Here is a 225,985-nt window from a genome sequence, read left to right as displayed (position 1 = left end):
AGTTACACAGGGCTAGGCTTGGTTAGCACTGAAGATAAGCAGGAAAGGGGTTGGCTAGCACTGAAGCGAAGCGGCCTGGGCTGGATTGATACTGAAGATAGGCAGAACTGGTCTTGGCCAGCCGGACGCAAAGAAGGGCTGGGCTTGGTTAGAACTGACACAAAGCAGACTTATACTTGGATAGCAGACAACCTGGAAATGGTGCCAGTGAGCCAGTAGGAAGCATGCTTCCCTGTGTTGCCATTTGTGTGTATGCGTGGGGTGTAATTACATTACATTACAGGCATTTAGCAGACGCTCTTATCCAGAGCGACTTACACAACTTTTACATAGCATTTTACATTGTATCCATTTATACAGCTGGATATATACTGAAGCACCTTAAGTACCTTGCTCAAGGGTACAACGGCAGTGTCCTTACCCGGGAATCGCACCTGCGACCTTTCGGTTACAAGCCCAGTTCCTTACCCACTGTGCTACACTCCGTCCCTGGTTCTCCAGATTCATGGTTTTGTTCAAACCACGATTTTTGAAACCTGTTTGTATTTGTTTTTTGAGCCAAAAGAAAAAAAAAGGAAAAACAGCAACACCTGCTTCTTTACCAATGTGTTTTATTAAATCTATTTTAATTTAGAACATAAAGGACATTCACTGACCTTACATAAGACAGATAATAAACATTTGTCTCATATTGTTCATTGCTCCTGAAAGAAACCATAATTCAACAGTATTTTAAAAATGATCTAACTTTAAAAATCCTTATTGAAAACAAAAGTAAAGGGAACTGCGAACCTCACACACAATATGATCAAAACTATCAGAACACCCCTGGGTCTGGGGCTGTTTTTTATGGTTTGGGCTAGGCCTCTTAGATCTAGCAAAGGCAAATTTAATGCTACAGCATACAATCACATGCTAGACGATTCTGTTCTTCCACCACAGCTTGGGGAAGGCCCTTTCCCGTTTCCACATGACAAGGCACACAGCGAGGTCCATATAGAAATGGTTTTGTCAAGAACAGTGTGGAAGAACTTGACTGGCCCACACAGAGCCCTGACCTCAACCCCATCCAACACCTTTGGGGTCAGTGGGGAAGCCAATTGCGAGCCAGGCCTAATCATCCAATCAGTGCTCAAACTCACTAATATTCTTATGGCTGATGAATGTACGGAAATCCTTGCAGCAATGCTCCAACATCTAGCTAGTATAAAGCCTTCCCAGAGGAGTGGTGGCCGTGATAGCAGCAAAGGGTGGACCAAGACCATATTAATGCCCATACTTTTGGACACACTCAGATTAGAGGGACGCTCCATGCTATAAATTTCGCATAATGTGGACCTGTTCTAATTAGCATTTCAAGAAAACAAGCCAATGTTTGCCAACTCTTTCTTAGAGAAAGATGTCAAGCTTCAGATCTGTCACTAGACTGTATCATTCATTAACATATTCAACACAATTCAGTGACCTCACACTGATTTGCATATAAACCAAAAGCTCATCATTTGGCAAATGCAAACATTTCACTTAGAACACACATATATATATATATATATATATATATATATATATATATATACGCTGATGCTTCCATACAGGTGAACTGTATAATACAATTAACATCCTATCATGCTCTGCGGCATGTATAAAAATTCTCAGGAGGCCCAGCTGACCTCGATTTTGGATCAAGATGGCAAGAGAAAAAGATCTAAATTACTTTGACAGAGGGTTCATTATTGAGGCATGGATGGCAGGAGCTTCAATCACAAAGACTGCTGAACTGGCTAGTGTATCAATAGGAACTAAATGCCCCCATCCACAGGGCACGAGGGTCACTGAATGGTTTGATGAGTATTAAAATGACGTAAATCATACGCTATTGCCTTCGCAGTCACCAGATCTCAACTCAATTGAACTACCACTGGAGATTGTGGACCGTGTTAGACAGCGCTCTCCACCACCATCATCATCATCATCATCAAAACACTACATGAGGGAATGTCTTTTGGAAGAATGGTGTTCCATCCCTCCAGTCGAGTTCCAGAGATTTGTAGAATCTATGCCTAGCCCGCCCCCTTCCACACCGGCCTCAGTCTCACTCGCTCCCTCTCGTGGGAGGGGAGGGGCACTGGAGCACATGCTGGCTGCCTGGCAATGGCTGCTCTCTAGGCAAATGCAGCTGGCACCACCTCCTCTCCACTCATTCACGGTGCCAATCATCATAAGATACACTAAAAAAAAAAATTTTTTTAAATGAATACAATGTGCCTGAGAAGCTAAGACATTTTTCACCGGTTGCTTTTCAGAAATAAAGTTGCTGGGGGTGTTGCTATGCCAAGAGAAGGTTGTCAAGCTGGTTGGTTCTTGATGACAAATTTTTACCTCAGCATGCAGTTTGAACATGTTATAGCTTGGTTACATTACATCACCGCGCACTTACTGCACTAGGAAACAGTATAAGCTCACTTTAAACATGAAAAGTAACATACATCTAGTTGCTATATGACAACAGAGCTCAATAACCAGGGCTCATACAGCTAGCTACTTGACTACTGGAATGTACAACTAGCAGATCAAATAAAGGTCATACAGGGCAGGAAGTGCAATGCGAGCACCTTCCCATTCCCATGCGAATTACACTGTTTGCAGATACTCAACATTAAAGCAATGGTTCAGCTGCATTTTATGTGTAGGCACAAGAACACAATAACTTCATGCTGAATACCTTGCACTTGCAAGTTAAATGACATAACATCAGTAGTACGCGCTTTATCATGAGCCCAGCTATGTCTGGCATTTTGCCAAATTGCCAGAAGACAACAATTAGGTATTAACGAGAGACATCTAGAGAACCGGTCTGGGAATGGAAACATACACAAACAGACAGTGTCAAAGACATCAATTTAATTGCAGTGGCCACTAGGGAACATGTTCCAAAAAAAAAAGGAAGGCAGTCCAAACACACTGAAAAGCTAACTTTAAGCAGAGATCATGAGTTTACAGTTACTGAGCCTCTGTATGGCTATACTTGTGCATTTGGCTAGCAAAAAGGATAAATTACTAATGCACAAGAGGTTCAGATGAGTGTAATTAGGCTACTACTTAAAGGGCAGATTAACCTAAAATAAAAGAAAGCAATATTTCCACTTACCAGTCCATCCAGTTTCACTGAGATTTGACGTGTTTTCTAGATATCTGCTGCAGCTCACCCTGGGGCCAACGTTTGTACTGCTAAAAATTTACATTAGTCTCAGAATACTGGCATACTTTGGCTGACACTTCGCGCAGATATACCCAGATGGTGTACCGCAGTGGAAACCAGTTTTTGATGAAACGCAACAAAGTCTGTGGATGTTCATCAGTAACCGTGTCATTATATTAGGAAAGATGTTGCTGTTGAGTTTTTCAAGGCCCGCTGTAGTGGAGGTGAGCTGCAGTGGATATTTAGAAAATTTGTCAAATCTCAGAAAAACAATCTGGATGTCCAGACAGCACAGGTAAGTGGAAATACAACTTTATTTAAACTGCTCCGTTAAAAAATACAACTTTATTTAAACTGCTCCGTTAAAAAAACTGACATTTTCACTCAATTTACAGCAACAACAGCCTCTGGCATCTGGCATCACCATGTCAGCCCATCATATCATCCATAACCTTAGTACCAGACGGATGTGCTCATTTTTTTAGCATTATTGCTCAACGCTGCTGCTCCATCTAGTTATCGGATATGACAGCTGACCAGTCCATTTTTTTCCTTTTTTGCCTGTGTGTTGCTTTAAAGAGTTAATCTAAAATTGTGCTGTGGAAGTTCTAGGAGACTGCTTTATACTAGCAGCTGGCATTTACAGTCGCATGCTTGTCAGGTGTGTAGATTTAGTCAAACACCCTAGGTAATTTTGTGATTCAATCTAACCAAATTTAAACTGTTCTGTATTAAATAAAACAAAACGTAAAGCTCTTTAAGTCTGAAAATTTGAAGAAACGGGAAGAGGTGTAGTCAGAAAACAGTGTACATGGGTTTGATTGAATCTGGCCCATAGTATAACTGCTTTAGTTGGCCAGTTACATTTAATCAACCAACCACACTGTAGCAGACTAGACACGCAATGTTATTTAATTTTGGCAATAATAAGCCATGACTGATATGATGCGACAAGAATTAACACAATCATCCATAAACATGGAGAATAACTGATCATGGAGCAAATCAACATACTTAAAAGTATGGGATTTACTGAACGATTTAGCTAATGGAACCACATCAGAAACATTAATCAACATTTCCCCGTAATACACACATACCCTAAAAAAATACATGGCTAGCCCAAATAAAAAGGACAAACTCAAATCAAAGCGTGGATTCTTTTCTGCCATGTCAATCTATACATTAACAAGTTCCCAGCTTCTGCCAACTACTGAACAGTGCTGCAATATTTTAATACTGTTACTTTACAAGATAGTAAGGCAGTTACCGTGGGTCCAAAGAAAATAAGTGCTTACTGTGCAGCTGAACGATATTCTGAAACTAGAGACCATAGCACAGTGCATTATCAGTTCATTATCAGAAAATGCCGTGTGCAACGTCAGTCCTTTAGATGAACAAAAACGCTGATTCGTTAAAACTGACTGCAGATGCCATGGGTGCGTTTCTGTACAATGCAGTGACTGCCTTGTGTTTTTCAATTCCATTGTTAGCTACTGGCTGCGCCCATAAACTGTAACTTAAAAGCAAAAATTTAGATGATTTTACAATTATGCGCCTGTGCAAACGATACGCAACTTATAACTGCCTATGTAAGAGTGCGTTTGTCGTTTTCAATACTTATCTATGTTACCTACAGTTAAGAAACATCTTACGTTACCAACAAAACCCCGGTCTACATAGAAAAGGCCCCAATAATTGGCTCGCTAAACTAACGTCAGCCAAGAATACAAATTGTACAGCTGCACTTAGGTTTACCTGCGGTAAAGACAAATATTCGCTAAATGCTAATTTTATTTATTTTTTAGCTGGTCAAGAATGCCACAAGTGTTACATACGGATGATGGACTGGAGTAATAAGCTATGACGAGTAATTGCTTAACGTATCGTTCTAGAATTCTAACTTCAGTACTTATTTAGCCAACAAGTTAAAAGTTATCTGGGCTCTGCTGAAATTATGATAAATCGAAACCACTGTTTCCTTGTTACAGCAACCAACTACCTTGGTGAGCATTAGGAAATCTTTACAGTAATGTTAGGCCTTGGCCGAACGATGCCTTTGTCGTTTTCAAATTCAAGCGAATTCAAACAAAACAGCAGCATTCATACCGGCTTTACTTCGATTGATATAGATTATCAAGCGACATTAGGTAAAATTCATCGAAACACCGTACAACTTGCAAACTACACCCAATATGGTTCACGTCCATGTAGGTACCATTGGCTAGCTAGCGAACGTTAGCCAAGTCAGGCTGAAACTAATTCATTTGGAGCACAAAGCAGCCAGAGACTTTCAGCAAGCTAGCGAGCAAACGACTATCCAAGATAGCTTGCTATAACGTATAAGCAGACAGGGGCCTAAACTGTGTTGGCGCAATGCAACACCAGATAATGTGCTGTTTGGACGCGCTTTGTTCACATATTGCCCGTTAGCGAGTGCTAGCCTGTTAAAAGGCAATTCGAACGGTTATAAATATACTCTGAGGCAATAACACGGACAACCGTCCCAGATCTAGGTAGTTGAGATTTTGGCTGGTCACCAAACCAGAAAGCCAGTCACAACCATGCAATCTTAACCATCGACAGTTCATTTATTTATGTCTATGGTGTACCTTACCAATAATCCTTCTCTGTCCCCTCTCAGTGCCTGCAATCCGCTCCTCCTGTATGTACCTGGCAAAGTGGTCTACAGAGCTTATAATTAAAGAATTAAAAATAAAAAATGAAATTAGACCACAGTCAAAAACAACGCACTCTGACCAGGGTAACAACAGTTGGACAGATGGTTTTAATTGTCGAGTCACTCTAGCTATGTAGCTAACTAGCTGGCTATGTATCCTGTCTTGTGCTGGTCCTCCCTACAGCAAACGGGAACAAAACCAAAATGGCAGCCCCGGGACGGGGGCGGGGATACTGAAATATTCAACAGAAAGGGGTGCTTTCCACAACGCTCAGCAAATCATTGGGTCTGTACGCTTTCCGAACGCAAAATTGCGCAAGTACACGCCCATTTGTCTTCATTATGCTGGTTATGATTTATTCAAAGCGCAGTGAGATCTCTCAGCGACACGAACATTTAAAGATCTTTGCAAAGTGGAGAAAGATGCTCGTTTTTTCGGTTTAAAGTTCCCACAGGGCAGCTGCACAGATCAGACGACAAGCTGGAAACGTCTGCACCCTGCCTCGGTCTAAATTTAATGACAATTGTATGCAACATTTATCACATTAAATTTCAACGTTCAATATACCTTTCAATTGCTATAGTTTATATTTCTTTGCAGTTGGATAGAAGTTACCCTAATAGTTAATTAGTGATTATACCTCCCAGGTATTCAGGTGCTTTGTCGACTATGGAGTTAATCCATAACGCTGCTACCACTGCCACTTTAAATATTTTACTCCAAACAGTTTATGAAAATTAACCTTCATGAAATGGCACAGATTGGCTGTATCCGCAAAGAATTATGCAGCCAATTGCAATGCTATGTGGGAACTCAGCACAGCTGTACTCAGTCTCCATAGTTCCTGAAAATATTAAGTATGTATTGATAACCATAGTCAGGATTTGAATGCTGCCAATTGCCTTTCAACAGGCAAAGTAAATAAGGCAAAATTCAGACATTTTCACAGAACTATTTCAATGAATTATATTCTATATTTTAACCTTGTTGTATAAGCTTCCTGGAGGCACACAGGTTGTCACTCCAGTGAATGAGCAAACGCCACCAATATTGAAGCACCACAAGAATTGCACAGCCCTGTAACTTCCACAATTCACGTGGTCGTGTTCCTTGTGCAGCCTGTCACTAAGCACAATACATGCAAGACTGAGAGTTTTACACTTGCCCATATAAGAAATATGATCACCTGCAACTCTGCAAGTGGGGGCTGCCTACTTTCTGTACTATTTAGAATGCGTGAAGGATTATGTTCACTGGCAAGACATTTACATATAGTGGTTTAGCAGATGCTCTTATCCATAGTGACTTACACCGCTTACCTTTTTAAAGATAAAATCCATTCATACAGAGTAATTCAGATTTACCAAGGGTAAAATGGCAGTCCACCAGCTGAGAATCAAATCTGCCACCTCGGAGTTTCTAATCCCATTCCTAACCACAAACGACAAAGATCTAAAACAGGGTGAAATAAAAAGCTGTAAAGCACTATGAGGTCTGAAGTCTACCTCTACACTGCACAGTATCCCACAACAGCTTATCATGTGAAATGCACAATTGTAAGTCGCTTTGGCAAAAAATTCAACACAATGACTATGACAAATATGATATTCTTCCTCACCAGTCTGGTCAGTTACCTTGCCCTCCCTCTGTTTGGGATACTCTGTGGATTTTTAATCCACATACACATTTATTTTTAACAAGCCTGTTCATTTTGATGAGATATTCTTCCCCTCTCACATCGCCTTTGGCTGCAAGCTATAAATGGAGCTTTAAAAAAAGCTGATGCCGCCACCTGATGGACAATTATGATATATATATATTTTTTTTTTTAATTCCAAAGGATTTACATAAACCATGTGATTTGGAATTGCATGCAGGGTTCTGCATGAAGCCAACAATTCCACAGTCACACTGGACTCACCAGAATCCAACCACAAGTTGCCACTGCATTACCAACATAGGACACGGTAGGCTGTGTTTGTGCCTTTGCAGTTACTGATTCATTCTAAGGCTGCACAATATGAAGCAAACAAGGTGCAATCAGTGATGCAATAAATATAAATGTGCAGTTACAATAGGAATATGCAAAATAAAAGTATTCATGCATGAATACATCTGATGCTGCACCATATGGGGCCCATGTGGAAGTTATCTTTGATAACTTTTTTGTTCTAAGGAAAATGCTTTTCATCCATATTGGAAAAGTATTATATAGAAAAAGTTGATTATTATTATTTCGTTATTATTATAATAATACTAATAATAATACTAATACTACTACTACTAGTAACAATAATAATAATAATAATAATAATAATAATAAAGTAGTAGTCGTGTATCTATATGGTACTTCTATACGACAGTTAGAGACATGTTTTGCTTCCTGCACCACCTTCTGTGTTTAAAGGCAGTTTGTACATAAAACAAGATAAATATGCAGGTTATGGTTATTACGAATTCCTGATTCGTTGCCATTCTTTTCCCCATGCAGACACACTCAGGACAGCCTTCAAAAGCTATTAAACCACTTGTCACTTTATCATGATATAGAAAATCTCAATATTATCTTACTTGACTGCTCTTACGTTAGTTCACACAGGACCGAATATATAAACTCGTCGTGTCTGTTCTCTTGATGTGTCAAGAACCATATCTGGCATGGCGAGGTTACCGAGGTACAGTAAAATGACTGCAGCTCATTCACGAATAGCATCTTAATAACTACCACTATTCAATAAAGCTCATGTAATGATAATTAACTAGTTGTGCAACCATTCTTTCAAACACAAACGAAATCATAGGACGCCGGCATCTTTTCCAGCTAACACGCAGTATTATCAAACCTGCATACAGGACAGAGCCTATAAAGTGGCCAGTAGTTAAAATCAAAATAGCCGGCACAGATACACACACGTGTCGTAATATACTGTATGCTATTGTACATATTCCAACCTGGCGTTCAGGACTATGGCAGACTGGACAGAGCACCGTTTAAAACGAACAGCGTCATATCACGTTAGACTAGCCAGATTGTTCGAAGTGAATGTCCTGCTCATTGGGGCTCTACAACAGTTAACATCTTTTTTTTTTTTTTTTTTACTAATTAATAAGCTGTTCTAAAGAACTCAACTGCGAATTATGTAGTAATAGGTCTGGCTGTGTAAGACAATCCCAATTTGTACGGTTAGGATGAACTAGCAAAGCATAGTTCTTTCTTTACAGGACAAACGCGGGAGGCGGCGGTAGGTGTTAGTTACCGTTACGTAGTAGAAGGGAGAATAACATCAATGTGGAGAAGTGCAACCGGGAAGGTGGGCTACAACTATGGTTAGAAAGCCAACTCGTCGTCAGAAAATAAATGCGACTCCTTGCAGGCAAGCGGTATCAGACGTGAAATGGGTACGAGTTACCTAGCCAGCAACGTTACATGCAATTAGCTGTTAATTAAGTAGCAACACTATAATCTTCTAACACTTAGTTTGATCTTGGGTTTTCACTTTATAGCCCATAAAAGCTTGTCATCAAAATACTGCAAACCACAAAACAATGGCTGGATACATAAAATTATCAGTATTCACCCAGCCCATGCCTGGTAGCTGGTTATACAGTTAACGTTATCTCGCTACGTCACACGATTGAGCCCTCGTAAAATAAAACTAAGGTAGCTATAAGCTTGTGTGAACACTGATAGTGTTACCGTAAGACTACTGCTAAAATGCCCTGAATTCAAACATGAAGTGTTGGATGAGGGGGTGCTCTGACAAAGGCCCAAGTGGGCCGATGCGCCCAGCTAACAAGAGTAAAGGTTCCGATTCTGATTAGCTACACTATCCTAGCTAACTTAGCTTGTTGGCAGTAGCTATGTTAGCTTTGTCTGCTCTCACTGCCTTCCACTTGCAAGACACGCTTGTGTCGATCAAGCACCTGCGACACGATATGCAAGAGCATATGCCACAGCTAGTAAGCAATTCAGCCAAGCCGAGAACGAGGTTTCTTACTTGTTAGCCAAGTGGTCAAGCAGCTAACGTTGTCTATATGTAACCACAATTCCACATTAGTCAGCTAGACTCAGCTCTATAGATTTAAAATCAACCCTAATGAGTAACTTACAACTATAGCTGGCTCTGGGTGACCGTTATGTTAAACCTACAGACAGCTATCTTAATGTTAATCAGCTAATAACATTTGCAACCTACCCACGTCGAAAACGTGGGAACCCATCACATTTAGCGTTAGCTAACCTTAATGGTAAAAGATTCGCTCAGCAGTGATCGTGTAAGGCTGTTCCTCCATATATTCGCTGTTCATTATTTATCACTTTCTCCCTGTCCGACTCCCACTTCCCCGTTAATTTCGTAAAATCTGGAAAGTTGTTCGGCCAGTTACCACAATTAGGCTTTCATCTAATCTTGTCAAAACCAGCCCACTTTACTCGTACATACGAGGAATATAGTTTTCCGTTTTTATGTCAATATAAAATAGCTATGACCAGCTAACGTTAAGTAGCAAGTAAGCTAGCGTGCATGTCTCGGAGAAGTAGCTAGTATGCAGAACTCACCACATCTGATATTACTCGGGCCTGTTCCGTGGTATTGAAAGCAAAAAAAGTGCTAAAGAAATACGCAGCAACAACGGAACGTTCGGGTGGTCCACAGTGCTTATCAGGCAAACTGGCGGGAGCTGAGTGACTTTTTGCGTATCGAAGGAAGAGGCTGACTGGCTGTTCTCAGCACCACATGCAATTTCCCTTACCGTGTTGTAACCCCCAGAAAAGTAGCTATCTATAAACATGTGCGGAGTTTGGCCAGGGAACAGCATTCCGTCTATGACATGTGGAGGTTCATATTAAAATCATATTTTTGTTTTTGAGACTTTGGGACCTTAATGTAATATAATATTCAATTAATAAAAATTCAATAAATTATTTTCTTTTCTTTGTTTTACATGTACCATTTGTCCAATAATTTGCAGTGTAATCTTTTTCGAAACAATTTACCCCCCTGTCTTTGAATTAAGCCAGCCAAGACATTAAGCGAGCGCCATGGAAATTGGGATTTGTAGTCGTATTCGATTAATTGGAATTCGGATTTCCGAAATGTAACGAACGTTTATACCTTCTATGTAGTAGATAAACTCGAAGGTGGAACGAGAAGCTGTCCGTCATAGAGAGGGGTGAGGTTTTATACAATAATTCAGCGACTTCTGTGTGCCTTTATAATGGCGATGCGGAGAGTCATGCAAATACCCACATTGGCGAACACAGTTTTTCTTAGATGTTCATGCGGTGTATTTCCAGCTTCTTCAGGTCAGTTAACAGGCCCAACCCATTGTAGCAGCCTGGTTCCTCTATGCTGGAGGACTTTACAATATTACAACCCCAACCACACACACACACACACACACACACACAGGCAGGTGCCTGAACTTGTGCCACTCACTGATACAATAACTACAGCAGCTCTGATAGCATACTGAGGAGAAAGACACCTGAATGCTCAGATACTCAGATACCTGAATGCTCTATGGATGGTGGGGGGCATTAGTTTGAGCCCCCATTGGGGAAATTGCAGCAAAGTGATCACACTACAATCATCATATGGCCAAGTTTCAAGATTTTCACATAATATTGAGCATGCATCCTACAAATGTTGTTCCAGCTCATTTTAATATGATCAAAATATTAGCAATGTATTTGGACTCAGACAAGGACACACCAACTCAAACACACATGAAATGTTATGTTCAGAGTTTTTATTGAACTAGTGGCGGACATAAAGCAAAATACAGTCACGGAACAGATCTCTCTATCACAGCATTTTGGATTCTGAGAGAGAGAAGCACAAAAATGCAGTGGGATCTATGTCATACCTAGAGCCCAGGCAAACACAAGGATAAGCAAAGGAAACCAGGGAACATAGGAAAGAAGATACCAGGTAAACACAGATAATCAAATTGGATAACGTTTCTGAAATAATTCCACAAAGAAAATAGACTAAACATATCAAATATAGGGGGGGCTAGGCCTTGGAGCGGAGGGCTAAAGCAAGCAGTGGGGAAAAAGGCTTTATAAACAGTACATATATCTGAATGTCATTATATGTCACAATTTCTCATAATGTCATAATTATAATAATCTATGATAACCAAAATGGACAATGAAGTTAGTTTGAGAATGTGACAATGTGTGTGTGGCTCGGTGTGTATGTGTGTATCAGGGTGTATGTGAGTGCATGTGCGTTTGTGTGCTAGAGCCATCCAGTAAGGGCTGGAAGGGTAAATTGAGGTTGCTAACAGAATAGGAGTGGAAGGTGGGGGGGGGTCATAGTATCAGTTCTATTTTGATTGTACTGCAATTATAATCTGAATGGTTTTGCCAGGGCCTGTAAGGGTCTATAAATAGTGCAGTATCACTGTTTCTTTGCAGATCAAAGCATGAAAAGACATCAGTAAATGTCCTGGAATGCTGAAAACAGAAGCTGTTTTTGAGACGGAAAATCAGGGGCTCCACGGCCTGGTCCTGGAGAGTCACTGGGTCTTTTGGTCTTTGTTTTAACATTAAAATCTGCAACAGTTTAGAAACTATAAACCTGATTAGGTCAGTTAACAGTGCAGCTAAGTGCTTTAATTGATCAATTAAATGCTGAGTGACAACACAATCTGACAAATGCTGCAGCCCTCCAAGACCGGGTTTGAGGAACCTTGCACCAGATAAATTTTTGGGTAAAAATGAAATTGAGGGTTTGCATCAGAGCTTCAAGGCTGTTAAACAAAAGGAAAGGGAAACCATTATAAGGGCTATACATCAAGTGGACAGGCTACATATGGCATGGATTATGAAGACTTTAATGCAAAAAAGAATCCCTTTAACCACTTTCATGTTCAAAAATATGGGAAAATGTCTGAGCTGTTTATAATGAAATATCAAAAGTATAACACCGCCTATGATTTGGTTGTGCAGTGGCACATGTTGCATGTTGTCCACTGGAGGGAGCTTTCATTCAAGATTAGTGAATATAAGGAACGAACATAAGCCAGGTCTGTAAGTGATAATCAAATGAACAAGATAATTCTGATAATAGTACTTTCTGTTGGAATTTGGCTATGATAAATGCTTATTGAATGCTATAATTTTTTCCATTCATATTGTGTTCTTTTCATCCTAAAAAATACATCTGCATATTGAAAACATCCAAGCAGTCTTGATATAGTAATTTTATAGATCTGAAATTGGTCTTTCTGGTTTGTGGAAGAGACCTGTAATAGGTTTAGATGACAATACGTTCTGATCCCTGAGCCTGCGTGTGAAGCTTTTGATTAGATTTGTTTGTTTTTTGTTTTGGCACGTGTAGTGCACTTCAGTTTCGTGGCAGGCTACTACCATTCATATTTTAAATACTATCACTCATGTGCAGGAACATGTGAAACACAATGCTACCAACACGATCTCCTAGGTGGAATGGGTTTCTGCACTCAGGAAAAGATTGTCTTTTGCAAAACTCTTAGTAACAGGGTTGCACGTGGGTGGAGTGGATGGATTTGGTGTTTACAGGAATCACATTACAGGCATCTTTAGACAGCCTGGATGTCTGCTTTCCCAAAGCTTTAACTCATCTGGTGAGTAACTGTAGTCGGCGATGTTTACATTGTGTGACCCTAGTCTGGAATTCCTTGTCTGGGATTCACCAAACTATGTCTGGCAATAGACATTCAGGAAACTTTACAAAAAGACCAGTTGCTTACTGAAGAGCTCGATCCCTCATTCTCCACAGCTAAATTAGAGTGAAACACATCCTGAACTGGACTGCAGCAGTACTGCTAAACGATTGAGTCTTTCTGTGATATGGGTCTTTTTGTAAAGCTTTTAAAGAGCTCTTTTTGAACTCAACCACTTGGCATCAAGGTCATGCTTGAAAACACTGTGGGACTTTTTGTAAAACTTTGTAAAAACTTTTTGTAAACCTTTTTGTAAATCACTTCTCTTTTTGTGTTTCTTACGACAAATTATATTGTGAACCTGTAACACTGGGAGGCAGGTGTACTGACATATCCGAGTTAGGCAGCATTACTTTTGAACTGTTTAACATTGTAGGCACACCATTGAGTCTTGATCTTTTAATGAAAATATCCATTTGGGTCACTGAGTCTGGCAGTGGGGTTCCTCATGGGGTTCTGTGTGAGTTTCTGTAGCTGTATGTATGTCTGTCTGTGTGTTTTTTAAAAATATGTGTATACATAATCTCAGCTCTCATAGCCCTCTCCCTGCCACACCCCCTCTTGCTGATTGGCCAGACCTGGCCCCGCCTCTCTTGGCATCCTTCTCATCTCGACTGGACGCTGGCTGGGAGTAGGGCTGGGTGAGGGCGGGGGGAGATGGGGGAGGGTAGGAAGGTGGAGGAATGGTGAGGTGTGGAAGGGAGGGGAGAGGAGGGCGGGGGGTGGTGGGGAGGGGCGGGGGGGTGGAGTGGCACTGGGCATGGGGGCGAGACCTGGCTGAGGGGGAGGAGTGTGCGCTTTTGGGCCTCTGCTCGGGACAGTCACTGATCTGCTCCAGGAGGGAAGGCATGTCCCCTTCAATCTTCTCCAGGACTGCCGCCATCTGCTTTTCTATCTGCTCGATCACACTGTCCATCTGCCAGTCGCCAACACCACCAACGCCAACGCCCACCCCCTGTCCCAAACCCCCGAAAGCAGTCCCCCCGCTCGCTGAGTACGAGTACTGACTGGGCCCCACTGCTGCCCCGCCCTCCCTCTGCTCCGGAACAGAAACAGAGCTCTTTCGCCCCAGGCTGGGAGAACCCGCCACACCATAACCCAAATCCGACTGCCTCACCCTGGGGAGGCCTAGTTCGGGGCTCCTCTTTCCGATCAGGCCAGCATCTCCAGCCCTGCCCCCCCCAGAGCTCAGGTCCCCCGGTCCACCCAGGCCTACCCCCAGGCTCCTCTCGGCCACGGCCTCTGGAAGCTGCGTCTGGCACCAGCTGCTGGCGGCCGTCGGCCTCCTCTCCCTCTCTGCGGTCTGCTGCGCCGGCCTGTCCTGCTCCACAGGGGGCGCCGTTGCCGCTGTGGCGGGATCTGCAGAGGGCGCGGCGGCCGCTTTGCACCGGCCTGGCATCTCAGGGGAGAGCTTGCTCCTCTCGTCCGCTCTGCTGGCCAGCTCCTGCTCCAGGATGATCACCTTGGTGCTCCTGCTGTCCGCTCTCCTGGTCGGATCGAGGCCGACGCCGAGCAGCGGCACTTTCTTTTCCGGCGCCGTCGTGTCCGGCCCCGGGGTGCCGGTGGCTGTGGCTGTGGTGGCAGTGGCCGGAAGTTTTTGGGCATCATCCCTCGCCCCTTTTCTTGCCCCTCCCCTGCTCACATCCACCACCTCTCCCAGGGGTGTGGGGGCGGGGTTATGCTCAGTGAGCGGTTCAGTCGTGGACGTGGGGGAGACGCCCACCGACGGACTGATAGGAATCGTTCCCACACTTGCTTTCTTACCCTCCTCGTTGGCCCCTCCCACCCCTCTTTCCCCATCTCCCCTGGGCACGCTTTCCACTACCACTTCATGGGAGACACTCCCTCTGCTTGTGGGCGTGGCTCCTGCCACACCCATGTCCCTGCCCTCCCCCCCCTCCCCTTTATCCTTCACCTCTGGGCTCCCCTCCCCCCCGACCACGCCCCCAGATTCAGGGGCACGGAGACGCTGCATGAACGTGGTAATGCGGATCGCTTTCTGTGGAGAGAGGGGACAGAGGCTAAAATGAACACCTCTTCCATTATTACTAATATTATTTCATGTGACATTTAAATTCCCATCCAAACTCTGAAGCGAACTATCACAGAAGTACCACATATGACCAAAAAAACAAATTAGTATTCCAGCACCATCACTAGGCCACGAAGCAGCTCCAATGTGTGGGAGCCTGAATACGCTGGGGAGTTATTGCTGTCATTCTGAAAGGTGTACATATGTGGGTGATGCTATCCAACTGTTCCATTCTCTGGAAAGAAACTTTTTATGACTGTTCTTCCCCATCATTAAGCATCCAGCTCAAAAATGTGAATAATTATCTTACTTGCTCTAAATATAATTTCACCTGAAATCTAAGAATGCAAAAGCCAAGTAAATAAACAAAGGCAAGTGTAGTTTTGTGCATTTATTTTTAAAAAGTGCATTTGTATGCTGTACCTTCGGATAAACAATAACTTTTTTATTTTTCAGATTATGAAACCAGTTTGTCTGGATGCAAATTAGCTAAAAATTTCAATTAATTCTTTTCATTCCAGTCCATTCTTTTTCATAACTATCATAAAAAGGCGCTGAGCTGTATGTAATCTACTCCTAAATGCCTACAGCGATGGCTACACACACGATACCTGCTGTCCTCAGGAAGCTGAGGTATTTGTTGTGAGTTCAAGGCATTTCTACTGCTAAAGGCCATAAAAAAGCTACAGAAACGCTTTCCAGCTGACTGGGTTCCCTGAGCAGGCCAGTGGATGGCATCTGAGGAGCACTTATCTGAATTAAAGTAATTCTCCTATATTATGAAAAGCAAGATGAGTTTTCAGTTTCCTCTATATGATTATGACACAATGTACATCAATGGGTCGGGGTGAGACACTGCTGAATGAAACAGGGTTCCAGTTATTCATGACCATGATTTACCTCACCCACACACACATCCACACATATGAAGTCATACACTCACACACACACAGACTCATACAACACTCACAATCAGACATATACACACAAATGCATACCCACATACACTCACCTACACATGCACACACACACACACACACACATATACAACTGCCCGCATATACACACAAAAAAAAAACATACACATACAAATGGCCACTCATACACACGTAGAGGTAAGTACACACGCAAATAAATGCATATTCTCATGTACACATAGTCACACAGATATTATTCCCCTTATCCTTCTATGTATCGTGAATGTAAAATAGCACACATAGTCTTCAAAGATGACCAGCTTTGTTATCACAGAGCACAAACCTCAGTCAAGGGAAGCATTTGAAAACTCCAAAGGAAGACTCATTAATCATTACAATCATTACAAACATTAAAACTTTCTACTTGCATCAGCTGCATGGAATATACCAAATGTGGCAAAACCAGATAGGGTGGTCATCTCAAATCAATTCTGTCAGCTTTTGGTGAGACCTTATCTCTGTGGTGCTCTTGACCAACTGTGCTTCCAACTGAGTTTTCAGAAAGCCCCTGCCTCTCCCAGTTATGTCACTCTGTGTCTTTGAAGACCACTCAGAAAGGTTAAGACATGTCAGGTGTCATGGTGTTCCTCCAACTGCTACACGTGAAAAGCATGGATGGCCCCCCTGCAGGGTTTATTTGCCCCAAGTGGTGGGTAGGTGAGTCGGACAGTGGGGAAGGGGGAGTGGAGGGGGGTACACGGCCAAACTCTTTTCAGTAAGGGTTGAATTTTTCTCTTTTAAACAAAATATAGTCACCACCCATCCTCAGAATCATCCAATTGAAAGCCGCCAGGGTGAAGTATGGTCATTCTAAGGCTGGAAACATACTTACATTTTATTGCTCTATGTGTACGTGAAGTGGTTGCTTCCCGAGTGACATTGTTCACATACTCGTCTGCTTACTTTTAGTCTGACAGGAGGTTTAAAAGGTGTGTCCACTAGGGGGCAGATCAGGGCCGGAAAATATGTTGACAGCTAGTTCTGTTTCTGCACAACAACAACAAATATAGCGACAGTGGAATACATTGTTAACGCTTGAGTAAATTTTCTGGAATATGTTTTCAACATTCTAAGTCAGTGTTCTAGAACGCCATTGCTTTCAGTTACCAGTAGTGATTGTTAAGAACATTCTAATCACATATTTGTGATATTTTACACTTTTAAGGGTCCAAATGTAAACTGCACCCGCAATTTATGTGTGTATTGCTCCTTGCAGACATGTAGTTTTCATTTTTGAGGATGTGTGGAACGAACGCTCTGAATGACCACAGTGTGACAGAACGTGTGTGCGTTCTTGTGTGCGCGTTCGCGTGATTTAAATATGTTTCCAGCCTAAGTCTGCATATCCCCACCCAGTGAGTTAGCCACAGAGCTGCAGTCTGCGGGGAAAAGACTAGGGCCAGGCACCCTCACCCCCACTGCCTCACCAGCACAGTACCTTCAGCTCCTGAAGTTTTCACAGGCAGAGGGGAGAGAAGAGTGTCATTTCCATTAGTCAGGCTGTCACTCCTATGCAACACAAACCTCTGTGGTTTTATTGGGGGGGTGGGGGAGGGTCTGTTCAATAGTTTAAAATCCTGTTTAAGTCAAGTCCAGATATGGGTAGACTTGCAGACACGCCACCAAAACATTTAATCACCAAACTGGAGAACTTGTCATTAGTAAAGGCTCTGAATGAAAAACAAAGGAACTGTGCAACCACAGCGCTGTCTCCTTTCTGTGCTGCCTAACAAGTTCCCTCATCGCTCTGGTAACCCAGGCAACCAGGTGAGCCTATAACCACTAAAGGCATTTATTGTAACACAACCCGTCGTCTGGGATTGGATCCTGACCAAAATATGACTGGACCTTCCAAATTAAAAGAAAAGAAAAAAATCATTGAACAGCTCCCACCACAAGCTCAGGCTGGGCCCCATAGAGCAGCTCAGCCAGTAAAGGCTCTCACCATAATCACAGGTTCGAGCCTCAGTCTTAGCTACATCATTGTAGAGTCTATGGCAGTGAGACACGGTAGGTCTCATCTCTCTCTCTCTCTCTCTCTCTCTCTCTTACCCTCCACTTGGCCTTTGCAAAGTTTTTCTCAAACTGGGCACACACTCCATCTTTCAGATTCTTCTCTGAGGCACCATTGCCTGCAATCCTGAAAAACACAAAACACACACACACACACACACACAGACTGAAAATCACAAGCTGTATTGCTTCCACGACAGTGTGAGAGTTCAGACAGAAATTACCCATAAGGGACAGCTTGTGCCTACAGTATCTCTGGATTTCTGTATCGATATCAGCTTATTAAAACCGTTCATCTACAGCCAAACTCTGGAGAGCTCTTCGCTTTTATTGTGACGTACACAGCCCCCGTACAGTTGAAATTAAATGTCATGAATTTCAGTACAGTTCATTGATAAAATCATAGATATAATTTTTTCTGTGTGAAATTCAAAATTGTATGCCTTTCTCAATACACACAGTATCAGTCTCTTGTGTGTGTGTATTCATGTGTGTGTGTGTCTCTCTGTGTCTGCGTGCGTGCGTGTGTGTGTGTTTTACCATTCGTGCCAAAGTGCTTCCTGGGCTGTGATCCTCAGCATCTGATCCACCTCCATTAGCCTGCAGACCAACTCTTTTGCTGAAAAGTGAGGGAGAGACAGAACGAGAGCATTAGCGACCAGTTAAACAAGGAAAATATCACAAACTTTATTAAACTAGCAAAACTCATCAAAGTTCTCCAAAGGCACTGCTGCCATAATGGTGACTCAACTCACATAACAAAAACCTCCTAATCTGTCCACCCACCCTTATTTAACATGGGAACCACAGAGAGCATAAATTATGTTTCATGGCTCTTTTTTTCCTGTGGCCTGAGGGTAGCCTGTCTAATGAGGAGTGAAGCGGGTGTGTGCAGTGGGGGATTTGAATGGCTTTTCTTCTGACTGCTTGTGAATACAGATCTCTCAGCAGTAGCTGTCCAGTCTGTCTCCCTGCTGGGGTGTGTAGCTTTCTGAGTGATGCTGTTTTACAAGTCTCTGATGGCCCCTGTGGCCGGAGCTGTACCTGCAGGAGAGATGTCATCCCAGTAGGGGGAGTCAAACTCAAACTCCCCTGCTACGATACGACAGAATATGATGCGGTTGTGCAGGTCAGTGTTCTCTTCCTCTGTCTCATCATAGAACGGGGGGTTTCCAGAGAGTCTGGGGGGAGGGGGGGAGAGATAGAAATAAGAGAACGAGAAAGAGAAAGGATTGATGAGAGGACCAGTTCCTCCATTCTTGCCAATAGCCTTGTCTTATACGAAAGTGTTATGGTTTGGTGGTGTGTTACGGCACAGTTTGTAGGTGTGTTACAGCACAGTTTGTAGGTGTGTTATGCTGCATTTTGGTGGTGTGTTACAGTGCAGTTCTTGCGGCACAGTGCAGTCATCTTTTGGACACTTACAGGATGTACATGATGACGCCCACAGCCCAGCAGTCCACCGGGCGGCCATACCTATGTCGAGCTACAACCTCTGGAGCTGAAGTGGGAAGAGAGAGGCAGTCAGGAAGTGACATTCCCACAGAAAGGAAGAGAGAGAGAGAGAGAGAGAGAGAGAGTGCACTAACTATCAGTGACCCAACCTGTATAATACAATGCAACAGATGTATTGATTTAAAATTGAAACAGAATGAGCAGTAATTCACAGCAACTCTGGGGTCGAAGACAGACAGCACGGGAGAGTGAAGGGGGGAAAGGGCAGAAGAAAAATAGAGCGACAGAGGGAGGGAGGGGGCAAGGATGAGAGAGACACAGAGAGGATGATGTACCCAGGTACTCAGGTGTGCCGCAGGGCTCGGTGATAGAGCCATTCTCAAACTTGGACAGGTAGAAGTCTCGCAGCACCACTTTATTGTGGTTGTTCTCCGTATAGTACATGAGGTTCTCCAGCTGAAGGAAAAAGAGACATAGGCTGAGAAACAATGTATCTCCAGCACCGCAGACAAGAGGAGGAGCAATGTGCTCACACGTCACTTCTTCCACTTTAACGTCCGTCTGTCTGTGGACCAGATGTGTAGCACACTCCTGGCTAAGATTCACCCTGGGGGTTTTTTCAAGAATTCACATCAAGGAGTACAGTGAGCAGCAGAATATGTATTTCAATTAATTATTTGGCACAGTCCAGGGGTGGTACTACATTTATGGGGCTCTGCCAGCTGATGTCGATGCAATGGCACAGAGCCACCAGTTCCCTGTCTGAAACGTGTTCGAACAAGACAGGTCAGTTTATTCTCTGTCAGCTCAGAGCATCCATTTTTTAAAGTACAAAGTTGCCAGGTTTACAGACACATGAGCACTGTATATGCAAATAACATTCATTGGTTTTTATTTTTAAAACAAGAGTTGGCAAGTGGTTTTTTTAAAATTACAGTATGCCAACTGCAGCTGTCAATTGTTTGACCCTGTACCGTAACCAGGTGTCCACCAGAGAGCAGCAGATACACAGAAAAAGCGTGAGCAGGGGCGATGGTTCTAAACGGTGATGATTAGAAGCCGCTTGGGACTGCGTTTAGCTTTAAAGGAGCCAATTGGCTCCACGCACATTTGTTTTCACACATTAAAGCCAAAAGGGACCGTCTGCAATATCAGAGTTGAATGCTTGATAATTACATCATCTGCCTCTCGAGTGGCTGAATATATAATATATATTTGTTATTTTTCCTGTGGGCCAAGGAGGACAGAGCATACACAGACACACAGACACAGACACATGCACACACACACACACATACACACACAAACACACACACACACACACACACACACACACACACTCCTTTATTCATATACATTGTTTAATTGAGATTAAAATCCTTTTATAAGGGAGACCTGCTGCATACACAGAGGAATGATGATATGGTTAGTTTCTGAGGGAATTTGACCAGGACACATGGTCAAAAAGTGCCATGGGATCTTTAATGACCACAGTCATGGCCTCAGTTTAACATCAAATCTGGAGAACACTGACCTTGTGCACCAGGGTTCCACCCCAGTAAAAACCCACACGTAAAACATCTGTTCTTACAACACCGTGACTCTTGCAACCTGACAGGCATAGACATATGCTCCAACATTGGGAATACTGTTCGAATCACAGACAAATGGAAAGCCCACTAATGCCCCGCCCACAGCCCTGTCAGTCACCTTCAGGTTCCGGTGCACAATGTTGAGGGAGTGCAGGTAGGCCACAGCCTCCAGGACCTGGCGTATCACATTGGAGGCATCTCTCTCTGTGTAGCTGCCCTGGTCCAGGATCCAGTCAAACACATCTCCTCCTGTAGCTCTGCAATTGCACACACATACAATACATAGTTAAAACCAGCCACACACACGCACACACACATGGACACACACAACACACACACACACACACACCATCACAACCATACACACACAACAATCTCATCTTTTATTAGCTATATATTCATACTCTGAATCCAAGGGGATGTAAATTAAAATCGAGAAATCTGTGAAAAATATCACAATTTAAAAACAACAAAACAAAAACAAAAATAAACCTCCAGGATGGATGTGAGATTATAATGTAATCACCAATCATTCAATCTTAGCTCCCTGGTATGGCTCTATCTTTAGCTGGACCAAACAGCCTGGAGGATTTTCACTTAAAGCCTTGCGGTTCAGGTCACAGATGATCCCACTGCTGCTAGGCACATTCATTGGGAAACAGAATTTCTATTCTTCAGATGCACTGTGATGTCACTTCCTGTCTTATAATGAGCACTTGGGTGCATTCCCATTACTTTTCACACCTCACCTCCTTCCCTCCACTCCCTTCCCAGTATATTAAAATTAATTAAATGTATTCTGAAAAATATAACTACAATGAATTATTGAGTTCACAGCATGTTCACGCTTGTAAACACACTTGTAAACAAGCTCCTCCACTGCCACCGCAACCACCGCGTTGTTGTTTTTTGGCCACCATTATTTTAACAGAAGCAAGAAGCCTGAGGAAATCTCAAAGACCTATGGGATATCCTACTGTGTGCTTCCTTCATAATTGTCCGAATGAAGACAACTTACAGGCATCATTTTTTGCTAACTTTCGAATGAGACGTGCCTTGATGCCTTCCTGCTTTCAAATGCCGCCTACAAAGTAGCATTTTTTCCATTTGAAGCACAACCAAGCATAGATAAAATAAGCAATTGGAATGAGCCCCTTGTATCCTCCCAGTAAAGGGTACATTGATGTATCCTACCACGGAAGTCTTTTCACATTTCTGGGTGACATCATCATGCTCACACTCACAGAAATGGAAAGACCATCCCACAGAATTTGACACAATCCAAACTTTAGAAAGCAGAGATGGCAGAGAACTAAATATCCCCAATTATGCACGATATTTAGCCAAATTTGTGTGTGGTTCAAGGCCATTATCACACATAGCATCCTACTCGAAGGCTAGATCCTGCAATGGATAATAAAATACCAGTTCATTTTTGTGGCTCATATGCTACAGACAAATTTGGCAAGTTAAGACAGGAAAGCAGGTTTATTTATTTGCTTGTGCATGAATGTTACTTAAAGGAGCATGACTCATAAGTGAACATAAATAAGCATGGCAGCTACCATTATTTCAGTGTGTGAATACGGATGCATTATTCAACCAACCTTTTCCAAAGGATGTATTTATTGCAAAAAAATCTGATTTCAGATATTACAGTGGGAAATAAGTGTTTTTCAATGTGAACACTTAACATTGGGAAACGATAACATAATATGAAGCTACATATCCATTTCATTAATCTATGGAAATCGGTGGACTTCTCAAAATATAAATATAAATATAAAGATTATGACAGGGCTATTTCATCAATAGACAACAATGATGGAGGAGCAGATAAGCTATCCCCCAATTGTCTTCACACCTTCCTTGTCTTTTCCTTCACTCTTCTCCTCCTCTCCTTTCATTAGCATACGCCCAGGTTGGAGACGAGTGGTAGTGCGGGAGTGGAGGAAAGGAGGTGAGGAGTGAAAAGTAATGGGACACACCCCAGATGTGCAGACATGTGCCAATCAAGTCACATGGGTGAAGCTATGACAAAACCAGGTGCAACAATGTCAGATTGTAATGCAAATTAGGGAACAGAAGAGACTGATGAAACTCAGAGGTCCTGCAGCGTTAATGCATTACTGAACAGAAGAGGGCACTCAAACTCACAGCTCCTGGAGTATTAATGTGTTACTGAACATAAGAGGGCACTCAAACTCACAGCTCCTGGAGTATTAATGTGTTACTGAAAAAGAAGAGGATGCTCAAACTCACAGCTCCTGGAGTATTAATGTGTTACTGAACATAAGAGGGCACTCAAACTCACAGCTCCTGGAGTATTAATGTGTTACTGAACAGAAGAGGGCACTCAAACTCACAGCTCCTGGAGTATTAATGTGTTACTGAACAGAAGAGGGCACTCAAACTCACAGCTCCTGGAGTATTAATGTCTTACTGAACAGAAGAGGATGCTCAAACTCACAGCTCCTGGAGTATTAATGTGTTACTGAACAGAAGAGGGCACTCAAACTCACAGCTCCTGGAGTATTAATGTGTTACTGAACAGAAGAGGATGCTCAAACTCACAGCTCCTGGAGTATTAATGTGTTTCTGAACAGAAGAGGATGCTTAAACTCACAGCTCCTGGAGTATTAATGTGTTACTGAACAGAAGAGGATGGTCAGACTCACAGCTCCTGGATGATGTAATACTCCTTCCTGGTCTCAAAAGTGTCAATCAATTGCAGAATATTCGGGTGGTTGACCCTGCAACACATATACCAAAAAGACACACTGCATAGATGCATAGATGACACATAATGTTTCCAAGTATAAAAAGGTTCTAACAGGTGTTATGTTTTAAGAATACATGGTATGTTGCAATATATTTTCTGAAGCTATTTACAGAACTGCCACTGGTAGTTCTACAATCAAACCAGCTGTACTTTGTCATGCAAAGACAGAGTACTTTTTCTTAATGGAGTACTGTCACAGACACTATAGACCCACCAAATACTCAGCTCTGTATTCTTAACACAGAAAGTTCTGTCTCCCGACTGTTGAAGCTAGAACATTCAAAATGGATTCATGTTATGAATATTCATGAGGAACACCCCCAAGGATAATACAATGGCAATGAATGTTATTTACTGTACTACTGCACCAGAAACTCCAGTTGCCAAATCAGAACCTCCAGTAGTCAAGAAAAAGAGAGGATTTCATAAAGGAATGCAGGAGCTGAGTATCTTGCAAGTCTACACGGTATGCACAGTCTGTGGAATTATGCTGCCATAGTGCACATGTATCTCTCTCTCTCTCTCTCTCTCTCTCTCATTCTCACACACACACGCACACACACTCTCTCTCACTTACATTTTCAGGATCATTATTTCGTTCTTGGCTGCCTTGCGCACTTTCCTGCCATCTTTCTTGAGGAATTTTTTGCAGACATAGACCTTGTCCGTCTGTCTGTCCTTGGCCAGGCACAGTTCACAGAACTCCTTGCTGCACCAGGTAGACAGGAATGCAGGAGAAACTGTTCATTAAATTATTTTACCCTTGTCAAACCAGGTAGATCAACTGATGAGAGTCAAAGTGGGAAGGAAATGCTGAGGGATGAGTAGGTGACCAGATGTAGCCAGTTTTGAAGGAATTTGGCCAGGGCTCAAACCTTGATTTAACCAGGACCTTGGTGTAGCATCACATCTGAAAGACTACACTGTCTACAGCATAGATTTCTATGGCTTTATATTTGGCATGCTCCCTACTGGCCTATCAACACCATATCCAGCAGCAATTTAGCTAACCCAGGAAGTCTCCAGTTTAAAAACAAACCAAGCCCAGACTTGTGTGGATTCAATACTAACCAGGTCCACCCCTGCTTAGCTTCAATACAAACCGACCGCAGACCTGCTTAACTTCAGTAGTTTGATATGAATATGGTACAGGGTGCTGGGGCTGCTGAATTATTTGTGGTAAATACAAAAGTCCAATGAAACAGTTCAGTTCTACTAAAGTGCACGAAACAGCACAAGGATGTATGACCAAGAATATAACTGTCTCTCACTTTAACTGCAGCTAATGAATTCCCAGCATGATGTAACATAACTCCTTTCAATGGCAAACAAAATTCAGACCAGCAATTTATACACATGGTGTTTGAACTTCAGCCAACTGATGACAGCTGGTGATTTGGACCAATCCCTGTGGACCAAGGGATTGCAGGAGTGCCTGTGGACTTGTGGAGACTTTTCTGGAAAGTATAAGAAATGTATTTCTTAATGATTAGAAAATAATACATCCTGCAATATCTTGTATATTTGTCTATACGTAGTGAAGTGTTGCAATATCTTGATATTTTCTGCAGTAAATTGTCCCATTGCTACAACACCCTCATAGCTGCAGCAGCATCAGTGGACTTGGCAGATCGCAGGCAGTCCGCTAGGCTCAACGCCCTGCAGACTGAATCCCTCCCTGAATGATATGGCAGTATGGCCAACGACTCAACTGAGCTGCAGCTGTAGCTGTGCATCTGTGTGTGTGTGTGTGTGTGTGTGTGTGTGTGTCTGTGTGTGTGTGTGTGTGTGTGTGTGTGTGTCTGTGTCTGTGTGGTGTGTGTGTGTGTGTGTGTGTGTCTGTGTCTGTGTCTGTGTGTGTGTGTGTGTGTGTGTGTCTGTGTGTGTGTGTGTGTGTGTGTGTCTGTGTGTGTGTCTGTGTGTGTGTGTGTGTGTGTGTGTCTGTGTCTGTGTGTGTGTCTGTGTGTGTGTGTGTGTGTGTGTCTGTGTCTGTGTCTGTGTGTGTGTGTGTGTGTGTCTTCTCTGTCAGAGATACAAAGCAGAGACAGATCCTGACCAAGTACAGGCTCAGTGACCACGCACTTGCAATTGAAAAAGGCAGACACCGGAATACATGGTTACCAAAAGAACAACGTATATGTGGTCACTGTAAGACAGGAGAGGTGGAAACAGAGATGCACTTTCTCCTACATTGTGAAAAATATTCAGAAATTAGGACACATTATTTCAACAAATTTTCTCTAATTATAAAAGACTTCCTTTCCCAAACAAATGAGGAAAAAATGCAAATCCTGCTAGGAGAAAGGCCAACGGCTCCACTAGCAGCAAAGTACATCTCGGCCTGCCATAATCTGAGGGACACTGGTTGACCACCACAAATATATTTATTTTAATTATTTATTAATTTCTATCTTTTTTTTTACATTATTATTATTATTATTATTATTGTTATTATTATTGTTATGATTTTATTATTGTTATTATTGTATAGCCTACTCGTTGTGGCCATTGCCACACTGTTGATTGCATTGTTGTCGTTTCCACAATGTTGTTCGTATTTCATGTTTCCTGTTCCTGTTTCTATGTGTACTCTTTGGCAATAAGTACAAGTGTATTTCATGCCAATAAAGCATTTTGAATTTGAATTCGAATTTGTGTGTGTGTCTGTGTCTGTGTCTGTGTGTGTGTCTGTGTCTGTGTCTGTGTGTGTGTGTGTCTGTGTCTGTGTCTGTGTGTGTGTGTGTGTGTGTGTGTGTGTGTGTGTGTGTGTGTCTGTGTGTGTGTCTGTGTCTGTGTGTGTGTGTGTGTGTGTGTGTCTGTGTCTGTGTCTGTGTGTGTGTGTGTGTGTGTGTGTGTGTGTCTGTGTGTGTGTGTGTGTGTGTCTGTGTGTGTGTCTGTCTGTGTGTGTGTGTGTGTGTGTGTGTGTGTGTGTGTGTGTGTGTGTGTGTGTGTGTGTGTGTGTGTGTTTCTGTGTGTGTGTGTGTGTGTGTCTGTGTCTGTGTGTGTGTGTGTGTCTGTGTGTGTGTGTGTCTGTGTCTGTTTGTGTGTGTGTGTGTGTGTCTGTGTGTGTGTGTGTGTGTGAAAGTCCCCATTAGACAAATCAGGCCCTACTGATCATTATTCACAGCTAAGCTGCCCTGCACCTCTGTCTCTGAGCAGGGCTCTTCTCATCTCAGAGTTTTCACTCACAGACGGCAGCCACTGTTCTCAAAGCATTTCCATGTGTCAGCTGTGATGTGCTGTCTTCTGCGTTTAACTCCCAAAGAGGCGAAAACCAAGTTTATGTTTCCACCAGAATAAAGTAGCCTAATCTTGTCGAAGCCTACACAACCTCACAGATTTTCTGGAACTGAATTAATTATTGAATTTGTTTATTTATTTTTGTGAGGAACAACATGACAGAACCATTTGTGATCATGCTGAATTTCACCTTGGGGTGAAATTACAGAAAATCCAGTAATTTAGATGCATGACCCAGCTGCACATACACCTGGTGGTGAAAGGAGGGGTACCCTCGCTTCGCCCAAAAACTGGGTTATCCAAATTTAGTCCTTCTACCCAAGACTGCACCAAATAAACTACTCAAACCTATCATCCCTCAACATAGCCAGCACACTGTATTACCATGGCATAACTGATTTCAACCATGAAAAAATAAGTCATAAATATGTACTCTCTCTTCTCTAAAGAGGAATTTAAACTTATTTGCAGTGCACATATTTTTGTATTTAACACTATCATTCAGTAATTGATTCCTGTCTGACTTAAGGCTAATTTAGGATTCCTAGTCTAATTTGCAGTTGAAGGAATCAACTTATCTTCGGCGTAAAAATTACACTTATGGTCTCAAGGAACATATTTTAATACGATGATATCACAGCGACTACTCAATATGGGTACTCACGCTCTTAGGACCTGTCCAATCTCATACTTGTCTGTGATGTCGGTTGGGCTGTTGAAGTTTCGCCCATCCCGTTGAGCAAAGCATCCAAATGGCATGACAGCATCTACCTGTGCAGAAAGAGAACAGCCATGTCACAGTCTTTCCAACGGTGTAAATAGGAACTCACCATGAAACCAGCCAAAGCTCCCTCAAGCATGCATTACCACCCTTGACAGTATAGGCTGACACCGTAGAAGGGAAAGAACACAAAAATGAATGCTCTGTAAACTTAAACTTGAACTTGAGTTAGTCTAATAAAAAACTGGTACCAAACATGCTTTATTAGAGAGAGACACACACACATGCAACTTTCTGGAACGTGAAACCATTTTTTTCTTACTGATGTGGTGTACGGCCCGAAAGCTGAACCATGATTTTAAATCAAGAGCACCATGTAGTTAGAAGACAGAAAACACTGCTAAGGGGAACACAGACAAAACTAGTGATATAAAATACCTGTCAAATATGTAAACAGCTTTATTAACAATAGCGTTCCATAAGCAATTCCATTGTAAAATGCAAAACAACAGCATAAATCTACACTGCATATAAGCATGGATTGAACTATCTCCTCTGTCAGTTTAATCCCTCCACTGGCCCCAATCTCCCTCTCTCTAATCCCAACAATCAAGCAGGGGTTGGGAGACTGAGACCCAAGTCAAACATTACATAACCAAAACATTACAATATGTTTGGTAAAACAATCGTGGTCTGCCTGTGGCAAACTGCAAACTGAGCTGATGTTCTGACCATACTGTGACGTGATGGAAGGTTCTAATTATTTTTTTGTGTGGAAGCCAACTACTTTTCTCTGTGGTAAAAAGTATATCTGTGGCAGCAATTTGGTAACTTTGTAGCTTTAACCTTGTGAAAATATTTCAACATCATCAAGACATAGAGAAAGCACTTTTTCATTTGTCAAACTCTACTAATAAATGGTAAAAATCAATGCAGAAATCTATTTCTTAAAGTCTACATATTTTAAGGCAGACATGTTCATTGTCTCAAAACACACATTTTAAGAACACTTAATTTCCATTCTAAATAACCCTTTAATGCTCACATCATGATAATGTGTGCAATGAACCACCAATCACATCAAAACCATCTAAAGATTTAGCTTCTACCCTTCATTACCTTGAACCTATTAGCATCCCACATTTTATGGGGCTGTTTGTGTCAACTCAAGACCAACCACACAAATGTATTTTGAATATGTACTGCTTTCTGCCCAGATCAGGAAATGGAAATTTTATTTTATCATAGCCTCTTTTTTTGCAAATATTTTTTGTTTTTTATAAAATGTTATACAGCCTAAAATCAAGAATAGATACTGAAATCTCTCATACCTGCACAAAGGAAGCAATTTAACACACCTAAATATTAATACCTGTGAAGCTATTTGTCCCAGACATTATTGTACCCTGTAATGTGGGGGCCAATGTGAAACCAAAATGTATAAAACAACCCCTTAATAAAAGCTGGGAATCTGAACTTTAACCACATCTGAACATGCAAATTATTTGATTACAAATCATAAAATTGAGTCCAGAGCCAAATCAAGAAAAAAATATGTCTTTGTCCTACACATTATGGAGCTCACTATATGTATGTGTATATATTTACAGTGAAAGCGTTATGACGCAAAACATAATACAACTTCATTCAGCTGCCTCCCAGGTCTGACTTACAGCATTTATGCTCTATGCAATCTGTGCATGGCCCTGGACAGGGGTATCAAAAGGAACAGAAACAAAGAGCAAAATGCACGCAGAGAAAGACTACAGAGCAGTGAGTGATCTCACCCCTCCTGAGAGAAAGATTATCTCCAATACTCTCCCTCCACAAGACTCGGGTTATTAAAACGATAAATCATTAACCGGCCAGCCAGGGGTAGCACCGGGCCAGCGCAGAAAGCTACACCTCCGATTTAAGAGCGCTGTCCTGCCAATGCTTAGCACTGAACGAACACCATGCAGCCAAGTCTTACTACCTTCCCAACGCCTCCAAAATACCATTCCATCACCCGATGAGGGCACCACAATATCATTAATCTTTTTCCTTTTCTTGTAATTTTTACTTAAGTTTAGTTAGAAATGAATACAGGGTTTACAAGCATAGTACTTTATGCTGATACTGTTAGGAGATGTGGAATCATGTGTACATAGTTTTTTTTTTTCTTGGCCCCTCTGGGCATTTGCTAATACAAGGAGGTGTCATGGACTGAAAACACAGATTGTTGTAATTAAAGTGATGTGTTAAAGCCCCATCACCCATACTATTGCCATTAAAACCACTACACAGGGAATGAGGCTGGTTACGTACTCGACATCCCACACCCTTTTCTGCAAAGTACACAAGAACAAATGAGGCACTGTTTTCACAGTGAATCAGCAATATTTTATTGTCTTTGTATTTCAATCTCTGGATCATTAGATACATCTTGTTGTGCCTTTGCAATTACAAAAAACGGCCAATTCCACTGTTAATATTCCACCAAATATTTATTGAATTTTCTCTCACAACCTCCTTAATTGTTTTACTGTTTATACTTTGTTGTGTGAAGTTATTGTACAGTTATAGAAATTCAAGAGAGGCTTTATGAACCATAAAAAACCTTCCCAAACCTTTTGCCAAAGGACAGTAAAAAAAACAAACAAAAAAAAACATATCAGTTCCTGTGTTTTACCGTAAAGCAAAAAGGTAGATCAGGGCTTCACTGAAAGATTTGTGGTTTTGCAGGTCATTTGATGGACAGCAGCATAAAGGCAGTTTGAAATAACAGGCTGTCTGTCAGGCTGAGACACGTGAAAGAAGAGAGATGCGCCTAGCCGCACCACAGCTGCCTGTGTGAGAGACCCTTCAGACGATGATGACCCAGACACTGGGAGTTTCATCAGATGTGAAACAGAATGTGCAAATTCAGAGCCCTTTGCTAACCCACACGCTGTCACTTCAGATTCAAGACGCTGCTTTATTGCCGTGCGTTGCATGCTACGATAATCACATCAGGGAAAATAAAAAATGTATTTCATCTTTAGCCACGTATGGAGTCACGTAAGGCCACAGCGGAGTGCGGAGCGGCGGTTAGGGACTGGGAGCACAACTCCGATTTTGAGGTTAAACCGTAGACCGTAGAAGGGTTCAGCTCCCAGATGGAGAAATGCCATATCGTGCACATGGACGAGGCACTTCACCTCGCCTGCCTCAGAAAAACAGCCACAGATGGTATGTTTAAAAAAGTAAGCTGTGTAAGTCACTCTGGATGAGGGTGCCTGCTGAGCAAATAAATAAGGCTCTGTGCTCAGGGCTGCTCTGCTCAGTTCAGCAGCCTTCAGTGTGCCTGTGCACTGTGGCCCAATTAGGGCCACAAGCTCAGCCCCGGAGCCCGGTGTGTATGCTGGGTTTCCTCCTGATACGCCATGAGATGCTCTTAATTGTTCTTGATAGTTCATAATTAAATACTTTGGAGTTTGTGCATGAACGTGGCTACAAACAGCCAAATTAGGGTGGGAATTGGATGTTCAGCCCCATGTTGGGCACCAAATCTTAAGTAAAGATGAATGGGGCGGGGGGGGGTTGGTACAGAAAAACACAGGCACAAATATAAAGGAGGAGTTACATTAAAATTCAAAATGAATCAAATAAGAGATGGGGAGTCAGAGGGAGCAAGGCCTGTCAGAAGAATTAAAAAGACAAAAAAGAGAGAAAAAAAGAAAGGACAAATGGTGTGATGTTATGACATGGCAAATTAAAATTCATTTGGCTTGTCATAGATATACAGGATGAGAAAACAAGACAGGAAGGTGAATGAAAGAAGGAGAAACCGACAAAGGAAGTAAAGTAGAAGACCCTGTGGACGGAACTCTACAGATACTGACTACATATAGAGACACATACAACATACACACAGACACACACACATATAAACAGCAGATACACATACATACACAAGTCAACACACATATAGATCATATATGTGTGCGCACACAGAACTGCATACTTACACAAAGGCAACACAATATGTTCAGTATATAAAAAAAGGCAAAAAAATGAGCTCCATTGCAGAGCTATATCTCCCATATAAATGCTCCACTGTAGAGAGCCCCAATAGGTTTGTAAAACACTATGATCAAGGAGGTGACAGCTACCTGGAGTCAATGCAGTATGTAAGTATGATATATAAATACTGCAGTTTTTTTATCTCTTTTTTACGCACAATAACTGAAACTGAGGCACAGAGCTCAAAAGCAAAAACTTGAGGATCAAATAAACTCCTTCTGGAAACTGACTATTTCTAGAAAAGCCGTTTTTCTTCTTTGTATTTTCAGCTCATACTTTTCCAAAACACTTCATATGCATATCCATATTTAATAAATCTTTATGTCCGGTTGATAGATAATTACTGTCAATCGAAATCCTACCTCACCATGCAAGCACTGACCTTGTTATCTAGCAGCACTCTATTTTCAGATTTTAACCAGACCCTTGGGGCCGGCCTAGAACAATCTTCGTCCGTAACTGACTATTGCTAAAATACACGACGTTATGTGACGACGGTCACAGCACTGTGTTCCTCCAGGCTGTTGAATGGTAAGATGAGCCAATTATTTCATATGTGTATTGTTTTGAAAAAGAAATTTGATTTAGAGAAATTATTTTATAAGTTCTGAATCTTGTGTTTAGAGCGTAAAACTGTTTTACGAACAAGAATTATTGTTTGAAGACTTTAATGCCATAGTGAAACAAGACCATGAGCGATACAAAATATTGTGTACTGACTTCGGAAAAGAAGTAAATCTTTCAAATCACATGAATTTTAGGGCTGTCACATGGCACGCTCTGTTTTAAACACCAGAGCTCTGTGCAAACAAACTGAAACCGTGCTGGATTTAACATCCGCACGCAGAGGGCTGTGCAGACTGCTGTTTAAATGCAAATGGGCTGCAGTTAATACAAAGACGCAGAGCGCTCTCACAGTCATGATTGTAACAGTCCGTGGTGTGGATGATCACACCACATGCACAGCTGGCGCAGGCTGACTGCAGGAACCCAATCGATCTGAGGAGGCGCCGCTGCTGCGTGAATATCCAGCACGACTTCATGGCTGACTGAAGCAGGAGTCCATTACAAATAGCGGGGCATTGAGGATTAGTGGATCCCCCAATCTCAAAGCCCCACTGTGCTTACAACATGATGACTGTTTAATCTGGCAAAACTTTGCTCTGATAACATATTATGGTAAATTAATGCCATACCACATTTCCATTGAATGTATACAGTATTATGATTACAGAGGATTTGGGTTTAAGATCTGTGGTATTTCGGTAGAGGCGTACTGTACATGAAAAAGGTCAAATAGAAATGGACAGGGTTCCTGCAGCTGAGGCCTGAGTTAAGGGAGCGTGTCAGTGGGGTGAAGCTTTGCAGAGAGGCACCCGGGAACAGAGCCGGAACGCACTCCGGGGGTCGGACCATAAACCCCGAGAAGCAGGAGACCAGGATCCCACCGAGCTTTCTGTCCGCTCGCCCACAACCGTCCCCCAATTACAATCAGTCAAATAGTCAAATCTCTTTTGCTCAGAACAGCGCAGTTGCAAATTACTCAGCCTTAATCAGTGCAAAGAACTAAAGGCAATTACAGAACAGAAAATCGCACAAAGGCCCTTTTTTAATAAGGCGGGTGCGCTTCTTGTGGCAATGAAAATGCATAACATCTACTTTGAAACAACTATCAAGCGAAGTGGAATAAGAATAAGCATGTCTAACTAGCTTCTTTAGAGGCTGTGGGAAGGACATTACTCAGAGATTTCAACTGGCAATATTAGGGATCTACGTTCTTTGCTCAACTGCATTTGTTGCAAGCACTTTGACAGTGAACCAACTAGTATTAGGACTTGTCAAACAGCAGACAATTAGCTTTTCTACTTCTAAAGCAATACGTCTTCCAAAGACTACTGGTATGACAGCACAATTAATCTACCAAATCCAGTAATTCAGGAATGAGCCTTTACATTTTGGTGTGAATGAATGAATTGTCTTCATACACTGCCATGTTAATTCCATTGGAGGTAAATATTTGGATCTAAATCCCACAGCTCAATTCTTTTCAGTATCTGTGGATGGTAGGGTTGTGATCATGCCTGAAAATGTTTCTCCAGTTCTTTTCCCTCGATGGTCCATTGCAGACACCAATTACAGGAAATGATAAACTGGTCTGGAAGGTTCCTTTACTTCAGACATAATGTTCTTCAGCTGCAGACTGAGCTGGTGCTTAGTCGCACAGGGGAAAGACACTAAAATAGAGTCCTGAGTTAGAAACTCACAGGTTAAACACTACTGCAGCTGCTATAAACACATTTGGGGTGAGGGATCAAATAGATCCTCCTGTGGTTGATGGATCAAATGAATCTGATGAATTTATTTGATCCCTCCACGGTACTGTACAGAGCTTTGCTTTGTGTGTGTGTGTGTGTGTGTGTGTGTGTGTGTTCTCAGAGGCAGCTGAATGTGCATTTTATGCGGCACAAGAAATGACAGTGCAGGAAAATTCGGAGTAACAGTTTGTGCTCCTGGGAACCATCTACGCAGTCTACATGAACAGTCTCTGCAGCATGGTCTCCTGGGAACTGTCTGTGCAGTCTAAATGTGCAGTCTCTGCAGCATGAACTCCTGGGAACTATCTGCGCAGTCTACATGCACAGTCTCTGCAGCATGGACTCCTGGAAATCGTCTACCCCGTCTACATGTGCAGTCTCTGCACCATGAACTCCTGGGAACCGTCTGCACAGTCTGCATGCACAGTCTCTGCAGCATGAACTCATGGGAACTATCTGCGCAGTCTATGTGTGTGGTCTCTGGCAGTGGCATTTCTGAAAGGCTGGCAAATATTTGTGTGGGAGGAAATGCTTTCAAACGAACAGTAGTACACAGAACATTGGAAAAAAAATGCATCTCACGGTTTTTTTAGACTCGCCAAAGCTGTAGGAATGCCTCATTACATAAAGACATTACATAAATAGAGAGAATTACACATCCTCCGTGTCTGCCTGCTGTGTGTCGGCATTTCTGACAAATCTAGCAGACCTCAAAAAGCAGCTTGTGAGATAATGATAAACAACAGGGATGTGCCCAGCTGAGTTCCCCTCTTTATGAATGTGAGGGCCAAGATGGCCATGCTGAGGGTAACTGGGACAGAGGGATAGACACGTGAAGCGCATGCATATTTACATATTGCACATTTACAGCAGCCTACGTAGATGAACATGCGCGCGTTCATCGTTCATTGCGGGCACCATACATGGTAAACTTACGTACGGCTGGGTCCCAGATCGCTCACAAAGTCGGAACATCACCCTCAGGGGTGAACAAAAGCACATCTCCAATTCAGTCAACAGATTCACTGTTGGAATATTGTGTACTCTGTTGCCTCTAAGTTTAGGTACAATCATACTCTGGTAAGCATTTTGATCCTCCAGGGAGTGAAGCTTGTTATAATTTTGTAGGCCATGCACAACCATAATATTTGCCCATAGTATAGAATACCTTGATTGCGGGCCAAAGTTTTGCAACTGCTTGTAGCATTTTGCAAATTGTTATTCAAATAATACTTAGACATAATAACAAAATAATAGCAATAATATTCTGCTACAACGACCCCTCAAATAATTCTAAAAAATAATCGGATTACCTTCAGGTCTAATACTCTACAGTCTATTAAGTGTAAGTATTGACGATACAACTAATTGCGTTTTTACTTTAGCCTGTAACAACATATTTTGGGTGCATTTTGGGTTCAGATTAAGTGCTGAATAATGGCATAAGCTACCCTCAGTTCTCCTCCTCTATCAGAATTTCTTGTCATTGATCATCTGGAAGTCTAATCTCTGCCAAAGTGTGTGCTTGAAGGGGATATGAGTATGTCCCAGAAATGAAAAACACCTACACTTTTCAGTATTGTATAGTCAGAAGGAATGGGCCAAGCGTACCCAGGAAGAGCTTATAAACCCCACGCAGAGAGGACTTGGAAGTTAGTGCCTGCTTGTGAGGCAACAATGCTGACCACTGCGCCACCATGCTGCACTGTCGGCGAGTGTTATGGCTGTGCATAGCATAAAAATCATAGCATGCATCACTCCCTAGAGGAGCAAAATCTACTCACAGTGACTCAGTCTTGCAATTCAGACGGACGCATGTGGTCAGCTCCATGGGACCCACTATTGCCAAATTTAAATGTTTTGAGTACAATTTTCATCTCCACCCAAAAGCACAGCCATGTTTAAAATGTAAAGACAAAACTATTAACCTGTCTTCTGTCATTGCTCTCTCTCCCTCTTTCCCTCTCTGTCAGACACACAAATACACAATCTCTCTTTCTTTCCCTCTGTCTCTTTCCCCCAACATATCCTACAGGCACATGACAGCTCACATTTACATTCAATTTAGTTTTTTCATATGGAGAGCTCATTTTACCCCTTATATCTGTCCTATTACTCAATTTATCTGTTCTCTCTGTGTGTCCCTTGAGCAAAAGCACTAGTTTTTGTTCTCTTTTTGAAACTCTCACACAAGGACAGGCTCATTACTGTGTTTTATGTGTCTGGGCCTGCATGTGAAAGAGAGAGTGAGAGAGAGAATCAGAGAGAGGCAGGGAAAGAGCACGCAGGTGTTTATCCATGCTTAAGAATGCTCAGCTGCACTATTATTATTATTATTATTATTATTACTACTACTACTACAGGTTGTAGTAGTAGGAGTAGTGGTAGTAAAGCATGCATGAGTAATTCACTAGTTTGCATAAAATGCACAGCTCAGTGAGTGTGCAGTGAAATCCCTAATGGACCAATTTAAACCCTGTCTCTCTCTCTCTCTCTCTCTCTCTCTCTCTCAGCTGAGCCCACAGTCCCATCAGAATCATTCTGCCCATGGTGATTAATGCACTTTACTTCACCGTGGAGATAGTGAGGGCAAAAATCTGACCACCCAAAGAGATATTACACAATAAACACCTTTCATTATCTCCCTGCTACCTTCACAGTGAAATGCTTTGTGAAAAATGTTACCAAATGAACCCTTACTGATGGTTTAGAGAAAGAAAAGAAAGGGAACAACAACACCATCCTTCCTCCCTCCTAAGCTACGATTCTAAACTAGCAGTCATCAAAGACGGTTCAAAGATGCTCCTTCTGAAAACAGTTCCAGACAATCCCATCCCAGAAGGTTTCTGCTCTTTGATTCTCCTTTAATACCTGTTCCTACCCTCTCTGTCTTCTCAGTATTAATTAATAAAAAGATAAAGGGGTATTATCAAAGCAATTAGACGTTTCTCTAACAATGATGACATCTGTCATAACACAAACTGACAGAACTATTGTCTTATCTCCAGACCCATTATCCATCCCCTCACCATTTTTTCTGATTCATTTTCTGTTTTTTTTCACTCTCCTTTCTCCTCCTACACAGCATTCCCCCCCTCATTTTAAATCACTGCCACTTTTTTTATGAAGATACATACAGAGCAGCTTGTTACAGGCTGATTAGAAAGTGCCATTACACAACAGTATGAGAATTCACAGAACAACAAAAAACAAAACAAATCCAAACCTTAAAAACATACATACGTACATGATTAGCTCTGTTCATAGCCAGCTGTGACGCAGACCATGGTGAAATAATAATAAAAAATTGTCTGATTGATCTGTAGCAGCTTCTTAAATTTGGCTCAGCGGCAGCTAATGGCAGCTTTGGGTTGTATTTCCCAAGCATATCTCATATTAACCAAGTACTGACAGATAAACAGTTTAGCAGAATAGTCATTCATGCAAGTGAGGCCAAATGCAGTGCCGGAAAATACAGCCATTCGACAAACTAAAAAGGGAATTGGGCTGGTCAGACACGTTTCAGAATATGAAATAGAAGCATTTTTTGACAATAGTTAAGTAAAAACCATACATAAAAGACTGCTGTAACAGGCTGGCCAGAATTTTAGTGTTTAAAACAAACAAATTTTGATCCTTAACACATTGTGTAGTTTGGCAATCACCAAAATGTGTGTTTGTAAAGAAAAACTACACTGAATAATGCTCACATAAATGGCTTAAAAGTGCACCCCTCCTTTTTTCCCATTTGTTGGTTAACAGATGGCTTCAAACAGCACCTCCTATTGGGTGGAAACATTTCAATTAGCAACCTGTTTTCTTTGAGAATCTTCCAGCAAAGTGACGGGCAGACCAAGGGCAGCTCGGCAGCAGAAATGTGGCACAGGAATCACCTGATGTCAGTTTATTGCTCAGCAAATGCTGGGTTTTAAACACACACAAAAGAAGTCAAAATGATTGTTCCTCAGTCAAAATGATTGTTCCCATTTCAAACACTTACGAAGAGGACAAACACATGACACAAGCACGGAGACCACTGTTTATGTCCTCTTAATCACTTGAGAAGGTATGGAACATATGTAGAACCTGACTAAGCTGTGCCCTCTGATTCATGGTACTGAGCACAGAAAAATAGCATTTTTTGAGTGGCCCGTTCCATATATGGTCAAATATAGATTTTGAGCAGATAAAATTGTACTATTAATTTTGATTGATTTCATCAAGTGGTGGGGGCGCAGGGGGAGAGGTTGAAGTTCCCCACAGATGTCAGCGAAAGGACAACGTGGACAAACGGGCGTGTATGCCCTCCAATCTGCTTTTTCTGCGTGCGCAGCCTTCATTGTGAATTAGGTCAGCCAGTCTCCTGGGATTGAGGAGGGTTACAGAGAGAGAGAGAGAGAGAGAGAGAGAGAGAGAGAGCTTGTACGAAGTAAAAGAGAGCTGGGATCTAGAATTCGGTATTGAGAGAGAAAGCGAAGCTTCTACCCCCTTGCTAACACAAAACACTTTCTTCTGAAAACATTAGACATGAGTCTGAAAGTGTGTCTCACACTAATAATAATAACAACAAATTTTATTTATACAGCACCTTTCCTAAGGCGTGGTTTAGAGGGATAGTTCCACACAGGGACTGGAAGAGAAGCCTTAACAGAAACCACCATCTCACAGGTGGTGTGTCCAAGTAGTCCCCCACCGTTGTCACTTCCGATAACCGACAAACTCGTGTCATGAAATCCACGTGGCTCCCCTTTCATTACTTTTCCTAAATGCACATGTTGAACATTCTGATGTAATAATGACTCCAAACAAGGACTCAGAAATTGTATGTAAACTGAATTAATTAAAGGAGGAGAAAAAAGAGGACAGAATTTGAACTTCTGTCTCTTCTGTTTCCATGTGCATTGAACTGTGAACACTGTCAGTGCTGTGCGGGCAAGAGGAAAGTCATTCTCCACTGGACACGTCTGCCAGAGACGCAACAGCTTTCCCAATAACATGTACAGGCCCCCAGCTGGGACCCACTCATGGAGAATAATGCATGCCTTCGCCCATATGGAAATGCAATATGCAGCACTGCATCACAACAGTAACAAATATTCATTAATGTAGTACCATGTGAAAAGCCTCTTGTGTTTGTTGAGGCCTACCATATGTTTTATACAGTCAATATTTATATATTTGGTTTGCCAACCTCTTTTTCAAAAAAAAAAGAATCAATATAAATATCATCTTAAGTAAAATTCATTGTTTGCATTTATAGATGGCATAACCTAATTTCCATGTTGTAAATAACTATATATACATAACATTGGAAGTAATTTCTGTAAATGGCACAGTATATTAAAGTATATTGGGCAGTATGATACTGCTAAATTACCATTATCAAAAAAGCCATTCTAGGACCCCCTTGAAAATGAAATGCTACATCTCAAGGGGCTATCCTTTCAATAAATTCAAATTCATTCACAGTAAATAACCAATGATGAAAAAATATGTTTTTGAAAAGCTGAAAGGGCACAAAAAGTGTTCCTCAAAGGTCCACATCAGCCGTTGGACCAGACAGAAAGTCTAGAAGGAAGCAGCACACCTGAATCCCCATGTGGCATCCTTCATCACAGAATATTTGGACTGTGATTGGAAAAACTGATATAGCTCCAACCCCCACCCCCAACCCACACCCCACACCCCCCACACACACACACACCATATTCAAAAGCCTTACTGCAGTTATGTTTTTTGTTTTAATGCATAAATAGGCTATGGCCAATTTAAATCAACTTTCAAGATAATCTTATTCGAAATTAGATGATCTGTAGTCAATGAGATAAATGCCTCTGTTTGCAGTGCTGTAGAACAATAAACATAACTTCATTCACAGGTCACTACATTGTCCTCATGTCATTTTATACAACTTACAATAGTAGGTTTCTTGGAAGTTTTCATGTACAGTAATTTACAATAATGGTAGTTAAATCCAGCAGTTAATTAATAGATTTGTTGCTAGAGGTTAATTCTCTTCAGCACAATGGCCTCTCACCTGAAAGACCTGAGTTCAAAGTTTGCCACATTGGTGTCAGAGTGGAATTGAGAAGGCGGGGCTTCAACAGGCAGGGATGCTTGCAGCCTGTGAGTGGCATGCACGCATGAGGGCATGTAGCAGAGCGATCTGCTAGTGGGGCTGCCTAACTGCTTTGCAGCACGTTAATTTATCTTTATGAATTCATTCATCTTTAGCACGGCTGCCTCTAACCCTGGAAAACTGAGTTTGAGCCTTGTTGGGTCCTCGGTCATTACGTAGATTTTATGATACAGTTTTGTGTTTTGCAATTACAGTGTTATACTGTGTTTGTATTTACAGTAAAGCAATGGTTACTGTATTTCACATTACAGTAATAACACTGTAAATTAATTTACACTAACTTTTACAGTGTACCATTATATTGCATTATCTCATACCAGCTGTGCTACAAATTCCACAAAAACTAATGAAGTTAAAAGAAAATTAATCAAAAATTATTTTTGAAATCCCATCTAGCTAATATGATAATGAAAATCCAAATATTGGTTCCAAATATTGAAAAATTATTTTGATTATTTTGAATAAATATGCATGCAATTGCATTTCATTCTGTGTAATTGTATGCGTTATATCAAGCATACTTGCAACAGTTTCATTATTTAAAAATGTATTTGGTAATATTTTTTAAATGACTAAGCAATAGTAAATATATAAATGTAAGGTGCAAGTCATATTACCCTACGGGAATGGAACTACTGCCCAATGTTTCACATTGTAATTACTGTGGTCTACTGTAATGTATTACCTGCTATTTAAAAATTAAAGAGCTCCACTTTACAGAATAATGACAGCTATTGCAGCAGATCTCATTCTGTGGTGGTTTATTCCTTTATAAATAGTTTATATCTTATACATTACATATTTATACATGAGCAATTAAAGATTCCTCGCCAAAGATTAAAGCCTATAATGACTTTCTAACTGTAATATATCAAAATAAAAAGTACCTTACATATTCATAAGATATTTTCTAAGCATATATTGCTCAAAATAAACTGTGGAAGACAAGGCCAAAAGAACATGACGTTTCAGAATTACAGAAAGTGGAAAATTATACGAATAAATTATTTGTACACATATGGATATAATGTTTAACACATTTTGTAATCGTGTGACTAATGGACAAACAGTGACATTACCTTAAGAGTTTGAAAAACAGGAAAATTGAGCTGATGATTGTTTTTTAGAAACTTGGACTACGTACCCTGTTATGAAACTTGCTTTTTACCTGCTTAACCAGCTTGTATTACCCTCACGTGTATGATCATGTGTATTTGACTATATATCGAAGAGATTTAATCCTGCTTGGTAGAGTTGTCACAGCTGATATCCTTTGGGGGCTATACTTCTCCACGCTACATGAATAAACATTGCTGATTTACAAACCATCCTAAACTCATAGTTATCAGTTTCCATGACAAAACTATAATTCAACTGTGAAAATATGCTTTGGCATATATCAGTATGTACCATAATCTGTACCATAATTGGCAATGATGTTACCCATGGTGGGAGGGGTTTGTTCAGTAAGGTAACAGTCTCAATCCCCAGACCCTTCAGAGTAGGGATCTCCGTCTCCAGTGCCAAAGGGCTATGGTGACTGCAGGCTTTTGCAGTTTGTTTCCAATCAGCAGACTTGGGAACAAGAATTTAGTCCTATACATACATGTACCTAATCACTACCTCTTTCACATTCAGTTCCTCATTCATGCACATTTCTTGTGCTGTGGCACAGTCGATGCATTGCAGAGTGGTTAATTTCCATGGGTGTTCAGTCTTGTCCTGTCCAATTGACCCCTTCACCTGGTATTCTCCATAGCCTAGTATTCCAAGGGGGTAATCTGCCTGTGCGTTTGACCCCTCCGCCTGGTAGGCCCATGGCACGGTCTTCCAGTTGCTGGTTGCCAATTATGACTTGTGGAATGCGTGGCTTCACCAGTCTTCAGCAGAGGTGAAAGTCCAGGAACATTCAAAATTGCACCTTACAGGGCCTACATGCCTATGCACAATATTGCAATAATTACATTCCATCACACATTGCGTCGATCTTCTCTGGCTTTTGCTAAGCCGCCGCATGGTTTTGATCGCATACTCTGGCAATTCAAAATGAAAGAAACAACAGGCTACAAGAACTGCATACCAAGTGCAACCTGCTGCAATCAGGTCTGAGGGAGAAACATGTGCACAATACAAGGATAAATAAACACACGATAGGGAGAAAGAAAAAATGTAAAAGAAGTAGTCTGAGGAGGTAATGGCTTTGGTATTCAGCGTGAGCAACTTTTGGAAGATCTGTTGCTGGAGTGAGGAGCATAATTAATCAGATTCGCCAAGCAGCAGCACAGCATGATCCTCGTAAAACCTCTGGGTAGTTTAAAGAGGAGCTGAGACCCACATAGCAACCTCAACTACACCACTAAAAAACTGTCTCGTGCTCATGAAGCAGGGGATGCACGTGGCGCGTTTTAGCAAGGGAAAATAACAGTGATAAGGCACATTTAACCTTAAAAATACTTTTGTCAGTACTTAGGAGTTCTCGTGAGGAAACTTGAGAAAAGAAAAATAATTTTGGTACAGTACATTTTTTTAAGTTTACAATTAACTCCCACACCTTTTCGTCTCATTTTTAATGCTCAGTTCTATCTTTGGGGCCTTCTGGTCACTGAAACTACTGGAGGGCCAACCACAATGGGTGCTGCACAATCAGGATTCAAGAGGGCTGGGTGTCTCTAAATAGTGTGTTCCTTTGTCTATCTCCCTCTCCACATTATCTACACAAAAGTTCTCTCCCTCTCCACATTAGTTAAAGTGTGGTGAGCGTTCTGACACAAAATGGCTGCTGTGCTTCACCCAGGTGGGTGCTACACATCGGTGGTGGGTGAGGTGAGTTCCCACTCATTACTGTGAAGCGCTTTGAGAGTCTGGAAAAGGGCTATATAAATGCAATATATTCATTCATTCAAAAAGATGAGTTTTACTTAAAATATAATAAAAAATAATCTCAGACACAACTTTCCTCAAAATAGCCTCCTTTGGATTTAATTATAACTAAACAAATTAGTGGAAGACTATTCAATAATTTGGGAGGTGGGGTGGGAGGAAGTTGGAGGGGTAGTTAAATTGACTGAAATCTTATCTACCTTAAGTTTTTGTTATTTTTTAAACCATCCTACAGCAAGTCAATTATCCCAAACATACTGCTAAAGCCACAAAGGACTTCTTCAAAGCCAAAAACCAGAAAATTATTGACCGGCCAAGTCATTCACCCAATCTGAATCCAATTGAACAGGTGTTTCATATGCTGAAGAGAAAACTTACAGCAACTAGCCTCCAAAACAAGAAGGCTGCAGTATGGTTAAAGATGGCTGTAGTACAGCCCTGGCAGAGCATCAGAGAAGATACTCAGCACCTGGTGATGTCTAAGGACTTCAAGCAGTCATTGCATGCAATGGATATGCAACAAAGTACTAAACATGGCTACTTTCATTTACGATAACATTAAAATGTCCCAAACATTACGGTGCCCTGAAATGGGGAGCTACGTATAAAAAGTGCTGGAATTTCTACATCATGAGACCAAAATGTACTGTATAATAATACCCTTTAATAAAAGCTGAGCATCTGCACTTTAACCACATCTGAATTGTGAGATTACATATCTAAAATCATAGAGTACAGAGTCAAATCAAGAAAAAATATGTATTTGCCCCAGACATTATGGAGCTCACTGTATATACTTGTATACACAGGCAGCTAATGATCAACACAGGACAGGCTGTGACACAGAGGTAATGGTCTGGTGTTTCTATGTACTGCTGATAATGAATCCATCACTGAGAGCTCAGTCTCCACACCTGCTGGTGTGGTTTCAGCACCTCACCATTGGTGCCATTTAATGTATTTCAGACCGTTTCATCTGCTGCTCTCAGATCACCTCAGTTTCCCCACTGTAACAGTAGGAGTACTGTAAAAAGAACCGAGCTGAGCCTGACTGCATTAGGTAATGAGCACTGTGAAAAAAACACAAGGCTTACTGCAGTAGAAAACAACCCCAGTGAAAATAACACAGCTGAAGCTGACTGCATTAAGAAATGAGCACTGTGAAAAGAACACAACTGAGGATGACTGCCTTCGGTAATGTGCACTGAGAAAAAACAGTCGAGGCTGACTGCATTAGGCAACAAGCATTGTGAAAAGAACACAGCTGAGGTTTACTGCATTAGGTAATATTCCTCATCATAGTAGGTACCTCACTGCTAAAGCTGGTCACTGTCCTTATATCTTATTTTTAACAGTTTAATTCTGCTTCGTTTGTATTTCTTCCTTATAGCTCCTTGTTGTGTAACACCACTGCACTTCCTCTGTGTAATTTTTTATTTTTGTTTCACAATATGAGTCTTTTTCCCCTCTTCAGAGCATTAAAACTATAAATAAATGTTCTGGTTATTTAAAGGAGTGATCTGGGAGGCACCAAAGCAGGGAGGAAGAGAATGAGAAGGATAAGGAAGAGAGCAGGGGAAGAGAGGGAGAGGCAAAAAGAAAAAGGAGTGGAAGAATCCAGATAAGGGTGGGAGGTGGGGGGTGTTACTGGTGGGCATGAGCCTGTGTGGGTCCCTGTGGGCATGCCTGTGTGTGTGTGTGTGTGTCTGTCTGTCTTGTTTTTATGTACTGCCTGCTTATGCATGCGTGCCATCCTGTGTCCCTGTATGCTCCTCTGTCCGTGAGTCTTTGTGAACGCGCCTGTGTTCAGTATGTGCAAGTTTGAGCATTTTTGTAAGTATTTATGTGCGTGCATTTGAGGGTTTATGTGTTCTCATAGTATGTGTGACTTAAAACATTTTTGTGTGTATATATGAGGGTGTGTTCATGCCTGTCTGTGCATATGTGTATGAGTATTTTCATTTCAGCATGTGTGCGTTTAAGCATTCGTGTGCATGTGTGTGTGTCAGTGTTAATGACTGGAAAGCCCAGACTTATTCTCATGCTACCAATGGCTGTCTGAAATTCTGCAAGACTGTGAAAGAAAGAGAAGGACAGTGGAATGAGAGAGATGAGGGCCAGAGGGGAGAGAGAAAGAGACAAGGGATGGAAAGAAGCCTTTATTTTTATTTTATTAGTCAGACACTGAAAGCGTGACGGGTTTGTGCTAACATTAAAGTATTTCAGCCGTGCTGCAGTGTAACACCCGTGAAACAGTACCAGCTGTACAAGGAATAAAATCAATGAAGCAGGAATAATTCTACACACACATCCACACAAATAAATCAACATGTTTCCACACAAATAAATCTGCACACATCCACATAAATAAATATACACAAATCCACACAAATAAAATCTCCACACATCCACACAGATAAATCTACACACTTATACACATAAGGTTTTGTGCTTCTGCCAAAGAGCTACTGTACATATTCGGATGGCAAGTACGCCATCTGCCAAGTTACAGCTTGCCCCATACCTTAACAGCACTTTTCAGGGTTTCCTACAGAAATAACCACAATGACCACAGACTCTCAGCCATTCGGAACATTAATGCCTGTGGCACAGAGTTCAAATACAACCTCACATGTCCACACAATAAAGCCCCAAACTTTGATTATCTTGCATTTTCCCTTTTCTTATTTTTCCTGCTGATCTCATCATCACAAATGCTGTAGCCCTACAATCAATAATTCTCCCAATTGGACATTTAGCAAATCTGCCAAAAACAACATCTCATTAAAGTAGTCAGGAAGTGCAGTGTAGAACATGTTTTTAAAACTTTGTGATCACCATCTTTGATTTGTGTGGAAGCTAGCTTGTTTGCTAAGCAATAATTGCCAAAAAAAACTATTAGAACTATTACTTTTACAGCTGTATAATCTTTGGCCCCAACTTTGGCCCAAGGTAGGTCCTAAAACCTCAGACAACTATTGCAGGCTTTGCCCAGCCTCACGCTTATTCTGTGGGCCTGCAGCTGGTTACTATAAGATTCCTTCTGCCACAGTGTTACACACAGCAATCAAAATTGTCAAGCATACTGATGTCTAGTTTGTCCGTTCATGGTCTTTAATTAAGTAAGTGTTTATAACTTATTTTCCTTCATTCCTTCATTACTTCATTTCCAAAGTCACAAAGGGGGAGCGATATGGATTTCATAATCGCAGATTTATTGATTTATTTCTTAAAGTGACAACAGTCAAATTGACCACTGTGGCATTTCTAGTGTTTAACTACTTTATAACTAGGCGTTGTAAAATTAATGTTGTTAGGCCTATAGATCAGGTACCAACATACAAACAATTAGTACATTACATTACATAATTTATAGGCCTAATGTGTATACAATAACCCATTAAAACACCATAATCCGTTTAAAAATATGACAAACACTTTATTTGTAGTTCAGGAAAAATGACTGAATGCATTCCTATGCATGTGTTTCTTTGAGCTATGTGTGTATGTGTGTGTTTGAATGTATGTATGTGAATGCAAGTCTGTCTCTAGATTTGTCTTAAGGTTCATACATTTATATGCATTGTTATAATCAGTTGCTCATAACAAACACAGTACAAAATGATATCTCAATAAAAACATCCTTTCAATTAACAAAAATGTGCACTAAAGTCATTTGCACATACAAAGTACTGTCTATGAGTCATTAATTAAAACTGGCAAAATCTAGGCCAGCTGTTAAAAATATTGATATCAAAACGAGGCCAAGTCACAACAAACAATATTGGCTAACTTTACTCACACAAATTAAACAAGCTCTATTCCAAAACAAGCTATTCAGTGTTTCCTAATTATTTCATGTAACTTGGCCCTGAAACTCCAGAAAGGATATGTTAAGTTTAGTTTGCAAAATGTACGAGTTCTTGTATATTTGCAACTTCAAAGAAAAACTGATTGCAAGATAGAAACTAGATAAATGGATATATAGATAGAATACTTCATTATCCCCATGGGGAAATTTTCTAGCTGCATATATCATTCACATTTACAAACAGACACTATACCCACAAACATCCAATCATTTACACTAGAGGATGTGGGGAGGGGGGGTTAATAAATAAATACAGATAAAAAGTACAAATATATAGTCCTATTAAATAAATACTGAAACTTACAGACCTATCCCGACATATGTTTGCCCCATTAATGTACTGTATGTTTGCAGGTCAGCTAAATCTTATTTATAAACACAACTGTCTAAACAAAGTATTTTTATTATTATTATTATTATTATTATTATTATTATTATAATTATTATTATTATTATTATTATTATTATTATTATTATTATTAATAATAATAATAATAATAATAATAATGCATTTTATTAATCTAAAAGCACTGGATGCACACAATTTTTTCAAACGTAGTGTTGACATTTTTACTATTTTTAAGTAACTCAGCTGAATGACCCACTTTACCATACATAATTTCTCATTTTGTCCCAGTAATCTGCAGTATCTCCAGTTTATCATTTTGAGGACCCAGATCCAGAGGGGCAGACAATATGGTGGTAGTGAGGTCTGGCTGGTACTAGAGCAGTTGTGTTCTACATGCATATGTTGGATGCGCAGAGCCAGTGCAGCCTCATCACCAATTCAATCCCCAAATGCAGAGTGGCAGAAGCACTGTCCCATATACACGTGGGCCTATACACACTCTCCAATGCACTGTTCCATATACGCGCTGTCCTATATGCACTCTCCAAAGCACTGTCCCATATACACACGGGCCTATACACACTCTCCAAAGCACTGTCCCATATACACGCTGTCCTATACATGCTATCCAAAGCACTGTCCCATATACACGCTGTCCTATACATGCTATCCAAAGCACTGTGCCATATACACGCTGTCCTATACATGCTATCCAAAGCACTGTGCCATATACACGCTGTCCTATACATGCTATCCAAAGCACTGTCCCATATACACGCTGTCCTATACATGCTATCCAAAGCACTGTCCCATATACACGCTGTCCTATACATGCTATCCAAAGCACTGTGCCATATGCAGCTTCCAAGCACTGTCCCATACATGCTGTCCTAGATGTGCTCTCCAAAGCACTGTTCCATACAGGCTGTTCAAAGTGCTGTACCTACATGCGCTCTGAAGCACTGTCCCAAATGTACTCTCTGAAGCATCATCCTATACACAGTGTCCTGTATCCACACCCCTCTCTAACCGACTGACTGATCACACGGTTATTTTACATTCCTATACCAGGGCTATTATTAATTGCATTAAATGTCATTACATTCATTTACCAGATGCCCTTATCCAGAACAACTTACAATATCATCAATAACAATCAAGCACATTTACCTGATTAATATAAACAATAGGGTAAAGATTTACAATCATTAAAGTACCAGTTAACTCTTGTTATAACCAATGCACAAATTGTGAATACTTTCAGACTACATCAATATCAAACCCTGAGAAACATAATACCATCGAAATATAACCTAAAACTAAATAAATACCATAATCTAAATTTGTGCAAAAGGTAAAAGTGCTAAAGTGCGGGATGAGAGGGCGGGAACCAAGGTGCAGTCTGAGGAGGTGGGTCTTCAGTCTCGGCCAGGAGATGGCCTGTGATTTCGCTGTCCTCGCCACTTTGGGAAATTCACTCTGCGAGTGCGAGGCCAGTACAGCCTCATGAAAGAGAAAGTGACCACACATGGTGGGGAGAGCCAGTTGCCTGAAGGCTGTGAAACAGAGATCTGACCCAGGTGTAGCATTTGAAGACTGACTAGAGGCAGAGTGGAGCTGTTTCATTCACTGCTCTGTAGGCTGATACCAAGGTTTTAAACTTGATGCAAACTATAACCGATATCCTTAGTTCAGTGAGCTACTGATAGCTCCTGATAGCTGACTGCTGTTCGAAAAAGAAGGCTGGCCTAAAGCAGTGATAGTGACTGGGTAAAGGTAATAGGAGGAAGTGGAAATTGCCATTAGATTTCTGCATAATAGTCTGAAGGCCAAGAAGAGCCATCTGTACTTACTGAATATGCAGATATTAACCTCATAGCGCAAAGCCCCTAGAAAAAATATTCTTTCACCACTAAAAAATCGTATTCCGTCATAGCAACAAGATAAACCCGACAATAGCCCTAAGATATGCCTATACAGCAGTGAAAACGCTGCTCACTGAATAACGAAATAAACGAGAAAAAGTTTTTAAAAATGCTACTATGCTAGCGTTTTATAGGTCAGTGTAACGGAAAATATTCTTAGCATCGCATTGACTTACGCATTCGCTCTGTGGTAGCTGCACGAAACGAAACGTGGTCAGCGATTTTTTGTAATTTCTTGGAAAATACTATTATTATTGAGGACTTCTGGACATAGCTAAGCCATTTGTTTGCTGATAGACCTAGCTGACATCGTTTTCTGGAGCAAAACAGAAGTGAATAGAACAGTATCATTGATACTGTCTCTGTCCCCGTCTACTGAACATAGATGAGGTTTCATCATTGCTATGTAAGTATTACTGCTCAAAATATTTCGGTTATATACGTTATTTTTGAAATTGAGTGTCTTTAAATAGGTTAGTGGTGTTATATAATGTGCATATTCCACACTGTAATGTAAGTGTTGGATGGTAGAGTAATAGTTTTTGTGAAGCATGCAACAGTGATGACGTGAGAGTTGGAACATTGCCAAAACGTGGTGGACGGTTGAAAATTGTTTTCATGTCGTCCCATCCCCATACAAGAAAACATACGAGAGTACAGAGTAGAGAAATACATACAAGAGTTAATTATTACACAATTAGGTACTGTACCGCATTGCATTATTCTTTTAATCTGATAGCAATGTTTCATCTTAAACCTTCTTAAGGGGCTCATTTATATGCTTTATAATGGACAAAAAACATTTTATTTAATTTTGGAGAGATTTTGGATATGTTTCTGGACCCCTAGATATTTTAGACCACTGTACGGACTGAAAGCTTGTAATTCCGACTTGAAAATGATGCAACAGTGACTTTCTTGAGTCAAAACAGTTGATTTGTAGTGAAATACGTGAATATGTTATAATTCACAGCAATGCATAATTTAAACATTTTGGATAGATTTGGAGACGCTGGGTACACTGCTTAGTTTTTGCTTCATATATCTATAGTAGTTCTACATATCCACCCTTAGATTTTATGAACTTGTGGTCAAGAAGTTTTTGATCCAGGACATGTATAGTTTAACCTGCTGAATATATGCAATCTCTCAGTATTTCATTGCAAACTAAAAAAGTGCAAATTCATTTTTGATTTTTTGTCTAGACAATTGCATTTGTGGCACTTTATTTCTTCCAAAATTATGAATATAAACTAATCTGTGTTAGTATTGTAAATTGTACATATGTCTTGCTTCATTTAAACCATTTTTCAAGTCTCTGTGATGTTCACATCTGGAGTTATAAATCTTTAAATAGGATACCCCCTAAATGGGCAAGGATTGGCAAGATTTGGCATGTGCGCTAAGGGGTTAATATAACTACAGCAAGTTCAATAGAGGCCTTCGGAAGATGGTTTTGAAATGAATAATGCATTATTTATGGTGTGTTAAAGATGAGAGAGCATTGCATTTCATTAGTGTTTCTCCGCCCCCCTCCCCCCCATTCCCACCACTCCCCCCTACCCTTTTTAAATAAGTAATGACATCATTTACATATGCTCAGGAATATCACATATGTAAATAAAATAAAAATAAATTTGTAACAATTAATTAAAACAAAAAGAGACATTTTGACAGATAATGCTACAGTATTGTATATAATGTATGGAATAACCCTGCCACATACAGATTTTAAATTTCTGGCTCAAGTAATGTTCACGCATTCCAAGCCCTCTATTACAGAAATATCAATATGAAGCCCTTGTTTAGTGCAGAGCTACACAGCTTCTCATGCTCAGATGTGGGTTTTTTTTCGTATGGAACAAATCCCCTTTGCACACAAGCCCTGAAAATCAGAACAGAACAGCTGTCAGATTTCACTTTTCGTTGAAAATCTTTTGAGCAGGGGTTCCTAAAATTGAGCCAATGACCCACTTAATGACCAGATACTTTGTCTGTGACCCCAAACCTTATGTTCAGATTTAGAATTAAATAACTGACTAAGAAAATGGACAGGCAGGTCCTGAGCCACTGTGAATTTCAGCATTTATTGGTTAAAAGAAGTTTATGAAAATGATTTCCCTCATGTTGAGTAGTCCTGTAGTCTATATGGTCTGTGAACCCTCCCTAACCCCCCCCCCCTCCCCCCATGCCCTAGCACATCTGCTAGGAAACGCCAGCTCCATTGTGCTGCACAAATACTGTTCAAAACACATCAGGTTCAGACTACTTCATTACCCTGTGAATAACGCATAATGAAAACCCCACACCGTTTCATACAATTAGTTCCAAAAATATACAAATAAGACAATGGAGGATTGAACAATGGGGAGCAAAAACAACAAAAACAAGCAAGCCTGCGTTTCGCAAATGTAAATAAGGGGGTGCAGCGAGTTGACAGCGAGCTCAGCTGGAACAAGGGTTTCAGCACGGGAGGATTTGACGTGTGGGGGGGCATAGACCCTCCTTTCCCTACCATGACCCCAGATCCCAGAGCATGCTCAGTATGCCAGAGGGGATCAGACCACACACCATCTCCACCGACATGTCAGGCAGCCTGTGGTGCAGCCTGAGGCAGTCTTACATAACATATCTGTCAGGTGCTGATGCATTTTCTATCAGTATTTCTGCCTCTACCTCTATTTCTGTCTCTATCTCTATTTCTGCCTCTACCTCTATTTCTGCCTCTACCTCTATCTCTATTTCTGCCTCTACCTCTCCATCTACTGTATCTCTATCTCTGCCCCTGCCCCTGTCTCTGCCTCAGCTGTTTTTGGTCCCAGATGTAGGCGTTTTTTGTTTTGTTTTTTTTTTTATGTTGGAACCCAGAACTCATTTGGGAAAATGCCAGACATGGGCCTTCTCACAAAAACATTTTACAACAATAAATAGAAAATCAGGAGTCTCTGTGGAGTCATTTTGGAAAATGATTTCAGAAAACTGCCATGTAAACTGTAAATGTACCATCGGTATATTTTTTTGTTGCTCGATTCACAAGAGTTTGCCATTAAAAACGACTTTGAAGTGGAGCCTGATGTTCAGGCAGTCCACTGGCTTTAGTGCCAGACATCTCAGTCCTATACACATTCAGCTCAGATGCAGTTATGTTCCACTGTGTCTAACTGTCAGGAGGTTTACACTAACCAAAAGCAAAAGTCGTATGTGTAGGCTGCAGAGAAGTATAATGATTAGGGGACTGAGCCTGTAACTCAGGGCTGCAGTGTGGTTTAATGGTTGGGGAACTGGACAAGATTACAGTTTCCGTTGTTCCCTTCAGCAAGTTATTTAAACTGAACTGTTTCAGTAAATATCCAGCAGTACAAACTGATTGTGTTTAACAAACATAAGCTGTGTAAGAGTATTTCTAAATGCCTAAATGTATAAATGTAATATATAAATGTAATAAATATGATTAAATGGTTTCTCTGTGACATATCTGCCCTGGAATTAAGTGCTATTAATCATGGCTGTGTAATTGGCTGTAGAAAGTGCATGTGTTGTGTAATTTACTGTGGTGTGTGGTTGGTGGTGTGTAATTAGCTATAGAGTGCAATTGGTGGTGTCTAATTGGCTGTAGAACGTGGCTAGTGGTATGTAATTGGCTGCTGAATGTGGTTGGTGATGTATAGTTGGTCAATAAGTATGACTGGTGGTGTGTAACTGGCTGTAGAATGTGGCTGATGGTGTGTAATTTGCTGTAGAATGTGATTGGCGGTGTGTAACTGCCTGTAGAATGTGGTTGATGGTGTGTAATTGGCTATAGAATGTGGTTGATGGTGTGTAATTGGCTGTAGAATGTGGTTGATGGTGTGTAATTGGCTGTAGAATGTGGTTGATGTGGCTGGTGTTGTGTAATTGGCTGTAATGTATGGCTTCGCCCAGGGATGGAGGATTCCAGTCAGCCAGGTATACCCTGTCTTAGATGATCAGATGCCAACAGTTTGAATGATTGCAGTTCAATGTAATGACTGTGGAGTTCAGCTGCTAGACTGCAGACCAAAAGTGGCATGTAGTGACACATCTCACATCGTGACATCACACAAGAGGGGTGATAAGGTGGTCCTTCAAATACATTCCAAATTTGGAGAAATATCAGAAAAGGCAGGAAAAGACAAGAAGGGTAGTTAAGTTTCTGTGCTATATGCCTATCTGTGTACAATATAAATATTACTGTAACCAGAATCACCCAACTTCAGCATCACAGGAAAAACACAGCGGAATATTACCACACTTTGGATAGCAGGGACCATCGAGCCCCACTTTATAAAACGGTTTTGTAGCACTTCCTCCAAAATGTCATGAGCTGATATATTGGTTCTTACAGCACTGTATAAAATGTCTCATAAAGTCTCTCTCACCCCAGATCAATCCTCCTAACTTTAATTGCTGTACTCTCAAAAACTGGGTTACCACTGGAGACCCGTGGGAGATCAGATTGTTAGCAGGAAGGCACAAATGACCTGCCTGATGGTAGCGGTGGTTAATGTCGATTTGGAAACGAAGCGTTTGCCCGTGAGGATGCATTTCCTTGTTTCAGTATACCTCACAGAGAGACATCCGTGGTCCATCGCAGCTCTTGAATGCTTGTGGAATCAAGCTGCGCGACTTTCACGAGCTGATCTGATAGTATTGAATGAATGAATGAATGAATGAATGAATCACTGAATTTACATAGCACTTTTCCGAACAATAAAACTGCTTTACAGTGATGAGTGGGAACTCACCTCACCAACCACCAATGTGTAGCACCCACCTGGGTGATGCACGGCTGCCATTTTTGCGTCAGAACGCTCACCACACAGTAGCTAAGGTGGAGAGGGAGAGAACCTCTTTTTGGCAATTAAATCAGGGGATGATTAGGTAGTATTGATTCAGAATCAACCTGTTCCACAAAGCACAATTCAAGAAATGTTTTCTTTCCCACCTCCCAAAGTTTGGTACTTCGGGATCACCACCAGAGATCAAAAGTTTGATCAATCTATAACAGGATACATGGACTGCCCCTGGAGCTGTGGTTAAATGCAATAACTCAAATTCCATTTGATTTGATTTCCTTTCCTCCTCCCTCCCAGACAAAGGAGGCTTGTAACAGGATTACGCCACAACTGCGCTAATCCTGCTTCCCCAGGCAGCACGTTCGTTTGTTTGCTTGCCTGTTTATTTGTTTACGTCTTTAATCCCATGTGCTGGTTTAGTACATGCCTGTATTCAGGTTCGCATTAACCATTTGATATCAAAAAGATTCTGGGTAGGGGGTACCTCAGTGTTCCAAGGCAAATTCTCAAGCTGAACCCCAAATCATACTCACAGGTTAATTGGTTTAATGATCCCGCCCTGTCACTGGTGCGAGGCTTCACAAGTGAAACGGCAACACAGCATCACCCAGGTGTGTGCTGCACGCATCACGCAGGGTTGCGATAACCCCCCCACTGTAAGGTCTACCTAGACAACACTCTAGTCACAGAGAACAAGTTATTGTTCTCTGTGACTAGAGGCATCGACTGATGTTGGTTTTCTTAGGCCAAATGGGGGAGGTATCATACCCTTTAAAATTTTGTATTTTCGCTTGAGTGCCATAGCGCCACCAAGTAGCTCAAAAGTCACCCCTTCTGTAATGCACGCAACCTTTGACCACCATGCAAAGACACACTAGAGTGAAATGACTGATACACCAGAAGATATGATAATAGCTCAACAGGGTTCCAGCACTTCATGCTTGGACCCCTAATGAAGAGTTTTTCTGGGAATGCATTTGAAAGCTGGCTATGGAATGTGATGCCAGTGAGCATGAGAGCTGTGTGCTGCAAGAAAACTGGTATAAATTCCAAGACAGAAACCAGATTAGCACACAGAATATACAGCATCTAAAGATTAGCTATGCATTTGCAGCCTGTATTTATGCATTTCATTGCATCAAGAGTGCCTTTTAAAAAATTTATAACAATGTGATTTGCAAATGTAATTTGCAATCCATAGAGAGAAGCAGAGAACTGCTTTTTGGGATTTGTATGAGGAACAAAGCCTGAGGATGGAGAGGAAACCACTACAGGATTTAAACATGTTCTAGATACTAAAATAAATACTTTCTATTTTATTTTATAACCTTTATTGTACCAGGAAAGTCCCATTGAGATAAATAATCGCTTTTCGCATGAAATACCTGGCAATTCTCCCAAGAGTACCTCAAGATGGACACCTACTGTTAAAAAAGGGAAAACATATTAAAAGTTCACACTCATGGTGAAAATCAGGTAAATAATAATAATCATAATCATAACGCATTTTATTTATCAGGTGCCTTTCTGAACACTCAAGGTCACCTTAGAAAAACTATGCTTCTGCTGCTGTTGATCCCTCAGTCTACACGACAAAACATTTCTCACAAAAAGCATTCCACACACAATAACATTCCTCACACAAAAGCAATCCTCACAAAGAGTATTCCACACAGAGCATTCCACACACAAGAACATTCCTCACACAAGAGTATTCCACACACAGAGCATTCCCCACATAAGAACATTCCTCACACAAGAGCAATCCTCACAAAGAGTATTCCACACAGAGCATTCCACACACAAGAACATTCCTCACACAAGAGCAATCCTCACAAAGAGTATTCCACACATATCAATCCATACACAAGAACATTCCTCACACAAGAGGATTCCACACAGAGAGCATGCCTCACAGAGAGCATTCCACACACAAGAACATTCCCACAGCACTCCACACACAAGAACATTCCCACAGCATTCCACAGAGAGAACATTGCTCACACAGTATTCCTCATGAGAGCATTCCTTGTGAAAAAAGATTTTTTTGACAAAATGCTCTCAAACCTGACCCTCGGGCCCCCGTGTGTTGTTTTTTTTAAGACAATCTTTAATTATGGCTATACAAATGTACTGAAGCTCTTCCACAACATTTCTCTAATTTTCACACAATACATTTGCTGTGTCTAAGCTCTTAATTTTCCATAAATGGTTTAGTCAGTGACAATGTGTCCACTCATTCAGCAAATAGGATCCTAATAGGTTCGTGTGTCAGACTATAAATTGGGGGACTGTGTTTCAGAACCCATGATTTAGGCTGTAACTGACCCAATGCTACGCAGTCTGCACAAACAAAGAATACTGCTGTCGCTCCAAATCTGACAGTAATGTACAGTATCTAATAGAATTAACAGTCTAGACAGTTGCATGTGTAATGAAATGAACTTTTTCAGTATTTCATTTGACGAGTGTAAATGACAGTGGAAAGTGTGATTAATGTGACAGTATTTTTTCCTATTTTTACCCACCTCAACCCCTTTCAGGACCCACCAACAGGTCCTGACCTACATTTTGAGAACACCTGTTCTATGGGAGCCCAGCCTCCCAAAACAAATGAACAGATATAAAATCTGATTTTGTTTCTCAGGACTATGGTCTGTAATCTAGGAGACACACTCCCTCTCAGCCCAAAGTGTTTTTGAAGAAACCTTGCCTGACGTTCTGATTCTTGTGTTGTGTCTGAATAATGGCAGCATGTTGAGAAATGTGTGTTCTCATTGCATGTGTCAGCAAACTGTGCATATAACATATACCATGTTACTTGTCTTATCCTGCATCAAAAATTAAAGAGTGTCCCTGACAAGGCCGTATTTGTTTCTGGAAGATAAAAAACCCTCCCTGAATATCCTTAGCATCCACCAGCTAAATCAAAGAGGACTCTGTCTTCAGACAGGCCTGTGACATTTTTCTTTCCTTTTATTCCCAGTTGCCGCTACTCCTTAGTCTTAGAACACTCCCCAGCTGGGAACGCAACAGTCTGCAGTCCTCCGTAAATGAGCAAACTAGCACACAAGCATCTGCTAAAAAAGCACATGTGCACACTGCTGCTCATTTCCTCTCAACTGTCCAGCAACTGAGCTGTGCAGTCATTGCGCGAGAGCGCGAGCACCACGAACGCAAGACGAGCAGCGAGCGCTGTTTTATTTTTAAAAACATGGTTCAGCTTACGCTTGGAATTTTTCCTTCAATAAGGCACTGCAGAGTCCACGCCCTATTTTCGGTTGCCAAGGGAAACAAAACGCCTCAGTTGTAAGTGGGTTAAGAACGCTGATGCATGCTGAAAATGTAAAAAAAGAAAGAAAAGAAAGAGTAAAAAACAGGCAGAGCTCAGTATTCAGTCAATATGTGTCCATGGCAAGTTAATTTGAATGTTTTCCTGATATTTGACTCGCAGTTAAATGGAACTCAAATATCAAATATTAAAGTTAAATATCAGGAAAAAATGTAGATCCTAGCCAGAATGCTGAAAAATGTTCAATGAACAAGAATTTGCCCAAACAGCATGTCCACATTTTCAAGTCACGGTTCAAGACAACAGATGGCCCTCTACTCCAAAGTGGCTAAGGAGCAGTGACTGTGTGTCAGGGGTCTGGCCCTGTGGGAGAGACCGCTTCCTATTGCGCAGTCCATACGCAACTCTTAGTTCAGTTTTATTATTGTATTAATGGTGCCCCACTCCCATAGGTCTGCCACCCCTTAGTGACTCTTTGCCCCGTCATCCCACCCCATCACCATTTAGAAAAATCCCAGTAACGCCACTGCCCCTTGTGAACTGGTCCGGGGCAAGAGGGAACATCTCTGAGATCCTCCACATATTCAGAGCAAACAAGGAGAGAGGCAGGCTTTTCCCCTGTGGACGTATGCACACCGATCTGTTCCATGGCTAGCACACCAGGAGTCCGCTAATACCGCGCATGTTTATTAGAGGCTCCCAGTGAGGAGAGGGCAGTGGGCCTCAGGCTGAGATATGGCGCTAATTCCGCTGCTCTCCTGCTGGAAGGCTCTAAGTGTGGCGGCAGACTGATGAGGGGAGCGAGAGCTGAGACTCCTGGAAGAGTAAACGCCATGATTAAAAAAGTGCATTAAATTACAACGCAATGCGATACAGAAAAGTACAGTCATTTATTTCTCCCCCTCATTTGAGCTGAGGAAGAGCTGTGGAAGTTTACACGCTTACAGAAATGGGCTTGAATCATTTTATCCATTTAAATGAAATAACAGTCGTTAATTTCAGTGATTCAAAGCATTAGCTGACCAAGCAAAGTGTTCTGCTGTACCCTACTTTAATTAGTGTTATTATTCATAATATTTATCCAAACATTTTGTCAGGTATGACTGAGAAAAATCTGTATAGCTGCCAAAAAGCTCAAGTTATTTGGCAGCAAAGGACGACATGACACATGCACGTGATGTAATTTCCCACCTGTGTTTTGTAATTATCGCCTAATTAATTAATTGTTCGCATATTATGTCGCTGCTTTTACATTTAGTGTGAGGTGAGGTCCTGTTTGAGTCCAGCTGTGTCTTCTCTAAGTGCTCCTCATATGGGCATGTGCCTAAAGCCACATCTATAAACAACACGTAACCTAAATGCACTCTACATTTTATCTACTACCTTTTAACAAAAATTACATACATTCAGATGAATTAAGCCATATTAAATGCACCCCAGACCTGGTGATGTAAAAATAAAACAGACAGGGCTGCTGGGTAAAGTCTGTTAAGCCATGGCTCTATTGCATGCATGGGCCCAATGGTTCAATACTGAATCCAGACCATGCCAGTACTAACCGTGGCCAGCAGCCTCACAGGGTGAAATTCAATTTGCTCTGGCGACACCAAGAGATGGGAGAGTTTCAGCTGGGACAAAAGCATTTCATCACACCCCTGCAATCACCACTGGTTGATCAGGTGGTCGCGGGTCTGTCTGTTGAGCTGCACATGAAGTGCAACTTCCGACGCATCTGTGCTAGCCCGACTTGCAAACTGCAGTGTGATAAGAAGCAACGACAGGCATCACATGCTTTGGAGGAGAGCACATGCTTGTCTACACTCTCCTGAATTGAGAATGGATGTTGTAATGAGCATTTCAGAGTGAGCATGATTGGGCATTCCAAATTGGGGAGGGCATGGTGCACTTCAGAAAAGCAAAGCAGAAATACTCTTATGGCACCAGAAGTGCCAATGATCACTAAATTCCCAGACTTGGAGAATCACTGTTTAGTATAGTAGCCATATATAATCTGTGTAGCATCTAAGGGTAAAAAACACAGATAGCATGGTAACTACAAGCTAGTTGTTTGAAAAATATGAAATAGAAGCATATACCACTATACTACATGTACTGACAGAGTTCCATTAAGACAAATTAGTTGTTTGTATAAAATGCTATTGTAAACAAATAATGACATACAATAAATGCTATGATATTAAGCACTTGTTGTTCTGTTGAGATTTTGATTAAGTTTTTTATCCTGAAAGCAAAAAGGTTATGATACAGCCCACTGCAGGAGGATTTGGTATTGTTTTTTAAGACCTCATATATAACCTCATCAACAAAGCAATTTACATAAAATCTTTTATCACCAATCAGTGGTGATAGAAAGCTGGTTCATTGCTGCATATATAAATATTCCTGGCTATCACATTATAAATACTAGCTGTACTAAGGGACTATATAGGCATTGTGGATGGTTGTATAAGCAGCTGTGAGGGAGCATGTCAGATTTAAGACTAATGTCAAAGTAAAATATATGCTGGCTGTCAGGGAGGAACACATTGTTTCTCAGGTGGAATAACTACCCAAGTTAACTGGCTGATGCTAACTACCCAAGTCAGCTGGCTGATGCTAACTACCCATGTTATCTGGCTGATGCTCTGGTGGGTCAATACAGTCTTCTTGGGTATGTCTGTACGAATATTGCATTTACATTTTGGAATTTTTGCCCATACCTCCATGCAAATTTGCTCCTCCTCTGCCAACTTACACATAGAGCATTGATGGAAAGACAGGCCACAGATTTTCAGTGGGAATTCAGTCTGGACTTTGGATAGGTCATTACAGAATACTAGCATTCTTGTGAGCATTCTTGGAACAGGAATGTTACCTAAATGCAGATCTCTTGTGGACTGAAACAGGTTCTCCTCAAGGATTTTCCTATATTTGATTCCATTCAATTGCCCTGTTTACCAGTCTCTCCTGCTGAAAAGCAGACCCACAGCATGATACTGCTACCACCATACTTGGCGATAGAGATGATGTTTCATGGGTGATGGGCTATGTATGGTTTGCATCAAAAAAATAAAGCTTGGTTTACATATCAAAATGCTCCAGACTATAAAATCTCCTTCCAGAAGGTCTGAGGGTCTGACATGGCTTCTGGCAAACTCTAGGTGCGACTTAAGGTTGGCCTCTCTCATAAAGGGGCTTATGACTTGCCATTCTCCCGAAGACATCAAATTTTAAAAACTGAAGTGGTTGTTAATCTCTAGACCGCGTCCCCCATTTTAGCCAACATGCTCTGTAACTGTGTGTTGCAGCTGGCCTCTCTGATAATAGCCCTTCTTGTCCAGTTGGAGAGTGGTTGGATGGCTTGATCTCGGTCGTGTCGGGGTATGCTGTATTGTTTCCATTTTTTAACAACAGTGCTCCTGGAAAGGTTCAAAGCTTTTAAAATCTTTTTTATGAACTTCTCCAGCTTCATCTGCCTGTACAACAGGCAGTTCCAGGGTCTTCATGGCTGATCAGTTTTAGTTGTGAGACCTCACAAAGTTAGTGATATCTATTCTGCAATCATGGAATTGAACATGGGTGGATTCAAAATCAACATGCGTGGACCTCGTTAACATGTTTAGTGAAATCTCTAGAAGAAAATGTAATGCATTGGTCCAATTTAGTTAGCAAATACAAAGGGGTGAATGCTTTTCGATTAAGTCATTTTCGGGTTTTTAGGCTTTTCAGGAATTTAATATAATTTAGAAGACATCTAAATACTAATTTTAAGATTATAGAACTGGATAGGAGTAAAAACAAAAGGCCATTTAACTGTGTGTATAGATAGATAGGTATATAAACTTATAAGGGCTTCAAAAGTTTGAAATTGTAATGAATTTTCTGCCAAAATCTTATTGCCAGACCAATTCAAAGGAGGTTAGGTTTACTTTGTTTTTATTCTCCTGAATTATACATTTACTGACGATTTATGCGAAGAAGCCAAAATAAAAATTACATGAAAATTTTAAAATCTACCTGTCTTATCTGAAAACCAGATGAGCATTTTCCTTCATTGACCCCAGATCATTCACTTGTAGTTACCGTGGTGGTGGAACAATAATTAAATGAACACAAACACCTTGCCTTATGACGCTCTGCTGAATCTATTTCCCGCAGTCCTGCCACCACTATCCCCGGGTGGGATCACGATGACCGAGAGTTTCAGGTGCGGACGGTGATTCCTCTCATTCATTAGCGCTTGTGTGTCACCCCCCACTGTGAGAATTTCTCCGGCAGATCAAATGAAACCTACCTTATACCGCAATAATTTGCTCCTACTTACTTCGGACACACGTTTTAGATGTTGAATCCACAGAGACTCGCAGATAAACGACCGTTAAGACTGGAAAGTAAAGAAACTGGGTTACAAAACACCAGTATGTGGATATATGGTTCAGCGTGACTATATGGTACATCTCTTCACAAAATGAAGCGGACAAAAGTCGTTTTCAAGTATTCTTTATGTGAAAATCACTGCTTAAAACTGCTTAGAATATTAAGGGTCAGTTTCCCTCTCTCCACAGAACGGTCATATGCATCATAGGTGCAATGATATTTTTTAAAGCGGTTTATAGTTCCCATAGGTTAATCGAATAACTTAGAGGTTATGTTATATTTTCTAAGCTCCTAACTCGCTGTTGCATACAACGCATCCACGCCAGCCACCACATGTAGGGACATAACAGTGTCGGGTTTAGGGAATTTCATTTTTACCAATGTGCAAAACAGTTTTTTAAACATTGCACCAACTTTACCCCCAGACAAAACGGTGTTAGCACAATAACTGTACCACAGCAGTTTCTCTGTAGCCTAGTGCACGGGGGATATAGCGGATGAATGTTTCATAACCGTTTTGCAGTCCTGTTTGCAGCCGTCAAGCCCCAATATACACCCAGAACGAAAGCTTCACATCACATTTGAGATCCGTGACAGGCGCATAGTATTGTAAAAACACAATTAAAAGTCAGTTAAACAAATAGGCCTATGAAATATCAGATAGAAAGACATAATACAGATATAAAATAATACACGTCTCATCACGCCAGCGGCAGCAGTGCTGTCATTCGCCTCAGTGTTTAAGTGATCATACATTTGGCCCGCTGCTGTTTTTTGTTGCTTAAACTGATGCTCCTGTTATATTCTGCCTTTTGAGCCACACGGACCGCAGGCAGAGAAGTGCTAAGAAAAAATGAACATAACCCGCTAACTTTCAACTATCTTCTCTAAAAGGAAATTATTATTTGTTCAAATATATGCGTATTAAAAATATAAATCTGATTTACCTGACGTGCTTGTAAATATGGGGTGGGCACGGAGTGCGTAGAAATTGTCTATCCAAATCCAAACTTTGACGGAAATCCAAGAAACCTTATATGCTAATTTTCGATGTAAAGTGGACAGAACCGCGACACATCGCAGCTCCCTGTGATAATATCTAGGGCGCAATAGATATGCTTTGGCACGGAGGTCTGATCCTTCGATATGAATCGGTTTGCCTGTGTTAATACGCACAGCCGTTCGCTTCCGAACTCCCGCCCACTCCTGCACGGAAATAATCTTTTTTTCCGATCTCTCTGAATTAAACACCCTCTCCCTCCCTCTCTCTCTCTCTCTCTCTCTCTTTTATTTTCTATTCTTTTATTTATGTGATATCCAGTCACGAGATCTACCTACTGTATCAACCAATTCGACTCACATGAATTGATTACGGAGTTGAGCAAAGGGAAATAACGCACAGTGCCTAAAAAATCAATCGTTTACACGCATTTCCTGGAACTATACTTCATTCCTCAAAACTATAAATTAAAACTATAAATTCCACCGTTTCTGCAAAGCCATCAATAGAACAGACCTTACTGAATATAAATTAAACACTGGTGCGATTAAATGGAAGACACTATCATGACTATCATTGTCATTAACTATAATAATTAATTACAATAATAATAATAATATTAATAAAAACAACAATTATACTAAAATGATAATACACATTATTGAAGAGAATTATAAAGTGATTGGGGGATGTTCAGAGACACACAATGCACAGTGGCCATGCAACAGACAAGCAGATTGGCAGAGGACAGGATTACAGTGGATTATACTGCCACGTGCATCATTCTGTCATCTCTGAAAGGAGAAACACACTGGGGCAGGCAGCAGCAAAAATCACATACTGGCAAATACATACACACGCACACACCCACCCATGCCCACGAAATGCACATGCACACATTTACAGAGACATACACATTCTCTCTCTCTCTCTCTCTCTCTCTCTCTCTCTCTTTCTCTCTTTCTCTCAAAATGTATGCTTACAATACTACACATATTTACACACACACAGCATGGGCACAAACAGACATTATTTCTATCAATTTTATCTAACGATATATATCTCTATATTATTATGTTGGTCCAACCATCAATTTAACACCTGTTGGAGTAGGAGAGTTTTGCAGATCTCTGACTTATGAGCCCCTAGGGTGTGCGGGCAGACCCGTGTGAAGCATTGTGTTCAATCTGTCAGTCGCTCTCTGTGTACAGCCTCCACAGACAGATTTCTGTAATTATGATGCCACTAACTACTGGCTACTGTGTGTGTGTCAATCTCACAGACATCCACACTAACACAAATAAACACATATACAAATGCACATACGCACAAGCACACGCATACAGAAACACAGCAGCACACCAATGTGCAGGCACACATACAAACACACAGATATTCTCTCTCACACAGAGACACACACTCCAGCGCACGCACACACACACACACACACACACACAAAATAGAACCTTTCACTGTCTGACCTTGCCTTTTCCTTTTTTCCTCCCCAGGCTGGCTGTAATATTTGCCCACACACATTCACATCAAGACCTTGAGACTGAGCAGGTCTATTCACCAGGTAGCTCTGGAAAAAAAACCTTCTGAAAGTCATTGAAACAAGTATAATAGTTTGGCTCAGCGCGTGTGCATTCCTGTTCTTATTTTCATAAACCTGCCACAGTTCTGATTTGAAATAAAAATATTGGAAACAGAAAAAAGTTATATAACACGAATACCATCATTCACTCTGAAACAGAATTCTGCTACTTTCACCAGTGTCTCATGTTAAAATGAATATTCTCTCATTAACTTTATCATATGTATCTGTTAATCAGCATTACATTGTAAGGGACCTCTGCATCATACAAAAAAAATAATTTCATATTAATATGCACAAAGATTAAGAGCAGTGTCAATGAGCCATAATTAAGAGTGAAAACTGACTTCTGTATGTTGCTCTAGGTAGAAGTGTCTGCTAAGTGATTTTAATGTAATATTACATCTCTTCAGTGTGATAAAGCAGGTTCTTCATCAACAGAACTGAAAGTACTTTGAATCACGACTTGACTTTCACAGTGAGAGAACACAACCCCTGGAACACAGGATACTGAGTGACTTTAAATAGCCAAATAGAAAAACTCAGCTTTTGCTTAGCTCACAAGGTCAAACTATGACAAGATACACATATTAATATTACTTTATTCATATTCACACAAACTCATTGGCATTTATGACCAGATAAGTGAAAATCTGTCGGAATGCAAGGGACTGTGTTGCCAATCAGAGGTAAGACATTAGTAGGTGGCCAAATCTTGAGGGAATTTGACCAGGACTAACACCTCTACTCTTTTCAAAAGTGCTGTGGGATCTTTAATAAGCACAGCGAGTCAGGACATCAGCTTGAAGAATGAAGGATGACATTCTAGTGTGTGTAACATATTGGGTGTCATCCTTCAGTTTGATCCCTGTCCTTTGAGTCCTGGGGGAATTTCTCCTTTGTGTGGGTTTTTTTGTGGTTGTTGTTTTTGTCTTTGGTTTTTTTTTTTGTTTTGTTTTGTTTTTTTTTGCAGGAAAACAGGCAATATGTCTCACATTTGAGAGCTGTGGCCAGGAGTCAAATTAATCTGTTGAAAGCCAACATGGCTGAAACATCATGATACAATAAAGTATCATCGGCTGAAGAGACCAGATTGGCCAAACTGCATTGCTAACAACCACTCTGAGTGCTCAATACTGGCTCAAACCAGTACTGTTTGTTCATGGTCTGCCTGTACAGAGCGATATTTGCATTTGTTTTAGCTTAGCACAGCCTAGTAATAAACTGAGAGCATACTTGTATCATTTAACATGTGTTGCAAAGAAAACTTTCCTACAATGGAGTGTCACACCTTTTGTTACGCTTAGGTGGCCCCAGGGCTGAATTGCTTGAAGCCAGACTTTCCCGCGTAGTGTGGGGCCCAGGGGGGCCACAGCCCTGGGAAAGACCGGGTGTAATAGGCAGGTACCCTCTGGGTTAGGTCAAACACCAACCATGCTGGTTTTGACATGTGGTTAGAAGAAGGGTTGCTAAAATGTTAACACTGCTGCTGGATTAACTTCAGTCTTGGAGCATCATATCAAGTGTGCGAGTCTCATTCTTTCATAGTGTGCTCATAAAGCCATGCATAATTTGTCATGGAAGAACAGTGTGTCCCACCACATACAGCGCCTCCTCTGGTGGTCTGGGTGCTCGCTGTCTGCCAACGCAGACTACATAGTCACTATGCAGTAGAGGTTGTCGGAGGACAACATTGGGACAACATTGAAGGCATCACTACAACTGGGCAGGTCAAATTGTTGGAGAAGAGCATGATCGGTAATTTACAAAGTTATAATTATAAAAAGCCAAGGCCAGAGGGCACTTTACATTCTGCTTCATCAGTGGCTTATATCTGCTTAAAAGGAAACAAAGTGGCTCCCAGCATAGCATCAGCACTCAAATTAAAACCAGAAAATATTTTTTCAATTTCTTTGCTGCTGAAAACCCTCATTTCTGGTTTCTAGTCCTGTTCACACTGTTGATGTTCAGTAGCCTTGATCTCACTTCACTTAAAGAAGTTTCACAATAAAATAGTCAGTGTTACACAGACGGTGATCCTGTCGGTTCCAGTCTGATAAAGAACATTTGGACACATGTTATCCCTGTTTAGTTTAGCGTTAGTAGCTGGAATGAATTGACAGAATGTTGCAGGTTCATTCAAGCTGAACTTTAAAAAAATATGTTTTCTCAGCTAAGCAAAAGATTTGCTTAGGCGCAGTTGGAAAGAAAAAAACCTTTGAAACGGTTAAAAAGTTCCAGAGGACAGGCAGCTCTCGCTATGCTCAAACAACCTGAAATATTCAAACTACCTCTGACTTAAGTGTTCAGCCTAACTTTTTCTGCATCGTTTGAAACCATTGTCTCTTTATTCAGAAAAAGAGGAAGCTTTCCCTTATTATATTCCGTCTACTCCTTTTTTTTCTTTTTACAACTCTCACTCACTCTCTTTATTTTCAGACTCTCAAAATTAAATGAAAATTGACAAGCAGATTGCATAAATTAGTTTTACCCAGCGATTAAGGGTTCACATGCACTGTGTTATAAAATTGTTTCTGGAAAGCTTTCTGATGAAGCTCTTTACATGTCATAATATTGCATGTCTTTTATAACAGAAATGAACTTTCCAGAGAAGGGATTAGTCCTAAACTCATTTAATAAAATAAAGTGATATAATATAATGTACGCCCGCCCCAACTGTACTGTTATGTGAGAATGTTGAAGCGCACAGTCTGTGTTCATATTACACACCCACTGTGTCTGTCACAGTTTTACTGAGCTGCAGGGCAACAAACAACTTCTCAGCTCTGTGTGTGTGTACATACAAGCAAACACACACACACACACACATACGGGATTACGTTTCCATACAATTCAACTATCTCTCTCTCTCTCTCTCTCTCTCTCTCTGGGCAGTAGTGCCAGCTGGTGGCAGTGTACAATTATACCCCTCCTTCCCTGCCCGTCAGCCTTACCCAAACTGTCAGGGAAGTGTGCATTAATCACCATGTTTTCAGTCCTGCCCCTCTGTGCCAGCCTGTGCCACTTCCACACAAGCTCTCCAGCCAGTCCTCCTTTCCTCATCCACCTCTCTCTCTCTCTCCAGATGGTACCGTTATTCTATTTCTCTTCTCTGTTGTAATCTTTTTTTCTTCACATTTAAAAAAATCATTTACCTAAACCAGGGCTGTTCAACAATATATTCCTGGCAGGTCCAGAACCTTACTTAGAAATTGTGCATATGGGCCAAAAATGTACTCAGTATAAAATAAGGTATGAATGAGATGGAGAGTGATATGAACTGTACATGTGTAAACAAAGTAAGTGCCTTCTTAAATAAACACGGTACATGAACGCACCCAGCCACAACATAACACACAAAAAACAAAAGACATACACGCACAAACATACACAACACGTTTAGACCCACATACACACAATGCATACAAGCACAAAGCACCGATATGCAATGTGCTCAGATATAAACATACAAGACCACCACACACTATCTCTCTCTCTAAATACACACACACACACACAACTACAGACTGACAGGCAGAAAAATAGTTTAAAAAAGAGATATGTAACCATTGGTTGGCTAAAATGTAATGAAACCTTTTTCTACATAATTATGCTGGGAGTCAGTGTTATATTCCCCTATCACCCCCTACCATACTTCCTGTGTTCTATTTCCCCTGTTCCTAATGGGAGTAAGCCCATCATTAGCTGCAGAATTACATGTCCTTTCCTCCCTCTCCAGTCTGTGTCACAATTAAGGCCATTTTGATTCTGACTCCTCATACTGCACATTAAGAAGATCCTTTTAATTTCTTAGTCTTTCTATATTATTTATACATTTTTCCTCAAACTATGGTTTACCCAAAAACTATAAACAACAAAATTCTAAAGTAGTCTTGGCAGAATTCAGATCTTTTGCAAAATGAAATGCTGCATTGAAAACTCTTCTCTTTTCTCAAAATGACTCAACAAGGGACCAGTTACATACTGGTGTGATAAATGACAAGCACTGCACCTAGTGGTAATTTAATGCATTTTCAGAATGATAAACTTGCAACTTATGTTCAGACGCCTGCTGCAACAGACTGTTGTTGTATGTACGCAACTATAAAAGGAGCACACAAACACAGAGCCAAAACCTTTTTTTCCCAAACAACAGTTCTGTACCGTACATTTCAGGAGTGTTTCTGAGGATGCAAGAGCAAGTCTGCCTCTGTACACATGTATGGGGCCTGCTGCTGCAATAGTAAGGGTGTGCAGGTATGATTAGCCATTGCAAACCGGTGGATTAAAAGCTGTACGGCTGAGATAATAAAAGGCCAAAAGGGTGCAGATACGTACAATCAAACACACCAAGCGCATGCAGCTGATCCATGTCCCGACCCTGTCACCGACACTGGCCAAATGTATGCGTGTTTGCGTGCAGGCGTGAGCGTGTGCATGTGACCCTGAGACCCTCTCAGTCCAGGAGCCCCATGTAATGGGCAATGACAGCCCTGTCATTACAGCCCTGCTACCGCACTCTCATGACACTGCATATTACACAATGCAATTACTCTGTGTGCACTGCGAGTCAGTGCACATTTCCAGCAGAGCTGTGGCCTGAGGGGGAAAGGACAGGATCCCATCTGGCTGTGCAGCACAGTTTACTCGGGCCGTGAAGGATGTTGAGACGAGCAGATTCATTAGAGAGAGAAGCGCACAGAAGGGGGGGGGGGGGTTCGGGGGGGTTGGGGGAGCAGCAGAGGAGCAGGAGCGTTTGAGATTCATCCCAAACGCCTTTTTAACGACCATTTAAAATCCCAGGCCTTGAAGTGCAAAGCACACATTTTCACACAGGGGGCTGTGTGACAGTTTGTGGTGGACGATATTTGTATCATAGCAAGCAATGGGCACTTGTGATAGACATTCACGCTGCTCAGAGCAGATTGATTTCACAAAAAGCTGCAGACATTAAATGCCAACACTGTGCCAGGGTACGTGTTTGCATGTACTCTTTCATGTGCGGCATGCATATGTGTGTGTACGTGTGTGTGCATATGTGCATACATGCATGCATGATTGCGTGTGTGTGTGCGTGCATATATGCATGCATGATTGCGCGTGTGTGTGTGTGTGTGCACATATGCAGGCATGCTTGTGTGTATGTGCATGTGTGCATATGTACAGTGTGTGTGTGTGTGTGTGTGTGTGTGCGTGTGTGCATGTGTGCATATGTACAGTGTGTGTGTGTGTGTGTGTGCGTGTGTGCATGTGTGCATATGTACAGTGCGTGTGTGCATGTGTGCATATGTACAGTGTGTGTGTGTGTGTGTGCGTGTGTGCATGTGTACAGTGTGTGTGTGTGTGTGTGTGTGTGTGTGTGGTGCGTGTGTGCATGTGTACAGTGTGTGTGTGTGTGTGTGTGTGTGTGTGTGTGTGTGTGTGTGCGTGTGTGCATATGTACAGTGTGTGTGTGTGTGTGTGTGTGTGTGTGTGTGTGTGTGTGTGTGTGCGTGTGCATGTGTGCATATGTACAGTGTGTGTGTGTGTGTGTGCGTGTGTGCATGTGTGCATATGTACAGTGTGTGTGTGTGTGTGTGCGTGTGTGCATGTGTGCATATGTACAGTGTGTGTGTGTGTGTGTGCATGTGTGCATATGTACAGTGTGTGTGTGTGTGTGTGCATGTGTGCATATGTACAGTGCGTGTGTGTGTGTGTGCATGTGTGCATGTGTGCATATGTACAGTGTGTGTGTGTGTGTGTGCGTGTGTGCATGTGTGCATATGTACAGTGTGTGTGTGTGTGTGTGTGCGTGTGTGCGTGTGTGCATATGTACAGTGTGTGTGTGTGTGTGTGTGTGTGTGTGTGTGTGCATGTGTGCATATGTACAGTGTGTGTGTGTGTGTGTGTGTGTGTGTGTGCGTGTGTGCATGTGTGCATATGTACAGTGTGTGTGTGTGTGTGTGTGCATGTGCATGTGTGCATATGTACAGTGTGTGTGTGTGTGTGTGTGTGTGTGTGTGTGTGCATATGTACAGTGTGTGTGTGTGTGTGTGCGCGTGTGCATGTGTGCATATATGCACGCATGCTTGTGTGATCTTCCCCGTAATCACAGATCCCCACTGTTCTTCTCCCTTCCCCATCCTCCCGACACTCTCCTCTCCTCTGCATCCTACCAGTTGCTTAATGTTGCCTCCCTGCTGTGCTGCACCCTTTTAAATCTGAGCTCTCTGGATGCCAGTGTTCACTCCCACACCTCCACAGCACAGTGCCCTCACCTGGCCCACGAGGGGGCGGTGCATCGAAAACATCACTGCCCTCCTTCCGCCCACAGGAGATTCCATCTCAGCCTCCCTCTGAAGACACTGCACGCATTTTCTTCTGCCGTTTGTCTGCAAAGAGAAGAGGCCTTGACGACCAGACAGAGAGTCGCATCCTCGGTTTAGGTGTATGTCCGTGTGTACACGAGTGTGTGTGTGCTTGTGTATGCACACCTGTGCATGTAAATGCAACTATGCACATGCATGTGTGTGCATGTACGTGTGCGTCTTTGTGTTTTCTTTTGGTCTTGTAAAGCACAGTGACAGCTGATCTCTCGCCCTGTCTGGTAAATATGAAAGGAGGAGAGGAGCAATGGCAGGACTGCCGTGACGATTTTCAGATATTTTGCACCTTACAGCTGGAACAATCTGCAAAAGAATTTTAAACTCGACAAATTCATTTCATTTGGGGACTCTGCAATTTATGACTCTGTGACCGAAGTATACTCCTGTGTTTAACCTATTTTAACCTCTTCTCTACTTTTAATTATTGTTACACCTCTGTCTCATTCCACATTTGATGCTGTACATTTTGTTAGGTGTAAGTCTTGTTGGGTAACTTTGTGTTTCATGTCGGGTCCCCCTTGCAAAAGAGATTTCAATCTCAATGTGGTTTGCCTGGTTAAATAATGATTAAATAAAAAAATTAAAAAATGATGCTAATACTGTCCCCATAAAGCACACTGAACACATAATGCTAATACTGTCCCCATAAAGCACACTGAACACATGATGCTAATACTGTCCCCATAAAGCACACTGAACACATGATGCTAATACTGTCCCCACAAAGCACACTGAACACATTATGCTAATACTGTCCCCATAAAGCACACTGAACACAATACATTATTCACAGCTCAGAGAGACACCATTACAGCATGTGTGTGCTGTGCATGTGTCTACAATATAAGCACTGTGATGTCCTCAGTGTGCTAGTTTCTGAAGTTAATATAAATTCTCAAAAATAAAAAAGTATTTTATGCTGTAAAAGGGGGTGGTGTGAACAGACATTTCACAAAAAATTTGAGTGTTGGAAAAGACCTCAAATGTGTCACCCTGAGAATGTGACATTCTAACACTGTTGTTATTTCTGGTGCGATATTGGAACGCTAACTAGAACACTTACATTCATCACCTCTCATTAAAGGCATGAATATTTAACTAGACTTTTCACATGAAGGCTGAGGGCCCCATTGAAGCAGGGGAGAGCATCCCGGATATTAACACAAAGTGCAATATACAATATATTAATTCTGTCAGGTAATGCACTGAATTGCCTTTATCATCTTTGGTTTAATGTTGTTTTCTGGGGGCGGATGAGCGTTGGGGTGCTGTAAAGCCCACCTGCTCCAGCAATGTTGAGAAGCAGAGACAACAAGGAAGAGCCATGGGCATCCATTAACCAACATCTGCTCGAAGACTCCTTCTTACGGCCTAATCCTGGTTTTCTGGCTGAAACTGATTAACTCAGAGAACAGTCCTCCCTACCTGGGGAAGCTGGGCTCATATTTCTCAGTTCCAGGGCCTAAAGGAGAACTACATGTCAACAGTGTCCGAGTGTGAGCCCACATGGCCACAGGGTCTGCTGATTTTTATTTTTACTTCATTAACTTAATTGATCAATTAAAGAAACTCAATACACAGTTATCACCTCACTTGTTTTTTTGCTCTTGACTGGTTGCTCACCTTAGGTTTTTTAAAAAATCAACAGACTCCACAACTGTCCAGGACCTGGGTTGGAAACCCCTGCTATGGGCGTTGTTTAACTTGAAAAAAGAAAATAAAACGTAGGTGAGAGAAAAGTGACCTTGTTTATGCAAATGCATGGCCCCGCCGTTTCATTTGTTTTGCCTCTCTCTGATACCTTTTCAAGTGGTCCTCCTCCCATGTGGTGTTCCTCTGAGCTGTTTTCGGACATGACGGCCTCATTAAAGCCTGCCCTTTCGCTCTCTTATACTGACTCCTGCATTATAATTGTGACTGCTTGCAGTCTTCCACCGCTCCCTCTCAAACGTGTCCTTTTCCAGGAGCTGGATTTCGAGGCCCCTTTCGCACTCCACGTCTCTAATGAGTCCGGCTTGCCTCGCTCCGGAGACCGACACATCTGCTATTTTTGTGCACGTCCTCTTTGTTGTGGTTTTTTGGCACTTGTTGTGGATGCACACAGGTGCTCCTAATTGTAACCTGGCCAGACTGAAGCAGAGACCTGCACAGGCCTCCTGGATTCGAGTGATAAGCCACCATTCTGGGCCTGATCCTGCACCAGCCAAAGCTTCTCACTCAGCACCGGTGGGCTAATGATCTTATCTGTATGATCAATACAAGTCATTAACTCCAGCCCTCAGGTTGGTGAACCATATGATGCATGTAGAGGAACCTGGGGCCGGTAATGAAACACTGCTGTCTGTTATTCTCTCTCTGCCATCTGTGACATTGACACCATAGCATATAAAGACACTGGATTGCGACGCCATTTTTAGGATCTTTGCAGATATTTGTCCACATCCTACACTGATTTTTCAATTAACATGCTCATGAGAAATTAACAATGACATAATATCCAATATCAAAATGGATAACAGAGAGGTACAGAACTTGCTATAATCTCGTGCAAACTCCATTTCTGGGAATTTGTAAGTAGCATTAATAAAAATCCATTTTAGAAATGTGTTTAGCCAAATTCCCTCTAAGCTAAAATAAAAGCTGCTCCACTCCATCACATTTGCCTGTTGTGAATACCACCTGGATTCTCATTTTCACTGATCTTATACCAAGAATAAAAACAGCAGATAAAATATCTTTTGTTGAAACTTTTCTGTAATACATCCAGAAATGTGCAGCTCAGCTAAACTACCTCTATTAAAAAAGCATAAGCAAATTAAAAAATGTAAGAACCACGGAATATGCTTAAGAAACATAACACTCTAGTATTCCATTTCAGTTGATGCCATCAGGATCTGGGAATCCAGACTGATTAGACCACCTGCTAGTCGCTGTGAAATGAGCAAATGCATAAATTGTCCAGGTCCTGTAACTGCAGGAGCTCCAGTCCTTGTGGGACACTGTTTTATTGTGTTAACCCCGTGGTTTTCTTAAGAGGGTTGGAGTTGTATGTTGCACAGACACAGGAAGTACTCTGGCTCCATTCGCGTGTGGAGAGGCGCATGACAGCACTGGGTATAAACAGCTTTCTGCCACAGGATGCGCATATCAACACCCACCCACCCCCGACCCAGTCTGTCAATGCTTTTTTAAAGGAGAGCAGACAGACTGCCCACATTTGGAATTTTTGAATTTTTAGCTTTTATCAGACAGGTATAAAGCAGAAAGGGTAGCAGATATAGAAGGAGCCGTGGTGGGGAATGTAACTTCTAGATAGCATGAGAATCTCACATGTCCAATTCCAAAAACCAGGCTCTGACTTCTGAAGGGGTCCCATGTTTAGCCATTCACCTGTATCCAATCAATATCTGTCCCAAACTCTGACTCGAAAACAAATAAAAGTAAAAATATTTCCTGTTTGGAAAGTACATTTCTGTGATCACTAAACATTCCAAATAGTGTTTGGAAATAAAAATAATTGAGTTCCAACAGCAAGGCTGAAGAGCGGAACCATAGAGCAAGTCCCAGGGGACTTTGGACCTGAAAGCAGGTACCTGAGCTAGCACCCATTCCTGAGGGAAACAACCCTACCCAACCATGTCAAATATACACACTTGGCTATGCCACAAAAAATGGAATGAATGGCTCAGGAGTTATTCAATCAAGAAATGCCTGAACTGCAAAAATGCAGATCTCACAAGATATAGCAACATCAGTAACATCACAGTGATGTCTACAACCACCCAGGTTGAATTCAATTTCAGTTCAACTGGTTGATTTGAAATAGAATTTCCCCAAGACTGATACCCTCCACTCTGTTCTATAAAACTGCATATCATACATAATGTGTGAATGGATATGTCTATCAGAGAGAAAGGGTAGGCCTGACTCTGTTGGCTCTAGTCTGTCTGCCAGACAGCAGCACCCAAAGGAAGTAAAAGGATACAGAATTTCCCTTACCAGACAAGTTCTCCTGGGACACGCATGTTTTAACAGTCATGAATTTATTAAGTTTTTATTAATTTGCCTTTAACTGAGGAAGGTCAGCTGAGACCTCACTTCTTATTTGCGCTGATGACATGGAAGGATTGCAGGGGATCGTGTAACCAATCAGATGTAGGGGGGGATTAGGTGCCCAATCAGATGTATGGAGCGATTGTAAGGGGAATCAAATGTAGGTGGTGATCGGATGGCCAATCAAAGACAGGGGAGCTGATTAGAAGGCCAGAGAGCCTGTGTGGCAGGCCTCCAATCCCTCTCACGCTGTGGGTGAAGCAGTCCTCTCGCTTTCCCTCCCTCTCCACAGGCACTGACCCTGGCTCGCTCACAGCCCCTATGTTTAGCTCAGTGCTCATCTGCTGTTTTTATCATTTATGACACCATTGGTATCATCGCTGCCTGTTTCTCTCAAATCAGCCCAGAAAAATTCCAGTTGCCAACATAGCTCACTACTCTACCCCAGGAAATGTCCTAACTGTCCCCAGGGGCTCCAAAATAATCATCAGATCTGTAAATTCTATGGAAAAAAAACACTGTAAGAAAAAACTTTTAAATATGCACCAAAAAATGTTTTCAGGGACTGAGGGACCCAAAATCAGGTGCCCACAAGTTTGTATCTTCAGTTGCCGTTGACTCAGAGGAATGAAGTATGTAATGCCACTGCAGTGGCCTGAAGGTCAGACTGACTGATGTTCAATACTGAACATCAGTCAGTGTGATTTTCAGCTTGAAACCCCAACTCTATTTTTCCACATTCGTTCATTTATTCAATGGTGGAAAATATCAACTGCATATCTCTGGCAGTTAAGCAAATAAAAAAGCTAAGATTACCTTTATAGTGTTGGGTGTGTACTTTTTAAGATTATCACCATTGAGGGAGAGACAGTATAATTTGATATGGGAAACTATAGCAATGTTGTCTACCCCCCCCCCCCCCAGCCCAGGCATAAAACTAAATGTCTAGGCAACTAAATGTCTCGCTGATGGTCTTCTGTATGTATACAAATGTTAATGTGTCATGGTCATATTACCTTCTGAAGAAACATCGCACACCAGAACTATTGGAGGTCAAAGACCCAGTGTAGCTACAGGGGCCACAAAAATCATTGTCCTTTTGATTTCAAGTTGGAATGCAATCTGTGACATTTAATTGAAATCACTAATTGAAAGTTTTAATATCAATACAGATAATGGTTGTTGAGGCCTGCCAGTTGAAATTCTTCCATTCTTCTATTTTTAGAAGCAGTTTCAATTTCAAGCAGAAACCAACGCAGTGCAATTTGTTTTTGTTACATGGCAAATATTTTGCCTGAAGGTCGAGATTACTACTAGCTGGTGTTCCGACCCCTGTCATAAGATCTGTTTACATCTGTCTCTCTTGCGTGTGTGTTTCATCTTTCTGGTTCATCATCTGATTGGCCATTTCCATCTCCGGTTACTCGGTTTGAAAAAGCCACCATTTTCCACTTACCAGTGGAGACTAGCTCCTCAAACTCGTGCTTGGTGTGTTGTGTATAGTGAATGCTTCATTTGATTTTGCATGTTTGATCCTATTTTTGTTGATTCTGACTCCCATCTAGCCCTTCATGTTTGACCATTCGGTCATTCTCAAACTTGACTCTCATTTTGCCTTTATTATTTTTGAAGATACTCTGGGTGGAGTTTTAATAAATTTCTACAACTTTTGTTTGCTTAACATCAGCCAGTTAACATTTGCTGGGTAACATCTGTGAGTGGACATTGGGGGTTGCTATCTGCTGTTGGCATCTGGAGAATCTGAACCTTGCATCTGGGTCTGGCGTTTCTTGGGGTTTGGTCTTACAGCTCATTAGGCATTTTTACATTTTCATCCCTGGAAATATTCTGGCTTTTTCAGAATATTCTGCTGTATTTTTGTGATTTTGGCATTCTTGGGACTATTTGGGAGAACAAGCTGTGGTTTGGTTTAATTCTTTAAACTGTAACGTTCATTGTTTAAGTTTGTTGAACCATCCTATCTTTGATAATAATTACTAAATTACATCAAATAAATATATTTTGAATATAAATGAGTATATGTAAATACGTGTATACAAATAAATGTATATGAATAAGTGAGACGTTTTAACTGTTGATACACTTGGGTTCATTATTGAGAGTGTTAACCATTAAATGAAGGTTCAGAACATAAACATATTCTACTTAATCTGGAATTTTGTCATGGGCTGTGAGCTGGCATGGATATGAGGACTGGTTAAAATATTCATGATGAAGTTAAAAAATAAAACTTGCCTCAGCGCAACTTCTGATTCCTCTCACCAGGTGGCCAGTGTCATAAACCTGCAGTGAGAATCTCTGTCATTCCAGAAGAAAAACATTTTTGGAAGTAGCCTCTGCAGTTCTATAAGGAGCCATAGCATAACCTGTATAATAGCAATCAATCTGTTTAAAAATGTGTATTTGTTATGGGCACTTTAAAAAAAATTATTTTTACAATAAATCACAAAGTACTGAACTAAATGTGCTTACCAGGGGGAATTGAAGAAGCAGAAGACCCAGAACTGACAGAGGAAAACTGGGACACTATTGCCTGACCTGAAGAAAAGGCAAGAGAGAAACGTTTGCTGAAAAAACCCAGCAAACAAGGAAACAAAAATAAATGAAGGCTTAAAATACTGATATATAGAAAGTTCCCAAGCTCCCATGAGTAAAGACACTATATAAGCAGGGAGAAGAACTAATTATAACTTTGTGTTTGTCTACATCAGGGGTGTCCAATCTTATCTGAAAAGGGACAGTGTGGGTGCAGGTTTTTTTTATATAGCCCAGGACTATGACACCTGATTCAACTAATTAGCTCACTCACTTCAATCAAAACCTTGATGAGTAGAATCAGGTGTCTTAGTGCTGGGTTAAAACAAAAACCCGCACCCACACTGGATGAGATTGGACACACCTGGTCTACATCATGTGTTTAACATGCATTTCACAGAGCAAAACAAAAATGTTTTCACATATATTACATTTCCAAAAGTATGTGAACACCTGAACATCACACCCATATGTACTCATTCAAAAACCATGGGCATTAATACGGAGTTGTACTCCCAATGGCAATGGCACCTCTCCATGTCGATACTTGGCATTGAACATGGTGATCTTTGGCTTGTTTACGGCTGCTCGGCCATGCAAATTCATTTCATGAAGCTCTCGATGAACAGTTCTTGTACTGACATTGTTTCCAGAGGTAGTTTGGAACTCTGTAGTTAGTGTTGCAACCGAGGACAGATGATTTTTACGTGCTATACACTTCAACATGTAGATGGCATCCTATGACAGTGCCACGTTGAAAGTCACTGAGCTTTTATGAGCGGCACTGTAGCACAGTGGGTAAGGAACTGGGCTTGTAATTGAAAGGTCATAGGTTCGATTCCAGGATAAGACACGTTGTACCCTTGAGCAAGGTACTTAACCTGCATTGCTTCAGTATATATCCAGCTGTATAAATGTAAAATGCTATGTAAAAAGTTGTGTAAGTCGCTCTGGATAAGAGCGTCTGCTAAATGCCTGTAATGTAATGTCTTCAGTACCACCCATTCTACTGCCAATGCTTGTCAATGGAGATTGCATGGCTGTATGCTTGATTTTATGTACCTGTTAGCAATGTATGTCACTGAAATAGCTGAAACCACTCATTAGAAGGAGTGTTCCTTAGAAAATGTAGTTTATGTTGTATTAACTGTAGTGGTGATGTTTCAGAAACTGAAACAGTGCGGGGTTATACTGTATATCACACGAGTGAATCACAAACAGAGAATAATTCTCAGGTCCTTACCTCCAATGCATCTGGCATGTTATAGGAACACATCAGAAAGATGGCATCAGCAGTCATCATCTGACACCTGTGATGAAAATTGTGCATCATCCTGATGGGGCTGCAGGCCACTCTCTACACTAGAATGACCTGAATTCAGTACTGGAACATGGGGTCCATCCACATACAAGTGCCTTAACAGGACAAGCCACTCAGCTTTCTTTAACACATTTTCTTCAACCTGGTCTTACATAGAGACTGGCTGTAACAAAACACAGTACACAAGAGGGTATTCAGACTACGTCTGTGCACCACTGTGCCACAGAATGTACAGTCAGCTTTAAAGAAGAAGTAAGAATGTAATTAGATTCCTGAGCTGAGGACCTTGGACTTTAGCTTAGTGGGCTAATTGTATGTCTTGTGCAAAGTGCACGTTGAAGGCCACATCTTAAAGCCCACGGGGGACCCCATTACTCATCCACAGCACTGGTTTATACTGGCCAAATCTGAGTGCATTTTTTTTTTGCAGGTTCCAGACCGAAGATTTCTTGGACTATGAAGCACCATCACCACCACCAGCAAATGATCAGGTAAGGACGGCTGCTGGGAACAGGTTAAAAAAAACAGGGCACTGGAGGAGGGCCTGGGGTTCAGCCTTTCTTCAGGGGACAATTTATGATCCGAAGAAACTTTGTTCATGGCTGCAGAAAACATCAGAACAGGGACATGGGGGGTGGGTGGGAGGAGGGTAGTCACCCTTTAACTAGGCCAGTGCAGCCAATTATTTTAGGCTGGGTTGATGAATAGAATGCCCTGTGGGCTCACTCTAGTGGTGTCTGTGCAAAGGCGAATGTGATTGAAGGTGGGAACAAAAAAAGTTAACCCCCCCCCCACCCTTTTCTGATTTGAGAGGCTATAAATAAAACAGAGCTTCTATTAGACTGAACAATACAAATTAATGTGGAATCAGGGAGCCTCCTTACCTGGTGGTGGCAGGGGCTGGTTGAGGGGTGGAGGTGCGTGGGTGGTGGTGGGGGTGGGTGGGATATGGAGGGAGAATTGTATATGCAACGTTGATTTATCTGTACATTGGAAATCGAATAGCACAACCCAGAGGCAACCCTGGAAAGCTGAAACCACAATGTTTAATTTAAAGGATTTTTTTACTTTTTCAGATAAAAGTGTATTGATATGGACACAGATTTCTCCTTTTAAAAGCCATCCCCTGGATTATAGAATTATAGTCAACCAAGAAACACTGGGCAGAACCTCAGTCAAAAATACATTTGTGCCAGTGTCTACCTCTAGATCAGCCATTTTTGGCAATTCAAAAACAGTGGTATAAGCCATAAATTCACTGTCATGGTTGGAAAGCTCCATAATTGCTATGTGCAGTGTCCTCCAAAAGTATGGGAATGAAATTTGTTATTATTGCTACGTACTTAAGTCTGCATGTGGTGGCTTGGTATATTTTCACTCCTGCCCTCTGGTAATGCCACTGACCATTAATTTTAAAGACTTTCCAAACTGCTGTACTTAATATACCCAGTTTCTGTGCTATCCTTCTTAATGAATTCTTCTGCCCTCTTGGCTTACACATTAGTTGATTTTCTACCATAATTAGTCCTCTGGTCTTCATGATGGTGTATGCCAGCTGACTCCAAATGTGATCTCCACAGATGAAAGCAAAGGCTAAAACCAACACTAGACACTCAATGCTCTTTTATTTGTGAATGACCCAAAAGGAAACGCCTGAGCAACAGTCAACACCAGTTTGTCATGTGCTAACTTACTTTTGCATAGTTGAAAATGGAGGACTGAACACAAAAACATCTGTTTCTGTAAAATGGTAAAACACACATAAATACCAGGAAATAAAAGCTGATTGTGTGTTTTTTTCTCTGATATTCATCCTTTCATTTCAAATCTAAATGCCCTAAGTATATAGGGAAAATAACAAATTTCACTCTACCATCCTATACTTTTGGGGAACACTGTATCTGTATAGCAGTCGAGGTGCAGTGACACATTGTGAAAGTGTTGGTGACACACTCCAGCAGTCAGCAACATTATTTCACTTCACTGTCTTCACTTCAATTTAAGCAGCGTAGAAAGACATGGGCTACATCAGAGAATAATCCACTTGAATTGGCAAAACCGCCCCAAGCCCCAACACGCTCATTGGGAAGAAAAAATCTTACCGCATGCTTGCTTGCATATATATCCAGCGGCCTCTTCACAAAGTGGAAGGAAACAGTTAACAACAAAGAGAGAAATTGAATGGGAAAAATAAATCTGTCTGTCAGGAGAAAAATCATTAGCCTAAGGAAGGGGACAGGAAAAGGATGACAAACAAACTACACAAAATCAAAAGTAAACGGGCAACAGTAGGGCTAGTGGGCCAAAATAACAAAACAAAACGCAAATAGGCTCAGGACAATCTGCAATTGGCACTCAGACCCACTCATCCTGTATAATCAAACTTTGTTTAACCCAACAAAAACTTGAAAAAGGGAACCAGCACAAACTCTCAACAGCACTAGTTTTTTTTTTTTTTTTTTACAAATTATCAATAATTAGAATACATTACGTTTATGTGCAATTGGCTATAAAAGATAGATCTGCCACATGCCAACAAACAATCTACCTTTACTTCTACCGTAGCATTCTCAGATTTTCAGGAAAATATGTCACTACACATCTGGTTGTGTCATTTCCGCACTCTGCCCAGGTCTGATGTTAACACCATACAAATAGCCATTCCCATATTAGTTAGCAATGTGGCTATGTTACAACAGATTTCATTAATCACAATATTGTCAGACTATATGTGATGTAAGCTCACCATAAAAACATTTCAAATTTGCACAGTGTGTGTGTGTATGCTTTCCAGGATGTGCATCCAAATAAATCTATATAATCATTTCAAACAAATTTATTAATTTCAGTGGGGAAAAAACCCTTAAAATCTGGCTTGAATGTTTCCCTGGGAATTACATCTTTAAACACAGGCCTTAATCAGCCAGTCAAAGTGCAGTTGCTTACCCTTTTTACACTATAACCCTATGAATTGAAGAAGGCATTGCTGATTAGACAATGCTGTTCAAATAAATATTCATAAAAAATATATGCATGTCAATATAAATGTCAAATATGTCCCAGAGGATTTAATACAGTCTTTTCCTTTCTAATGTCTACTTCGTGGGGGGAATGCTATTTCATTTCAACAAACAACAAACACAATACATTAAATCAGTCAATATTTGTTATGCTATGATATTGTACTGACTGTAGGAAGTCAGAAGGCCTACCCTGCCCAACATCACCACCTGGTGGAATGATGGTGCTTGGGATCACATGGTAGCGATTTCATTCATTTAGTTGAATATTCAATGACAATGTAACACATTGAGCCTCATTCACGAAACATGCGTAAGATCACATTTCATCGTAAACTGCGTGTAAGAACGTTTCCAAGAGTATTTCGGCATTCACCTTATTTTTTTGCTTATCTGTAGGCCTATTTGTTTTGTGACTTCGTGTTTAGTTTTTGTATTTAGTTAATGCCTACTGTTAAAATGTTGAAGCACATTAAAGTTTACAAGTATTAAATGAGTTAAGAGCCAAAGTTATGACATATGAGGAAACATCTTGTTACCAGTTGTTTTAATATTAACTGCTTAATAGGCTACATCTCTTATAAGGACAATACTGCAACCTACAGTAATACGGCTTTATCGAAAGCTGCGGCTTTACCCGCTTGCATGGTAATAACGTTATGTTAACCTAAACAGTGAACAAAGACTAGAAGATTAAGTAATAAACAGCATTTGTCTAGAGATTAACAACATCGTTTAACTGATGCACGTCGGTTAAATAATACCAGGCGCAGTGTAGAAATTCAATATTTTTTTAAGGAAACAACCTCTCTATTCTAAGTCCCGCCTTCTCACTGAGCTGACCAATGGAAACGCTGAGTTATCCATGGAGAACCAATTATATCGATAGTTTTGTGTAGTTCCTTTATGTTATTGGGAGTAGTACATTCATGCTTGATTGTTGTGTTCACGTCTGATATAGGCACGCCGGTAAGATCAATTTTGCTCATGTAAATAGCTAAAAGAAACAGGCCGGATATATAAATAAATGGTTTTGGTTAGTCGCAACTCGTGACTGAATGCGAGAGAAAAGCAATCCTGCCACGACATTTAAGCCAAATATAAACGACAAGCCAGGTTGCTAGCTGTACAGCTTCGAAATTAGCAGCGCTTACTCTGGATATATTGCTAGCTAGCCAACTACGTGGATTGGTACCAGCTTGTTGCTCAGTACACTGAATAGCTAGCAAGCTAGCGACTAGAAAAGTTAAAATACAGAGCATTGTTGTATTGTAGCTTTATCTAGCTTCAATCAGATCATTCAATTCTGCTGGAAATCAGGCACAGTAAATTCAGGTTTAATTGACAACCCGTTCACTACCATGCTAGCTAACGTTTTGCTATTGTAATTTGTGTAAGCTTGTGAGGCTTCCCTACATACAACCTACCACTTATGGAAGTAAAATGTTACATGGAGCAGCAGGTTGAGATGAGACGAGGTTATGCTACAGGGGTAACGACTATATCGCTGCCAACAAGAATATCAATTTGGCTAGCTCTGTGTAACCTGGGGTCTTTATATGGAATTCAGTCTGACATGGTCGCATTAATGTGTGGGTCACATTAACTCTTTGAAGAGTAGGTTTTTGGGATTTTTTTCTCTCCAAAATTCTAAATCCTTGTTCTAGAACTCCATTGCTTTCAGTTACCAGCAATGATTGTTACATCTGAATTACAATGTTCAGTGAAGAAATTCTAATCACCTATTTTTGATCTCACACTTTGAGGGGTTAATGTCGATCACTTGATATTGTTAAACATTCAAATTGAGGTTCCAGTTTTCCATTTAGAGCCGTATTGGTAAACATTAGCTTTATAAACAGTCAGTTTTTATCAAGGACAATGTATTAAAGAGTGGTTTCCAGACTGTTGACTGAGAGTATAGGGGAGTGTATATAATGAAATTTCCATAGGCATTCACACCAGTTCTTTCTTGTTTTAATCCAGGTAGCATAATAACGCGTAGATCATAGGAAATATATTTCCTCATTATTTCCTCATCATCATCAAAACGTTTGGGATCTGCAGGTCTGCAAAATATGTGAAATGTTATGCTGTTTTGAACAGTTGAACCCTAGAGGTGTAGAAAATATGACATTGCGAGAATGGTTATTCCCAGATTCTGTGCCACACAGTATTTGTATATATTTAAGGCCATGCTCTCTCACATCTATCTGTTGCATTTGTTATTACTATCATTGAATCCATTTTTTTTGTAATCTTCCAATATAAAGGAATTGGCCCACTCTAAAATAAGAAAGCACGGCTTTCATTTTTCAGTAGCAAAGAAACAAGAGCACAGATGTTCCAGCCAGGAAGCCTTCATCAGCCTGACACACTGATGAAGGCCTGCTAGCCAAATGCCTGTGTCCTTGTGGCTGAAACATCTGTGTGTTCTTTTTTCCTTTTATTCAAACACAAAGAGAAAAGGAAACCTCTCAAAATAGAAAATGTGTTATTATGCGGGCCATTTTTAGAACAGGTCAATTATAGGACAATTGCATATTCAGACAGTCTCCTAAAACATTTTATAGAAGCCTTCCCTTGTAGGTTCATGAGATGAATATTAACCATGGCTAATTCTGGTGCTTACAAATGGTGACATTTGCATGAAACATTTATATATGGCTCGTTACAAATAATGTTTGCGTCCCTACCTTACCCTTTTGCCTTCATTCTTGGCTTACATATGTTCCAGCCATGAAGACCGTTTGTGACTGGGAGGCAGAGGGAGGCGACTGCGGTGGTGATGTCACTTCCTGGGTATCGGCCTGTCCAGGGGGATTTTGGAAGGTCTTTAGGAAGAGGACCAGTGAGAGGGGCACAGGGGATCAGACCCCAAAAATGGGTTCACTGTGCAGAGTCAGGGTGCGGGAGAAAGCAGAGGAGAGCGCTGAGGCTCTGGGGCGGAGCTTGCCTTGTGCAGGGAAGGATGGCGAGCCAACCAACGCCCATGGCCACGCCTCCACACAAGCCACGCTGCTCCTGCGCTCTACCACCACGGTGCTGCAGGTGCCCCTGGACACCTGGGTCCTCCTGCGATTGGGAGAGGGGCAGTGTGATGTCATCGAAGGGTGCCTGGAGGGGATGAAGGAAGAAGAGATGTGTGAGGTAAGAACACCCCAACACATGTGAGCACCTTGGGGGCTCTGAATAATCCTTTTTCCCAGCATACTTTTGTTTCCTTTTCACTTATGTTACAGCTTAGCACTTGTATATTTTCCTATTTAGACTGGATTCAGTTTTATACTTTATTGTCCATTTTACAAAACCAGTTTATCGTAGCACAAACACCACATGCAACATTTTACATAATTATGAACGCATTTGTCCAGTTGCACTACTATACCATATAGTACAGTGTAGTAGCTGAGCCTCGTAGCAACCACTCAGTCCTGCTGATCTTTCACAACATCAGAGAATCTGCCCCTTGCTCACACAAGAGGCTCATGTCTGGACTACTGTAAGGCCTCGCTGGCCAGCATCACCAACCGGGGCCATCAAGCCACTCCAGATGTTCCAAAATGCTGTTGTCTTCCTGGTCTTCAACCTGCCTGAATTCACAACACTTTTGAGCACCTTCACAGGCTGCCTGTGTTCATTTCAGATTGTTCCCACAGGCATAGCTGCAAATGCTACTGCCTCTTTCTAGCTTCAGACAACGATTACACCATGCACTCCAACCAGACCTCTTCTTTAAGCGTACTCTCCCCAGCTGGCTGGCCCATTTCTGTGCACCCAGCAGTTGCTCCTTATGACACTGGCTCTTTTTGGCCCTCGTCACCCAACGGTGGAGTGACCTTCCCCAAACAGTCTGGAAACTGGATCCACAGACATCTGAAAACCCACCTGTTCAGACCACACCTCAGTGTTTCTACTTAATAATGGAAAATGAGCAAACACCTTTGTCTTTTTGTCCCACAGGAGGCATGTGTGTCTGCAGTAGCACTTACATGACTGTAGCATTGCATAGCCCTAGCTCCAGTGCTATGGCACTTTTACGTTGCTTTGGCTGAAAGCATGTAATGAATTACTAAACTGGAAATTGCAAAGTGAAAGTTCACACATCAGTATGTGCCCAGCGTCTGTCTAATTACAGCCGGGTTTCTCAGTCTCAAGCCTGGGGTCCCCGGCTTAACTCCTAAATTAATAAGGCACTACAGAGGGCCAACTGAGAAGTGTCTATAGAGAATGCTTATGTTTTATACCAGAAGTCTGTTTTTGCTTGTAATCTAATTATTTTTAGAGCCAGTGGTATCTAGTGGCTGTGGGTTAGTAGTACTGTTCACTTGTGATGTATTTTATTTGTATTTGTAGATATTCATCAGATATTCAACTGATTAATAAGCTTATCAGTCTATTATCATTCTATTCAGCAAGCTTTTTAGAGCCTGAAATCAGGCTATTTCAAAGACTGATGCCAGACTATTAAAATGATCATTTAAAATAGAATATCAATAGCCAGTCATTTCAATTTCTATACATCTTACTTACTATCCTTCTTTTCTGGGTAGGCCTCTACTTCTGGCTCTATTGTTTCTGTTTGTGTCATCTGCAGCTGCTGGTTTGTGCTCTGAATGCGGACTCCAGACCTAGGCCTGGACCAGGTCAGCTGAGCAGCATGTCTGCACCGGACTCCAAGGGAGAGGGAGAGGGGAACGCGGAGCAGCACCCTGGGACAGGACAGCTCCCTGCCGACCCCCTTCATTTTATGGTGGAGCTTCAATCTTTTACGCCTGGCCGGGAATCTTGGGAAATGAGTACTAGTGAGAAATGGGAGTGGGTGAAGAAGCAGAGGGAGAGGGGTGGACAGAGGTTTCGGGAGGGAGACCTGTGGGGAGCAGCAGACTGCTACAGCCGAGCCCTCAAGCTGCTCATCACCCTGAAAGGAGAGAAGGGCGGAGGAGAGACAGACAGGAAGGAAGGTGGTGGAGAGATGGAAGGGGAGGAAAAGAAGAATGTTCCAGAAGGAGGGGTAGAGGGAGGCAGTGGAGGAGATGGGGAAAATATAGAGGGCCAGAGGGGCGGGGTGGGAGGAGAGGGGGCACAGAAGGACCCTGCGATGGCAATTAAAAAATACGCACAGGAAAAGATTCCGTTGGATGACGAGTACAATGTGGTCAGGGCGGGGCTGCATTCCAACATGGCGCTGTGCCAGCTGAAACTGGGCCAGCCAGCCAAGGCCCAGCGGAGCAGTGCCAGGGCCACTGAGCTGGACCCAGCCAGTACCAAGGCCTGGTACCGGCTAGGCCAGGCCTGTTGCCAGATTGGGGAGCTGGGGATGGCTCGTACTGCCCTCAGGAAGGTTCTGGAACTGCAGCCGGGCTCTCCGTCAGCCTTGAAGGCACTGAGGGAGGTGGGAGTGCAGGAGAAAGAGCAGGACACTAAACTGGGCCACAGACTCAGTAAGATGTTCAACTAGGCCTCCCTCTCCAGGGTTCCAACGAGGACCAAATCAGACAGGCTTCAGCACTCTACCCATGTTCATGGGGCAAAACCACAACCTAGGGTAGGGTTTCCAACCTTGGTCCTGGAGAGCCACAGGGTCTGTTGATTTTTGTTTTCACCTTGTATTAGGAAGAAAACAGCAGAATTGTTAATTGTGCAATCAACTGCTTTTGTTTACAATTAAGTGCTGAGTAACAACAAACACCAGCAGACTGAAACTGAACTGAAATCACTATCTTACTGGCAAGTTTAGGGAGTCATGGGCTAACGCTGATAACCACCTGAGAATTCTTTCAGACCGCTCGTACAGAAATACGAGGCTGATGATCTGAGGCTGATGATCTACGTCCATTCTTCAGAAGAGTGAAAGAAGTCTGAGGTTTCTCAGAACTTGCTGAGATGAGTTGAGATTTTGAATGTATTTCATTGTCTGAAAAATACTTCCTTTGTGTAGATGTTGTTTACAATGAATTGCACATTGTCGAGCTATTGCCTCTGTGATGACCAAAAGGACAGAGCCAGTTTCAGTTATGATGATGAGGAACATCATGACTGAAGTCAGTGACAGGTTGGTTGATAAACACCGTACCTGCTAGTGGCCTGTTGGCTTGAAAATGTTCAAAATTTGGTAACGACTTTGTTTTCACAGTCTGAATAAATTACTCCAGAATTGATGAGAGGTTGTTTGTTCTTAAATTCTTGAGATCCTTGAGTGATGTTGAATCAAACTGCTGGTACAAAAAAAAAGAACTTAAGCATTATCTCCATAAATGGCTTTTAGGGATTAATAATGCTATGCACTGTGAATTAATAAGTATTCTGAAAACTAAAGTAATTACTGTTACATACTAAGATTTTTTTTCAACTTTACGCCAAACCACATTACTCTTTATGCTACTCTTGCAATATATGTAAATTTAGTTGTAATTTCAGCAAGGACCCCAGTTTTTAAACAGCAATGAAGGTTTTCTGATATTCTAATAAACCATGTGAATTTATGACCTTTCCTTTACAAAAGATATTTTAATGGAATTAGAGGCCATGTTTAATAAAATCTAAATTTTAGATTGTCTTATTAAAAAAAAACATTTGTTTATCAAACCTGGGTGGGTGCAAGTTTAGTGAGGCTGCAAAAGACATTAGCTAAATGACGGTTGTTGATAGTTGTTACTTATCCATATGGCTCCCCCTTTGTGGCTTTTCCTAAACATATGTATTGGACATTCTGATATTATTTTTTGCAGAACATTGAAAATCATGATTATTTTTTTTGTTTTTGGTTGCCATGTTCCAAGTGTGAAATTGAACATATTCTGTTTTATATTCTGCACATCCATATTTTTTCATAAGCAGCTGTTCATGAGGACATTCTGTACAGTAGAATGTTGAACAACATTGAAAAAGGTTTTAAAAATCATGTTTTTTGTATGCCGTGTTTCATGTTGCATTGAGATTTGGCAAAGTAGTAAGGCCAGAAATATATTTAAATATTATCACTGTCTACCAAAAGGTGAGTGACTTTCTCATTTGAATGCAAATTTATTATGTCATGGTGGGAAACATTGTGCCAATAATATTGCCCTATTGGGTCATGGGTTTAAAACAATATTTTGTGACTGATGCTCTGAAGTTTTAAACATGAATAACCACCTATTACTGTAGCTTGTTTTTTTTTTAGTACAGTCATACAAGTCATACCAGATTTGTGGCCTCCAGGTACTCCAGCATCTTCCCAGATTTCAAGTAGCATTTGGGCTGCTTGGCTATTTTGGGAAGGAAGTAGCCTTGAAGAAGGAGAAGATGACTCGTGCAGCATTTTTAGTATGACGCTTGCATGGCAATGTTAGATTTTACACTCTTGGGTTATCTTAGGCAAAAGCTTAACTCGGGGCGAAGCTGAAAAGGGGGGAGGTCTGAGAGGTGCTTTGCTGTAGCATCTTCGGCTGAGCAACGACGGATGATGTAATGCCAGTGACGTAACATCCTGTGAAGCAATGGCGAGTTGGGCGGCAGGCGGAGACAAAAACAGCTGTATGGGAAAATGGAATAAACATTATGTTCAATCATTTTTCTTTTTACACTATAACTAGATATATTATTTAAAACAGTTAGGAAATAATATAATCGCGGGTCAAGTCGGGACTCCTCACCATGGCAGCTGAGGAGGAGAGGGGTGTAGTTCGTGTCAGAGTCAAGGTGAGAAATTCTATCGATAACTAGCTAACTGTCTGGATAACGTTACATTTGGGTAGCCGGTTAGCTAGATCGTGCTAACTATATTCTACCCGCCATTAATCATTCATTCTGTGATCCCAAAATATGACAGCATCTTAATTGAGGTGCCACCATATAAAAAAAATATATTCAACATTGCTTAAATTATCAAAAGCTGGTAAACTGTTATGCAAGGAAAACGCCAACAACCAGTCACGCTCCTTTCTTTGCCGGTGTTATTTGGGTCTTATCGTTTGCTAGCCAGCTAATCAATATTAGCTAGCTACATGGCGCTAATAGCCAGGTAACAATAACCAATTAATCTTGCGATTACCTTATTAAGTTGCTGGCTAGGTATAGCTATCTTGTTGAACGTATTCATGAGCTGCCATCTTGACGTCCCGAGCTGGGTCGTGAATTTCGAGAAAGTGTCCAATAACGTTAATCACAATGGGCCACCTATCTTACTTATTTGGGTATTGGGCAACTTGGCTAATAAGCACTGAAAATGTACAGCTTTCAGATAACTATCGATGTTATACTAGCTAGTATGTGAAACCTAAGGTAACTTTGATGTTTAACAGAAGAGATGGTTAAAATGACCACTATATGGTAGTTTTATTGGCTTTTGGACATCACTGGCTATGTGGCTGGCGTGCTAACGTGAGCGTGAAATATGGCTGGACGTTTTGATCAGTTCTGGTTTGTGGGTTTTGAAGATATACAGCTTAATTTAGACCTAGATCGCCTAATTGGTGGTCCGAACCATATATGATAGCTTCTCTACGTTAGCGACTACTCCATAAAACTAGTTTTAAGTGCACGTTTCAGTAGGTGTCAAAATAGATTTAATTTTACATTTACAGCTGCTCCGTTAAATTATAATCTCAACAAAAACGTTTTCAACGTACAAAAATGCCAAGTTTGACCACATTCTCTTCAGATGATGAGAAAGCAGGGCCAAGTTAGTTACATGAAATAACGGAAACATTGGGTAGCATTGCTTTGGAATAAGGAGTTTTATTTGTGTGAGCTAAATTAGCCAATATTGTTTGTTGTAACTTGGCCTCATTTTGTTTGCTCATTATTTTAAAGAAGGTAGATGACCGGTTTAGGCACCGTGCTGTTTCAAAAGTATCGCTTTATCACGGGAATCATCAAAATCTAAAGGATACATCCCTAGTCATTAAACGATATTATGTGGGGTTTGCATGTGAAAGAATGGAGAATGCATTTCACAAATATATTTAAAAAAAATTATTTTAGGCAATTATTAGTTTGCAAGCAAGTTAGCTTCACACAAAACAAAGAGGGCATTCACGAAGGTGTTAACACGTACTAATGGCTGAAATAGCATTGTATGTTAATTTTACCTGTGCATCCGACTATCCTAATTTGATCTGGCTACTTTGATTGTTGTTATTGGCAGATGTAGCTCCACTGGGGCGAATTATTGATTGTGGGGTTGGTGCATTTGTGATGACAAAATCGGCAGGAAAAATGCAAAATAACCCAAGTTTTGGGGCTTTATTGTGTGGACATGTGAAATTGTATCTAAATTCTGTGTTGTTTACATGAGGTCCGAAGGTACAGAATGTTCTTAAGGGATAAAAGTCTGCGGTCATTGTGGTTATTTCTGTAGGAAACAATGAAAAGTTCCAAAATAGGAATGGTCCATGCCACGCCAAGCCGTAACTAGGCGGATGGAGTACCAGCCATTCCAATGTATAGTATGATATTTGCGACATGCAGCTAGCTGGTGAAATTTTACAAATGTGCAGCAGCGTAGCTATGCAACACCTGTGCAATTACTTGTGCGCACATTTACATACGTGCCAACTTATAAATTTCTTTCCCAAACTATGCTCAGTATGACTATATCGATATTTTCATTTTAATTATTGATATTTCAGTTGAAATGTTGGCACTACTATTCATTCAGGTGATTCGTACGCCGAATTGTGCATGATTGAATGAGCATGTCCCTTATTTAGTCTTCCTTTTGCGTTTGATATCCAATTTCCACGTGCACTCTGGAGCGTGTTACTGTATACTGTTTACGGTGTAAACTGTACCACCGCTACACAACCATGCTGCTTTGTCAGAATATTTGCCTTTTACTTTCTATATTTTAGATTATTTCGTTGTACCTTTTAAAGAACAATATTGTCTATTTTGTATTCTGTATAGCAGCCTAGTAGTTGCATTCCAGTTATTTTTTTATTACAACTCCCCAATTTTTGAAACATATATGGTGGGACTGAATATTTTGAAAGATAGTTGAGCCTGTTTACTGTTTTCGTAGTTGCCTTGTGTGCGACCAAATGCTATCAGAAGGATTTGTAATAGGCCTAAATGTACACACAAAGGTAATTGACCTACTTAACTCTGACGTCGTCTTGTTATCGGATGTAATAGTGTAAACAACATCATCATTGTATCGTATATTTGCCAATTCAAAGAAAACATGAGCAAAATTCCCCTTCTTCATCTTTCCACTATTAAGCGTATTGATTTATAAAATGGATGGCTTAATTCCCACAACCGTTATTAAGTTATGCACCTCTCCCTCTGGGTGATCATTTTGTTTTCAACAATCTGGCCAGTGTGATTGATGCAGTATATATCAAAGACGCTTTTATACACTTTCTGGCCAACATTCAGAACCTTCCAGTGTCTCTGAGTTGTTTTCATGACTAAATGTTAACTATCAGGGGATTTTGCAGCTCAGTCCACATGTGATCGGATTTACCACGACGTTCCCTGAAACTTTTGGTATTAGCTGGGCTGTTGGTATATGTGAATCTCATCCGTAGAGTCTGTTAACGTTGTTCCTCATTCTCTCCTGCTGTAGAAGTCTGAGGGGATGTTGCCGACAGAGTTCCGGTCCTTCGCAGTCGACCCCCAGATAACATCGCTGGAGGTTCTGCAGCACATCCTCGTCCGAGCCTTCGAGTTAAACGGGTGAGACAGCAGAGAGTGTGTGTGTGTGTGTGTGTGTGTGCAGGTGTGTATGCCTGTATGCGTGTGTGTGAATGTGCACATATGTGTCACGTGCGTGTGTGTGCGTGTGTGTGTGTATGTGTGTGTGTGGGGGTGGGGGTGTTAGGTTGAGGCAAGCATATGGTGGTATGAAACCGATTACAATGTCAGTGCACAGCGGTGTCCAGAATCAAATTCACATTCTGTCACACTCTTCACCTTTCTGTATCAGGAAGCGTACTTTTGGCATCAGCTACCTGTCCCGGGACCGCGGGGGCGTTGAGGTGTACCTGTCACTCCTCTCTGACTGGGACTTGGACGCAGCGTTTGTCAGCGCAGCCAAACCCTACCTGCAGCTGAAGATCGACATCAAACCCTCTGAAGACAGTACGAGATGATCACCCCGTTGCCACTGTCCCACGTCTTATTCAAGCCTTTCGTATATAAACATAAACTTTTTGTTGTTGTAGTATCACAGATTCTGTGGACTTGCCAGAATCTCTGCTCCGTATGCTTAACGTTCAGAGGTTCAGTCTAGCCGCTGCTGTAATAATCCAATTGGATGTGTCTTCAGAAAATCCATTAAGCAGTGTGGCCAAGCATGCCACTGTGGCAGCTGATGTGTTTCACTGTAACAAAGCTCCTCTTGTGAGCAACGGCAACATCCTGCAATTAAGCGGTTGGGTATCTTGTGAGTCTGAATTAAGTGGTAATACCTGTGGTTGTAAATTCTTAACCATTCAGTGCATGGGGTGTCAAACTCCACTCCTGGAGGGCTGCCGTGTCTGGAAATATTTGTGGTTTCCTTTCAGTCAGCGGCCAATTAAGGCCTTGTGAATAACAGGCAGGGAGGGCAGCCGTTGAACACCAGCGGGCACTGCGGCCCTCCAGGACTGAGCTCTGGTAGTTTAGGATGTTTTGGCCCCCCTGTCATTTTACTGCAGTTCCCAGCCCCACAGCTTTCCTCTCTGTTTGCTGGCAGCACTTTCAGGTGAAGAACAGGGATATAAAATACGGTTGTCCCTTTATGGACGAAAACTAATCTCCTCTGCCTGCCTGTCCCCAGACTGCACGCCACACGCTCCGAGTGCTCACTGGCTGTCACCTGGCAACCACTAAATCTGAGGCCACGGCAGGAGGGATATGGCCTAGGTGTTTCGTCACCTTTTACAAAAAGCAGTCTGGGTCTCTGATGAGCCTTGAATCCTAAAACCGCTGCTTCTGCCACCATATTACCTCCATTAAATGGGCTTTTTCACCACGAAAGAGAGCTCCTCACGCTGTCATCTTGGGTTATTTTGCTACCTAATCCACTGTCAAAGGCACTCTTTTGGTCTCAGAGTCCTCTCAAACCAAGCACCACAGCTTTGGAATGATTTGGTAAATAATGTCTGAAATCAAGCATAAATTCCTGCTAATCTTAAGCTTAGAATTACATTTTCTTCTGAATCAATGCAGGAGGATGTCTCAGTAATGGGACAATCTTATTCTTATGAGCAGGAATTCCAGATTTGAGGAGGAGAACAGAATAAAGCTGTTCAACACACCTGTTAATCTCCCTTTAAACACTGCAGTGGTTTCTTGGTCTTTTAAGAGTGATGCGGGTATTGTAAATGATGTTCCCCTGTGTCAGGCCCGGTGCTGGAGGACTGGGACATAATCAGCCCTAAAGATGTGATCAGCTCGGACCTGCTGCCCGGGGAGAAACGCTCTCTGGCCGCCGCTGCCCTTCCCTTCACACAGTCACTTCTGTCCCAGGTTAGTTCCCTTCGTCGTTTCACCAAACCCGGCCATGTTAGCTTCAGCAGTTTGGCATGAGAAGGTTACAGGGCAGTATGAAAGCTTAGCTTCAGCAGTTTGGCATGAGAAGGGTGGAGTGTGCCATGTTAGCAAGTTGCCATTCCCCACTGCCCCAATACCACCTCGGATTACTGTTCTTAACCCAGTCTCTGATTTTCCAAACAAGTTGCTACATAGTGAACTCCTGCTGTCGTGAGTTGTGCTTAGCTTTTATTTCGGACGCGTCTTCTCTTGCGCCCAGGTGGGGCGGACGCTCTCCAAGGTGCAGCAGGCCCTTAGCTGGACATACGGTGAGGAGGTGAAGCCGTTCAAACCCCCCCTGAGCGACACAGAGTTCCACAGCTACCTGAACGGACAGGGCCAGCTGACCCGCCCAGAGGAGCTACGCTTGCGTATCTACCACGGAGGGGTGGAGCCCTCTCTGCGCAAGGTAACGCCCCCTCCATGCGCTAGGTAACGCCCCCTCCCTGCGCTAGGTAACGCCCCCTCCCTGCGCAAGGTAACGCCCCCTCCATGCGCAAGGTAACGCCCCCTCCCTGCGCTAGGTAACGCCCCCTCCATGCGCAAGGTAACGCCCCCTCCATGCGCAAGGTAACGCCCCCTCCATGCGCTAGGTAACGCCCCCTCCCGGCACAAAGTAACGCCCCCTTCTCTGCTCAAGGTAACGCCCCCTGCCTCGCAAAGTAACAGCCCGTTCTTGCACAACCTAACACACCCAGTCCCTGGCATGCAGTTGCACTTCCGTGCACATGATAATATTGCCCATACCTGCAAAAGGTAACACTACACTACCTGTGCAGTAACACTGGTAACTGCATGGTAACACTCCCTTGCCTGAGCAAGGTAACACTAGCCTACTAGAGCAATGGTAACCAGAAAGAAAACATGATATTTTTAACAAAAAAAGATTCCTTTGCATTTCCTTTATAAAAGGATCCATGTAGGAAACCTATGGGAACCCTACATTTTTCCCCATGGTTACAATCATTTTGAAGCCCTGAAGTTTTGAAAATTAACCATTTCTTTTTAGACTGTACGGCTTCCCATCCCTAGGTCCCCTGTGGTTTATTGTTATGTCCATTCTGCTCGGTCATAACTGCATCCGTTTGATTGGCTTAAACTGTCTCAGTTTGAGCTGAAACGGTTGGAGAGCTGCCCCTGACTGACAGGTCACGCCCGTGCGGGATTGGACAGAACTGAGCAGGTGCTCCCTTGGCCAGGTGGTGTGGCGGTACCTGCTGAACGTGTACCCCGATGGGCTGACGGGCCAGGAGCGGATGGACTACATGAAGAGGAAGACCAGGGAGTACGACCGGCTGAAGGCAGAGTGGACGGCGCGGTCCAGCCCGGAGGACCTGGAGTTCATCAGGGGGAACGTGCTGAAGGACGTCCTGCGCACCGACCGCGCACACCCCTACTACGCCGGGTCCGAGGACAGCCCCCACCTGAGCGCGCTCACCGACCTGCTCACCACCTACGCCATCACACACCCGCAGGTACACACTAACCCCATCACACACCCGCAGGTACACACTAACCCCATCACGCACCCGCAGGTATGCACTTACCCCACCTAACCGACCTGCTCACCACCTACGCCATCACGCACCCGCAGGTACACACTAACCCCATCACGCACCCGCAGGTACACACTAACCCCATCACGCACCCGCAGGTACACACTAACCCCATCACACACCCGCAGGTACGCACTAACCCCATCACACACCCGCAGGTACACACTAACCCCATCACACACCCGCAGGTACACACTAACCCCATCACACACCCGCAGGTACACACTTACCCCATCACACACCCGCAGGTACACACTAACCCCATCACACACCCGCAGGTACACACTAACCCCATCACACACCCGCAGGTACACACTAACCCCATCACACACCCACAGATACACACTAACCCCATCATACACCCGCAGGTACACACTAACCCCATCATACACCCGCAGGTACGCACTAACCCCATCACGCACCCGCAGATACACACTAACCCCATCACACACCCGCAGGTACACACTAACCCCATCACGCACCCGCAGGTACGCACTAACCCCATCACGCACCCGCAGGTACAACACTAACCCACACTAACACACCCGCAGGTACACACTAACCCCATCACGCACCCGCAGGTACACACTAACCCCATCACGCACCCGCAGGTACACACTAACCCCATCAGCACCCGCAGGTACGCACTAACCCCATCACGCACCCGCAGGTACGCACTAACCCCATCACACACCCGCAGGTACGCACTAACCCCATCACACACCCGCAGGTACACACTAACCCCATCACACACCCGCAGGTACACACTAACCCCATCACACACCCGCAGGTACACACTAACCCCATCACACACCCGCAGGTACACACTAACCCCATCACGCACCCGCAGGTACACACTAACCCCATCACACACCCGCAGGTACACACTAACCCCATCACACACCCGCAGGTACACACTAACCCCTCATACACCCACAGGTACACACTAACCCCATCACACACCCGCAGGTACACACTAACCCCATCACACACCCGCAGGTACACACTAACCCCATCACACACCCGCAGGTACACACTAACCCCATCACACACCCGCAGGTACACACTAACCCCATCACACACCCGCAGGTACACACTAACCCCATCACACACCCGCAGGTACACACTAACCCCATCACACACCCGCAGGTACACACTAACCCCATCACGCACCCGCAGGTACACACTAACCCCATCACGCACCCGCAGGTACACACTAACCCCATCACGCACCCGCAGGTACACACTAACCCCTCATACACCCACAGGTACGCACTAACCCCATCACACACCCGCAGGTACGCACTAACCCCATCACACACCTGCAGGTATGCACTTACCCCACCTAACCAACCTGCTCACCACCTACGCCATCACACACCCACAGATAGTCCCTTATATATGCACACACACACACGCACATGCACGTGCGTGCAAGTAGATCTGCACCCTCACACACACCCACAGATGCACATATGCACTCACACACCAACATCACACATACACGCAGTTACACACCCGTACCAAACCGACTCTCAAAGCGCAAGACTCGAGAGAACTGGAAAACAATTAAGCTGTTTTCTGTTCAGTGATTTTACAGACAGGTTTGGGAGTTTTAAAAAGACTTAATTCAGATACTTTTACGCACGCATTTCCTCAGTTTGCATGATGATGAATGCTGCCTTGGAGATGCTGGAGTCTCTCTCGTGTCCCTGCCTGCACAGGTGTCGTACTGCCAGGGCATGAGCGACATCGCCTCGCCGATCCTGGCGGTGATGGACAACGAGGCCCACGCCTTCATCTGCTTCTGCGGCATCATGAAGCGGCTGGAGGGCAACTTCCGGCCCGACGGCCAGCTCATGTCCGTCAAGTTCCAGCACCTGAAGCTCCTGCTGCGGTACTCGGACCCGGAGTTCTACGCCTATCTGGTGTCCCGCGGCGCCGACGACCTCTTCTTCTGCTACCGCTGGATCCTGCTGGAGCTGAAGCGCGAGTTCGCCTTCGAGGACGCGCTGCGCATGCTGGAGGTCACCTGGAGCTCCCTGCCCCCGGACCCGCCCGAGACCGAGGTGGAGCTGCTGGGGCCGGCCCAGGAGGCCGAGAAGGAGGGGGGCGGGGCGGGGGCGGAGCCCGGGGCCGGGCTGGGGGCGGGGCCGGGACCGGGAGAGCAGAAGGCCAGGCAGCGAAGGCGGCACATGCTGAGGCCGTCGCGGGAAGAGGAGGACTGGGGGAGGGGGGCGGGCGTGGGCCAGGAGGAGGAGGTGGCGGCTGCCAAGGACCAGCCCAGAGAGGAGGGGGAAGGGGAGGGGGAGGGGGGGCGCGAAGCTGGCGATTCGGGAGGAGGAGGAGGAGGTGGAGGGGGCGATGGGAGGTGCGAAGGGTTCAAAGTCAACCCCTTCGCCAAGCAGGGCAGTTTCGGCGAGTTCAAGTACTACAGCGCCCACAATGGGGACAGCTTCGATCTGGAGGAGCAGGAGCCTCCTCTTCAGTACCCCTCTCGCACCGTTTCAAGCCCCCCGCCCCCGCCCCCGCCCCCGCGGCAGCCTACGGAGGAGAGCGAGGAAGACCAGGGGGAGGAAGACCCACTGATAAAGGCAGAGGACACGCCTCCTCCCCCTGTGGTCTGTGGGAGACCGTCCCCAAATGGGCAGACGGCCTCGCCTCTCTCCCCGCTTCCCCCCTGCCTCCCCAACTGGAAAGGCAGCTCTGCAGTGTCCCCCGCCTCTGTGACCAGCTGGAGGGCACCAGCCTTGGCCACGGCCAAGCCGGCAACCTCTTTCTCCTTCCTCAACGGGAGGGCGGAGTCTCCGGCCACGCCTTCGCCTACGCCCCCCACCACCGCAAGGCAGGTCTCTTCCCCATTCGCACCCAGCGAAATGGGGGCCACGCCCACGTCCCCGGCCACGCCCACAGGCAAGCCCTCCCTTTCCTCTCCGTCCTTTTGCCCCGCCCCCAGCCGCTCACTCCTCTCCTCCCCCATCCTTTCCTTCGGCAGAGCCTCCTCCTCCTCCTCCTCCCCCGTTAAACCCCCGCTCCCCGGAAACCTGCCCTCCCCCGGGGCCAGACCCCCCTCGGCCGGCTCCTCCAGCCTGGACGGCGTGAAGCCGGCGTCCCTGCCGCCCCCACAGGAGTTTGGGAAGGGGAACCCCTTCATGCTGTTCCTGTGCCTGTCCATCCTGCTGGAGCACCGCGACCACATCGTGAAGAACAGCCTGGACTACAACGAGCTGGCCATGCACTTCGACCGGCTGGTGCGCCGGCACAACCTGGCCCGCGTGCTGCAGCGCGCCAAGGCCCTGTTCGCAGACTACCTGCAGAGCGAGGTCTGGGACTCTGAGGAAGGGGACGAGGTCAGCTCCGACTCCCCCACCGCCGCCAACACCCCCACCACCGGCCCCCCCTCGCCACCGGCCCCGTCCTCCCCGGAGTCCACCTCCCCAAATTCCACCTACAACCTGGCAACCACCATTCCTTCACTCGGCGCATCCCCCAACCTGGCAACCGCCAGCTCCTCACTGCCGCCCTCTCCCAACCTGGCAACCGCTATCCGCTCGCTGCCTACGTCCCCTCTGTCCCCTGCTGCCTCCTGACCTTTCCTGTGTTTGCTTGTCTCTCACACACACGTGCGCGCACACGCAGACACACACACACATGCATATACACTCATGGACACACTCTGACGGCTATGTGATTCTATTTTTACTCTATTTATTACCTTTTCTTGTGAGTATATCTTCCATTCTTATGTTACCTTGTGTCACTTTTTGTGCTTTTTATTTATTTCCCAGGCCCTTATAAATATGATCAGGGGTCCACAACCCTGGTCCTTCAATGTCACAGGGCCTGCTGGGGTTCCCAACCTCTGTCCTGGAGAGTCACAGAACACACTGGTTACAGTTTTCACCCTAAAATCAGCAGCTATTTCAGACACAGGAAACCAGGAAGGAGGCAAGTTAACTGTAATCAGACTGTTTTAGCTGATTATGTCCTGAGTAACAACCAAAGCCAGCAGACCCTGCGGCTGCCCAATACCAGGGTTGAGGAGCCCCCCCCTTTCTCTTGAACCGGGGTAAATTTCATGCTCCATTCCATCTTTCATCCTCCCCAAGGTCCTGCGGGTTCAGTCTGAACAATAGCATTGGAGGCCTTGCCTTCAGCCTTGAATGGTTCTCTCTTCTGTCTCTGCTTCTCAAAATTAGAACATGAACTTCTCAACAACATGTGGGGGCATGAGAGCTGAGAGAAAGTCTATGCCGCTGGGCTTGTAAGCGACACGGGAAAGCTGCTGCTTGACCAAGACATTTCTGTGCGATACTGCAACAGTTACTCTACAAAGGTATTCAAGAAATCATATAATGTTAGCTGGCTAACATTAGAGGATAATATAAGAATAATATTACAATTGACGGTAAATCATGTGGAGTATTTTAAACCAATGAGCTACTCTTCGGTGGAGGTCAACAGCACATAGAAAAGGCAAGTGAGACTTTACAGGGTTCTGAATACGCAATTACAATGAAGGGAAAATCAACACCGTCAACACTAGAGTAATATTCTTCATAAGGATGGTTCTTATCTGTGTGAAATTCATATGGGTCTAGCTGTCATGCCTGCATTTTCCGTTTTACTTTTAAGATGACAATCATTCCATGTCACAGGTGGATTACACAAGTTTTTGTTCAGTTACAAGTAGACAGGCTCTGCTTTTTCCTTTGTGTTTTGTACATATTTGTGGGGAAACCTCTTTGAAACGTCCGGCTTTCAGAACAGAAACGGAACCTGTTCTTTCAAGAGACATTGAAAAGTGTATGGTTGGCAGTCTGCAGGCTCTTATTTGGGTATAGACATCAGTTTACAGCAGTGATTCTCAGCTCTGCAGGTTTTGTTGTTTTTTCTTTAAAGTTCAGACCCAAGAAACCAGGTGAGGTTTCTGTGTAATTAAATGCTGAGTAACAATGAAAACCATTTATTTCTGGTAAAATCTGTCAGTCACTGTTCCACAGGGATTTATATTTTACTGAAGGAAATAGAAATAACACATTATAAATGGTTTGAATTTCACTTTTAAGATACACTGATATCTCATCTTTTTAACTGATTTTGTGCCATTTAACACAAATGCCCTTTGTGTGCTCCCATTTTGCGTTATTAAAGTGCCTCATTACTGTATGTCCATTTAAACCATAAATCTGTCTCGTTTTTCCAAATTGAATTGGAGAGGGTGTTTTGTCTAATCATAATTTTACCATTTGCACAGGTCCCAGTTTCTGCATGACTCATTTTCTCCCTCTCCCATTAACCAGAAAGGGTTTCCTGCTTCCATTAGAAAACCAGCATGGATCACTAGACTGGGAGTTTTGATGCCATTTTAACACAATGAGCCCTTTCCAGTATTCTCTTTGAAAAATACGTAATGGATCATTGTTTTATACTGTATAAAATAATAGTGACTTTCTACAGTGATAGTGCTCTTCAGCACCACAGAAGGCATTCTAAACTGGGAAAAATGTTTATTGCCTCATCTAATTTTCTGTCAGAATTTTGCCTTTGGAACTATATTAGACTAATTGTGCCATCCAGTCTTTTGTTTGTGACTTAATAGTGGGTGAGGAACAATGACGCGATATTACAAAATATTATTTTTTTATTGCTGTACTGTATGGTCAGGCATAGTGAAGTTTAGCATAATGAGCCATTATTCACCATCTTTAGACTGCCTTTTCCCTCACGGACGTGCTCTGTTTTTAGTTTTCCTGACTGCCGATGAACAATGATCTACGTACCCGAACAGTGACTTTGATGTTTCCATCCAGTCTTTTATTTTCTTTGTGTCTGAAGAGAGGAAGTGAAAAGTGTTGGGCAGGAAAAGAGACTGAATTCACGAGTGAACATCCTTGTGAGGCCCCCGTTTCCTCTCCTGAAACGTGAGCAACTACCAGGCCTTGTATTTATTTTTCATTTTTTATGATGTTCTTACAAGATTCAATATTTGCACAATTGTTTTCCTGTGTCTTTACTTGAATGCGAGCAATGGGTGTATTTGAGAAATAAAAACACCTTGTAGGATGGCATTTTTATTTATTGCTGGTCATTTTTTCCATGACATGCAGCTTGAGTTGGCTTGAAGTATTGCCAGCATTGCATTGTTTGTACTGATGATCGCATGAAGTCTGTGCTGTAAACAGCAATGGAAAGTTTCAGTTTCACTTCCAAAATACAAAAAATACCAACTCAAAACAAAACTGACCAAACAGAAGCAGTTCAAAACCCTGGTGGTATTCACAGAATTGTGTGTACGAATGTATGAATATTACTGTAAATAGAATAATTACAATAAAGCTATACTCACAGTTGGTAATTGTTTCATATGGTCTCTGCTGAACTAGTTCACTTACAGCAATGTGGTGTTGGTGTTTAGTGGGCTACATTCAATAGTTAGTACTAACATTTAAACCACAGAATTTCTAAATATGTTTTCACTAATTAAGTATGAGTATATATTCAACTTTTGCCTCAGTCATCTTAAAAATACTGAATGTGTATCTTAAGATCATGAACCCAATTTTAAAAACTGTATACACCTACTTGGAAAGTTGGATGTCAGCAATTCTCTCTGAATCTGACAATTTGAGGTATTGATCAGCAATGGTCTGATTATGGTACACACTTTTTTGCAATTGGGACTGCAACTTCAGAAAATGTAACATTTCTGTGTTAAAATATTTAAAGTTCACATTCTCTATTTGGGTGTTAGGGTTAGGGTTAGGGTTTCACCATGTAGAAATTGCATATTCTTCACTTGCAGTGACTGCTTGGAAGTCTGACCCATACACATCAGTGAGTATCTTCTCTGGTGATGCTCTGCCAGGCCTGTACTGCAGCCATCTTCAGCAACTGCTTCTTTCGGGTGCTAGTTCCCTTAAGTTCCCTCTTTAGCATATGACAAATGTGTTCAATTAGATTCAGATCAAATACTAATGTTATGCTGCCAAGGAGTGACACATGAACCAGAACCACATGGGAATCATTAAGTTTGACTCATTAAAGTGGATGACCAAGAAGGTTGCCTGTAATAACTGTAGTTCTTGTGCAGTTTTGTGCTGTTCTTTGTTGCCATTCTATTGTGTATTTAACCCCGCAGCCAAGCTCATAAAAAGGCAATTTCCTCCTGGTACGCACTACTCTTAAATATGGCCTTATAACTTTGTGGCAGCACAACTTTTTTCTGAATGATTTGTTCTGTGATCTAAGGCTCTGTTCAGAAAGCTAAAAGGGTATGTTTTTTTCATGCAAAGATAAATGAGACAACTGTAGAAAATATACTAAAATAAGTTTATGATGTGGTTTAGGGTGTAATAGATTGGATGCCATTTATTGTCCTGAGCACTGATGAAGGAATGAGTGGTGATGTTGCAAGCAAGTCTATTTAAGGTACTTGGTGCACACTTGTGGCATGTTTGTTGCCCATTTTTTAATATATTGTGCATTTTTGTTTTATCCCCATTCAGTGGGTGGTACCCCCCATGCCACTAGGGGGCAGGAGGGATAAGGTGATGTTACTTTTTCTGTTCACAATAAACTGTTGTACTCTGAAGCATTCATAACTGACCTTTTTTGGTCAGTTTATGACTTAGCACTGTCTAGGCTTAGAACGCTAGCAATGTGGGTTCCAGGAATAGGACCGATGAATCTAACTCCTCCATAATACAGTTCTCACCTGATGTCCATAGGCAGAAACGATCTCCTTATCCTCTCCATAGTGAAATGGAGCTGGAGAAGAATTTTTTAAATATCAAACCTAAAAAAAAAGAACAAACATGATTTCAGTAATTTCTACGAAAAACATGAATCAATTATAAAAAATTATTTATTTGCCCAAGGGTGGATTCTAACTGACGTTACCACGTAGCCCTCTACACCTACACGCAGCTGACCTTCGCGTGAGACGAACGTGAGAACTGCTACACCACACTACGGAAGCACATTTATTCATAACGTTCATGCCAAGATACAAAAAAGTAATCGTCCCTTAATAAAGGTGCCCATTTCAAACACAAAATGCCGAAACCCGGGATCGAACCAGGGACCTTTAGATCTTCAGTCTAACGCTCTCCCAACTGAGCTATTTCGGCGGGTAATATTTCCACTGTAAGCACTGTGCTGAGTCAATTTAGTACGATTGAAGTAAGGGTACAATGCAACTATTGCATGTACTTCGCACGAGCTGCCGCCAGATCTCATTCGACACTCGCTACATACCTCAAATAATGGTTCGTTTTTTCAGGTGCGTCCTAAATGCAGGAGTTTCCGGCACTGCATGCACATGAACGAGCACACGCTACATTGGGCAACTTTCCGTTTGATATGTACCATTTTCCTGTAAAGCGTCTTTGTGACAGTGCCTTAATAAAAAGCGTTTACATTGATATCACATCTGGAAAACAAAATTTAATTTTATTTTATTTGTATAGCGCTTTTTTGAGTTATTCAACTCAAATTTGCATAGAGTAAAAGAACTGTCTGCTCAATATTTTGAGTAGCTAAAAGAAGCGCTATACAAATAAAATTTAGAAGTTTTCGGTGAATGGGGGCACAGTCGGTATGGTATGTATGCAATATACAGTATATGCACACACTCATTTACTGGTTTATTTTCTTCGATACTTGTATTGGTAGGCCAAGTTATCAGTTGTTTCTCTTGTTCGTGAGTTTTGTTTGTTGTGGGAAATAACAGAAATTCAACAAAGATAAGTTTTTAAAAAAGTATTTACAAATAACCATTCACATGGAACCAAAACTTTTACAAGAGAAACTTGCTGCAAAATCTGAAATCTGTTAACGTGCCATTACTAGGCACGCTTTAAAACTGGCGTATGACACTCCATTCATGACAGTGATATGTGCGAAACTAACTGATGCAAAATGGCTATGCATCATTCTTGTGGCACGTACAGAATATGCATTTTTAAGTGATTCGTTGTTTCCACAGAAAACGAACCATTCCTGATAATTCCTAAAAAAAAAAAAATTCCTAAAATTTCATAGCCCAGTATTACAAACGCGTTCCCCACTGGCCCGTTATGTACTCTACATGCGTGAGAAACGTCTGCAACGTAAAATGATGAGTGCAGCAGTTTTTCGCTAAAAGAAAATAAACAATTGGTGCTGTCGTCGAACCCTGTCCCGAGAGTGGGGCTTACCTGCGACTTCAGTGGCCAGTCCTACGTCGCCCCTCAGTTTTGTTTCTCTTTTTTATATATTGTATTTTTTATAAAAAACAAATCAGTCCCAACTTCCCGTGCAAGTGTTGTATGGAGTTGCGCCAGTGTGATCATTCAAGAACCCAAAAACAAAAGAATCCTAAGGATGGCTACAGGTCCTTCGGCGGCTATGTGGCGCGGTTACGGGTATGAAGATTAATCCACAGAAAAGGAACGACCGTTTCCCTCTTCATCCCACACCGGAGCTCGTATTGACTCCGGAATTCCTCTTAAACGAGGAAACTCACAAATGCCACCAACACTGCGTCTTTCAGCAGAAATTTGCAACCGTTTTCGCAAACACAGTTTCATCAGCCCACCATTACACCTGTTTTCCACACACTTCGCCATGTGCGTTTCTCTGAACTTTTATAGAAATCACATGGGTGTAACCCCACCCCCAGGACCACCTGGTTCACATCACTTGAGCCAGCCACCAATTATAAAAAGAAATGGGATTATGTGTGTGCGAATGTCTCATGTACTTCTAACACCAGCTCAAAAATATCCTCGATTACCTGCAATGTAGTACATGATATCCAGTTCAAAGCAAAACAACTTAAATTCATAAAATCTGTGTATGTTTAATTCACATGGAAATAACAGTGGCAATAACTTATAAGAGAAACAGAATAAATTTGTTCATCTCTTGCTGTTTTTTCCTCTAAAATGTCAGTTGCCAGTACGCTCCCTACACCATTACCTCCCCGTCCACCCCCATCTTCCTGCTCCATCGCTCAGTCTGTCTGTCCTCACCTCTCCTCCATCAACATTCCCTTTTTACTCTTCCTTGGTTTTGCCGCCAGCCACAGCGGCATCAGAGGCCGACTGCGCTGCAGAGAGCTGGCACCAGGAGTCCCAGATCAGGAGCAGGGGGATGACAATCCACAGTGTGTTCATGAACACAAAGTAGAACCAGAAGTATAAAGGATGTCCCAGCTGACTGTGGGCATAACCATCCCGGTGTTCAGTGTAGAAGTACAGTACTGCACCATATAGCTGACCTGAGACAGAGAGAGGGGGACAGAGGTTAACTGTGATTCTTTCTCAGAAACAAAAACAGGGACAGGGACAGGAAGCAGGAGGAGGGTAATGATCCTCAGCGCTAACATGGAGTACAGGAAAGCACTAAACCTGGTATAAGCAAGAGGGCTCGAAAGATGGGTGAAGCCTCTCACCGAGGGAGACGATCAGCTGTAGGACGAAGCGGTTGGGCCGATTGTAGAGAAATGCCAGGACAGTCCACACACTGAGAGGGCCCCACAGCATAGCCGTCACTGTCTCCATACATACTGTGAAGTTGTCAGCTCTGAAGGTTAAGGAGAAGAGAGAGCGAGGTTGAGCCCCAAAAACAAACATCCATAATCCTGGTATTGGATACCTGCAAGTTACAGTTTTTTCTTGTCACTCAGCACTTGATTAATTAGTAAGGGACCAGGGCTAGCCACCACTGTCCTTTGTCACTGTAGAACTGTAGCAGGTACACTTGCCTAAGTGACAACTACTTGGAATTAAACTTGAGGCAGATGATATTTTGTCTTTATAACCAAGAGGCCTAGGAGGCCCAGCCATGATAAATGTAACAACAGTTACTGAGTCCATTACAATCAGAAATAGGTTAGCAATACTCATAGCTCTATTATACAATCACACCAATAAGTGACGCCACAATAATAAAAGGGGTAGCAATATTGATAACTCCATTGCATAATTACATCAGGTGACACAACAACCAGAAAAAAACCTGTACTTACATTACATATCTGCTGTCTCCTTTTGAATATTCTTTCCCTGTTAATAAAATGAATTACATGAATTCCCTTCAGACAAATGTACCTTTGCTTATGTTTTGAAATTACACAACCATTTAATATTTTCAGTAGATGCTGCCATTATAGCTATATGCTGTTTTTCATATTTTTCATATTTCTGAATATTGGGTATTAGCCACGATAGAATAGGAAGAATATTTTCTCTCTTATTTTATTTTATCTCTCAAGTTATGTTAAACAACTACTTATACTATCCCTACCTGTAATATAAGGAGGCGGTGGTGAGATAATGGCCAGCACCTGAACTTTGGACTCATATCTATGGCACATATCTATGGCATACTTATTTTTGAGTGAGGGGGAACACGCACGGAATACGCTCTTTTCTCCAATTCCACAATATCAACAAGTTAAACATTTCTTATTAAAAATGACAGGTCTAATGAAAGAACACAAACTGACAATACATCAGAAGCACACAATGCTAGTTAATTTTCTCTTTTTATATTTTCATCTCTGATGATATCAAATCCAGACCTTGTGAGTGCTGACTTTGCCCCTTAGCCCCACAGGGCGATGCATAATCAACTCTAGCATTGCCCAGGCATGAGAGGGTTTCAGCCTCTCAACATATAGCAGCGCCCCCCATAGGTTGTCTATCTGACCACAAGTTCATCTGTTGCACTGCACATGAAGCATATTGCTTTGATTCATGTTGGCAAAAGCAGTACACTGTCTAGCAGAGATGGAATCTAGACCCCACAGCCGAACAAGGCCATGAGTTTGAAATCCCAAGTTTGCTACCTACACCAGAGCACTGTCAGTTATGACAAGCAAATAATAACCAATAACATGACGGAGACTCACAGAGCTGAGAGAGGAAGCTCTGGTCAGATGGGATTATGGGGTAGTAGAGGGAAAACCACCCCTCGATGACACCGTGGATGAACCCGCACACCGTGAACCAGCACAGAACCAGCCTTCTTGCAGCGGTCAGCCTCCCCCCGGCCACCTCCCGCCCAGTCAGTGCCCAGGTCCCCACCAACAGCATTCCCGACACAGAGAACAGGAAGGTGAGAATTTCCGCCATGGAGCGGTCATTAGCTACATAGTTTGGGATAGACAGGTCTTGAGGCCAAAAAGGGTGCTGGTTCTCAGCAACTGAAGGCGTTTTATCCATCTGCAAACAAAAAAAAAATACACTAACATGACCACTGCAGAGATTTACAGGAAATTTCAGCAAGCCTTTATTTAAGCTGAAACAAACTGAGGAGCCCAGTTAAAATGGAGGGAACAAACAGAAATGGAAAATTAGTGTTTCTTTCACAGCTCATGGTAACTTGCAGAATCACTTATGTCCATTGTTTTCTTTGACAACTGCCACACAGTAAATTCACCCTCACACAATTCATTATTATTCATGAATATTCCTAGTCAAAGGTCATTTGATAAATGAATAATATTGTTCATATCAACAAAATAATGTTATTCTTCTCGAGGTTATTTCAAACTGCACACTTCATTATTTTCTGAAACGCACGAAAGCTAATTACATTATGTTTGTCCATAATTATTTTAAATACTGCTCATAAACATGCTCATGAACATTAAAAAAGAGTTGACACACCCGAAATACCTGCTAGCTAGTATCACTATGTACCTTGCTACTATGTAACCAGCGAGGCATGTAACGATAGCACGCTAAACTAGCGTTTTCTTCTTGCTGGAATTTAGTTATTTGTCGCTTTAAACGAATGGAGGCGTAGTCACTTACCTCTCTTGTGGATGCTCGCAATGGAATGGGGGCGAATTAATTTTTAAGATGTTAAATTAAGAATTGTGATGTTTTTCCAGTTTGAAAAACTGTGGCAAGATAAATGTCTCAGGAGCAATGCCTCTCAGTATTGACAGTTGTTTGACGAGTGGTTCTCCAGTTCGCAGCAATTTCAGCTAAACTGTAAAACGTGCACAGTACATTTATTTAAGAGCGAAAAGTCAAACCACTGCATGAGTTTTCATTCAAACGCTAACTTACTTCTTGTTAGCTGCAGTATGCTACTCCGGATATTTTGGTGGTTGGCTCTTCGAGACGCCCACTACAATGTACTCCAATCGCAAGCCTCCAAAGGTGAACGCATGGAACATACACCAATGAAGACTTCAGTAGGTGTGGAGGGTTCCAAATCAGTGAAATTGCATTGGTTAGAAGTTTGAATATAAGACTACATAATATCCTATCACAGTGTGAATTTAGAGAGGCAAAATACACGCGAGGTGTTTCACCTCAACAATTGGCTACCCATCTCGGAACATATATGTCGTCAAACCGGCTGTTGTAATTTGCTCTCACTTATGAAATCATCAATATATCATTGCGTTTTTTTTAAATAATATTTTGCCGTGGTCTTATTCCAAGGCACACTATTCCAATACATACCGTATAAACGTGCATTTTAAAACAAAAAGCCCACATATGCCCCTGATATAGAAAGATATCTTGCACACTTAGCAAGCTGGGGGCTAACTCAGAGCCCGCCCCTACCTGACAGACCGCCCCTCCCCGCCATGATCCTTAACTGTACTAACAAGCCTGAACAACAAGCAAGCGTAAAACCTTTCCCAATTCCCAAATTGCACATCCATTTGCCGAAAGTGTGCCTCTAACTCTACCCTGGGTCATCAGGATCGGTCATCTTCTACATAGGTACGTTTCACTTTTTTGAAAGCACGGGGATACAACAATCACGTGACACAAATTAAAAAGCGTCTCTTGCCATGTGATGCACGTGCCGTGACCCGGATTCGAACCGGGGTTGCTGCGGCCACAACGCAGAGTACTAACCACTATACGATCACGGCAAGCTATTGGCGGATGCACACGCCCGACCATAAGGAGATTTATCAACGTTTTTTAAAAAGAAATTTGCGTTGAATTCTGTGTTGGGTTAGGTTCTTTTTTGTCACATTTGCGAAATGAAAAGCGCCGGATTTTCATAGCAAAATGGCGGATGACAATACAAATTTGTCAGCAAGCTAGAGCTCTAAGAACCCCCAGCACAGAAATAGAAATGAACTGACAGGAATATCATTGTCAGTTACTAGTTTGATTGAACTAGTCAGCTTTACTGTAAATATAAGCATCATCAACAAAAAAGGTTTTCACAAAAAGCAAACCAAGCAATATATGAACCGCATATGGCTATAGTCATTTGTACGTTGCTTACTCTGTATCTATAGTAAACTGTAAGTGAAATGCGCACAAGTCCCATATGGTCTAGCGGTTAGGATTCCTGGTTTTCACCCAGGCGGCCCGGGTTCGACTCCCGGTATGGGAAGATACGTTTTGTTAAATGTTTCATGTATTAGAATGCACGATCATGCATTAGATTTGTGGATATGGTCAATGTGCTATTATGCATGGGAATGTGGTTGATCGTGAGACATGGACTGTACGTTACCCCGGTTGGTAATTATTTGGTATGTCATCTAGCCACATATAACTGGAGAAGCTGCTTGTTGCAGTTACGAAACAGATTTAAATATCAGAACTTCTGAGCAATTACATTTTGACAATTAAATTGTTGACATGTTTGAGGGATGGCAAAATCATTAAATAGGCAAAATGGTTGAAGGACCTTGATTTTTTGTACTGATCAGTAACACGTTTGTGTGTGTGTGTGTGTGTGTGGGGGGGGGGGGGGTTACCACTAAGTTCCATCTTTATTGTCTAGCCATACAGTTTTAGGTAGTGTAATTATTCCACTCCATATAAATATTACAATTACCTATTTATTTGCAACTCTGGAGGAGGATACTTAAGTGTCTTTTTACACAGAAGATGGGGCAATTTGGAAAAGAGGGCCAAACATTTTTTTTATTATTTCAGTAAGTGAATACAAGCAGCAATCGTAAAGGTAGAAACTTAATCAAGGGAGGGGGGTTTGTGATTCTCAGTAGCAAAAAGAAAGCATTTAATTGTAAGGAGAACAGAGAGAGGCTGTTAAACTGAGAGGGCTGTGGCAGGGCATTGTGGTTTGAACAAATTTTGTTTGAGTGCTTCCCAGGAGAATTTATTTGTGGCAGCTGACTCCATGTACAAGTTTGGGGGGGATTGCTTGTACTGTTTACTAAATTGTATTGTAACTATTAAGAGGTTATTTTTCTGCACAGGCAGTGTTAAAATAAACTAAAACAAATTTTGTAGTCATGGTCTTAGTTACAGAAAAACCTTCATGCTATCAGAATGATTTGGAGGATAATATAATCACATACAAATTCTAAACAAAAGTTAAGGGCTTTAAAGTCATTGGTGCCCTCATTTCTAAACACTGACTTTTTTCACCCATTTCAATTAAATTAAGTAGGCCTAACTGTTACTATTACAGTAGTGTTACGGCAACCTATCTGTGGTGCAGTTCCTCCCTCCTGCTCCTCTAGCATTTTTTTAAAGAATAATTTACCTATCTCTGTCAAAAGTGAAAAGTTAACGTTTTCATTAGCTTTCCAAGGTTCTGGGTGAACGCTGCTGCTTGCTAAATGCTACAGTAGCTAATATTAATCCAAATAATGTTGATAATTTTGTAGTCTTGGTTAGGGCAGAGGACATATTCTTTTGTAGAAACGATGCATAACAACGGATATGTTACCGATTTTGAAAAACTTTAAATATTTCGTTACCTGGAACAGACACGGTCGTGCGACTGTCCTTCAAACCTGCACGACTGTCCTTCCAATTATGTTCGCGTTCAGGTACTGTCCTCACTGCTCCGCTGTACACTACGCCGGCTACGAGAGGGAGGGGGAGGGCCATCAGACGCAGCCAAACGAGAGTCGGCTGCATGCTCTTTGACATTTAAAATAAACAATTATGAATACGAAAGTATAGCGTGTAGTTTATAGAAATAAGCAATTTATTTGGGCGGGCCACTCAAAACAATTAGTTGAATGGGAAACAATGCTGTAGCCTATACTGATAACATCCTTATGTGAGGCAGACCAAAGTCAGTTCAGAATATACTAGTGATCCGGAAATACAGTGCAGACTGATCAGATTTTTTTTCTTTTCTTAAATCTATCCTTGGTCGAAGTGAAAACCACCAACTCATTGAAATAAATTAAAGATATAAGGGTTTTTATACGAAACTCGTCTATCCTGGATTTAACGATGAGAACAAAAATGCCAGATTATATTTTTGCTTTGACCAGTGGAGGGCAGTAATATGAATGTTAGCGTCGTCCTACCGGAAAATCAGAAGAATAAGAAGAAGAAATCAAAGGAAGACGAGGACGACGGTTTTATCACATGACCAGACCCAGAAACTGAGAAATAGGTTTGATAACAAATGCGTTTAAGTGTGAGTAGTCTAGTACAGTTGTATATTTCTTTGTTTAGCTAGCTAACAAAGGAACGCACTTGTAGTTTAATACACAAAAGCCTTTAATGCAGGTCATTTTGTTTGTATTTACTGTCTATGAAAGCTAACGTAACTGAAGAATGGGTGTACAAATGAACGAGGCCTCGCAACGCTTAGACGAATGTCTCCTGCGTTTCATGGACCAGTTGGAGCTACTTGAAGAGAAAAGGGAGCGATTGAACTCACTCATCGAGCAGGTATGAACAGAATTTTCGTTTTTCTAGTAATGGTGACTGTCTTCTTCTCCATGCAGTCAATTTCACAATTTAGCTTAATTATCAACTTGTATTAGGCAATGATCTATATTAAATATGCAAACTAATATTCTAATGAGTTTTTGCGGGTTTACTGCCATTACATTCCCCTTGTGATTTGAATGGCAGTGCTTCACCTATAAATTCTTGCCTTTCCCTCTGGGTACTGATCTGTTGATGTTTGAAATGTAAGGCTGCCCACAGTGACTTCGAAAGTGAACGTATTTTTATGACAAGGTGCTTTTGTGTGAACTCTCTCATTGACATGAGGGCTGCTGAAGTGGGATAACGGCACTTTCGCAACTGTTTGTCTCCGTGAAGCAGACACACAGCTCTGTTTACTGTGTGTCTGCTTACTGCAAATCTACCGCGCAGCTTTTGGTGCCTTTATTATATTACTGAACCACTACTTTCATTAACTTAGGTATGACATTAATGGTGTGTATGTGTGTGTTTGTGTGTGCTTGCATGTGTTTGTGCATGCGTGTGCATCCACAGGGCTGGTTCTCGATCTCCAAAGCTCGATATTCCATGGGAAACAAGCAAGTCTCAACACTACAGTATGGTAGCGAGATTGAACCACAAGTTCATGTTAATGCCAGGTACAGTAAATTCATCTCTGGTCACATATACGGCAGAGAGACATAAAAAGAGGTAGAGCAAAAGAGTGAGAATGGCCTAGTTTTCCTTTGCTGTTAAGTTTGATGGCTAGGAAGTGGCTGTACTTGTGTGAAAGCAAAAGGAATGTGGGGTTTGCACAGAAGCTAGAGTGAGAAAGCAGGCCCTGTTTCTGACATCACAGATGTCTGTTCCTCAGGGTCCTGGAGAATGGAGAGGCAGAGTTTGATGCACAGAGAGTGGAGTGCCTGAGATGGAAATATTCAGAAAAGGATCCCATGCAAGTTGAAGACATTGGTCCAAAAGAAGAAGGTAGAAACCGTTTTTCCTCATGTGCTCCGAAGCTTTTTAATCTTGTGGAACCACTTTGCCAGGTCATGTAGTAAAGGCAGAGACCCTAGGGGTGTTCAAGTCAAGGCTTAATGCAATGCTTGTCTCTAGTTTGGAGGTAAATGATGAGCCTAGATTGGCCTGTTCTCACCATTGCGTAGTCTTGCATTCTTAAAGCATTACCATTTTTTAAAGTCACACAGATGGGCTGCTGGGCGCCTTGTCATGTTAAATGAGGTGATGTAGTGACATACCCCATGACCATGGTGAAACTAGATAAGTTCCTTCTTTCACATCACATGTTTGTTTATATTCAGCTTTGTATCCCCCCCTTTAAAGTGTGTTACTCATTAAAGGTGTCAGGAGAAGAGGTGTCACTAAACAGGAGGATCCCAAGGACCAGCCGGTGGCCCCCCAGACATATGTTTCCAAGGAAACTAGCCCACCAAACCAAGGATTGTCCCATCACCAGGATCCTCTGAGGTGGTTTGGCATCTTGGTTCCTCAGAGTCTAAAACAAGCCCAAGCATCTTTCAAGAAGGGTGAGTCTGTAAGCAGGATGTGGGTGAGACAAATCCACAGATCCAGGTTTGTGCTTACTGTGGAGGCAAAATTCACCAGCTCAGCTTCAGCATTAATAAGGAGGTCTGTGGAAGAGCCTCATGGTCTGGTGTGGAATCCTGACTGTGCTAGTGCTGACTGTAGTCAAGAGCCCCACAGGGTGATCTGCAGTTGGCTGTAGGGTTTCCTAGAGAGGGAGGGTTTCAGGTGATGGGACAAGCATATCTCAAGTTGTACCAGGACCACTCTCTGGTCGATCAGGCCCCTGCAGTTCAGCTGTGCCTGAAGTGTACTCCTCTGATGCAATAGCTGCGCATCTCAGCTTCTACACTGCAGAGTGAGTGACTGCGCAGCTCGGCTAGTGGTCTGAATGGGGAAATGAAACAGTGACCAAGAATCACATGTGTTTTGGGGAGGGCTGGATAGTGAATGTTCACAGCCTCTTTGAGATGTTGCACCAGTCTGTTTGCCAAAATGTGGTTGTCTTTAAAAATACATCAACACGCCAAGCTGGATTAATGGATTAAATAAACAGTTTAGAATGTAACCGAGCTCAGTAAAGAATGCAGAACCCCCTTTCTGCCCCCAGTGATCGAGCTGTCCGCGGAGGTTGCCACTCTGCAGGGCACGGTTTTGGCTACCAGGAAGGAGCTGCAGGCGCTGATGGGGAACAAACAGGAGGAGACCGCACCCAGACACACAGACGGAAAGACTGACACAGGATGCAAAACCATCAGACAGATGGACGAGGAAAGAGCCTCTGACTCCTGATCCTCGCTGTGACACGGTGGAGGAGAGGGAAGCCAGAACACTGATCAGGGGGAAAATGTTGCATTCAGTTTTCTAGTGATTTCTAGTTGGCTTGTTGGCAAATGTAATGTTTCATTGTTTTTTTTTTTGGTTTTTTTTTGGGGGGGGGGGGTGGGGCGTGTTGATTTAATGTGCAGTGCTGTTTTGTCATTAGTTCCTCCACAAAAGGAGAATGATTTTATGTTAAATGTCAGTGTGCATTTGATGCAGTATTTATTTTCACAGTTGTAAAAACCAGCAATTCTCAAGTTTACAAATGCAGTGTTTTTTTTCTCATTTAATCCAGTAGAAATTATAAACCAACAACAACAGAAAAATGTTTATTTGTTTATGCATCCCTAATTTTGAAGTAGTGAGTTTTATTAATTTCACTACATCCCACTTGCTTATATATTTACTTATCCAGAAAAATCCTGTTGAGATTGAGTAGTATTCGTGCATATACGTGCACCATAATGCTTGCTTTATGCTTTACAGAGTTTCCTGCAGGAGCCTAGTCAGCCTTAGTAACCTCAGCCAGTCCCAGGCACAGTACCTTAGTCTCCAGGCCGACACCAACCATTTACACGTCCAACATGCTCTAGAGAGAAACTGGCTCTAGGTACTGATCTAGGATTGGGTCTCTGGCACAACCTCAGCCTCAGATATAGACTATGACAAAACTGATCCTAGGCCTGTTTTTGGTGCACTTTCAACCTCTTCATGGCTACACTATTATCAGATGCTCTTCATGTTATGTTGTTTCTCTACCAAAAGTGTTGCTTTTGAATACTGATTTAATTCCAGGCTTTTATATGGGATTGATTGGTATGAAAATTTTGTATTTTTTCCACACACTTCATACTGATTTACGTTTGTAGTCCCTGCAGCTCATTCTTTGCAACTGGGCAGGTTGGCAGGTTGACAGGAAACTGTGCTCTGGCATCACCATGGAGAGAGGAAACAGAGCTGGGAAATTCTGCATGTGACATGAGTAACAGTCAGTGGCAGCTGAACCAGAGTAATATGATGCAGGTTTCAATTGCACAAAAGCTTTATCTTGGGGTTAAAATTTTGATTTGAGCATGAAAGGGAAGCATGAGGGTTAGGTTAAATTTTCCGCTCGTATGAAGGTCCCAAAAGTGGCCCCATTCTTGTAGTGTCAGTTCCCAGCGGAACTTCAGGTGAACTAGCCGGCATACAAGAATGCAAATGAAGAATTTACATAAATTGCATTAAGAAACAAAAATGACATAAATTGCATTTAGAGATTCCTAAATTGCATTACTGCTATTACAAATTAGGATTAAAGATTATTATAAATAGAAATTAAGAATTCTATAGAGGAAAGTAGTACAAACATGAAGTACATGTATACAGTGATGGTCAGGGCACTATAATGTTTGGGACGTATTCATACTATGTAAATGAAAATAGTCATGTTTAGTACTTTGTCCCATATACTTTGCATGCAATAACTGCTTGAAGTCTGTGACCCATAGACATCACCAGGTATCTGAGTATCTTCCTATTTCTACCTTAATCCTTTAAACATTTCTCTTTTGCAGTATGTTTGGGAGTTTCAGTGTTCAGAGTTTTCATTCAGTGAGTTTGGTGGCGCTTGCTTGACCTTGATCAGATGCTTCTGTACACTTCAGAATTCATTTTGATGCTGCTATCAGCAGTTACATCATAAATGAAGAAAAAAAGAGCCAGTTGTGTGCCAAAACTAACACCCCACCACCATGTTTCACAGATCGGAAGGGGGGGAGGGAGGAGAGAGAGGGTGTGCTTTGGAGCTTGGCTAAGTCCTTTTGGCCTCCACACTTTGCTGTTGCCATCACTCTGATACAAGTGAATCTTGGTCTCAGCTGGCCACAAGACCTTTTTCCAGAGCTCTGCAGGTTCTTTAAGATACTTGTTAGCAAGATTGCAATGAGCACAGCTGAGAGGACTCTGAAGTCATTTTATAAAGTGAAAGAGTTGTGTTCATTTTCATGTTTTTATTGTTACATTAAATATTTATTCTTTTTGATAGTTCTGAAGTTGTTCAAATTAATTTGACCGTATCAGTTGCCAGACATATTTTAAGGAGTTAGGTTTTTATTGTAGGTCATTGACTGAACTCTTCCACATTAGTCTAGTATAACATTAATGTTAAGATCAACCTAAACAATAGGAACCATTTCCTAAACAACAGAAGACACAAATTTTCCTGCTTCAACAAAATCTACAAAGTCAGCATTGGCTCAGCCTGTCACACAGGAAATTGTGACATAAAAATACATATTTAGAAGAAATATTGATGAAATCATCTTTTTAAAGGTGTAGATGAAAGTGGGGGCATAAATCCACCACTGTAAAAATATCCTATCTAAAGGTCTTTTTTTTTTTTTACAACTGTATGAGTTCCAATTATTCAGTGCTTAACATCCATTGATTGACCACAAAATGGCTTATATTTCTTTTATAATTTTAAAAGACACTTAAAATACAATCAGGGGCATGTGATGTATAATAAAAGGCTATTTTTTTCCTATCAAATAAATTCATTAGGAAACCATTCCAACAGAAACCAATTTGTTTTCACCGGTCTGACAGTTCTAAATGTTAAAAGTGTATAAAAATAGATTCCGGCATGAGAACATGCATGGCACGATATGGTTTTCTGATAGTGTAACATGTCCTTCATGACTCAATGTTCCTGATAATTAACTTTTTTTTTTTATTCTAAGAGTAAAAAATATACACTTGTCGTAGAATGTGACATTTTCAAATACACCGGGGTATCATGACGTTACGAAGGCGAACTAATAAAAACAGTCGAATCGTGACGGAAATGGTCGAACTGTAAGAGAAATTCCCGAACAGGTTTGCACTCTACTTCCTGGTCTCAAATCAGAGGCAGGCAGCCAGCGGATGGGGCGACGGTCTACCACAGTCGCGTTGAATAAATACATAATACCAGCTACAGATGTGGAAACGGTGAGGACGAAACGCGTTAAGCCTGTTTCGGCTCCCGGACTTGCATCTCACCGCCCTCTACGAGAGGTAGCCTAGTGACAACACAGCGAATTTCACGTATGTAAGCAACATCGCGGTAGAGCAACTGCATTTTCTATATTCTATTGTTGCGCCTAATTAGCCTGCTATATCCCCGTATGGAATAAAAAAAATTCTCTCCGCTTTCATGTTGAGAGAGGAAGAGGAAAGGAATTGTGGACCACACAAATTGTAGTCGACAGAAAGTTGTTTTTACTTCCGAGTAAAGGTTGAAAACTCCGTCGATGGCGTCAAATTCGAGGGTGTCTATTTTGGATTACTTCAATATTGTATTTGAGGGAGAAAATGGCAAGATCGAATCAAACTGCAAGGCGTGCGGAACAAGGATCCAGGCGAAGCGGACAGTAACGTCCAACTTCGTCACACATCTGAAGGTAAGATTTTTTTTGATAGATATGATTAGTATCCTATTGCCGAATTGATGGAGAATGTAGCCCTATCCTAGCGGGAAACCCTTGCGGGAATTGTTCCAAAATGATACCCGTATGGGAATTCGGAATACGATAAGAGAAAATAAAGCATTCTGGGTGGGGGTCGACAGTGGTTGTAAATAGATTGATATTGATTTTTTTCCTCACGCTTGGGCAAAGGTTGAACCGTCATCTCATCGAGAAATGCATACAACTTAATTTTACGCAGTCTATTCATCTTCTGTACCCATATCAAGGAAATGCGATAGCAACGTAGGCTACTCTAATCGCAAAACCTGAATCGGACGCATAAATGGATAGCCTAGCCTAAATTAAATTAAATCTTATGCGTTACTGTACAGATTTTAGATACTAATTTTTGCTTTTTATTTAAGAAATTATAAGAAGCCATATTTAACATGTAAATTAGTCATTTAGGATGGACCGGGTACAACTGGCTTCTAGGTTGTGTGCAAACATATTCTATCTTATTTCTTTTCTCTTCTCTTATCACATTAGTTTATGAAGCTTTCACCGGCTGGGACTTTTTGGGTAATGCCTCGACTATATTTTAGGTTTAAGCGCAAATTTGGAATCGATCTCTTGAACTTGAATTCTCAGAATGAAAACCTACACATGTAAACACGTTATAAATAAAGTCAAGAGGTTAGAAATGGGACAGACACTGGCTCTTGAAGAGATAGGACCAGGGAAAACTCCCCCCTCCCCCATCACTCATGGTTGAGCTAGGTAATATTTTTTATAAAAGTGTATTTTTCTCTTTCTCTCTTATGTTCACTCTGTCCCGTCCCTCTGAATTGGTCTCATGTTCTTCCTCTTAATTTCTTTCTCTTCTTTTTTTTCTGGATTTTCCTCCCTCCCCTGCAGCGTAAGCACCAGGCAATGTACGATGAGTTCGTGAAGAAGAAAGATGTGAAAAGAGAGGCGTACTCGTCCGGGGGCGTGCAGCAGCACATGGCGGGTCGCTCTGAGCCAGCTCGCTCCTCACACGCCGCCAGCGCCGCCATCGCCAAGTTTGACCGCAACGACCCGCGCCAGGTGCTGATCTCCGAGGCCATCGCCAAGATGATCATCCGCGACCTGCAGGCGGTGCAGATCGTGGAGAATGAGGGCTTCCGGGACCTTCTGCAGCTGCTGGAGCCGCGCTACACACCCGAGCCGCGCCACTACATCCAGCAGCAGCTGCTGCCGGGCTACGCCTACCAGGTGCAGCTGGCCACCAAGCAGGCGCTGACCACCGCAGAGTCCTGCAGCGTCACGCTGGACTTGTGGAAGAGCGCCGTGGCCGCGGGCGGGGCCGGCGGCCCCGGAGGGTACCTGGGGGTCACCTGCCACTTCCTCACAGCTGACTGGCAGATCAAGTCGGCGCTGCTGGCCTGCCTGCCCCTGTCGGGCCATGGGACGGCTCAGCGCGTGCTGTCGGAGTTCGACGAGATCTCGCACGCCCACGGGATCACGGGAAAGGTGTTCCGCGTGGTGGCGGACCCCTTCCCCTGCGAGGGCCGCGCCGCGTTTCGGCTGCCGGGCTTCTGCCTGCACGGGGTGGAGGAGGAGGAGGACGAGGAGGAGGACAGCAGCGACGAGGAGGTGGGGGCGGGGGAGGCGGTGGAGGCACAAGGTGCAGGACCGGGGGGCGGGGTGGAGGCGGGAGATAACTCCCTGGACCTGTGTTTGGGGCCGTGCCGGATCGACTGCTTTGCGCGCTCCCTGGCCATGTGCGTGAGGGAGGGGCTGCGCTCGTCTCCCCAGCTGTCCATCGCGCTCACCAAGGCCGCCTGCTTCTACAACTACGTCACCGCCACCGTCGCGCCTGAGAAACTGGGCCAGGTGTTTGGCACGGGCATGGCGGGCGTGGCCAGGTCCCCTGGCCCTGCCCACGGTGAGCAGCGCTGGAACTGGCAGCTGAAGACCGTGCGGCGCATGCTGGAGTCTGCAGAGTTCCTGGAGGACATTGTGGATCGGCACGACCTGACGCTCAGCAGCTTTGAGAAGGCGGTGCTGCGGGAGCTGGTGGAGGTGCTGGAGCCGTTCGAGGAGGCAACAGACATGGTGCAGGGCGACAAGCACGTCTCCATCAGCCTGGCTCTGCCCTGTGTGCTGGGCCTGCGAAAACACCTGTCGGAAACCGCCACGCGCCAGTGCACCGGCATCCTGGTGGGGCTGGCACAGTCCCTGGACCGCCGGCTGGCCGCCATCTTGGAGGACCCCCTTCACGTGACCGCCACCGCCCTGGATCCTCAGTTCAAGCTATCCTGGAGCAGTGACACGGAGTGGCACCGGCAGGTGCTACTGAAGGAGGTGGCCAAGCACACGCAGGGCGGGGCCAGCCCACAGGTGCCCAGCCCTGAGCCCCAGCCACCCCCCTCCAAACGCTGCAAACTCTTCTCCTTCATGAAGCAGCGCCCTGCTTCGCAGGCCAAGAGCATTGAGCAGGAGCTGGCCACCTACCTGCATGAGGAGCCACGTGATGAAGACCCGCTGCACTATTGGAAACGCAAGGCCACTGACTTCCCCCAGCTATCCCAGGTCGCCAAAAAGGTGTTCACAGTACCGGCCACCACCACGCCAGTAGAACGGATATTCAACACCGTCAGCAAGAACCTGCGGCCAGAGAGGTGCAGGCCCTTACCAAAGAACCTGGAGACTCTTATTTACCTAAAGGCCAACTACCGTTTCCTCTGGACATAAGCTTGCAGGGCTGCTGCAATGGTGACTGAACTTACAGCTATTTCACAGGTCCTTGCCCCACTCTATCCCTCCTGTAATTAAAAAAATATTTTATAGGCTGAAATGCAGAATGACTGTTACATCAGTCAGCATAGAACTGTCCCAAGAAAGGTTTTTCCGTTTATGTATGTGTGTGTATATACGCTGTGGCCACGTTTTTAGGTACACCTATCTAGTACTGTGTTGGACCCCCTTTTGCCTACAGAACAGCCTGCATTCTTCACGGTATGGATTCAACAAGGTGCTCAAAATATTCCTTAGTAATTTTGGTCCATGCTGACTCAATATCATCATGCAATTGCCTGCAGATTTTTCAGACACGCATTCATGCTGTGAACCTCCCTTTCCACCTCAACCCAAAGGTGCTGTATTGGATTGAGATGTGGGGACTGTGCAGGCTATTGCAGTGAAGTCACTGTCATGGTCATGGGAACCAGTCTGAGACGATGCATGCTTTGAGACATGGTGCATTATCCATTTGAAAAAGTGTACACTGTGGCCATAAAGGGATGCACATGGTCAGCAACAATACTTTAGCATGCTGTGCCATTCAAATGATGCACAACTGGTATTAAAGAGTCTAATGTGTGCCAAGAAAACATTCCCCACACCATTACACCACCACCACCAGCCTGCACTGGTGACACAAGGCAGGATGGATCCATGGATTCATGTTGTTTATGTCAAATTCTGACCCCACCGTCTGCATGTCACCCTGGTCTGGTGATCATGTGCCCACTGTAGCCTCATTTTCCTGTTCTTAGCTGACAGGAGAGGAACCTGACAAGCAGTTCTGCTGCAGCCCATCTGTTTCAAGGTTTAATGTATTGTGCATTAAGAGATGCCCTTCTGCACCGCACTGATGTAAAAGCTGTTAATTGAACATGCGTGGCCTTTATGTTAGCTTGAACAAATCTGCCCATTCTCCGCTGATGTCTCTCATTAACAAGGTGTTTTTGGCCACAGAACTGCTGCTGCTGGATTTTTTCATTGCACCATTCTGTCAACCCTAGAGACTGTAGTGCATGAAAATCCCAGGAGGGCAGCTGTTTCCAAGATTCTGGAACCACCACGTCTGGCACCAACCATCATACCATGGTTAGAATGGCTTAGATCATGTGTCTTGCCCCTTTCAATGTTTTGTTGAATAACAACTAAACCTCTTCCCTATGTTTGCTTTACATATTGAGATTCAGCCACCTGATTCACTGTTTGGACCAGCAGGCTATTTGCATAATGAGTAGGTGTACCTAAAAAATGGCCACTATATACATATGTATATACACAGACACATCATATATATTTATATAAATATATATATATATAACTATAAACAAAAACTAAACTAACACTTTGGTCGTTTAGATTTCTTTTTTGATTGTTGTAACTGTAAACCTAGTTAACTGCTTTGGAGACTTTACTGCAAACCTCTTAATTATTAATCAACTCCTTCAAATGTGTGTATTTATGTCCCATAGTTTTCTCGCTCTCACCATCATTGATTAAAAAAAAAACAACAATGGTGAAATAAGAACCCTGTTGATGGAAAGGCATTTCTTCAGCCAAAGCTGTTTTGAGCATTTGGCACTCATGCTGATGAAAATATAAATATCCAGTGTAAACCAGTGATGGGAGAATTACTTTTTAAATCTAAAGTAGGTGGAGCTCTCATGTGCTGACAGTGACTTGCTGATTTCAACCACATAGGCCATATTTATATGCACAGACTGTTTCTGGATAATGAATGGTCCTTATCATGGTTTTAGTCCTATTCTGAGTGAGCCATTTACAAGCACCATGAAATACGGTGACAACTAATATTCCCATACATGGATTTCAGAGTGTCCCTATAGTAAGCCCTATAATGGTCATACATGGAATTCCCCACTAATTGTATTGTTTGGGATGCTCACTTTTAGAATTGAAAAGAATAACTTAATTTTTCCTAGGGGGAACTTCAGGTGAAATAGCCAGCATACAAGAAATTAAATAATTACATGAATTACATAAAATTACAGAAATTTAATTTAGAGCTTCCTAAATTATACTGCTATTTTTACAAATTAGAAGTCAAGAATTCTAGTAAGTAACTTCCATACATAAATTGCATAAAATGTGTATGAATTACATAAAATCAGGAAACACCTAAATACAATTTAGACTTTGCTAAATTAGAACAATTAACCATTTAAATCCGGCCCTGATTTTCTGTTCTGAAAAATGAACTGAACAATAAGGGCTAACCAATGGCTAGACCGTCTTCACACCTGACTCCCAGGTGAAAAACCAACGGATCTTAGTCCTTGAGTGCCATACAAGGTTTTAAAGGATATGGATATTTGCATTATCTTTTTTTTTTTTTTTTTTTTACAGTTGCAACACAGCTCATTGCATAGTCATTCTTAAAGACGACTTTTATGATGCTTTCTGATGTTCAGAATTCACACATTAAGGCCTTTCATTACTGAGAGACGAACGTGGTTGCTCCAAAAATGCATGCTTTTTGGGTTTGCCATGACTAGTTTTATCTTTGGGTGAGAGTATACTCCAATTAAAGTGTTTACATGAATCAATATTTTAACAGATAAATACCCCATGTTATACTGGATATTCATAACAGGTATAGTACATTTTCTGGGTCATGGTTTTTGGAATAAGGTGTTTACATAATGCATATCATGACTTTCATTAGTGGGTTTATTGAAGAATATTAGTAAGCATGCAGTCCCTTGAATTGAATTGGAACTGTTTTTTCTGAGGAGTATCTTTTGATTGGTGGAAACAAGTCTCAAGACTATCAGCAAATTTTAGCTCCAGCCATCACAGGCTTCATGAAAGTTCACCTTCCCAGCTGTAATATAAACCTCTCCAACACTCTAGAGCAGTTTCCACAGCTCAGAGGTGGTCAGACTGATTTGGCTTGTGCATCTTTGTTAAGAAGTGAGTTATTATCCTGTTCTCCTGCCCTATAATCCCATTACTCTGCTCTGTATTCAGAAAATGTGCTCAGCCTAGGACAACTGCCAGTAAATAGTGGATATGTGAATATCCATTTATAAAACTACAAAAGCTGAGTTTTCAAATAGAAGCCCTTAAACTCCACATGGGCCAGAGCCAATCAGCATTAACAGTCTGTTGTAACTAACTTTGGCTACAAGCTTCTACCAAAGGACAAAATGTTAAATTTGTTAATATGAACAAAATAGTAAAACGTATTGATCTGTCTGAGGAGTTAGATACTCCTACCTGTGAAGTATTAGCTGGCTACTGCAGGATGAGATGCTGACTGTCTATATGCCAGATGAGCAGCATGTTATTAACCGTGACACAGGAAGATCAGCTTTAATGTTATAAACTCAATGCTGATTAGGCAAAGAACACGACTGGTTTCTTACTGTGGGTTCTCTCTCAAATGCAAGCAGAAATGTGCATCAGCTAGAGATTGGTTCTTTTTGAAAGAAGTGAACTGCATTTCAACTGTGTAGCAATTAGGCCTACCTAATTTGGTTTTTATTATACTCTTGTCTGTGTCTGCTAGCAGAGAGATTGGCTTTGAAATTTTCTGATTGCCAATACAAACAGTAAAAAGTTAAATAACATTGTGTGTGGTGGGCTATGTTTATTTAAAATCTCATTGGGAAGGACCGATCGAATGTGGGCCCATATGCCCAAGAAACAAAGGACAGTGAACACATCTATGTACCCAGTTATTCTCTGAAAGAAACATGAACTGAATGAACTGGTGATGTTGTCCGTGAAGGAATCAGGAAGGAACTGAAGGAAGTGGTCAAGTACTTTTTGAAGGAGAGGTGGTCTGTCCGCTGTTCTTGTTGTCATTTCAATGTCCAACGAGAACTTGTAAGTTATGCAATGTGCAGATATAGTTAGCCCACATTAATTTATAAATAAAATACTGCAAACATTTCACTAGTCTGATTGTGTTGACTAGTACTCATGTCAAATAACAAAACAGCCTTTTCACTAAGATGCGCTACATTTCCGAATGTATGTGAACACCTGAACATCACACCCATATGTAGTTGTTGAACATGACATTCCAAAACCAAAAGCATCACTGAGGTTGGGCACTGATGTTAGGCATAAGGCCTGGCTCACAGTCAGCATTCCAATTCATCACAAAGGTGTTTCATGGGGTAGAGGTCAGGGCATGGCTCAGTCTTGTGTTGGGATTGATGCACCAGTTTACTGTGAAGCTAAAACATTGCCATCGCCAACATTTTTCTGATGGTGGAATGTTATTTTATTGTAATCTTACTGTGCATAACATAGGGTATTAGTATCTCCATGAGCTATACTTGCCACTTAGGGCATGAAAAATACTCATTCAAATTTACTGTGTGCTGCTATGCGCTAGATAAATGTAAAATTTCCCTTGGAGTGATCATGAATAGTAACATTTGTAAAATGTCATCCCATCCCCATGCAATAAAAAATTACATACTGTCGAAAACAGAAAAACTAAGAAGAGTGAATGATCACATATTTAGGTATGTCACATTCTTTTTCAATGTTTTATCTTAAACCATCATAAGGGGCAAATGTATATGCTTTATCATGCCCAACAAGAATTTTATTCATTTTTGGAGAGGTTTTAGAAAACCTCTAGGTTTCTAGGAAACCTAGATATCTTAGACCCGATACTGACGAAAAGATCGTAATTCCCACTTGAAAAGATGCAAACGTGAGTTTCATGAGTCAAAACAGTTAAAGACAAAATCTATTATTATGTTATGATTTACAGCAATGCATAATTTATACATTTTGGATGAAAGCAGTAATTTGTTCAAAAGTGTAACACTCAAACAGTCCTGATCTAGTGACATCCACATCTCTGTCTATGACAAGATGATAAGATCACACACAGAATACTGAATACCTTAACAGTGAATCAGATATGGGCAAACACCCAACACACAGTAAATATACTTCAAGTCACTGAAGGCTGAATTAAAAGACCATCTCCACTCTTCCATCTGTAACACCTGTTTAATAAAATGCATTTACTTTTCCAAGACCCCACTGATTATCCTTGTGAATCAACAGCAACAGGAGTGTTCCAATAGTATATTGTTTTTCAGGGATCTGCAGGACATATTAGCTAATTCAGAGTTTAATTTTTTTAACACATCTAATCCACCTCACTGTTCATCAAGACCTTGAAAATTGTAAAATGTTTTTTAAAACCAAAAATAAATCTTACTGTATCAAAATGCTGCAGTACACAGATTTTCATGAAATTAAAGATAAAGTGAAAGATAAATCCATAGATGATCGTTTCTATGTTTTTTCCCCCCTTCTTAGGCCAAAAAAGATTGAAATGATGACAATTGTGGATATGTTGTAAACACAAAGCAGTACATATGAAACATATCATATAAACACAAATATATGTGTCCCTCCCGTGCATACAGATGCACACACACACTTTCTCAGAATATAGTCGATAATGCCAGGATCTTTGACATTCACCCAGTCTGTTTAAAAATAAAGTGAATATGCACTGGACCTTCTACACATTAAGATGGTTTCTCATGACCTATACCAACATAATTAATTATCAACAGATTTGAATACAATGACAGAATTTCTGCTGTCCATGTAAAGTATAGTTCATTATAATATAGCAACCTCATTCTGGGCCCAGAACAGCCACAAGCCTCCATTGAAAGTGCATTTTCAGCAATACTGTACATTTCCCTTAAAATTCTGAAATGGTTTCCTCAAAGCCATTTTTCAGTACAAAAACCATTTCAACTTATCTAAATAAGATGAAAATCATAAACATGCTCAGTCTGCCTGTCTAATCTAATCTTTTGATGCCAATACTTAAGAAAGTACACTAGCATCCATCTCCCTGCAAGCATCTGAGCTAGAGGTGGCCAACCCAGGTCCAGGAGAGCCACAGAATCTGCCATTTTTGGTGTTACTCGCCACTTAATCGATCATTTAAAGCAGTTTACTACACAGTTAACCCACCACAACTGGTTTACTTGATCTAAAATGGCTGTTGTTTTTAAGATGACCCTGTGGCTCTCCAGGACTAGGGTTGGCCACTCTTGATCAGAGCTCTTAAACACAGAACAAACATTGCTTGTCAATCTGAATGAGCAGTGTGTGCTAGATTAGGAAAGAATTGATTAACATTAACCATATAAAATGAACATGTCTAGCATGCCAAGTTTACTTACAAACTATAAAGCTAGCAATCCTTTCAAGACTTGCCAACTGTCTAGCTGGCAAGCCAGCTAGGTGGTTGGTACAGCGGTGAGCACAGAATTCCCTTTGTATTTTAAAATATTTTTTAAATCAATGCTTAACTAGTGAACAATTTCATTTTTGAAAAGGTTTTAAATCTGTGCACCTTTGCTTCCCCCCAACCAATCTCTACAGTTGGTTCACAAAGGACATGTTTTTAGAGGAATGGAATGTTTTCTTTGGCAAAATTGTCATATTAAAATTTCAGACTGTTAACACACACATGGCTGCATTAACAGTCTTGGTTTCACAGGTAGTACAGACAGAGGTAAGCAATATTGGCACAGGTAAGGGTCTGTGAAATCCCTGGTTAAACTGTTAGCCGGACAACCACAGGTGTGACCACAGGACAAGAACTGCAAGCCTGACACCAATCCCCAGCCCCCTCCGCCCAGGTTTTTTAAAGAAGGTAATGGACTGGACTTGATATTACTCACCACCAACTGGAGTAAATTATTTTTAACGCCATGTGGAAACCAGAAATTTCTCAGAAAAACAAAAAATAGCACTGACACTTGACCCACCGCCACTCCCACTCCTATATAAAAATGTATTTATTATTAGATTTTTTTTTTGAGTGGGGTTTTCTGCTTTTCAACCGCTCAGCCCTCAGGGATCTCAGGACTGTCCAATGAGGCCATCCAGGAGTCTTTCACACATATACAGGCAACGGGGCACATGGAAGAAACCTGGGAGAGAATGACACATCCGGTGACTTATTTATTTACAGATGTTTAATCACAGAGTTCCTTCACGCATGGGTTTTTTTGGTGACGTTCTAATAAAAGAGGAGAGCTCCAGGTCTATGTGGATGTGATGTTGAGTTAATTACTCAAGAATACATGTTGTCTGCATGTATTCCTTTTTTTGTGTTACCTGCCAAGGGAAAACAGATGATATTTAGCTTGATAGCTAATTCTGGGACAGCCAAGTGGCTGCACACTGTCCCTGTCAAATAAACAAATAAAAACATCAGAGAGGTTTCTACCTGTGGTCTTGCTCGGGTCAGCTCTGGTCACCAAAGCTAGATGGCTGGTTTATCGCGTAAAATCAAACACCCAATCAACGCAATTCATCTCACGTTTCATATTACTGCCAATCTGAACGTCTGGCTTTGGTCTGCAAGGACCAAAAGCCCATGGAAAGTGCTTGGCAGCCCATGCTAATGCCTTTACCCATGGACTAGAATTAGCCAACCAATCAGCTGTGCTCCACATGGTCCCATGACCTCCATGCAACCACACTGCTCACCTTTAAATGGCCCTCCTTTGAAGTCAAGCACCACGCTGCCCTGCTGACTCAGGTACCCGAACCACTCTGCATGCTCCAGATCAGGAAACTGCCCACAAACAGGAACAGGAAGAGGTGTCATGACAAACATGAATAGGAAGTGGCAGTTACAGAGAGGCTAATCATTGCCCTGGCAGCCAACATCTGAGCCCCTTTCTGACCGTTTCAAATATTCAACAGTGGAGAATTTTACATACAGGCATTTGTTCAAACTGATGTTTTAGATGTCTTTTCCCCTGATCAATCAGGATTAATTGATGTTTTGAGAGCAATAATTTCATATGGGAGACAGTGAAGGGAGATTTTATGGCAATGCACCAAGGGATATTTTTTGGCAAAGGGAGAGCAGAATCTGCTTGATAACTGCTTAATATATGAGCCATTATCACCTTGTGAAATTCCAGTACTCCAAGCACTTAATTTGTGTCCGGGAGTCAGAGAGGAAAGTTCTTTAATGATCTTACTTAAAATGGAGGCATTTAAAGTAAATATAATCACCTATTAGGCCTGAAGTTTCTAGAGAGAAAAATTAAATTCAAGTGTTGATGTAAGCACAGTAGTTGGAACAGCATCAACATTTTATAGTATAATCAAGGATTTTGGTTGGCTAGCTAGTTAGGAAGGTACAGTATGATGTTTTTTTTTAAAGAAGAATAACACAATTATAACCAGCTAACAATTAAATATACAAAAACTAACCCCTCATTGTCAGTGGATTTAAACAACAGAAATGTTTCAATAAAAATAAAAAATATTTGTTTCTGTTTATTTGATAGCTGTCATGCTTGTCATAATATGAGAATTGCCAGGCACACTTATACAACTAAGCTTAAAGAAGATAGTTTTAATATAGTCACTGTATAATTCAAGAACTAACATGTAATATTAGTTCACATATTACAAATCATTTTAACAGAATTTCATGGGAGATAAGTAGTGCATTGTAAAATAAAAAGTTATCGCCTTACTGGATATCTGTTAGCCACAATGGTGTGACTTTGTCCGGTTTTGACCAGGCTAATAGTTATCTAGGATAATATGGTCAGTGAACTGTTAGACAAGTCAGTAAAATGGCACAGTCAGCTAAGTAGTTGACAATGTTGCCATCTTGGTGGGTAACCATTGATCATTAGCAGGCTAAAAGTTTTCTATAAGTGTACACCAAACCCACCAGTTTTTCCAAGCCTGTCATTGACTACCAGGTAACTGCTGCAAAATTAGAAATGCACAACATGAAATATTGGTCAACACTGAAGATTTCTGGATGTGATTATGCACAAATGCAAAATGAGATAGCATGCTCATGAAGATTCTCATGCGTTAAATTGCTGCCTCGGGCAGCTATCACAAATAAGAAGATTGCGGATTCCTGCCAATTTCCTTGTGGGAGTAGGACCTACAATGAGCACAACCCTCCATATGTCCAGGGAGCAGCTAGTTTATTTATATAACCAGGTATGCCACCAAAAACCTACTTGACCATCTGTAGTGATCTGGACCATCAGAGTGGGTAGGGCATGCAAGGGATTGTGCAGCCAATCACATGTAGGGGATGATCAGGAGGAATAAATGCCAAAGGCCATTTTGGGAGGGTGGTGGTGGGGGTGAGCGAGGTGGTTGGTTGCACACAGGGGTGGTGGAGTTTGCACTGGTGACAACATAGGCAACATTTATGAAAACTCACTGTAGGAGATTAAACAACGCTGCGTTTGAAGCACCCATGGCCGCCTCCAAGGACTGGATGTTCGGCTCTAAGGAAACCTTGCTTTTATTAGCAGTACTGCCGCTACAGCAAGCATCTCCTATTGCTACTACTTTCATCCATTTTTGCAATATTAACCTAGATATTATAAAATTGTTGCTATGGTAACCATAAGCAATGTCTTATCTTGTCACTTTGATGTGAACAGGTCAGTTTTTAGAGTTTTGCGTAGTTCCAGTTGCAGCCCATTCTGTTGCGAATCTTTGGTCTGAAATAGGCTTTAAATTGCATGAAATCTAAAGCAGTCGTCAGAGAAAAAGAATACTGACTATATCACCGTCCAGTAAACACCATAATAACCAGACATGACAGCGAAAATATCAGTAGCAACAACAATCTCCTGGATAGATTTATGATATAAAAGATGTATTTTGTGGACAAAATATCAATCGAAGGGCTACAGATTATTCTCTAGAAAACCTATAATTCTATGATGGAGTAAAGTGAACTTCTGTTGCATGTACGTGTTTTCATTTTGAAACATTTGCACTGTGGTTGCGGTGGGGATGGTGATTAGTGGGTGTTACTCCCAGACACTAAATACAAAAAATCTTTTTGGATGGAAGCAAATCTATTTGGACCCAGGTTATTGAAATTTACACACCTCTGTTTTCTAACCCAAAGCTTTATAATTAGAGCATGATTGCAACCAGGGTTGTCTCACATGCCCAACGCCACTCAACTCCTTTCCTTCAGGGATGATAATCCAAAACAGGTTTTCCAACTCTATATAATCCACCAGCACTCACAAGTAGAATGGAGAAGTTAAATTGCTTGAATCCGACAGTGATTGGCTGGATTGCTTGGCATAATTGGTTTGGTTTGCAGACGCCCCATCCTTCTTGTTCCGAGACAGTCATCCTCCAGCGAATAATGACTTTGGGTGTTTGGAAAAGTGTGGGACTCCCCTCCCTCACCCCCTCCCTTAAGAGTACTCTCAGGGTAATTGGCTCATCATTCCCTCTCTCTCTACCTCAGCTGATGTAAGGGGATTACTCTGCATCACCCAGGCAGGCGCTGAACACTGGTGGCGGTTGAATAGAGTTTCACCCCCTTTCTTGTACAGTGCATTGAAATCATCAGAATGCACTATAGATTCAATGCATAACTACCAATATTTGTATTATTATCAATATCATTATATTGACTAATTACTCACATGGCTGAAGGTGTAGTCATACACCTGAGTGAACCTGTCCAGCAGTGCGGGCTCCCTATCCTGTGCATAGGCCATTAGGAAGGCGATGAGAGCCTCACAATGCGGCCACCAGAGCTTCATATTCCACTCAAGCTGCAGGGAAAACACACACACGCACACGCACACGCGCACACACACACACACACACACACACACACAATCAACATCCAGAGCTTCAAACTCTACTCCAGCAAACCAGGCCGTCACACTTAGATCATGGGACTGGGAGAGCAGGCTTGTATGACTGCGAGGAGTTATGGGACTGAGAATACAGCACAGTGGGATTGAAAGAGCAGGCTCTCCTCACATGGCGGCTCTGACAGGAAGTACCTGCGTGGGGCAGTGCCCGTCCACATCCAGGAAGTAGAAGAGGCCGCCGTGCTGCGGGTCCCAGCCTGTGCGGAATGGCAGCTCCATGAACGTCTCCACCGCCACCTTCTGCAGCTCCCGCTCCCCGTGAGCGACCGCGTACTGCAGCAGGAACCAGCCCGCCTCCAGGGCGTGCCCTACAGCACCAGATCCACACTGTTAAAAGCTGGACATGCCTTAAATTGCCACCGCTGTGAATCACTGCTCTTCTGACAGTTGTGATTTCACTGCGAAAATGGGTCCCTGAGTGTCTTGTCTATTCTCGCAGTTATTACATGTCATGGTCTCCTCTTTACGCTGCTAGATCCCACGCAGCTATCTGCACAATGGGCTACCCTCTTGAAGAAAAGGGTAAAACCGTCCTCTATGTCTCATGTGAAATGATTTTATTTGCGGATGAATGTGGACTGACCAAAAACATTGAGTGAGACGAATGTGGACTCATCAAGGAGCTCACTGACAAGATTTCAATGTTGGAGAAAAGGATCATTACTCTAAAAGACAAAGATGTAGAAAAGGAAATTGACTGTGTTCTCAACAATGCTGCCTCACTCACAGTCAGCCTGTCCTATCCTCCCTGCCTCTTCCCCAGCCCAGACTCACAGTGGGGTGTGGATCACAAAGAGAAGAAAACCATTTTCCCCATGCTCCACTGATTGAAACTTAATACAGGTATCCGGTTTGAAATGACCCTTTGGAAACTGACACTGCAGAATCTAATGCACTGGTGCCGGAGGTCTTCCGCGATTCGACTGTGCGCAACACCGCTGTGCCCAGCTATCAGAAGACAGCTGAACTGTTTCCCTGGTGCGAGAGTAAAGACACTCAATTTCAACTAGAAAATGCAATTATAACAGGAAATACAGCCACTGTCGCTGTGCACTGAGGAACTATGGGAATCCGAACCTCTGAAGGATCACTTTCGTGAGATTTGTGGCAAACTCTGAAAACTAAATAAAATGATTATCCTGTCAGGACCTCCCTCCATTTTTAACAGAGGCTCTGAGAAGTTTGACAAACTTTTTAACCTGCATAACTGGCTGTCTGGGTGGTGCAAAGAACATGATACTGTATCCATTAATAACTGTCTGGGAACAGCCAATGTTATTTGGTAGACATGGTCTACACCCCAGTAGGAATGGTACCAGAGCATTGTCCGCTAACACCCAGGAGGCCTGTACACTTATTTGCCTAGGTGCTCATAACAGATTTTATTTATCTACCGCTCAGCCGACCGTTTTTTAATACAGAGCAACACGACCACTGCCCTGCTAGATACACCTGTTTTTAACGAGAACTGCTCCGATGTTCCCTTTGAATTTATGAATCCCCCACTCCGGCAAATTCAACCTGTTGTTTTTGGTCATAAAGCTTTATATAGATCTGTGTGCTCGAGGCTGTTGCCCAAATAATCTAATCTAATAAAACTCCTGTTGTGCTGAAGGCATTCATTGATTTAAAACTACAGAAAGTGAAAAAAAGCACTTCTTGAAGTAAGATCACTCTCAAATAAGACTTTTATCACAAATGATTTTTTATCACCTTTCGCAACTTGGATTTTTTATGTTAACAGACTTGGCTGCCTCATGATGTGCACTGTGAACCAATTCAGGTTTGTTCTCCAGATTATAAATATATCAGCCAACCTACAGACAGTGGAAAAGGTGAAGGTATGGCCATATTTCACAAGAGCTCTTTCAAATGCTCTCCCATCTCTATACCCTCTCTTGTTTTGCACTACGACACAATCATTATTGTGAGTGATTTTAACATTCACATTGACACCCCTGCAGCTCCCTTTTCACTGTTGCCTTTTTACACCTTGCGGAGACTTTTAATTTAGAGCGGCATGATAACGAACCAACATATTCTAAAGGACATACGCTCAATCTTGTCCTTACTTTTGGCATTAGCTTAACCAGCCCTGAAGTGAAGGACGTTTTTGTCTTTGATCACTCGAGTGTTTTATTTGATGTAGAGCTTCCTATGCCCATTAAAAATAACAGGGAATCTTTTCGCTCACGCATGATCAACTCTCAAAGTGCTTCAAATTTTTCTGCAGCTTTCTCAAATTCCAGCAGAAATACAACTACAAACTCTACATACGGAGGAACTGTTACACACATTAAATAACTTGTGCCAAACCACACTGAACGCTATTGCTCTTTTTGCAATTAAGACAAAGTAAAAAAACCAGTGGATAAATCCGTGGATAAATGATGAAATACAGACAATTAAGAGGAATGCAGAAAAACAGAAAGCAAATGGAAGTCCACCAAATTGGAAGTTCATTATCTTCAAATGAAAGACTTATTAATATACTTCAACAAGGCAGTTAATGATACAAAAGCAGAATTTCTCTCAGATTTGGTCTCTGCCAATCAGCACAACACTAGGCTTTTATTTAAAATGATTGACAGTCTCATAAATTCCGCATCAGCCTGTGTTCCTGCATCATCTACTGCTGACTGTGACAAGTTGTGATCTTTCTTTGTGGAGAAAATCGACAATATTATATCTAAGATTACTGTATTGCACTGAAAATGTCAACAAATAAATGTTCTGAATGCCTGTTTGAATAGAAGATCTTGTTGACACTGTGTCCCACATGAAACCCTCCTCCAGTCCCCTAGCCATCAGACCTACTAGACTTTTTAAAGTGTTATTGGGGCGATTGGCCCCAGTTTTCAATCCGTTTTAAATGGATATTCTCTCTGCACTGGATGTATTCCTGATTATTTAAAATCTGATATTGTCCAGCCCCTTCTAAAGAAGCCTAACCTTAATGCCGCTGCACTAGATAACTACATACCTATTTCAAAGATACCTTTTATTTCTAAAATATTAGAGAAAGCTGTATCTAAGCAACTGCTAACAGCAATATAGAATATATACTATATTTTTGAATTCTAGTCTGGTTTTCGACAGCTCCTCAGCACTGAAACTGCACTTTCTAAGGTTACTAATGACCTGCTACGTAAGGCAGACTCAGGTGAATACTCCATTCTGGTGCTTTCAGATCTAAGTGCATATTCGACACCATCGATCACCTCATTTTAACTGACAGACTTAGAAACTGGGTTGGGGTCTCTGAGACTGTGCTGGATTGGTTCATTTCTTATCTCTCGGTCCTATCTTTTGAGGACACTGATGAAGTTAAACACGCTTATATTTCTTATTGATTAGATTACTGTGATGCTTTGTTTACGTGTCTTAGTCAACATTATTTAATAATGCAAGGCACCTTTTGTCTGTTTTTTAATAAACAAACTATCATTTTGGTAGTGTGAATCTTGCAGATTAGATCATGAATTTATTTTTTCATGTTATTTAAAGACGGTAAAAAAACAGTTGCGTCTAGCTCCCATAGGTGACCTAATTAATGTTTTTATCATGATGCAGCTTCAACACAACAACTAAAAAGTAGCTTTAGTGTAGTTGACTACTTTTCTCTTATTGGCAGCAGTACTACAGCTTAACCACTTCCAGTGTTCATTAACTGGTAGCTTAGTTACCTACATTTTCACAGGAGCTTCCCCAACACTGATTATTTCACTGCATTTCAACAGTATATTAAGATGGATTGTAAAACATGGGCAGACACTTAAATAGAATTTTTGTTGAAACTTGTTTTTAAATTGAAAAGTAGGCCTATTTCACATAAAAATTCAGTTGCAGCATGCTTATATAATTTTGTTATTTTTATACTTTTAAAAAATCGCCAGAATGCAGAAAACAAAGTCCTCGAAATTCACATTTTTTGGTGGAGGACCCCCAGACCCCCTGCCTTTCTTTGCACAATCTCCCTGTTTCTGAGGTCCCAAGGATAGCAGGTATGCCCTCATCTGTCTAGCTAGCAAGTGTGGTGTGGTAAGAGAGCCCAAAGTAGTTATTTATGAACATATACGCTTATTTGTTACATAATTCAATTTTGAGGAGTGAAAAACAGATCGCACTTAAGGCGAGCTAGTTTTTGAAGGGGTTTTTCATTATTGTTAACATTAAGCTAATAGGAAATTGAACAGCAGTGGAATTCACAAGGACGCTTCAGTGAGGTATGCCTGCAGTGGTAGACCATTTTGGGGGGAAACATTCACTCGCTTATACGATCATCGGCACAGTCCTACAGCAGGGTAAATTTGAGGGCACACATATTTCTGCATGAGAGAAAAGGAAATCTGCATCAGAGGTGAAGGAATCATGCTCTTGCACTGAATTATTCTGCTCTCGACAACTGGCAGTAAAGTAACACCATAACTTCTGCCAGTAAGCAGGATTTTGTGAGTGTGTGTGTGTGTGTGTGTGTAGGAACAGAGAGAATTTTGTTTTAATTCCAGGCTTAATGTGTGGGAGAGCAGAGGACAGGCTGAGTAATTGTAAATAATTGCATCACTGGGCCAGGGAAGTTGTTGTAATTGGTCACGTACAGGACTATGCTTAATTATATATTTATTTGGGGTCTCTAGGGTTGAACAGAAGACACAAAAACCAAGAAAGAGATTTTAAAAATAGCTGAGTGAGCTGGAGGGATGAGGCATTAAGCCTTCATTTACAGGGTGAAGAATGCTGTCTGTACACACAAGCCGGAGGAGGAAGGAAAACAACAGGTAGGACAGAACAGAATGGCTTTTTATTGACATTGTGTCACCTGGGTTCTGCAGTCGCCCCTGGCAACCAGGCAGTTCCTTTCCTTCCTTTGAGACGTTCTCCAAAATGGCAGTCCCCCCTCTCTGTGCAAAAACAAGAACACATTAAAACAGAAGTCACCCTTCGTGTGCAAAAAACAAGAAGGTGTTTAACAGCAGTCCCCAAAGCTCCCCTTTATTTCCCTAAAAAAAACACCAAAAAGACAACCGCAAACACTCACACACAGGGACTCCCTCATTTTAACATGAGCAGGTCTTTAAAGCAAGAATTTTCACAGTATGCACAAAATTTACTCAACATCATGTATTTTGCGGCAAGAATATAAAAAACGTAAGAAAACCCTTCAGAGACTTGGGAAGGTAAAGGAGGCGAGTGCCTGGTTGTGCACCGTTGCAGTTGGTCTAAAGGAGGCTGGGAGAGAAGGTGTAAGGGGTCAGTGTGCTGGTCCGGACCGTGTGGTTTGAGCGTCCTGGCCAGTCAGCCTGGGCGAGCAGTGCAGGAGATTCCTGGCTGTCTCTCCCCTCCCCCTCCACACTGCACCACACTGACAGCTCATTTATTTCAGTTAGAATGAAAACGGCCAGCCAGCACACTAGAGCCAGCCCGGTAATTGCTTCTGAAATGAATTACTTGGCAGAGAGAGGGAAATTGTAATTGAACGTGCCTGCTCCCCTTTGAAAATCCGTTCCTTTCCTGCCCCCCCTCCCCCAAACCAGCCACTATTCATTACATCTGCACTGCAGCACTCCCCCCTCCCGACCCCACCGACCCTCCCCACCCTTCCAGTAACAGGGATAGATTGATGCGGGGAGAGATTTCCAAGCTGTAGATTGATCGCTCATCTGTAACACACTCACACTCTCTCCCCTTTACACACACACAAAATATGTTACCACAGTCCATCTCATACACACTCACACATAGGCTTGCACAAAAGACACAAGGATACAGATGTACTCCCACTCACACCCTGCCTCAAATTTGAACACACACACGCATACATGTGCACACACACGCATACAAACGCACACACACGCGGGCACACGCGCGCACACAAATGCGCGCACATGCACACACGCCCACACATGCGCACACAGATGCACACACACACCCACACATACACACCCACACATTCTATAGAAAAGGAGACACGCAAACTTATGGTGGCACACAGAGATAACACACAGCTGGAGACATGAAACATACTCATTCAAATAAAAGACTGTTGAATGAAAGCTTTATGCAACATGAAATGCTTCATTACAAGCTTCATTGGCATGCTTCAAAACTCCTGCAGCCCAGAATGAATGAGACGTACACAAGACAGACTGGCCAGAATGCACATTTACCATCAGCCTCCAAATGCTAGAGAGAGAGTGCAGTATGTCCAGACAAGCAGTATGTCCAACACAGGCCAGCATTATATCTGAAACCCACTCATGATCAAATGATCCATTTCTATTCATCAGGGCCAGGACTGCAGGTGCGCTGGCACATTACTTTGTATACCAACAAAAAATTAAGTTTATAGGAGTAGCAAGCAAAAGTCACACGAAGAAAGAACAATTAGACAAAGTAACAATTAGAATGGCATCATTCTACAACAGCACCCACTCCAAGATCATGCATACCTGCTTATATACCACATATGCAACACAGATCTTTACACCTTTTTGAGATAGGAACAATTTATAATGTGAAAGAAGGCCTTTCCTATGGGCTTTGACAGCACTGACTGTGTCCAATGGGCTTTGACTGCACTGACTGTGTCATATTGCTTCATCACTCTTTCATTGGCTGACTAGGTATCAACATGGGAACAAGGAGATTATGAAGCATTAAAAAGAGAAACCAGGGAACATGCAGAAATGCGTAAGAAATAGTCTAGAAAAATACCTCACACAACTATATATATTTTCTAAACCATTTTAAAGTGAACAGTTTATGCAGAACTAGCTAATTACAATAGAGAGCAGGCTGTCAATCGAATTATTAATTTTCCTGAAACGATTATCCCCGCCCCCACAGACACTGATACCAAACCAAACACACCAGTGATATGGCTAAACTGATGCAGGGAGAGATTTCTCAGATTAATTGCTCATTCTCTTCCCTTTACACACACATCTATACATTTTACACAAAAGCGGTTACACACACACACACACCTGCACATGCTGTAGGATCTCCTGCACACACCAGGCCCCCAGGTCCCTGTACTTCTCTCCCAGCTGGGGGCGGCCTTCGGTCAGCTGCCCCAGGAGACAGAGCACCATCATGGGCACGGCCATGCTGTTCACGGGGGGGTCCCCCGGGAGCTCCGGCCGGCCCAGCCCCGCCGAGTCCCCTCGCGCCCAGCCAACCAGGAGCTCCATCACCTGCTCAGCCTCCACCTGCAAGCACAGGTTCCACACGGGTGCTCAAATAAGGGGTTCACATAAGGGGGGTGTTGGGGCCTACAGCCCTCCCTCTCCACCCCAGCTAATGTGTAGGGGGCAATGTTATACTGAGTTGTGTTCGTTGTAGTCTGTCTGTTGGACTTCACTCACAAACATCTAGTACACATGCAGGTTCCTTCTACTATGGAACAACCCCAGCCTTGTATACGAATCCAGTTTCCCTTCTACAGCATGTTAATGGGATGGACATTAAGGTTCGGATTATGGACTATGGAAATACATGCTGTGTGCACAACGAAGAACAAAGGATGTGTGCCTTCTTATTAAACATCAGAGACAAGCCAACTGATTTCCCTTACCTTCTCTTTGTCTGAGAAGAGAAGGTAAGGGAAAGTATTGTGTTGAAAAGAGCAAAGGTAGAGAGGCGGCAAAGCAGGGCATGGATGGAGGCCAGTACCCCTTTCTTACAAGACTGTTTTTATCGTTACGTCTGTTTTTTCAGAGATATGTTGAGTCCTAGCAAAACTGTAACAATTTATCTGAGCAGTAAGCCATGGGTGTCTAAGGAATTAAAGAATAAGTTGTCAAGGAAGAAGCAAGCTTTTTATAAGAGTAGTGATGTCAATGCCATGAGGGATGCCAGAGAGGAAGTAAGAGTGAGGATCAAAAAGACCAAGCTGAGGTGTAAAGTAAAAGCAGAACTGAATAGCTATGATGTGACAGCTGCCTGTAATGGTATGAGAAAAATGACAGGGTCACAGCACAAGGGCAACCAAGAGATTCAATTATTAGAATTCCATTCAGACAACCAAGGAGCAACATACATTTGTTTTACATTTTTTATCTATGACATCTCAAATATACGCAGGATAACTTCAGTGCCCTCTCAGAATTTGATACACTGAGTGTAGCCTGTTTTAGAAAGCCAAAAAATAGTGCAGGGCCTGACAATCACTGCAGCCAGGAGCTCAGGTCATGCGATGATCAACATAGTGGCATTTCTCAGTACATTTTTTTAGAATCACTGAAACAAGAGAAAGTTACTTAACTATGGAAACATGCTATTATAGTTCCGCTTGCTAAAAATAAAACTACGAATGTCTGAAATTACTTTGGGCCGGTGGCACAAAGAATAATTTTTAAAAAGGTACCAAGTCACGTTGAGAGTCTGCTTGACCCTTTATAGTTTGCTTATAGAGCAAAAAGGGGTGAATGTAAATGATACCACATTAACTTCATTTTCTGTATAAACATCTCGAGGGCCCCAAAACCCATGCTAAGCTCCTGTTTATTGACTTTCTGTCAGCATTTCACAAAATCCAGCCACAACTGCTTGCTGAGAAGGTTTTCTTGCAGTTTAATTTAGACCAAGGCATTATTGGCTGTGTGAGGAATGTGAGGATTCAGTAATATATGTTTTATGTTCCAAATCAAGCAGTTTTAACAAGCTAACGCCCTTGTGTACGGTTCGACACTATGAATACCGAACACAAGTGCATCAACTGTCAAAACTTCTCAGTTATCCAACATGTAAAATACATTAGATTTAATTTGGTAATTATTATCAAAGATATCAATTAAATCGCTAAATTTGTTGATAGGCAGAACTAACTGCTCATTCAATCTTTTATCACAATGTACAACTCACAGCCAGATTAAAATGAAGAAAGTTATTAGGTTACGAGTATTCAATGTCTAAAGACGAAGGTTCAACTACCGCAAACAAGGAATGTTACAGACAAGGACATGTTACAGAAAAGGACATGTTACAGACAAAGAAATGAATGGAAGGAAATACCAAGCCACTCATTTCTCCCAAGGTAATCCCAAGAAAAACAAAACCAAAATCCAAAAACCAGAACACAGCAGAATGAAGCCAGGGATGAAAATGTAAAAACCCCAGTGATTTGTAAGATCTAGAGCGTCAGACCCTGCGCACTCCCAATGCCAAGAAACACCAGGCCCAGAGACACGGTTCAGATTCCCCGGATTCCAAAAGCGGATGCCAAACCCCGATGTCCACCGCCATGTTGACTGGCTGGTGATAAGCCACTGAAGTAAAGAAAGGCCCACATTTTATGTAGCTGCAAGAGGGGGGATAACACCCTCTCTTCTCCTGGACTATGCATACTTAATGAATGATCAGGGGGAGGATGGTTGCCCTGACCGGGTGAGCTGTGGAAGGGTAAAGGAGTGTAAGAGGGGTCCGACAAGGGCTGGCTTATCTAAAAGCTGACAAACTTGCTTTTTCAAGTTGCCTTATAATGCACTATGATGTTATCAATGATCAACAGATTCATGATTTTAGCCTCTTTATAACAAGACCAAACATGAATATATTAGGAGATAATCCAGCTCAGCTATTGAATACCTCTACAAGAATGGAAGGTTACTTCTGTGTGTTCAGTTCAGTTTACTTTACTGCTTAAGTTCTACTAAAAAGAAAACGGCACTTCAGGGGGGGCTAATTGCATGGGCTTGATGCAACTACAATTTGAATAACTGATTTATGCAGTTGACTCATAGCAAGCTATTTCAGACATGGTCACGACTTGTGCAATATTTGGCTGTCATAACAAATCCAGCAAGAACAGACATTTTTATAAAACACTGGTGGTGAGAGAAAATGGGGGAGAGGAGATGAAGGAGTTAAGCCAGGCAAGGAGAAATGTATGGCTGGCACAGCTGACATCTGCTCATAAGTGAGCTGATACGGATATTCTCCCCATCTTACGCATTTCAAGAAATGATCTGAGAAAAATATCACACTTGTCTCTTGTCATTCATTGCATATTACTATCAATTTCCTTAATTTACACAGATGACCCCAGTCATGTCATGTGTAGTTTCATTAAAAACTGCACTTTAATGCACTGGTATTTTTACACAGAGCTATAATGTATTGGAGCGTTTTACCTTGTTGTTGATTTTAGGAACCCTTTGAATGCATGTTGTTTTATATCTATCGTAAGCTGTTTTTTTAATTTTTTATTGTGGATCTTTTTTGTGTGTTTTTGTATCATGGATGCACAACAATTTTATAATCTGGAATAATTGAGTAGATTGACTGATTGATTGGCTGACTGATTAATGGAAGGTTCTGCCACAAAATGGCTGCCTTAAATTGTCCAAGAGGGTCTTACTCATTGGTGGTGGACATGTTATCCCTTCAGCACTCAGATTCTGATACATATAAGCGCTATGTATAATTTGGAGCCACTTTACCTGCATCTTCTGGTCTCCAGTGACACGAGACAGTTCATCCAGGGCCATGACGTAGAAACACTCGCTGAAGATAGTCCTCTGCACTTTCACTGCTCGGCCATCTCTGGACAGGCAGAAAGCACACTTCCCCGAGCTGCCAGCAGAGGGCACCCAAGCAAATTTTTGCAAGAACTCCCCTCCTGCACAGCAAGAAAAACAAGACCAGGTCAAAACCTAGTATATGGCTGAACCGGCCAACCAATGGTGTAACTTCATAACTCGGCCGACCAATGGTGTAACTTCTTAACTCAGTCACAGACATTTGCGTTTATAGGGTTGGCCCCGCTGTTGCGGTCCAGCCAAAAACTATCAATGTTGCAAGCGTGTGGCGGGATGTTTGTTAACTGATTCAAATATAGCAGTTGTCTCAGGCAGAAGACAGAAGACCAGGGCCAGGCAACACTAGTTCTGGAGTCCCAGAAACATTTCTGAACCCACAACAATAAAACTGGATTAATTATCAGGCTTGATGAATACATTGAGGTTAACTATGTGCTGGAAACACCATGCATTTCACCAAATACCAAAGAAACTGGTGCAGACTCTTCATAATCCATCAACCAGCTCACACATCACATTTGAACATAAAATGAGAAGGCTGAGCGAGTGCACAAATAAAGGGAAGGATGTAAATGTGCTGATTCATTCACTATCATTTTATGATCATGTTATCCCTTCCTAGTTTCTCTCCTTTCATTTCCTTTTTCCTCTCTTCCTTTCATGGGTTTCACTGAAATAAGAAACAATTCCGCTCCCCAGTAAACACAGTAAAGGTCACCCCGAGTTATTGTTGTAACAGAAAATCCAATTTGCAGGTCAGCCAGAGTCCAAGTCACTGAAATTGGAGCTGCTAATGTAAACGTGCCCTTTATTTTACAGGTGAGGCTAAACCTACAAACCCAAGTGAGGCATTGAGACTCATGCACTCTGAGTGCCGTCCAACAGATGGGTTTTACAACTGATTCACTCAAGGTGACCAATTCCCCTTTTTATGGTGAACTGCACCTTTTTCTTTCAAAAGAGCACAATTTGTAGACTCATACAAAGTGGACATGCTCTTGAACATTATTCAAATGGAATTCAGTTCTCACATGCCCAGCAGGTTCACATGCCTGTATTGTCGTCATCATAGGCAGACACATCCAAGAATCTATGAAAGACATCACAGTCCATATTCTCTACCAGGAATATCAATATAAACCCCCTTCCTCTAACCTGAGATGGCAGCCTCTAGAATTTCAGGCCTGTGAAATCGCTCCATTGTTCTGTACAGCCGACAGTACATCCAGACCTGCAAGTGAACACAAGCACCGAATCACTCACATAAGCAATGCATTACTTACATTCAGTATGGCATCACACACTCATCGATCATGCTCAGCACCACATCCTTCACCAACAGCACTGCATTATTCACACAAAGCACTACATCATTATCACGCACAGCACAACATCATTCTCCCTCAGCACTACATCATTCACATTCACAGCACAACATCATTCTCCCTCAGCACTACATCATTCACATTCACAGCACTACATCATTCTCCCTCAGCACTACAGCATTCTCACTCAGCACAGGAACTAGTTACAGAATGCACTTCTGTTTTCTAACAATGTAAGTCACTCAGGATAAGAGCTTCTGCTAAATGACCTATGTAATTTAATACAACAGTGAACAAACAAATCAATCCAAAAGAATAAATGAAAGTGCTGGGTAAAACTGTTTTTACCTGTCTGCCTTGCAACCAGACATATTTCAGCTCATCATACACTTTACCATCCTTTCCAATGCAAGTAAAAAAGCCACTGTAAAGAAACAAGAGAAAAGTAACACCCGCATGTTACAACTTATAATGTAACCAACATGCATATGAACACTTCAACCATAACCTACCGAGAACATTTTTATAAGCGTACCCATATTCTTTGTCATGAGAATGTTTCAGCCAAAAATCCACGGCTCGATCCAGTTCGGTTCTGATTCTCTCCCGAAAATGCTGCAGTTTCTCAGTGGTCATCTTTCCTGAGAAACACAGGTCAAACGTTAAATTGTATATTCTGAAGGGGTTACATTTCTAAATACTGTACATGTTGGTTCATGCGAATATTCCACCCCCAAATTGTAATATGCAGCCAAATAGCAAGGTTACACAGGATGGAATTTGAATCCTTGCAAAATACCCTATCAATTTATTTTTTTTAAATAGCTGTGAGGTGATCTGGTACAAAGAGTAGCACCTGGTAAGAGGCAATATGAATAATGGCCTTTGTACAGCAATCAAATGTTCTACGCCTGAAGTGGCCAAAATCTTTGAAGTCATATATTAAAATGCTCTTTGCCAATATGATTACTATTCAAGGCCCTGTCATTTCAAGACTGTACAATTCCTTCTGTATCATGCATTGTTGCAAAACCAATTTGCACTGAGGAAATTGAAGTCCAATAGGAAGGTAATGGAATTCATGAATCCTTTTCAATTCAGCCTACGGTGTCCTTCAATAGTACAGTGGCCTCAAATCCAATTGCAAACCACTAGTACTTCTTTCGTCAGAAAGCCATTTAGGTGCTTCTTCTGTTTTTGAGAATAAAATATGCGTTTTTTCTACCAAACTAAAGCTAAAATGTGTAGCCCGGGTATGCTCTTCAAATTCAACACATTCTTCGTAACCGTGGATCTGAGTTTTTTCAATTAATTTATTTATCTATCTAATTTTTTTTTTTTTTTTTGGGGGGGGGGGGGGGGGTGGATGGGTCTTGTAAATGTTGAAAGTAATCGATGAGCACGCCTCTCGTATTTAATTAAAAAACGTTTTATGGGGCTACATACGTATATATCTAAGAATATAACTAACTACGCACCTTTAATTAAAAGAGGGAAATAAATGTCCGTGTACCAACAAATAATACCAAATAGTACCAAAAAAAAATTTTTTTTTGGTTTCATTCGAATTTTTGAATCATAAATTTCATTATTATACCATTTTGTAAAACAATGGTTGTTTTGGTATAGACGTCGAAAAATATTCATTCAAATGCACATATTTTTACAATATGCTTTTCATGTGAAACGTCACGATCGTAAATCGAGTTTCAGAATACCATCGGGGAAGTTCTCTTTTGCTTTCAAAAGTCTAATTCACTGCGGGAGCAATAATTTGTTATAGCATATCGTGACACTATTTAATCAAATATACAAAAACATATTCGGCGAATCCTGGCTATATCGCAGGTAACGCACGACGTTAAGATCCCAGAAAGATCTCTATGTTCCCCAGTCATAGAATAGCATCCTGGCTAGGCCTATATCACACAAATTTACTGGCAACGGTTATCGTTTAGTCATTAAAAATATGTAAGACAAGTGTCAAATACATTTTAAGAATACCGTATGAAAGTACTGAAATAACATTTAAAAAATATATTTAAAAAAAACATTGCTAAGGACCCTGCACAGTAGGCGTAAGTGAAAAATCGACTCGAATAGAGTTGCCCGGAACATTTAACTTACGGTACTTATTAAATCTACACTTAAAAAACGTATAGGCCTATATAACAAGACTGAAAGGCCTTTTTAAAGCCGCCGTTACAGTAATATTCTTCGTGAATTAAAAAAAAAAAAAACATTCAAAGTACATCCAGTTATCATTACCCTTTAACATTCGATGAATATTCTGATTACCGAAACTGGTTCACTGTTATGGTCAATATTTTCACAGTAATGGAAACCTATTTAACTTGCTGTTATCTTGTAAGGCAGAGAATTTTTGTTTTGAGGGGTTTGAGTCTCACTTGCAAAAAAATAAATAAATAAATAAAAGCTCGCCGCTAGAAAGTTAGCCAGGCAAGGTAAACGAGTTGAGCGATTAACTTGAACTGCACTTTCCGGGCACGAATAGAAATTGGGTAACGTAAATCATATATAGCTTATATAACTTAATCTCACCACACAATTTACGAAGATACATAAAAAGAAAACGAGAACGTTACGGAAACTAATTACACTGATCCTAAAGTTTAAGTCTGCTTTTTGTCCTTAACATGTCGGAGGGCAGAACAATCCGATACTTACTTTTCAGCAACACTATATTATAACGTTCTGCCTTTCAAATGATTCAAAGCGGCCCGATCCGTTAGCACTGCGTATCACTGTTTTGGATGCCCACATCAGAAGCTACACTGCATCCAACTCCGTGCAGCCGATTGAGCGCTGAATCATATGACTGGAGTGTATCTTGCAGCTTTGTGCGTGCGGGTCACATGCTGCGCTGCAGTTTGATCACGTGAACGTGAATTCTCCTTTCCCGGGGATTCCGGAAGTCCACTTCGATTATTTGCCTTTTACCAGGAAAACTAATTTTAGGATAGCTTACATGACCGACTGCGATTATCGTAGATTGTCTTTCCATTATGTCCTGAATGTGGTACACTTTCTTTTGGTTTGGTAAAATAAATCCTGATCGATTTCAACAGGTCTTATTTGGTTGCACAGCAAAATAATGTTGGTGTGGAAGTTTAACCATTCTGGCCCACAGCCTGCATTATCCTTGTAGTTTGTCAGGACTGGAGTTATTCAGGTTAATGAACAATACTGACATGGTTAAATTTCTTTATTTTATTTATTTCTCCTTTATTTTATCAGGTGAGTTCTATTGAAATATCCATCACATTTAAAGGGAACCCTGGCCAAGAGAAGCAAGAAGCAGTTTACAACATAAAACACCACACACAAAGAAACATAAAAAAAAAAAACACAAATTATACATGATACATTTCAGGTAACAATTATCAACATCAGTTTTTAAGGATTCCAATATCCTCTTAAAATCATCCAAATGGATGAAGCAGTCCAGCATATTGTCCGTCTTGAGCTGGTTCCAGGACCATGGGGCATAAAAACTAAAGCTATCTTTCCAAATTCTGTGGAAGGGTGAGGTACAGTAAAAAGGCAGGCTTGTGAAAGGAGGTTGTAAGAACTCTTATTCCAGTAAAACAAAAAAACAAAAAATAGAGGCAATTTAAATAGCTAGGGAGTCACCCTAAATGGCTTTATAATCAGAAATGTACCAGTGAAGCCATCTGCGGTTAACTAAAGATGGCAGGCCTGCCCTTTCAAAAAAAAAAAAAGAAAGAAAAAAGACAAGGATGAGTGAGAGATTTGGCATTAGTAATGAAAAGTAAGGCACCGTGATAGACTGTGTCAGTATCCTGCAAGGTAGAAGCAGAGGCGTGCATGTACTGGACATCACCATAATCAATCTTTGGAAGAAAGGTGCCTAGGAACAATTTCTTTCTAGCTGTAAAATTGAAGCACGGCCTGTTTCTAAAATAAAACTCCAGCATAACCTTTCTACAAAGCTCTTGTCTCTCCTGTAATTTTGAGGTAAAATCATACAAAGATATAGAATGCCTATATAGAATGTATTAATGCCTAGAAGGCATTAACACATTGTAGGAGAATGTATCTTGCACTATATTGCACTCTATGGAGAATAAGATTTTTTTAGCAAAAGAATATGCAATCAAAACAATGACCCACACAAGTTTCTGAGATTAGAGCTTCTGACAAAACTACAGATATTTCACTTGATTTAACCAGATTATGAGGCACACTCCAATCAGAACTTAGATGGGATTCAGATGGGGAAAGGTTGAGTCAATGTGACTTCGTCAAAACCCATGAAAGAAATAAAAAAGTTTGAGGATCAACTAGAGATTCCTTCTCAGACCTGTCCCAGGACGTTAGTAGGTGTGCCACTTTCCTACTATGTTCAGCAAGTCCCATGGGACAGTGCTTGTCTGTCAGTCATCCACAGGCAGGGCCTCTGAATTTGTGGGTTTGTTCCGTGCTGAATGAATCTTCCGGAGGTTCTGTCGCACTCTCACAAACTCGAGCAGCTGAGGCTCCTCTTTCTGTGTGTGCTCCTGCTGGCTCTCCTTCTGCGCTCACAAATGCAAAAATCCCAAGCAGGGAGAAATCAATACTACTGTATGTCGCTCTGGTTAAAAGTAAAATCTTTTAAGTGATTGTAATGCAATGTAAGTGTAATGAAAAATCCAAAACAGGGAAAATCAGAATTGGAATGACCATGGTTACAATTTATACCTTACAGTGATATGAAGTGGAAAAAGTAAAAGCGATGAAATACATTTTGGGCTTCACAGACTCACACAACTCACACACTTCAGACGCCAGGTTTCTTATACTGCCATTTCCCTGAGCGTCTGCACTTAGCTGACGGTTTGGCTCACACTTACACATACCGTGGCCTCCACAATTATAAATTTGTAATCAAACAATTCACATGTGGTTAAAGTGCAGAGTCTCAGTTTTAGTTTAAGTTTTTTTCAGTATCATGCTGTCATGTATGCCTGTCTAAAGAGTGTGTATCCGCTTGTATATTAATGTGTGTGTGTGTCTGTGTATTACAGGTCTGATCTCACCTCCTGGTGTCTCTGCTGTCTCTTGAGAAGGACCTGCTCCAGGGGTGTCCTGGCCTGCTCTCCCCTCTCCCTATCCGTCTGCTCCCTCCTCCTCCTCTCCAGAACCAGCTGCAGCTCCGGCCTGCTGCACACAACCAGACCCCTACAAACCGTTGTGCAAGACAGAAGGGCAGAGAAACTCCACTCGCTTTGACATTGCAATTGTGTAATTCAGTTCAGAAGGACGCCAGTGAACATGTGAACGTCTGCTGCAGAAGGTGATGCCACCCCTGGAGCACTAGTAAGAGGGGGAACGTTGGTCATCAGCTCAGTGGGCTAACCACATCTCTTAATGTGCAGGGTGGCTGCCCAAAGGCTGTAGCCTGGGTACACCTCCCTAATTACACTCACTAGCTACTGTAGCTAGCACATAAATTGGTCAGCCTTATTACCCCCTATGTGCGATCCCAGCAAACATTACAGTACTTACAGTGTAAGCTAGCAGATGTTATTCCTAGCTAGGTACATTACCACACAATTATAAACAAATGGGTCATAATGGAACCACTTGCGTCACCCTCGTTTGTACTTTTTTTTTAGAGAATACAAGATTATGAACATATGAAATTCCAGATTAGAATTTTTGGCTTGGAGTAAGTTCTGTGGCGTGTGCCCAGTCTGTGTAATGTAATGTAATGTAATGTGTGCCCAGTCTGGTCTCCTCAGAGCAGCTCTGACTGCCCGAGTGCCGAAAGGCTGCCGGGTGTACAGGGTGTACGGGGAGCACAGGGTGTACAGTTGCACGCCACGTGTGGACATGTTCGCTAACTCAACACAAAAGATGAGAGACAGCCATTAATTTTTTATTGCTGAATAAGGAGATGGAAAATATTAAAGGAAGCTAATTGGTTTTTAAAACCAATCTTAACAATGACACATCTGATTCACAACAAACTAGTGAATGGAAAAATAAAGATAATTATAGTTTTTGCCATTTGCCTGTGTTCTTACTTTCTGTGTGCCAGCAGAAGCTCCTTGTGGAGTTCCTGATGAGTGCGGGATGCTTTTAAGGGGTTAGCTGAAGCTGGGAGAGCTGTGGGCAAGGTCACTGGATTTGTGCTGCTGGTCTCTGGTTTTACGTTATCTACGAAGTAAAGAGAAATCACTCTCATGCAAGTCATCGCATGTCTGCGATTCGCACACCCATCTCTCTCAGAAAATAGGTACAAAAAAGTTCCTAAAAAGGCATAAACAATGGAGTCGTACCCTATAGGTACATAAGACTGTACCCCTAGTCAGCAATACATAACTTATTTGTACCGTTCTTGTTTGTTCAAGATGCTTATTAGTACGCAGATATAACATTATTGTACTTTAAGGGTGCATTTGGGAAATTTGTTCCCTAATGAAAAAATGTACCTTCACTGTACCTTTATTTCTGTGAGTGTAGAGCAGGTGTCTTTAAATAAGTTAAATGAATAAAAAGTCCAAAGAAAGAATGACTATAGTGATTATAGCACCAGCGGGTGCTTGGTGCTTGATGGCGGGAGAGGGGAGTTCATTAAATCAAATTAGTCACTGCACTGGCTACTGTGTGCTGCTATTATGGACTCCATTAAAATATTCAGAGTCAAAATATTTCAGATTTTAGCCCATTAGGCAATAATTTAGTGAGTTCGGCCACATAAAACATAATCAGGGACTTTGAAACATTAGGAAAAGGGATCCCTGTTTTTACTTTATATATGGCAGGTTTGTATAATCAGCATTGGTTTAACTAAAAATAGATCACTTTCAGGGCAGTGTTGGCACTCAATTTTAAATGGCTGAGAAAGAAATGATGCATAACTTTCCAGTGTGTGTGGTATAATAAGAGAATAGAGAATCTCATTTGTCTTCTAAAAGGAATTAAGGACTGCCTCTGAATACCCTCCCTTCCTTTATGTGATGTATAGAGCATGGACAAGTGAAAGCAATATGGAAAATCACACCTTGTCAATAACAGTCACTTCAAATAAGGTAAACTGGCAAATAAGGTAAACTGGTAAAATGAAGGACTTAACTTCAGTGTATTTGGACTGGGTCCAGATTTTATGTAATGATTCCTATATATAGCGACGTATAACGCTCTGCACGGTGATGCAGGATCACATGGGCAGCGTACCAGTGTTGATGCTGGTTGTCGCGTGTGCGGCACTGGTTTCGTTCCTACGAGTGTTGGACTTTTGGAAGGAAGCAGTCGCCGGTATCATGGCACTGACTGGCTTGAGGGAGGTGAGGACCTGCAGTTTTGCCCTCATCCACAGCTCCTGCTGCATCCTGCAGATCCATGGAACACCACAGGTGAAGTGGAGAGAGAAGGGGACTTGTAGCAACTCAGTGAGAGAAACTGATAAGAGTTTCTATGTTGAGCAAATCTATTTTAAAGGCATACTATGCAGGATTTCTTTCCTTGTTTCACTCCTGTGTTTACAATAAAAAATGTTTCCTCCGCCATTCTCACCCCGCCCTACACCCCCAAGATGACAAAGATATGTTGGTCTGGCTAGCTATCTTGGCAGCTTTATAACATCGTATTGCAGACTGTAGGAATCACGTCTCTTTCAAAATTACAGCAATAGCTGCAATCATACCAGTCAGACAGTGACAAATATGCTAAAATGCTCAAATAACACATCCAATAGCAAAAACTCCCACTAGCACGTAGAAAGGTTATGGAATACCTAGCTTTAGCTTAGTGGTCATAGAACAGACATATTAGTTACTCATAACAAACACAGTACAAAAAAAGATCTCTCACAAAAAAACTTTTTCCACATACAAAAATGCCAAGTTACTCTCTTCATTTGACACATACAGTTTGAATGACCACATCCTCTTCAGATGGTAAGATGAAAAAACATTTGGTAGCATTGAAAAGAACTTATTTAAATTTGTGTGAGCTAAGATAGCCAATATTTTTTGATGTAACTTGGCCTCATTTTGATACCAATACTTTTAACAACGTAGGCCCAGATTTTGCAAGTTTTAATTAGTGACTTATAGACAATGGTATGTATGCGTAACTTGCGTTACTGTACGTAAGGTTTTTTTTTTTTTTAATTACATATACATATTATTTTATTTATTTTTTGAGATAACAGATAAAGGCAGACAAGCAACGAATGGGCAGAAGTAACACAGGGACACAAATTGCACATCGAAATAAGCATGGTTGTTTTATAATATTTTCTAGGTGAAAATACTGCATACTATGACTTTAATTTAATCAACAATCAACTTGTTCACTTGTTCATGAACAAGTGCACATTTCTTTCACCAGCAGGCATGCGCAACAAGCTCCAGCAATCAAAGTAGGCTATGTCATGACAATAATAACAATAGACCGACTAACACTAAAAATAAGAAAACAGTAAGTACACCCGGTTCTTTCACGAACCAGACATAACGGTACGAGCAGGGTTGCTACATTAGCGAATTAACTTCATTTTGAAAATATAGGCTTACTGAAGTTCAAACTCATTAAGCGCATATTGAGGATGACCATAACTGTATGTTGTGTTATCGACATGTCACTTGTACAAACTGCAAATCTTGCTACAATGGGCCTTTTACCTTTTAGTCTAAGTCTAAGATAGCATCAGTGAACAGACAAAAGATAATGTAAAAGTAATCTTAAAACTAGAACACAATCTAGACGACATATTGGCACAGCATGACTTGCATAGTCTACAACAGTCTATATCATAACATGTACCAAACTGTTTCGTTGTCTCAGATTCAGTGCCACGAGTTTGATAACAATTGCGCAAATAAAAAAGGCAACAAACCTGATTTGGTGTTCCAGAAGTGAAGAAGACATCGAATTGTATTGTACTACGATAAAAATAAGAAAAGTTGTTTTCACCTACCTGGGCAACGTGATACCCTCACAAATCAACCGTCCTCTGAGCACTGACGTCCAGCTATCACAGTTACCTCTCGGACACTGATACCGTGCACCGTTACCTGAGAAAGCTGCAGGAGAATTGACCTTTATTTTTTACTTGCCCTTACCCGTCTGCGTTTCCTTCATTATAGCGCGAGATGGCAGCAGATCCTCCTGAGTGTCCCGAGAACGCCGCGAGAATGCCGTCGAATTGTGTAAATCCGAGAAAACTCAATGATTTCACGACCAATACATATGTCCCGCGACTCAAACTTGGTCGCGATCCACAGTTTGTGCACCACTGATCTAAGTAGATTAAAAAACCGTATCTCTTTTATAGCGTCTGCAAATTTTCTTATACACACAATAGACAAATATCTATAAAGCTGGTTTTATGGAAAACTTCCACTGAGTCCCGTTCTACTCTGTTTAACCCAGTTTTAGGGCCCATGCTCGCCCCCTGGAGGTGAAACCAGATATTAATGTAGATGGCATATCTCCACTCTACAAAACCTTAGTTCCTTTCTTTCAGCCATTCCTGGAGATTCCTTCTTTCACTCTGGATCATGATGCACCTGAATCACAGAGATGGGGGATAAATTCCAAGAAAACTGCTAATTTATATTCTGTGAGTACCTTCAGCCAGGTGAGATTCTGTGAATATTTGCAGGGAGGTGAGATTCTGAGAGTACCCACATCCAGGTGAGATTCAGTACATACCTCCACAGAGGTGGACCTGCTTCCTTTTTCCCCCCCAAATGATTTTGGAATCAGCAGAAATTTCCTGTTCATTTTTAAAAAAATCATAAACTGCTGAGTATATCTGGGCCCTGACTGGCTCTATAAGGGGCCTCATTCAGTCATCTGCAATAGAAGAGAATTTTCAATTTAATCCGTTGATAATCAGATATGAAAATTACACTTTGCCGAACTAGAGTAAAAACAACAATAAAGGAAACGCTTTTAAAGGAAACCATTTTCAATTATGTAAAGACTAAGTCTCACGGCTGTTTTATTTTGAGATTACTGAAATGCTGTATATCATTATAAGGAGGGGAATGAGGAGCCAGTTGCCTTTCGTTAATTGACTAATGGCTTGACAGAGCAAAGCTTTAGCATGAGATGTCCATTTCACATGATTTACCACAAGTGCATTCTTCTGCTTGGAATGTGAGAACCCCTTTCAGATTGGCTCATTTCCCTGACAGGAAATTACACGCCCCTACCTCAGCCTTGTAACAGAACGTCTTATGCCTGACTGTGTATCTCAAGTGGCATTCTAAGATAAATGTTATAGTTAAATACGGACTTTATGAAATCCAAAACCCATTTGAAAAGATATCTGCACATCCTCTTCATGGTGACCAGTCAGTGGAATGTCTGTGTTTACAAACTTTGTTCAAACTGAGGTCAAACAGAGTTTTAGTAGAATCTGCTAAATACTTTGTATTTGCTTATGTCAGACATCTTTAATCAAGCATAAAGAGGAGACAAAAAAAAGAAAAACCAAAAGATTTTCAATAAGAACTGAATCTCCTAGCTACTCTGCATTACATCAAACTTGTACTCAAAAGCTGTTTCTTTGCAATGAAAGAGAGATTTAATGGTGTTTGGAGAGAGGCTTGGGTTGAGTTACCATGGCGAGCACAGAACAATGTGTAAAATGGGATATGAAGGAAGAGAATGTCACAATGCCCACCCCCTGCTGGGCTATAACACAGGGGTGGGCAGTCCTGGTCTTGCAGGGCCATAATTATTTCTGGTTTTTCTTCTATCCCCTTTAATGGATTAGTCTAAGCCTGAATATTCAGTCTGATAGTCAAAACACTGAATACTTTCAGTACATGGTTATCTGTATTCATTGAACCTGGTAATTAGGGGTTCAGAAACATCTCTGGGACTCCAGGGCTGCTGGGGTTACCAGCGTGACAAACTCCCACACTAAAGAGATATTAGTTATCAGTCGCTTACTGCCTGGTCACTGTAGAGGTGGTCCCCAAAATTCAGCACCTTGGAGCCCCACCAATCTGTCAACCCCAGGAAGTCAAACCGGCTTTCCTGAAACACCAGAACCAAATAAGCCAGGCACCATAAATTTCCCTGAAACACAGGAATTACGGGTTGAACAGCAAGGCAAGGGCAAGGTAAATAGCCAGAATACCGACTAACCACACAGTGAATGCCTGTCTCCTGAAAATCCTCAAAAAAGGGATCACTGCAATGTTGAGGTGGTCAGCCAATAAGCAACTGTGAAATTATGGGGCATTTTTAACAGATTTTCTTCCATGTAGCTGCTTTTATTGGCAGCACTTAGTGTTGAATAAATTAATTGTACCTCCCAAAAAATAATGAGGGTCGCAATAGATATTCACGTACCTGTTAGTAGACCCACCCCTTTTCCAAGCTGCTGATCTTGTCCCACTGAAGGGTGACATTACTGTCTAAACACCTGAAAGGTCTTTAGACAGAATAAACACAAGCAATGTGGGCAGAGCTAAGTGGATTTAATCAGTCTGTAGTCTACCCTAATTACAGACTGTGGCCCACTCTGATTTAATGCAGCTTCTTGCTTAATTCCAAAGTGTAGAATGGAGGGATCAGCAGGCCTGTCCACAGCGCTCTCCTCTAGTCTACAGCTACTGTATTATTACATACCTAAGCAAAAAAATTATACTGTCGTCAATATTTGAGAAATAAAACTACAAACGTGGTCACATCAAATAAAGGTATCTGTTGGACTTCATATTAAAACATTGGTATTTTCTTCAAATAAATCATCCTCTGGCAACAATTACATCAAAATAACTCACCACGTTGTTTTGTGTGTACATACACCTACACTAAATGGCCAAAAGCATGTGGACACCTGACATCCAACATTGCATCCAAAAATAATTAATATGGCGTTATTCCACCCTTTGCTACTATAACAACCTCCACTCTTCTGGGAAGGCTTTATACTAGATGTTGGTGCATTGATGCAGGGATTTGCTTCCCTTCAGCCAGAAGAGCATTAATGAGGTTGGGCACTTATTGGGCTATTAGGCCTGGCTCACAAATGGCTTTCCAATTGATCCCAAAGGTGTTGGATGGGGTTGAGGTCGGGCTTTATGCAGGCCAGTCAAGTTCTTCCACACCAATCTCGACAAAACCATTTCTATATGGACCTCACTGTGTGCCCAGGGGCACTGTCAAGCTGAAACAAGAAAGGGCTTTCCGCAAACTGTTGCCACAAGGTTGGAAGCACAGAATCGTCTGGAATGCCATTGCATTAAGATTTCACTGGAACTAAGGAAACTAGGACAAACAGCTCCAGACCAAAGTGTGTTCAGATACTTTTGGTCATATAGTATATATTTCTAGATAGGCTAGGCTTACACAAGCTTGACTTCTTGCAATTTATACCTCCCCGGAATGAGACACCAGTCGTACAACTCTTTGTTTCAAAGTGGGATTTATTATAGAGTATACAGGTCAGGTTTAACAGTCCATATAAATGCATGACCCTGCATGGAGGGCAGGGTGCAAGCCTAGAACTGTGTCCAGGCTGGAACTGAGCCACACTCAAGCTCAACTCTTTCCCACAAAACCAAATCTTTACTTGCGTCAATCTCTCGACAGGACGCAAACATCCTGACACTTTCCTTAAGTGGCATGGACAGAGACGGCTTTTAAAACCAATTTGCATAGCAGTTTTGCTCTTGGACGTGTTGGCCATGCAGTAAATCAACACTCAGCACCTGGTGTGACGTGGCCAGCACGGGCTCCTCGGCTACAGTCGGGAGAACCGAGGGTGGTCAGTTGTCTGCTGAAATACCCAAGGCAGTTTGGCAGTGACTTTGGTGAGTTGGAAACGAGCTGAAATATCCTTCGACCGGTTGCTTCAGTTTCAGCATTAGAGGAGAATGCAGCGGATCACAGAGCGGGATCAAGCACTTTCGTTTCAATGTTACAACTTGCCGATTCGCATCAGATGTGAACTTGGATCATCTTGGATGCGTTGCTAAATTTCAAGAGACATCTAATGGAAACATCTGCCATTTCTGTGCGAACCTAAAGGAATGTTATCAGTCCAGTCCATGCTATAGTGTAGTCCGTTATATTTGCAAGATAATAACCATTACTCATAAAAAAAATTCTGAGACTGACAAATCAGGTAGGTCCTTTGTAATACAGGCAGACTGATTTAGTATTTGAATGAGTTCCACAGTAGTGGTAGGTATTACGGTTCCTTTCAGGGACACAAAACATTTGACTCCCAAAAAAGATTCATTCACAGGCTCGTTCACCTGTTCAACTGTTCTTGTTCAGACTCCCGCAAACGAGAACGAGAGTCAAGCAGTGACTGGTTCTGACTTCACTGACTCTAGTTCCTAGTGAATGAGAAAGAGGCGTGCAGCGACTGAAAACTGTAGGTGGCTGAAGAGAGAACCCAACTTGGTCATGTAGACTGATTCCCCAACTGATTCAGTGAAGAACTACTTCGAAACAAATCATCTACTTTTCTTTGTAGGTGAATTCCTACAGTAGACTGTTGGTATGCTCTTCCGATGTTTCTGCAATATTTAACCTACATTTAAAGGGGCTCGGAGGGCACACCCCACTCAAGTGGATCAATGCTTTCATTGGCTAATGGCTACTACAGAGCCCAGTGAAGAAAACTGTCAAATAGGAGTCACTGCAGCTTCAGTGAATGGCAGGTTTAAAACTTACTAAAAGCTAAAGGAATGAATCCTTACATGGAGGTGAGGCAGTTCCTTATGTTCACTGAAAAGATTCATTCAAATAGAACGAATCATTCACGCACAATGCACCACTATTCCACAGATAGTGTAATTTTGGTGAATACAGATAATCTCAAAAATTACTCCAGAGCTAGATTACAGGAAAGTAATATTGCAGTGATAAAAAGTAGTTAACAAGCAGAAATATCAATGTGGAATTTGGTTTTGAAAGACACAGTGGAGGGTTATCAGGGGAAAAAACCTGATGCACTTCAAAGCATTCACACTCTTAACAGTCAGTATATATTAAAAAAAGTTGTTCAGTTCAATCCCAAATTAAAAACACTAAAACTCCACAATAATTGCAAAAACATCAAGTCTTTTCTCTCCAACAACAAATACAATATTTAGACCAGATCTGTTTTGCTTCGAATCAAGAAACACCAAAACAAAACTTAAGGCACTATTGTGATGCACTAACATTGGTGGCATGATGTGTTCCCTTCATGATACTGTTTATAAAGTGGGTGGTCCTGGGCGCAAGTTTGGACCTGGTCTGTAGAGACCTGGAGAATTCTTCCGAGCCGCCCATAGCTTTGATTGCACATTGGGCCCGTTACTGCCTATGCGGGCCCAAAGTGATTTGGATCAACCACCCGTGATATGCAATGCAGGGCTGGCGCTATCTAGACGAGAAATGCAAAACTGCAGCTTTTCCAGTAATGCACGGCAGCCGGGAGTCCTTTCCACACGGTACAGAGTGGCTGACCCCAAGGTGCTGCTTGTGTCCCGTCTGTCAGGAGACTTAGCAGCTCCCCCACAGGCCAGCTTTTCACCCCTGACCCAAAACAAAAGGAACAGTTGGTTTGTAGTTTTAGCAACCACAGATCTGTAGCCCCTAAAGGCTGGCAGCAGTATCATCGTCTTCCCATAGAGTTTCATTGTAATTTAGCAAATTTTGAAATAAAAACAGAATTCTAGTTACACTTCGGGCTCCATTTTTCAAATCAAAAATTGTGCTGAGAAAGGAAATTGCGGTGTCTTGATTTCTTGGAAGAGCTGACCTCAGATCAGCCTTTAAATGAAACATGGAAAATATATGTATACAGCTTTTTCTGATAGCTTTTAAAAACAAACTTACTTATCGATTACATGAATATACTTTTAAGTAAATGTTTCGAAAACATATGTTGATATTTTGGAATGAGGTTCCATGGGGGGACTTCTGCTGCCATTAGAAGCAGGATTATGCTGATTTCAATTTCCTTTGATGGCACTCGCTTATAAGAATGACTTCCAGTTAATAATACACATCAACAGCGAGTATCAGTAACAGTCATGGCAAAACATAACAGAACTAAAGCAGGAAAAAACAACTATGCACACACAAACAAACGAGGCAGTGTCAGTTGTGCTTCATGACCATGACTTCAAAATTGTTTTGCACCCCCTCCCCCACCCCCCATGGCCGGGCTGATCAACAAATGATCGGCCCGGCCACCCTCACCTGTCACTGCGCACATCTCCCCCAATCAGCCTCAGCCGTGCTTGGCTCTACCGACATCCCAACTGGCCTAAAAATGAGACACAGAATACTGTCACACTGGGGTCACACAGCGCTGCTCTGTGAGGACAGGCTGTGCAGGTATCCATTACGGGGTAATGGCACCCTCCATCTTACTCAAACCCACGCAGTTTCATTACCGCCGGCAGTCAGCCAAAGACTGCCATTTAGAGATCCTTCACGTGCGGAGATGCTTCATGTGTGGAGAACTTTCACGTGTGGAGATCCTTCAACTGCAGAGATCCTTCACGTGTGGAGATGCTTCAACTGCAGAGATCCTTCAACTGCAGAGATCCTTCAAGTGTGGAGATGCTTCAACTGCAGAGATCCTTCACGTGTAGAGATCCTTCAGAGTGCCTAACATCTGTTCCCATGTCTGTTTGCTAAAAAGGTCTACGGTGCAATCAACAAAATTCCAAGCTCTCAGAAACTGTCAAATCGAGCTGTGGAGCTTGTTCCTCACTGTAAAATCTCATTTATAACCCTGGATATTTGCCCTCTCACTTCCTCTTCTGAAACAAAGTAAAAGGCGAGAAGCTCTCATCTTCAGTGTCCTTCTGAGGAGTTGCGATGAAGCTTCTGGTCTGGGATGGAGAGGATGTCTCAGGGTCGGGGGAGGTGGGTGAGCGGGGGCGTTTTGTGCAGAAGACATGAAGGATTCCATGGAGAAAGGACAGCAGACAGAGTGAGGGACCATGGGAATTTTTTTGTGTTTATCGCTGGAAAAAAAATATGGAAAGGACAAAGAAATGAACATTACTATTCCATAAAAGAAAAAACCAAACCATGACATGAGAGGTGTAATGAAAACACGGACGTGGACACACATGAGGGAGGAGGACTGCACTTCAAAGGGCCATGTTCCAATGGTACCAACCAAGCATCATAATCCATCAAAAATTATCCTATTCCTACTAATCCCAGACACTACGGTAACATGCTAGCATTGTTCAAATATTAAACAGGAACATGAACTACGATGACATTATTATTAAAAAATTCAATATAAAAACAAGAAAATTAACACTTCTCTATAAAATTTACATTTTGTCCGACATATTGCATTGTAGCTTTGATAGGCAGATCCTAAAGTTTGAGGTCTGGGTAAATGAGGATATTCAGACTGCCACACTAGTATTTGGTATTTTTTGGACCTTCGATTCTCCTGTTTTAAATGTTTCATCCACTTCTGTTCTCCGGACTGGGTTAAATAAATGTTGTACTTAACACAGCAGAGTCTGAGGCACTGAACTGAATTAGCTGGGTGAAAAAAAGTATCAGACTTCCTGTCAAAGAGCTGCTCTTGTGAAATCCCTGAAGTATTTTCCAATAGTGAGCGTTATTGGCCGATGCTTATGGAGTGAATCACCCCATTGGCTAATGCTCACAGAGTATATTTATAAACACAGAGGGCGGTTTCCTTGGTAGCTGGAGAACCGCACCTGTCCCATATAGGGATGAATAAAACATTGCCTAGGAGACACGGGGCTATTCTCCCCATTAAGCCCCTGTGTGTTCCTGGGATGTCCCAGCTGTCTAGATGAGGGACTGCAGACAGAGGCTCTAAACTGGTTTTGGGGGGGGGGGGCGGTTCCAGGTCCTGCATCTGGCTGCTCCTGTCCTGACAGGTGTAGGACAGTAAGCAGGGGCAGGACTGTGGTGGGGTTGGGGATATATTGGGTATTTGCAGGACTGAGAGACAGGGCAAGCTCGATGAGTGAGAACACGGTGTACTGATTCTTCAGGCTCATAAGATGCCAGGCTTCTGTGTTCATTCCATCCTCTCTACGACAGGAGGTTCTGGTGCTGGATTACAGTACAGAACGTCCATTCCCACAGCAGTGTACTTGGGGATGCCTCATTTTTTACGAACACTCCAGAATTAATTTTCAGAAGATACATCAATTTAGAATGTTTTTACAGAACTTCCAATGTTAAGAACATGGAGCTGAGCATGTGGTCTATAGACTCGGTGGCGTGTGGTAGACCAGACTGGTCAAGATTGGACTGGAGTCAGTGGCTGTGTAATTGTGTTTGGATTGGCTAAGGCTATGGGGGCGGGGCTGGAGTGTGCATGTGGAGTTGGACTGGTAAAGGCTATGGGGGCAGTTTGGAGGGGTTTCTGCAGGACTGGGCCCTCAGCTGGGATTCGTGGCCCTGTGGAAAGGGTGAGTCCAGGCCTCCCTGTTTTTGGTGCTGGCCCCGGGCCTGGGGTCCTGTGGCTGTCGGTGGCCAGGAGCAGGATTAGGTGGGGCGGCGGGGGGGATATCCGGCATAGAGAGCGCCTCTGCTGTGGGAGGGGAGTGAACTATACTCTGTGCTTCAGAACCGTGAGCTGCGCTAGTGCTGCCAACCGTCACCGCAGACCTGGGGCCAGAGGATGTGTGTGTGGCGTGTGCCGCTGGTTTAGCGTGTGCTGCGTATTTAGCATCTGGGGGGCTGGGGGCTGCCCTGGCGGTTAGGGGGGCGGAGGTGCCGACGCTGGGGGGTAGGGTTTCGGGGCTGGGGAGGAAGGGGGCGGGGCTTACGGTGCTGGGGTGCAGGCTTCGGACGAGCGTGCGGATGTGTCCGCCCCCAGCGCCGGCGCTGAGGGCCACGCCCTGGCCCCCCGCGGTCCTGCCGGGGCTCCCCCGCGGGCTGCCCCCCAGCGGACGGGCGGGGCTCCCTCGGGGGCTCCGGGGGGCGCGCCCGGTCTTGGCGGCGCCCAGCTGCTTGGCGCGGGAGCGGCGGGGGCTGCCGGCGCTGGCGCTGGGGGAGTACGGCGGCTCCAGGTCCTCCAGCCGCTGCGTCAGCGCCAGCTTCTGCTGGATGGCCATGCGCAGCAGCGAGTTGAGCGTCTTCTTCTCGTCCTCCGCCGCCGCCAGCTGCCTCTGCATCTCATCCAGCTGCGTGATGTACTGATCACACCTGCAGGGCAGACACACTGTTACTCTACACCTGCAGGGCATAGACACACTGTTACTCTACACCTGCAGAGCATAGACACACTGTTACTCTACACCTGCAGAGCATAGACACACTGTTACTCCACACCTGCAGGGCATAGACACACTGTTACTCTACACCTGCAGGCAACACCTGTACTCTACACCTGCAGACATAGACACACTGTTACTCTACACCTGCAGAGCATAGACACACTGTTACTCCACACCTGCAGAGCATAGACACACTTTTACTCCACACCTGCAGGGCATAGACACACTGTTACTCTACACCTGCAGAGCATAGACACACTGTTACTCCACACCTGCACAGCATAGACACACTGTTACTCTACACCTGCAGAGCATAGACACACTGTTACTCCACACCTGCAGAGCATAGACACACTGTTACTCCACACCTGCAGAGCATAGACACACTGTTACTCTACACCTGCAGAGCATAGACACACTGTTACTCTACACCTGCAGGGCATAGACACACTGTTACTCCACACCTGCAGAGCATAGACACACTGTTACTCTACACCTGCAGAGCATAGACACACTGTTACTCTACACCTGCAGGGCATAGACACACTGTTACTCCACACCTGCAGGGCAGACACACTGTTACTCCACACCTGCAGAGCATAGACACACTGTTACTCCACACCTGCAGAGCATAGACACACTGTTACTCCACACCTGCAGAGCATAGACACACTGTTACTCCACACCTGCAGAGCATAGACACACTGTTACTCCACACCTGCAGAGCATAGACACACTGTTACTCTACACCTGCAGAGCATAGACACACTGTTACTCACACCTGCAGGCATAGACACACTGTTACTCTACACCTGCAGGCTAGACACACTGTTACTCACACCTGCAGGGCATAGACACACTGTTACTCCACACCTGCAGAGCATAGACACACTGTTACTCACACCTGCAGGCATAGACACACTGTTACTCACACCTGCAGAGCTAGACACACTGTTACTTACACCTGCAGGCAAGCACACTGTTACTCCACACCTGCAGGCAAGACACACTGTTACTCCACACCTGCAGAGCAGACACACTGTTACTCCACACCTGCAGGCATAGACACACTGTTACTCCACACCTGCAAGCATAGACACACTGTTACTCTACACCTGCAGAGCATAGACACACTGTTACTCCACACCTGCAAGCATAGACACACTGTTACTCCCACCTGCAGGCAGACACACTGTTACTCCACACCTGCAGAGCAGACACACTGTTACTCCACACCTGCAGAGCATAGACACACTGTTACTCCACACCTGCAGAGCATAGACACACTGTTACTCTACACCTGCAGAGCAGACACACTGTTACTCCACACCTGTACACTTATTACAACCTTATAGGGTTATTATTGATTTCTGACATTTACACATCACTAGCTCTACTGCTACTCCGATTAGCATTTAATGAGTTTCACGTAAAACCCTGCATCCCTCTCTGCCCACTTTTTTTCCTTCATCAAAATTTCTCATCCAGCTCTATAGTAAATGTCTTATAACACAACAACTAATAAAGCGGATTCAGAACAAAATGTGAGAACAATAATGGTCTGATGCCAAAAAATAATTTAGTTTTTTTGCACGATGCCAGCGATTCCCATTAAAATTTGTAATAAACATTTTTTGGTGCCAGGCAGGAACTGGACTGTGATATCAATGCCACAGAGGGGCAATTTTGCTGTTTGCTTGAGAAGCACTTCTCAAGAATCCACAAGACAACAGTCAACAGCCAGAACAACATGCAAAAAGCAACTTATGCAAAGTAGACCATCATGACAACCACTCACAAGTACAATCTAAAACACTGCGGTCACATGGGGGGATATGTCAATAAATGTTAATGAAACAAACTGTGATTTATGAAATACTGAGTACAAAATTTAAAAAACTTCATTATATACCCTACTATGACTCATGATGCCATCTTCTTATTTTCTTCTGAACTGTGCACTTGAGCACTTCCTTTCCTAAGTATAAGAATATTGTTTATGTGCGAGTGTGTGTGTGTGTGTATTTTTTTATTTCTACTATATGGTGCAGAGTTGCAGAAAGTCATCTTTCCAAGTTCATTTGAGAGTTAAAGAACTTTAAAAGGTACCATGTCACTGGAGCGATGTTGGTATTCCAGTTGTAGGAATCCCAGGTGAGCAGAGAGGTAAGATAAGGAAGCAGTCCCATTATTGCCATACAGACGTACATCTACCAGTGCATGGTTCTACACAGATAGAAGGGTGTTTGTCCAGACCATTCATATGAAAGACAGTGGGGGGGGGTAAAGAATTTAACCCCTGCAATGTAATGTATGGCACTATGAAAAACTGCATCCAAGCTGAGAAAGTAGTTGAGGACACGTGAAATGTGAAGTACGTCTCTCTCCACTGTCTAAAACAAGCGAAAACCACCCCTTTGTTTGTTTGTTGCACTGTTTACACCTGTAGTTTGGTGATGGGTTACAGAGTACTGACAAAACTAACAGTAAATCAGTTGATTTTAAGTACCGTTACTTACTGAAAAAAGGAAAAGTCAAAATGAATTTCATCTGGCAGTATGGTATATATTTGTGGTATATGCTTGGAAAGCAGCAGACAGCTACACAAGTGTGCGTTGGAATGCATGTGTATATGTGCGTGTGTATGTGAGCACATTTGTATGTTCACGTACGCGTGCGTATCTGCGTGTGTGAATGTGTGTGCGCGTATATATCTGCGTGTGTGTCTGTGTGTGTGGATGTGTGTGAGTCTGTGTATCTGCATGTGTGGATGTGTGTGCGCGTATATATCTGCGTGTGTGGATGTGTGTGAGTCTGTATCTGCGTGTGTGGATGTGTGCCAGTCTGTGTGTGCGCGTGTGTATCTACGCGTGTGGATGTGTGTGTGTCAGTGTGTATCTGTGCATGAGTATCTGCGTGTGTGTGTGTGTGCGTATGTATCTGCGTGTGTGTGTGCGTATGTGCTTGTGTATCTGCGTGTGTGTGTGCGTGTGTATGTGCGTGTGTGCGCATGTGTATGTGCGTGTGTGTATGTTCGTGTGTATGTGTATGTGCGTGTGTGTATGTGCGTGTGTATGTGCGTGTGCATGTGTATGTGCGTGTGTATGTGTGTGTGTATGTGTGTGTGTATGTGCGTGTGTATGTGTATGTGTATGTGTATGTGCGTGTGTATCTGTGTGTGTGTATGTGTAGGTGTAGGTGTATGTGCGTGTGCGTGTGTAGGTGTATGTGCATGTGTATCTGTGTGTGTGCATGTGTATGTGTATGTGTATGTGTATGTGCATGTGTAGGTGTATGTGTGTGTGTATGAGTAGGTGTATGTGCGTGTGTATGTGTATGTGCATGTGTATGAGTAGGTGTATGTGCGTGTGTATCTGTGGTGTGTGTAGGTGTATGTGTTGTGTATGTGGTGTTGTGCGTGTGTATTGTGTGTGTGTATGTGTAGGTGTATGTGTGGTGTATGAGTAGGTGTATGTGCGTGTGTATGTGTAGGTGTATGTGTGTGTGTATGAGTAGGTGTATGTGCGTGTGTATCTGTGTGTGTGTATGTGTAGGTGTATGTGTGTGTGTATGAGTAGGTGTATGTGCGTGTGTATCTGTGTGTGTGTATGTGTAGGTGTATGTGTGTGTGTATGTGTAGGTGTATGTGTATGTGTATGAGTAGGTGTATGTGCGTGTGTATGAGTAGGTGTTGTGCGTGTGTAGTGTGTATGTGTATGTGTGTGTGTATGTGTAGGTGTATGTGTGTGTGTATGAGTAGGTGTATGTGCGTGTGTAGTCGTGTGGTGTGTATGTGTAGTGTAGTGTGTGTGTATGTTGTGATGTGTATGTGTATGTGGTATGTGTGGTATGTATGTATGTAGTGTGTATGTGTATGTGTGCGTGTGTATTGTGTAGGTGTGTGTGGTGTATGGTGGTGTGTGATGTGTAGTGTTGCTGTGTGTATGTGGTGTGATGTGCGTGTGTATGTGTATGTGTGTGTGTATGTGTAGGTGTATGTGTGTGTATGAGTATGTGTATGTGCGTGTGTATGTGTATGTGTATGTGTGTGTGTATGTGTAGGTGTATGTGTGTGTGTATGTGTAGGTGTATGTGTATGTGTATGTGTAGGTGTATGTGCGTGTGTATGTGTAGGTGTATGTGTGTGTATGTGTAGGTGTATGTGCGTGTGTATGTGTATGGGGTGTGTTGTGTGTAGTGTGTGTGTAGTGTATTGTGTATGGTGTGTAGGTGTATGTGCGTATGTGTATATGGTGTGATGTGTGTGTATGTGTAGTGTGTGATGTGTATGTGAGTCGTGTGTATTGTGTATGTTGTGTATGTGGTGTGTATGTGTAGTGATGTGCGTGTGTATGTGTGGTGTATGTGTGTGTATGTGGTGTGTTGTGTAGTGTATGTGTAGTGTATGTGTGTGTATGTAGTGTATGTGTGTGTGTAGTGTGTATGTGTTGTGTATGTGTTGTGATGTGTATGTGTAGTGTGTATGTGTATTGTGTGTGTGTATGTGTGTGTATGTAGTGATGGTGTATGGTGTATCGTGTAGATGTTGTGTATGTGTGTGTGTATGTGTGATGTGTAGGTGTATGTGTGTAGTGTGTGTGCGTGCGTGTGTATGTGTAGTGTATGTGTATGTATGTGTAGTGTGTGTATGTGTGTGTATGTGGTGTATGTGTGTGTGTGTGTGTGGTAGTGTGTAGTGTATGTGGTGTGTAGGTGTGTATGTGTAGTGTAGTGTAGTGATGTGTGTTGTATGTGTAGGTGTATGGTGTGTGTATGGTAGGTGTAGGTGTATGTGTGTGTATGGTGTATGTGTTCGTGAGGTGTGTGGTGTATGTGGTGTATGGTAGGTATGTGGTGTGTATGTGTCTGTGATGTAGTGTAGTGTAGTGTAGTGTGTTGTGTATGTGTAGGTTATGTGGTGTTAGTGTGTGATGTAGGTGTGTAGGCGTGTGATGTGTAGGTGTATGTGTAGTGTAGTGTGTGTATGTGCGTGTGTATGTGTGGTGTATGAGTGTATGTGTGGTGTGTGGTGTGTATGTGTGTGTGTATTGTGATTGTGTGTGTATGGTTGTGTGAGTGTATTCCAGTGGTATTGTGGTATCTGTGTGTGCAGTTGCAGTAATCCATGCGTAGACGGAGCTGCTAAACTATAAGCCGCCCTCTGACAGCAGCATCTCTATCTCCAACCGGCAACCTGCACTGTTCACCGTGTGTGTGTGTGTGTGTGTGTGCGCTTTAAGATTTAAATCTAAAGTTTTGGATGATGGGTTCCCAGGGAGTGGCAGGGGGACAGACCCACTGGTGAACGCACCACACAGTGAGGAGAAGGGTTACGGGGTAGGGGGTAGGGGTTAGGGCTTAGACAAACCTGTTGGCAAACATTACTCACAGAGAAAGGTAAGGGGGTAGGGGGTAAGGGTGAGGTTTTAAGGGTGTAGGGGTTAGGGTTCACACAGACCTGCTGGCAAACATGACTCTCAGAGATGAGAAGGGTAAGGGAGTAGGGGGTAAGGGTGAGGTTTTAAGGGTTTAGGGGTTAGGGTTCACACAGACCTGCTGGCAAACATGACTCTCAGAGATGAGAAGGGTAAGGGAGTAGGGGGTAAGGGTGAGGTTTTAAGGGTTTAGGGGTTAGGGTTCACACAGACCTGCTGGCAAACATGACTCTCAGAGATGAGAAGGGTAAGGGAGTAGGGGGTAAGGGTGAGGTTTTAAGGGTTTAGGGGTTAGGGTTCACACAGACCTGCTGGCAAACATGACTCTCAGAGATGAGAAGGTGGCGGCGTCCTCCTTCAGGGCCTTCAGCTCGTTACGCAGCTTCACCATCGTCTCTGTCACCAGGGTCTTCTCCGCCTGGTACTTCGTCTTCAGCTTCGTCAGAGCCACCTCCGCCGCCTGCAGGGAGCATCACCATTTATATCATTACCGATTATTTACATCACTCTCCTCATTCAAATGACCCTGTCATTGTTTTTAAAGGTTTCCCAGAGCCTTTTTTTAACACATGCACTGGACTACCAGCCAGCTTGCTCAGTTTCTCCCACAGACATGCAAATGGACTGTGGTCACTGTAAATAGCAATAGAAGCACCACCTGTTACTCTCAACAGAAAACCTGAAATTCTGGCTGGCTAGAAGGACACCTGCATTTCTATTTTCCATTGAGGGATTTAGATTTCTGGCCTTTAAATCTCTTAGAGAAGTACAGTCTCCTCTATTTATTCCAGAAGCTTCCATGTCTCCTCCCAAATTACAAGCGTCAACAGGCAACTTAGAAAGGTGATCCTACAGCGGCCGATGCGGCCGTCACGGCAGTCGGGCCCGCAGTGGCAGGGTAAATCTCCTCAGAGGAGGCAGGCTCGCGGCTCACCCTTCCAGTTCTATAATCTTCCAGTGGCGTGCTGGTGCGGACCCAATTACATTTGTTTCTTCCTGTGGGCAAAATCCAGGCATGCAAAGCCTATTTCCAGCCAGCCACTGGTTTCCTGCGTGATGTCACTGTTAATGCTGCTGTCCTGCAGTAAGATGTTGGCAGTGTTGCACACTCTTACCCCCTGTGAGGTCAGCACCCCCCTAACCGGCAGACAGTCCAACGCAGTTTTCACTGGATTTTAGATAGACCTGTAGACACGACACCAGGGTACACTACATACGTTTTGCATCACCGATCTTTTAACAGTTCCGCAAATCACTCTGCATTGTCGCCAAGAGAACTGTATTTGTGGAACTTCATTTTTACATAAATTATAAAGAAACTAATCTAAGTTAGTATTATAAATGGTACAAACGTTTGACATCATTTAAGCTGTTTTATAAGTCTCTGTGATGCTCACATCTGGAGTTCAAAAGCTCTTAAAATAGAACACTGTGTAAATGGGCGAGGACTGGCCAGATTTGGCAGCACAGTGAAGGGGTCAGTAAGACCATGCAGTACACCAGGGAGACAGCTGTACCCACAGGCATTAAAGCACAGCTCCCCAGCAGGGTTCAGAGGCCCAGAATATGCTCACAGGGCACCGAGCTGAGCCAGAAAAAAGGCCAGTTCATTTCCAGGTTCTTACCAATGTGTGGATGGCAAGCTATTCTAACCCATTATTAATGCTGATAAACGTGCGCAGCAGCCCCCAAAAAAAGAGCCCGTAGCCCAAGCGACCGGGTTATTCTGAGCGCGCTCCCTGCGCAGCTGTAATTTCACACACCCTCGTTTCATTCAGGAGCGGCGCTCCAATGTCTCCCCGAGAGGAGATCCTTTTCCTGACCCCCCCCCCCCCCAGCCATTGCTCCTGTCGTTAGGGAGGCTAACTGACAGTGACCGTAATCACCAGCAACAACGGCCATTCATTTCAGTACGTATACATGGCTGTCGTCCAATTGGGGCCGTATACACAATTAATAGGCAAAGCCAGTATCAATAAATAAATATTTGATAATAAGTGGTGGATGGCAGCTCATTTCCCAGCACATGAATGTTGGGCGTATTACACTAATAAATATGTATTATGGCTGCGTAGCTACACTACACAGCTTCTGCACATACGCTCTTTCTACTGCAGCCTGGCTGTTGACACACTGGCTTAGGGGCATACACATTAAAAAACTTCCTCAAAAACCCAAGTTACCCTAAAGAATACCTTCATTCTAACCAAAAAGTAAGGAACACATCCGCACAATAATAGACGGGAAAAAAAAAGAGAGAAAACCAGTTTTCGATTGCACTCAGGTTGGTTACAATACAGAAATACTGCTGAGCCTGGTGTTATGACCCAAAACAGTCCTCTCTGCTTTGGGTAACTGCTGCTCTTGGAAACTTTACTCGTCCTGTATGTTGCTGTGGTATTAAGCAAAGCCCCTGTTGCTATTTGACAGAAGCTTTAAATACACTGCTGAGCCACCACATCATTCCAGTTCAGCTCATCACTACACACCATTACAAGAAAACAGAAATGAAAGTAAAAGACAAATACATGTTAAGCCAGAAATGTAAACCTAATAAGAATAATAATAATAATAATAATAACAATAACAACTAGGCCCATGCCATATTTCTACTCACAGCACTGGTAAGCACCACTATCTTCTCTTCAGGTCTCTGAAATACACACAAGGGCTAAATAGGCTTAAAGAATCTGGGATATGCGAGTTACCACGGTGACAGGCAGGAACTTGTTTCCGGGCCTTTCGCACGGCCCTGAGCAAGAGGGTCTGGGGTATGTGGGTGACCATGGTGATGGGCAGGTACCTGTTTGTTGGCCTTCAACACGGTCCTGAGCAAGGGGGTCTGGGATATGCGGGTAACCACGGAGATGGGCAGGTACCTGTTTGTTGGCCTTCAGCATGGCCCTGAGCAAGGGGGTCTGGGATATGCGGGTAACCACAGCGATGGGCAGGTACCTGTTTGTTGGCCTTCAGCACGGTCCTGAGTGTGGCGATCTGCTCCCTCTTGGTGCTCAGCAGGGACTTGAGCTTCAGCACCTCCTCCAGCAGGGCCTCCGTGTCCCGCTCTGCCTCGGCCACGCCCAGGCCCCTCCCGGAGGGGGTGGGCAGCGATCCCCTCTGCCGGCACAGGTCCACCGCTACCTGCGTTACAAACGTCCATGTTACACAGAGCACACTTAGGGCCAAGTCTGACACAAATACTGTCTGTTGACTTTAATCATGCAAGAGAGACTACGGACATTAATGTAAAAGACAGTCATTAATATAAAAATACTACCGATTATAACATAAAAGATTACTGACACTTACATGACAAGACTACTGCAGGGTACAACATTAAGACTCTGTGTCAGACAAGTAAAAATGCAAGGGCTTTAAAGGCTTGTTCTCAATCTAACTTGGTTCAAATCTCCAAAACTGAAACCTGCCCCCTCCCTCCCGCCCCCCCCCCCACCCAAAAAAAAGACGGTAAGGCCCGCAAGGTGAGTGACACGCTAGTTACCAAGATCACTCTGTCCAGTGATAAGACACTGAAATCTCGCCCTCTAACTGCACATTGGGCCTGTCTAAAATCAGCAAGTTCAGAGAAAGGTTCCATTAAGCTTCATAATGAAGCAACAAAACAAACATTTTAACATGTTTCTAAACACACTGACAGGTGTAATTATAAACACTGCTGGAAGCACTTTAAGTTGAGCCGTTTAATTACTTGGTAAAGGCAGAAAACATTTTGGCTGAACCTAACAGACAAACAGACCTTGTCTTCTACAACGTTGCCTCAGTCTGAGAGACACGGATCTCATGGAGGCTGCAAACCTGAATGTAGAACATGAAGTGTAGGTAGAAGCTCCACGCCCTTCTCTGTACTGCAGCCACAGATTCTATATGCCAAACAGATGCTCATCACCTGCACTCCCTCCGCTCTCTCTACTTGTTCACTAAAGGGGTTCCATTGCTATGTTACAATGCAGGATCTCGGTGTTCTGGACTACCTTACGGAGCAGGGTGGGGGGTGCACGTACCTGCAGGTGCTTCATCTGGCTGCGGATGACGGCCACCAGGTTGCGCACGTTGGTGGGGTCCCGGAAGTCGAGGGTGGGGGAGCCGGGGCAGCTGCCCACCCCGGCGCTGACGGGGGAGGAGTCACCGCTGCCCCCCCCGCTGCCGCTGCTGTCCGTGTCCCCGCCCAGCCCCGCCCCCTGCAGCATCTTCCCCAGCAGGTCTCCGGAGCAGCGCTTGCGCGGGTGGGGGTGGGGTCCGCGCCCGCCGGGCCCCGCCCGGGGGCCCTGCCGGTAGTAGTCCAGCGTGACGCGGCTGGGCGTCAGGTTGTTGCAGACGCAGATGTGGTGGTACAGGTTGGCCAGCTCCTCGGAGAAGGCCAGCAGCTCCTCCTGGGCCACGCTCAGGTGCCCCTCCGAGTCGATGGCCACCTTGCGCGTGGCGCCGATCTCCTTCTCCAGCTGGCCGATGCGCTCCTGGTCCTGGCGGCTGGCCCTGATGCACGCCCGGATCTTCTCGGCCAGCTCCTGCGCCTCGCCCCTCCAGCGCTCCTTCTCCTGCCGGTACCTGCCCTCCAGGGCGGCGTAGCGCTCCCCCACCTCCTGCAGCTCCTCCCGCAGGCTCTGCACCTCCTCGCTGGCCGCCCGCATGCGGCTCTCCAGGATCTCCGCCCCGTTCACGTCCAGCTCGTAGTCGTGCCCGTTCTCCAGCGCCCCCTGCTGGTCGCCGGCGCCCTGCGGTCCACCGTGCCCCTTTAGGTCATCCAGCTGCTGCGCCAGCTTCTTCAGCCTGGCCTCCTGCTCCGTCTGCGCCTCCTTGGAGACCAGCAGCTGCCTCTGCAGCTCCTGCACTGTCGAGCCCAGTGCTGCCTTATCTATCTCTGCCTGAGAGACAAAACGCACACTCTAATATAATATCATACATCACATGTCTGAGGACTTGATATAACACACACTCTAAGTATAATACCATAATATAATGCACACTGGAGGATTTAAAACACACTCTAAACGGGGTATTTTTGTGAATTTTGAGGCCTTAGATGTTCCTAAAATTTCTCACAATGACACATTTGGATCATATATATATTTTTGAAAAAACTATTGAAATTTCCAATTTTGGGCCACTGATGGCCTTATACTGTAGGTACCTCTGTTACTCTGCGCTTATGGCCTTCCCATACAGCGTACTCTGATCAACATGTACAATATAGAGTGCACTTGCACACATACGTACTTGATGCAAATTAATATAGCACTGCAAACTAGGTATGTAGCCATCACAAGCTTGGTAGTCCCCTACAGCACCATTTAGCAGCATACATCAATCAATCAATCAAATTTTACTTGTATAGCGTATTTTACAGCAGTTGTCACAATACGCTTTACAGACAACCCTGGCCTAAACCCCCACAGGAGCAAGCCTAAGGCAACAGTGTCAAGGAAAAACTCCCTGTGGCAGATGGGAAGAAACCTTGGAAGGAACCAGGCTCAAGGGGGAAACCCATCCTCCTCTGGTCGGCTCAGGGTACTATGTACTATATGTACTAGCATTTGTACATATGTAAGCACAACAAATCTTCACAGCGTAGTCAAAGTCTATCTTTTTCACAGGATGTGGTGACGGTATGACAGAAACAGGAAGTAGCTTTGCTCTGTAGTCTGTGATGCTTCACTTAACTCCACAGGAAAAGAAACCCATAAATACTGATGAACCAGCAGACCTTCAGATCAAGCGCTGCTGTGAGTCACCTGACTCACGCAACGCCCTCTAAACCATTACATTACATTACAGGCATTTGGCAGACGCTCTTATCCAGAGCGACGTACAACAAAGTGTATAACCATAAACCCTCCTTCAGCGGGAGAAACCCTGAGTTTAGTGTGTGCAGCGAGGATACTGTGCAAACCAGCAGCCTGGGAGAGGAAAGCTGCAAGCTATAAGCTATATAGCAGCAGGATCCAATTATGTACAGTAAAAAAGCCCTGGAGGTGTAAACTAGAATGAGAAGCACCAGGGACCAGTACAGTTAGGTGTGGCTACCGACAGGAGCTGTTGCTGGAGGGTAATGGTCAGGGGTTAGAGCGAAAGGGTCAGGGCGGAGCTGGCAGGAGCTGTTGTGGAGAGTCAAGGGTTAGGGCACAGGTTTTAGGGCTGCCCAACCCTGTTCCTGGAGATCTACCGTGCTTGTAGGTTTTCATTTCAACCCTAATTTGAAACACCTTTAGCTGTTGAACGAGGTGTGCTTAGTTAGGGTTAGAATGAAAAACCCATAAGATGGAAGGGGGCGTAGGGTTTAGGGCTCAGGGCATAGGGTTTGGGGCATAAGGATTAGGGCAAATAGCCTAGGGCACAGGGCTTAGGGCCCAGGGTTCAGGGCATAGGGTTTAGGGCATAGGGTGTAGGGTTTAGGGCTCAGGGCGCAGGGCGCAGGGCTCAGAGTTCAGGGTGCATGTACCTGCAGGAGCTGCTTTTGGAGTGTCTGGCTGTCGGACAGGTGGAGCTCGCTGAGCAGGTCAGAGACCAAGCTGGGGGCAGGCGGGCGCAGAAAGACGTCCCTGCTCCGGGGGGTGGAGAAGCACAGCTGGCCGTTGGACCGGGAGAGCGCGGCCAGGCCGAGGTTGTAGCCGCTGTCCTGGTCCTCGCCCTGCCCCTCGTCCTGGCTCTCCTCCAGCTGCTCCAGGTGCAGCTCCAGGTGAGCGGACGGGCCGAAGGGGGCGGCGGCCAGGGCAGAGAGCTCCCGCCGCAGGCTGTTCTTCTGCTCCCGCTCCTCCTTCAACGCCTCCAGCGCCTCCTCCAGCTGCCGCTCCGCGATCTCCCGCAGCCGCCCCGCCTCCTCCAGCTGTGCACGTAGCACCTCCTGCTCCTCCTCCTTATGGGTTAGCTCCAACTTTACCGCCTCAAACTCCACCTGCAGCACACCCGTAGCGATGTTAGCCAAACCCATATCACGCCCGTAATAATGTCAGCCATAATCATATCACATCCATAATGTGAGCCATGTTCCATCAGACCCATAATAACGTCTGCTATAGCCAGTATCAAAGCCAAACCAACGTTTGCCATAACTTGTCATATCGACAATAATATTAGCCATAACCAGTATTACACAAATAAGAACATCAGCCATAACTACTCCTTGTTATATTTATAACAAAAACGAGATGGAAAAGGAGAAGAGAGGGCAGGAGATGGTAACAATTACACAAATGTTAGACAACTGTGCATGGATATTATAAAGCTGATTTACACAGTGCAATTCAAGCATGACACTCAGCGCACGTTCAACAAGCAAAATGGAAGGACACAGGAAAAGCAAGCTGTTTCACATGCATAATTTAGAGCAGGTGCTGGTTGCCAAAGAATAATGTAAAGTTATAAAAGGGCACTGCTATCACGCTTCCAAGGGATTAGCTAAACCAGTGAGCAGTGATTTCACATATCTACCATTCCAGACACAGACACAGACACAGACACAGACACAGACACAGACCAAAATGTAAGGCGCACATGCAAGTAAAAACCTACTTGTTCAGGTGGGTCATAGAACTTGTACCATGGCAACAGTGGGGCATTTTTTTTTTTTTTTTTTTTGAAAGGCCTGCAAGTGTTTTCTTCCATGTTTAATAACCTGCAGCTGTGCCACTCCTGCCTGCTCATGGGTGGGGGGGGGTGGTGTGACCAAGCCTGGCACCGATTAACTCACCGCTTGACTATTTCAGACATGTGAGGGTTTATCTAATTAGCCGTGGGACACGGGCACACGCCTGGCCTGCTAAGACCCCAATTTAGCATACAGTACACGCGATCCGGGTAAACAAAATCCTCTCCCATTGTCCATTGTCTTTTTGCCCCTTGAGTGTGGCTATTGTTGCCGACCGCCTGGGATCGCGTCTGAACAAAAAGCCGCTTGTGCGCGATGGATTTTGCTGAGAGAACACGATCATGAGACACAGGCAATGTTTCAGCTCAATACCAGGGCGAACGGGCACTATCTGCAGATCCTGCAGCACCCACAAAAAACCTGTGAGTCTGAGTCACAATGCTTACTTGAAATAAAATGGAGCTGAAACCGTTTCAAATGTCTCCATCCTTCCGTAGTAACCACTGGCTAATGCATAACTTAAGCGTTCACACACGCCATATATGTGGCACAGGAATGTGGCCCAATCAGCAGACCTGCATCATCAGGAGTGTTTTCAATTAGCCCAGTTAAGGATTAGCTGAACTAAATTCCCTATGTGAGCAGGAACACGTTAATGAAAAACACAGATAAATTTCAAAGGTAAAAGATGAATACTTTTTTTTTCCTGATGAGCCTTATTAGAGGGCAGGGTTTAAATTTCAGTCATAAAACAGGGCAGCTGAGAGGGAAGGAAAGTGATACTTGTGGGCTGGCAGATGATGCAGGCCAGAAACAACGCTCACTTCCGCTAGCTAGCATGCGATACGTCAAGGCCCAGATCAAACAATGAAACAGAACCTCAAGGCGCTGCCGTGTATGAAATCTTGTGCCTGTGCCAGTCAGAGAGGCTCTGCGTTTGCTCCATTTGTATCGGGCTGAAACAGGCCTGGAGGCTGCTGACGGAATGGCTCTGAGGGAGAATGAGCTGGGACAGGCCTGGGTAGTGCTGCCTGTGTGTTGTGTATCAGCGTAAGGGAACACTCATGCTAAAGCCTACAGGGCTGAATCTGCTAAATATGTGCTAAAATAAACAGTTACTATGTTACTGCTGAAGTTCAAGGGTGTCAGACTCTAGTCCTGGAGGGCCACACTGTTTATTAGTTTTGGAGTGTTTCAGAACTGAAGCGCCTAAGTCACTGTAAGCTACAGAGTCCACACGCCTGGTTTCCAAGGCATAAATTGGCTGCTAATTGAAATGAAGCCACAAAACCTGTAGCCTAGCGACAGTGCAGGCCTCCAGGACTGGAGTTAAGCCTGCATATTGCGGCCACTTCCAAATATCGACCAGTAAGTTTCTTACGGTCACATGACACATCTGCAGCTTCACAGCATAAAAGCACCCTTTCATGCGATGAAGTGAAGATAATGCACACGGCTTCTGCAAGCATCATGTGAGTGGTGTGCTGGAAACACAATGCAAGTACTGAACACAATGCCTGTACAGACGCAAACAATAGGAGCGCAAGCAGCCACTCACTGGCTTTCACTGCTCGGAGTGAGGCGCACACATATGCATGCATACAAGCACACAGCAGCTCTCAGCACACACCGAACTCCACAAGTACACTGAGGATTATGTTGACCTCAATTGAAAAGTAGGAACAATGAAGCACAGAGATGAGCACAGACGGCCATTTCCAGTGTCCAGGCAAATGTTATGAAAGCAAGGTGTTCTACAGAAGAGAGTGAGGTGTTTTAAATTTAAATATTTTACACAAAGAAGAGCTGGGATTTGGGGGTATGTGATAGGGGACTTTGGGGGGTATTTGAGTCTGGGAGGGGGGAGGCCACTGACCTGGTTCTCCTTCAGCATGGAGACCTGTTTCTGCAGGGAGATGTTCTCCTCCTCCAGCTCGCTGTTGTCCTGGAGCTGCTGGAGCTCCCGCAGCTTGTACTCCTTCATCTCCTCTCTGAGCTGAGCCTTCTCCAGCTCCAGCCCCTCACACTCCTGGAACAGAGGGCAGCAGAGCTAGCCTGCCGTATCCCACTCCCCCTCTCACTGCACTCACACACTGTACTACACACCTTTACTCACATGACTGCATTTACAATGCATTTCACAGAATGTGTGTGTGTATGTATATACAGATCATGTGTTTTTTTGTGTGCGTGTGTGTCTGTGTGCGAGTATGTGTGTGCGAGTGAGTGCGTGCGTGCGTGTGCGCGCAGTACCTTGCGGACTTGTGCGGACAGCGCTCCCAGCCTGTCGCTCTCGGCCTGGGCGTTGACCAGCGCCACTCTGGCCTGCCGCAGCTCCCCCTGCAGGTCGTCCAGCCGCTGCGCCATGGCCGCCTCCTTGCTGGCCGTCTCCTGCAGCAGGCTCTCCTCCCGGGTCTCCCCGTCGGCCGCCGCCCGCTTCTGACTGCTCAGCGAGTCGGCCAGGGCCTGTGGCGAGCGCAAACGCACTTTACTCTCCTCTGCCACAGACCAGCTATTCAACCCCGCGAGCACAGCTGAGTGCCAAAGCCCTCAGCCCCACGAGTCATCCACTGCTCCTGCTGAATCACGCTCGCGTGCTCCACGGTCCATCCAGGGCAGGGGCGCCAGGGAGCTACTTTGTCTTCAGGAAGCTTGGTGAAGACAGAGTTAGTGTGCATGTGCGTACAGGTTAGAAAGCATCAGCTTCTATGTATGAACACAGAATCTGTGAGGGCTTTGGCACCACAAAAGAGAAAGAAGGGGCTGCTGGCTCATCCTATTCAGGCACTGTTCTCGTGCACGGCTGGGCCCCACTGTTATCCACCCTGGGCCGCGTCAATGGCGGCTCAGGCCAGCAGGCCAGTAGACAGAGGAGACAAACGACAGATAGAGGAGACAGACAGGAGACACAGGAAATTAGGGCTGCACAGTCTATCTTTCCTGTCACTGTGATATATAAACACATTGCAAAGGGCTGCGTTATCAAAATTAAGGTAAGTATAAGCCATGTCATCTTCGCTCCACAATGTTATCTTTTTCCTCCACAACGCAATCAGTAAAGCCTAATTTATACTTCACGTACCGCAATATCGACAAGTGTTGATAAAAGTGAAGCATTTTCAACTAAAGAAGGGTTGTACTTTTTCTCAATGTCATGCACCTTGAGAATTTTGTTATTTCGCAGACTCCATTGTATATTTGGAAAGCCAGAGGGAATGCCAAAATACATGGTCATTGATACATTTATTATTTGCTCTACTTCATCATTTCGGTCTTGAGTGATGTTGATAAACATGGAGGGGGGAAAAGAAGAACTTTTAGAATAAGAAAGTATCGTATGTACGATGTAGGTCAACCTCTTACAATATCTGAAAAGCAAGGACACACACAGAGGAGGCTAAATATTTGGGGCCTTTTCAGGACTGGAACAAAACAAATTTCTAATTATGATAGTGAGGCAAACAATCTTTTGTTTTATAGTTAATACTGTTTAGTTCATATGTTCACAGTACATTCACTTCCATTTTTCTTGTCTTATTCTTGTTTGTTATACCCAGTTCTATTATTTCTGCACGGTTACAAATTCCAACATAGCATCAGAATAAGGATTACACTGTTAGAACAAGTTTATTTCACTTTGGATATACGTCACAGTGTTTCATTGGCTAAATAAACCGCAGGTTTTTCCTCTAACAGCTAAGTGTGGAGGAACAGATCTGTGTTCTGTTGTTCTTGCATGTCCCACCTGGGTTGAAAACAAGGATGGGTGTCCCTCACTGTTCAAAGCCTGCACACCCCTGAGGGGTTTACTCAATGTGGAACAGCAGCTTAAGATATTTTAAGCTACGCGTGCACCGGAGGATGTAAGGTAAAATGAACGAACTAAGGGGGGTGGCAGTGAGCCTGATTTAACTGCTGAAGGAAACAGTGGCTTTGTGAGTCAGACAACAGACAGAGATGCCAAACATTCACTTTAAGGTACAGCAAAGCTGATAAAAAATAACTTGTCTTCTTTCAACCGGCTTTCAAATATCTTGCACAGGCTGAAACTGAGCCTCAAACAACCAGTTCAAAACCTGTTACAAAGCCCTTCTCTGAAGACCAAAATGGCTGCATTTGACAACAATACCCTCAGCACCATACAAAAGCCTCCTCACTCACAAAAATAAGGAACTTCCCAGAACAAAGGGAAAAAAACAAAAATAAAAACTCATCATGCATCATAATTCATTCACCAACACAGCATTAAGGTTCAGTCGCATGGGTGTGTTTGTGTGGGTTCGCATGCGTACGGGTGTGAGCATGTGTGTGGTTGATGATGTTAGGGGTCTAACACAAGACAGACAGCAGCTCTCCAATATTAGCAGTTTAATGCAAGACCATTAGCAGTTCTGTGATTTAATTGGGTTAACAAGAAACCGTTAATAGGTCTCTGACATTAGCAGTTAAACACGGAACCATTAGCAGCTTTGAGATATTAGCGTGTTAAGACAGTTTGCAGCTCTCTGGTATTAGCAGTTTAATACAGGACAGTTAGCAGAAGCTCTATGATATCAGCGGTTTAACACAGAGCAGTCAAATATCCTTTACTAGGCTTCATAGTGACAGTGGCAGAACTAAATGCAAAGAATGTACATGTGGGAGGAGGCGCAGTACATGGGGGTGGAATCGGCAGTGTATGGGGGTAGAGCTGCCAGTGTGTGGGTGGAGCCGGTATAACAATGCTGGCTGCATCCCACTGTTTCCGGTGCCATTGTGATGCAACCTTATTGGATATCCTTATTGGATACAACGCTATCACATATCATTATGTGCTTACTCATATAGGACCAGTATAGGATATTCTAGCTCGTTATTAACCTGCAAGCTAAGAAACTTATTATAGTATGTTAGCTAACTTCTCTAAATCACAACTTCTATGTACACAGTTATCACTAGCTAGGTGTTGACCTAGCTAGTCAGTACAAATTAGCAGAAATATCATAATTGAAGTACTGGCAATGTATGTATTCAAAGCATCATCATTAGATAAATATATACTTGATATGAATTGAACTTAATTTAACACGGCTTTATCATCTCACAAGCTAGCTACATTTTCGCAGCTAACTAGCTAACGTTAACTATCAAAATCACAACTGCCAGGCATGTAGCTAACATTAGCTATCTAGTGTAATTCACAACTGCTAGCTAGCACAAAACTATGTGCAGAAGTACACAACCATGTGACAGCGCTGTATCCAATAAAGGTTTGAACATCACTAATGCACCGGAATCGGAAACAGAGGGATGCATCGGACAGACATCGGCTGTCTGCATATGCGTTCGTGTGGGCGGAGCCTCCTGCCCTCACCTCTCTGAGCTGCTGCAGCTCCTGTTTGAGCGCCTCGTGCTCCTCTTCCAGCTGGCCGTGCTTGCTCTTCAAAGAGGCGCTTTCCTCCAGCACGGCCAGCCCGTACCGGGCCGCCTGCAGCTTCTCCTCATTGGCCTCCTGGAGCTCCAGACTCAGCCTCTCCAGCTCCGCCTGCAGGGACCTACCCTCCGCCTCCCCATCCTCCAGCATGGTGTCCCCGCCTCTGATCCCACTCCTCCCACCTTCAGTCCTTCAGCTGCCTGGCGCCCAGCATGGTGTCACTGCGGAGACAAACACAGGCACCGATACTGAGTGGCAAGGCAGACAGTGAATCTCTATGAGCACAAGCACTGTCCTCAAACCTTGTCCTACACACTACACCAAGGGTCTCCAACCCTGGTCCTGGAGAGCTGCAGGGCTTGCTGGTTTTTGATGTTACTCAGCACTTAAATGATACAGAGTTAATAAACCTCACCCAAGTGCTGATTTTATATTGGAAACAAATCCAGAACCTCTGGCTCTCCACGCCCAGGACTGGGGACCCCAACAAACTGAGGTTGCCTCAGACTAGTGTTGGGGATATGAATCTGACCAGACTTGGACTGTTAGACTGAAAGGATTTATGTAGCAGACACTTGTTTCACTGCATGACTGATGCTTTAGTATTAGACACCTGTTACACTACATGACCGATGTGACTAGTCCATCTCCTACATCCTGGAATAATGTCAGTTTACAGTGGATTTATAGTTATGAGGAGAACCCAGCTGGTTAAGCACATCAAACAGAACTGAAAAAGTGAAACACTGCTTTAAAACATGCTAATCCCAGTTTAATGCCCTGTGGTATGTCATAATGGGATTAGCAATTCTTAAACCCATGCACGTTCGGGAACGCCTCTTTCAGCCAGTGCAGTAGGAGACAGCAGAGAAGGACTGGCAGTATCAGTTGGCAATCATGTCTTTTTATTTGCTTGACAACCACAGCATATTCTCAGACTACGCATGTTTACATACATACACAAACTGAAGAATGCAGCTCTGTATTTAGCATGGTCAAGACAAAATGACAGAAGCCTTTAGGCCTATTACAGGTCTCCTAACAAAACAAGATTAGAGCACAAGACAAGCCATCCCTGAACGTGGGTGATGCATAACACCAGCAGAAATCCATACACATGTGGAAAAAGGGGCTCATGTCACTCCTTAGTGTCCCTGCAAAACTTTACTGTATAATAAAGACACAACAGTTTGGCCAACTGATGTATTGGCAATTCATCCTTTTTTGACTGTTGTTATAATGTATAATTAAATTTGATAACTGGATGATATTCAGTTATATCACCATAAGATGGCAATGTTTATTTCCAGCAAACTAACTCTCCATCAGTCCTTTCTTTGAATCGACAAGCGAACAATGTCTGAAAACAAAGAATTAATATTGCCAATCTGTTTAACAAACACTGTTGAATAGCATGGTTGACGTGTGTTTCACCGAAGCAGTCAGTCAAAACCACACAGTACACACATTCACATCCAAGTACGTAGTAACGGTGACTAGCTCCTTTCGCACAACCTCCCAGTGTTTTGATTTAGACTAACTATGAACTGAAAATATTAGTTCAAAACATAGGCAACATTCAGCTAGCTATCAATAGCTTGTGTATACCAATATGACAATCCAGCTCAACAGGCAATACGTGAAGCAGTTTTCTTAACAGCGTTTGTTAAAGTTGCAAGCGAGCGAGCGCTGGTTCATCTCACTGGAAACCGACATCCTACGCTGTAACCGTCCGCTAAACTTTAGCCATTACTTCGGCATAAACAAATCGTTTCTCATAAATGCATGTTTGGCAACATAGATGACGTAAGACGAAGAGACTTGTCTTGCTTGCTTGACGACTAACCAGCATTAGGTAGCTATCAAAATTGAAACTTTACAAAGGTATTAACGTTAGCAAGCAACCAAGCAAACTCTGGGTTGAAATGCTGCGTGGCGTAGTTTGTGAGGCAACACACCGGTCAGATGGCCCAAAAAACGGCGAAATTGATGAGATATGTTCCGTTTTACGTTTGTCTAGTGTTAGCTAGCTAGCCAGACATTCAAAACGACTTCCTGTCTCTCACTTTTCGCCGCCCCACGCACACAACCTTGACGCGAATTTTCACAATTTATCAGTTTGATATGCTCAATGTGCATTTCCAGCGAACGTAAGACCTAGACATACATAATATAGCCTAACCAAATATAACTGAGCATTTTTGGCTGGCTAACTACCTGCATTAAAACTAAATGACAATTAAATTGGACAATTAACGTTATTGCTAGTGTAGTTTAATGTCGCTCAATTGGTCAGTGTTGCTAACTAGCTAGCTAACGATATGGTCAACCGAACGTTTAACATTATTTTAAAAATCTATATCAATCAAAACAGGGGTAGCTCTAACAATTTGGCAAGCGACATTTTTAACAGCATACTTAACCAGCCATCATCAGCTAGGGTGGTGCCGAGGTGGCTAGCTGGCTCGCGAACTAGCTAGCAAACATTGTGACGGCTAACGTTCCAGAATCTAACTTATCCACACCATTGACTCATCATTGTGAACTTGCTAAACGCTAGATAAACTGAGCTAGCAAACATTTATTTCTTACTAATTATCAACCAAGACGGTCAAAACTTACTGTTGTTGTTACCTTGCCAGCCACATACTAGGCATAAAAATCACGAAAAGGCATCTTCAAGAAAGTGTTTTGTCTAGTCCTAGCTGGCTATACACGCTTGCTACTTTAAAATCTAGCTAGCGGTATATTCGTCCCAGTGAAAATTTCATATAGTCTAGGTCTAATTCTCAACAGAATTTACAAGATATCATATCTTAACGCAGCTTCGGTGTTTGTAATAAGTATACTGTTTCCATCAAAGTCTTGGAGTGTATTATGGATTAGCTTACTAAAGTCAGTTTTGGTGTAAATTAACTTACGAGTATGTTTGAAATCCTCTTGCAGCTTTCAAAGTCCTGCGCGCCGAACAAGTCAGAGGTTTCAGAAAGATGAGACAGCTCCCCCTTCCCGCTTGACTGGCACCGTCAGTTTGCGGCTGGCTGTTCAGGGCGTCATTCTGAGCAGATTCGGTGGTCCTTGGATAATTACAACGCACGTCGCTCGGTTGCTTTATTCTCATCAAATCCACTTTTTTACAACGAACAGCGAATTCGCAGCATGGCGCACTAAAACACCATCAAATTATTAAATATTTTATAAATATTTGCCGATCTTTAAAAGAATTGGGGTGCCTCGTTCTATTCATCAAAGCTTGTTTACTGGACCATCCAGATAATTGAGGATCAACAAAAGCAGTATGCGCAGCGTAGATAGCGGAAAAGCTATTCTTGTCCGAATGCACAGCAACACGCAGGCACCACAAATATTAGAACACGGATAAATATTAGTGTTAAATTACCAGGTCATCTTAATTAGATTTTAACCCCATACCGCAGCGCAATTTAAGATCCTCAGATAAGGCAGGGTGACCGGGCCTTAACTCTTAGGGCCCCTAGATTGACCTCTTTGGAGCTCTCTTAAAAACACTTTTTAAAAGGCTTGCCTTTGCTGAATTTGTAGGGTGACTTTTATTGAAGTTTTATTAAAGTTAAATAAAAGTAACCCTACAAATTCAGTAAAGGCATTTTTACTATATAATAAAAAAACACCAAATATTTTACAGTATAGCCTTCTAATCGTTTACAGATGGTTTTTACTGCTGGGTATCAACAATAACAGTAATGAGCTTATGGTGTTCTTATGATAGTCATGTGTGCCTGTTCTGTTTGTTATGAAAAACATACGAGGTAATTAATAAAAGACCAATAAAAAATCTATTAACAGCTTGTATCTTGTAACCTTTCTTTCATCATAGAAAATACTGACTCACACTCAGATTTTCAAATTTTGTACTACACAGATACACATACACAATAGACAAATAGCACACAAACACACAAGAAGTACAACACAGTCAAGCCAAAAGCTTCATAAAAGGGAAACTGTGAGATATGAAGCCGGGGCCACCTGACCGTCACATGTTTCTTGTCTCTGATGACTTAATGCTGAACAGAGTGAGCATACTTCTTTTGATAGCCAGGATCCAGGAAAGCGTTGTAGGGAAGAATACTGATCATTGCCCCAGTCTTATCTGCCAGGAAAACATCCTATTTTTCCATTTGTATTGCTATTACATGTTTGGCAAGAAACTAAAGTGCAAAAAGTGCTTTCTACTAGCCAAAGGGCACAAAAGGCAAGTGACACCTTGGTTCAAAAAGGAATCAGAGAGCATCAAAAAGATACAGATGCTTTCAAACAGCTGCGTGCCCCATGGCGTGGCTCCTTAAAGGTAGTGCTGAGGTCTTTAAAGGGTAGGGGCTTTTGCAGGTAAAGGGAGGGCTTTAAACAGAAAGAGTACATTACAGGGTTTCATGTGGCTTTACGAGAGTGCAAGGGTCTTCTTAAGGTTTACTTAATTATTTCAAAAACTGCAAGGCTATTCCAAAAAGAAATTAAGCAAACCAATTTATTTTCTCTTACTTTACATCCATATGAAGGATAATTCCTTTTAATCCTACATGACTGCACTCATACAAATTATGAAGAAACAGCAAGCCATATTTTTAACCCCAGCTGAAGTATGATCCCTGTCTGACTTTATGGTAACATCAAAGATTTGGGCATCAGAAAAAAAATAAAAATAAAAATTTGGCCACCCCCAAAAGCTTCACTAAGCCCAAACTGAAAAGCATGCACACAGCCTGACAAGTGCTTTGACATATTCTTCAATAGGACTGTTGAACTGTATGACCACATCACTCAGTGAGACAAAAACTGCATTGCTAACAGCAAGTGGACATTCATTCCTATCATTCCAATAATTCAAAACTCTCCAGCCCCCCCTAGGGCTCTGAATGATGTGTCCTACATTTTCTGCCAGGATTGCATTGTGACTGCCCCCCTGTGGCATTGGACAGTAGGCACATATACCAAGTGCAGATGAAACTGTGGCGATTAGTAGGCACAATCATGCTCACTGGGGGCAACCACACCTGTTATCCTCACCACTGGCCCAAGCATCACTCAAACCTCAGCCGCTGTCTGTGACATCCAATCGGACCAGCCAGACCAGTCAACATAACCATAGATGTAGCATCCTTCTGCATTGTACCCATATCTGGGCCATTGATTGGCTCTTGCCACTCTCTTTGGACTCATCCATCCTCAGTAATGGTAATGAAGTCCTGATGCTCTCTGTGATTAGAATAGACACCGAGTAATACAGAGTGACAAGAGCAGTCCATCCTGGCTTGTCATTTGCCTACAGCCTAGAGAGTATCCAGCCTGGACCCGTGCCTGGAGTCAAGTCTGGACCTGTATAGCCCAATGGTCTCTGCCTCTACTACATGATCAGATGAGCTGTTCCACACGTTCACAAATCTCTGTCTATAGTTTATAGTTTATTTATATGTTAAGATATTGTTACAATTTACAATAGTTGTTACATATTAGTTCATATCATTGATGTCATTGTAGCTGAAATCCTGTAAGCTAATTAGCTGTGATTGCTACTTTTTACGGGAAAACAGCTGAGAAAAGTCCGTGTCTCCTCTCCTCCATCGCGACCAAGAGTGACAGAACCATAGACTGCCACTACTAAGTGCGACTTCGAATAAACCTACGTACTGCGCATGTCTGGGGCTGGATTTTTCTTCCGCTTCTTCTGTAAATCTCGCGTGAACGCCCGGTCCAGTGAGCGCGCTGCATGGGCCTATTGTGAAAGCTGTTCCGCAGAAAAATTCTGTGATTCATCCTCAAAAACAGCTTGTCTTCAGTTTCTGAATCGGAGATCCTATTCAATGAAAACATGAAGATTGTCACTTGGAACATAAACGGCATAAGAACTTTCAAAGGCGGAATTAAGAAAGCATTGGATTTGCTCGACGCTGATATAATTTGTTTTCAGGAGACAAAAGTGACAAGTAAGGAACCGCAGCGTGCATGATGTCAAATATATAGCTCCCTGTTTATCTAGGGTTGTTTATTGTTATTTGTAAATGGCCAACTTGATTGCATTCCATTCAGTATGTCCCATTTTATTTCACTGTCTGTGTTGTGTTGATGGCTTGCACATCGCACGGTCATTTTTTCTCTTGTGAACGTGAAAGGGGACCTGCTGGACGAGAGAACTGCGGTTGTGGACGGTTACAATTCTTATTTCAGCTTCAGCCGAGGACGAAGCGGTTACTCAGGTGAGGTAGGGCACTGAATACTATAACTAGCTAGATGGCTGCCACTCTGTTTACCTTTACTTTTCAGAAGTCACATGCAATGCCAGTTCCCCGGAAAGAAGTGATTTTTTAGATGCACAGAAGCACGACTACTAATTTGTTTCAATTTTTCAAACAAATAGGGGTAGCTACTTTCTGCAAAGACAGGGTTGCACCCTTTGCTGCAGAAGAGGGACTGACAGGCCTGCTGACCAGTCATGATGGGAGTGTTGGGTGCTATGGTGACCAGAGCCAGTTTTCTATGGAGGAGCTGCAGATGCTGGATAATGAAGGAAGAGCTGTCATCACACAGCACAAAGTGATGTAAGTGGTTTCTGAGTTCTGACGGTTTGTACATGTAGCTCTGTCAGAAGCCCCCCCCCCCCCCCATTAGCTATGGCTAATATTTGAACAAGCAGAGTAAGCTGTTTGCTCTAAACTCAATGACTAGGTGTGAAAATAGTTTATGGATTGACGTCCCTGCATATTTTAGTTTCATCTGTATAACCCATTTAATGGCTTTATCCTGCCACTCATTTCCAGGCAATAACTGCTTATAAACAGGGGTGTTGTGTTGCGTGTTGCTGAAACTCTCCATTCGTGTGTGTTTGTGTGCTCAATGGTCTGGGTCTGGAGTTGAATCCTGTGCTAATGACTTGCCAAGGGGGAGTTTTAAATGGCTGCTGCTTGTTCCTGTCTCACCTTGTCTGTGTGCTCGGCACAGGTGTCAGAACCAGGAGAAAACCCTTACCGTGCTCAATGTGTACTGCCCACGGGCGGACCCAGAGAAGCCTGACAGGAAGCTCTTCAAACTGCAGTTCTACAGAATGCTCCAGAACAGAGCTGAGGCCTTACTGACAGGAGGTAGGAGGAGAATACTGAACTGTTAAATATTAACTTCTTTTCCTCAAAAAGGATTGTTTGTGGTGTTTCACTAGAAATTTATTTGTGGCCGGAGTGACAGGAGAGGGTCCTGAACGGGTAGCGTTTGCACTGGCGACAACATGCATTTAAAAAAATCACTGAGATAGTTAACTAAAGAGCGTGAGGTATAAAGTAGTTTCGTCCCGAATCAACAGTGACACCAGCTCTTTGGTGCGCATACTGCTCAGTGAAATGATGAAACATCTTAACTCTAGGGAAATCATGGTCCTTGCACAGTTGTGCATATGTTCCGTGTGCTGGGTGCTGAGGCATCCAAGTACTGGTTCTTTATTAGTGGTACTGTACACAGTCACTACTACTTTCATCCACTGTCACTATATTGCCATAAATATTTACCAGATGAGTATTGCAACCAACAAGGAAGTAGCCTAACTATGAACAAGGAAGTAGATAGATTCATTGCTTTGATGTGAACAGGTCAGTTTTAGAATGTTGCAAACCATGAGTTTTGCAAAGAGTTACCAGCACATTGCAAAACTTTGGTCTGAACTGGCCTTTAAATTGCTTGGACGGTAAAGCAGTCTTCAGGGAAAAAGAATACTGAATTAAAAACCTATAACGTGTTCAGCCGTCCAACTCGGTTCAGTGAACGCTATTACCAGACATGAGAGCTAAGCTGTCAATAGTAATAACAATCTCATGGATTAATTTTTTATGATATAAAGAAAACCTTTAATTCTATGCTAAATTACGGTGAAATTTTGTTGCACATGTGCATTTTAATTTTGAACTGCATCTGCATTGTGGTAAAATATAGACTGTTGACGGAGGAAATAAAACAACTACATACAAAAAAATCTTTTTTGGCTGGGGCAAATCTATTTGGGGATCAGTTCTTGCAGATCAGTTATTTTGTATTTATTTATTTATTGTTAATTCCTTTTTGGTATTTTCTGCTTTAGCAGAGCAAATGAAGCATAGTGTATTTGTTTTTGATTTGATGGAGGTGACAGGGCTTGGCTTGGGATGGGTTTATGCACTGTGTGTTGGACTGATCAATGCTGCTTTGTGTCTGTGCCGTGCTCCCAGCCATGTGATCGTCCTGGGAGATGTGAACACTTCCCACAGGCCCATTGACCACTGCGACCCCGATGACCTGGTGCGTGTGTTCACCGCTGTGAGAATCACACGCCACTCTCAGTTGCATTACATTATATTACAAATATTTATTAAGAACAGTAATGGCTAATAGTTACATTTTCTTTTTTTACAGGAAAGTTTTGAGGATAATCCTGGCAGAAAGTGGCTGAACAACTTCCTGTTTGGGAAGGCTGAAGGGGAGGGGCTTGAGAAGGAGGAGGGCGACAGAGATGTGGGGCCAGAGTCCCAGGAGCCTGGTGGCTGTGGTGGTGGAAAGTTCGTTGACACATTTCGCCATTTCCACCCGACCCGCCCCAACGCCTTCACCTGCTGGTCCACCCTCACCGGCGCCCGGCAGACCAACTACGGCACGCGCATCGATTACATTTTCGCCGACCGGCCGTTGGCTGAGGAGCACTTCCTGTCTGCGGACATCATGCCGGACGTGGAGGGGTCGGATCACTGTCCGGTGCAGGGGCGCCTGTGCTGCTCCCCGCTGCAGAGCCCCCGCTGCCCCCCGCTGTGCACACGCTTCATGCCCGAGTTTGCCGGAAGGCAGCAGAAGCTCTCGCGCTTCCTGGTCCAGGTGGGTCCACAGGAACAGGACGCCCTGCCCGGCTCGCAGGAGCTGGGGGAGATCCGGGAGAACCTCCGTCCGCCGGCCGACGCTGGGAGCGCCGCCAGAATTGGGAACGTGGCCGGCAGGAAGAGGGGTCCCACAAAGGAGACTCCTGCCCCCAGGGGCAAGAGGATCAAAACCCATAACCCACCAAAACCTCAGGGGAACCTGCTGGCCTTCTTCAAGCCCGCAGCCAGCCAAGGGTCTCGCAGCTGTTTTGTGAAGGGGCAGGACGGGTCTGAGGACACGGGCACACAGCACAGTGAAGGGAGGGCACGGGTACAAGGGGGGCTCTCGCCGCCTCCTGATATCACAGTGAGGGGATCTGTGGAAGGAGAGGGCGGGGCTATGGAAAGAGAGGGTGGGGCTGTTGAAGGAGAGGGCGGGGCTATGGAAGGAGAGGGTGGAGCTGTTGAAGGAGAGGGTGGGGCTGTGGAAGGCAAGGGTGGGGTTGAACCCTGTCCCAGGGGGGCCTGCCCTTTGGGGTTCTGGAAGGCAGTGTTGCATGGCCCGCCGCAGCCACCCCTCTGCAAGGTGCACCAGGAGCCCTGTGTGCTCAGGACCGTCAGGAAGGCAGGGCCCAACATGGGCCGGCGCTTCTTCGTCTGTTGCCGCCCCCAGGGCCATGCCTCCAACCCCCAGGCCCGCTGCAACTTCTTCACCTGGGTGGATAAGGGCAGGTAGCTGGAGCTGGATTCACTACCACAAACGCCCAGCTTTTTAAATGCACAGTGCTGGTATATGGACCATGTCTTCAGCTTCTGTGAAGCTAGGGAGGGTTTAGCCCAACTATACGGACTCAAATGTAGACTTAATTGCAATGCCAATTCTGTCCATGTCTTTTATTTGTTTCACATATAAAGTTAATTCAAATAAATATGAAGCTTTGAATTTGAATTTTGCGTTGTTCTTTTCAAACTTATAGAAACTAATTCCACGAAACATAGCAATGCATGTCGATGGCTAGCTAACCCCTGTAGTATATTGCAAATGATTACATGAAGTCAAAAATGTTTTAACTGATCAAATTAAAGACTGAGGTGAATCAATAAAAGTGTGGTGAAAGTGTGGACATACAGACATTAAAGCTAACCATTTGGTAGATGATGAAGAATTCACAGACAAAGCAAATAATAACAAGCAACACCTGCATTGTTTTAATAAATTTAACTTAACTTAAATACGTGTTCATCAACCTAATTAGGAGCTTGTTTATTCACCATAGTCCATTTACCATTTACCAAAAATGTTACCTCTTTTTATGTAATTGTTTCCAATGCAGAACAAGCGCAATGTGAAGAAGGGACTTTATTTCTGATATAATTGTTTACCTTGAGAAGGTAAACAATCCCTATAAACATGAAAAGCACCTCATTAAGAAAACAACAGATTGTTAAAATATGGGGATTGCAATTGTGGTTGGAATGTAAACCAGCATACACAGTGGTACCCCAGGACCGAGTTTGAGAACCACTAATTTAGGGAATGGTGGTAATTGCAAAGTTTTTTTTTCCATCTGAATGGTATGTAGCCAAGTTAAAAAAATATCGGGAGTGATCTTACCATGAAGAGTACAGTGTGCCACATTGTCATGAAAAGTGGAGAGTATTATTTGTCAATTCAATATGTCTGGCCAGCCAAAAAACCAAGGAAGAAATCTCCTTGTAGCCAGCAGGTAGCAGTGTTTGTGTAAAATCAATGAAGAAAAAACCAGCAAGGTTTTTTTGCATGGGCAATGCATGTAAACTCTGTCATTGAGTGTTAGAGAGACAGAGAGAGAGGGCTTTGAATGTGGACCCAGCTCAAATTATATTGTTAAATAAAAAGATAAAACATTCTAACTAAGTACTATTTTGTCATGGTAATTGAGTTAACTTAGCAGAAGTGTCCCTTTTAAAGTGCAATATGTAACTTTTCTTGAGTATCAATTTTGGTTATATAGTCCTCTATTCTTGAAGATAGAACTTCTAGATGGACAATGTGCTCTTTTAATTGTTCTCATCCCACCATAACTCAAAATACAGGCCTATTTTGCTTCAATATTTGCAAACAATACAAGGGTTAACAAACCTTTTATGGTTTTAAAGTACAACTAAAACTACTTTTTAGCTCTTGCAAACTGTTATTCCTTGTATCAAGAGCTCGTCAGAGCTATAAGATAGATTTAGATATAAAAAAAACATTTAAGAAGTCTCAAGAGGTTATGTTTTCATAGTCTTAAACTTTTTTGCCTTTGCTACACCCCCTACCCCCCCCCCCCCCCCCCTCTTCGGACACCCACCACCACACCAAGAGATCAATTCCACAGGAAACACTGCTACATCAATTGCAATGAACAGGCAACAGAATGTAAGCTGTCATAATATAGTTACAGTTTATGTGTAAGTGAATTGGTGCATTGTCCAGAAATTGGGCACATCGGGATTCCTTGTTTGATGTTAACAGCACTAAAGGCTCAACTATGGACAGACTGGTCACGTATTGCAGTTGTGTAAAAACAGTCGCCACTTCACCAGGCTGTCATTCTCCATTAGAAATTCACATTAACATAAATGAGCAAGTTTGATAACCTGGTAGGTCACTTAAGTCAGAGGTGATTATGTGAGAGTTTACTAGGGCAAGGACTCAGTGGCTGAATAACAAAATTGAGCCAGTGAAGAGAATTATGCGAATTATGGAGTTCTGCCATGATGGTTACCATTGGGACTCTCAGATTTCCTTCACCGATGGGGACTTCATAAAAGATCCATTCATTCGGATTACTTGCAGTTTTGTGTGGGAACCCCAGAGGCCACCTCACAGGGGAAAATACAGCATATTTCAGTGCGACAGCGCCAAGTGGTGCTGTACGCTGAACTGCATAGCCCCAGTCTGTTTCAGTGTGCTGTACGCTGAACTGCATAGCCCCAGTCTGTTTCAGTGTGCTGTACGCTGAACTGCATAGCCCCAGTCTGTTTCAGTGTGCTGTACGCTGAACTGCATAGCCCCAGTCTGTTTCAGTGTGCTGTACGCTGAACTGCATAGCCCCAGTCTGTTTCAGTGTGCTGTACGCTGAACTGCATAGCCCCAGTCTGTTTCAGTGTGCTGTACGCTGAACTGCATAGCCCCAGTCTGTTTCAGTGTGCTGTACGCTGAACTGCATAGCCCCAGTCTGTTTCAGTGTGCTGTACGCTGAACTGCATAGCCCCAGTCTGTTTCAGTGTGTCACAGCCCCACCAGTTCCAGTGAGGCTTATCTGACTCATTTCCATTTTTTATGGCTGGGACTGACTCATGTGTGTGAGTGTTAGTGTGTGTGTGTGCGTGCGTGTGTGCGTGTGTGTTTGCGTGTGTGACGTCATGCAATACGATCTCCTCATTTGAATGCCCTGCCCTTTTCCTGCCTGCCACATGTGCGCGCTTTTCTTCCTTCCCTTTGTCCTCAGTCCACCATTGACCTGACTGATCTGGCCCATATTCCAACCTCACCACCATTCAGGAGGAAAAAACTAAAAGAAAAAGGGAGAAGACAGGCGGCAGGAAGCATCGCTGGGCGGTCCTAGGCTGAGGGGTAAGCCAGCGTGTTCTTTATGTCTCTGTTCATTCTAGTGCCACGCGGCCAGATGAGACATCTGACAGTACGCCATGGTGCAGCTCAGCAGCACCTCATGAGCTTCTCTAACTTTCTCAGGCACTGTCATCTTTAATACCACCGTGCTTACTCTTGTGGTTGTGTATGTATGTGCTCTTAGCCGAGTTCCCCTTGAATAAGAGACGTCAAACTTTGGGCCTTTTTTATCTGTACAAAAACTAAATGAAAAATACAATGCGAGAGAAGTGACTGAGGGGACAGATACAGGGTTGCCAGAGAGTCACTTTTCACTCTCACACAGGGTGGTTTTCCAAATAAATAAAAAAACATGGAGACATTTCCGGATGAAAATGATATGGCAGTCAATAGTAGAATTAGGTTTTTAAAAAGAATGTATGACAGGGAAAAACCTATATGGAAATAAATCAAGGACGAGGGGTTTTTGAGAAATATCGCAGGGGAAGCTCTGGCAACACTGGAGTTACAGTAACTCCTCTGTGTCCCAGCCAGGCGCTTGGCACCCGCTCTCACGGAGTGGGTTACGTGTGGCACATTCCCCCGGGCACCTAAAGGATTTATACAGACACTTACTGCAGAAGCAAGAACTACAAACAAATCGCACCAGATTGGGAAGGTGCCACTTTCAAAAAACATTCTTCTGATGTCACAACTTCTGCTGTGAAGTTGACAACAGACACTACAGTCTCATTCATGCAGTACTGTTCCCACTCAATGGAAAGAATGCCATAGAGCTGGTTGTGAGATAAGTGAGTGTAGGGTGTGTATAGCCACATATTCTCTTATCTGACTAGAGTCAGGTTTTGCCCTAAAGGCGGGAGAAATGAGTGGCTGCTTTCTCTGACCTCTCCTTACATCCAACTCCCGTTCTATCTACTGCTGTTTTCGTAAGGATGCTTCCAGCCTCCCTGTTTCACCATCCCAATAGGAGACGCCATTTCAGAGAGTAAAATAATGTCATATCCTACAGGAAATAGTTGCACACTGATTTGTGAGAGCGCAATTGATTGTGCAGACCTTCCACCACAGGCATATGGTCACATCCCACCGGTCACTTGTGTGATCTTGTATGTTGGTGAAGAACAAAAGCTCCGGACACATTGATTTGGCACAATAACTCACTCTACCAAGGCAGTTCAGAGCCAGAACTTAGTGTCATTGCTTCTGCGTTAGTGTCTGACAAAGCAAGCGATGCATCCAATATTATTTCAATGATTTATTCTTATATTTATGTTTGCCATGTTAGACTAACTTCACAAACTTCTGTCTACCAATTTGGCATCTTCACCTGAGTTTTGGAAGTCATCAAATAAAAATAAGGAATTAAGTGAATAAAGAAAATGTTCATGCTGAAATATTAGTTACAAAAACTAATATTTGCAGCACGGTAAAATATGCAGCCCACAAATGTTGACATTATCTCTTGTCAGAATAGATACATTGAATCTTTGCACACCGATTGCAGAACACTTTGTGTGTGTTATACAAACTTGCACGTGATTGGTGCTACTAAAGTAATCTCTGTGTTGCTTTGGATAAGGTCACTCTGCGTAAAGGCATCTGCAATATCCTGACATGCAGATTTATATATTTAATAATACATTTTTATATTCATTTCAAGTTGTGTTGAACTACCCAAACAACTAGTTTATGCCTTTAAGAGTGGGTATATTATCTACTCCTATCTCTTTCAGCAGTTGTATCAAACTGATAAAACTTCCTGTTGTTTTACTGCACTGCAGTTACTGGTATGAATTAACAGCATCCTCTACCCATGTAAAGAAATCAGTGTTATTTACCTAACTGGTCCCATAGCAGTGCTGTTAATAGTGAGTATTGTCATGACTACAACACTTTGTGATCAAAGAGCAGAACTGCACAGTTGTTTTGAGACCAAATCAGAGAAATAATCCACAAGGACAGTATAGCGTGCAAAAAGTAATGATGTGAAATTGAGTGTGAATGAAGAAAACCCGGCATGATCTAAATGTAAAATGCTACATTCTAACTGGTTTGTGTTGCTTATGCAGCCTTTGAATTTTAGAGGATGTTATTTGTTTTGTTTAAGGAATATACATGTTTTTCATGTTCACATACAGTAAATCTGTTGATACCTATTAATGCCTACTGTACCAGCACAGTATTTTTTCCTTTTATCCAGAGAAAGTATTTGAGTCTGCACAATCACAAAATTAAATTAAAAGATAAAATGATAATGCATGAAATTGCTAGAGAATCACGATATTCAGATAGTTGTGATGCTATTTGATGTAGAGAGGAGAGTTTTGTGACTTGTGAGGGATTTCTAAATCTCATCTGGACATCTCAACTTTTAAGCAATTGCTTGCTAGAGATATATAGCCACCATTGCCCACAGTAGGAGTAAATATGCACCCACAAACATTGGGGCACCTGCTGTTGATTATCTACAGTAATAGCCTGTTGTTAGCTAATGCTGTATCATGATGATGCTGTATTTGGCAAGTTTGCTGGATCGCTTAGTTAGATAATAATTGTGAGTGAACTAACTGTGGCCCTACATTCAGTACTAAGCTGTTTCCTTCCAGCCAAACGGTGGTCTTTCATTGAGAAAAGGCCTCAGGCCCACATTCAGTTTAACCGCACTGTATCTTGTGCTTTGCCTGGTGAATGGGAGCATCGTTTCCTGGCTCCCGTAACATTCTTTAGATTCCCCAACTCTCTGCTTAACTTGTGATGCTGTGTAACGTTTTCAGGGCTGACCTGAAGGTCCAATGGAATCAGACGACCTTAAATGATCTGTAGAGCATTCCAGAGGTGTGGACCCAAAGAGCTGAAGGCACTATTGTATGCAGCCATGCTGTGGGCAGGTTGAGAAGTGAGGACTTGCCAAATCTGAGTGTGCGAGAAGGATTGGGGACTGAAATGAAGCCATGCAGATAGGCAGGCCCAGCATTTAAAGACTTATACACTAAAAGAAGAATTCACAGATGAACAGGTGGCCAGTGTAAACTGGCCAGAATGGGAAGCTTACACTTTCCAGGTTTTAGTTAGGACCCAGGCAGCACATTTAATATGTTGCAGCATATTCAGTGAGGTATTGAATTAGACTTGTTCTTACACTGTTAATATTGGAGCTAAGTCAATTCCACAGAAATCAATGCTAGCCATGAAAACACCGGTGTTTCTTTAATCTTTTTAAGAAAATGTCTTCCAGGGAATGTATGTTTACAGCAGTACAAGTGTACAAACATAATGTACTGGCCCATTTTCTGTTTGTGCAACTGCCTGCCACAGCGATCATTCTGCATAAACTCAGAGAATGGCCTATCATTATGCTACTGTGATCCTTTCTGTGGGCTCATGGTATTGGAGAATGACTTAGCATTATGCTATTCTGCTTTGAGTTTTACACTCATGGTGCTACATTTCAGCATAATGCTCACTCTTCCGCATTGGTAATAATAAAAGAGAATGTACACACAGTTGATAGAAATATATAGCTTTTGGTATTTACATGCATAAACCTTTGAATACAACTGCACTGAAACAGTCATTATTATGTAATACATGCATGCTTCTCATACGTGGATCTCTTAAAACTTGTATCATCTCAAGATGTTCCCTGGGTCAGATTTTGTCAGTGCCAAAATATAGTATATGTGATGGTCTTCAGACATGCCCCGTTGGCTCCTCCAATCAGGGTCCTGTGATATGAGGTGCTGCTCTGTCTGCATGAAAAGCGTTACTGTCTTCAGTTAGTGGTCTTAAGTGCTGTGTGCTGTGCGCGTGAGCAACCTTAAAAAAGCACTTATCTCATAAGCTAATTAACATCTCTCAGGCTAACCTTATGGGTACACCGCTCCTGCACGTATTCCTCAAAGTCTAACCTTTTTTTTTTTTTTTTTTTACATTTCACATCCTGCTTTATACCGGCCATATTATTTCCTTTCTTGAGATCTATCAGGATTTCTTGAGACTGTTTTTTTCTTGAGTGCAGGAACTTTGTCTTAATGTGATTGTTTCCACTTGACCTGGTGCGAGGTGATCTGAGGAAATATACCCTCATTAATGCTTCAGCAACCGACAGCAAAGTGCACGCATGTTAAACAGGGGTAGAACAAGGGTTAAATATGGGTGTTCCTTTTCACTGGCTCTCCCTCTCTCTCCCTCCCCGCTCTATTCACTAAGTACTCTAGCATTATGACTAAGCCTCACTCCCAGCCGGTCTGACTGAGTCCTAAGGCGTTTAAGGGGGGAAAAAAAACCTCACTGACGAACTAGCTGGATGTCAGCACGGCAACCGTTCAGGCAGGAGCTGTTTGGTTTCACCCAGGATTTTCTGTGGAAAATAAGTTAGCAGAGGAAAGAGCCCCTGACCAGGGACCAGCTGGATCAGATCGGAGTGAGTAGCACAAAAGAGGAAAGTTCTTGTGTCCTCCGCCTTTGGCAAACTTGACATGCTAAGCGTGGAGAGGATCTGTCAATAGGGAGGGAGTCTTGCATCAGACAGGAGCTTGGTGAGAGGGAGGAAACGGTTGTACAGCTTCACTTAAACAGAGCCACAGAACTCCTGTCCTCCAGCTGATACATTATTCTCAAAATAAACTGAATGACTTAAAAGATTTTTAGTATTCCTTCTGTATGAACATACTTTCTCTTTTTAAATACAAACTGTACTACGTATTTTACTTTTTACACACAGGTATGCATACAAACACACACATACACGCACACATATGGCAAGTGTGTGCACAGGTGTAGTGTGTGTGTACTGCGTGTTATATATACTGTACACTATAGCCTATATACATATATAGTGATGTTTGGGACAAAGAACTTTTTTCTTGATTTGCCTCTGTACTTCACAATTTCAGATTTTAATTGAACAATTCACATGTGGTTAAAGTCTCAGCTTTTATTAAAGGGAGTTTTTATACATTTTGGTTCACCGTGTAGAAATTAAAGCACTTTTTATACATAGTTCCTAATTTCAGGGAACCATAAGGTTTGGGACAAATGGCTTCACAGTTGTTTCTGATTAGTCATGTGTGTTCAATGGCTTCCTTGGTGCAGGTAAAAGAGGGCTTTCAGTTTTGATTTTTGGCTTTTGGTTGCCTTTGTTGTCTGCCATTGATGTTTGTCAACATGAAGAGGTATGCCAATGAAAGTCAAGGAAGCCATTACGAGGCTGTGAAATAAGAAAAACTGTTCGAGACACTGGCCAAACCTTAACACTTTGGGACATCATTAAGAAGAAAGAGAGCAATGGTGAACTCAGTAATTGCACAGGGCCTTGTAGTTGAAGGAAGACCCCTACAGTCAAAGAATTCTCAGCATAATGAAGGAAAAAACCCCAAACACCTGTCTGAAAGATCACTGATAGTGAGGTAGGCATGGATTTTCCAGTGATTACTGTCAGCAGAATACTTCACTTCAGAAGCTATACTGCAAGATGCAAACTACTGATTACCCGCAAAAACAGGATGGCCAGGTTACAGTATGTTAAGTAGAAGTACCTAAAAGAGCCTGAAAAGTTCTGGAAAGGGGGCTTGTGGACAGACGAGACCAAGATTAACTTGTATCAGAGTGATGGCAGAACAAAGTGTGGAGGCCAAAAGGAACTGCCCAAGATCGAAAGCATGCACCCTCCCTTATCTGTGAACCGTGGTGGTGGGAGTGTTCTGGTTTGGACATGTGTGGCTGCTACAGGTACTGGCTCACTTGTCTTCATCTATGATGCAACTGCTGATAGCAGCAGCAGAATGAGTTCCGGGTACAGGAGTGTCTTATTTGCTCAAATTCAAGCAAATGCCTCCAAACTCTTTGGACAGCACTTAATCCTACAGCAAGATGACGATCCTGAACATACTGGTAAAGGAGTTTTTCAAAGCCAAAAACTTGAAAATTCTTCACTTGAAGTCATTCTCCTGGTCTGAATCCAACTGAACATGCGTTTCGCATGCTGAAGAGAAAACTTAAGGCAACTAGCTACCAAAAAAGTAGGAGCTGAAGAGAAGCAGCAGAACAGGCCTGGTAGAGCATCACCAGAGAAGATACTCAGCATCTGGTGATGTCTATGGTTCACAGACTTCAAGCAGTTATTGCATGCAAAATATAAGCGACAATGTACTAATCATGACTACTTTCATTTAGGCTACTCACAGGTAACATTAATGTGTCCCAAACATTATGGTACCATCTCTAAAAAGTGCTGTAATTTCTATACAGTGAAACGAAAGTGTATAAAAAATACCCTTAAATAAAACCTGAGAATGTGCAATTTAACCACATATGAATTGTTTGTTTACAAATCTAAAATTGTGGAATACAGAGCCAAATCAAGAAAAAAAAAGTCTCTCACAAACGTTATGGGGCTGTATATATAAAGGCTGTGTAAAGTATAACCCTGCTGTCTGCTGTCTAACCTAAATGCCTAGAACAATATTGTATGTGCCAGCTAACCTGTGAGAGGTGCCACTGTGTATGTACATGCAGCATATCAAAATATAGAAATATGGGCTTTTCTGTGTGTCACATAGATTCTATTTATTTCATGTACCTGTGCGCATTTGTTTGACAGCCATAAAACTGAAATTCCAAAATGCTGTTTTTGGCTGTAGTATCCCAGTTTAAAACAGTCACAGCAATTTGGATTTTTTCACATCTGAGCTATTGCACTGACTTTCACACAGCAGTGGGATGACAGACAGACATCGCTCTTATAGAACGTATCCTTTAGAGTCATACCACGGATCACAGCGCTTACAGACTGTATTCCCAAGTCATTCTCAACAGTTTCTCTCTCATCTCAGTTCTGAGCTTAAATCCACAGCTCAGGGTCTTGACATAGCGATTAAATAACCATTCAGTAACCCTGGAGTAGGGCACGTTTTAATCTCGTTGTTATGTATATTGTGCCTACTTGCTCAGTGAAGATTTCATTGTATGCTGTTGAGTAGAGCTGGGAAATCTATTATCTGCTGGCTTTCAGGCTTTAAGTGACAGAGTTAAGCTGTTTAGTTTAACAGGGATTCGGACTCAGTGCAGTGTATCACCACGACAGGAACAGACTGAGTAAACAGAATGTAAACAGTATGACGTGTAAGAGCAGAGTGTGTGCTCATGGCAACACAACATTTCTGGCATAGCTCAGGGAGTATAAAAATTCAGCCATAATTTTTTTTCCTCATCCCCAAGAATTACAAATCACCCATTGACGCAAGAGAAGACGTTTAAAGAAATATTTAAGAAGAAATATCAAATAAACTTTTGGGCTCATAAGCTAGAAAGTATATTTTATACATTATTTTGTGTTGCATACGTATAGATTATTTTCGTTCAGATTGTCTCATTACAAGAAGAGCCCATAGAGTTGGTGTCATCATATAAGTATTTAGGATCTTGATGAATCCTTGTCTTTTAAATTTCAATATTATATATGATATTATCAAAATTACTTGAATTGAAACTAAGTTTTTATTATAGAAATGCAGCCTGTTGATCTTTTCATGCTAGAAGGAAACTGGTGGAGGCAACAATGTTGCCTTTATTAGATTATGGTTATTATTCAGCATCACTTCTCCACACTCTTGACACACTATACCATGCTGGCCAAGGATTTGTCACTAATTTTGTTTCCTGCTGATTCTGGTTCATCATTGCACCTTATATCACTTATTACAATGGCCCTCTTTGGCAATGAGGTGGTAAATACGCTGGTTGATATTTTTATATAAGGCTATCATAGGTCAGATGCCTATGGAATGTTTGCTTTTTGCTATGCTGCACTTTTTCGATGGAATACCTGGCAAACAGATTTGAAACTTCACTATTTTGTTGAGGTTAATCATTTTAAGTCAATGATTTCACATTTTTTGAAAACAGAATGCAATGTCTCTTCCCTGGTATGTTACACAGAACATGGCCACACTATTTAGCATATGTGCCATTCTATTGGCATGGATGTGTAATGCAAACTAGCTGAGGAGTTAAACTGTGCTGACGTAATTGACTAGCAAAACAGTTTGCCAAATGAGCAAGGTCGTTTCTGTGGTAGCCCTCTGTTGTGTCAATTTGGCAGATTTAGTTTGTTAACGCACAGCTTTGTGTACTGACGTCAGGCACAGAAACAGGCTCTGTGTTCGCCTGAACACCATGTGCTTCTTCACAGTGGACCTGTTTTACCACTCAGGGCTTTTCTCTTATTTGTCGCATTTGGGAGTGTGCAGGTATGAAAGGGAGCACAACCCTAGCTATCCGACCCTCAGGCTCAGAAGATTAATACCTGCAGGAAGAACTGGCTTCCCTGCTTCATGCATATTGAAGTCGTGTCTCAGAAAAAAAAAACCCTTTCTAGCAGGGAGACAGCACCTCGGACATGCCTGGCACATGATCTCAGGAAAGGGCCCCACATCTTTCACTATGAGAGAATATGACTGCAGATGGCTCTCATACCGAGCTGCCTTTAGTCCTGTATTACTACCCTTATCTTACAGTACTATGAGCCTGACCACAGCCTTACAGTACTATGAGCCTCAACAGAGCCTTACAGTACCACAAGCCTCAACATAGCCTTTCAGTACTATGAGCCTCAACATAGCCTTACAGTACTATGAGCCTGACCACAGCCTGACAGGTGCTATGAGCCTGACCATAGCCTTACATTGCCACGAGTCTGACCATAGCCTTATGGTACTATGAGGCATGAGCCTGACAGGTACTATGAGCTTGACCATAGCCTTATAGTACTATGAACCTGACCATAGCCTTAGGTATTATGAGCCAGACCATAACCGTACGGTACTATGAACCTAGCCATAACTGTACAATGCTTTGAGACTGACCATAACCTTAAATTACTTTGAGCCTGACAAGGTGGACACTCATGTGTACATTCAAATTCCACCAATATACTTTGTCAGCAAACCAACTGTCATTACTTCTTGTGATCAATCACATTCCTGTGTAGATGAGGCGTTAATCAGAGGCACAATTTAAACCAACTCAGCCGTTGACCTATATAACATGAACTAAGATTTATTAGAACCAATCTCACAAACTAAAACTTCCCTTTCCAGAAGCTCGAGAGGAAGAGACTCTGGGGCAGCTCATATTAGTCCAGAGTGCAGAACTGTATGGAGTACATGTGTGAAGTCAGAAGCTTTCACTTGAGCTCACATCACACAGTGTCACAGAAACTGGGACCCGAGCGTAGGTGTTAATCACACCTGATGTAACTCAATGGGACTGATGTAATAAACAGGGAAATAGGTCCAAAAGTGAATAATTACCATATTTATTTTCCATACACTGCCTCCTGTAGTTGTGTCTCCTTGCTGGAGCTCTTCCAGGTGTGTAAATAACAGCCAAACAAACACACTCCTTCAAACACCACAACTGTAAATTATATCTCAAATTTGCAACCACCTCCTAGCCATAAGATTTAAGTCTATTGTACATTTGTAAGGTTTATGTGAGTGGATGTGTCAGAATTCTGACTTTAATCTCAGAATTCTGACTTTAAAGTCAGAGCTCAAAAAAAATTTCCCATGTGGCCCTAATCCTCTTCCGTACGATTAGTCTCGCTAGCATCATTTGTGAATTTAACTCGTTTTCCATTAGTGTTGCCCCAATAACTTTCTTATGCGCATCAAGTATAGGATAATTCTTTATTGTAAAAGGAGCTATAGTTAACTTGACTGTCTCACTTCCTCCTTCTATCACATCACAAAATATCACGATGGCGATCATTCCTAAGATTGTTGAAAAGGGGAGGCGGGGTAAAAAGAGTAAGCGATTTGATCTTTTAGGGCTTATTTCTAGCCTTTATTTCAGTAAAATTATGTTTTTTAACGTGGTGAATCATAACACAGGACAACCTCTTCCATTTGGCTGGTGTATTCCATTTAAAAAAATAATATCTGGTGCTTAGCTTACCTTGATGGGAGCAGTTAACGGTAGTTTGTAATGAATTTTCCCGTCTGTGACGAACTGATCAGGCGTCGGTTTCTAAGGGGTTCTCCCAGGTCGACGGTGGTTCCGAGGAGATCCCCCCGATCTAACAGCGTATCCGAGGGGGACCCCCCACCGGTCCTGTTTCAACTGTATTATTCGCTAGCTAGGTAGCTAGCTATTCTAAACTGAACGTTAACGCGTGGCGTGTGGAAACTGCTAGCAGCTTGCTAACTGTAGTGAACTTTCAACTATACTTTGATGCCACGGGCTAGCTAACTGTTGTTCCGTTTTCTAGTTTTAATTATAAGTTAACAGCACAGAAAGTTGCTAGCTAGATGGTGTGATGTTGTACTAATGAACATCCCGAAGAACAACTAGGCCTAGGTAGCAAGAGCTAAGGAGGTAGGCGGGCTAGTCTAGTTAACCGTTCAGCTGACTAGCGACGTTTGACCTTTGAGTTAATTGATGCCACATGGCAGTGCTGGCTAGCTAGCTACACTTCAGTAGACAGGTCTAGTTTGATTTTTCAGTTTAACTGAGCTGAGCTGAAATTAGAAAGCTAGCTAGCCACGTAACTGATTTACTGAAGTTGTACAGCTAAAGCCAGCCAGCTGAATGAACGAAACAAGTGTGGCTATGTAGCTCGCTACACCATGTAACGGTTGCTAATTCCTATCGAGGTTTCAGGGTCTACCTAGCTTTCTGGGCCGTGAAACGGTAACAGGTTTGCATTCAAAATGATAGAGAATGCATTTAGCTTAATTAAATTAGTTTCCCACAAACATAATACAGCTGTAAAAGCAACATTTTTCTGGTGGCAAATATTAGTGAGCAAGCAAGCTACCTTCCACTCAAAGCCAACATGGTGACCACAATGTTTTTAGACTGTCCTACTTTCAAGATGAGATGTCATTGGTAGATGTAGCTAAATGTCCAATGGGGAGAATGATTGATTTCTGCCGGAAACCCTGGAAAATGCCAAACTCTCTGTGCTGCATAGGTTTGAGGCATGCTGCCCCACCAAGCCGTAACTTGGCAGGATGGCATACCTGCCATCCCAATTGCCTGTAATTAATGGTTAGTCCTGCTGTTTATTATGTGTGTTATGTATGAAGGCATGAACAGCTGACTCAAAAAAAGCCTTTCCATGTTCCCATCTGTTTGTCGTTCTGGGAGAGACGCATTTTCATGTACATAGCAGAAATAACGGAAGAGTTTGCTTTGCATTTGGCTCTGATATTTCTCATTTCACAAAACAGAATATAAGAAAACACAATGATGGGGCCACGGTGGTGCAGTGGGTGGCACTGTTGCCTCACAGATAAAAGTTATTGGTTCGTCCTTTCTATGTGAAGTTTCCATGTTTTCCCTGTGTCTGCATTGGTTTCCTTTCGGGTACCCTGGTTTCTTCCCACAGTCCAAAGGCATGCAGGTTAGGTTAATTGGAGAGTCTAAATTTCGCCCAGGAATGAGCGTGTGAGTGAATGGTGTGTCACGTGTGTGTGCTCTGCGAAGTGTCCAAGGTGTATACCTGCCTCTCGCCCAATGCATGTATAGGCTCCAACACCTTCTGCGACTCTGACCAGGAATAAGGAATAGAGGATGGATTGATGGACACAATGATGTGAACAGGCCATTAAGCACTTCATCCCAGGAGTCGTGATTTTATTTGTTACACAATGTAGAGTTGAAATTACCCTGAAAAAAAACTGCTAGCATTGATGTACAAACTATATCCTGTTTCCTCAGATTAACCTGTACTCCCAGAGGATACTGAGAAGGCCTTGAACAGCGTGGAAGTCAACCTGCAGAAAGAAATAGCACCTCCACCCCACACATCTGTTCACACACTCCTCCTGTCCGTAAAGAATCATGGAGTTACAGAAACTGGCCAATGGGAACCACCATGACCTGAGTCCAGAGAAGATTAATCTGGATGATGGGTGCGCCCCCTCAGATATTATCCCAGTCAGTTAGCCATGTACAGTTGACCACAATGTTGGCTGAGGAGGCAGTAATTTGGGTTGGTGGCATCTCATTGCATACCCACAACCCTTTTTTAGTCAGCTGGGTGCCTGCAGGCTGCCTGTACAAGCTGCAGGGCAAGTGCCCTCCTCCAGTTCGATGTCTGTGCAGGCTTAACCTTGTGGCCTGTGGAGTGAAATAAAGCTGATGTTTGACATCCTATTTCAGAGGAGTGTCTCTGGAGGAGAGGAGGTGATGCAGTTATGAAACCATTTTGAGAATATAATTTGGCATTTTAAATTGTCAAAAGAGTGAAAATTAGGATTCACAATGGATATTTTAAAAATTTGGGTGCATATTTCATTCCTAATTATACTGCCCAATGGATTGTATTATTCTTTATGCAGATTATACAATAAATACAGTGTAATGTGAGAATTGTTTATATGGAAGTGATATGTTATTTCTTCTAAGGTGCATTGCTTGCCTTTTGTTGCTCAAGGTTTGACGGCGTTGAAAGTGTTGCAACAGAAAGCGAGGAGTTTCTACCTCACAGCCATGATGGGAAGAAACAGCCACAATTCACTGATGTGAGTACAGCAAAGGGGACTGAGACTACACACTGTCATTAAAGGGGATCGCTGCAGAGATCACAGTGTTAGGAAATGATTACCGCAGAGATCACAGTGTTATTAAAGATCATTTCAGAGATTACAGTGTTGTGGATATAGATACTTAGGCTAAATCACCCGATGTAAAGCAACCACAAGAAATGACCAGGGCCTCAATTTTCAAATATGCAGAACAATGATAAATATTTCCCGTATTTCCTATTGCTGAAATAGAACTCGCCCCCATGTTTGCATCAGTAGACTTATCATTGGCATTACATTGGGGAATTATCTTTATAACACAAGACTGTGTGATTTCTAAACCTAGTTCAGATCAAAGATACAATGAGACAACTAGCATTTCATCAGGAAAGTACCAGGTCTTAGAACACTCTTTTTGTTGTAAAATCAGCTAGTTTGGAATTTAACAATAGGTCTAAAATTTGACCTCATATCTGCCATGACTCTGACACAGACTCAAGACCCAACTCTTCAGTTTTCTCCATGGCTTCCCCGACTCGCTCTAGACAACCATTATTTTCTCATCCTTTGCTTGTAGCTATTTCTTTTTGAATATTGTTATATTTATAGGTTATCTGTCTAGTGGTACTTTCTTTAGTCACTGAGATTCTCCATTACTGTGTCACCACAGATAAGAGCATCTGCCAAGCGATTGCCATGTAATGTTATATAAAGTTTCATTTTGGATGACACTATTTTTCTTTTAATACATTATTAATGCAGATACTAAAATAAAGGAAATTTGTTGAGGTCTGCGTTTAGAGGAATCGGAAATACAAGGAATGCAATGTCAGTGGAATTGCAGTGCCTCTTTTTTTGTCCACCCATGGGTGCGTGTTTAACCTGTGCAAATTTACATTATCCAGTGTCCTCAAGGAAGTGCCTTGCAATATCAAAGATAAACATGTGCACGCAGCAGGTTTGAATACAAACCTGGGCTAACTTCAACTTAACAAAAACATTGGAAAAATAAGACGTCAGTGTGACGTCCGGCGTCATAGAATTCCCCTAGCTATAACAGACAGAGGGACAACAGCTCCATTGACTTAATTGGGTAAATGAAGTCAACTAAAATAAAATAACAAATTTGTAGTTCATCAGTGACAGTACATTTTGTCTGGTTATTAACTGCCAACCTTACAAATCCTTGCCATGCCTATTTGCCCATATAAGTCAATGATGGAATTCTGAACTTTTGGCCCTCCATGGTCTCAGAGCAAAGTTGCCCAAATGTCAGACTCCTTCCATAAGGCCCAATGTGCTTATCACATGCTGGTATTATGGAAGTAAACAGAGTGTGCAACCCTTTTTTCTTTTTAAGTTTTACTTGCATGTCCTTCTGGTCTGCACCTCGCTAAAACAAGGTGTGCGTTTTCTTTTTCACTTTTGATTATGGGAACTTTACCATACAATTGGTTAGGTAAATGTTACCATGTTCTGGAATGTTTTTCTTTTTTGTTGTGCGTGTGAACGTTTTGCCGTTTTTTACATTTATTTTTGAAATAATTTTTCACCCTGTTGAAGAATGTCCAACTGTATTTGTAGAGCTGTGTCATTGCCACAAAATAGGCACTCTGTGCTGTAAATACGGAACCAGAGATTTCACCATTATTTTCACAACTAGACTTACAGGCTAGTCAACAACTTTCTGGGGATACTGCAGCAATACAACAGCCCTACAGATGTGATCAGGCCCCCCCAAAACTGGGAGAAAATAAAAAATAGGAAATTACCCTACACTATCCAGAGCTGACAGATTTATCTCTCTCTCTCTGTCTCTCTGTCTCTGTCTCTCTCTCTCTCTCTGTCTCTGTCTCTCTCTCTCTCTCTCTCTCTCTCTCTCTCTGTGTCTCTATCTCTCTCTCTCACTCACTGCAGTTCGAGGGAAAGACCTCTTTTGGGATGTCTGTCTTCAACCTCAGCAATGCCATCATGGGGAGTGGAATTCTGGGATTGGCATATGCCATGTCCAACACTGGCATCATCCTCTTCCTGTAAGAGTCCCAGGTTCCTGCGTTAGCCCCCCCGCACACACAAGGACCCACACGCAGGGATAAATGCAATGTGCTAGTTAGTCAGTTCTGCCAATGGGTTGCTTACACTAAGGACTTTTGTATTCATAACTAACTTACAGTCACAGAAGCATTCTAGTGATTTGCTTGTTGACAAAAGTGCCTATAATTTCTCATGAAATACATTCACTACATTGCAAAGGTGAAGTGTATCATTGACTATAATTAGGAGTGGTCAAACTGGAAATAAATATGCTCTTCAAGGTTTCTTTGTGGCATAACTGGTTCAACTTGCACATAACATGTCGCTAATTGTTTGTTAATGACCTGCTATTCACTGGTTTCACTATGTCATGTCCTGTAATTGGTGTATTTGAGGTCTTACAGTCAGGGCTATTTAGTGTAAGTTAGCTTTGTGTTATTATTAGTGTGAGTTAACAATGTGCTAATTTTGTGTGATTTAACTTTATGTTTCTTTAGTGTAAGTCAACTATGCCTTTCTTCAGCGTGAGTTAGCTACATATATATTTACTTTGAGTTAGCTACATGCTTATTTAGTGTGTTAACTACGTGTATATTTGATGTGATTAAGCTGGGCTTCTGTAGCGTCCCTGTGATTTCTTCATGTGAGTTAACCACATGCTTATTTTGGCTTTGTGGTTATTTACTAAAGTGTTCAGTGGATAATGTCCAGCATGTGTAGTTGAAATGGGACCATGGAAACATGGGTACAGTACAGCCATTCGTTCAGGGGAGGGGGGCCTCATTGTTTCTTGCGTTCCCAAGCTGATGAAGGTCGTAGGCTCACTGGAGGGCAGACGTTGCGTGTTGTTACTGCACTCTCTGTAGTGCTGTGTGGGCATCACTATCCAGCTAACCCAATAAGGACGTTAAATCCTTGTCGTATTAGTATTATTATCTTTAGCCTGGGGAAAGCTCAAGTAAGGTCTTTTTTTCTTGATTTTGCTGAGTCACAGATGCATGTATTAAATTCTTTCCTCGAGAAACCCGCGAAAAGTGTGTGAATGCGATCTGGAGAAGTTTACTATGTACCTGGAAAGCTGCGGTTTAGGGGAGTGGTTAAAAAAGAAAGCCCCATTGTGAAAAGTTGCCACAACATTGCTATTCCCTACAACAAAATCTAAAAATCTTAATAGATTACTTGCTACATTGCGAACTGGTGATTCAAGGGAATTTTAAAAGTAGTGAATCAAGTAATAAATGCGCTTGAACATTAAATGAACGTACATAGCCTTTATGTAAGGCTAGGTTGTTGCCAAAATATATGTACGTGTCACAGCATGCCTTACTATGAAAACCCTGGCTTTGCTGTGCAACTGCGCTGTATGGTATGCACTGTGTTATTTGGTTCGACTGATTGCAGCTGTTCTGTGTGGACTTACTAATTGCATAATTTTAAATTATGAAATGAGTGGAGAGGTAATTTAGCTCCATTAGACTGGGGCCATATTCATCTCCCACCAGAAGATGCGAGGGAGGAACATATTTTAGTGGAATTATTTTGCGTTATAATGTGTAAATTGTAAAATAGCAGCAATAGTATTTCCATAAATAATGTTCCATGAGTAGCGTACTGAAGGTCATTTATTTAGTTTAATGCATGCACATGTTTGCAGTTAAACTATCATGGAAAAAGTACAGTTATCCAGTCAGACATTTACAGTCATCTCCAAAATTATTGGTGCCCTTGAAAAAGTTGAGCAAAATAGGCTGTACAAAATAGCACTGGTAATGAGCTTTGCCCAAAAATGGGAATGATCAAAGATCCCCCCCAATATGTTGAACATATACACAAATCTTATAAAAACTCTAAAGAAGATTAGTCTTATCCTGCTTTATAAAGTACTGAAAACAGGGGTGCCAATACATTTGACACCTCTCTTTTGTAAATAAAAATATTGCTTGTTTAAAAAGCTTTTCTCTGAGCAGTTGCGTTAGTAGGAAAGAATACTATTTCTCAATTTTTTGAGGAGACAATATAACTCATCTCCGGTGCTTAGCATGGTTTGGTAGCAGTGCTCACATTGGATCATTAAAGACTTGCGATACGGGGAGGGGGATGTTTTACTGAGATTTGCACTCCCTGTGAGGTGCTTGGGTGGATGGGATATCATCCAGGGCAATTAGCCAGTAATCCTCCACTGGCCTGCTTTCTGTGGCTGGTCGTGACTCAGCACGAGGTGGGGAAATGGAGTCTTAGTGTCCGAGCAGACCTGGCCTGCGTGTGGCAGCAGACCTTTATGTGCTGTAACAGAGGCCATCCAGGGATGCAGGCAGGAAATGGCACGGGCTGTACTGTGCTCTAGGGTCACCCCTAACCAAACCGTGTGTGTTTTTAAAATCTTGCAGTGACGTGAAGAAGATGGACATTCTCCAGTACAGTAATGCGGAGTGTCTGCTCTCTGCCAGTTTTATTATGCACATCCCAGTTAATTACCATCAAGCTTAGAATTGATACAATTTCCGTTCCGTTGTGCCACGTGAACTTTTCTGTGGCTACTGTATTTGCCTCAGTAAAGCGACAATGTACCGTAAGAGGAACAAGCAGGTAAAAACTAAATAAATTATAAATATGTATTTTTTAAATCTGTCAGAGAAAATAATATTTTATTATTTATATATCCCCACAAGGCTACGTAATATCCAATAGAGAAAGGAGAAGTTGGTCTTGACTTATTGCAGAAGCTTAGTTTGCAAACAGTTAATATTTGACAATAGTATCATTATCATATTGAGAACACCCCTCTACTTTGCGATCTCATAATGAGGTGTGTGCTTGTTGATCTCATGATGAGGCATGACTTGTTATGGGCTGTCAGCTGAACCAAAAAATGTCATTTAAATATTGTATTCAAACAAATAGCAGCAGTTACAGATTATATTCAGATTATTTTTGCAGAAGTATACAAAGGCAAAGGAAACTAACATTCCACTGAAAGTTTTCACATGAATCATTCACAGATGATGACTTAACAGAAAGCATGCTTTACTTGAACAGACGTGGCAGGCATGCTCAGGTTTTTCTGTTTTAGTTATGCAATGATAAGGAACCTCTGGCAGCCTGACAGTTCTCACCATACGAGAGAACTCTTGTCAAATGATAGTGCCACTTCCTTTCCATACATCATCTTCTCTTGAAATCATTTTTACATTCGCTTTATTTACAGGCTGTAACACTTGGGTTGTAGCTCATTGTACAGGTTTTATGTGTCCTTTTGGGGGAGTGGGTCCTTGAAAAGTGCTTGAAATGACGCATGTGACTGTGGGAATCCTGTCACTGCATATTCTCCAACCGCTCTATAAAGTGACAACCAGCCTGTGCTGTGAGATCTGCTACAGTGATGCACTTACTATCTTTCTACAGTATAAATTCCACAGTGTCCTTTGCTCTCCTCAGTGCGTCCCAAACAGGCCTTGTGGCCACTCCCCCAGCAACTTGGGGTCCAATTAGAAAGCTGCATCACTCCAGATTCAATTTATTCCCAATATGGTTAAAAAATTAGTGTTTGTTTTGAATTGGATGTATTTATAGCAGCAGTTCAGGGAATCTTGGGAGATGCGTTAGCCAGCCAAACATTTGTCAGTAGGACTGGTGGTACGAGTCTCTAATCTCTGTTTCACCAATTGTGATCACAGCTGGGGAAAGCTGTGCAATTCTGCTGCCCCTTAATGCAGTCTGCAACCTTTCTACAGTCTGTTTTAGGAGATTTTTAAAAAATGTTATTTTTATGTTACATCTTATCCAGATTTCCCTTGATTTTATTGTATTGTATTAGTCTATCTTTGTCTTTTACCAAATATAGCTTAGCATGTCATTTTATGAATTCATTGAATATGCACACTCAGACTGTGGAGCACAAGGGAAAAAGTCAAGACTAAACAAGATCATTAAAGATATCATATACGATATATACTGTATCATGGGACATATATTATATAAAGTATATAATAATAAGTATACGTCAGACTGGGCTCTGAAGGGCTCTTAAAGGGGGAAGAGAGCTTGATTCGATGAACGATGAAAACAAAGTTGTGTGTGTTTGTGTAAGTTTGTTTATGTGTGTATGTGTGGATGGAACACAGAGATGGAACACTGTGCTGTAGAAGCTGCTGTCTTTCAGATGAGAAGTTAAACCCAGATCCTGTCATTAAAGAATCTGTGGCACTTTCCAAAAGAGTAGGAGGTTGTAGTCCTGGCAAAATCCCCAAGCAAGCCCTCTCGGCCTCCCACCAGATCATCATGCCCTAATTTAACTTGCTCAATGACCCTCCTCCCTCTCTGCCTCAGCTGATTCTTTTGGCACAAAATGACTGGTTTCATGCTGGTGGGTGCTCCACATTGGTTAGGGAAGGGAGTCCCCCCCCCCCACTTTACTGAGAGAAAAAATACTGCATAACTGTAGTTCATTATTATTTTATTTAGAAGCTTGTATTTTAACAGGATTTTATTCCCTTATATAACAGCCCTGGCTGCTTTGGTGGTACGCAGTGTGTGTGTGTGTGTGTGTGGGGTTGGGGGGGGGTAACTTTAGGACAAAGCACCTCTGAGCTGGATGCGTGTGGAGGGTGGGGGGATTGGAAAGACAGAGTGTGCCTAAATCAGATTTGAGGCGTTAAAAATAGCAGGGAGCCGGCAAATCAAACGCAGGCGTGATACCAGCTCTGTTCCCTCCTTCTGCTGTCCTGCGCATAAGGGGATTATGGGATTGGGTTGTGTTTCAGCCTCAGGAGCGCAGGGAGATTACCCTGCAGCGAGTGGACCAGACCCTCTTCCTGAATAACTGTCTCAGTGTGTGTCACACACGCTCACCCTTATTGTGTGCGCCTACGTCTTCGCCAAATAAAAACACTGCATTAGGCTCAGAATGCCCTGCCTTGGGAGGGAGGATGGATCTGTGCCCTTGCGTCAGCAGGTCAACGGGCTTTGGCATAATTGGTTATGTAGCAGCATGGGCCAGCGGTCAGAAGTGTTTCATACAGTCAGCACTCTGTGTTAAATGCTCACAAATGCTGTGCTGGTTTCCTTACTGATTTCACCTCCAGGGTAAGCCATTCAGGTCGGTCAGCTGGGAACTCAGTTCTCATCTGCAGTGGCAGCCTGTGGAATCCAAGTGGGAAAGGAATGCGAAGAATTGCCTAGCCAATCAGATGTAGGGAATGATTGGAGAGCCAGGTTCTGTGGAGAGTTATTCCCAGGACTCAGGGTTTAAAACCACTATTCTTTCGACAAGTACTATGGGGTCTTTAATTAACCCAGTGAGTCAGGAACTCAGTTTAATGTCTCATCTGAGAGATGGTGCCTCCTACAGCTGGAGCACTGAGTTTTTTTAAACAAACAAACAAAAAAAAGGTTTAGAGCTAAGACCACCTCCTACTGGCCCACCAACACCATTTCCTTCTGGAGCTTAGTTTTACCAGTACGTCTCCCATCTTGGTACTGACCTAGCCAAACCCTGCATAACTTTTTTTGTAGTTTTGTAGTTTTTCATGAGAAGGGTCCAAGGCAGTATTAGCTTTAGCAGTCTGACGTAAAGTGGTAAATGGACTGCATTTATATAGCGCTTTTATCCAAAGCGCTTTACAATTGATGCCTCTCATTCGCCAGAGCAGTTAGGGGTTAGGTGTCTTCCTCAAGGAGGCTTCGACACGCCCAGGGCGGGGTTTTAACCGGCAACCTTCCGACTGCCAGACAATCGGTATTACCTCCTGAGCTATGTCGCCCTATATGCAGGATGGATCAGGATGGTATGTGTTCTCAGCTTTGGCTGTATGAACTAAGAAATGTATGTGATAATGGGGCCAGTATGTGTGCTAACATCTGTTCTCGTGTCCCTGCAGATTCCTCTTGACATGCATTGCCATTCTGTCCGCATACTCCATTCACCTCCTGCTGAAGAGCGCAGGCGTTGTGGGTAAGCAGCATTTCACAGCTAGCCAAAAACATTTTAAAACACTTTAAGGTTACTTTGTGTGAAGTTCTGTAATGTGTTCTGGTGATTACATTTAAAAAAAATCTAATCCTGTGGTCCTATTGACAGCTGGAGAGCAGTGGTTTGGGGGGTTCTGGTATGCCTTTTTTAACTGAACGCTACAATTGGGAGAAAACTTAAAAAGCAGGAGTTCAAATTTTGTCCTAAGTATGTGGAGGACACATACAGCTTGCAAGTGTATTCAAAAATGTGTTTTGTTTGTGCAGGCATCCGCGCGTATGAGCAGCTGGGAAACCGGGCTTTCGGGCCCCCGGGCAAAGCTCTGGCAGCCGTAATCATCACCATACACAACATCGGCGGTGAGTGGCGGTGCAGTAACCAGGGCAACTGAGCGACCGGGTAGCCGGGGTACGGTAGAAACAGAAGCGTTACCAACCCCAGGGGTTAACCAGGAATTCCACATCATTCCACAGTAACTTTTCTCACACTCGAGATGGCAGCACACCGTCTGGTTACCTTCCACAGCGCTCGCTCTGAGCCCTGGAGCACACTCCTTACTCGTGGGGTACTCTCTGCAGAAACGACTGGAAACTCGCTGTCCTTTCAAAATGAGAATTAAATGAGGAAGTATTTTTTTTTCGTCTTCAGTTCCAGTGAAGACGTTGTCTTTTTTCGTCCCCAGCCATGTCCAGCTATCTCTTCATTGTGAAATATGAGCTGCCTCTTGTCATCCAGGCCTTCCTCGGGAAACAGAGCAACACTGGGTGAGTAAGCAGAAGGGAAGCCACTCGTGTTTAGAAAGCGTTAAAATGTAATTATCAGAAGCAACAAAAGTTATTTTAGTTTACAGTTACCAGCACGGTACAGTGAGATATTCACATGGAACCTGTTTTACCACATTTATTGGTCGTTGAACTGATATTTTCTGAACACAGAGCTGGACGGGTGCTTTCAATATGGGTAAAGAACCCAATCTTTCAATGCGTATGTAAACCTCAAAATGATACAAAACAGATGTACAAAGAGTTTTGCACTCAATACATAAAAGCGTTACATGGTCACTGTGAGACAGGTGGGGTGTATAAAAACTGTTAAACCCGAGGGACGTGTGTTTAGATACATGTGAGACAGGCAGGGTGTGTGACAACGGCAGCTACAGAATCACATCAACCTGAAGTCTCATCGCTATCAGTCTCATTATCCTTTGCAGTGTCGTTATCAATGTCTCATTATCAGTATCAGTCCCATTATCACTATTCATCTTTAAAAGCTGAATTAGAATTTCTGTTTAATAAGTTCTTTCCTTTCTTATTTAATTCAAATTCAACTTTGAATTTATTTGAAGAATGCTTCAGTCGACATTGTACTCTGAATTAATGGACTGAATCCTTTCTAAAATCTTTGATTGCTTTAGGGAGTTTTTTGGTTTTCAGGGATGTGTGGTGAGCTAGCTGCCTGCCTGCCTGAACTTCTGTCTGTTGATCTGATTGATTGTTCCCCGTTCCTAGAGAGTGGTTCTTAGAAGGGAATTACCTGATCATCATCGTCAGCATCGTCGTCATCCTCCCCCTTGCACTAATGAAACAGCTCGGTATGTCAGCAACGACTCTCCACTCATCTCACCTTACTCTTTCTCTGTGAGAAAACCACTTCAATCCAACACCTTCTCCCGTTTCCCCCTGCTGCTCTCTCAACTAAGTGAATGTGCTTTTCCTCGTTCTGACCGGCCATTTGAAAGTACAGTGCTGTATTACACAGCAGAATATTCTGCAGTAACATTCTGCTGTGTATGCATTTAAATCATGTACAGGCCTTTACAGACTTACACAGCTTACATTTCATTTTCAATTCGTTGACCCGGCTGGGTATCTACTAAAGCATTTCAGGTTACTTACCTGCTCAAAGGTAAAAAAGGTAGCGCCTCACTTGAGAATCAAACCTGCAGCTGTCCCATTACATTTGAAGCTGCCTAACTCGTTATTTCCTGTACTTTGAGTAGGTAAAGGTTTTAAATGCTTAATGTAAAGTGTGAAGATGCTCACACAGATGCATAGGCACACCACACATGTTAAATCACAGGTTTGGCCTGGCTGGTGGTGTGAACTCTGTGCTGTGATTTTTGCAGGTTACCTGGGGTACACCAGTGGCTTCTCCCTCACCTGCATGGTGTTCTTCCTCATCTCGGTGAGTAACCCGACTAACTGCAGGCACAATTCAGCCACGTTAGCCTAAACATACAGATTCATAAATCCTGCACTGCACTTATATGACCTTCCACCTCATGTATCTGTTCTCTCCTTCCCTTCCCCCCTTTTTCCACATCCTAGGTGATCTACAAGAAGTTCAACATTCCATGTCCATTCGACAAAATTAATGTCTCTCTCAGCCTTACGGAAGAAGACACCTGTCAGAGTGAACTTTTCACCATTAACCAACAGGTAAGCGACTTCCGGTTCCTCTGCATTACTGAGCCAATCACAGGAAGTCAGACACTGCCCCTGCTCTACCTCTGCAATACTGAGCCAATCACAGAAAGTCAGACACTAACTGCATTACTGAGCCAATCACAGAAAGTCAGACACTAACTGCATTACTGAGCCAATCACAGAAAGTCAGACACTAACTGCATTACTGAGCCAATCACAGAAAGTCAGACACTAACTGCATTACTGAGCCAATCACAGAAATTCAGACACTGCCCCTACCCCTGCATTACTAAGCCCGAATAGTTTTTAACCAGTTACATGCATCGACAGGGTGATGTTGGATGTCAAATCTCACCCATCGTGTCTTGCAGGAATCCAAATTGTTGAATGCTTGTTGTAATCCTTTGCTGGATTCAGTGCATGTTGTAGTAATCCTGCGTTTGGTAAGTGCGTTTCTGTGTCCTCCGATCTTCAGACGGCATACACCATCCCCATCCTGGCCTTTGCGTTTGTTTGCCACCCAGAGGTGCTGCCCATCTACACGGAACTGCGCAAGTGAGTGTACCATGCTCTGGAGCTCACCACAGTCACCATAGCAACACCGCACCCAGGCAATCTGGCAACCTTCACCACAAAGTGGAGTGGTCAGGTGCTGCAGTTCAACTGCACAGCATTTATGCTTTTAGTCTGGCTACAGCTAAGTACAGTGAGATAATTGGTATTCGGGAAACTGATCTAAATAGGATCCTATCTGAAATGATCGCTTCCCTGCAGGCAGTCAACAGTTTTGACCTGGACTTCATTTCATTTTCACCATTACGTACAAGTGTTTGGTTGCGAACAAAAAACTAAGGGTTACATTTATCTGTGAGTTAAGGACAAATTAAGGACAAAGTTAAATACAATTGTTGATTGAATCCAGGCATAAGAGTGTAATTGTGATACATTTTGTCCTTGTGTTTGGATGTAAAATTCTGAATGACTCTTGGAGCGGCTTGGAGAGAGGTTAAGCGTCCAGCAGTTCACTCAAAATATTTCTCGCACTCAGTCACAAATGGCAGTCGGGCATGACAACGCAGGGCATTGTGTTTAGGAATCGCGAGACTGTAAAGTGTGGCATCGCCATGTGTCAATCACCCACTCGCCATTCGTTCATATTCATTTCTCTGTGTGAATCATCAATCCCAACTGTCTGTCTGTCTGTGCCCCTCCACCCCCACCCCTCAGCCCAACCAAGAAGCGCATGCAGACGGTGGCCAACATCTCCATACTCGCCATGTTTGTCATGTACCTGCTCACTGCTATCTTTGGCTACCTCACCTTCTATGGTAAGACCATATAAGCAAGGGTGGTGGTGATGATGGTGATGATGATTATACAGATGCAACAGAAATACATAATTAGGTACTGGGGAAAAGAAAGGGAATTAAAAAGTAAAGCAGATGGCTGATTGGCAGATGAAAGGTAATGAGGTTTATGAATGATAATAATAATTGATTCCAATCTGGTGTGATGTCGCCACCTGGTGGCTGTTAACTTATTTGCGCTTCTGTCCCACCTCTGAGGAAATTGTCTGTGCTTCACTTAGAATGACACGCGGGCCAAATACATCCTCAAAATACTTTCACAAATACTTTCACTCTTCAGATGCTAAAGTTGAAATCAGTCACTTCTGAAGATGCCCGACATTCCCAGATACAAGATCCTTGGTGTAAAAAGCTTTAAAATATTTCAAATAATTATTAGACTCAGATCTGCTTGGAATTATTACAACTGTGCCTCCTATTATTTATCATTATATTCCAGAACATTTTGATCTAAGGGGACAGCTATAATGCTGTCTGTCAGTGTGCTTAAATCGATTTTGTATGCCGACATCCTGCTCTGCCATACATCATGAATGCCCTGCATTTGAACATTGATTTGGTAGGAATGGATATTGAGGCTGTCCGTTAAAATGTAGAGATAAACCAAATAAACTATCGCAGCTTGTGTGACTGGGGAAACTGTAGTGTTGATTAATGTTTGGAATTCTGGGAGCTGTAGTTTTTAACACTGGGATGGCCTCTGAGAGCTACAGTATTGAGCACTGAGGGACTTTGGGGAGGTGTAATGCTAAGCAGTGTGAATGACTGTGTGAGGTTTTGGAGAGGAGAGATGGTGTGAGTGATCCTGCTCTGTTTTGTGCCCTGCAGTGAACGTGGAGGCGGAGCTCTTGCACACCTACAGCAAGGTGGACCCCCTGGACACGCTGGTGCTCTGTGTGCGTCTTGCCGTGTTGGTGGCTGTCACCCTCACCGTGCCCGTTGTTCTGTTCCCGGTAAAACCCTTCCCTCACCCTCTTATTATGGCTGTGTATGGTGATGACTGCACATAGTAATAACTGCATAGGTTAAGATTATCATGGTAATGACTGCACATGGTTACGACTGCATGTGGTTATGACTCTTGTACTCTTCCTGGTATGCTCCCTATTAAATGGAAGCTTCTAAGTGTTCAAAACGTATCTATACATTTGTTTATCAACAGACTGATAAAACTGTATGATATCTGAATATGACTTTGAATGCAACTTATGTGTTGATATGGAAATAAGAGAGAGCACGTAAAGTAACAGAGTAAATAGAAACAAATGTTTATGTACCTATTGTAGATATTAATACTTCATATATGTTAAAAAAAAAATGTGTAAAAAAAATCATAATCTTTAAAAAAAAGAATTATGATGAAAAATTATACACAAATAAATTAATGAATCAGTCCTATCCTGTAAACTCAGTAATTGGGTGTTCTGTCCTTGCGTGACCTGTGCTGTTCCTGCTGCCCCCAGATCCGGAGGGCGGTTCTGCAGCTGCTGTTCCCAGATAAGCCATTCCACTGGGCTCGGCACATTGGCATCGCCATCTCGCTGCTCTTCATCGTCAACCTGCTCGTCATCTTTGTGCCCAACATACGCGACATCTTCGGCCTCATCGGTGAAGCCCCTGCGCCCCATTCTGCCCCCTGTCACTGTTTCTGGGTCTACTTCAAAGACCTGTCACAGAGACCCCTTAAAGGCCCTCTGAAAGAGAGTTGGCTCATTAAGGTCGATGTTGGACCTTAAGACTCCACAGAGCACGCACTTTGTGATGTGTATTTTCTATAGGTAGTTCTATTTCATTTTTCTCACATGTAAGAATGGCTTCACTTAGCCTGAATCAGAGTAGGAATCTACTAAAGAAACAGAAGCAAATGATTCTGTATGTTGTTTCAGTCTTACAACCGTCAGCCTAAGATATTCTTTCAGGGAGAATGCAAACTGCTTCCTTTTCAAGCCTGTGCGTGACCTTAGCCAAAGATGCCGCACAGCCTGCTGGGAAAGGGATTTGCATCCGTTCTAATGCCTTAATCTCTTTTCTCTCATTTTTCCCCTCCCACCCTCCCTCGCTGCAGGAGCCACTTCCGCTCCCAGCCTGATCTTCATCCTGCCCGGAATATTCTACATTCGCATCGTCCCCAGCGATGTGGAACCCTTGAAATCCCGGTCAAAGATCCAGGCAAGTCACTGTTGGAGATGATGCATATAAATGGGACACATTTTTCACAATAAACATTTGAGACTGGTATAGCTTCGGTATTACTGTGGTAGTTTCCCTCCAACAGATAAGGGAGAAACACTCATGAAATAGAGAGCTCCCTTACATACGTGTTCTAAAATCACAAGTTTGACTCTTTGGAGTCAACAATCGCTTTTTTTTGTCTTTCTTAGTTTCTCCAAATGTATTTGTACTAAGAATAAGTACAGCACTAAGTAGTAAACTTGATTGCTTCTGGTGGGTCTGCTGTGTTGGGATTAATAAAGTACTTTATATTATATTTTATTGTTCAAATGCCCGTCCCTCAGTGATGTAGAACAGTGATATATATTATGCTCTGTTATTTAGCCCTCTTTCTATCCTGGTGTTATGTTATACTCTGTTGTTGGTTTTGCCCGCAGGCTGCCTGTTTTGCCGGCCTGGGTTTTGTGTTCATGGTGATGAGCTTGTCTTTCATCGTGGTGGACTGGGTTTCTGGAGAGAGCCGGAGCGGGGGTGGGCACTGACATTCAGCGATGCCAATGCACCAAATGGAACAGGACATTTACTCTCAATCCAGCATCTGTATCCCCCCCAGTCCCCCAACACACATACACACCTATTTACCCAGTCCAGTAAACCGCCAATGTTAACACTGACTTGACACTGTCCGCATGCAGAACATACAGACTCTACTTCCTGTCTCATTCCCAGATAATTTTTCCCCCGTCCTCAGGTTAGTTTTACTGTATTGTTTATGAGAATAATGACAGTCCTGTCTCCCAGGAATCTGCAGCTCTCTTAATGTGCTGCCCTGACCAGTTGCTCTGTGCTCACGCTGAGAGGTGGGAGACAGAAGAAAAAAACTGTCAAATTCTTCTCCCAGTACATTCTTCTCCCTCACTTAACCTGCAAGGAACATATGCAAATTACTGTCAGCTGTCTGATGTGGTTGTCAGTAAATTAGAAAATTAGGTCATAAAATAATAAATAGATTATACATATATTTTATCCTGCAACTTGAAATGGAAAGATTATTTTATTCCAGTTATATTTATATTTTGCAAAAAAAAAGCAAATGTGAAATTATTTAAATTTCTCCCTCTCCCTTTTGCAAAACAAAAGTAAAACATTAGTTTTAGTCTTCGTGCCATTTATTTAATCACAATGTATATACAAACATATCAGTATGAAAAAACTGTAAGTGTTGTTTGTTATACCAGTAGGGTGGTTTACAAGAAAGCCATACATTCAGTCCTGCGAATGTAATTGGTCAGCTCTGAGCCAGCTGACGGTTTACAGTGTGTATTGGTCGATAAATGTTCCCGTGCAGTCTATGACCAAAAATTGTATGAACCTGATGAAGTATTTGTGTATTTGTTTTAATACTTTATAACTTGCATTAAGGATTAAGCTCTCCATACCCACCAGCTAGCGTGTTGGCGAGAAAGGTGTTTCCAAACTGCTATGTTGGGTAAAAACAGAATCAGGAGAATTGAGGCCAAATTCATACAGCAAGCAATTGCATTAAATAACCAAAAGATAAGCTGCGTATGAATGTAAACCTTTTCCCACCAGCCTTGTTGCATATTTATACCATATATTTTCTGTTTTTTTTTTCTTCAAAATTGTTGAATTAGCAGAAATGATGAGGCAGTTGTGTTTTTTAACAAACACTTTTATTTTGAGGTTCACTACACATATTTCCAGCAGGCAAGGTGGACTGAGTTAGGAAATGACATTAATTCTAGTCGCATGAAATAAAGCCCATGGACGTGTAGTTGTTGTTTTCTTTTTCTAAAATGTCTCCCTGGACTGTTCGCTGTCCATCATAATATCATCTTTCCCTGATTGGGGAAAAGGCGAAGGGGAAAGAGATCATTTCTTCCCTCTGTTATTAGAGAGCCAAAGAAAGAAGGGCCTATTTTACCACTGTCATAAATGGCCTTGGAGTAAGTCCATAAAATATTTTGATGTGTTCTTATATCTGTAAAAGATTATAGATTTAAAGATTTTTGCTGTCCACATGAAGTTATTTTGTATAATAATTGTAGTCTTGTCTGAGAAAAAGGCATGAAAATGGAATATTTTTAAATAATACACCCATATTTGTGTATGTTTGTACATGTGTTCACATGTGTTTATATTTCAAGAAAAAGAGTTAAAATGCACAAATTATTTGTTCCTATTTGACCAATCCAAGGACATTTTGGTGAGCATTTGAATGCTCCTTTTTGATTTGTAGTATTTATCAAGAGAGTTCCTGGGGGATACTGGCGCAAAAGTATCAAGTTCTGTTTTTTGGTCAGTTGTATCACAAAATATTTGTCAAGGTCACAGACGTGCTCTCTTTTTAAATAAAGATGAATAACTCTTTAATAAATTTAATAACTGTTGAATAATTATTTTTGTTGAACAATGCTCCATTAATTCTTTCTAGCACTGGAAATGTCCAATGCTGAGATATGTTACACCACAGCTGTCTGAGAAAAATATATGTCTTCTACACTCATTCATACAGATTTGAAGGGAAACTTCACCGAAGCAGAAGTACTACAGCCAAACAGGAAGTTGGCCATTGTTATTATACCTCAATCATACTGATTACTTTGCATTTTAGTTAACATTTTGCAGGTATACATGACCCCATACCCATTCTGGTCAGAGGTAAACTGCCCCTTGCTCTGCCCCTACATGCCAGCTGTACAGAAATTATATTTGAAACACTGTTTTGTCTGCGTCCAAATCAGCCTCCTAACTACTGTGCCCTCAAAATATTTATAGTCTGCAAAGCATACTGAGTACTGTTCAGCGCAAAGGGTTTAGTACGCAATGGGCAGTGCAATTAAGTGTGGTTCATTAAATCTGCCTCAGGATGTCTGGACGTTAACTCTGACTAGGATAGACTTCCTGGAGATTTGAAATGATCGAAGTGGGGTGGTTGATGGTCTACCAGAACCAGGAAGCAGACTAACACACACACAGTGGTGATAATGACCACCTGGTTAATGGCATCATTCTCAGTATAAATGAATGTAGATGTGGGATTGGTGGGGTTCAAAAGGGGGTGTCAGAGACTATCAAAGTCTGTCAGAAGGAAGTAGACATGCAGACAGAGGTGACTGGCCATTTGGTTACCTGCCACATTTTGTTCTGGGAAAGGGATATAAAGTTGGAGCCAGAGCAGCACTGCATTGTCACAGATTGGCGAGGGAATGGACCCAAATGCAGAGTAAAAAAAAAACCCCAAGAACTCCAGAAGGGAAATTCACAGACTTTAATTACAAAAACTCAAGAACAAACGCAGGTAACCAAAAAATGCCTCGCAGGGCAAATCCAAAAAACAGAAAACAGAATCTAAAAATCACAAGAAGCCAAACAGGCAGGGCAGAAACAGGCACGGGGAAACATGGGCAAGCTCTCAGGCAAAACAGAGGCAGGAACACAGGCAGACACTCAGTGAAAAACACACACGGAAACACAAGGAACCAGCACCCAAATCAGGGAAGAAGAGAACTTAAATAGACAAGACTCTAATGAGACACAGGAGGGCACAATGAACAATCAGACTACAGAGGGAAGGGATAACGAGACACAACCGAAAAACAATAATAGAATAATTGGAACCAATAATACAATTAAACAGGGAAAAGGAACAGAACTACCGCCATCTGGTGGCCCAAAAAGGAAGACAAAAAACAGGAACAGAAACCTGACATGCATGGTAATTTACCTGCCTTGGTTTTACCCGGTATGCTTCATACTGTAATGAATACAATTTTTCCTTTGTTAATAAATTGTTATTGTCCTACACTTTAGAACTACAAGCTTTACAATGGACCAAATTCCTACAGACGTATGCAAAAACTATCCTCCATACCATTTTCCACCTGTACCATGGTGGTGTCGTAAGCCGTTGCACCCTTGAGCAGTCATGCTCATGTGTCATTGCTGAAGGAAAACGTGAGTGAAGCTGCACCTCGTTTTTAAAGCACAGCTGTTTTTCACTTCCTGAAAAGTATGCTCTAGAATATACTCAGCGAAACCCCAGAAATAAGTCTATCATCATGGGATATTAAGTACACTACATTTAGAAAAAAAATTTCACCTTAACGTTCTCATCCAGTGTATTCAACAACTGTACTCAACAGTAGGCAAATGGGCTGATTTGGACACAGCCATGGATCATGCAGTGTATGGACTGGCCACGGGGTGACAGTATAACATGACTGAGCTTGACCTGCATTACCCTTACTGCTGTATCTGGGTGTATCCTGGGTTCCACGGCTCTTACGCTGTGGCTGTGTATTTGCGTTTAAATGTGTGCAATAGCTTTCCCTGTTTTCTGGCACTTTCTCTGTCTCTATTAACAAATGTTAGCTTCCTGCTCCTACCACAAATGTCAGAAAAGGACCCAACAGGCCTTGTAAAGGACAGAGTGTAATGTCTCTTTGAACATGGGGTAGTTGCCAGGGGAATTCGCTTGTGCACTGAAAGGGGGTAGAGGACATTATTGTCAATAAAATTTTAGGAAGAACTGAATTGAAATGAATTGACGTCCTCATCAAACATACAGACTGAGCTTCAGAAAAATGTTCCTAGCTGCCTTTGAGATTAGAAATTTATCAGAATCTCAGGTATAAGGTATACAGTATCCTCAGTATTCTTCATTTACAATAGAATTCAACAAGTGGAAACTTGGCACTCCAACAGTGAATATAACCCTGAAAGAGTAGCCCTTCATTAGCCTGTTAATTATTTAATTGATTGTATTTATTGTTTAATTGAATGTAATTTGTTAATGTGAGGCAATTGAAACCAGGTGCAATTGATTGGTTCAAGCTATTTAAGGACTGTCAGTAGGGGCAGAGAGGAAGAAGGTGAGCCACAATGATCATTTATACTGCTGGTGGTTTTTAAAAATAAATTATTTGTCTTTTTAAAGTCTTGTTTTACTTGGTTGTTTTTAAGCCTTTTTACAATCATAATAAGTGCAGAATTATTAATGTACATCAAACAATATGCTTATAGAATCATTCCTGTACATATGAGGCTAGTTAAAACTGGAATATACAGTTGTGTTGCTGGTCATTTAGAGGCATAACCCACAAAGCTAACAATGTCTCCTGGAATGAGATCCAGTTTCACGCCCCAAAAATGTTGTGAACACGAGCAGATTCAGTGAACTGTGTGTACATCTTCCCAAACAGAAAGGGCTGAGAGAGACTGCTCTGTAGTGCAGCACTCTGTACCCTGCCTGTTGCGTTCTTTTATTCACAGAGGAAGTCCTGCTGCACTTGTTTTTTGTTTATAGATGTGTCTGTGGTCTGTGGCCAAACAGCCAAGCTGCTACTGTCAGGCAAGGAGCACCCGTTAAATGTAACCGGGGCAACAGCCAGGACAATTTTAGGCAATCACTTCTGTTATTAGTTGAAATTGACAACTGCTTGCATGCCGGGTAGCCTGTTGTTTAAAATTCCCCGGGTGCACAGAGGACATTGCTAGGGTACAGCTTCATTGTGTTCTCTCACAGGGGAAAAGCTTCACAAACCACAAACACATAAAACAGCCTCACACCTAGCAGGGACACTGCAACAAGCATCCGCTTTAGTCTATTGTCCTCTGTGTTTATTTTGTGTTTATTTTTATGGTGTTATTCTGTTGTGTTGTTATCTATTATTGCGGGGCCTTACGAACATGTCCAAGCCGGGTAAATACTAGGCGAAGAAGCAGGGCCGGCCCTAGAATTTTGGTGGCCCTAAACAAGCCTGTCTCGCGGGGGTGGTGGATTTTGTTGGGGGGGGGGGGGTGTTCTATGAAATGTTCTGTTGCCGTTCCATTTTAAATTTATACCGCTAGTTCCGCAGTAGGGGATGAATAGTGTAAATACGAAAATAACGTTATTTACCTTAGATAGACATTGGATCGTGTGGCCCCCCCTCGTAGTCATGTGGCCCCCCCTAGCGGTTGTGGCCCTAAACAACTGCATAGAGCGTTTATGCCAGTGGTGTCAAACTCGTGCCATGGAGGGCCGTGTGTATGCAGGTTTTCATTCCAACCAATTAATGCTGCCTTAATTGAGTCCAATTACTCATTCAGCCATATGCGTTTAACTGCATTGAAGCACAGAATATAAGAAAATTTTTATTTAGA

The 225,985-nt window shown here is 42.6% G+C and overlaps 11 protein-coding genes, 2 long non-coding RNA genes and 3 other non-coding genes across 28 annotated transcripts; 7 read left to right on the top strand and 9 right to left on the bottom strand.

The window, feature by feature from the left end:
* Window positions 1-11,614: 11,614 nt before the first annotated feature.
* On the bottom strand, window positions 11,615-63,662 carry camkvl (CaM kinase-like vesicle-associated, like). Its single transcript, XM_064305747.1, has 11 exons — window positions 63,359-63,662; window positions 28,349-28,455; window positions 25,022-25,153; window positions 24,341-24,415; window positions 21,781-21,919; window positions 20,406-20,526; window positions 20,041-20,116; window positions 19,660-19,796; window positions 19,156-19,234; window positions 18,655-18,742; window positions 11,615-15,592 (listed from the first exon to the last, which is right to left on the bottom strand). Exons 2-11 carry the CDS (start codon window positions 28,441-28,443, stop codon window positions 14,126-14,128), a joined length of 2,409 nt encoding a protein of 802 aa, XP_064161817.1. The 5' UTR covers window positions 28,444-28,455; window positions 63,359-63,662; the 3' UTR covers window positions 11,615-14,125.
* Window positions 63,663-77,675: 14,013 nt separating this feature from the next.
* Window positions 77,676-79,956, bottom strand: LOC135237137 (uncharacterized). Its single transcript, XR_010324757.1, has 3 exons — window positions 79,223-79,956; window positions 77,917-77,982; window positions 77,676-77,727 (listed from the first exon to the last, which is right to left on the bottom strand). It is a non-coding gene; the product is annotated as an uncharacterized LOC135237137 (long non-coding RNA).
* A 3,216-nt stretch (window positions 79,957-83,172) lies between these two features.
* fkbpl (FKBP prolyl isomerase like) lies at window positions 83,173-88,481 on the top strand. The gene is made up of 3 exons (XM_064306511.1): window positions 83,173-83,289; window positions 85,058-85,470; window positions 86,918-88,481. Exons 2-3 carry the CDS (start codon window positions 85,060-85,062, stop codon window positions 87,779-87,781), a joined length of 1,275 nt encoding a protein of 424 aa, XP_064162581.1. The 5' UTR covers window positions 83,173-83,289; window positions 85,058-85,059; the 3' UTR covers window positions 87,782-88,481.
* A 1,174-nt stretch (window positions 88,482-89,655) lies between these two features.
* On the bottom strand, window positions 89,656-90,340 carry LOC135238534 (uncharacterized). Its single transcript, XR_010325143.1, has 2 exons — window positions 89,958-90,340; window positions 89,656-89,836 (listed from the first exon to the last, which is right to left on the bottom strand). It is a non-coding gene; the product is annotated as an uncharacterized LOC135238534 (long non-coding RNA).
* Window positions 89,796-102,733, top strand: LOC135238530 (TBC1 domain family member 25-like). 5 transcript variants are annotated; one of them, XM_064306506.1, is made up of 7 exons: window positions 89,796-90,003; window positions 92,876-92,985; window positions 93,236-93,390; window positions 94,637-94,761; window positions 95,045-95,233; window positions 96,024-96,299; window positions 98,105-102,733. In XM_064306506.1, the coding sequence occupies exons 1-7, from the start codon at window positions 89,959-89,961 to the stop codon at window positions 99,968-99,970; spliced, it is 2,766 nt and encodes a 921-aa protein (XP_064162576.1). In that variant the 5' UTR covers window positions 89,796-89,958; the 3' UTR covers window positions 99,971-102,733. The 5 variants fall into 5 exon arrangements, with proteins under 5 accessions (XP_064162576.1, XP_064162580.1, XP_064162575.1 ...); XM_064306510.1 differs by lacking the exon at window positions 89,796-90,003 and adding an exon at window positions 90,381-90,585; XM_064306505.1 differs by lacking the exon at window positions 89,796-90,003 and adding an exon at window positions 90,579-90,684.
* Window positions 102,734-104,439: 1,706 nt separating this feature from the next.
* Window positions 104,440-104,512, bottom strand: trnaf-gaa (transfer RNA phenylalanine (anticodon GAA)). Its single transcript has one exon. It is a non-coding gene; the product is annotated as a tRNA-Phe (tRNA).
* A 1,692-nt stretch (window positions 104,513-106,204) lies between these two features.
* On the bottom strand, window positions 106,205-110,114 carry ebp (EBP cholestenol delta-isomerase). 2 transcript variants are annotated; one of them, XM_064306513.1, is made up of 5 exons: window positions 109,448-110,114; window positions 108,280-108,592; window positions 107,395-107,431; window positions 106,819-106,949; window positions 106,205-106,644 (listed from the first exon to the last, which is right to left on the bottom strand). In XM_064306513.1, exons 2-5 carry the CDS (start codon window positions 108,590-108,592, stop codon window positions 106,421-106,423), a joined length of 705 nt encoding a protein of 234 aa, XP_064162583.1. In that variant the 5' UTR covers window positions 109,448-110,114; the 3' UTR covers window positions 106,205-106,420. The 2 variants fall into 2 exon arrangements, with proteins under 2 accessions (XP_064162583.1, XP_064162582.1); XM_064306512.1 differs by having other exon boundaries at window positions 109,187-110,113.
* An 85-nt stretch (window positions 110,115-110,199) lies between these two features.
* Window positions 110,200-110,271, bottom strand: trnah-gug (transfer RNA histidin (anticodon GUG)). The gene has a single exon. It is a non-coding gene; the product is annotated as a tRNA-His (tRNA).
* A 404-nt stretch (window positions 110,272-110,675) lies between these two features.
* On the top strand, window positions 110,676-110,747 carry trnae-uuc (transfer RNA glutamic acid (anticodon UUC)). The gene has a single exon. It is a non-coding gene; the product is annotated as a tRNA-Glu (tRNA).
* Window positions 110,748-112,637: 1,890 nt separating this feature from the next.
* On the top strand, window positions 112,638-115,656 carry ccdc115 (coiled-coil domain containing 115). 2 transcript variants are annotated; one of them, XM_064306515.1, is made up of 6 exons: window positions 112,638-112,742; window positions 112,891-113,023; window positions 113,579-113,682; window positions 113,898-114,010; window positions 114,385-114,570; window positions 115,179-115,656. In XM_064306515.1, the coding sequence occupies exons 2-6, from the start codon at window positions 112,907-112,909 to the stop codon at window positions 115,358-115,360; spliced, it is 702 nt and encodes a 233-aa protein (XP_064162585.1). In that variant the 5' UTR covers window positions 112,638-112,742; window positions 112,891-112,906; the 3' UTR covers window positions 115,361-115,656. The 2 variants fall into 2 exon arrangements, with proteins under 2 accessions (XP_064162585.1, XP_064162584.1); XM_064306514.1 differs by having other exon boundaries at window positions 112,678-113,023.
* Window positions 115,657-118,234: 2,578 nt separating this feature from the next.
* si:dkey-109j17.5 (zinc finger BED domain-containing protein 4) lies at window positions 118,235-125,521 on the top strand. The gene is made up of 2 exons (XM_064304174.1): window positions 118,235-118,815; window positions 119,740-125,521. The coding sequence occupies exons 1-2, from the start codon at window positions 118,666-118,668 to the stop codon at window positions 121,558-121,560; spliced, it is 1,971 nt and encodes a 656-aa protein (XP_064160244.1). The 5' UTR covers window positions 118,235-118,665; the 3' UTR covers window positions 121,561-125,521.
* A 785-nt stretch (window positions 125,522-126,306) lies between these two features.
* Window positions 126,307-147,047, bottom strand: renbp (renin binding protein). Of its 2 annotated transcripts, none has more exons than XM_064304176.1 (11): window positions 146,878-147,044; window positions 144,725-144,830; window positions 144,538-144,613; window positions 144,020-144,095; window positions 142,766-142,944; window positions 139,310-139,534; window positions 137,143-137,224; window positions 132,456-132,631; window positions 132,087-132,218; window positions 129,127-129,214; window positions 126,307-128,564 (listed from the first exon to the last, which is right to left on the bottom strand). In XM_064304176.1, exons 2-11 carry the CDS (start codon window positions 144,823-144,825, stop codon window positions 128,494-128,496), a joined length of 1,206 nt encoding a protein of 401 aa, XP_064160246.1. In that variant the 5' UTR covers window positions 144,826-144,830; window positions 146,878-147,044; the 3' UTR covers window positions 126,307-128,493. The 2 variants fall into 2 exon arrangements, with proteins under 2 accessions (XP_064160246.1, XP_064160245.1); XM_064304175.1 differs by lacking the exon at window positions 126,307-128,564 and adding an exon at window positions 128,587-128,823 and having other exon boundaries at window positions 146,878-147,047.
* Window positions 147,048-147,405: 358 nt separating this feature from the next.
* On the bottom strand, window positions 147,406-154,108 carry si:ch211-218o21.4 (actin-associated protein FAM107A). 3 transcript variants are annotated; one of them, XM_064306620.1, is made up of 5 exons: window positions 153,285-154,108; window positions 151,393-151,547; window positions 150,240-150,372; window positions 149,250-149,391; window positions 147,406-148,745 (listed from the first exon to the last, which is right to left on the bottom strand). In XM_064306620.1, exons 2-5 carry the CDS (start codon window positions 151,544-151,546, stop codon window positions 148,608-148,610), a joined length of 567 nt encoding a protein of 188 aa, XP_064162690.1. In that variant the 5' UTR covers window position 151,547; window positions 153,285-154,108; the 3' UTR covers window positions 147,406-148,607. The 3 variants fall into 3 exon arrangements, with proteins under 3 accessions (XP_064162690.1, XP_064162688.1, XP_064162691.1); XM_064306618.1 differs by lacking the exon at window positions 153,285-154,108 and adding an exon at window positions 153,140-153,274; XM_064306621.1 differs by lacking the exon at window positions 153,285-154,108 and adding an exon at window positions 153,140-153,274 and having other exon boundaries at window positions 149,250-149,373.
* A 2,485-nt stretch (window positions 154,109-156,593) lies between these two features.
* zgc:162200 (uncharacterized protein LOC558638 homolog) lies at window positions 156,594-184,119 on the bottom strand. 3 transcript variants are annotated; one of them, XR_010325149.1, is made up of 11 exons: window positions 183,795-184,119; window positions 180,814-181,094; window positions 177,714-177,926; window positions 177,337-177,489; window positions 174,315-174,767; window positions 171,880-172,740; window positions 170,813-170,998; window positions 168,166-168,317; window positions 161,973-162,351; window positions 159,780-160,163; window positions 156,594-159,728 (listed from the first exon to the last, which is right to left on the bottom strand). XR_010325149.1 is itself a non-coding variant. In XM_064306616.1 (10 exons), exons 2-10 carry the CDS (start codon window positions 181,021-181,023, stop codon window positions 160,158-160,160), a joined length of 2,613 nt encoding a protein of 870 aa, XP_064162686.1. In that variant the 5' UTR covers window positions 181,024-181,094; window positions 183,795-184,119; the 3' UTR covers window positions 156,594-160,157. The 3 variants fall into 3 exon arrangements, 2 of the variants coding, with proteins under 2 accessions (XP_064162686.1, XP_064162687.1); XM_064306616.1 differs by having other exon boundaries at window positions 156,594-160,163; XM_064306617.1 differs by lacking the exon at window positions 183,795-184,119 and adding an exon at window positions 183,496-183,765 and having other exon boundaries at window positions 156,594-160,163.
* A 2,458-nt stretch (window positions 184,120-186,577) lies between these two features.
* apex2 (APEX nuclease (apurinic/apyrimidinic endonuclease) 2) lies at window positions 186,578-190,665 on the top strand. The gene is made up of 6 exons (XM_064303942.1): window positions 186,578-186,836; window positions 187,023-187,106; window positions 187,268-187,448; window positions 187,849-187,989; window positions 189,096-189,168; window positions 189,283-190,665. Exons 1-6 carry the CDS (start codon window positions 186,722-186,724, stop codon window positions 190,450-190,452), a joined length of 1,764 nt encoding a protein of 587 aa, XP_064160012.1. The 5' UTR covers window positions 186,578-186,721; the 3' UTR covers window positions 190,453-190,665.
* A 2,492-nt stretch (window positions 190,666-193,157) lies between these two features.
* Window positions 193,158-222,223, top strand: LOC135237141 (sodium-coupled neutral amino acid transporter 3-like). 2 transcript variants are annotated; one of them, XM_064303941.1, is made up of 16 exons: window positions 197,539-197,740; window positions 205,042-205,235; window positions 205,760-205,847; window positions 207,768-207,883; window positions 213,761-213,834; window positions 214,119-214,211; window positions 214,535-214,616; window positions 215,361-215,443; window positions 215,978-216,036; window positions 216,180-216,290; window positions 216,754-216,833; window positions 217,506-217,606; window positions 218,474-218,598; window positions 219,109-219,253; window positions 219,711-219,814; window positions 220,255-222,223. In XM_064303941.1, the coding sequence occupies exons 2-16, from the start codon at window positions 205,165-205,167 to the stop codon at window positions 220,357-220,359; spliced, it is 1,437 nt and encodes a 478-aa protein (XP_064160011.1). In that variant the 5' UTR covers window positions 197,539-197,740; window positions 205,042-205,164; the 3' UTR covers window positions 220,360-222,223. The 2 variants fall into 2 exon arrangements, with proteins under 2 accessions (XP_064160010.1, XP_064160011.1); XM_064303940.1 differs by lacking the exons at window positions 197,539-197,740; window positions 220,255-222,223 and adding an exon at window positions 193,158-193,317 and having other exon boundaries at window positions 219,711-219,850.
* Window positions 222,224-225,985: the final 3,762 nt, after the last annotated feature.

This window comes from Anguilla rostrata, chromosome 13 (genome assembly GCF_018555375.3).
Source record: "Anguilla rostrata isolate EN2019 chromosome 13, ASM1855537v3, whole genome shotgun sequence".
NCBI lineage: Eukaryota > Metazoa > Chordata > Actinopteri > Anguilliformes > Anguillidae > Anguilla > Anguilla rostrata.
Note: the sequence above shows the minus strand (reverse complement) of the source record. Positions and strands in the feature narration are given on the sequence as shown.

Bases quoted from the DNA above. Each gene is read 5' to 3' on its own strand.
- LOC135237141 (XM_064303941.1), top strand. From the start codon at position 205,165: ATGGAGTTACAGAAACTGGCCAATGGGAACCACCATGACCTGAGTCCA. The intron at 216,037-216,179 runs GTGAGTAACCCG...TCCACATCCTAG, and splicing joins TGGTGTTCTTCCTCATCTCG to GTGATCTACAAGAAGTTCAA. The intron at 219,254-219,710 runs GTGAAGCCCCTG...CCCTCGCTGCAG, and splicing joins CGACATCTTCGGCCTCATCG to GAGCCACTTCCGCTCCCAGC.
- si:ch211-218o21.4 (XM_064306620.1), bottom strand. From the start codon at position 151,546: ATGCAGCAGGAGCTGTGGATGAGGGCAAAACTGCAGGTCCTCACCTCC. The intron at 149,392-150,239 runs GTAAGAACACAG...AACGGTTTGTAG, and splicing joins CTTCTGCTGGCACACAGAAA to GGGTCTGGTTGTGTGCAGCA. The intron at 148,746-149,249 runs GTGAGATCAGAC...TTGTGAGCGCAG, and splicing joins GACAGCAGAGACACCAGGAG to AAGGAGAGCCAGCAGGAGCA.
- si:dkey-109j17.5 (XM_064304174.1), top strand. From the start codon at position 118,666: ATGGCGTCAAATTCGAGGGTGTCTATTTTGGATTACTTCAATATTGTA. The intron at 118,816-119,739 runs GTAAGATTTTTT...CCTCCCCTGCAG, and splicing joins ACTTCGTCACACATCTGAAG to CGTAAGCACCAGGCAATGTA.
- camkvl (XM_064305747.1), bottom strand. From the start codon at position 28,443: ATGCCATTTGGATGCTTTGCTCAACGGGATGGGCGAAACTTCAACAGC. The intron at 24,416-25,021 runs GTAAGTGAGAGA...TATGTGTTGCAG, and splicing joins GAAATAATGATCCTGAAAAT to GGTCAACCACCCGAATATTC. The intron at 15,593-18,654 runs GTAAGAGAGAGA...CTCTCTCCACAG, and splicing joins TTGCAAAGGCCAAGTGGAGG to AAAGCGATCCGCATTACCAC.
- ebp (XM_064306513.1), bottom strand. From the start codon at position 108,592: ATGGATAAAACGCCTTCAGTTGCTGAGAACCAGCACCCTTTTTGGCCT. The intron at 107,432-108,279 runs GTGAGTCTCCGT...TTTTATTAACAG, and splicing joins GAGCTTCCTCTCTCAGCTCT to GGAAAGAATATTCAAAAGGA. The intron at 106,645-106,818 runs GTGAGAGGCTTC...TCTCTGTCTCAG, and splicing joins ACAGCTGATCGTCTCCCTCG to GTCAGCTATATGGTGCAGTA.
- zgc:162200 (XM_064306616.1), bottom strand. From the start codon at position 181,023: ATGCTGGAGGATGGGGAGGCGGAGGGTAGGTCCCTGCAGGCGGAGCTG. The intron at 177,927-180,813 runs GTGAGGGCAGGA...CGCTCGCCACAG, and splicing joins AGCTGCAGCAGCTCAGAGAG to GCCCTGGCCGACTCGCTGAG. The intron at 172,741-174,314 runs GTACATGCACCC...TTTGTCTCTCAG, and splicing joins TCCAAAAGCAGCTCCTGCAG to GCAGAGATAGATAAGGCAGC.
- LOC135238530 (XM_064306505.1), top strand. From the start codon at position 90,631: ATGGTAGTTTTATTGGCTTTTGGACATCACTGGCTATGTGGCTGGCGT. The intron at 95,234-96,023 runs GTAACGCCCCCT...TCCCTTGGCCAG, and splicing joins TGGAGCCCTCTCTGCGCAAG to GTGGTGTGGCGGTACCTGCT. The intron at 96,300-98,104 runs GTACACACTAAC...CTGCCTGCACAG, and splicing joins ACGCCATCACACACCCGCAG to GTGTCGTACTGCCAGGGCAT.
- renbp (XM_064304175.1), bottom strand. From the start codon at position 144,825: ATGACCACTGAGAAACTGCAGCATTTTCGGGAGAGAATCAGAACCGAA. The intron at 137,225-139,309 runs GTGTGTGTGTGT...GTTTTTGCACAG, and splicing joins AGATCCTACAGCATGTGCAG to AGAGGGGGGACTGCCATTTT. The intron at 129,215-132,086 runs GTGAGTAATTAG...GTTTGTGGGCAG, and splicing joins ATGACTACACCTTCAGCCAT to TTTCCTGATCTGGAGCATGC.
- ccdc115 (XM_064306515.1), top strand. From the start codon at position 112,907: ATGGGTGTACAAATGAACGAGGCCTCGCAACGCTTAGACGAATGTCTC. The intron at 113,683-113,897 runs GTACAGTAAATT...TCTGTTCCTCAG, and splicing joins CAAGTTCATGTTAATGCCAG to GGTCCTGGAGAATGGAGAGG. The intron at 114,011-114,384 runs GTAGAAACCGTT...TACTCATTAAAG, and splicing joins CATTGGTCCAAAAGAAGAAG to GTGTCAGGAGAAGAGGTGTC.
- apex2 (XM_064303942.1), top strand. From the start codon at position 186,722: ATGAAGATTGTCACTTGGAACATAAACGGCATAAGAACTTTCAAAGGC. The intron at 186,837-187,022 runs GTAAGGAACCGC...TGAACGTGAAAG, and splicing joins TCAGGAGACAAAAGTGACAA to GGGACCTGCTGGACGAGAGA. The intron at 187,107-187,267 runs GTGAGGTAGGGC...TCAAACAAATAG, and splicing joins AGGACGAAGCGGTTACTCAG to GGGTAGCTACTTTCTGCAAA.
- fkbpl (XM_064306511.1), top strand. From the start codon at position 85,060: ATGAAGACCGTTTGTGACTGGGAGGCAGAGGGAGGCGACTGCGGTGGT. The intron at 85,471-86,917 runs GTAAGAACACCC...TGTCATCTGCAG, and splicing joins AGGAAGAAGAGATGTGTGAG to CTGCTGGTTTGTGCTCTGAA.